This window comes from Grus americana, chromosome 28, assembly GCF_028858705.1.
Source record: "Grus americana isolate bGruAme1 chromosome 28, bGruAme1.mat, whole genome shotgun sequence".
NCBI classification, from domain to species: Eukaryota; Metazoa; Chordata; class Aves; order Gruiformes; family Gruidae; genus Grus; species Grus americana.
In genome coordinates, this window is record NC_072879.1 from 1,157,700 (window position 1) to 1,395,546 (window position 237,847).

General features: G+C 55.6%; 8 protein-coding genes across 29 annotated transcripts; 3 read left to right on the plus strand and 5 right to left on the minus strand.

Annotated features, from left to right (window-relative positions):
- Positions 1–47,269: 47,269 nt before the first annotated feature.
- LOC129197317 (uncharacterized) lies at positions 47,270–51,752 on the minus strand. The gene is made up of 4 exons (XM_054805644.1): positions 51,388–51,752; positions 50,817–50,910; positions 48,373–48,485; positions 47,270–47,634 (listed from the first exon to the last, which is right to left on the minus strand). Exons 1-4 carry the CDS (start codon positions 51,529–51,531, stop codon positions 47,371–47,373), a joined length of 615 nt encoding a protein of 204 aa, XP_054661619.1. The 5' UTR covers positions 51,532–51,752; the 3' UTR covers positions 47,270–47,370.
- A 2,913-nt stretch (positions 51,753–54,665) lies between these two features.
- On the plus strand, positions 54,666–78,155 carry ONECUT3 (one cut homeobox 3). The gene is made up of 2 exons (XM_054805539.1): positions 54,666–55,719; positions 76,478–78,155. Exons 1-2 carry the CDS (start codon positions 54,690–54,692, stop codon positions 76,768–76,770), a joined length of 1,323 nt encoding a protein of 440 aa, XP_054661514.1. The 5' UTR covers positions 54,666–54,689; the 3' UTR covers positions 76,771–78,155.
- Positions 78,156–85,425: 7,270 nt separating this feature from the next.
- On the minus strand, positions 85,426–109,797 carry ATP8B3 (ATPase phospholipid transporting 8B3). Of its 2 annotated transcripts, XM_054805866.1 has the most exons (30): positions 109,650–109,797; positions 108,611–108,662; positions 107,927–108,066; positions 102,918–102,992; positions 102,196–102,287; positions 101,507–101,620; positions 100,934–101,032; positions 100,404–100,465; positions 99,728–99,800; positions 99,551–99,621; positions 98,906–98,988; positions 98,141–98,299; positions 97,538–97,626; positions 96,469–96,662; positions 95,581–95,789; positions 94,221–94,255; positions 93,642–93,795; positions 93,037–93,225; positions 92,799–92,911; positions 92,257–92,421; positions 91,857–91,968; positions 91,452–91,527; positions 90,868–91,009; positions 90,182–90,449; positions 89,449–89,672; positions 88,754–88,837; positions 88,210–88,449; positions 87,867–88,005; positions 87,464–87,594; positions 85,426–86,815 (listed from the first exon to the last, which is right to left on the minus strand). In XM_054805866.1, the coding sequence occupies exons 4-30, from the start codon at positions 102,970–102,972 to the stop codon at positions 86,579–86,581; spliced, it is 3,609 nt and encodes a 1,202-aa protein (XP_054661841.1). In that variant the 5' UTR covers positions 102,973–102,992; positions 107,927–108,066; positions 108,611–108,662; positions 109,650–109,797; the 3' UTR covers positions 85,426–86,578. The 2 variants fall into 2 exon arrangements, with proteins under 2 accessions (XP_054661841.1, XP_054661840.1); XM_054805865.1 differs by lacking the exon at positions 108,611–108,662 and having other exon boundaries at positions 107,927–108,572.
- Positions 109,798–111,842: 2,045 nt separating this feature from the next.
- Positions 111,843–152,962, minus strand: REXO1 (RNA exonuclease 1 homolog). 8 transcript variants are annotated; one of them, XM_054805291.1, is made up of 16 exons: positions 152,637–152,962; positions 137,651–139,434; positions 134,247–134,348; positions 131,654–131,855; positions 130,812–130,975; positions 128,821–128,958; positions 127,818–127,941; positions 126,615–126,728; positions 125,318–125,455; positions 123,273–123,386; positions 122,546–122,619; positions 118,976–119,086; positions 118,479–118,594; positions 118,178–118,316; positions 115,481–115,601; positions 111,843–114,750 (listed from the first exon to the last, which is right to left on the minus strand). In XM_054805291.1, the coding sequence occupies exons 1-16, from the start codon at positions 152,830–152,832 to the stop codon at positions 114,662–114,664; spliced, it is 3,726 nt and encodes a 1,241-aa protein (XP_054661266.1). In that variant the 5' UTR covers positions 152,833–152,962; the 3' UTR covers positions 111,843–114,661. The 8 variants fall into 8 exon arrangements, with proteins under 8 accessions (XP_054661266.1, XP_054661267.1, XP_054661270.1 ...); XM_054805292.1 differs by having other exon boundaries at positions 111,843–115,346; XM_054805295.1 differs by lacking the exon at positions 115,481–115,601.
- A 6,528-nt stretch (positions 152,963–159,490) lies between these two features.
- ABHD17A (abhydrolase domain containing 17A, depalmitoylase) lies at positions 159,491–166,771 on the minus strand. Its single transcript, XM_054805765.1, has 5 exons — positions 166,637–166,771; positions 164,314–164,829; positions 162,188–162,382; positions 161,373–161,552; positions 159,491–160,454 (listed from the first exon to the last, which is right to left on the minus strand). Exons 2-5 carry the CDS (start codon positions 164,625–164,627, stop codon positions 160,229–160,231), a joined length of 915 nt encoding a protein of 304 aa, XP_054661740.1. The 5' UTR covers positions 164,628–164,829; positions 166,637–166,771; the 3' UTR covers positions 159,491–160,228.
- Positions 166,772–169,144: 2,373 nt separating this feature from the next.
- On the minus strand, positions 169,145–178,179 carry LOC129197353 (AN1-type zinc finger protein 5-like). 2 transcript variants are annotated; one of them, XM_054805707.1, is made up of 7 exons: positions 178,024–178,179; positions 177,220–177,521; positions 175,931–176,104; positions 174,383–174,476; positions 173,524–173,642; positions 171,766–171,876; positions 169,145–169,939 (listed from the first exon to the last, which is right to left on the minus strand). In XM_054805707.1, exons 3-7 carry the CDS (start codon positions 176,079–176,081, stop codon positions 169,791–169,793), a joined length of 624 nt encoding a protein of 207 aa, XP_054661682.1. In that variant the 5' UTR covers positions 176,082–176,104; positions 177,220–177,521; positions 178,024–178,179; the 3' UTR covers positions 169,145–169,790. The 2 variants fall into 2 exon arrangements, with proteins under 2 accessions (XP_054661682.1, XP_054661683.1); XM_054805708.1 differs by having other exon boundaries at positions 177,220–177,609; positions 178,024–178,161.
- Positions 178,180–193,378: 15,199 nt separating this feature from the next.
- Positions 193,379–209,316, plus strand: LOC129197371 (nuclear receptor ROR-beta-like). The gene is made up of 10 exons (XM_054805752.1): positions 193,379–193,524; positions 200,966–201,051; positions 201,142–201,283; positions 201,640–202,053; positions 202,434–202,555; positions 202,917–203,049; positions 204,007–204,114; positions 204,496–204,606; positions 204,984–205,096; positions 205,617–209,316. The coding sequence occupies exons 1-10, from the start codon at positions 193,518–193,520 to the stop codon at positions 205,776–205,778; spliced, it is 1,398 nt and encodes a 465-aa protein (XP_054661727.1). The 5' UTR covers positions 193,379–193,517; the 3' UTR covers positions 205,779–209,316.
- Positions 209,317–212,349: 3,033 nt separating this feature from the next.
- SCAMP4 (secretory carrier membrane protein 4) lies at positions 212,350–235,116 on the plus strand. Of its 13 annotated transcripts, XM_054805524.1 has the most exons (10): positions 212,811–213,187; positions 214,739–214,872; positions 215,647–215,870; positions 217,741–217,811; positions 218,249–218,307; positions 221,122–221,250; positions 226,728–226,884; positions 230,017–230,118; positions 231,083–231,200; positions 231,916–235,116. In XM_054805524.1, exons 5-10 carry the CDS (start codon positions 218,301–218,303, stop codon positions 232,090–232,092), a joined length of 690 nt encoding a protein of 229 aa, XP_054661499.1. In that variant the 5' UTR covers positions 212,811–213,187; positions 214,739–214,872; positions 215,647–215,870; positions 217,741–217,811; positions 218,249–218,300; the 3' UTR covers positions 232,093–235,116. The 13 variants fall into 13 exon arrangements, with proteins under 13 accessions (XP_054661501.1, XP_054661498.1, XP_054661500.1 ...); XM_054805526.1 differs by lacking the exons at positions 212,811–213,187; positions 214,739–214,872 and adding an exon at positions 212,350–212,403 and having other exon boundaries at positions 215,647–215,857; positions 218,252–218,307; XM_054805527.1 differs by lacking the exon at positions 214,739–214,872 and having other exon boundaries at positions 215,647–215,857; positions 218,252–218,307.
- Positions 235,117–237,847: the final 2,731 nt, after the last annotated feature.

Here is a 237,847-nt window from a genome sequence, read left to right on the forward strand (position 1 = left end):
GCAGCGCACGGAGCCGTGCCAGGGCTGCCATCGAGCTGGCCTTGGTGGCATGGACAGGGAGAGTGCAGGGTGGGAAGCGGGGTGCAGGGGTGCCCCCTTAGTGTTCGTACAGATTTTTCAGCCCGGGAGCGGTTGGCGAGGAGGAGGCTGGGAGAGGAGACGGGGTGATGCCTACAGACTGCGCTGAGCATCCAAACTTCCCGGGGAGCAGGGTGCTCTGTCCTGGGGGGTCCTTTCTCACTTGCCCACCCTGGGGAGAGGGGTACAAACCTTCACCCCCCAGTGGGGCCATTCTCCTGCTGCTCAGTGGTTTGGGGACAAAGGCAGCGAGGGGACAAGAGCAAAGAGGGGGGGTTAAATCCTTCTCTGGCTTTAAATCTTCCATTTTGGCTGCGGGGCAGAGGGGTCCTCAGGGGTCACCCACGGCCGCATGTGTTCAATGCCCTGGGGGGGGGCAGAGACCTTCACCCGCCAGCCCTCAGGGAGCCCCGTCCTCCCGTCGCCGCACTCAGCTCTCCTCTCCCGATCCCCTCGTTAGCTGCCACACGGAAAGTGTTTTGCAACCTTTGCAGAGGGGTCTCTCCCACCCCCCTATCCGCCCCCCCTTGGCCGCTTTTCCCGTCACGCTCATTAGAGCCCTGAGTATCAATCCGGCGGAGATGAAAGCCGGCTGGGGATACATTACCACACCTTGGAGCGGGATGAAAGCGCCTCTTTAGTCCTGACAAACCTCTCGAAGCCGAAACGCTACGGACGGCGGCCCCGCACGTGCTGCCTTTCATCTCCATTTTCGCCTTTTGGGTTGTTTGGCTCTTTGCCCCCGCAGCGGGGCACGGCCATCCCGGTGACGCCACGTGTGTGACCAGCACGGCGGCCTCGGGTCCCCAGGGGTGGGTGGCGCAGGGTGCTGGACACCCTGGAAAGATATTGGGAGGTTTTATGAGTTTTGCTTTGCTGATCTGTCCCTTCTGATACCTGAGGACGTAGAGGATGACCCAAAACGTCACCGGCCAGAAGGAGCCTCCATGGACACCCCTGGGTGCAGCATTGGTCCCGTCCCGGCTCCAGGGATGGGTCCCACTGAGGGAGGGTGGCAGGATCAGGCCCTCGCTGTGTTGTGCTGTGCAATGGATTTTAAATTTAGAAATTGTTCAGATTTGTACTTTGAAAAAAAAAAAATCCATGGGGCATTAAATATTTACAGAAAATCAGCAGCTGTGTAAATAATAGAAAAATCCAATATTCTGCGAGTGGACTGGTTTTCAATAAATTTGAAAATTTTATGATATTGTTATTATTATTTATTGCCTATTTTATTTGTCAGTGTCTCTTTTCACAGGCTGCGTGGATCTGGGTGTACGACCACCTCGTGCCAACCGAGCATCCAAACTTCCCCTGCCCGCAGCCCTCGGCTCTGCCCCGGTGACGCCGCTGCCCGCCGAGACCCAGCCCGCTCGCCGCACCGATGGGCCGCGCCGGGTGTCGGGGCGAGGTTTCCTCCGCCGTAGCCGGCCAGCGGTGCCCAGTACCGCGCGGCCCCGCGGCAGCAGGATGCGGTGGCACTGGGAGGTCCCGAGGACGCAACGGGAGCCCCGCGGGGGTGGAGGGCTGCGGAGGGTGATGGCGACGTAGCACCTACTCTAATGGGATCCTCTCCACAAGTAATTAAGCCTCAGCTAATGCTAACCGTAATGTGATGTATGTATGCCTTTAACTAATCATTTATTAGCCTCGTTGATGGTTTGTCAATATTAATTCATTTATTTAAACAACTCCGAGCTGTAATGAAGATGTTTGCTTTAAGGGGGGAAAAAAAGAGATGGAGCTGCCAGGAGATTTTTTTGTTGACTCGATGGATGTCGCCCTGCCCCGGGTGATGGGGCTGTGCTGGGACGAGGAGCTGCTGCCACCGCTCCTCCCCGCGCCGGTGACCTCTCCCGCAGCCCCGGGGTGCGTGGGGAGCTGCCGCGGTGAATGCGGGTGTAACCGGGCACCACGGGTACCAGAGGGAGCTCGGGGCTTCCTGCACCACCCCGGGGAGCAGGATGGGGCCCCGCTCCCTTCCCCTGGGCTGACGGGAACCCCCCCAGGGCAGACGCTGGGCTCTGACACGGCGCGCTGTGCTGGCTCGCGGTGGAGCAGATCCAGCGCCAAGCGGCTCCAGCTCTGCCACCCGAGCAACTTTGTTTGGAAGAATTTCCTTTGGTTTGACCTTAAGATGTTCGAGTCGTGCCTCAAAGCCTGAAATCAAACCCAAACGTGCCGCCCGACCCAGAACAATTGGTTTTTCCTTGACTTTCGATTCGCTAATGATTTTGAACTGGTTTTCATTTCAAATCAAATTACTTCTATTTAATTTTTTTTGAGGCGGAGAGTGGAAAATTGCCAATAAATTGAAAAAAAAAAAAATGTATTTTCGGTCCCGTTTGATAAGCCCAGGTTGGATCAGATTTGGTCCTTCTTCTGTGCCCTTTGGGTGCTAAAGCAGGTGGGGTGCACCGGAGGGGAATGGCCTCTCCTGGGGAGCGTCCCCGGGGCGGCCGGGTCCTGTCCCGGGGCCGCACTGAGCAGATCCTGACACGGGGCCTTTGGCCGGACGTTAGGTTAGCTGCTTCCAGCTCTCCTTGGCAGCTTCTTACTATCGGCTAGATCACAGCATTAAAGTTAACTTTCTCTTAAACAGGCTTAATTAGCATCCTTCAGACAAACACAAATTAATCCTGGGCTGCTCTGGAGGATGCGGAGTTTCCTCTTGATCGATTGCCAGCCCTGGCTCCAGAGAAGCTCCTCAGAAAAACCAGGTCTCGCTTTTGGTCATCCATAACCAAAAGCCATCCATGCACCCAGGAGCTGGCGAGCTGGTGGCATCCTCGTGTCCTTGGTGGTCAGCCCTGCTCCAGGCTGTGGACACAGAGATGTGGCTCTGGAGGTCACCATGGCCATGGCCGTTCACCGCCATGCAGGACAATGTATGACCGTGCTCAACCACTCACCACCAGCCATGACCACACGCAACCACACACGATCACGTGTGACCATGTACGACCAGATATTACCGTGCACAACCGCGGATGACCACACATGACCACTCACCACCATGCGTGACCGTGCACGTCTTTCCCTTGTTTCCTTCTCCAGGGGGAGAAAGGATGAAGATTTGGTAGGAGGTCAAACGAACCCGAGGGGTGAAAGTCACTGTCTTTTGCGGAGCTGCTGAAGGGCCTCCAGCAGAGGAGGAACCCGCATGGATCCCCCAGGAAATGGAATAGAAAAAACCAGGTTAATTCATCTTGAATCGGTGGTGGTGGTTGCCCATTTTGATAAAAGCAGCACCCAGAGCTGCCTGAGCCGCAGTGCTCCTTTGCCTCCAGTGCAGAAACCTGCGGGAAACGGGGGGGAAGATGCTCACTTTGCAGCCAGGGAAGCTTTGATGGCCTTTCTGGGGTGCAGCACCCATCCCTGCCTCCAAGTCCTTTAGCAAGGGGCTGAGCCCCTTGAAAGTCACCCAGACTGGAGCAGGATTTCCCTTTGGGATTCACCCAGTGCTGCGGACAGAGCAGCTCCGAGGCCGTATCCCGCTCAGCATCACCCAAGGAAGCAGCGGGGGGGCGGGGGGGGGGGGGAGGCGATGCGGGGGCTACAGGGCCCGTGGCCATGGGAGGATGCGGTGCCCGGGTCCCCATAGGGTGTCAGGCAGGCGGGCAGCGAGGGACCCCATCCCAGCCACGGACAGGGGCATGGACCAGAGAGCAGGCAAGAGGAAGCGCGGGGCGGCCGGAGACGGGGGGGGCGGGGAGCTGCCCAGCCTGACACCGGGTCACAGAGCCGGGAGCGTTGCAAGGTGCCGAAGGGATCAATAGCAATTCTAATATCATACGAGTCAATTTTGACCTGTCATGGGCAGCTCGGCAGGCTGACTCCAGAGCTGCAGGACCTGATAAATGGGCTCTCAAAACCATATTTATAGCAAGAAAAAGCTCATAAAATTGAAACAAGGGCAGAGCACGGGGAGGAGGCTGCAGCCCGGCCGTGATGCTGACCGCGGGAAGGGGAAAGGCGGGATGCAGACCGCGAAGGGAGGTGGGAAGCTGCCCGCCCTGGGGGGCTGATCAGGGGTTGGGATTCGATGCCAGAGGGGTTTCGGGGTGGACGCCCAGCCCGCAGGACAGAGGCACCCCAAGGGGTGTCCCAGCTGGGGGCCGGGGGTGGGCACTGGGGGCACGTGGCTGTGCATGTGGGGGTTTTGGGGCGCTAACCCCAGAAAACCTCTGCCCCCAGCCCTTCGCAAGCCCCCATCGGCCAGCGCACCCCAGGGGCACGGCTGCTGCGGCGGGCAGAAAGCTCTGGGTCCAGCCCAAGCCCCCCCCAGCGGGTTCCTGACCTATTTCTGGGGGACACACATGGGGAAGGCACCTTTCCCCCCCTTATTGCCCCCAGGGCAGGCGAGACCTGCAGCTGCTCATCCCTGCTTGCCCCCGGGGTGGTGGGCGAGGGGGTGGCTCCCCCGTCCCTCCCTGGCCCCCAGGAGCAAACCCTGCCCGGCATTTCCAGGAGCTGCGGTTTTCCTCCAGGCCCTGATGCGGAAAGGCGTTTATGAGAAGAATTGGGGGGGGGGGGCAAAGAGAGGGGAGATGGGCTTGTGACAAAGTGACTCCCTGGGCAAAGTGACCGCGGCTCCTCCATGCCCCAAAAACGTGTGTCCCCCCTCCCCTGTCGCAGCCAGGAGGACAGCCCGGGGCGGCCCCTCTTGCAGGGACATGGCCAAGAGAGGCGTGAAGGGCCACGGCCCCGTGCGGTCCCTCTGCACTGATTCACTTCTTCATCCCTCTCCCCCTCCCTCATCCTCCTCCCCACTGTTCCAACCCCCCCCAGTGCCGGGCCACGTTTCCCTTCTCCACCACTTTTGGCACCTTCCCTGCTGTAAATCCTCCCCCCAAATCACTCCCAATTAGCCAGGGAAATCGATCGCTCCCAAATAACCGTCCCAGGAGGGCTGAGCCCTGCTCAGCACCCCCAGGGGCGCGCAGGGGGGAGCAGGGGGAGGTGAACACCCCTCCATCCTCCCTGCGGCACTCGAAGACAACCAGGCACAGGGCACCCCGACGATTTATTGCTGCCCCTCGTGCGGCACTAACGGGGCTGCTGGCCACGCGCAGTGGCTTCGTTGGGTCTGGAGCCCGCCGTGCCCATGTATCACAGGTGTGACGAGTTGGCTGGTCTCAGCTTCAGTCCTCTGGGCAGGGGGAAGTCTGTGGGGGAGGGTTTGAGAGGAGGAGGAGACGGTGCTGGGGGAGGGTGTGAACAGGAACAGGGCTTGAATTTGGGCCCGAGGTCCCCCCGCAGCTGGGGCTGATGCCTCTCAGCTGTGCTCTTTGCACCAAGTCCCCCGTGTGCCTTGTGGGGGACGTTTTTGGGATGCTCCAGGCTGACACCGGGGTGGGTCTGCTGGCAAGGGGGGGGTGTGTGTCTTTTTTTTCTTCCTGCTCCTGCTCCTCCCTCCTCTCCCTCCTCATCCTCCTCCCAGCAGCCTCACGCTCCCCTCCGGATCCCTCCTGCGGGGCTCGGCAGCAGCCTGGGGTGGCTTTATCCCCTGTCGCCGGCTCCGGCTGTGCGACAGAGCGGTGACTCCCTGTGCTGCCGTTGTGTGAACTGAGTCTGCTGGGTCTCAGCTCCAGCTGCTGTGTTCGGGGAGAACGTGGGGTGAGGAGTGGGTGCACCCCCCCCCCAGGCTGGTGCCATGGCTTTGTGATTTTTGGGAGCTGCTCTCCTGCTCCGTGCCTCAGTTTCCCTTACGGCCCAGGAGGAAAATGCACTTTCCTTCCCTATAGCCTGGCGAGGTGGGACTTTACTCTGCAGGGGGGACAAATCTCAGGAGTATTCCCAGAGGATTCCCGGTCCCGTGGCTGTGAGCCAAAGCACGGTTCGCGGGATGGCTGCGGTGAGGTCCGGGCAGGTTTCACACGTGCCAGGAGCTGACACCAAGCAGGTTGAGTCCAGAATGAAAAAAAAAAAAAAACAAAACAGAAAAGTCAGAGGGATTTATGGGTGAGACGGTGATCACCTCACTGCTGCTGCCTCGCTAGCCTGCTCCTGCCTGGGAGGAGGTCCGAGAGCTCACGTGGGCAGCAGCGATTGTGGGGAAGGAATCAACTCTTTGCTCAGGTTTTGCTTCAGGTTTTCATCCAAACCGGAAAATTTTCTGCTTCAAATAGGAGAGGAGAAGGGAAAGATCAGTACGTCTGAAGAGACAATTTCAGTCCTGTCTTCCTCCCTCCCTTCCTAGCAAATCCACTGGTTTCTTTAAGAATTAGGCTCCCAAAGACCTTTGTGCATCTGTTTTTTAAAGTCAAAAATGCAACATTCCCTCCCCCAAAAGCTTTGAATATGTTTGGGGTTTTTTTAATAATTCTTTATGGAAAAAAATTGGCTTTGACACCTTATTACTCATCACATGAGTGAGTTTATCAAGCAGGTCAGTTGGCAGGGATCTCAGGAGGGGTCTTTGCAACACCCTTGCCCCAGTGCTAGCACTGACCAGGAGACCAAGCACAGCCCAGATCTGCACGAACGCATTTCCATCTGCAAACTGCACCAGAGAGGAGCTCACTCCATCACCTGCCGCCCTCAGAGAGGAATGGATGAAGGAGAGCTTTGGAGGTGGCTTGAGTGTTGCTCTGATTGACCAGGGAAGGCTACAAAGAAGAAACAACAGGGCAAGGAGAGACGCTTTTCCCGAGCTCCCTGCTCATAACTGCCAGGGAAAGGGGTGTCCAAAAGGCAGACGTGAGCTGGGCAGTCTTTTGGCATGAAGCAACGTGGGGAGCGAGTTGTAGGACTGGATGGGAGCGTTTGGTCTTGCTCAGAGTGTTTATGGCATTGCAAAAGCCCTCTCCAGCCCTGCCTGGGTGAAACCTGGATGCACAAGAGAAAGCGTCCCGTGGAGCTCAACCACCACACTCTCTTTTGCAGAAGGAGCCCTGGAGCTCTGGTTTTCCCCTCTGGTGAGGATTTCAGGAAAGCATCTGAGCAAAGGCTGGGCCATCAGGACCTGTTTTCCCCCCCTCTTCTCTTGGCAGATCCCTTGAGCACCTGAGAGAGGTTGCCTGGCTGGGTGGGATATGTGGGATGGTCACCCCTCTGCCATTGGGCACCAAGAGCCTCACACAGAAACCTAAGTCCCCCAAGAGCTGCCAACATGCAGGTACCAGCACCCTGCCTTGTCCTGCCATCCTCCCCTCCATACTGCTCCTGCAGACACAACCCAAAGGCTCTAAACAACCCTAGCCCCAGTTCCATCTTCATCATGGCCATGTGCTTTCCTGATGTAAGGGAGATTATTGCTAGATGGGACAGAAAGAAGGCAGGAAATACCAGTTTGGAGCTGGTATCTGGAGAGCCACCACAATGGTGGGAGATGAGCTAATGACCAGCATCTCCTGCTCCTGAATGGAGTAGAATAGCTTTTGGGTGTCCCTTATTGTTGTGCTCATCAGGACTTTTGAGCATTCGCGTGGTGGTGGTAGGCAGCTCCCTGTCATTGGTGACACTGTGTCCACCATCAGCTGCACCACCTCTTCCTTAAAGGGTCTTCACCAGCATCAGCCTGGTACCAACACCCTAAGGACTCAGCACGACAGCAGCAGCTCCTGTCCCCAAGGATGGACACAAAAAACCCAAGGCAGACAAAGACCAGGAAGAAACAGTTTCCTGCAGCGGTGAGAAGCTGAGTCCAAGCTCCTGAGATGTGGTGCTCCCACTGCTAGGCTGTGGCACTTTCTCTTATGGATGGAGACAGACATGTCCCAGAGGTTCTGCTCCATCCCTTCTGCTCCTTGGCCATCTGGGAGAGCATCTCCTTCAGTGAAGACAGGCGCTCAAGCCTGGCCTGTTGGAGACAACCCAACTGCTGGCATCCCAGGCCTACGTCCTCCATGTAGGCCCGTTCTCCAGGTCTCCATTGTCTCCATAGTTCATTACCCTTGGGCCCCACTATGCCAATGTGCCTCTGGAGAAACGGAAGCGGTTGCGTGGAGAACCCATGCGTGGCAAACAACGATGAGCATTGGGAGAGGACACATCCGCATCTAGCCTCTCTGCCAGCCCTTATCTGGGGGAGGCGCATCCGGAGGAAACAAGGAAGAGCTAAAGGGGACATCTGGCTGCTCGAACCCTTGGCCCCCATCTCCACGTACCAGGTGAAGATCCTGGCGTCCTCTTGACTGAAGCTAGGCAGAACGGCTGTGTCTCCGGCCTTCCTATCTCCTTGCAAAGCATGGCAGTTCCTGAATTGCCCAGCCACGGCGGGCCCTAATGGCCCAGAGCTGATGTTTTATTGTCGGGTTTAAAAGTGTAATTAGTTCAAGTGTAAACAAAAAAACCTTGCTTAATTAAGAATTTTTAAACAGGGCAGAGAGAGATTCCGGAAACATTAATGAACCCCAGGCAAGCACCATAAAATTGATCGAAGGAAGAGAGACGGGGGGAGGGCTGGGATGGGGATGCGTGATGAGAGGGTATTACCACAGAAATCGCCTTCAGTTTACTTTGGCCGCTTAACGCCGGAGTGCATTTGGAAGCCTGTGTTTATGGCGATGGGTCTCCATAGAAATACCTAATGATTTTTTATGCATTAATGGGAACGATGGACAGCGGTAATATATTGTTTAAGGAGACGGAGAGGATCCTTTTAAGGCTGACGTTATAGATCAAGAGTGACGGGATGGGCCCTAGGTTGAGGTTCCCCACGCCATGGCCTGTTGGGCCCCATGCCTTAACAAGGATCAAATGCCAGCCTGTACCTTTAAGAGTCCGTAAAAAGAACAAATAAAATCAAAGTGCTGTTTTCCCACCACCCCATCCCTCCCTTCAATGCTCTTTTTTGCTGGTGCCAAGAGAAGCTAAATATATCTGCCTTTCCCGTCTGCAGGCGATCGGCTGTGTAGATGGGAAGAGGGTCTGAGTGTTTCCCATCCAGAGAGCTCCCAGGACTGAACGGCAGATGCGTGTCTCCAGATTGGTACGTTCTCTGTAGGTTGAACCCACTGGAGCAGGGCAAGGTGCCTGGAAGGTCTTTCTTCTTCCCGTTGACTGGGAAGCAGCCAAAGGCTCCATTGGGCTCCACTCAAGGCCAGCTGGCCTCTCCCTGGCTGGCTGGGTTGTTTGGCACGAGGTGTTGGCAAAGGTCGGCAGAAGGAAGAGCCTTGAAGGCTTTCTGTGTGTGGATGTCCTCTTGAAGGTGATGGGCGGGAGAGCTGGAAGGGTCCAGAGTAAAATGAAAGAGAAAGAAAAGTCAGCTTGTGCCTTGGGAAAGGTCATTCCTCTTATTCTACAAACAGGGCCGAAGAGCCCTCTGCTCAAGAAAGGAGTCTTGCTGCCTCTGTCTGTAGGGCCAAGAGCCCAGTTCAGCTCGGAGTGAAGAGCAGCCCGTGCTGTTGGCAGCTGAAGGACTTTGAAGGTCAAGGCATGTTTTGGCTTTCCCCTTCCTGGCCCAGCAAAAGGCCCCAAGCACATCTTGAGCAGTCAAGTCCTGGAGAAGTTCAGCAATTTTCTGTCTGTCTGGTCAAAGTTCCCTTTGCCAGACCTCCATGCCACAGGCAGTGTCTCCTGGAGTTCTGCAGGAATATCCACCTTGTTCTCCTCCAGACCTCTGTCACAATCAAGTTTGGTGCCACCACTGGCCACCAAAATCCTCAGAGAGAAATTGGCTCCTGCCTGGGAGCCCACCTTCAGCCTTGCATGGTTTCTCCTGTTCTCCACTTAATAGAGACAGAGAAGAAACCAGCCAATGTCCTGTCCTACTAGGCCTGCTGATATCTTCTCCCTTCTGGCGTACAGGAACTCACTGCCTTCTACTCTTCCTCAAAGGCCACGTCGTCCAAACAGCTTATTCTTGTTCCTTCCCTCCATGACTCTCCAATGTCTACATTTTCCTTGTGAACCTGGTACCTAGCCCAGGTGAGCTGCTCCAGGGGGAACCTCGCTAAAGCTGAGTCAAACGAGAGGGCAACTGCCAGGTCTGGCACCTCGCCTGGCCCCTGTGCACTCCTGAACCTGCTCGGGGCTTTTCCCCAAAAAATCAGGGCATTGTGAGCTCCGTTGAGCACTCAGCACCGGCTCCTCACCTCGAGGGATGGGAATGACCAGGGCCACCAGGTGACACGTTGGTCCTTAGTGAGACCCCACTCTGTCAGCTCCACAGCAGGGCTTCGCTGGGCAGAGAGAGGTCAATGTGGGAGAAAACAAGTCCTCCTAAGATGAGCCTTGCTCAGACTTACGCGTTCTCCTAACAGCATTATCTAGAGGTAGGAAAACCGAGGTCTGGGGCATTTAGACCATATCAACTGCTTCGGTATTCGTGCACTACCAGCCATGTGGGACAGGCAGCGCTGCTCCTGCCAGCAGAAGGAGGTGGAGTTACACCACGGGGTGGTGGAAGAGAAGATCTGACCGAGGCCAGCAGACCATTTCCTGCATGCCGTTTGGGGCTTGCTGGGTTATTTTTGACAGCAGAGCAAGTTCATTAGTTTTCATGCTCCTGGCCGCAGTGGGCGAGGACGGACAACGTAGCACTGCTGCTCCAGGGTGTTTTGCTGTCGCTGTGACGCCGAGGGTGCACGCACACCTGCAGCAGCGACGGAGCCCACACCTTGCATTCAAAAGAGGATTTAGACATTCGCGTAGGCGCCAGGAGGTCCCTGCCACGCCGTCGCCTCTCCCGTCCCATTGGACCTTGCCGCGCGCGAGGCGTCTGGGGCCACGTGCCGGCACAGCACCCACCCGCAGAGCTCCCACGGGGCGAGCTGGGCTCCGCAGCGCTTTGTCCTCCCGCCTCCCCTTCCGTCCTCTCCTCTCTGCCTCTTCCTTCATTATTTCTCCGCTCCTCCCACCCTCTCCCTGCCTCTCCTCCCTTCCCCTGGCTTTTGTTCCTTCTCTCCTCTTCCCCTCCCTCCTCCCAGAAGCCTTCCCCCATCTCCAATCCCTGCTCCGGCTGCCCAGCCTGTGTCAATTAAGTATCGATCCCCTGTTCTCTATCAGTGGTCAGCTGAGCTAACCAGTCCTGCTAGGTGCTTTTCACAGTGATGAATAATAACAATAATAATAAAGGGGTAGGGGGGGAGGCAGCTGCACTTCGTGCCTACAGCCCTTCACCTCTCCCTACCCCGCGCACGCCCGCCCTCGCCCCCTCCACAGCTACAGGCAAAATCGATAGCGCGCAGAGTCAGGAATGGAATATTTTTATCCTCTAATTGGGAAATGTGCTTTGACAAAGCCCAAGGAGCAGGGAGGGGGCCGGGAGATACTGTACCGAGAGCCAGGGAAGGCAGCGGAGCCCGGCCAAAGTGGAGACGCCGGGGATTCGCTGCCGCAGCTGGCGACAGCCGGGAGGAGGTGATGGCGGTGGGGACTTTGTCTGGGTCCAGGGCACGGCTCTGGAGGACTGGGGCAGCGTTGGTCCCGCGAAGGAGCCAGTCTTGACCCGGAGTATGTCGGTGCAAGGACAAAAAGAGGACAAAAAAAGGCCCTTTCCACCCCTCCGCTGCCTGCAGGTCCTTTGCTATTGCAGTTGAAGGGAAGAAAGTGTGCGTGCTGCTCCCTGCTGTCACCCAGGGGCCCCACGTCCTGTGGCATGATGTGCCATGTGCCTGGTGCTGCTGAGCAACATGGGACAGTTGTGCACGGGACACCCTAGCGAGGTGTCCCAGGAAGCCACCAACCCACCACTGGTTATCCTCGGGGAAGTCCTTATCCTGCAATGCCCAAGGCAGTTGGCACCGATGTGCCTGCAGAGATGCCCATGTGGGTGGCAATCCTGCCACAACCCTCGTGCTGCAGCTCCAAGTTCATCACAGCTAGAAATATCTTCCTGTCTCCAACCGCGGGCCAGGTGAGTTGCACTGTCTGTAAAATATCCCCTTTCTCCCGTCAAACCGGCTACCGGTGGGTCCTCAGGCACCACCACGTCTCCAGGCACCGTTGGGTCTTCAAGCCACATCCTGATCCAAGACACTGGAACTAGATGATCTTTGAGGTCCCTTCCAAGCCAAACCATTCTATGATTCTATGATAAGGGATTTCGGGGAAGAGCTACAGCCCCATATAGAGGAGGGCAGCCAGGATTTATGGTTGAGCCCTGAGGAGATGGCTGGAGACCCTGGGAGCCCCAGAATGGCTAGTGAGACCGGACAACTCCATGGAGGGACACCAGGACACAACTGTCTTGGGGGGACTGTCCTTCCCCACCAATCCCATGCTGCTGCTTGGCTCCAGCCCAGTCCTGGTCCTGCTTCTGACCTGTGAGGTTTGCCTTCCCCACCAGTCCTGTCCCACCACCCACCTCATCTCTGACCAGTCCAGACCCAGCCTGACTCACCTCAGCAGGTACATGAGACCATCACCGCAGGGATGCTGTGGCTCTGCAGGGAGAAGGAGGAAGAGGATGGACATTTTCAGGGCTCTGCTGAACCTATTTTGGGACAAGTAAAAGACAATTCTTCCCTAGGACCTGTGAGGCACCAGCATCTCTCTAGGGCTGTAGAAAATACGAATTCAGTTTCTAGTGCTTCTCCTTCTTTCCGAGACTCCTGTAGCCTGTCCCAGCCAGCCTAGGGGGTCTGCAGCCGTCGGGGCTATGGGGCACCGGTCGAAACCCGCTGCTGTGCAGAGATCTCAGAATCCCCCTGGGCTAAGAGCAGGGGCTCCCAGAGCCACAACCAGCTGGAACAGTGGGGCTGCACCAGGCAAATTCTGGAGATCAAGGAAATCTGAGTCCTGGCTCTGCAACACAGCCCTGATCACTTCCTCGGCTACAGAGTTTGGGGTGAATTAGTCTGTTGCCTCTGAATTAGGTTGTTGCCTCTGAATTAGTCTCCAGTCCTCAAATTGGGAGCATGCGGTGTTCTGCTTGGCTCTTAATTAAAGCCTCGGTCTTAGGCAATATGAGGGCCCAGGGTGACAGGCTGGGGAGCAGCCCAGCTGGGTAAGTGTGCCAGGCGCTCAGGACCTCGTGCTTTAAATAGCCCGTGAGGCAGGAGCCTGGCTGCTCGGTTTGAGGAAAGCTGATGTGAAAATCAAAGAAAAGATGAGCAGAAATGGCTTGGGAACCCATGCGGCGACAACTCCTTCATCAGACAAATATCAGGAACGGTGTTGACTTCAGCTAAATGAAGTGTACAAGGGAAAGCTCCGGAAGGAAATGTCATTTAAAAGCTGAAATTAAATACTTTGACCTGCCAACGCAGGATGCTTCAAATGATACTCAGTTTCCATGTTTAAGGTGCCTATAAGGTTTCTAAGTTAAGAAGTTACCAGATTTTAGTCTAATTCTATCTTCCCCAGTTTTATTTCATAGGAGATGTTGACAAGTGCTAGTTTAGGGAAAAAAATGGAAAGGCTGAAGATTATATTTCTCATTTCTCTGGGCCAGACCTGTGGGGGTTCATTGCTCCCACTCAGCCCTGTTGAGCTGAGCTGGTGACCCTGGTCCTCAGCAGAGTGTTGAACCTGGCTTGTCTGCTTCAAAGGATCCTAATGGAAGCAGAATGTGACCCAAAATGGGATGGGTGTTAAAACCTATTGAAATTCTGTCTTCAGCAGTAAATGGCAGGTTGGAAAAAGCCAACAGATTCCTCAAGTGCAGGTGCTACTTTGCAGGGGCATTTCAGATCACTTCAAAAGAAAGGTGTTTGAGTAAAAGTCCGAGATGACCCTAGTGAGGCACCCGCAGCATGAAACCCACAAACAGCACCAAAACCATCTCATTTTCCAGTTCTGGGAAGGAACTTGCGAGTGAGGTCTGGGCTTCTCCAGGGTCTGAAGGAGATGGTGCTGGGATGGCCAAGGACCGAAAGGGGTGATGACCACCTGTGTGCGAGGCAGGGTGGCTGGGCAGACCAAATCTCACCCATCTCATTTACTTTAGTCTCAACCAACAATGTCCTTGAGGAGTCTGAAGTGATCTGGAAAAGCCTGGGGTGTTTTAACACCGTGCAGCGGCTGTCTTTTTGATCTGGTTTTAGGTTTGCTTTCAAACCCTTTAAACATCTCATCTGCTTGCATCCAGCCCATGCCTTCACCATAAGAGCACTCTTTGTCTGCCTTTGGCTGGTTTATTTTTAGGCACGCTAGGATCTCTGTCTTGTTGTGACCATGCACACGAGGCCTTTGCAGGGATGGAGGGGGAGATCCAGCACCGAAACCACGAGTCTGCTCCTTTCCAGCCAGCTCCAAAAGCTTGCAACCCCTGGATTTGACCTGCTTCTGGCTGCCCCTTGCGCTGCCGGCAGTGCCCGGGGCTCACTGTGCTGCCTGCGGGTGAGATGCCAGTTTGCCCACCCAAGGAGAGACGGGCACGGTGCATGCGTTGGGCTGGGGCTGAGCCAATCTTCTCAGAAATAAAGGCAAATCGGCAGCTCTGCCTGCCACAGCAGGGCAGGGAGTGATTGCAGTTGCCATAGCAGTGGGCACAGTCCTCTCCCTCCAGCCCTCCCTGGCAGCCTGGTTTATTTTGGGCTATTATTTTTTCCAGGTTGTTTTGAATGAAACTAAGAATGAGTTGGAGGGAGAAACAAAGCGAAGCTGGATTCCCCTGCTTCTCAAGGGGCACACAGGGAGGCGTACGGCAAAGGCTACTGGACAAACTGGTACGGTTGTGGGGGCTGCTCCATCCTTCAGGGCATGGAGGTGATGCAGCATCTCCATGACTTGGTCAGGAGTGGAGATGAAATGGGATGCCTTCATTCATGGCACAGCTAGGGGTACAAATGCCAGTCCCCTCCTCTTTATATAGACCCTGTGAGAGCAATCGTATCCTCCTTTGCGGAAAAGATGCCTGGATTAGGAACGTATTTGCCTTCGCCTACAAAGCACAGACTGACCGTCAGCCTGGCTGCTCCATCCTGCTGTTACAAACCTCCAAGTAGCAAGGAAAGGACAAAGGCTTGTGCCAGGGAAGATGGGGTGGGTCACATCAAAAGGGCGGCTCTGAATCCCCTGCCCAAGGAGAGCCTGTCTCTGAGCGCCCTTGCTGGGGTTGGTGCCCCACGCTGTTCCCCGGCTGACCCAATCCCCGAGATCTGGGCTGCATTGCCTCCACATGCTCCTGGAGATCACCAGGATCAAAGGCCCTGCAGACATCCCAGGAGAAAATCCTGCTCTGCAGTTTCCCAGGCCAGAATTGCTCACGTGGGATTGCAGCCCAGAGGATGGACGACCGGACAGACAGACCTCAGGACAGACAGCAACAAGGGCTTGAAGACAACATATACATGGGCAGAAGCCTTGTGCCTGGGTGAAGGACCTTCCTCAACATTCCTGATTATCTTATGGGATCTGTTGCTGCTCACTTCCATGTTTTCCAAAATTAGCCCCCTTCTTATGCAGTGTCTTGGGCCTGAAGTAGGTTTGCTGCTTCTGGAGAACCTGGGACCAGGAAGGTGGCCAGGTGGTGCCCGGATATCATTGCTTCAGCCTGAGACCAACCCTCACGGCGGACTTCCACGTGTGGTTCACAAGGATCAATGCTGGGACCCATTCTGATCCACACGGTCTTAAATAATCTCGTAAAAGGGCAGAAAATACAGCAATAAGGCTTGTTGGGGAGGTAGAAATTTTCAGGGTAGTTGACACAAAGAATGAGTGGGAAAGTTTACAGAAGGATCTAAGGACACGAGGAGACTGGGCAGTAAAAGGGCAGATAAAATACAACGCTGATAAATGCAAAGTCATGCACATGAGGAAAACAACCTTAACTACCTATATACCACGATGGGCTCCAAATTAGCTATTACTGCTCAGAGAAGAGCTCTTGGACTTAATGTGGGTAGTTCTCTGGAAATGTCAGCTCAATGTTCGGCTGCAGTCAAAAAGGCAAATCAGATGTTAGCAATGATTAAGAGAGGAACAGAGGAGAAATCAGAACACATCGTTACAGTCCCGTGTCAATCCATATTCGATACTCCCATCCCCTCCTCTCTGGGAGCTGAGCAAGGAGAGACACTAAGGGTGGGATTGGCTGGTACCCACAGACAGGAACGTTAAGGGGCATACGAGGAGCCCTAAAGATTGTGGTGAGCAGCCTGGAGAAGAAGGAAAACAGTTATTTTCTTGTTTTCCTAGCAGAAGAATGAGGCAAACCCCCAAATCTCTCTGATAAGCAGGATCAGAGCAAGCCAGAGGGAATCCTCATCCCCCTGTGTTTCCTTGTATTTAGGAACTCCCTGTCTCTGGGCTGCTGAGACCCAAAACATAAATGTGTTTGGAGGGGTTGGTATATGAAGATGATGCGAGGGCTGGAGCACCTCTGCTATGGAGACAGGCTGAGTTGGGGTTGTTCAGCCTGGAGAAGAGAAGGCTCCAGGGAGACCTTAGAGCCCCTTCCAGTCCCTGAAGGGCCTACAGGAAAGCTGGAGAGGGGCTGTTTATCAGGGAGCGTAGTGACAGGACAAGGGGAACGGGTTTAAACTAAAAGAGGGGAGATTTAGATCAGATGTTAGGAAGAAATTCCTCCCTGTGAGGGTGCTGAGGCCCTGGCACAGGGTGCCCAGAGAAGCTGTGGCTGCCCCTGGCTCCCTGGCAGTGTTCAAGGCCAGGTTGGATGGGGCTTTGGGCAACCTGGGCCAGTGGAGGGTGTCCCTGCCCGTGGCAGGGGTGGGACTGGATGGGCTGTGAGGTCCCTTCGCACCCAAACCGTTCTATCATTCTATGATTCAGTGAATAACCCCTCGAGGGCGGTTACATGGGATGGCCAGCGCAGCCTCAGCTGTTAGTCATTAAGCTGAAGATAAGGAGAAGTGATTCAGCATGAGAAGTGTCACCTTTTTTCTCACCAGCTTTCCCCTAGCATCTGTCCCTGGGGATAGGGATGTGCAGAGGGTCCCAAAGGTCTCCTGGAGTTCAGCGGAGGGAAGAGCGAATCTATGGGCCAGGAGGAGGGTGGCAGAAGGAAAAACCTCTCCCCGCGAGAGATTCGTGGAAGCCCGTTGCTGCTCCAGGCTGATCTTGGTGCTGGGCTGGGAGTGAGGGCTGGGTTTGGTCTGTGCTGCCCCAAAAGATCTCTGAACCCAGGAGATCTGGTCCTCCTTTCCCAGTGTAGTTGTCCCCTTCCTGATGCTGAGCAGACAGTGGGCTTGAAAACTAGGAAATCAGCTGTGAAAATCCCACCTTTCTCTCCCACGCCTCCCTCCTCACCATGCAGGAACAAGAAGGTCCCCCTTGCAGCCAAAACTGGAACGCTTTAATGCTCAAGGAGCATTTGAGCAGGGTCCTGAGGGGCATGCCTCCTGTCCCAACCATTTGGAGCATCATTTAGCTTCTCTCCTCACCTCAGTTTTCCCATTTGCGTGGCAAGGAAGACCACAGGACGCAGGGTGATAGCCAGAGGAGAGACACTGCGGGCTCTTCAGGAGAAGTGAGCTTTGGGGATGGGGTGTTTGTGCTCCTGCCGTTAGCACTTCGGTTAATGCCTCCACACTACCTTGTCTTTCAGTGGCAAACAATAAAGCTCAAGGTGAGCATCACCTCTGCCCTATCTCTTAGATTCGCCTCTCTCCTGTCCATCCATCACACGCTTGCTCTCCTGCAGCCGATTGCAGCCGACCTGCATCAGCTATTGATTTATTGACAGAGGCCGGGTCTGGAAGATTCAGGGAAGCAGCTCCCTACAGAAACGCTTTTCAGAAGTAGAGATTTGATTTTTTATTTATTCTTCTCTTCAATGTATGGATTTAACAAGCTCTAGGCAACAAAGAACTTACTCCTCCAGCACGCAGGCTCTCACACTCCCTCCATCTCCTCCCCTTGCCTGGCGGTAAAGTCATCTTTAAGGGATTACCCTTTAAGGGCAAAATGCAGCCCTGTGGATAGAGGCAGCCCATGGCGTCCCCGGGGCTTGGATGCTACATGACCTCTGTGCTGACCTCTTTCGAAAGAGTAAATGTCTCCCTTGGTCTCCGTGTTTGTTATGCAATGATACCATGCACGCAGCAGTGTCAACATGAGACCAAAATTCCGCCCCCCCCCCTTTTTTTTTTCCATATTGAGATGATGAACTTCCAGCCCAAAAAGGCGCAAGGGACCAGAGGCACCCATGGGGGTGTCCACCAGCGAGGCAGGGCACAGCTGGCAGCATCTGCACCTTTCCTTTTTCCATGACTGTAGGGGGGGGTGTTGCTTCTTGGTTTGGTTTTCTTTACCCCCTCTTTCCCAGAAGCTTGCTGCCCAGGAGTTTGGAGAGACCAACACCAGGAAAAAAAAGACCCTTTTGCCCTCTGTGCTTGCTTTTCCCAGCTCCAAAACACCAGCCTGTCACCCAGGCTTTGAGCCTGAGCAATTCTCCTGCTGCATCAGCCGGGACATCGCTACGGGCTTTGCTTCTCCTGAGATGTCCCCAGCGTCCTGCAGCTCCGGGATGGGGTGAGGGGTGGGCAGGAGGCTGGGATGAGGAGGAGGCGATGCTGCCCTGCTAGCACGGTGCTTGTGGCCGAGGGATCGGCAGCATTTACAGGGCTGGGGAGATGCTGCTCCAGCAAACACTGAAGGGCCACTGTCTGGGGACCCAGCAGGACCAGACGCCTGTTTTGGGGTCTGGGACCCAGCCTTGCTGACCCCTTGTCCTTCCCAAATGAGTATTTTTTGACTGGTATCTCTGGTTTTGCTCCAAATACACCAGTTGGGCTTTAGTTTGCCAAAGCCACCCCCCTCCACGTGCTTTTCGGGCTGGTGAAAACCTCACGCTCAGAGCGTGGCTCTTGGTGCTCCCGGGTGGCCCCGGTCCCCCCGTCCCCACCATCAATTCACGGCCCGAAAGAGGTGACTCCAGCCCCTCTCCAGCTCCCCCTGCCCTCACTCCAGGAGCGATTTATTGGGCCGATCCTTTACAGACCTCTTGGTTTGAATAGTTAATGATGGGTGATTTCATTTGCGGCTGCATTAACCATCTGATTACTCTCCTGTGGAAGACTAATTTGCAGACGATGGAGACAGATGCTTCCCAAACTATCAGCCAAAAGGCCTAATTCCTGCGCAGCCAACTTTTTTAATTTACTTCCTGCCTGATTAAAAAAAAATGCTTTAAACAATAGCAGGGGCCAAGCTGGTGCTAAGGCAAACCCTGCCAGAGACGCTTCGAAGCCAGCTCGGCCTGCAAGCTGCCAGCACACGGGGCAGCCGCTTTGGGTAGCAGCACCCAAGGATGGGATTTGCCCTGATGGAGGACAACTGCTCGACTTCAGGGATGGGTTGGTGATGCTCAGGAGCTGCTCTCAAAGCTCTCGTCCAGTTGTGGTCCCGTGTGTTTCCAGCCTGCCCCTCTTCAGACCAGCTCCTCCCTGCCCTCCTCCCACCGCCCTGTGCCCGTCCCTTGCAGCAGAAGGGACGTGACTGCTCCAAGCATGGCTCGGCCACGGTTGCCACCACGAGCCCTTTGACTCTTCACGAGGAAACCTGTCTTGCAGCGATCGCTCATCCCCAAATTCGGAGGAGGTCGGGAGCCAGCCGCCAGCGCCCAGCACGCTGTGCGGTTCCGCCTCGCCAAGGTCAGCTGCTTTCTGCAAGGACGTTTGCAGAGCCTCTCGCTCGCTGTCTTCCCCAGCTCCACGCAAGCTGCATTGCTCGTAAGGGCTTAATGATTACCCTTAGATAACTTTATTGGCTGAGAAGTATTGGCTGGCTTTGCTGCAAAGACAGCCTCCTGCCTCTCTGCGCGGCCAGCCGCAGGTGAAGCCCGGCATGAACGGCGGGCGAGAAAACCCCAGGAGCCCTTGGCCGGGGCGAGCCCCAGAGGGGTGGTCTGGGGGGCTCTGGTGGGGTGTGTGGCCCTGGGTGTCTTTGCTTGCATGGAGACAGAGCAGGGGATGTCCATCCTTGGCTGGGCAACCTCTGGCTCCGTTAAGGTTTCTGACCACTTTTCTCAAGTGCTTTTCATTTCCACAGCACTTTAAAGACGTGATCTAATTAATTCCTCCGAGCCCCCGGGGAAGGAGGCAGGTAGGGAGGTGGAGCCAGGGATCCTGCATGGGCACACTGGTGGTTGGGAGCCGCAATTTCAGCCGTGGCCTGGCGGAAGGAGGAAAAACGGGATTGGGATTTTCTTCCGCTGCTGGCCGTACCCTGGTGACACCCCGAGTCACATTGTGTGAGGGGCCTCATCCGGCCTGCGGGAAGAGCTGACGGGAGCGGGGGGTTGACCCCCATCGCTGTGGCCGTGAGGGCAGCTGGACCCCCATCGCCCCTCGGTGGAGGGTCTGGCAGGACGGCTGCCTTGCCTTGGGGTGCTGAGCAGGGTCCCCAGCATCACCGAGGAGGACAGGGTGGCAGGAGAGCAGCCCATCACCATGGAAACGGTACATCCTGTGGCGATGCGCATCCTGGCAGGGTTTTTTTTTTTTATTTTTTTTTCCCCTCCCTTCTTCTCCTTCTGCGAGACCTCGGCATTGATCCGGGAACGTGCTCTTCGCATGTATGATCCATGCAAACACCGTGTTCCTATTGATCAGGCTCCTTTGCTGCTTGGGGTCCGCGCTGGCAGCAGAAACAAAGGCCGGAGGAAGGAGGGGAGAAAATTACCCGGCACCGCACCGAGCAAATAGCGTCTACGGGGTCTCTCCGGAGCCGCCTCCTCATCCCTTCCCACTCCTGCCATCTGCCCTCGGTTTTCCCCTCGTTCATCCCTTCTCCATCTTCCCTTCTGCCGTCCGTCTCTTGCTCCTGCCCACCAAAAACGGCCAAAATCTCCCCGCTTTGCTCCCATGGTGACTTCTTGGGGGCCATTTCCAAGAACCGAGGAACTAACGTGTCCCTGCATGGCGGGGGACTGGTTTTGCTGCTGTGCCCCTCCCAGCCCTGTCCAGCATGGCGGGGGACACGTTATGTGGGGGGGTCCCAAACCCACCTCCTTTGCCAGCCGAGCTCTGCGTGAGCCTTAATAATTACAGTGACGAGTCAATAACAATTAGGCCTAACAGCCACTCAGCAGAATTGACGCAAATTATTTTAATTTTATGTTTCTATCGATGAACTTTTCCAAGTTGGCACCTTCTCCCCCATTCCCGTGCCCCCCGGCCCCCCACTCCCCAGGGATGCCCCAGCTCAGGCGATCGCTGCTGGGGGAACAAGGTGGGGCTCCGCCAGCCTCTTCTCACCTCCTTGCTCCAAAAAAATGTATCCAAAGCCAGAGCTGCCTGTGGGAGAGGGTGTTTGTGCGTGGGCAGGCTTCTCCACTCGGGAGGAAAAATTCTGCTTTTCCCGAGAAGGTGATTCCCAGCCAAAGTTGCCCACCAGGCACAGCCGGAGGGAAGAGGCTGGTCTCAGGCTCGGTTTGCTGGGAAATGAGCACCAGGCTTTGTTTCACCGAGCTGAGTGCGATCTCCTACGATGTGATTTTTGTGATATTTTACACACGTATCTTCTCGTTCATGATGGGGGATCGTCACGTCAGGTTTTGCTGGTATTGGGTTGTGTTTATTTTTCACGCTATTCTATACAATTGACACACTTCATATGTTCATATTACATAGAAATTGTAATTAATCTAGTCAAAATCATGCCTCCAAAGCAATCATTTTCATGATTCCACAACCAAAGCTGCCTTAAATGGTCTCGGGCAGGAACCACAGCCACGGTCCTGCTACCCAGAGGCTGCAGCTCATTCTGCAGGTTCGGGCTCTGCGTCTGGGGGTTTGCAATACCTCCAGCCCTTCCAGCAGCCTACGAAACTCCCCGGCATCGGACGTATACCCCCAGAGGCAGCCATTCATTGAAAGCAGAAAAAAACCCATAGATAAATATTTTATTTTATGCTGGTTGACAATCAGTGAATGATTCCTCGGATTTTTCTCTTTCCTATTTACACATCTGAGCAGCTAATGGCATGACCTGCTCCACATCCCCTGGGATGCCGGGAGCTGCGGAGCTCCGTGGACCAAGGGGTGACCCTCAAGCTGTGGTCATCGAGTCTCCCACCCACCCCACAAGGGACCCCCGGGGAGGCTTCTCACGGCTCCTTCCCTCGTTCTGCCTCTTCGGGTGTTTTTTTCTGCCCCTGTCAGAGCTGGGAGCTGGGCACTGCAAAGCTGTAAATCGCCGGCGTCCCCATCACTGCTGTCCTGCATCTTTTCTCTGCTCCTGTCATTAGGGCGATGCAGCCTATTCAGTGGGTGACAGGTGCTCAATTGCTCTTAAGTGGCTCCCAGATAATTGGGGAGGTCTTTAGCTACTTGTAACTTCCAATAATAAACAATAGAGGGGGGAAAAAATATCCACACGGAGCACTTAACCAACAGCCTCGCTGTTAAAACTGCGTTAGGGATCTTCTCCTTCCCACGGGCCGGCCCCAGGCCACCGCTTGCATGACACCATGCCCCCCTCGACAAGCGAGAGCCACCGCCTTGCCGTCACTTTGAGGTGGTGGGTGATGAAGGATGAGACCCTGGGTTCGACCCCACTGCTGCTGGGTGTCGGGAGCTGGGGGGGGCTGCGCAGGGGCTTGGGGGATGGAGGTTTGTGAAGCCCTCCTGGATTTTTTGGGGTGGAGGGGATGCACGTCCAAATCTGAGATCCAAAAGTCAAGTCTTATATCTCAGGAAATGTTGCTGAAGGAAAAGCTGATCTGAAATCCCCCGTCTTCGGTGCAGCTTGCAGGTGGCTGAGCCCACATTCAGATCTTTTCTTTAAATTTAAAACCAGAGTGTTGCTTCTGCCAGCTCTGAGCCGTCTGCAGTCGCTCACCTTGCAAGGTTCCTCTGCTCCAAGCAAGGCTCTTCCCGTCCCAAAAGGGGCTGAGAAAGGACCTTATCCCAAAGCTCCTCCATGCCTCTGCAAGGAGACCTGTCCATGAAGCTTTCACAGCGTTAGCCCAGAAAGTTGCTGGTGGGGCCTCATCCTTGGTGGGGGGAAAAATAGAAAGAAAGGATGAATCCCTTCAAAATTGCTCAGCCCAGTGTGCAGCTGTGTTAAAACTGCAATTCCCCCAAAACAAGCTCTCAGAATCACATCTCCAGCTCATCAGCTGGTGTAAATTGGCCCAAGGAGTCAATGGAGAGCTGCTGATTTCAGCCAGGATTTGGCCTCCATGCTTACACAGCCCAGGCAAAGGGGAGGTGTGGACCCGCACGATGTGAACCCCGCCAGGCGAAACCATCCCCTGCCCTTTGGAAAACCTCCCTTCAAGAGCAGCAAGCTCAGAGAGCTGCAGGGTTGGGATTCATCAGACACAGCAGGTGCCGGAGCTGGAAAACACCCTCTGCTCTCCCACGCCTCCCCCTGCCCCCTCAGCGAGCCAGGATTGTCTCTGTGTTTGTGCCACGGCTTCATTTTCTAATTAAGATCCGACTCCTGGGAATCACACAAAGAAATAGCTTCATTCACTCCAGCTTGGGCTGGGAAGGGAAGGTCTGCCCTCGTCATCTCCTCCTCTGGTGACCTGGGAGTGGACCAGGGCTGGGGATGCCGGGGATGGGATGGGATGAGATGGGATGGGATGGGATGCGATGGGATGCGATGCAATGGGATGGGATGGGGTGGGATGTGATGGGATGGGATGGGATGGGATGCGATGGGATGCAGGGCTCAACGCAGCATTAAATACCTGCACGGAGGCAGGAATGAGATTTTCCCTTGCCCCACTCCAGGCTGAAGGAAATGCAAGCTGAGACTTTGGGGCCGGAGGCAGAGCCGGGGAAAGGGTCCAGGTCTTCTCCTAGGAGTTTTCTTGGACTCCTGAGCACCGGAGTAGCTGCGCCATGTACTTTCCTGGGAGCATCACTGCTTTAAATTCCTCTAGAAGAGCTTTCTCACAAAGTTAAGCCCCTGCTTCAGGCCGGCAACCCCAGCTTCCTAACTAAGCCCGCGAGGATGTGAGGAGACATCTCTGAGCACGTTGGGCTCTGCCGCGTCACCTCTGAGCACACGTGTCCGTAAATGTCCCTGTGCATGGGGTGCTCCCCGCAGCTGTTCAGGTGTTGGGGGGGGGGGGGGGTCCGAAGTCATCGCTCCCACTGTGGAGCATCCTCCCCTTCTGCTTCTGTGCCACCCCCAGGCAAGGCCAGGCTTTGGCCAACAGCAAGTGAAATCCTTGCAGCTGCGCCTGGGGTGAGGATCTCTGTGCTCTGAGGCCCGGGGAGAGGGTGGCAAATATCCCAGTTTTTGCAAATGCTTCTGTCCATGCAGCGAATGGTCCCCCAATAATGGGGACCCTCTACCATAAATCGCCATTGATTCACCAAGAGAAGAAAAAGGCAACAAATATTATTCTCGATGAATAATTCAAGCAGCTCTAAGCCATGCATTGTGCGTTCATTATCCTCCACGAGGACCTAGGGGATACAGCTTGAAAGGCCCTATAAAAGGAAACAGGGGAAGATTTATTTTTAAGGTTGGGCAAATCCCGATAACCCACTGCGGGAGGGGTCGCGCCTCGCACCGGTGCGGGATTTGCTCGGAGGCCGTCGTGCTTCTTAGCCCACACTCCCGTCCTCCTGCCTCGCTGATGCTTTGTTAAAAAAAGAAAGCACTTACGGTGCTGTTGGGGGATCAGTCCATTCGCCTTTCTTCCCCGCCGAAGCTTTCAGGGATGAAAGCACTCTAAAGTGCTGGCTTCGGTGTTTGGAGCTGAGTAGTGAATAATCCCCCGCCTTCATCCCCCTGCCTTGTGTGAGAGGCGGCGGCAGGGTCACCGCGCTCGCGCCAGCCTTCACGGCACAAGCCGGGAGTGAATCTTCACTCCTCAGAACACCGGAGCCGGTGCGGGGTGCAGGTCGGTGTCTTATGGAGGCATTGAGCCCACGGGGGTGGTGTGAATTACCGGCTGCCACCAGGAACTGGGTACCAAGATGGGGAACACGGATACGTGAGCATCCTTCTGCCTGCCCCATCCTGGGGCAGCGATTTCCATCACGTCCTGCTGCCGAGGACACACGTCCATCACACGTGCTGCTGTTGGACACGGTTTCATGGTGCCACCTTCTCCGCACAACTCCTTTAATCATCCTTAATCCCCCTCCCCAGGGAAGCCAGAACACCTGGAATTTTGTTTTTTTGAGGGGGGTTCCTGAAGCCAATCGGAGAGGGAGGCACCGTTCCTGGAAAAGTTGCCTTTTCCCTTGCGGGAAAGGTACAGAGGTTTGCTTTTTTATTTTGAGAAAAGTAGATAAAAAGGCAGGATTGTACAATTTTGATGCAACTCTTATGCCGCTTAGATTTGGAGTCAGGTTTCAGCTCTGCCACAGAGTCAGTAACTGGCCACCGGCTCTGCAGCTTGACGGCAGTGGCCATCTGTCCGTGCTGCTGAGCTCCTCGGAGCAAGTGCTGACCCTCCCTGGGGATAACCCCCCTCTCGGGATGCTCCTGTAACAGAAATAACAACTTCTGGTGACCCCACTTACCTGTTCAAAGAAGCAGTACTGTTTCACCGGAGCTGGTCTCGCTGTGCCCAGACGGACCAACCGCCTGGGCTGAGACGCTTTTGCTTCCCTCCCGCTCGCCTCTCTGTTTTCTCTGCCAATAAAACCTGCTTCTGAGATTGAGCCCTTGATCAATGATGGCAGGATCCATCTCCCATCACCTGAGCGGGATGAGAGAGAGGTGGCCAGGGCGGCTGGTTGGGGAGACGCAGCCTCCTCGAGAGGACAATTCATCCTGGCTATCGGACACCAGCCGTCAGAAGGGACAAATGGCTCTCTGGAGGTGGCGATCCTTCTCTGCCGGCCATCAACGTGATCCAGGCGACCAGTCTGGATTTAACACCGTACTTTTGGGCAGCCACAGCCCAAGACTCGGCTGGGGAAAGCCGCTGCTGACCTGACCTAGTGGAGGTCCCCTCCGTCACCGCTCCCATGATTCGAGGGGACAAGTGCCACCCAAGGGGTCAACTCATTGGGTTTTCAGTCCTGACAGTGCTGAGCCAGGAGTAGGACTCTGCCACCCTCCTCCATGTCTAACTGACACCTTTTACATGTTTCAGTAAGGCAGCAGATACCTTCGGTTCCTCACGTGCAGTTTGACCCATCGTCTGTCGAAGCCAAGGGGAGATTTCCCATTGCTCCCCAGGCTCAGGAGTGTGAAGGCCACGAGGACCCTCACAAGGGACCACTGCATGTCCATCTCTCTCTCAAGCCATAATTTCTGTCCAAGCCAGGTCATGCTCAGCAGGAAGATGCCCAGCGGCCACTTAGAGTCCAAATGATGGAGAACCCATCTCAAACACTAGATAACTGGTGATGATTAATTACCTGTGCTATTAAGAACGTCTGCTCTGTTCCCAGCTTGGATCCCAGCAGCACAAGTGTCTCATCAGGGCTCTATCACAGAAACTCCATGTTGGTATTTGCAGAACAAACCCGTCTTTTGAAATAGCCTCGGACCCGTGGCGTGGACACCAGCCTTTGCCGAGCGATGGTCCAGTGGTGTCAAACCCCAATCCCAGACAGGGGTGGGATGCAGCATCGGAGGGGTCACGGATCAGCTGGGAGACGCACGACAGGAGAGTGGCCCCGTGCCGTACGCATGCACAAGGGGAACTTTGCCGTGGCACGGGGCTGGAGGCTCAGCATGGGGGACAGGGACACCCATCCCTCCCCTAATCGGGCTGCTGGTGCCAAAGCTGTCACCCACCCAGGCTGCTGCCCCCTTCCAAATCCGGGCACTGCACTGCGTGGGATGCTCCTCAGGCCTGGCCTCCATCACTGCTCCCCCCCCAAACAGCACGGCACAGATGGACCCATCAAGTGAAAGGTGGAAAAAGGTAATTAATCTACAGAGAAAAAAGTGTTAATACCTCTAAGACACCGGGGACACTGGCTGTCAGCTTCCACCAATTAGTCACCTAAAACCCTGCCTGTATGATCTCTGTGGTACAGCTGAGTTGATTACTCTAATTAATTTTGCATTGATCTGCATGGATCTGCAGCACCAGGGCCTATCACGGGCGAAGGAAGAGATGGATGCGTGAGCCCTGCCGAAGTGCGGAGGAGGGAGCACATCCCGGACATGCCGCTCCCATTTCCGCAGCCTGGCTTTGACGGCTCATCCCGGTCCCCCTGTCCCGGGGCTCCCGTGGCTGGAGGTGACAGAGCTGTCCTCAAAGCAGGGCTGGGGGTGGGAAGGAGCAGAGACTCATTTTGGGAGCACCCTGCCAGGGGTGGGACATCCCAGTGGGTCTTGTCCCATCTTCTTCCACCCCCCGTGGCTGTCCCTACGCACGTTCCCACACCCTTTGCTATTTTCCCCATCTCCTAAGCGGTACCTCGGGATTTTTTTGGAGCAAGGGTACCCTTTGCCATTTCACATATCCGGCAAACGCCGTGGGGCACAGATGCCCACCCATAACAGCCCCGGTGCTGGGGGCTGCTGCTTTCCCCCTGCCTTGTCAAGGTGAATCCCCCACCTCCCACCAACGGAGTCCAGCTGGTTCCCGTTTTGCCTCCTGCCCAAATGCCGAGATTTATCCCACCTCAGGCAGGCTCAGCCTCCCCTTTTTGGGGACCTTTCTCCCTGTGTTTATTTTGGGGGATGTTTTGTGCTGGTGGAAAGCTGAACATTTGGCATTTTCCAGTATTTTTTTTTTCCTCACACACATTTTTCCCTCCCACCCTGCCTAAAATTTGACCCAAATTCACAAACCTACTCCGCACACCCCACAAGCCCCAAACTCCTCCACGCTTCTCTGTGCGGATGGCACTGGCGAGCCCTGCACAAGGCAGGATCGGGCACTGCACAGCCACGCTGCCCTGCTCAGCAGAGGTTCTCCTCTTCAGGAATTATTTTCTCCCCTCACCAACCCTCTCTTAAAGCCTTGCAGCAGGAGGGATTGCTGACTGCGGTGCTGGAGGTGTCACAGCTTATTTTCCCATCCTCCGGAGCTCCGTGCATCCCTGCTCCTGCTGGCCCCGGGTACCAACGCTCACGCCCTGCCCCGACAGCACGGCTGATGGGCTGCGTGAACCCGGCATGGTTTGCTGGAGCAGCACGTCCTGGAAGCCAGGACAAGCAAGTCCACGGCTGTCTTGTCCCTGACGGCTTGCTGTGTCCCAGGGACCTCCTGCTGCCTTTGAAGTGGTTTTTTGCCAGGGAGGCAGCAGCGGGTTTGCAGGAACGCTGCTGCTCTTGGCAGCTCTTTGATCCGCTCTTAACGCTTCAGGCGTCCCAAAGGCTGCGGCCATCTCCCCACCGCATGCGGTTTGGCACAGAGGTGCACAATTCCCTGCTCTGTGTCGTCCCGGAGCCACGAACCAACATGAGACCCCTCCTGGAGCCAACCACCCTGGGGCCGAGGTCTTGTAGGACCCCCCCCCAGCAAGCGCTGAACCTGCTGCTCCCACTGCTCATCCCCAACCGTCTCCTGGGCAGTTCGTTAAAGGCTCGGTGCTAATGAAAGCTCCTCACTCAGTGCTGTAACCAGTGCCTCTTTCAACTCAGGATTTATTCATCTTGAAGAAGGAAAACTGACCTGCGGAGAGATTTAATCCATCCAAGGTTAGGATGAGGCGAGAGAGCCGAGCATCCTCCTCGCAGAGCCCTAGCATGCGAAGGGTTAGCCGCTGCCTTCATAAACGTAATTTCCTGGAATTAATATTAAAAATGTTTCTAATGGCTCCCACTTGTTTACTAAATAGCCAGCACGGAGATAAGTTATCAACTGCGGCTATAATTCGCTATTAATCAAATATTCAAATCAGTACCGCAGTTGGCCACAATGGGACACACACATAATTCTCTAGCTCTGGTAATAATTAATCTTTTTCCCCCCTTTTCTTCCCTTCACTTTGGACTCTCGCAAATATCTTTTGGTGTTAAGAGGTCCCCAGAGAGACCTGCCTCTAAATGAGGTGTAAAAATCTAAGCCGCACAAAAAATAGCATGCGGCTGGGATCGATATTCTCTTCACAGCTACATCGATTAACAACAATATTCTTCATTTATTAATTATGAAGGGGAATTTTCCATCCTTGCATCTCTTTCTGTGCTTGTTGCTTGGGTGGGTTGGCAGGGCCCAGGCATGCCCTCCCGTCCCTCCCCGCGCATCCTCTGGGAACCAGCCAGGCGAAAGGGGAGATGGCAGCTCCGAGGGCGGGTGAGGATGGACGGGGCTTGATGGGTGCGTGGGAGAGGGAGGAGAGCTCGTTCGCCTGGGAGGTCCGACGGGCTGGAGGCAGCCCTGCTCGGTGGGCTGAGACCTTGCCTCATGATTTGACACGCAGGAGAGGAGCTGATGCAGAAGGACGGGGCTGGGGCGGGGGATGAGGGAAGGGCAGGCTCCGGAGCAGCTCGCGTGCTCGGGGAGGGGGATACGGCCCTGCCAAAAGCCCCGGTGCTGTCTGAGGTCCGTGCATCCCCGGTGTGGCAGGACGGGTGTGCCACAGCTCCCTGGGTGCTCTGCTCCTGCAAAGCTTCCAGTTCCTGCGAGGGCTTTCGCTGTGCTGCGGCAAAAACGCGCAGAACCCCCCCGCGGGGCTGGGCCGTTGCCACGTGTCTGACTTGGGCGCTGCGAGCTCCCCGGCCAGGTGGGAAGATTCTGAGTGGGCAGATGATGCTCCGAGTGAGAGGATTCCCCCAGCCCATCCGCTGGACAACACCCCGCGCAGCACCCTGGAAAACCCACCCGGCAGCAGAGGACTTTGCCGGGGACACAACGCTCTGCAGAGCCAGCCCGGCACAACGGTGACGCCGCGGTCCCAGTTTGGGGTCGGGGAGATGGGAAATGGCAGAAGCGGAGGGCAGGAGAGGGCAGGAGAGATGAGAGGAGGTGGGCAGCAGGGTCAGAAGCCTCAGGGGCTGAGCTTCTTTCATCCTGCATCGTTTTTTCTCGGGGCGCTCTCAGGTGCCGCGTCGTGCTCCGGGGTTCAGAGATGCTTCTTCAGCAAAGCCCCTCTGCAAACAGCGACGGAGCTCGCGTCACCATCTCAGTTTAACGGCTGCATCAGGCCTGGAGTCAGCACTTCCAAGTAAAAAGTTTGCCCCATCCCCTTCCTTCTAAATATAAAAAGGACTGACATAACGGGTGCAAACAGGAATGGCACTTGCGGAGCACCGAGCGCGATCGCTTGGGTCCTGCCCGGAGTGAAGAGAGCAGCCAGGGACCGCTCCTTGCTGCTGGCAGGGGTGCTCGGTCCGGAGCCCAGGCACACCTTGTACTTCAAAGCGTGTAATCGTTATTTAAAGTGAAAATTACCACCGAGCTCTATTAGACTTTAAAATAAAAATTAGAGATTTTTAAAATAGATTTTCCCTAACGAGGAGCGTGACGGATGGGTGTATTGGAGACCGCGCGAGCGGAGTGCTGCTAAGTGAAATGAAATGGCATTAGGTAGCATCCCTCGCCCTCCCCACTGCTCTCCTCCCTTGAAAAATCCATACCGGCACTGTCCTCCCGGAGTGGCATTGGGACGGGGGCCAGGACACATCCTTCCCTCCAGGTTAAAGTGAGCAAAGACATTTCCTTCCTCCCCAGCTACAGACATTTCCAGTCTCCTAAATCACAGGCAGCATCAGAGAGGCAAACGGGCCATCCCCTCCCGTCTCCGTGCATTCGCACCTCCCGGAGCAGCACGTTTCCCAGGCACGGGGAAGCAGCCCTGGCCGGTCTCCCGTCCCCTCCACCATTCATTCCCAAACGTCCTCAATTTTGGAGCAGAATTCTGTTCAGATGGCAAATCTCTATTAAAAATTCAGCAGGGTTAAAATACAGTTGGTTTATTTTTTCTAGGCGACCAAAATCTGAAAAGTTGAGCTGTGTGAGAATGATAAAGGTCAAACCTGGGGGTGAGGAACAACATTCAGGTTTCATTTGGTTTCTGCTGGTTTTCTTGCTTAAAGCACGTTTTGCAAATCAACGTGTGGGGCTTTCATATCTGTTCCAACACCGAAGCATTTTCGTGGGGAACGTGGAAATGAGGTCTCTGCAATTCCAACAAAACACAATTGACGTTTTTCCCAGCTTCATTAAATGTGCTATTTTTACCTTGCAAGGTGTAATATCTATCCATGCCTCGGTAGCGAAGGGGTTGGGACATGTTTGAAGCAGCAGCTCTTAACATGAAGTTCTGTTTAATTTCTGTGTTATCTCTCCAAGCACCTTATCAGCCGCTCTGGGCTATCTGCCTTCCTGATCCCTCCCCTCATGGGCTGTCAGGGAGCTGGAGGACGCTAAATGCAAAGACCCTTTTCCACCAAAACCTCAGCGCGAGTGATATCGAGCCAGCCCTCAGCCAGCCCGGCCGAGCCAGGAGCACATCCCATGGGTTCCTCCAGGAGCTGCAGCCCAGGAACACAGAGCCAGAGCTCCCTTCCAGCTGGATCTCCTGCAATGCCACCAAGCGTAGGGTAGGTCCTTGCTCATCCTGTCCTTTCCATCCAAGCACTGCCGGGCAGGACGGGCTGCTGGAGGGTTCCCTGCTCCTACCATTGCCTTTCGTTCAGCCCCATGAGCTACAAACGGTTGTCCTCAGCCCTCCTCTTCCCACCATCACGATGACTCCAGCTCACCCATCCCCATCCCTGGGAATCTCACAGCTCACATGTGCCTCTCTAAGTCTCTGAACCCCACGAGTTGTCCCAGAGCAAGGTGGTCCCCAAGACTGCGGTATGAACCCACTGTGAAGAAATGTCCCTGGGAGCTGCCAACTCTCCCTCCAGCTGAAAGCACCACCAGTGACTTGAGCCCGCAAGGTCTCTGCTCCCTGCTGGGAGCAGGCTGGATGCCCCTGCCAGCCCGGAGAGGGTGGCCAGGATGTGTGCTGGGAGGGGGCAGCACAGCTGGGGCTGGGGGTGATGGCGCTGGGGGAGAGGATGCAGCTCGGGGCTCCGGCGTGAGGTTAGCACTGAATCCGCAAAAATCACCGTACCTTGAAAAGTGCTCAATACGCCTATTGATCAGTCCTTTCGCCTTGATCAGTTTGCTGGTGTGTGCTGCCGCAGTGCTGCTTTCGGGAAGGGAGGGAGAGGCAGAGGAGGGGCAGGGAGGCGAGAGCACGCCTGCGCCGGAGATGCTCCAACTTCCCAAGGCCAACTTTGTGTTCTCTGCTGGCCTCAGGGCCTCTCAGCCCTTCTGCGGGAGGCAGGCTGAGCTCTGCCTTCGCATGTTGGCTCAGGGGGTGTTTTTGAGTCAGGAGGGTGGAAGAGCAGTCCAACAAGCCTCCTCTCTCCTGCCCATCAGCCTTCTTGCCAAAGCCTCCTTAGATGCCCAAAACTGGGCGTTTGTCCAAGGCCAAGAGCAGAAGCCAAGAGCCAAAGGAGGGAGAGGTAGGTGTGGTGTCTGTCCTCCCTTGGAGCCCGCTGGGGGCACCCAAGGGACTGTGGGGATCTGTGGGGCACCCATTGCTGCTCCCTGGAGGGCTTGTGTCTCTCTATAGGACAGTTGCTGTGTAGGAGCAGGTATGGGGTTGGGGTGTCCTATCCTGGGCAAGGACCTGTGCGTGGCAGGACCAAAGGGCAGTCAGACACCCAGAGGCACCCAGAAAGGTGCGGTGGGACAGAGCGGAGCAGGGAAGGTGGGTTGGCATCAGAGAGACCCTTTGGGCTCAGCCGCAGGGGTGTGTGAACACACACCCACGGGGCCAGGACAGATTTGGATGTCCAAATTGCCTGGGCTGGGGCACCTGCATCAAACGCCGTCCCCATCATCTGAACACCCTCAGCAGCCTTAGGGGCATGTGCCAGGAGCGTGTTCGCAGGAGCAGTCCTGTTTCTGCTGAGAGGACTGGTAAGACAGGCTGGGCTTGAGAGTGGAGGGAAGCAGGGAGGTAAAAACCCACCCCCAAAGGTCACGGAGTTAATTTCCAGGAGGGGATGGCGGTGGGGGCTCTTTGGAAGAGGCTGGCGTTGGCTTCGGGCTTCTCCCATTGAAGTCGGCCCTAAAAGGCTTCTTGAGATGAGACCTGCAAGGGGCCAGTGGAGCTGGGCTCTGAGCCCATTGCTGCAGGGAAAGCCTGAGGTGTTCTTGGGCACTTCCCAGTGCCCAGGTCCTCCATCCCTCCTGCTCCCAGGTCTCCATCCCTCCTGCTCCCTGTTCCTCCATCCCTCCTGCTCCCAGGTCTCCATCCCTCCTGCTCCCTGTTCCTCCATCCCTCCTGCTCCCAGGTCTCCATCCCTCCTGCTCCCAGGTCTCCATCCCTCCTGCTGCCAGGTCCTCCATCCCTCCTGCTCCCTGTTCCTCCATCCCTCCTGCTCCCAGGTCTCCATCCCTCCTGCTCCCTGTTCCTCCATCCCTCCTGCTCCCAGGTCTCCATCCCTCCTGCTCCCAGGTCCTCCATCCCTCCTGCTCCCAGGTCTCCATCCCTCCTGCTCCCAGGTCCTCCATCCCTCCTGTTCCCAGGTCTCCATCTTTTCCTGCCCCAGCCATGGCTTACCTGAGCTGCCTGCAGCCACTGGGGAGACATTTTTGGGTTGCTGGAATAGTGCTGGGGGAAGTGACCAGCCAGAGCTGGCGTGTCAATGCCTGCCACCCGCACAGTCCAGGGAAACCTGGGAAGGGAGGAGGAGGAAGGGTGAGGACACTGCCCTGCCTCTACCAGGGCCACCTGCCCGAGCAGGTCTTGAGCACCGAGCATCCTTCTCCCATCTCTTAGGATTCTTGTCCAAGAGAAAACCCTCTTCGCCACAGCCGTACCGAAGCGCCTGTCCTCTCCACGCACCCCCCCAGCGGTGACCCCGTCCCCAGGTCTGTATTCCCCTCTTCTGCCTGCGTTGCCTCACTGCTGCCCATCCCCTGGGCTGCCTGCAGGAGCTGGCCCCAGCATTTCAGATTGCCCTAACGTCAATTTGCTCTGAACCGACTGAAGGACACCCCCCCCACACCGCTCGCAGCAGCCCAGGGGCCTCGGCCGTGGATGCGGGGGCAGTACTTTGCTTTAAACATAAAAGGACGATCGCATCTTCTTTCATCTGAGCAACAGGGCCGTGGTCTAGGGAGGCTTCAGACCGCGATTGGGAGGGAGGGGTGTGGAAGATAAATCAGGATCGCTTATGGCCCAGCTGGACGGGGCCACGCGGATGCCGGGGCTGCCTGCTGCTGTGATGGATGCTTGAGGAACGCCCAAGCAAGATGCAGGCGTCCTCAGCCGGATCCAGTTCCTCCATATTCATCTTCCAGTCGTTCTAGGTGCGTACGTGTTGTCTGTAACCTCACATCTGGGGGTGGGTGGGTGTGCGGCGCTTACACACACACGCACACACAATTATGCAGATCCCCGTTAAGGTGGAGCTTAATTTTGCCCTTCCGGCAGCAGTTGAAGCCCTTTGTTCGGAAGACTGAGTCATGCAGGTACAGCAAGGAGAGAATGGAGAGAGACCTCGAGGTGGAAGAGCCTCTGGAGAGCCGGGTGCAGTCACCAGCACCCGCAGCACCCTCCCGTTGGGACTGGGACCTGCAGGGCTGTGGGCGCGTGGGTGCATCTGCATCCCTCCAGCACCCCGGGGAGCCCGTCCACTGCTCCCTGCAGCTGGGAGGGAGCCCGAGGATGCGGCTGTCCCCAGGCAGACCCCGGGGGCCAGGCTGCTCTGATTTCTGGCAGCTGCCCGCTGGCTCCCTCCCCTTTTGGTTAAATAAAGCTTTGGGCTGTGATGAAGCCCATTAAAGTCAGAGGCGAAGGTGTGGGATTGAAATGTAGGACAGCAGCCGCTGCAGAATGTGGTTGCATGGGATCGATGGGAAATCAATACCCGGCTCTGCTTCATGGGTTCCTGCCAGGCCCTGCTGCCGCTGCCCTCCCTGGGTGCTCCCCAACTCCCGCATCCCGCGGGATGGTCCCTGGCGAGACCCCCCTGGCTGGGCACCCCCCCGTGCAGCCCCTCAGAAGGGAGAAATGAAGAGAAATGTTGGTGAGAAGCTCCGCCAAGCTGCTGGCACAAGGCTGAGGGCAAAGGTCTGCAGGGCAGTGGGGGGCTCTGTGCTTTCTGGGGGGCTCGGATGGGGCTGAGCCGTGCCCTGGATCCCCAGTGGCACCGGGGAGACCCGACTCCTGGCCAAGCTGAGCCCCAGCCAATTCGGGAGGGTGCCGAGGAGGCAGCCCCCACCTGCAAAGGGCATCAGGGTTTGGAGCCAGTGCCCGCTCCGGCGTGGGGTCCCTGCTCCGCGGGTGGGTGGGGAGCAAAGAGCGTCCACGGGGTGGGATGCGGCCGCAGGCAGGGATCACCGAGCAGCGTAGCTGCGAGATGCAGGAGTAACGCACCAGCAGCGGGGCCATCTGCTTCCCCACCGCTCCCTTCTGCACCTCAGGATGAAACTACAGGTGGTCCCCGGGGCTCATCCTCTCCTCCGCTCCTGAGCACGGCAGCTGGTCCACACGGCACGGGCTGCGAAGGAAACGCCACATCCCTCCGACGCACCGTGCCCACGGCCGGCGTCGATCCGGCTGCGGCGGAAGGGAGCACCCTCCGAGCCACTGCCATCGCCCTCGGCCGGAGCGGCCCGGCGGGGAGACGGAGACACAAAGGGATCTATCAGAGATGATAGTTTAATTGGAGGGAGGTGAGCACAGCACTATTTAACCACCGCTGCGCATTGATGGATTGATCCAAGCCTAGTTACACTGTGTTTGTGACATTCAGAGGGCTCTCGGCCAGCATCTGCCGGCTCCGGTGATTTCGGCTGGACGGAGACCTGCACAGCTGGGGGCCGCTCCCGAGAGCGATGAGTTGGGGAAGGGGGTGCTGACCCCCCCAGCGTTGCCTGCAGCACCCAGTGGTGACACCCACCCGATGGGTGTCATTCTGATGCCCTCTGTCACTGCGAGGGTGCCCGCCCAGAGCACTGCTGTCACCCACCCTGCTCACAAACACCCCGCAACTGCCTGCTCCTGGCAGAGCCGGCCCTTGCCCCGAGGTCCCACCGTGCTGTCCCCCTCCCCAAATGGCTCCTTGGGTCTCCTGGGGGGTCACTGTGCTGCAGAAGAGGGGACAGCCCTGGGGAGGGCAGGGAACAGGAAGGAATCTGCAAAAGCGCCATTAAACAGTCAGTTTTATCATCCCAGCTCACGTGAACACGGCAAAACCGTGACATGATCAATCAGGGCTGAACATTAATTATGATTACACCCTGGGATCTTGATTGCGATTGATTAATTGATTCCTGGGCCCCTTGCAGCAGCAGCCCCTCCGTAGGAATTGCACGGTGGTGAGACGGCTAGGCTGGCTGTGAGATTTGGGGACAGGGGCTCGGGGGATGCTCGAGAGGAGAGAGGGGACACATGAGAAGAGGAGAGGGAAAAGCCAACGTCCCCTCTCCCGCCGTGCCCGAGCACTAACACCGCAGCGCCGGCTGCATAACGTCACCTCCTCTGTGCAGGCACCCACGGCAGAGAGAGGACACAGCCGCCGGGGACCCCGGGCACCGCGCGGCGGCTGGGGACACTGATGAGACCCTGAGAGCGGATCCCGGGGTGGGATCCCGCTGAGCCGCTGGCTGACGAAGCCTCTTTGTCGCAGGGTCTGCGCACCCCCCCGTGCCTCCCCGCTGCTGATTTCCATTGACCTGGTATTGCAATCAATGCTGGCCGTCCCAAGCCCCGCTCCGGCGGGGAGGAGGGACGGGGCTGCAGCACCTAGTAGGTATTTTTCCATCTTTAGGCTCCTGAAGGAGATGCCTCCGGGCTGCGCACGCTTGGTACATCCAACAGCGCTTCCCGGCCCGGCTCGGTTAGCCAGGGCAGGAGAACAAAGCCGCTGCCGGTGCCCTGACGGGGTCCACGCCGGGGATGCGGGACCCATCGAGGGGACGTGCCTACAGGGCTGCCGTCCAGCATCCTCCTCCTCACCTCAGCTTTACGGCCATCCTTCCAGCTTGGCATCCCGTTAAACCACCCAAACGGTGGTTCGTCAGCCCCAAGCTGCTCTGCACAGGCACTTAGCAGGGCTCTGATCTGCTCCCAAAGCGGTACCAGCCCTGGGTAAAGCACGGACATGGGCAGAAAGAGCAAAGCCACAAGTAAATGTTTGCTGAGCTCCCACGTGTGCTCCTCTGCCTGGTCTCCAGGCTGTCCCTGACCCTCGGTCACCAGGTGCCAGCTCACCCATCCCTTCCAACAAACCACTGCCAAATGATGCCCAGGGAGCTGCCAGCCATGGGGCTACGGTGCCGAGCTGAGCCGAACCGATCGCTTCTGGGGGCAGCCAAGCTGCACGAGCAGTGGGAAAATAAATGATTTCAAATAAACTGGTATTAATAGGATATTGATAAACAGACCAGGGCAGCACTGAAGGGAAACAAGCGGGGAAAAAGCTTCCTAGTGAATCTCCAGGGGAAATTTTTCCAAAGGTTAAAAAAAAAAGGAAGGGGAAAAAAAAAAAAAAAAAAGCTGGACAATTAATTTATTTTGACGGTAATTTTTCTGGCTGCCATTTAAGGTGGACACTCGGGAAGTGCTGGGGTTATCGACGTATAGACCGAGGAGATGGCAGGACCCCCATCCCCCTGTCCCTCTGCAGCAGGCTGTAAGTGGAGGGCCTCTGATTTATTCAGTATCCATGAATACTGAGTGAAATCAGAATAATGGGGCACTTAGCTGTGTTACTGAGAAATCACTATTGTGATGCAATTTACTTCAATTAATTAAGCCTTTTTTGTTACCATTATTCCTTGTTTTACATTTTGTTTTAAATTTCAAACGATTGGGCGCATTGTGGTGGGAAGCTGATAGCTCTGGTTAGGGCTGTGCAGCAAGAGGCCATAAATACCTGCCGCGCTGTTCGCCCGCCGCCCCAGCCCCGCACAGCCCACGATCCCGCTGCCCTTCCCAAAATTCAGCAAATACAACTTAGCTGCGCCTGGTTTGATGCTCCAATGGATTTAACCTGATGGTGATACAGCCCCAGGAGGGCTTGCTCTGGGCTGTGGAGTCTCTGAGGCTTCTCTAAACTTGGCTTGTACAGGAAAAACCTGAGCTTTGGGTGGCCCGAGTGGAAAGGAGGGGTTTTATCTCCCGGGATAAACAGGGAGATCCTGGCTCGGCTCTGACAGCATGAAGAGAAGGATGTGTCCCTCCTCTGTGGCTGCAGAAGTAGCTTTTTCCAGGGAGGAAAGGTGAGTTTCACCATCCTTGGCGGTTTTTCCCATGCTGCTCATCCCCAGGAGACCTTGGCCAAAGCCGGAGCTTGGGGAGGAGAAGCCCACAGCAGAGCAGCCACCAGCGGTGACCAGTTCAGGCTGGCCCTGGAGGGTCGTCATCTCCCCGTGCTGCTGCTGAAGGTCGAGAACCTGCAGCAGAGAAGCGAGGTGAGAGCTGGAACCACCCTGGTCTCCACCTTCACCGCCATCCACGCACAAAGCCCATCTTTGCTTATGCCCGGAGAGGAGACCCGCGTCCCGTGGGACACCGGGGGCTGCACGCTCCTACCGATGGGCACGGAAGCGAAACTTCGGCTGATTTTGGTGCGCAGACGAACTGCTGTGTTTCTGTTTTCCTCTCCTGGCATGTCTGGGGCTGGGTCAGAGGCCTGAGGGCATGGCTCTGGTGGGCAGGACACGAGCGCTGAGCAGCTGGAGGCTTCCCTGCCTCTTCCCTGCATCGTTCCCTGCCCCTCTCTCTGCATCCCCAGCTGCCAGCATCACGCAGAGCCAAGGGATGCAGGAAGCAGTTTGCAAATAAAAGACATTGTTTTCTACTGCAGGGCGGTTGGGAGTTTTCCTTCCAGCCCTCTGGGTGATACTGTTTAACCTCCCATGATTTTTATCCCCCATGTCATCATACCCACTGCCGTGGCGTAACTCCGGCGCCGAACACGTGAAGGGTCTCTGCATCGGGCTGGTGCTATCTCTTTAACAGAGGGGAGGGAAAATATTGGTGCCTTGGACCCCCCTGGGAATAAATTCATACTGCCGTATTGATTCGATTTTTTTTCTCCTTTTGCCTGGTTCCTACAGCCTCCTGGGTAACGAAGATTAAGCTTCAAGCCCTTCTGATATTACTTTGAAATGCATAAACCTTCAGAAAAAGAGACTGCATCTTCTCTCTTCCTGGAAAATGGCAAATATCTTTGGGGATGGGCCAGTGCTTGTCTATTTTCTCCTCGTCCCGCCTCCAGAGCAATCAAGACACACACGTGCACACTCACAAACACGCGCACGTGCACCTGTACACGTGTGCATCTGCACGGAGGTGCCTGTACCCCTTCTGCTCCCTCTCAGCACGGATCGCGTTAAAGATTCAAGGACTCACTTGATTTAACTGGTGTTAAACTGCGGCAGGGAGCTCGGGTGAGTGCGGGAGCCAGCCACCTTAATACCAGATCAATTAATTATCAGCCCTGTTATGACGAAGGCTGCTGAAATGTGGGTTGAGAGATCTCAGAGTGCAAGCAAAGAGCTCTCATTTCCCCGGTCCTATAATCACTAGAGGCAGACCTGGCCTGTGATCTCGGTTACACGGGCATAAATCTGGAGCAGCTCCAGGTATTTAATTGGTGTCGCTTGGGAATTGCCAGCGATGCTGGAGAGCAGCATCCAGCCCTTTGGATGGGAGCCTCGTCCTTCCTGCTGGCGATTTAACCGCACCGACCGCAGCAATTTTTCAGTTGGGTGATGGGGGTGGCTGGAGACCACCGTGCACGGAGCTGGAGGTAGAAATTTAGGAAATTTAGGAAAGAACAAGTAAAGCTGAGATGCAGGGAGCAATAGCCGGAGAGTCCAGAGCCCCCGGGGCTCCTCACTGCAGGGAGGTGAAGGCTGGGGAAGGAGAAGAGGGGATGGAGATGCTGCAGGAGGAGGTGTGGGGATGGAGCGAAGCAGCCGCATGCAGAGGGGTGGAGGGGGGACAGGGACAGTGCGGTGGGTTTTGACGTGGCCATGGGGTGTTTGTTTTCCAGGCTCTTGGCTGGTCAGTGCAGCCCCGGAGCAGCTGGGAAGCCCCAGACAACAGAGGGTTTTGCACGAGCCTGGCCCCGGCTGTGTGCCTGCGACCCACCAAGTTAAGTCTTCATCAGTCGAGCTTATCTGGGCTCTTCCTTGGTCTCAGCCACACACTTCCCACAAAAGCAGGTCCCTCAAGCTTGGTTGTGTCCCCCCAAACTCTGCCCTGTGTCCCTTTGACCTCAGAGTCCAGGGTCAGCCCAGACTCCTCCTCGCCTGGTTCTGCGCTCAGCCTTGGCATCTCTGGGAGGCAGCCGAGGCCCCTCTCATAGCCAAGGCCAAGCCTGCTCCCTTCCTCTTCCCCAGCATCCCGCAGCTCCGGACATGTCCTTCGGGCTCTGCAGCAGTCAGGCTCAGCTTTTCCGCCTGCCCCGGTGTCTACAAAGGGGGAATTTCGCTGCTCCCAGACCCTTCCTGAAGGCTGGCCTGGGCTTTGTTTCCCTGCAAAAAGTTTCCATTTCCCTTTCCAAAGCCCTGGAGATCTGGAGGAGATTCATCACCTGAGCCCAAATGTGCCCACCTGCATGGCTGCTTCAAATGGGCAGCTTTGGACACCTGCACTCCCTCATGAGCCCGTCCCCGGCAAAACTCCCTTTGAGGGACCTTGCCATTGGTCCCCAGACCAAAACTCCCTTTGAGGGACCTTGCCATTGGTTCTCGGACCAAAACTCCCTTTGAGGGACCTTGCCATTGGTTCTCGGACCAAAACTCCCTTTGAGGGACCTTGCCATTGGTTCTCGGACATGCCCAGGGAAGCTCAGGGAAGCTGGGAGCCACGTTCACCACGTGTGTCCATGGGTCACCACTCTGCAAAGCCAACCTGGATTTTTGAGGCAGGGATTTTTCCTCTCCAAACCCTCACAGGCTGTGAAGTGATATTCCGACTCTTTATTTTTCTATCAATAAACTTTATTGTCCTTTTCTTGCAAACCCTTCAGCAATTAAAAAAAAAAAAAAGAAGAAGAAGAAGAAGAAGAGGAAGAAGAAGACAAAGGGAGTTGATGTTTGACTGCTGGGCTATCACTTAAGTCCTTGTTCCTGTTTACTCAGGACTTATTAGAGCTCATTCAATGCCTATAGCATGGCTGGATCAATACCTGCTGGGAGCAAGAGAGATTCCGCTTGGCCACTGTAGCCCATGTTGCAGAATTGATCTGCTTGGCTGCTGCAATCTGAAAATCCATCTTTTTGCGCTCTCTGCCTCTCTCTCTGCAGCGGGTTGCTAAGCAACGGGGGCTCCTTTGGGCGGCCATTGGTCAGCGCCGCGGCCGGGCGCCGTGGTCCTCCCTGGTCACTTGGCCACTTTGGGCTGCAATTCCTCCTCCAAGGATGGCTCCGGGCCGTGGGGAGGTGGGGAAAGGGCAGGGAGGAGGGGAAGGGGCTGGGGGGGGGGTGGGGGGTGGCGAGAGGAGGGACGGGGAGAAAAGGGAAATCGATATCACCTCACATTTAACCTTTCTTTAAAAAAAAAAAAAAAAAATCTTTGAGAAAACTATATTGACCCATTCCTTATCACTTTGTGCCACTGCAGCCTGCTCGAACGGGGGCTTCGCTGCCTGCGTACGCACTTCATGGACACGTCTCCCTCGCCTCTTCTGAGGGCAGATCATGCTGCCTTCTTTCCTTCTCCCTCTCCCTCTCACCTTGGCCGGACACAAAGTTATGCCAGTTTAGCTAAAGGTGTGTTTTTAAACTGATTTCATTAAACTGGGGCAAAACCTTTGTGCGGATGTACTGAAATCAATGTAAACCCCATTTGCATCGATTTCGCTTCGCTTTGGTAAAGGAATCGAATTATACAAACCAATACCAACCTGCTTTAAAATGATTTAAGAGTGTCTACACAAGACCAATTTTGGCTTGCAATTTTGTGTGTAGACAAGGTCCATCCCTCCTCTCCGAAGAGCCATTCATTAGGCAAATCTCACTGCCACAAAAGCCTCCCAGCTCTCGCTCCCATGGCCTCCCCAATGGCATCATCTTTGCGATCTCCAGCAGCTCCTCCTAAAAGTGGTGCCCAGGCTTCGCTTCTCTTCCGTCAGATGAAGATCAGGTGTGAGGTGGCTGTTTCCAGGTGCTGTAGAGTATTTACTGCACAGATATCGATCCTGCTCTCGATCCATCCCGTCACAGATACGCGCATCTCGTGTGTGTGTGTGTGTTCTAATGGTGCCTTTTGCTATGGTCCCTGGATGATGTTGTATCTAGATCCCAAAGTACTTGTGCAAGAACTTTACAATCCTTATTTTGTTATTATCGTCACGTGACCAAAGGACAGAGGGGTTAATACTAGACCACAGGTGCTCACAAGTGGACGCTTTCCTTTGTGACACACCTGCGTGAAGTGGCCTCGTTTCCACAAGTGCTGATCAGATCCATCAAAAGCCAGGAAAAACCACATTTCTCCAGGGTCATCAAAGCCAACCACATTTATTGGTCACCACAAGAGGAAATTCACATGCAAAGATGCTTCCCAGACAGAAAACGTGAGACCAGTGCTTGCTCAGCAAAGATGGTCCTCTGATCCCAACCCTCAGCCCTTGCCGCAGCCTGTTTGACCACTTAATCTGAGGGTCCCCCACACTGGTGTGTCCACGTTATCACTGAGTTCTTTGGGTCACCTCTTTGCTTAATTTTTGGGTTCAACACACAACTCTGGGGCTCTCTGCCCTAACGGTTCAGGGTCAACCTGCAGTGGAGAAGCTCACTCACCCATTCCTGATGGAAAGGTGAGTCAACGAGTACCTGCGTTGTGTCTGGATAGACCACGGCTCACCGATGGAGACAAGAAACCAGGCTAGATGGGTCTGTGATCCAGATACTGTGTGCAGGTTGATAGACCCTCATCTGACCTTGCATCCTTCAGCCAAAGGAAGAAGCATCAGAGGACATGTATATTTTTACTATCCTATTTGAAAGATACATTACTAACTGTAAAGATATATCATTATCTTATTGTAAATTAAAAATCCCGGTAGTTTCATCTCAGATGGAAGAGCTGAATGTAACTCAGCCCAGGGCAGGGTTATGGTCTCTTGCTCAGACTCTACACACAGGCATCCAGGTAGGGCCGAATTTCAGCTGTGAGCCCCATCCTGGCACAGGGTGACGAAAGGAGCCAAATCCTTTGCCGTAAAGAGTCGTCCTGACGCTGCCACTGCAATTTTCTCCTCTTCGGCAGTTGCCTCCTTGAATTTTCTTGTCCTACACTAATTTTTCCCCTGGAGGAAGGCAGGACACAAACCTCGGAGCAGAGGGGTGGCAGCTTGAGAGCCCTGTCAGTGCAGGGCTCCATTCCCGGGAGCATCTAAAGCCCTTCTCCATCGAGCAGAGACTGGGCACTCCAAAAGTTATGAAAAATCGGAAAAATGCCACTTCATCGAAACAAATGTTTTTTCCCAAAGGAGCCAGCTGTTTCATTAAATCTCCCTTCTCAAACTTTTCATTGGCCACATGAAAAGAGTGGGAGTCATCCAATTGTCCCATTTCGACATTTTCCGGCAGAATAATTTGCCTCTTCCAGCCCCATGTGATTTTATTTTTGTTTTAAAATCATGATTAATTTACACTAAAAGGAAATTTGAAAAACCGCCCAAACTTAAATTTAGCTACAACCTTAAAGCTTGTCAGAACCACCTGCTTTGATTGACATTGTCTGTAATTGTTTTGATTTTTTTTTCAATATCTTGCTTTTTTTTCCTAATTGAAGAAATTAAAATTCATATAAATTCTCACCAAAGGAGGAACCTATCTGCTGTCAGGTCCCAAAACTCTCCTCCAAATTCCCAGGGGGGTTTCAGCGGGTACTTACGGGCGCTGATGAATAGCACCGCTTCCTTGAATCCGGGCAGCGCTTTCCTCTTCCCACCGGGATTTTTCAGATATTTTGTTTTATACACATGTTAATGGCTGCTGAATGATCACTTTACTAAGCAGCACATCAACCCCTCGCAAATCGTCCGCCCCAGGTTCTGCAAGGACTCCCCACGCCAAGAGGATGGCTCGGGAAGACCATTAACTGATTTTTGCTTTCACTTAGAGCTTGCAACATTGACGTGCCTGCTCAATATTTGACAAGCTCTCCACTGGCCCCGAGAGCTGAGCAGCATCTCGGGCAAATATTCCTGGTCTTCACCACCACAGAAACCTTTGGGTTTGATCCTGAGCCACAGCATCCTGGCGGGGCAGATACCGCCCCACTCTCCCGACCGGCTCTCCCCAGCTCTCCGGGTCCGGCAGCCTCCGATCGGCTCTGCCTTCAGGAGCCACGGGATGCGAAGCGATGGGGAGCGGGTTTGATCCCCAGCGTGAGCCCTTCGTGGTGACCCCGCAGCGGGCAGGACTGTGGCCCCAGACTCCCTCAGCCTTCCAGGCACCACGCGGGCAGCGAGGGCGTTTCCTAACCGGCTGAAGCGAAGCACATGCTGAAGTGCTGGTGAACAGGGAGGGATTCTTCCGGCGTCTCTGCCAGCTGCTCAGGGAGCCCTGAGGAAGGTCCTGCATGAAGGGGCCCCGCCGCTGCCTCCAGCCAGGCCAGGTTGCACGGGGGTAAGGGGGGGTCTCCCTGGGCTCGGGCACATGCTGCTGGCTTTGAGCTCGAGGCGTGGATTTAGCAGGAAGAGAAGGAGGTGGCATCTTGGGAAGGACTTACCCCAGCCCCCTCCAGCAAGACCACTCTGGGGGTGCATCATTTAACTAGCTGCTCGGCTTTAAGGTGGAGATTAAACGCAAACATCAGCTTCAGCATCCCGTGCACCCGGGTGCTTGGCCCCGGCAGGCATCTGGCCGGGTCTCAACGGAGCACAGCGGTCAAGTCCCCAAATCCTTTTGGCAATTACCCCATCTCTCCCCGCGACCTCCTTCGGACCGCCCCGAGGTTGCGCAGGGACACCCTCCTGGGGAACTCAGGCCGTGCGCTTTGATTTGCCCGAACGCAGCGTGCCGGGTGTTGCACTGGCTGAAGATGCGCGGCTGAACCGGAGCCAGGAGCCAGCCAGCAGCTGGCGGGGAGGGTTCCCCTTCTCTGCAGAGATTGTGTGGCTGGGAGATGAACCCTGAGAGGCCATTAAAAAGCTCAAGTCTGGAATTGCTGAGGATTAACTGGCTTTTTTTTATTCTCTGCTTGTTTTCCGTTGAATATCTTCTGCAGACAAGGAGAGGGAGGAAGAGGAGGGGAAGCAAGCAGGAGGAGGGAGGGAGGGAGGGAAGGTGGGAAGGGGGAAAGAATCCATTGACAAAGTGAGGTTATTAATTTTTCAGAAAAGAAAATGCATTCTACATTTTGAGGAGAAATATTGATACGTGCTTTAATGCTCCTTTATTTCGCTCTCCTTTCTTGCTGTATTTTTTGTTCTGCAGGTCCCGCATTTTCATAAGCCCCTGTCCCCTTGCATGCCCCCAAACACCTTAAAATCTCTTTTCAAATTTGCTTTGAAGCTGCATTTATCTGGGGGGCAGGAAACAGAAGCTCCCCCTTCCCAACACACTTAAATTTGTTGCATGATTAACATGAGACAAGCGTTGAGAGCGGAGCCCGCAGCAAGGTATCTGCCCTGCCCCAACGGCCGCAGAGCCAGCCCGGCCAGGCAACAAACACTAGAAGGGAATGATAACATTGGGGGTGCTCCCCAGGTCACGGCCAAGCCACCCGCGTAGGGAGCGGGGGGACACTGGGTGCCAGCCAGCACCCGCTTGGGCAGCATCTCCTCGGCGGCTGCAGCCGCTGCCTGCAGGTCCGCGCTGCCGGGCTTTGCTGGGGCTCTGCGGGGCTGCTGGCACCAGCCTCCCTCGCTTTCCCTGCTCAGGTCCCTCTGGACACAGTAGCTGTTGCTCTGGGTCTGCGATGCTTTTCCTGCCTCTTTTTGCTTTTCACTTCCTTCTGCATCTTTTTTTTTTAGCCCTCTCCATCTGCTCCTCTTCTCTTTCCCTCTGCATCATTTAATTCACAACCCCTGCGGGGTTTTCACCCACCACCATCGGCTCCGCTGGCCCAAAGCCTCCCCGAAATGCCGCGTCAAGGACTCCAGCGCCCGGGGAGAAAGAAGAGCTACGAAATAACCTCCATGGCTGGGTGACACTGGGTCTGTTTGTGCACCGGCTGGATAAATCAGCCAGAAGACTCGGTGTCCGGAGCACAACGTGTGTGCATTTAGCCCTTTATATGCTATATAAATGAAGGACAGGAAACAAAAACTTCATCCATTAACATAGTGACAGGTATTTCCCTGTTCTTAGGCCAGGCCTAGTCGAGCAAAACACTTAAGTACATGATTAATTTGAAGTCTAACACACTTAAGCACATGCTTAAGTGTTCCGCAGCTCCGGACCTAACAACAGAGGTTTCTACGGAGCAATCCATGCTCACGACATGTTACAGTGGTGCTTAGATGTATGGATTAAGGGTGCCATAAACAGTTGAGATATTCTGTTTAAACAATCATTTGTTGACAAGACTATTCTAAGCCCATCGAATCCCTAAGTGATAGATGTATGTTGTCTTTCTGAGTCTCATGCTGTATCAGCCATTGATTTTTTTTCAGCCTGGATGCTAAGGTAACCTTTACCTGAGAGCTTAAGCAGAAAGCGATGGGTGTATGCTCACCGCACCAGCCGCTGTTTGCATTGCTGGAGCCAGGACAAAGCAAAGGCTCGGCTTTGCATCCATCCACATAGCACAAGGCTGCCCTGGACCGCTCCACGGGCTGGGGATGAAGGAGCACGTCTGGCCGGTATCACTCGGAGCTGCAGCACGCAGGCTGCAGGGGGACGGCTGGGGACATCGGCCGAGGGATGCTTCCCCCTTCCCCAGAGGCACGAGCCTTTGCCAGGGTCTTACTCCGCCCCGAATCATGTCTCGGGGTGGTTTCTCATCCCCGGTCCTCCACCAGCCACCCCTGGGAGCAGCAGCATTGTCCTGCCATCCACCTCCCCATTCAGCACCCACTTCGGGAGACGTTTGTCTCCAGAGATCCACGGGTGTCCCGGTGGCTCCATCCCTGTGTGGGCACCATGCCGGGACACCCTTTGAGATCTGTTTTAATCACATTTATACAGTGTAACCAGGGGAAGGAATCTATTGACAGTCTGTCTTCACATTTCTGTCAATTCTTCCGGAGACATCATTAAATCCAAGAGTGGATCTTAATTTAACGTGTTAGCTAACGGGTTATTTAATTAGTTTTCAATACCCCCCAAAAAAAGTGGGGGGTGGGGGAATGGGCTAAGTATTAAGGGGAAAAAAAACCCCAGCAACCAAACCCACAACGGAGAACAAGATGATGTACACATGCAGATTTCCCGGATCTGCAGAGAAATCGTCTCCTCAGCCCCTTCGCCCCTTCTCTCTCACAAGAAAGAGCCCTGTTGCGTTTCCCCTTCTCCCCACTGTGTTCAATAATAAATGAAAATGGTAAAAAGCAATTCATACACAGGCTAAGCGTCTGGATTTATTATCAAGACAATTACACCGAGGAGAATTCCCGGAAAATTACTCTTCGAAGTCTTTCTCTGCCACCCCCTCCTAGTTTGGATAAATACAGCAGCAATTACTGCTGCGGGAGAGAGGAGGGTACGGGGAAAGGGGTGCCACTGCCTCGCGCCCCAGCCAGGCTGGCTGTCAGGGTGGCACCTGCCATCAGGGTGGCATCTGCCATGGGGGTCACATCTGCCGTGGGGGTGGCTTTGTGCCCAGGGCAGCAGTGGAGTTTGATGGGGGTCGGGAGGGTCGGGGGCAGCGATGCACGCGTTTCCCTTGGATGGGTCTGTGCGATGGGTATCGGCTGTGGCCGGCCAGCGCTCTGTGGGTGTGCCTGTGGGTGGGTGGGTGGATATGAGCCGCTTTGGATTATTTTAGTGACAAGCACAGCATGATCCAAGCAAGCCGGGGTGGGTGAGGGGCAGGCCCGGGTGCCCCATCCTGCAGGGACCCGCTGCCCATCCCCGCTGAGCCCAGGGCGGCTGCTTGGTCTGGCTGGAGGTCGGCAGGTCCCTGCCTCATCCCTGCTTCGTCCCCCGTTCCTGCCTCGCTTCCTGTTTTACCTCGTCCCTGTCCCTGCCTTGTCCCCTTCCCTGCCTCATTTCCCATTTTTCCTCACCCTCATCCTTGCCTCGTCCTTGTCCCTGCCTGTCCCTCTCCCTGCCCGTTTCCATCCCTGCCTGTCCCCGATGCCGCTTCGTCCCCATCCCTGCCTCGTCCCTGTGTCTGCCTCATGTCCCCATCCCTGCCAACTCCCATCCCTGCCTATTTCCATCCCTGTCTATTTCCATCCCTGCCTGCCCCTGTCCCTGCCTGCCCCTGTCCCTGCCTGTCCCCACCGCTGCCTCCCCCGGCTCGTGCCGCAGGACGCGCTGCCTCGGGGCGCGCCGGGTCCCCGCAGCCCCCGGCGAGCGGAGTTACCTGTTGCGGGGGCTGAGCCGCAGGAACCGGGGGTGGTGGTGGAGGGGGGTCCGGGCCCGGCAGCACCCCCCACACCCCCCGTACCCCTTCCCCGGCCCGCTCCGCGGTGGGGCCGAGCCGGAGCAGGATCGCGCAGGGGGCCCGGACGTACCTTCCCGCTGCCCTCGGGCTTGAGGAGCAAAGTCTCCAAAATCGGGATCTTTTCGAAGAGGCAGAGACGCTTCCCGAGCCGGGAGAAGGAGCCCTGCGGCGACAGGAAAATACCTGCGGGAAATACAGACAAATGGAGAATATATATACACGCATATCTATCTCACAAATATGTAGAATAAATATGGTGTATTTCTATACCTATATCCTTATATACATTATGTATAAAATAACTCTGTGGAATTCGCGTGTTTCAGTGCACGGTGGGATGCAGAAACGCGCTGCAGCGCGGTGGAAAGCGCCCGGTTCCTCTCGTTTCCTCGATGTTTCACAACGCGCCGGCCCCGGCTCCTCGCCCCCGGCCCCGCGGCCAGGCTGCGCTCACGACCCCCCCGGACTCTCCCCCCGTGAGGCCTCGAGGAGCCTTTGGGGTGCTCAGACACGCGGGCTTCAGCGTCCCCGAAATGCACAAGGAGCGACAAGTGGAAGAGGGCAGAGACGGGGGGGGGGGGGGTGGCGGCGGGGGGCATTTTGGAGGTCTGGGGGACAACCCCCTCGACCCGCAGAGCACCGACAGACTCGTTGCATGTCTCACGTTGTGGTTTATAAATCCACCCGCCCCACAGCCCGGCTCGGGGACGGCCGGGCCCGACCGGGGAAAGGCGGAGAGGGGACGGGAGGGAGGGGAAAAAAAAAATGGAAAAAACAAAAAAACAAAAATCCCACCTCGGAGCTGGGCGAAATCTCAGCCATTTGCAACCGTTTTCCCCCGAAAGCCCCGGCGGGGCCGAGCCCACCCCGCGCCGCTGCCAGGGTGTAAAGTTCAGGGCTGCTCTGCCGGGAACTTTGAAAACAAATTGCGGATGAAAGAGGCTCCCGGAGGCCCCCGTTGATTTTCCCGCAGCTCGGGGCAGCGGGGGGGCTCGGCCCGGCCCCCGGTCGCGGGTGGGTGCGGAGCCCCGGGGGCGCACGGCCCCGGCCCGGACTGCGCCGGAGCTCGGCGGGGCCGCTTCGTTCGGGTGAATCGTGTGGGGGTTACATCGAAAAGAGCAACCGCCCGTCCTCAAACTGCCCCCCCGGCCCAAAATTGGATGGACACCCTCCCCCGGCCCCGCTCCCCGCCGCCGCCGCGGCCCCGCCGCTCCCGGCCGCCGAGTTTCGGGGCGGCCCAAAGTTTCGGGGTAAACGAGAGAAGTCTCTGGAAAGGCTTTGGAGGGGGCGGTTCTCCCCCCACCCCATCCCCGCCGCCCCACCGTTTGGTTTCCCCCAGTTGCTGCCGCTTTTCCCCGCTCCCAGCTCGGCCCCGACCCACCGAGCCCGGGGGAAGGCGGGCGGGCGGCGGGGGTGGGGGGGGTCCCGACGGGCCCCCCGGTCTGTCCCTCTCCCCAAACGCCTCCGGGGCCGATTCTGCTGAGAGAGGGAAATTTTTCACCGGGGAGGAGAAATTTAAAAAAAAATATATAAAAAAATATATAAACCCGGAAAAGGAAAATTAAAAGAAGCCGGGAGCGGCGGGGAAAGGGCCTGATCTTGCAGCTAAAATTGTCTTAAAATAATAAAAGCCGCCGAGGGTGCAGAGCGGGGGCAGGGGAGGCGGTGGGGGCTCGGGATTTTTAGCAGAGAGAAAGGTTGGGGGGGAAAGGGACGGAGTTTCTGCCCGGCTGGATTCCTGCCACAAACCCCGGCGCAACGCGCTGGGCGCCGCGGGGAAATCGGGGAAGGGCAAATCACCCCCGAAAACGCAGGACACGGCGGGGAGGGGAGGGCGGGAGGTGCGGGGCCGCCCCCGCCCGCGGCCGCCCTGGGATGCGCGGAGGCAGCGCGGAGCCGCGCGGAGCCCCGGGGCGGGGGCGCGCAACGGGAACGGCGGGGATCGGGACTTGGGTGCTGGCGCTGCGCCCCCCGAAGCGGGTTTCCCCATATCCCGCTTTAATAACCCCAAATCCGGGAGAAACTTTTCCGGCGTCGCTGTTTTTTCCTGCCTTGTTTTGTTTTGGAAGCGAAAGCGTTTGAATCCCCTTCAAAAACCGGTATCAAAGTCTCTTTTTTTAAAAGCTATTGATTGCAAAAGTCTTATTTAAACCAACACATTTTAGTTTCTCACATTTTAAAACATCATCTGGGGCCCATTGTATGGAAAATCGATTAGCAGAAATTGCCACGCTCTTTGCCTCCCTCTTGATTGTTGTAAAATCGAGACATCCATAGGCAAAGGCTGGGCTGGGGAAGATTTGGAACCGAAATGAAAGGGTTTGCGAGGAATCTATAGGCACTAAATAATTCACCTGCCAGGCGATGGTGCTGTTATTTTGAAGCCTTAAAGAACTTTAAGGAACTTGGGCTCCTATAGGAACAGTGCTATGGCGGGATGCGCGGGAGCCACGTTGCCGGCTCCTTCTCCTTCCCTGCCCGGCAAAACAAAATGGTTTATCCCCTGCCTTGTACCTGGTCGCCGGCTGCAATAAATACTGCCCGCAGGTGCGCGCCCCGCTCCTCTGGGTATATTCCTGGCCGTGTCGTTTGGGCTTTCGAGCTGTTCCTAAGTGGAGGGGAAAAAAAAAATAAAAATAAAAATGAAATAGATTTGAGCGCAAACCAACCCCGGTGCAGCGCAGCGGCACGGCCCCGGAAGGCAGGGGTACAGGCAGGGAGCGGGCAGCAGTGCGAGTCCTGCCTCCGGCACTCCTTCCCCCGGGCTCCGGGGCTGCCCCGCCGCTGCCGCTGCCTCCCGCCCGGGCCGGCCGGGAGCGGGGCCGCCCCTTCGGTGCGGGCAGCCCCGAGAGCCCCGCTCCGCCCGGGTGGCAGCGAGGCGCAGCCGGGGGGGTGCTGAGCGGGGTTCTGAGCTGGCAGGGGTTTTTTTTTGGGGGGGGGGGTACTGGGTCCGCCCGGCTGCGCCTCTCTCCCCGCTCGTCCCGTCTAAGCGAAGCCGTCGGTCCCTCCGGGGGGGCTGCGGGGCGGGGGGGGGGGCGGGCCGGGTGGAGGCTGCCCTGGGCCCGCGCTCCCCCTCCGCACTTACCGCTCTCCGCCCCCGGGGTGCCGGCACTGCCCGGCTCCTCTCGGAGCGCTGCCCGGGCGGCTGCGGAGGAGCAGAGGGATGGGAATTAAATAGGGAGAGGGAGCTCAGGAAGAAAGAGGAGGCGAGGGAAGGGATCAATAGCATCCAGCTGGCGAATGGAGACCGGGCCTCTCCCCCGCGCTGCGCCCCGGCCCATCGCCAGAGCCTCTGGGCGCTCCGAGCAGCTTCCCCCGGGCCGGGGCCGCCGCGGAGGCAGCAAACCCCGCCGGGCTCACACAGCTCCGCAGCGGCTTGGGCCCGGGTCCGGCTCCCGAGGCCCGGCCCGGGGAGCTCCTGCCGCCTCCCCGCTCCCCCGGCCCCGCGTGTCTCGGTGCCTCTCGCCTAATGATATTGCATCGATCGGGGAAGAACCGGGGGGGGGGGGGTGGGGGGGTGGGAGGGGGGCGCGGGGCTACCGCATTACTCAATTATGTCGCACTAATTACTAAAAAGTCTCTCTCTTTTTTGTTGTTTGCTCGGTGCCAAGCTCGGCGGAGGGCAGAGTCCAGCGCCTGCCCCGGGGGGCCCCCGGTGCTGCGGCCCCGGCGATGCTTGGGGGGGGGTGGGGGGTGGGGGGCAGTGAGCCCGGCCCGGGGACGCTGTGCGGGACGGCGGGCGCGCTGGGCAGCTGCAGGGATAGATCTATCGATGGGCGGTCGATGGGCCGGTCGATGCGCTATCGCCATTATTACACTCAATGAAACCCTTCCAGACGCGGCTGCTTCATCCCTGGTTTGTTCCCCACCTCCTCCTCCTCGCTGCGCATCTCGACACCCCCCCCCCCCCCCCAGCATCCTCTGGCGCTGCCCGAGCACCCCCTGCCCATTCCTGCCCGGCTCCGGGCACCCCCTGCCCATTCCTGCCCGGCTCCAGGCACCCCCTGCCCATTCCTGCCCGGCTCCGGGCACCCCCTGCCCATCCTCGCCCGGCTCCGGTTCCCTGCTGCCCAGCTCCGTGTCCCGTTACCTGCCTGGAAGCCCCCCACTGCCCACCTGGATATAAGGGACTTCGCATCCCCGCTGAAGCCCCCGGGACGCGTCTCCCTCCCGGTGTCGGGGTCCTGCTCACGGCCCGCGGACCCTCCCGGCAGTGAAGCACCGGGGGTGAGAGCTGGGAGCGGGGCACGGACCGAGGGGGGCCGGATTCCTCCCACATCCCGGCTCGGGCGGGCCCGTCCTGGCTCCAGGGGGTTGGACCGCAGTGTAAGGGGGTTACAGGGGCAGAAAAGGCGCTGAGGGAGGACCTCTGCTCCCCCCCAGCTCATCCTCTGTTCCACGCGTGACCACACTGCTCCCGTGTCCCGGGAATTTGCAGGGCTTTATGTTATTGAGTGACTTCCCGAGGGCGGAACGGAATGGGATGGGAGGGGATGGGGTGGGGTGGGATGGGACGGGATGGATACGGTGGGATGGGATGGGATGGATGGGATGGAAGGGGATGGATGGGAGGGGAGGGGATGGGATGGGATGGATGGGGTGTGAGGGGATGGGATGGAAGGGGATGGGATGGGGATGGATGGGATGGGATGGATGGGGTGGGATGGGATGGGTTAAAATGCACTGAGGAATGTTAATTTTTGCTGAATTATTCAGTGCGAAGCCGGGTGGCCCGTGACACCCTGAACACCGGCCCGCGGCTCCCACCCCCGGGAGAGCAGGGACCTGCTGTCTTGCTGCTGCAGCTGCCCCACACCGGAGCTCCCAGGCCCGACCGGACAAGCCCTGAAGCCCGGCAGTGACCGGGCACCGAGCAGCCCACGCGGGGTTGGCGGGGCCCACTCGGGGAAAACTACGGGGTTTATTTTTACTTTTTCGGTCTGTTCAATAAAGCTTCGGAAACCGGCAGGTCCCGGCCCGGAGGAGCGGCCACGGCCGGGAAATGCCGCAGCCGCTTCATCCGGCGCTCGCCGGGAGCCGCCGGCGCTGCCCGCCGCCCCTCGGGGTGGGGAGCCCGGCTCGGTGCTGCGGGGCCGGGGGCGGCTGGAAACGTGCCTGGGAAGGACACCGAGTCCCAGCCCGCCCGGTGGCCTAAACCCGGCTTATGTCGTCTCTTCATCCCGTTTTCCTCCCCTCCATCTCCCTTTCCCTTTCCCTTTTCCTTTCCGTTTTCCCTTTCCCTTTCTTTCCCTTTCCCTTTCCCTTTCCCCTTCCCTTTCTTTCCTTTTTCCCTTCTCCACCACCGCTTCCCAGGGCCCTGCAGCACAGAGCCGTGTGCCCCCCCCCCGCGTGTACCTGTCACCCCTCCCTGTGCCGAGGAACCCCCCCACACCTCCCGGTAGCCTCCGCTGCCCGGGAATGGGAGGCAGTACCCACCGGGGGGCGGGGGAAAGGTGAGGGCGCTGGGGACACGCGTGGGGAAACACGGGCGTGTGGGGACAGGCGTGTTTGGGGTAGAGGACGGCAGCCAGGCCCTCGGAAGGGACAGAGGGAGGGAAGCTGGGGGGGGGGTGTGTGGGGGCAACAGGCGCATCCAGGGGTGGGGGCAGCCAGATGTGTGCACGGGGGGGGTTGGGGTCAGCCAGATGTGCGGGGGCGCAGGTGGGCACAGTCGTGCAGCGCCGCCAGATGCGCTGGGTGCCGGCTGCGGGGGGTCACGTCGGTGCTGGGGGGGGTGTCACTCCGTTCCGAGGGGGGAGGCACCCGGTACGGGGGAGGGTCACCCCGGTGCGGGGGTCACCCCGGTGCGGGGGGGGGGGTCACCTCGGCGGGGGAGGGGGGGTGTCACCCCGGCGGGGGTTGGGCGGTGCGGCCCCGCCATGTGCCAGGCGCCTCCGGCTGCGCTCCGCGCTCCCCCCGCCCGTTGCCCCCCCCCCCCCCGCACCGGGAAGGGGGGGGAGGGGGGCGGTGCGGCTCGGTTCGGCGGGGGGGGCGGGGCGGGGCGGCGCTGACGTCACGCCGCGGCCCAGAGCGAGGCTGTCGGGAGCCGGCGGCCGAGGCGCGCCGCAGCCGCCCCGAGCGCACGCACCGCACCGCACCGCTCCGCGCCCCGCTCCCCGCTCGGCCGCAGCCCCCGCACCGCAGCGCACCGAGGCGGGCTGGGGCGGGCGGGCGCGGCGCATCATGCTGGCCTGACCGCGGGGCGCGGGAGATCGATCCCCCGAGCGCGGAGTCTGAATTAATCCAGGCAGCCGGCGCGGGGGGGGGGGGGACCGGCGGTGGAGGAGGAGGAGGAGGAGGAGGAGGAGGCGGCGGCGGCGGCGGGGGGGGTGGGGGAGGAAGGCAGCGAGAGAGCGGGCGAGGCAGCGGCAGAGCCCGGCGGCCACCATGGAGCTGGCGATGGAGAACCTGGGCAGCCTGCACGGCGTCCCGCACTCGCAGCCCGCCGAGCTGCTGAGCCCCGCGCACGGGCGGCAGGGTTCGCACCGCAACCTGGTGCCGCACGGCCGGCCCGCCATGGTCTCGGGCATGGCCTCCATCCTGGAGGGGGGCGACTACCGCGCCGAGCACAGCCTGGCCGCCCCGCTGCACCCCGCCATGAGCATGTCCTGCGAGTCACCCTCCGGCATGAGCCTGAGCAGCACCTACACCACGCTGACCCCCCTGCAGCACCTGCCGCCCATCTCCACCGTCTCGGAGAAGTTCCACCACCCGCACCACCACCACCACCACCACCACCCGCACCAACGCCTGGCCGGCAACGTGAGCGGCAGCTTCACCCTCATGCGCGACGAGCGGAGCCTGGCCTCCATGGGCAACCTCTACAGCCACTACCCCAAGGACATGCCGGCCATGGGGCAGCCCCTCTCGCCGCTGCCCAACGGGCTGGGCAGCCTGCACAACGCCCAGCAGCCGCTGGCCCCCTACGGCCCCGGGAGCCACTTGCCCAACGAGAAGATGCTCTCGCCCAACGGCTTCGACTCGCACGCCGCGATGCTGTCCCGGGGCGAGGAGCACCTGGCGCGGGGGCTGGCGGCGCCCAGCTCGGCCATGATGCCGCCGCTCAACGGGATGCACCCGCACGGCCACCCGCACGCCCAGCCCGGCGGCTCCCTCCTGGGCGAGCGGGAGCGCCAGGCCTCGGCCACCGGCTCCCAGCCCGGAGGCTCCGGGCAGGTGGAGGAGATCAACACCAAGGAGGTGGCTCAGCGGATCACGGCCGAGCTGAAGCGCTACAGCATCCCGCAGGCGATCTTCGCGCAGAGGATCTTGTGCCGCTCCCAGGGGACCCTCTCGGACCTGCTGCGGAACCCCAAGCCCTGGAGTAAGCTCAAGTCGGGCCGGGAGACTTTCCGGAGGATGTGGAAATGGTTGCAGGAGCCGGAATTTCAGAGGATGTCGGCGCTCAGGCTGGCAGGTAGGGCACGACGCGGTCCGCTGCCACGGCCGCCCGCCCCACACCTCCGGGCGGGTGGGTGAGGGGGTGCTACGAACACGCGTGGGGACCCCTCGCTCGCGGGGAGCCATCGCGGGCTGGGGCTGGGCCGGGTGTTACCGAGCCGATTTGAAGCCTTCAGAAGAAAGGAAAGGAAATTATATTTAAGGCGAATCCCCCCCCCCGGGCCTGCCCCTGCCAGCGGCAAATGAGGGATCCCGGGTGGCGGGAGCCGGGGGCTGCCCCCCGCTCCCCGCCGCTCCCCGCCGCCCGTTCGGCTGCCTCTAGCTCCGGCGGTGATTTCCCGCTCGGTCCCGCCCGCCGAACCGTTCCCTTGTCCCCCCGGGCGAACCCCGAAGAGCCGCTGGCAGCCCCGGCCCACGCTGCCTGCCACCCGTGGGTGCTGGCTGAGCCGCGGCCCCGGGGCCGCTCGTGGAGCCCCTTCGCTCTCGGTTTGGCACCGCCGCTCGGTACCGGAGCAGCGCTCTGGGGAAGCTCCGGTCCGCCCTCCCGCTGCCCCACCGCTCCCCGCCCGGAGCCCGGCTGTGGGGCCGGGGAGAGGCGAGCAGCGCCGGGGCTGCGTTCCGCTCCCTCCGGGGCACCGGCTGCCCTCGGGGAGAAGGAGCGACACCCCCCCCCCCCCCGTGTCCCCGGGTGCGGGGCCGGCTGCTGTCCCGCAGCACCGAGCAGGGCCGAGGGTTTGCCGGAGAAACGCGGTTTGTCTGCGCGGCCGCGCTGTGGCTGCGGGGGTCGCGGCTCCGCGCTCCTCCGCGCTCTTCCGCGCTGCGCGGAGCCGCCTCGGGGGGAAAGTGCCGAGGGCTGGCAGAGGGCTCAGCGCCGAGCGGGGACGTCCCCGGCCCGACCCGCCACCCCACGGCACCCGGAGCCGCTCCGGCCCTTCCTTCCTCCGCTCCGGCCCCGGCAGAGCCACGCCGGGGCTCCGCGGGGCCAAGCGGGGGTGGCCGTGGGGTAAAAACCACGCGTGTATTTTTTTATTTATTTTATTTTTAAAGAAATCCGAGCTCCCCATGGAGCCGGGCAGAGTCCGGCCCGCCGGGTGCTCGGCACGGCGAGGCGCCCGCCGTTATTTATGGAGGAGAGCAGCGTTCATATGTATTTAGTGTAATTCAGTTGCTCTTTAATTAGGGCAGGGTAGTGGCATCTTTTAGTTCCAGTCGATGCCCTATTGAAAAGCAGTTAATAGAATGCAAATTGTTCCTGGCTTTACAAGGTTCTGGTAAATAAAGATTTAAACACTGCCGCGATCGGCCGTTTAATGCCCCCGTTGTTCGGGCTAATTGAGCAGCGGGTGGCTGGTTTCTGACTCGCCAAAATTTGAAATAATAACCATGATGGTGATGATAAAACTGCCGCCCCGGCTGGGGGGGGCTCAGGGAGGTCTCTGCCCGCCGGCCCGGCTCGGGTTCTGTGCCCGCTGCCGTCGCTCCCTCCTCCCGCGGCGTCGGGGGAGGTTTATTCTCCCCGAAATGGTTTTTATTCCCCAGGGCCGAGTTTCCCTCGGCCCCAGGGGCTCCTCAGAGGCGTTATTTACGGAAATTAACCCCCCCCGATTTCCTGGGGACAGAGTTTAATTCTTTACTTTCTGCGAAGACAGGAAAAAAATCCCCAACAAACCAACCAACCCGCCATGACTTCGCCCGCGTTGAATCCCATCTCCCCACGCGGGACCGGGCCGTGACCACCCCACGCCGCCCCGAGCGGCCCATGCCGTGGTATCGGCCGGTCTCCAGTCCCGGGGCCGGGGAAGCCGCCCCGACCTCCCCGCGGCCTCCCCCGGCCCCGCCGCTTTGTTCCCGGCCCCGCTGCCGCCCCGCTTTCGTTTTGCTCCCCGCCGTTTCGTCCGCCCGGGCCCGGGCGTGGGGCAGGTTTAAACCCCTCGGGCTCAGCCCCGGCCCGGCTTCCCCCGAAAAGTGGCGTTGTATGGGAGGGGGTCACGCTCTGGGGGGGGGGGTGTCGGGGGGGGTCCGTGCCCGACCTCCGCGATCGATGCAGGCGAGTTCCACTCAAGCCGAGCCACCCCGGGGACGCCGGTCGAGCCTGCTGGTCCCTTCGAGCCGCCCCGGCCTGGGCGCCTGGAGGGACTCGGGGGGCTGCGACCCCCCCGGGCAAGCAGGGAAAGGACCCTGTCCCCCCCTGGGCGGTGATCGGCTTTTTTCCCTCCCAGTGCAAGCGAAAAAACGAGTGTTAAACGGGGGGCACGGCCGGGGCGAGGGCTGGTGCTGGTCCCGGTCCCGGTCCCGCCGGGCTGCAGGAGCCCATCCGACGGATTAGTCCGAGTCAGTAAATCTCGGATCAATAAACACGCCGGGCCCCTATAAAAGGCAATTGCCGCTTTTCTCCTCTTTCCACACCAGTTCCCCCTCCCGCCGCCCCATGAACCATTAATTATTCAGCCGGGACCCGGGCAGCGCCGCAGCCGGGGGGGCTGCACCTCTCTCCCGCCCCGGGCTCCCTCCGGCTCCGCTCCCCCCGCGGGGCTCCGCAAAATAGGGGATGTCCCACGGGGAAACATCTGGGCAGCAGCTGGTGGTGCCCGGCCCGGCCCCTCGGGCCATCCATCTCTGCGACCCGCTGTCACGGCCGCAGCGCCGCCACCCCCCCCCCCAGATGCAGCTCTACAAACTTCGCGATCCCCCCACGAGGTCTGCGAGGGCCCGTGGGTGGCGGGGAGCTCCCACAGTGGGACCTCTGGGGGTCCCTGCACGGCGGAGCGGGGCTCCGAGCCCCCCACTCGCGACCCTTCCACCCGCCATCCCGGTCCCTCGGTGTCCTGGCGGCGAAAAAGGCACTGGCTTCGTTCCCGTGGGATCATGTCGGAAGCGGGTGCACTCCTGCGATCCCATCCCCGCGTGTCCGCGGAGGGCGGTGGGTGCCTTCCAAACATGCGGGTCTCTGGGTGCCTTCCCACCATGCGTGTCTGTGGGTGCACTCCCATCCTGTCGGAGACCCCGCCGGTGGAAACCCCCTCCCCGCCACAGATTTATTCCGACACTCAGGACTAGGAAATTCGCTCGTGATTATTACTCGGGACGGCTACAACATCGTCGTGTCCCTTTCGCGACACGGCAGCTCTCCGCCTTCATTCATCCTTAACTCGAATGAGCACTCGGCTGATCCATCCTCCCGTGTTTTTCCCCGAGATGCGTGTCTGTGCGCGAAATTCACCCGCTTGCGTGAAGCGTTTGGGCCGCGAGTGGGGTGTAAGTCCGGCCCATAGGAGCTGGCTCCGCTGGGACCCGGCCGCTGCCCGCACCCCGGGGAGGCAGCACGGTCCCGAGTGGGCTCTGCGGCACCTGGGATCGGCTGTTTCTCCCCCAAGGGGTTTCCCGTGGCGCAGAGCCGGGGGACCGCGGCCGCGCTGCCCGTGGGAGCCGGAGACCGGGAGGGACTCGTGGGCTGCGGCCGAGGCGCCTGAGCAGCGCGTTCGTTTCCTTCTTCTTTCACATCTTCTTTTCCCTTTCTCTCTCCCATCTTTCTTTTTCTTTTTCGTTTAGCCTTTTCTCCCCTCGTTTTTCGTTCTCTTTTTTCGTTTTTTTGTTTTCATTTTCTTTTCGTGTTCTATTTTATTTTCGTCCTTTCCTTTCCTTTCCTTTCCTTTCCTTTCCTTTCCTTTCCTTTCCTTTCCTTTCCTTTCCTTTCCTTTCCTTTCCTTTCCTTTCCTTTCCTTTCCTTTCCTTTCCTTTCCTTTCCTTTCCTTTCCTTTCCTTTCCTTTCCTCTCTTTTCCTTTTCCTTTTTTTTCTTTTTCCTTTCCCTCTTCTCTTCTCTTCTCTTCTCTTCTCTTCTCTTCTCTTCTCTTCTCTTCTCTTCTCTTCTCTTCTCTCTTTTCTCTCTTCTCTTCTCTCTTTTCTCTTTTCTCTTCTCTTTTCTCTTTTCCTCTCTTTTCCTTTCTTTTCCTTTCTTTTCTTTTTTCTTTTCCTTTCTTTTCTTTTTTCTTTTCCTTTCTTTTCCTTTCTTTTCCTTTCCTTTCTTTTTTTCTCTCCTCCCGCGGCTTTCTCCGCCGCACCACGACGCTTCGTTATTCCAAAAAAACTCGAAACCACCCGAAACTGCGAGCACGATCGCGGGACTCGGCCAAGGCAAATGCCCGAGAGCTTTGGCAACGCCAATAATTAACGCCGCTAATTAATACTGCGAACTGAGACACCGAATCGCCAGAATCAGGAACAAGATTGCGATGCGTAAAAACTCGGGAATTTTTGATTATTTTTTTTTTTCACGAGTTTTGTTTCAATTTCAGCTTCTCTCAAACGACTTTGGCCCAACGACGGCTCCTCTCAGCCAGCGGCCACCGGGCACCGGGGCGGCTCCGGCCGCGGCTCCGGGCGACCCCGACCCCCGGCCGCGGCTCCGGCCCGGGAGAGCGGCGGAAAATCGCGGACGGTTTCGCTGCTTTCGATCCGTGCGTGTCCGAGGGGCGACGGGGAAACCGCGCTTCGGCCTCGGGGGAGGTTTGTAGGTTGGAGAGAGAATTATTTCACCGTCGTAAAATGGGGGAAAACGAGAATTCGGGGGTGCAGGCGCCCAGCGCCTCCCCCTTCGGCACAGGAGAGATGCCCTCTCGAGAAAATACAGAAAAAGAAAGCGAGAAAGGAGAGAAACCGTTTTCCCCGCTGGAAAAAAAAAAAAAAAAAGAAATAAAAACCCAAAACAAACCCAACAATGATGGGGAGGTTTCCTAAATTTTTTCTTAATTTTTTTTTTTTTTTCACCACGTTAGTAACAGGCAACTTTCTCCGCCAGCGCGGAGCCGCCCGCCGGGACTGTCCGTCGGAACCAGCCACCGCCGGCGCCACCGGCTACGCGGGGGCGGCCACTGCGCGCCCCGCTCCGCACCGCGCCCCGCACCGCGCCCCGCACCGCGCCCCGCACCGCTCCGCACCGCGCCCCGCACCGCACCGCCCTTATCAGCGCGACGGGGCCGCCTCGCTCCGCCCGCGGCTATTTTTCTGTTTGCTCCTAATCTGCGCGTCAGAAGGGGCCAATAAACCTCCATCGGTTAAATATTAAATCGGGTTTTTCCCCCCGCCCCCAGGAGGAAATAACCTCCCCTCTCTGCGGGGCGGCAGCTCTGGGTACAACCCACCCGTGGCCGTGGGGTCCTGCTCCCCAAATCCTCCCCGGGGCTCTGCTCATCGTCTGCCCCGGAGGGACCCCCAACCCCAAAGCAGAGCCAGCGCTGGGGGCCAAACTCGGGGTATTCCTTGCCACCTCCTCATTTTTGGCTGCACATTTTGGGTGGGTTTTTGTTGTTTTTTTTTTTTTTCTTTTTCTGGGCATACAACGTGAGGGTGATATTTTTTTTCTCTGTCCTGTCAATCGCCACTGAAACCATAAGGGAGAGATAACAGAGAAGAGAAAACTCTCGGAGTGACCTTTGAATCAATTTGAAAAACCTCATTTAACTGATAAGTCTTGAAAGGCCCAGAACTAATTTGAAAATACATCTATTAAAATCTCATTGCCGCTGCCTGGGAGCTGCTGGGAAGGGTGTGCGAGGCGACTTCCTGGGGTCGGGGGAGCTGGGAGAGCAGGTTTAAGCCCTGGTCAACAAAAGAGGTTGCAGAGCTGCCTGCAAAATGATGGGGCTTAAACCAGAAGAGAAAATAAGAATATTAAAAGAAAATCGGTCTTTCTTCCCCAGCTGGTGGGGAAAGGGGAGATTTACAGCATTTTCCTGCCATAACCAGGCGCGGAGTCTGGGATCGCAGACAGAATATTGGATTTTTTTTTTTTTTTTCCTTCAGAAAACAAATCCAATATTTTCTCATTCTGCTCAGATGCGGTTGCAGGGCTGGGGAGCGTACGCCTCTGGGAGAGGGCAGCTGTCCCCCCGAGAAGCGGCTGCAGGGAAGGCTCTGCCTGCGCTCCCATCGCAGAGATTTCTGCCCGGCTTCCCTGGTGCCGCGGACCGAATGCCAAAACCGGCGACAAACGCGGGGTCTGCCAACGCGGAGGAAGGGGAGGGATGGTGAAGGCAGGAGAAGACCAGAGGCAGGGCCTGGGCGCCTGTTTTCTGGAAAATCACGGACGGTTTTGCTGTACATCCCAGTCTGCCCTGGGCACGGCACCTCTCCTCCCTGGTGCGCCTCCAGCATCGCCTGCACGTAGAGGAACTAGAAATTCCCTATGGAAACCTCCCAGGCACACGGGGCTCCCCGTGCGAAGCCTTCGCAGGGCGCGTGGCAGGGTGGTGATGGCCGACGTGCAACACCAACAAAAAAATAAGAGGAAAAATTAAAAAAACCCCCCACGCCAGAGCCTAGCTTGAAAGGACTGGGACTTTGCAGCTCAGGGGGGATTTGAAGACCCAACCTGTCTCCTGCTCCAGACCTTGGGGTGCAGTTTGGGACACCGCTGCCTTAGGATGGGCTGTTTCCCGTGGGAATCGCTGCCTCCCTGGCCGCGGCAGAAGCTGGACCTGTCACCGCCCAGCCCCAGTACCTTGTTGGCTGGTGGGGGGAAAGAGTTTTTCCCCTTGCTGCCTGATTCCTTGAGGTTTCTCAGAAAGGTTCAGGCAGAGGGAACCTGGCACCCCAAGTACTGATGGAAACATTGGGCAGCTTTGATCTGCCCTAACCCCGCATCCATGCACCCACACGGCTCTACCCCAGCTCCCTTTTTGGAGCTGAGCTGCCACGAGGAGCACAAACCCTACAGCTCAGCATCGAGCCCAGGCTGTCTCTGTGATTTGATCAGCGCGGGATGTGTCCCATCAACCCGGGACGTGCTCTTAGCCATCACCCTCCACCCGTGCGGCACCAACAGCAGCGCAGAGGGGCTGCGGTCAGCCCCTGGCTTTGAAAATTGCTCAAAAAGGGAAGTTGGAGCCAAAATTTTTCTCCTCCGGCCCACCCGCCTGCAGGCAAAAGCGACGCTGGGGGGGGTGCAACGGGAGCGATGCAGGTCTGCGCCCGAGCGGCGAGGGGCTGGCGAGCAGCCGGCAGCAGGTTTGGGCAGCTGAGCGCATGTGTTACTGGCTCTGCGCGGGACCGCGGCCAGCGAGTGGCTGATTTTGCTGATTAAACAGAAATTCAAAAATCTCGTTAAGACCTCAAATGATATAGAGCATCTCCAGCAAGATTTAAACCAAGACAGGGTTGGACAGGCAAAACGGGTGATGGATTTTTAAAATATTTGGGGTTGTTAAAAAATAGCAAAGCAAAAAGGCACCCTGGCTTCTCTGGTGCTGGAAGGAAGGGCCAGGATACTTAAAAAATAAAGACCCAATATTAAAATTGAGACACATTTGCATGGACATGGTTAGGATTTCAAGAATGACCTTAACTCTATAGCTTATAAATATATATATATTCTGTTAGAGATATGCACCATCGCTCTAAGTACTGGCGGTTTCTGCAGTGCAAGGCAGGGAGGTTCAGAAATTATTTAACAGGGATTCAGTGGAGTTCAAGGTGTTTCACAGGTGGTGAAGTTAAGGCACGGAGAAGGCAACGCTTTGCTGGAGCAGAAGTGGGGTGCCGCACGGCGAGAGGACGCGCACCCACTTACACCCACGACGGGTGGGATGCGGGCAGAGGTGGTGGGCTGAGACGGGCAGGACTGCGGTGAGGATGCTCGTATTCCCCGGCCCCATCCCGCTGTGGGTACCGACTTTTCGCCCCCTTGTTAGGGATCAGCAATGGTCCTTTCCTTTGCCTTCTGTCCTGCACCGCAGGCCCTTGCCGCTCCAAACAAACCGTGCCCTGGTTTCCTCCGTGCAGGAGGATTCGGTGTTGCCATGAGCTGAGTTTGGGGAACTGGGGGGCGAACGTGCTGCCTGGCCTCTAACCTGGGGAATGGCAGATGCCACCACCGCTGCCCTGCGTTGGATAATGTCCCCGTCGGGAGACCTGGACCCGCCGTCCTGCCTCGATTCTGTATCTGTGATTATCCCTCGATTCTGTATCTGTGATTATCCCTCTTCTTTTTCTGTTCCCAAATCCAAGGTATAGAAATCACCAAGCAGGAGTGAGCCCTTGAGGGTCCGGGAAACCTTGTCACCCCTGGCAGGATGGGGGTGTCTCGGCTCTGCCCGGCTTGGGAGAAGGAGCCAGAAAATCCCCGTGCATGAGGGGAAAGCAGGGGCTGGTTATGGGAAGGCACTCACTGGGACTGGCTGTCATCTCCTTGCTTGCAGAGCAGCAAGGAAAACCCTGACATCTTGACAAAAAAAATATGAAGGAAAAGGAAATTGCAGCTTTTTTTTGTTGATGATGGCACGGGCAGTGGTAACCAACCCAGCTCTGCTGAGCCCCGCTCTCAGCAGGAGGCAGCAAGGGGAGCAGGGGGCTGCTGCTCTCCCACCCAGGTCAGAGGAGAAGCGAGGTCTCCTGCTGTTGGCATGAGTCTGAGGAGCTCCAGATACTGGGGGCCGGGGGGCTTGAGGTGTGCTGGGAGGGATCGGTGCCGTCACACGGCTCTGCAGGGCACAGCCGGGAACCCGATGCATCAGGTTTGGCTGTCAGAGACCCTAAAAAACCCAAAGTGGACCAAAATCAAGGAAACACCTCGCAGTCTTCAAAGGGCTGTGAAGGTGATGGTCACCCCGAGGACCCCCTGCAGCGGTGCCTGGCACGGGGAGGGGACAGCCCGGGGAAGCCGAGAGCCATGGCAAAACTGGCTCTGGCCACCAGAAAATGTCCCAAAGCCTCATGTCCCCTCCCCACGCCAAGTCCCACCGTGCGGCTGAAGGGACACGAGCTGTGACTTGTCCGTCGGTTGACAGGTTGAGTATCCACAAATCCCTCCGTGCCTCAGTTTCCCCACATGTAAGAGCGGGGATGACTGCTTTTCCAGAGTGTATGAAGACACCAGCGCTGGGTTATTAAAGCCAAGGAATTCAGCGATGCCACGTAAAAGGCCAAACCTTTAGGCTGGAAGAGGAGCTCCAGAGAGCAGATGCCCCTTTGTGGGAGTCACGCTACCCTCGGCCGATAAAGAGCAGGTAATGAGCAAACTCTCTCCATTAGGGATAAAATTGCAAATGTATTGGGAGCTGCTGACGGGTGATGGTATCAGGGGCTGACAGAGATATCAACGGCTCCGCTCTGCCGCCGGAAAGGCTGCTCCCGCTGCAGAGCATCGCAGACCCCAGCGCTCATTGCCGGTGGCAGGGCTGGGGAGCGCAGCAACGCGTGGCAGTGACACCGATGCCTGCAAGCAGCATCCCATCCCTTGCAATTTCTCCAGAGATCTGGCCCTACTCTTTATTTTTTGCCATCTCCCCAGGGTCTCTTGTTTGCCCTGGACCTGGCATCCCCCCAGATAAATTCCAGCTCAGGATGGGGGGATGGATCTCTGTTGGGTTTTGCTCGGCGGTTGCTCGGTGGATGGACCAGCATCCGGCCTGGTTTGGCTCAAGTGCGATGCTCGAAAAAATGGTGGGGTCGATGCTGTGGTGGTTTGTGCTTCCAAAACCCCGCCGGGATGGGGGGACACTTCCCCATCCGCCTCCCAACTCGCAGGGGTGAGGAGGAGGAGGGAAATGAATCTGTGGATCAACGCCCACCTTTAGTTCTCTTTTTGGGACCGAACTTCAGGATTTTTATGACATTTCTCATGCGGAAGGCAGTGAACCCCTATCCTGATATTCCCAGGGGAGCTCTTGTATGGGGGGCTCCTGCCAGACCCCCCCAAATCCACTCGCCCGCCTGCCTGCACACACAGGCAGCCAGAATCAGGACCGTGCTTGATTTAGGGCGTTTAATTTGCTTTCTGTCGGGTGTTTGTGGTGAGGCGGGTGTTTGCACACGCGTCTGTGTTGCAGCTGGTTGTAGTTCGGGTGGGTCAGAAATGGGGTGAAAGGAGGCGAGTGTGGGAATCGTTGGATGCTTTACATGCCAAGAGAAAAAAAAGAAACTGAAAAATAAGTCCTCCAAATCAGGGCATTTATTCAAAATAATGCTGATTTCAAAACCAGCTTTCTTTTCCCAGAGAAAATTTGAAAGCATCTCCGCAGAACTGAAGCAGCCTTTTCCGCCCTAAATTGATGATTCCCAGCCATTCCTCTGCCTTCAACACCTCCAAGAAAAACCCAAATTATTTATTTGCCTTGATTTTTGGCACGGTTGCGAGGCGATTGCCCCACCGGCGCGTGCCCAGGGATGGAGGAGGATCGGCCCCGCTCTCTGCACAAGATGCTGCTTAACCGATACGGGCAGAGCTGGGATCTTCAGCCCCAGGGGTGCCATTACAGCACCGTCACCTCCCCTGGAAAAGGGACCTCAGGGGGACATTTGGTGAATCGGGGGGCTCAGATGTCCCCCTTGGGCTCCTGCTCGGGAGCTTTTCTAGCGGTGTTCACAGAGGGTTTATACTTCCTCTGGATGATGATTTCATTCACCCGTTGCTCTGATGCTCCTCAAGGTGCCAGAGCCCAGCCTGGGTACCCGGGGGGTGCTGGCGGCGGAAGGGGGAGGCCCCCCAGGCAGCGTCACTGTCACCCGGCAGGGACCCCCCCCTTGGCTGTCTCCTGTTCTGCGAAAATGGGAGAAAAGAGGCAGGAAGGGAAAGGGGGAACGGGAACGCAGGGAAAACAAAGGGGCTGCTGGGCGTTGGGCTTGGATACAGCTGTGACACTCAGCTGGGATCCCCTCGCTCCTCTCCTTTCCGTCCCTTTTCTCTTTCTTCTCCTCATTTTCTCTTTCTTTCTTTTTTCTTTTTCTTCTTATTTTTCTCTTTTTCTCCTCCTTTTCCTTGTTATCTTCCTCTTCCTTTTATCTTTTCCCTTTCCTTTCTTTTTCCCTTTTTTCTTCTCCCCCCTTTCTCTCCTTTCTTTTTCTTTTTTCTTTTTCTGTTTTCTTTTTGTTTCTTTTTTTTCTTTTCTTTTTTTTTTTTTTTTTCCCCCCAACAGCCCCTTTCCCAGCCAGCAATGAAATCGGGCCGAGAGAAACCATTCCCTTTAACCAACCCCCCAAACACTCCCCCGCCAGCCATGCCGTTACCTTTCGCTCTCCCACCTTTGGAGAGAAGTCCTGGGGACGGGCAGCTCCCACCCAGGGAATAACCCAGCTCCATCAGGATTAATCCCCCCTTCCCGCAGCCCCTTCCCCTTCGCCTCCCTCCCCGCAAACCTGCCTGCGAGCTCCTCGCCGGTCACGTAGCCATCAAACTGATGTGCCAGCAATATCCAACACGCAGTTAAAGCCACTCGTGGGAGTTTCAATAAAATCGACCGGGCAGGATCAATGGGCTGCGCCGGCCCCAGCCCCAGCCCCACGCATGGGTGGGGGGGGGGGGCAGGAAAACTGCCCGGGGCTGTGAAATGGGGGCGCTGGGAATGGGGGAGCTGATTACAAATCCATCCCGCGCTTGCCGTGATTAATTGCTGGTTCACCAGAACGAACAGCTCTGCGTGGGGGTCATTTTTAAAGGTAACGTCGGGGGGGGAAGTTTCTCTGCCGTGTGCGGATGGGAAGAGGCAAAACCCCCTTTTCCGGGGGGAGTTTCCCTCCCGGCAGGACGGGACCGAGCGGGGCCCAGGGCCCGGGGGGGCGGCAGCAGCGGGCACAGCCCGGGCTGCTCATTGCCCCCCCCCCCCAGCAGTGATTTGGGAGTGGGGAAGGCCTCCCCCCCCCCCCGCTCGGGACCATCCCTGGCTGCTTCGCGGCCGCGGGGCAACGCGGAACCCCAGCCGGCGGAGCATCTCCCGGCCGCTGGAAGCGGCTCATCCCGCAGGTCCTCGCCCCGCAGCCCCTTCTCCCCCCGCCAGCAGCGAGGGTGTCCAGCCGGCCACGCGTGTCCCCTCCCGGTGCGTGGGGGTCTCGGTCCCTGTCCCGCTCCAATTAAAACATCATCCATCGTTACGGCGGGAGCGGGTAATCCCTGGCAGATCAGCGCAATTACTGCGGGAAATACCTTGGGAGCGGAACTGGCAACGCCGGGGCGGTGCATTAAGAGCCACTGGCTCAGCGCTGCCCGCAGCCGTGCCAGCCCCACGCGTGGGGGGGGGGCGGGATGAGCCGCCCGGGGGGGGGTGAGCGGTTGTGTGGCCGGGGTGGGGGGCGGTGGGGCGGCCGTGGGGCGGCCGTGGGGCAGTGCAGGGGCGGCCGTGGGGCAGGCGGAGGTCCGCGGTCCCGCAGCCGGGCCGGCAGGTGCCATTCCCGCGGCTGCCTGGGCGTCCCCGTCCGTCCGTTCCCGCCACCCCCCCCCCCTCCGGGATGCGAGTGGACCGCTCCAGCCCGGCGCGCCCCCTGTGTTCGGGGCGGCTGGAACGGCCCATGGCTCTGGGCGGGGGGGTGCGTGGGAATAGCCCATGTCCCCGTGGCGGGGGGCGCCATTGGGCAGCGGCGGGGGGGCGGGGCGAGCTGTAGCCATGCCACCGCCCCCCGGAGGGGGGGGGAAATGCGCCCGTCCATCCGCGGGGGGGCGCCAGCGCGGCGGGGACGGCCCATCGTGGCTGCGGGGGCAGGGGGGGCGCGGAACGAACCATTCCCCGCCGTGCGGGGGGGGCACCGAGCGGGGACCAGCGCTCCAAAATGGCGGCGGGGCCGAGTGGGTGGCGGTGGGTGGCGGTGGCCTTGGGGCCGGGAGTCCCCTCTGCTCCGCCTCGGCCCCGACACCCTCACGGCCCAGCCCAGAGGCAGGTGCGGCCAAGGGCCCTTTGCCCAGGCCAGGGGTGAGGGCGGCCTGGCGTCACCCGGGGCCTGGGCCAGCCTGGCGGGGGGAACTCGCCGCAGGGGAGCAGGCAGGGTCCCCCCGCGGGGTCCAAGCGGCTGCCGCACCTCACCCCCATCCCTGAGCACCCCCTGGCTCCCCCTGAGCGGCAGAATGGGGGTCCACCGTTGTCCCCAGACCTCTCGGCGCACGGTGACCAGCCTGGGCACGTGCCACCCACGCTGGCTGCTGCCTCACGACGGGCGGCTTCGTGCCGGGCGCGAATAGCCGGGAATCGGGTCGTGCTCAGAGCCGGGCTGCAGCCGCCGTCGAGGTCGGGCTGGAAATGGCCTTCAGAGCGCCGGGGCCTTTCGGAGCGGGGCCTGGTGGTGGGGAAGGGCTGGAATCTGGAAGCTCCCTCCTGTGATGCGCTGCTGGAGCTAAGGGATGACCTGAGAGCAGCCGGTGTCCCCGCTCAGGCCCTCCCGCCTGCTTTCAGAGCGTTCCGCACCCTGGCGAAGCAAACCTCGAGCACCCCAATCTGGAGGATTACAGATTTTTCCTGTTTTTCACAGTACCGCAGAACAAGAAAGCCAGCAGCCATCTGAGAATTGACTCGGCCAAACCCTAAGGGAGCTTCCCATCTCACACCCGATAAATCCACCTGAGACCAGATTTAATCAGAAAATGCAGAAAACTCCTGGTTTTTTCCCCCCACCGCTTTTGCCCTCTCTCCAGCAAATGTTCTTTGGCCGATAACGGCTCTGGGCCCTCTCTGGACACCGTCTCCACTGAGAGCGGCTCGGGAGCAGCATGTGACGTTTCAATGACGAAATACACTTCATTGATTGTTGAATTCGTTTATTGCCCCGGATCAGGGAGCTGCTGAAGGCAGCGGGAGTTGGGCAGGAGGAGCCCGACAGGAACGAGCTGATGAGAGTCACTTAGCAGTAGCCCGTGCTGATGCCAAAGGGAGATCCTTGCTGCTCCTTTCCTGCGCGAAGGAGCAAGGATGGAGGTGGACCGCGCAGGACTCTCAGCCGCGTGGGTCACAGGGATGTCACTTGTGCCAGACTCCTGGGGGGAGGCTCCTTCTCCGGCGTTACCTGGTTCTCCCTGTCATTGTGGCACGAATCGAACCCCAAACTCTTTTCCCCCCCTCCCCAGATTCTGCAGCTGGGGCTCTCGTGCCAAAGCTGAGCACGAGCAAGTGTCGCTGACTCCAAGAAAAACTTATTTCAGGGGTTGGAGGGTTTCCAGCTGTGTCCCCCCCCCATCCCCATGTCCTCCCTCTCTCCCAGAAGGCGACGACCTTCCTCTGCCGCTGCCATCCCTTGCGGCGCTGCCGGCTTCTGCCTGCTGTGCTGCCTGACTCCAGCACTTCATTAGCACCAATTTGCTCTCGTCACACTAAGTGACGATGACTGGGGGAAAGAGTAAGGAGAACAGAGCAGCAGGGAGGACTCCCAGGGCACCTCTGCCTCACACCGGGCAGCTGGGCCAGTCCTGGGCCGTGCTGGCAGCATGAGCACTGAGCAGCTCGTGACAGCAGTGGTCTGCACAGGGACGATAAGAAGCAGCTGACCCTGGTCTGAAAAAAAGGCCTAGAAAGGGAGGAAACGGGACAAATGGGGGAAGCAACTTTGCCGGCAGATGCGATGGCAGAGCTGGGGGTTGAGCCCAGTTTGTTCGGGTGCTGGGGAGACCGGAGCAGAGCACCAGGTCTTCCTTTATGAAAGTCTCCAGAAAAGCAAGTGAAAAATTAAACCTCTGCAGAAAGGAAATGCTTTTAACAACAAACGCACATTTTTGAGAAGTCTGCAACTGTTAATTTCTGTGTCCATGAGAGGAGTCCGATGCAGCTGGCTCAGCCCAGGGCTGTCTCTGGCGAGGCCGATAGCAGCTTACCTGGAAAGGACAAGAATAAAAATAGGGCGAACGTGGATGGGGCGAAGCACATCTGCAGCCACCACAGCTTCTTTGTGTCCCTTCACCTGCCCTTGGACCAGCCAAACTCATCTGCTTCAGCACTGGAAAAACTGAAAATGCCATGCCATGAAAAACCCAAAGCTTGCTAAGTGCAGGAGAGGCAAAACAAGATGTCCCGGGGGGCTGGTGTCACCACTCCGCTGGTCTCCAGCCTCCGCCGGTCCCAGCTGAACCCCCTTCTCGGGAGGGACCTGAGAGGAGGACCGAGGACTTGTGCTTTCATTTCCAGTCTCTTCCCTCCGCCTGCCAACCTGTGCTGCTCTGAAAGCCCCTGGGCTGTTGGGGAATGGGCTGGGGATGGCGGTGCAGGCAGCTGGTGATGCCTCGCAGCCCCGTACGGGTCAGTCGGAGCCGCTCGCTGGAACGAGCCGCCGAAACCCTTCACAAGGGGAGGAAGATGCACCCAGCAACGCAGAGGCGAGCGCTTTGTCTCATCTCATCTACTCATTTGCAGCATTCAGAGGAAGATTTAATTTGCTGGGCTCGGGGAAACAGCTCATCCCGCAGCACGCGGGCTGCATACCAATGACCAGGGGCTCTCCCCGGGCCTCGGGACTCATCCTCCGGCGGCTCCCAGGGACACCAGCGGGGAAGCCTGTCCCCACCGAGGCAGGGCCACATGGCACAGGGACACATACAGGGCCGGGAGCTCTGGCTGGACCGTGTCACTCCGACCCGGCAGGACCGTGAGGCTGCAGCTCAGCAGACATGTCACAGCTCCTAACCGCATCCCTCGGGCTCTGGACGCCCTCTGACGCACGGTTTTCCGAACCTGAGGGTTTCTAGAGCGGGGCAGTTTTTACTACGGCGTGGTTCGAAGCTGTTGGATGCTGCAGGACCACAGTGATCAAAATCCCCGCAGGTTTTGGAGCCCAGAAGGTTGTGTTTTGTTGGTTTTTTTTTTTTTCTGTTGTGTGCTGCTGAAGTCTGGGGGATCGCAGGGTTGCAGCATGGCAGGGTGGCATTTGCAGGGATGGGCAGTGCGGGGCAGGCTCTGCCACAGTGGTTGTGTGGTTGACACCGCATCCCCTTTGCTTGTGTGTTTGTTAGTTTTTGTGATCATATGAGGTTTCAGGGAAAAAAAAAAAGGCAAAAGGAAAGTTGGGGTTTGGTTTTTGAGCACTCTCTCTTCCTGTGTTGTACTCTGCTGACTCTGCCGTCCGCACAGAGTCTTCCCAGCTCGAGAAGACCTGAATTTCCGCTGGAGAAGCCTATTTGTGACAAATCTCTTTGGGCTCTTTTCCTACAATGCAAAGATAAGTCAAACAAACCTTTCACAGTTACTAAGTTGCCCCAGCTCTGAGCATCCTGGCCGGCCCAACTGTGGACCAAAGGATTTCTGTTTTGCACATGAAGATCCCTTGTCCAGACTCTGCTCCAGCTTTGGGGGAGCAGATGCCATGAGGTTAATTCAACTCAGGATCAGACACCGCTCTGCTGTGGGTGGCGCTGGGCTCATCCCAGTTTGCTCAGAGCTGCAGCTCCCAAAACCTTCCAGAATATCAGGGCAGGGGTCTGAACCAGTAACGCCCATTGCCCAACCCTACACCCAGCCCCCCTCCTTCTCTGTGAAGGAGCTTGAGATCCCTCTGCCCTTTCATGGGGAGGGGGAAACTGAGGCAGCCCAGCGGCTAGACCCATCTCAAAAGGTATGGAGAGAAGCCAGCTTTGCTCAGGGCCATTTCCCACCAGTGCCCACCAGTGAAAGAGCCCGTCCCACCTCTGCGCTGAAGAAACCTGTCCCGACCTGGCCGACCACATCCAGGTCCCCCCTCTCCATCCCTTCCTCCACCTCCCTTCGAGCCCCTCAAAGCTCCTCTGTCCCCTTGTACCGCTGCGAGCCGATTTGACAGGGAGAAAAAGAGAAAAGCTGGTGGGTTTTTTTCCCCCCTAACCTCGCTTACAGCCAGCATGCTGGCTCTGAAAGCCCCTGGCTGTCTTTTGTGATTTCAACAAATCGCCAGCACTTAAGCAAAGTGGGCAGAAAATTACAGGTTGTATTGCAAGTGAATGGAGAGGGAGAGCACGCTGGGGCTGAGAAAACAGAGGTTTGCGGGTATAATAGAGAAACCAGTGTCTGGCAGGCTGCGGAAGCCTGCAAAGCCATCAGGTATTAGTTAAATGCTTCTCGGAGTTCACGCTGCGAGGCATAATCGCAGCTTCTGAACAGCAGCCATTTGATTGTCTCTATTATGTCCCTTTAGAAATGATTTGGGAGATATTTTGCTTTGAGCTGTCAAGGTTAAGTCAAGGAAAACATGCTCCCTCTGACATAAGTCTCCAGGGAGGCAGAAACCCTCAGCAGAAATCCTCCAGGGGAAGCGGGCGGGATGCCTCTGCTCTCAGAGGTCTTTCCTCCTCCTTCTCCCCCCAAGGTTCCTCCTTGCCTTTGCTCCCCGTGTTTTTGCCCGCAGCCAGGTCAGCTACCTTAGGGAAGAAACCCCGCTAGGGTCGTGTGCCCGGTGTCCAGGAGGAAGGCACTCCGTACAGTCGCCCCGTCCGGCTGCGCCTGGCATTGTCACCCCTGCGCTTGTTGGCTGGTTGCAGCCTGGCCCGGCTCAGCTGTGGAGGTCTCAGAGGTGCCCACTTTGTGCAATGAGCTGGGGAGAGATGGAGAGAGGAGAGGGAGACCTCCATTGTGGGCGAGCTCAGCCCCGTCCGGGCCGTCGGAGCATTCCCCCTGGCCACGGGGAACGCCGGTCCTGGCACGGCCAGGGTCTCCTGTGCCCCAGGAGGAGCGGGGAGCAGGACAAGCCAGGGAATAAACCCCGTGCTTTGGGCACTTGCTGGGGAGATAACGTGGAAGCGGGGGTGGAAGTGCCCTGAAGTGTGTCCCTATTCCCACGGACCGTGGCCAGACCCAGAGACCCCGGAGGGACGTGACTGAAGAACAGCATTAAGCCGAGGATGAGGCGTTTGGAGCTTGGGACTTGGGAAAAAAGGGATTTTGAAGCACAGAGTAAAACCCTCACCCGGTGCTGACCTGGGTAGGAGTCGGAGCCGTGCCCCTGGCCGTCCCCTGTCCCTGGCTCCCACCACCTGCGGGGACACGGGGATGGCCACTGCCAGCCTGCCTGGGAAAGCAGCGCCCGGGGGATGTGGAATAGGAAAAAGATCCTCCGTTGGGGGGGGTTGATGGCCGCCATAAATAGATCTGACCAGCGTCATTATCGATTTCTGTTGTGCGGAGCTGTAATTAGATTGAACTGGGGAAGAGGGGTGTTGGGCTGCGTCAGCAGAAAAAGAAATTAATAAATAAACAAATGAGCACAGGAAATGTGGGATGCGTCCGCCACCGGCGTCGCAGGCCAAAAATAACAGGGGTATCAAGGGGTGCAGAGCAGGGGGTCACCTCTGTCTAAGCAATCCTCGGCACTGGTTTAAATGCTGGATCGCAGTTTTGCCAGCAAGACTCTGATGGTTAGCGTTTGCCTTGGAGCTTTGAGTTATTAATGGATGAGTGGTTTGTAATAATTACTCCTAAAAATTGAACGGGGGGGGGGGGTGGGAGCGTGAGGTTGAAAAGCCGAAACGCTGGGTCTCAGGTTGACTGTCCAGCACCGCTGGTGGGAATGGGTGCCAGCAGGCAGGAGAGCGAGAGGACAGCCTGGATCCCGGTGGCTTTGCTAAGGTTACAGCTGGGTCAGCACATCACCCCGCATGTCCCAACGGATGTATTTACACGTACCTACACATGTTTGTATGTACCTGGTGTATACGTAGTAGAGAGCTATAGTATAAGTGCCATCCACACAGAGCAAAAGCCGTGTTCACAGGGAGCGTGTGAGGTGCTCACCACCGACACGAGGTCCCTCCCGCGCCGCTGGCACGGGGCTGGAGCCGAGCATGCCGGGGGGACGCCGGGAGGGCGCACGGCGGGCGGGCGAGGGGTCTGGCAGGGCGACGACGTGCTGCTCCGAATGTGCACGCATGGTGTGGGGGGGGACTTTTTCTGTTTGTTGTTTGGTTTGGGGGGAGTTTGGGGGGGGTCTTTTTTTCTTTTTTTAATTCATGTCTGGAAAAACGTCAAATTTTCTATAAAGGCTTTTTTTGTTTGTTCTTTTTGCAAGCATCTGATGGTCATAGGGTAGGTTTCCACTAAACCATTCTCTGCTGGCTGTTTGAGTAACATACCCCCGGGACAGGGTCCCCCGGCACCACCAGAGCTCAGACTGTCCCTTGTCCCTAAGGACAGTGGTTTGCAGCCAAACCTGCCCTGGGGGGGGGGAGAAGGGGAGGGTCAGGCTCTCCACTAACCGTCTTTACCAGGGACGGTTGATTTTGACTGAGTGTGGTTGGTTGTGCCAAGCTTGGTGCCTCCTGTCCCCTGCCCCGGCGGGAGCAGAACCAACAGCTCCCACCACCCGCGTGGGGACGGGGCAAGGACCCAACCCAGCAACCGGGGAAACAAGGCTAAATTTGTTGGATAAATTATCTGCTTCACTGAGCTCTAGATTTCCCCAGCTTGGGGTGGAAGGGGTGGACATCATCCTTCTCTCTTAGTTCAAGGTGATGTAAAGAGGACTCGTAGTGTCGGGCAGCTGAAGAAAAACCAGAGGAAGACCTTGTTTGTTTTCTAGTGAGGAAGAAGTGACTTCGAACACCCTCCTGTTACTCCTAGGTTACATGGCTGCCTGCCCTTTTACTCAGCCTGGCCATGGAGGTGTGTTCGTGTCGCAGGCAGGTAGTTAGCCTGAGGGCATACCTGTCCCGTGGAGCCGAGATGCTGTCCCATTGCTGTGGCGGTGGCTTTCAGCCTTGGCCTCTGGCCCCTCCAATGTCTGTGCACCCGGTCGAAGAGGCTCCTGGAAATGCCTGAGAGAAGCAAGTTGAAATCTGTCATCCAGCAACATGCCAACAGCGAGTGTCTTGAAGGACCTCTGCCCTCCCTGCAAAATCCTTTGGAAGATCGAACCAAGAAACCCCAAAGGCTGAAAACTGCTGCCGTTGGGGGCCAGAGTGGGGCTTTCCTCAGCAAGTCTTTAGCCCACAGTTTCCTGACTCTTTTCTGAGTTTTTCAGGCAGAAACGGTGTGTCCCCAGCCTTGGAGGGCCAGATCCGTGCCCTGCCTTGTCCATGGGCATCTTGCGCTCCTGTAATGCCCACACATGTCTGGCCAAGTCCTGACCCAGCGAAGTCCCTGAGCACCCCGATCTAACCTCGACAGCTTCGAGGTCATCTCTGCTTTGAGTAGGAACTGGACCAGCAACCTCCACCAACCTCAGTTATTCTGTAATTTTCTAGAAACATATCATAGCAAAGGGCTCCTTTTCTCACCCGTTCCACCAACAGCATGCTTAATATTCCTGCAATTAAAATTCATGTATTTACCAAAAGGTGTGTACTCACCTCCGTCCCTCCCTTCACGCCGCGTGGGGGTGTCAGGGGGGCTTTCCTGGCTCCCAGCAGCCCGTCCCTGTGTGACAGCACCTCTGTCCTGACCTACCGCTCAAGCCAAATCTGTAGGGGAAGCTTTTAATTTGGTGCTGGCTCAACCTGACAAGATCCAGTAGCAAAGGCACGTAGGAGAGAAAACCCCTTCCCAGAGCAGGTGGAACCACGAACGGTCCTTCCAGGCTGTCTGCCGTGGGACGTGGTGGCTGCAGACCAGCCTTTTCACAATGTCCCTGTCCCTGGCTCTTCCCCGTGTTTCAGAAGCGGCAGCTGGACGTGATGGCCAAGAGACACCAGTTCCCTAAGTTCTCCAGCGAGATCCACAGAGGTGATGAGGAGGCGAGGGAGACCACGCCAGAGTGCAGCAAGGGAGGGAGGCTGATGGATGACCCCCAAAATTTAGAGATGAAGCAGGTCCCAATAGCCAGGCTGTGGGAGCAGGGTCAGCCCAGGAGTTTCCTTGGTCTCTAGTCCCAGGGTCAGCTGGAGATGATGAGGCTTGAGCTTTACCCAGGCTTTTCTCATGCTGATGTTGTAAGAGGCTGTCGTCCCATCTCAGCAGATGCTCAGGAGGCACAGGGAGGAAGAGGAGGGAGGTAGAACCTAGGGAGTGGCGGGCAACAAGCCAGCAGGTTTACTGGAGGGAAGGGCCTGGTTTTTGGGAGGCAGCCAGGCAACCTGCAAGCGGGCCAGGGTGGTGAGCACCAATTAATGGCCCTGTTCTCTCTTTTGAACGTCTAGCTTGCAAACGCAAAGAGCAAGAGCAGCAGAAAGACAGGAGCCTGCAGCCCAAGAAGCAACGGCTGGTCTTCACGGACCTTCAGCGCCGCACCTTGATCGCCATCTTCAAGGAGAACAAGCGCCCATCCAAGGAGATGCAGATGACCATCTCGCAGCAGCTGGGCTTGGAGCTCAACACCGTCAGCAATTTCTTCATGAATGCCCGCCGGCGGTGTATGAACCGCTGGCAGGAGGAGCCAGGCACCAACCCCGGAGTCCCTTCTTCTTCTACAAGCACTTTCTCCAAAGCATGATGTCCCCAGCCCTCCCTGCCCCTTCCCGGACATCCTCCTCATGACAAAGCCAACCCCAGACTCACACTCGTGTCCCAAGCCCACCGGGGTGGGTGCTTTTGGATGCTGCGGGTCCATCAGCCTACCAAACCCTCAGCTGGGCATCGCCCCTGGATGTGGGCCTCGTGCCACATCTTGCTGCCACGTCCACCCAGCTCGTGGAGCAGGGAAAGGGTTTGCAACCAGGTCAGCTCTGTCCCCAGGAGGGCTCGGAGGAAAGCCCTGTGGAGCGAGGCATGATGTGGGATGGAGGGAGAGGGTGAGGTGCTGTTTGGAAGCATCCCTGGTCCTCAGGGACCACAGAACCTTGTCTTCACGTGCCCACCAGGGTCTTTGGGGAGAGGGGCACCCCTGACCCCCCCACCAGCCTCAATCTCTGCCACAGCCACCTTTATGGCTCCCACGGTGGAGGAGTGAAGGTGGGGGAGATACAAGAGGTGGAGCCGTGGGGCTGGGCTCTGGCACAACCCCACCGAACCAGGCCCAAACCCCCCGTGGTTCAAAGGGGGATGAGCAGGGAAAGTGCTCCCCGTGTGCCTGGAGGGTGACCCCGGGCTCCTGCCAGGTCTCTGGCTGCTGAAGTTTTTTCCCGCCCCGAGGTGCAGTGGGGTTCCCCAAGGCAGCCAGACCCCCTCTGCCATTGAAACATGGGTGTTCCTCTCCCTTGAAGGTTTTGAAAACCTGGTCAAGGGCATTCCTACAGCCCCAGTCTCCTCCACAGGCATCTTCCTCCGACTCCCCCGCCCTGGACACCCCCAAGAGCACCCACACCCCTCAGCCCCCCCATGCACACACGCACCCCGACCCACGAGAGCACCCGTCCCCGGATCCCTCCCAGAGAAATTCCACGGCAAAGGAGATGCCTCGCCGTGGCCGCCCGCCTCCGCGCGCCCGAGCATCCCCCAGCCCCACAGCCGGAGGGGGACCGCGGCTGCACCGCGTCGCCTGGCGCCCAAGCAGGTCAAAGAAGCACATTTTAGCTACAGAAATCGGGTATTTAAAAATAATAATTGTTTGAAAGGAGACGGGAGGAGAGACTTGGAGTGAAGGATCTGATCTTTCCTGGTGACTGGCTCCACCATTCAGCGCTGGATTTCTGGTTCACTTTTTGGTTGAGGAATGGACTCAGACAAAGCAGATTGTTGGCTTTGTGTCTCGCCCCATCCGCCCCTCGACACACACTATTGCCCCCTCCCGTTCCCCCTCTTCATCTCTGTTACCAAAGAAATTGCAAAACCAAAAACCCAACAACAACAACAACAACAACAACAAAATCCCTCCCGGGAACCAACGTTGGTACACGGTGGGAAAAGAAAAAATCCGAGGGATCTGGTGGCAAAATCCAGCCCTGGGTGTGAGAAGGGGGAAAACTCCCCGACGAGGTCGAAAGGGAAAAAAAACCAACCCAAAAAAACCGGAATAACAACAGAAACCACAACCAAACAAGCTCAACGCAAAGACCGGCAACTTACCAAAAAGACGCCAGATATTTTTTTTTTGTGCCAATTAACAACCTGCCTTAAAATGCGAATTTCTGGAGCAATGGTACTAGCTTCAAAACGATTGTTTCCTCCGAGCTCTCGATGGTGACTTGTGCCATATAAAAAAGCAATCACGAGGCCAAACCCTTACAATCAGCCCTTGTCCCAGCCGCCCCGTGGGCTCCTTGCCAGCCCGGGGTGCCCTCGGGAGGAGCAGGAGGTGCCGCCGGGGACAGCGAAGGGCTGGGAGAGGCTTGGGGATGGAGGGGAGGCAAGGTCCCCTCCTTCCCCCCACCACTTGAGGAAAAAAAAAATTAAAAAAAATTCCTCCAAAACCAACCGTCAACCAAAAAAAAAAAAAAAAACCAAAAAAATAAGGGACACTATTGAATTTATGCGGGTAAAATAGTACCATCTGTGTTCTAGCGCTATGGTTTCTTCGATTCACTTTACTTTGAGAGCGATCTGTTGTGTAACAGGAAGGCACCTTGTTGAAAAGAAGGAAAAAAGGAGAAAAAATGTGTATGTGTTCACCAAAAAAAAAAACCAAACAAAAAAAAGCACCCCCCCCCCAAAAAAAAAAAAAAGAGGAAAGAAAGGACAAAAGAATGAAAGAGAGAAAGAAAAAAACCCCTGCACACGAAGCCCTGACCGGCCGCGGTCACCGGCGGGGTTAGAGGACGTCTTCAACCAAAGAGCTCCTGGGGTAGGTGGGCGGTGGAGGGGTTGGGGGTGTCAGACTGGACACAGTCACACCAAACTAAACCAATTTATTGCTGGAGAGAGAGGGCGGGAGGGAAGGAGCGGGAAGGGGCAGGTGCCGCAGCGTATTTTTGCCAACCACAACCCAAAAACTAACGGCAAAGCGATTCTCATCCCCCCGCCCCCCAGGACCCCGCTCCCCGCCACTGATTTTTTTTTTTCCCCCTAACGTTGTTTCTTCTTGTCTTGTCGTGATGTGGTGACGATGGTGGTGGATTCCTGAACCCCATCGAGTAGTATTCAAGGGCTGAAAAGCCAGGAAGGGGGCCTTGGTTTGGGAAGTGAAAAACACACAGAAAAAAATGGGAAAAAAAAGGAAAAGAAAGAAAGAAAAAAAAAATAAAAGAAAAAAAAAGAGTAAATGCCACAGGCCCTCAAGGATGCAAAGACATTTCTAGTGAGAACCCGAGAATAAAGGCTACCTCACTTGAGTTTTCAATTTTTGTGATTTGAAAATCACGTCTGATACCAAAGATTTTGTTGCCTTGTCTGGTCTGTGCTGGAAACGCCACTTTCCCTGCTCCCCGCGGACGGGCCAGCCGAGAGCCCCCCGCTGCCCCCAGACCCCCTCCACAGCCCTGTCGAGTCCCCAGAGAGCGAGGGAGAAGGCGAGCGAGCGACCCCGGGATGGCAGCGTGGTAGATGAGTGCCTTTTTCTTGTACCAAAGGTGTGTGGCCATTTCTTTGCTCCTCTGCTTTGATCCTGAAGACTCACTATTACCTCAGCTCTCCAAAGGGACGGATTCTGGTAACTCTTGTAGTCTTTGGGTGTTGGGATGAAGGAAAGAAACCCAACCCTTGTCCTAACCGAAGAGAAAGCATCCCCCTTGCCGCCCGTTGCGGGAAAGGTGCTGGTTCCTCGGCATGTCCCCCCTTTCGGCTGTCCCCGTGTCCCCCAACCCGGTGTTGTCCCCAGGGTCACTCCATCCAGCCCCACTTGCCCCAGGAGCACTGACCTGGTGTCTGGGTCCCTTCTCTATGGGCGTCGCTCCCGGGAAAGGCTTCGCTCCATGTCCTTCGCCAGCCTGGCTTGGCTCTGGGACCCCGCAGAAGCCCAGGAGATGAAGCCGTGGGTTCCATCATGGGGTGTATCTTCCTCGCTCAGCTCAGACTTGCGCTGCGGTTTCCCTTTTTGGTAGCGCAGGCAGGGTTCATGGCATTTCTGGCTGGAAAGAGGAAGGCAGGAACGGCAGAAAGCCTCACCCTGGGCTTTCTCCAAACCCCTCCTTTAGGGAATGGTTTGGAGCGGTGAAACCTTTCAGCAGGAACTGTTCCCAGGTCCCCAAAGGGGCATTTTTGGCTCGTTGGGGGAGATGGGCTCAGCTGGGTCCGCCCCACTCCACCGCTCAGCTTAGCAAAAGGCAACGAACGGGAGGACCCGCTGGAGAAGATGCAATCTCCAGAGCGTCAATTTAGGGAAATCTTGGGTTGAATTGTACCTACTTGGTTCAGGCTCCGGCCAAGGCGACTCCTTTTGAGTTGGACCAAACTTGCCCAGGGCCAACCCCCTCCCTGGTGACAGCAAGCCTGGCCGGGACCCCCGCAGGGTCCTGCATCTCGCTGGGCAACCTGACAGAGCAGGTCAGAGCATCCCCAGCCCCATCGTCCCCCTGCCCCCCCGCCACTCTATTGCCTTGGCCAGATCTCGCCCGACCCCGTGGCCGCACCACCCCGCTTCTACCTGATACCCACATGGCTGGTGATACCAAAGACGTTCTCTATGCAGGAGAAAGCCTTCTTTTCCACCCAGCACAGACCTTACAAGCCTTTGACAATGTTCTCTGAAATACCTCAAAATATTTAATGTATAGTTTATGTGATAAAAAAAAAAAATTACTTAGCTAGTTTTTGGAATTTGTGACTTGAAGCTTTATACTGTTAAATTATAATTTTGCAGAAGACGGCATGTTCTTATTTCGTTGACGCGTTCAATGGGAGACATATTGAATGTTAAGGAAATGAAAGCTGGATAGTTTCACGATTGAAAAAAAAAAGAGAGAGAAAGAGAGAGAGAAAGAGAGAGAGAAAGATTAAAAAAAGGACCCTTGGAGTTTACAGATTTCATATTTAAACAAGTCCTTTTAAAAAAAAAAAAGAAAAAAAAGAAAAACTAATAATGATGATGATACCTTTGCGTTCAGATGTGTTACTTTTCTCTGAGTCATGTCGTACAAGAGTATTTATTATATGTGTTCTGTGTTCAAATGTAATTTAAAGAAGACAAAAAAAAGACAAAAAAAAAAAGACAAGATGAGAATTTGATTTATGCATGAAAAAAATATACTCTTTCTTGAAGTAATGTAATAATTATTCGGGGAGGGGTGGTCGGGTGGGAGCGGGAGGGGACAAACTGTGCTTTTTTTGTCCACGAGTTTTCGGTTGATGAGGACTTCTCTGCATGGATCATGGTTTTTTTTTCCAACTCACGCAACCACGGGAGAGTCGTCGTTTATCCCCTCGGTTTCTTCCTTCGCCTCTTTTCTTCGTTCCTCACCCTGAAAAATCACGTGGCAGCGACGCGGGGAGGCCGGGGGCTGCTCGGAGGGCCCCTGATGAGGACGGGGCGCATGGCGTGGCCCCGTGCCTGGCAAACAGGGTAAGGGTATCTGGGGCACGGGACCCCAGCGTGCGTGCCCACCCATCCCACCCACCGCTGTGGGGTCCAGCTCCTCGCCACGATTTGGGTTTGGGGTTTTTTGGGTTTTTGTTTTGGTTTGGTTTTTGGTTTGGTTTTTTTTGGTTTTTTTTTTTTGCTTTATCCAGCTCTGTGGGTCAAATCCCAAGTGCGGATGAGAGGAGAGACAATCAGCCACCGCCACCTGAGCCAGCAAAGCCGCGGGGCTCCTCGTGTGCTCTGAGACAAGGGAAACGGCCCCCCGGCACCCCAAATCTCCCCCCGGGGCTGAGACCTTTCCGGGTGATGCTCCCAAGCCCCCGTCCCTCGAGGTGGCCTCGCAGATCTGCCTCTGCCCTTGCCCTGCATGGAAAGGTGCTGAAGATGGTGCTGCATCAACGCCCACCCGGACCCAGGGATGGACTGGAGTGACCCATTTCTGAGGTTTTTCTCCCCAAGCACGTAGTTTGGGTGAGTGGCACCACCCAGCGCACCGTGTCTGCCCCTGCCAGGCTTTCCTGTGCCACCCAGCCTGGCTCTCACCCTGCATGGAGGCACCTGCGCTGGTCGAAGGGGGAAGAAGAAGAAGAAGAGTCCAGGCAGTGGAAGAGGTCCTGGAGGCAGGTCTCAGGGGACTTCAGGAGGTCTCCCTGCCTGCCCTAGACAGCCAGGGAGTTTTCTGCAGAGGTCCAGAGACCCCCCCTGAACAGGGCTGCATCCCCTGCTCCTTCCTCCCCCTGCTCCTCCTCCTCTCCTTGCTTACAGACGGGAGGAGAGTAGCAGTAAGGAGGCTCTGGAGGTCAGGAAGGTGATGGGGGCCTGGAGGCAGCCGTGGTACCTGCTTCTTTCTGCTTCCCCACCATTACCAGAGCATTTACCTTAAAATGCTGATTCCTCGGCCCTCCCCAGCCTCTTCACCACTCCATCCTTCGCCTCCATCACTAAAGGTGGCCCCAAAGCTCAGCCCACTGTGACGAAAGAGATCCCAGCTTCTTCAGGCCCTCCCAAAGCGGCTCCCAAAAGCAAAGCAGGGTGTTGGGGTTTTTTTTTAATCTGCATCTCTTGTCCAATGCGGCGTCCCTGCAGCCTTTGTCGTCTTCATGGCCAGCACTGAGATGCTCGGTACCAGGTGGTGGTGGGAGACATGGGACCCACTGACCAAGGACCTGGGTTTTAGGAAGAGATGATGTTTATTCCAGCAGCACCATTCATCTACTAACCACCCCTCCTGTGCTCCAGGGAGCTCTGCATCTCCCTTGTGTCCCATTTCCTCCTGCGAGACCTTTTCCAGCAAGAGAAGCTTTGGTGCTTGGAGGTTTCCAGCCACAAGAAGGTCTCACCAGGCTTGGATGCAACCCACAAGTCCTTGGACCTTAGAGACCAGCTGGTTTCCATCACGGAGCATGAACCGAGTGGCTTGGGAAACCCTGGTGAAGCCATGAGCCGAGCGGTCTCCTCTGTCCTTCAGCCCACCAGGACTCGCTGGATCAACCGCAGGCAGGCTGAGCCCTGCCCCACGCCGGATCTGGCCGTGCCTGCTGCCCACATCTACCAAAATGCCTTGAGGAGCAACTTGCCACGATACCAAAGATTTTTTTTCCCTGCAGGTAATGACAATCCGAGCTCTGTCCTAACGACAATTCTCTTGACCAGGGTTGCCCCCGAAGGGTGTTTTTGTGCTGTGGGGAGCAGGAGCAAAGCCGGGGCCCCAGGGGAACCTCTGAGGGCGATGGAGAGCAGACGGTCGGAGGGTGAGGAGGGGACCTGGGCGTTCCCACTGAGACCTGCTGGTTCAGCCTGGCCATCCCGTCCTACTTCAGCTGTGGACGTTTTCAGGGATTTGGGTCACTTTATTACCCGTGACGCACCCCCCGCCAGGCACTCCGGTTCTGCCTTGGGTGGAGGTTTTCCACCGAGGGCTTTTGCGCTTTGAAAACCCACCGCTGGCAGCGGGGCAGCACTGTCCCCGTCCTGCCAGGCGAGCAGGAGGAGCGTGGGCTTCCAGGGACACCCGGCTGGGTTTTGGCTGTTGTCACGTCGCAATGGCACAGCCAGAGCCGGGCTTTTCCTGCTCTAACCACGGCTTTGCTGACGGGACATCGGCACAGAGCGCGCCAGGAGCCAGGGTTTCTCCATGCTGAGAAATGGCTTTGCAAAACAACAACAACAACAACAAAAAAACCCAAAAAATCACCACTCGTCCCTTTTCCTGAGCATTCGAAGTCCAGGTGGGGAAGACGATCGGCTCCTCCGTACCTCTCTCCCCACCCTGCTCTGGGCACCACGAAGATGCCGCTGGGCTGGGTGGCTGCTGGCACCGCGCTGGCCGGCCGCCCTCATCACTGCCGCGCGTCCCCAGCGTTAAATCGGCTTTTTCCCTTGTCTCAGAGGACACTGCAGCTGAGGCGGCACCGGCAGCCGGTGCTGGACCTACAGACGCTGCCGCACAGAATCCAGTTCCTCTTGCGTCTTTCTTTGTTAGGGGTTTTTAAAGAGAGGAAATTAAAAATGCAAAGAACAAAATTCAGGGGTTTTTTTGTTTGGTTTGGTTTGGTTTTTTTTTTTTCTTTTCCTTTATTTTTCCCCTTAAATTTCTAAAGGAAAAAAAGAAGTCAGAATTAATCCCGGCCAGGAAGAACCCGCAGCCTCGGGTTTGCCAGTTCAGCCACCTCCAGAAAACATCGCTCATTTTTCTGTATAGCAATAGGCGACGCTCGCCCTCGTCCCACGCGGTCCGAGGGCTGCATCTCTCAGTTTTTAAATGACTTTTTCCTTCTAATTAAATTGAATTATTATTTTTTTGCTGCTGCTTCATTGTTACTCTCATGGGATAGGTTTTACTCTACAGCGAAATGCAATTGTTACTCCTCTGTGTCTTGCAACTATATTTGTTTAAGCTATTTACAAACGTTAAAAAACAAAAAAAAAAAAAAAAAAAAAGAGTCTTATGTGTCAGGCACTTTATCCAAACTGTGCTGTGTGCTCTGGAGTTTGTTCCTTGTTCTTTGCAATGACTCGTGCAAGGGAAATTACCAGGAAACTTAACTCCAGCCTGTCAACAGGTTTTGAAAGAGGAAAAAAAAAAAAAATTAATCTCTATTTGTTCATCCTCTACTGGTCATGACTGTGTTGTATTTCTGCAGCTTTCTGTTTCTTCAATAAATTATTTTCTAGTCATTCACCCTGGCGTGCGCGTGTCCCGTGGTGATGCTGGTGGGTCAGTTCCCCCCCGCCGCGGCTCCGCTGCCCCCGGAGCTGCTGGGGCAGGGGGGGTGCGTGGGAGGAGCAGCCCCGTTTCATGAGAGCATCGCGGGGGGGGATGTGGGGATCATGGGATCTGGGAAAGGTTTCTCCCCCTGCCAGTTTTCCAGCTGGTAGTTGCAGGGGTGAGAGCTCTCCCGGAGGAAGCCTCATATGCTTTTATTTCTTGGCACCGTCCAGCACTCTTCTGGCCAGAGCCCAGAGAACGCGCTTTAATGCGCACGCACTCGGTGCAGATGAGGCCAAAGCACTTGTTAAACAAACCCATCAAGTCGTGTGCGCTGCAGGCAGGTCCAAGCCCCCATGGCTGATTTAATTACTTATTTTTTTACCTGAATATCTCATCCTACCGTGTATTTTGCCACGGCACAAGTGCTGGCAGCTGGGTGGCACACATGGAGGGACCACAGGACCTTTCCGTGCAGCTTTCTCCCCTGGTGGCATAGCAGAGATTTTACAGGAGAGGAGAGAACAGCTAAAGTCCTTTTAATTAAAAAATAAAAATAATAAAAAGTGTGATGCGATCACCGGTCGGTTGATCACGCACAACTTCTCCCGCAGCCGCTGTCCCCAAAAGCGTGGCTCCGCAGGACGTGTGCTCCCGTGCCCGCGGGGCAGAGCTGACGAACATCACCCTGAACGCTTCGCCCTCTCCCCAAAGGTACTTTTCAGGGCTTTGCAGCAAACAGCCCGTGGCCCAAACATCCCCCAGAGATGGGGACATCGGTCCTGGGGCGTGGGACGTGGCTGCTGTGGACACGGGCCATGGCACATAGACACCACCGCCATACGCACCTCGCGCAGGGACGGCAAAGACAAGGAGGTGGAGACGGCGGGGAGAGGCTGCAAGAAGCCGGGCTGGTTTGGCCGCAGCAGCAGAACCTGCAGGTAATCAGTCACACGCAGGTCCTCCTCCAGAAAACGGGGGGCATTTGAAAATTACCCTGCTCGGGTCTGATCTGCTGGGTCGCTGCACGTGGAAGCCACGGGTGCCGGCTCCAGCCCTGCGCGGGGAGGGCGGCCGGCTCTGCGCTGCGCTGCGCTCCTTGCAGCCATGGGAAAACAAGACGAGGGTCTTCGTGCAGCCGCTGAAGCTCGGCCCCCCCGCCCCGTGCACAAGAGAGCGAGCAGGGGTGAGGGGCTGCACCCACCACCCAGCCCCACCGCTGGGCTTGCATCAGGGCATTTTATTAATTCAGCGGTGGAATAACGAGCCTGGGGCAGCAGAGTTGCTGCTTGTGGGTCTGGCCTGGAGCAGGATGCGGCTCAGGCAGGAGGAAGCCCCGGCTCTGAGGGGGCTCGGCGGGGGGGGGGCTGGGGTGCCAGCCAGGGAGGCGCGGGGCGAGGGGCCGAGCGTGGCGCCAGAAGTTGGTGGTTTTCAGAGCTCTACGGGCTCCTGCAAAGCCCGTGCACGCGCTGCGTGGGGGAGATGGAGCTGCTGGTGGAACACTTCCCATGGCTCAGCGCCTGGAGCAGCAGCCCCCCCAGGCTGGACCAAGCCCCTCTGCAGCCATGGGGAGCTGCCCACACTTCAAAACCATCCAAATAAGATTAAAAAAATGCCCATAAAAGGAGGGAGCCAGCCAGTTCTGCGCCTTGACGGCACCTCCCCTGTCCCAGCACGGCGGGAGGTTGATGCCAGCCAGGGCAGCTACTCCGAGGGGCTGGGGAGGGAGGACAAACCCGGCGTCGTCTCTGGGGGCAGGAGGCCTGGGGCGGTGCTGCGGGTGGCCCCGGCGCGCAGGCTGTCCCCGCGGGTGATGAGGCCGGCGTAGCCCTCCTGGTGCGAGAAGGCGTAGCTGGAGCGGCGGTGGAAGGAGCCGCGAGGGACATGGGCACGCAGCTCCACCGAGGGCTCCGGCTCCCGCCTGGCCTTCAGGCGGATCTTCTGCAAGGAGATGGGGATATCAGGGCTGTGGCCACCTCCCAGGCAAGCCCTCACCCCAAGGAAGGACACGCTGGGTGAGCAGGGACACCCTTCACTGAGACACAGTTTGGGTCCCAGCTCCACCATGACCTGAGTTGATGGGGTGGGATGCATAACGTGGGGACCCTCATGGGGGTCTTCAAACCTTCCAGAGCTCTGGAGCACAATCCCAACCCCTGCTCTCCTTTGGGACCCACAACCCAGATGGAGGTGAGCTCTGCCAAGGCTGGGGGGTGGTACCAAGACCTGCACCAGGCCCCAGTGCCTCCTAAGTGGCAGCTCCAGGGAGTCCTGGAGGGCAGTTCCTTACTGTAGCGAAAAGCAGACCCTCTCCAAGAGCTGGAGCAGGTCTCTTGCCTCAGGACTTCCTGTTGGGCCATGAATCAATGTGGGGAGAGGGCCCTGGAGCCAGACTTGGGGTCATGACAGACCACCACCAACTGAGTGGTGCCACCAAGGAAAGGTGACATCCCACCGCTACAGCCCAGGCAGTGGCTTCCCTGGGGAATCTTCACCCTTCCCATCACCAGCAGCACCCTGGCCAGCCCCGGACACCGATGCTGGCAGGAGGCAGACCCCTCCCCGTGCCAGCCCCCACGCAGCCCTCACCTGCTGGATGGTGGTTTTGCCCGTGATGGTGCGGTACAAGCGGATGGTGAGCGAGGGGACGGTGTTCACCACCAGGGACAGCAGGACCACTAGTAGGACATAGGGATCAGTCAGGGCATTCCGGCTGGCCTCTGTCAACACAAGAAGTCGGTGGGTGATGTAGGGAAGGTGGAGAGGACAGAGGGAACAACTGTTGGGGGACGAGGCCCCACCCACAAAGGTGTTGAGGGGTCTAAAGAGGAGATGGCATCTAAATTGGAGTCAAAAATAAAGACAGCAAGATTGAGAAATGGCAACAAAGAGATGCTCTACGAGGTGGGAAACAGCTGGTAGCACCAAGCCCAGGCTGGGCTCCCCTGGCTCCAGGAAGGGAAGGACCATGGGGATCCCCAGGGCATCTCACCTGGAAAGCAGAAGACAGTAGGGGCTATCCTGAAGGCATCGATGCTTTGGGTCAGGAAGGAGAGGAAGCAGAAGAACAGCAGGCTGGCTGTGACCATCAGGAGGGACACCGCCGTCCAGAACTTGGTGTCCAGGATGATCTGCAGGGACAAGGACAGAACACACAGCAGCTCATGGAGGGTGTGGGGACTCTCTTCCATTTGGCCACTCATCCCAAATTCCTCCCCTGCCCCAAGGAAGATCATCCCCCAGCCATGAAGCTGCTGGGGATGGTGTCAGAGAGCCCAGGGCTCCCTGAACATCTGCCCTGGGGCCAGGATGGGGAAGGGCAGATCAGCTCTCACCTCCATGAGGACTGACAGCAATGCTGACGTGGCCACCGTGACGGCGAAGGACTCGTAGTCGCCGACAACCTTGCTGCCAACGTGGTCTTCGAAGGCCCAGAGCGCAATGTAGAAGCTGGCGAGCGAGGTGCTGACCCCGTGCAGGAGGGTGACGCTGAAAACGCGGTAGTTGAAGAGCTCATCTTGCTGCCCAATCACGTAGAGCTCAGGGAACTCCAGGCTCTTCTTAGCACTCACGTCCTGCCAGGAGGACACCAAACATCACCCTCCCTACCCACTCTAGGGAGCAGGATTGGGCCGCCCCACTCAACACACCCTTTGGGAGAGCTGCAGCGAGACCCTCCACCTGCTTGCTCTGGGGTGACGGAGAACAGAGGCACCCCAGGACCGGTGGTGACCTCCAGATGCCCACTGAGCTGCTTGCTACCATGTCCCAGCACAAAGAGCCATGTAGGTGGGGTGCAATGACCACCAGGCTGATTCACACCCACCGAGGATGCAGCCTCCAGGCACAGGGGCTGGATGCAGCCTGGTGAACCCGTACCTGCTCCAGAAGGCCCATGGACAGCACGGGGCAGGCGGTGTAGAAAATGTTGTAGAGCGCAAGGAACCAGCCTTCATACAGAGGCTAGAAGGGAGAAGAAAGTGCCTGTGAGCTGCAGTGGAAAGACTCAGGAAGGATGCCCAGGCACCAGGGATGAGTCCGAGAGACTCATGTCCAAACACTGGGGAAGTCCCCATGGACTTGCCCCAGGCTCTGCATCAGCCCCGTGTTGTCTGCAGCGACTGGTGGGCTTGTGGGGCCGTGCTGCAGATGGAGATGGGGGGCTGGAACCACGCAGTGGTGGCCAAGTCACATGGATGGTCCTTGGCATAAAAGCTCCCATTTTGGGGTGCGGGGGGGAACCAGCTTAATGCACATGGGATCTTTCCCTGCATCTGCCCAAGACTGAGCTGCAGCTCACAAGGACATCCCAAATCTCCCCAGGGTGCTTTTCCCAATCCAGCCAGGTAAAAAGTAGATAAACAGCTGCATCTCAGCCAGGCAGCCCTAAAAAAATTGGACAGTCCAATACCAGGGCAAGGGAGAAAGAAGACCATGGCGGTGATGTGGACATGTGCCCATCAGGCAGTACCAGGCACAAAACCCGCACAGGGTCCTCAGCAGGGGGGTTGCAACACCGGTGTGCAGACCTCCACGGGATGGTTGTGACCCCTGCTAATGGCAGCACCCCTCACCTGAGCTGTGAATCCGCTATGGAAAGCAAACCAGACCTGGGCCATAAGGCCAGCAAAGGTCTTGTAGAAGAAGTAACGGAGGAACTTGCAGATGCGCAGGTACGCCCAGCGGCCGTGGACGAGCAGGAGGCGCTGGAGATAGGAGAACTGTGCCAGGGCGTAGTCGCTGCACTGCACGGCTTGCATGCCCTCCAGCCCGCTGATGCCCACTCCGATGTCAGCGGCTGCAGAGGACAGGAGGGTGTGAAACACAGGTGGGGAGGTTTTCGGGGAGCTGGGTGCTTGATTTCCCTGTGGATTGCCCCCAGGCTGATGGGAGAGGGTGAATCCAGGAGCGAAGGGCAAAGGGAAGAAGCTCCCTCCATCACGTGCCATGGCTGCGGGAGTGACATGCCAGGCATGGTTGGGTATGCGAAGAGCGCAGCCCCGTGTTGGGGCTGGTGGAGAGGGGCAGGGAGGTCTCTGCCAGCTGCCCAGGTTGGGGCTTGAAGTTTCATCAAGTTACATCCCCGCTGCTAAAGCAAGTGGTCCATCCTGCTCCTGTGCCAGGCTGGTCCTGGTCCTGGTCCCCTCCCAGCACAGCAACGTGGGGAACTGGGTTGGGAGTTCCCCTCCCAGCTCCTCACCTCGAAGGGGAGGGTGAGGTGGTGGAGATGGCAGATGGGGCACCACCACTCCCCACCAGTGGGATGCGCCAGCCAAAACCCACGCTCCCTGCTGCCCCGAGCCTCACTTTTGATCATGTTGACATCATTGGCCCCATCCCCGATGGCCAGCGTGATGGCTTTCTTGTGCTTCTTCACCAGCTGCACGATGAGGGCTTTCTGCTTGGGGGTCACCCTACAGCAGATCACCGCCTGGCAGCTGGTGGCCAAGTCCACGAAGGCCTTCTCCACCAGACTGCCCTGCTCCTGCGAGTCCGTAGCCCTGCAGCAAGCCAACCACCGCCACAGCCGCCCCTTCTTCTCCTTCAGCACCTCTCCCGTGTGGAGGATTTTGTCCTTAGGGGAGAGCAAATGCGGCTGGGACCTCACCCATAGCCTTCATAGCATGAGGCTCCCAGCTCCTCAACAATGCTCTTGTAGGTGCTATAAAAAAGTGACCCATTTTCTCCAAGTTCAGCGTGCAGCAGGCACTGTGACCATGAGACCAGATTGTCCCAGTATGACCAGAAGAGCATGTGATTACCCACCAGCCTGCATCATCCCAGAAGACCAGGTGTGGTCAAAGCCCCCCAACACCAAATGATCCATGCAAGGGCGTCCCCCTTTCCACTCTTCATTCTCCAGCCCAAAAATGGGCTTTTCCGACCCCTTGGGCAGGAGGGGCACCACCTCCTCCACATGCTGGTGTCACCCAGGAATTTGATAGCACCAGGGTAGGCAGGGAGCAGAGAAGAGCATCCACCTGCCACCTTACCAGGAAGTCCCCGCTGATGATGAGAGCTCTCTTCTTGTGGCACGAAGGCTCTGGGTGCTCCTGGGAGAGGCGGCCGCTGCACAGGGCTTCACCGCGGCTGCTGAGGTTGTTGCTGCTCACCCAGTAAGCCTCGAGGATCTCGCTGTGCGAGGAAGAGGTGTCTGGAGCCAGCGTGCTGCCTGGCTTCGACTGAGACCTACAGTTGGCCATTGCCATCTCAAAGGCGTCTCCAGGGAGGTGGGGCTGGTACCCAGTGGTGGGAATAGAAGGCACAGAGAGGAGGTCCCAAGGGCTCACTGATATCAGAAATCAGCCTCTGTCCCTGTGGTTCAGAGGCTGGAGAGACAGCTTAAGCACTTTCTGGTCAAAGCCCACCAAGGAGGAGAATGCTGTAGGGGCAGGAACAGATGGGGAGGCCTGGAAAAGCATCAGCAGATGAGGGCCATGGACATCCAGGCTGGGACAGGGAAGGAGAAGCATGTCTGGCAGAGTTGAGCTCTACCCACTCTGCACAGGTTTCTATGCCCTCGGGTGTCTTCAGCAGGGACAACAAAGTCCTGAACCAGGAGGTCACGATTCCTCACCTTATCTCCTTCTCCTCCAGGATCTCCATGTCGTCCGTGAGCAGCTTGCATGCGTAGCCGATGTTCATTGCGGTCTCTGCAACATGCAGGTGCCAACAGTCAACACCACCACATGGTGCTGTCCCCCACGCCGCCGGGACAGCCCTCAGCCCTTGGGTCCGACAGCCCTCGGTGGGCAGCAGCTGCTGGGGGCTCTGCTCCAGCTCTGTGCCATCACACAGATGGCTTCCCCTGCCTCAGTTTCCCCATGGGTGACATGATCTGTGGGACATGCTATTATTTTGTATTAATGGGAACAGCAGAACATGGTTGTTGCCCCCTCCCAAGGTCTCATATCTCCTCTTTGGTCCTGGTTAGGGGAGAAGCTGCAATGCGTTGGTGGGGTCTGGGGTTGCTTCCACTGACCTTGTTTGTCTCCCGTCAGCACCCACACTTTAATGTTGCCCAGTTTCAGCAGCTGGATGGTCTCAGGGACTCCATCTTGCAACTTGTCCTCAATGGCCGTGACCCCAAGCAGCTGGAAGGAGGGTGAGTGGGTGTCATGACATGAGGCAGGGCAAGATAAGGAGATGGGAATTGCCCCTGGATCCAACCAGGGGTCCTTGCCCAGGGGTGGACACAACCCAGTGTCTACTGGCATGTCACAAAGTCACCACTGAGGAGGAAACTCCACCTGCCCTCCCACCCAGGGGATGGGTGTTGGGTTGGATGCTTCACCCTCTCATCACGGAGAGCCAAACCCCACACTCCTGCCTTCTGTGGGACCAGCACAGCCGGTTCCTCCTAAAACCTGGCCCCATCCCACCTGCAGGTTCTGCTCCATCTCCTCGTACAGCTTGTCCAGCTCCCGTGCGCGGTCCTGCAGCAGGATGCTGGCCTCGCAGTGCCTCCTGCTCCACGTGCCGTATTCGACCTCGCTCACCTCCTTGCTGGCCAGGCACAAAGTCCTCAGTGTCTCCTCTGCAAAGCGCTGCAGAGATGAGACATCAGGTCTCCCTTCTCTCAACCAGGATGAGTCATGGTGGACCAGGGCATCATGCCAGCCAGCCAGAGACCCTCCAGGATCTGAGGGTCTCCCGCTGGGCTCTGACTCCCTCCCCCATACTACAGCATCCCCATGAGCGTCCTTGCAATACAACTGGTCCATGAAGAACACCGAAGGTGGATTTGATGCCCTCTTAGTCCCTGTCCCATATGCAGGTAAAGCTCCTAGAGCAGAAGGAAGAAAGAAGGACCAAAATCCTGAAGCCAGAGGGAGAAAGAGCAGCAGGGGACTCCAGGACACCCAGCACAAAGCCAGCAGCAGGGAGACCAGCCCTTTCCACGCCAGGCTGGTGTGGGACTCACATCCAGCGCCATCTCGGTGAAGGTCTCATTGGGCCCTCGCCCCTGCAGTCTCTCCAGGATGACTGTGTCAGCCCCCTTGGTGTAGAGCCGGATTGTGCCCTGGGGGTCTCGCACTGGGAGGGAGGGGAAGGACAGCTTAGGTACCCAGAGAGAAGGCTCCCACTCATCGGTGTCCCCATGCGATGGCCAGGCTGCAGAAGGCACCGCGAGGTATGCTGGTGCTTTTCTGCCTGCTCACCCAGGACAGACATCCTCTTGCGATCGCTGTTGAAGTCCAGCATGGCCAGCACTTTGTACGTCCTCTTCATCCCCAGCTCACTGATGGTGATGGTGTCTTGCGTTCGGGCCAGGAAGACGTACCCCAAGTTCCTGGCTGCCAACACCAGCGCTTCCTCATCGGGTGAAGCTGCTTGATAAACCAGCTGGTCTGCAGAAGAGGAGTAGAGGTTAGACAAGGAGATTCCCAGCCAAGCAACTCTTGGACATCTGAAACACACTGTTTTTGCCCAGCACCAACATTATCTATGGAGATTCTAAAGTCCAAGCCACCAGGCTAGGGAAAATCAATCCTACCTGTGTCGTCTCTTTTGCTCATTGCCCCAGGCAGGACAAGTGCCCAGACAGGGATGGATTATCCCCGCTGTGCTTCCGTTCCATCTCATTAGCTTTAAACCAAACCCAAATGTACAAGTCCGTGATGCCCAACACATCCCTGGGCTCTCACACCACCTGCACCCCCACAGCAGAGCTTTGCTGGGCGATGGAAAAGCCATCGCAGCCTCAATGCCTTGGAGAGCAGCTCGACCCTGCTCCAAGTTACGTCAACCACCGCGGCCAACCCACCGCCCTTCTCCTCCACCATGACGGTGTGGCAGAGGGCCAGCAGCCTCAGGAACTCCCTCAGCACGGGGTCGTTGTCACGCCAGGCAGCTTCCAGCAGCGTCTTGTCGCAAAAGTCCAACTTCTCCCCGTGGTGGCTCCGGGTCAACCCCGACCCCTGCAAGAGGCACGGGCAGGCTGCAGCACCCGGGCACGGGGCTCTGCACCGCGGATGCTGCTGGGTTGCAGTACCCTGTGCTGGCACGGTCCTATCCGGATCAGAGCCCGTAAGCTGAGCTCCGCATTTCTCACCTAGGGGGTGAGTATAAAAAGGTTGGGAATGAAAGAAAAATAAAACTCAGAACCGCATTATTTGATAAAGCCGGTTCCCCCGTCCTTAACTGGCAGCTGAGAACCAGCAAACTCGCCAGCCCGAGGAAACACGCGCTGCTCTGTTACGGCGCGCGGCCCCGCTGCGAGCGAGCTGCGCCCCCGGACAAAAGAGTGGCCCTGCCGCCGGCGCGATCGGTAACTGCTGGGGCTTCGGCCCCGATGAGGAGCAGCGTCTGGCCCCACGCGGCATGGGAGAGGGGAGTTACGCACCGATGGCTGCTTGTTCTCGTGGCCCGTGCTCGTACCTGCTGAAATAAAAATAATTCAGTTAACGGAGAGCTGGCAGGGAGCATCACTGGTGGGGGCTTCGGGGAGTCTCTCCAGAAGGGACTGCTGCTTTTGCTGGCCAGAAGACTGGCAAGAAGGGACAGGTTTGCAGCGCCTGCTCGGTGTCGGTCACGAGCCAGGCCCCGTTAGGATTATCCAGGTTTGATTTGCTTGGCCCTTGGGCTGTTCAGACTTTCGACATGTTTTTAATGTTAAAAATTCAGGCCGAGCTTTCACCCACGTTTCCTGGGACACTCTCAGAGGCTGGTGGGATTACGGCGATGCTGCTGTCACAGAGGTGCAACACGATACTTCAGGTAGGGGAAAATCGGGTTTATTCCTCTTTAAAAACTTTGCTAGATTTTTTTTTCCCCTCCTCTTTGCTTTTATCACTGTCCATTTGTCTCAAGTGCCTGATACTTATCTCAAGAAAAAGGAGCTCCATCCTAAAGCTCTGGCCTGCCCTGCTCGCTAAATTTCACTAATTAAGCACTGAGATAGTTCCCAGAACCGAGAGCTGGAGTAAGTGTAGCAGTAAGAAGAGGAAGGATGTAGCAATTCTCAGGTTTCTAAGGGGAAAACCAAGCAGAATCATTAAAAAAAAAAAAAAAAAAAGAGCACAGAGCAATTACGTGCATTCACTGTAAAGAAACAACATAAGGGGAACGATAATTTCTTTGCCTCCTCCACAGGTCACCTGAAAGTCTCAAAGATCCCAGATTTGGAAACCAAGCTGGAGATTCACCAGATAAACGATGCAAAGAAGAAAAGCAAAACCTCCTTTTTCTCTCCAAGACCTTCATAGAAAATAAAAATCCATGGACTTCACTGGCCCATCACCCCGTGGCTCCTCTGCCTGCCCTGTCCTGCCCACCTGGGCCAGCATCAGCTGGTTATTCCAAGCGGGACCCACCTCGCTCCGCCTACGTGTCTGCGACGTAGCTGTGCTGAGCTCCTAACCCCAGGCACGGGGCAGACCCAGCTGATCTCAGCTGGGTTTGGGGCACGACACATCTCCTGAAAGGTAGGCACCCGTTTTAGGAGGGCAGAACTGTGCCCTGACTCCAAGCGCTGGGAGCACGAGACCAATGTGACCGCAGGCGTGGTGGCCCCTGCAAAGCACCCGTAACATGGGAGATGAGACCAAGCTGAATTCCTACAGCTTCTGCCTACACGCTGGACCACCACGATCAATCCATACGCCCCAAGCTTCCCAGCAAGACGGGAGGAGTGGAAAGAACCAAAATGGCCTAAATTCCAGGTCTACCTCACTCTCTACAAACTTGCATCCACCAAAAGTTACCATAGATGGTCCCATTGATGCAGCATTTCTTGAAGCTCATAACATTTTGTGTCAAGGTGCCAGTCTTGTCTGAGAAGATATATTCGATCTGGCCAAGCTGATCATTGAGGCTGGTGCTTCTGGCTTTTGCTGGAATGTCCTTGACAGCGTAATACATTTCCAGATCCCAGCTGATAAAAAAGTTGTTCACCAGATAGATGAATTCAAACCTAGGGAGTCGGGTAGAAGAAAACTTACACTGGGAACAGATACCGCGTTACTCACGTCCCAGGGGGTCTTGGGGATCTGACACAGGAAGAAAGGGCGGAGGGGAACTCCCCACCTGGATCCTATGGCTCTGAGCTTGGGGGGAAGCGAGAAGGTTTGCATTGTCCATGGACAGTTTTTCAGAAGGCTCATCACACCAGACTGAGAGCCTACTGGGTCCCAGGCAACTGGGCTCCCCTCTGGAAATCTGGCCCTCGATGACAAAATTCATAGATCTGGAGATTCAGTGAAGGGCCTAAAAATTTGGGAACTGCTTCTTCCAGCACAAATTGTGGGCTGTGCCCATTTCTTCCCCACCCTTCTGCTGCTCGGTGGGGAAATACCACCTTCACCAGTCTCATCCTCAGCCTGGCCACAATTTCTAACCTCCGTACGGGTCTCTGCATCTCTTTTCTAGCTTTCCTCTGAGAAGATCTCAAAGCACATCATCAACGTTTGTAAGGTACGCATTCCATCCATCCTTACCCTCTTACAGCTAAGGAAACACAGGAGCATGACTTGCTCAGGGCTACAACTGGATCTTTTGTGCAACCCCATTTTGTGGCTGCAAACCAAGGTGCCAGATGATGGCCAAGGGCAAGGTACTGATCCCTGATCACTTGCAAGCTCTGTTGTTCTTACGTTATATACATGGACATGGGTATGATGATGCTCAGGAGGATCGTGAAGCCCCCGAAGTTGAAAAAGGCCTGCTGGGCAGGAGTCGTGTGCTTGTAGAGAGCAGAGAGGTAGCTGTGCTTCTCCTGGAACGTCCTGGCCCAGAACCCAGAGGCAATGGCGAGGCACAGCGACGTGACCAACAGCACCAGGAAGATCTGAGATGGGAAGCCAGGATGAGAACATCCCATCACACAGAGCCCACCAGACCCTTTTCTAGGACCAACCATTACCCTTTCCATATTGTTTGTCTCATTTAGCTGTAAACCAGCAGAAAGGTGTCCTTGTGCCTGAAGCTGGTTCCCAGAACTCATCCTGGGCCGAGAGGAAGGATCACAGCACGTATTTCAGCTTGGCACGTCCGCAACACACACAGAGCAAACCCCAACCTTCCCACCCTCCTAACTGCCTCAGACACTATCTCCCTGGACGGGGGTTGTCCTGCAGCCCTCCTGCTGAAGTTACCAGCAAACAGAGGAACGCCAGTGACCAGTCTGAGAAGTGATGACACTCAACTACCAGGAACCAGAATAAGAGCCATCCAATTCATTGCTATGACCATGCTGCTTTGTTTTCCTCAGATGAAAGGCTCCTCCTTCCCTGTCCTCCGTCTTACTCTGTGCTGAGCCACAGCCTGTAGGTCCCTCAGCAGAAACCACCTCCTTGGACCGGTGTGGTTATGGATGAGTGAGGCAGGCCAGGAGGGGTTGGAGACCCCGAATACTCCATCTCCCTTGTTTGAAACAGGCTAGTCCAAGATGCTGCTCTAGAGCTGAGGACTCGGAGCTGCCAGAGTCCAGAGTTTAAGCAACACAACCACCACACAGACTGCTCCAGACCCACCAAGTGCCACTTCCTGGGAACGTCACTTGGTATTTGCCCATTACATGTTAAACCCAAGATATTTTGTGCAAAATATTGCAAGCTTAAGAAAATCAGCATCACCCAAGCCAGCAGCCTCTCATGAGAAGACTTGTGAGCAACCCCAGGAGGCCAATAGACCAAGGGCAGGAGGCGTTTGCACCACACTCACTATGATCACCAGCCGGTCCATCATGCGGTCCAGCTTGGTTTTCTTCTGCTTGATCTTTCCACAGTTCCTCATAATTTTGGAATCAAATCCTGGATGAGAAACATTTTAGAAGTAAACACACAAGTCCACAGCCCCCAGAAGGTTGACCTGCAGCTAAGTGATGCTGGTTTCCTCCACGACAACATCTCCTCACCTCTGAAGACTTCAGAGGACTGCATCTCTTGATCGGTGGTTTATCAAGGCATGGCTGCACACTTGGAGAAGTGCTGCTTACACCAGATCTTACCCCTCCCCTCTACCCACAGCTACTCGTGGCCAAGCTCTCAGCTGCACTTGACCACAAAGTGGAGTGATGCAGGACATGATGCAGGTGAAATATAACCTGGGATGAGCAGAGGTTTGGTACCACCACATCATCTCCCAGCAAGCCCAACACCAGGAAAGCTTAGGACAAACTTCTGGGGGCTTGCGTACAGTGGCAGGTCCTCCCGCTTTGTATCAGCTGAGAATGGGACCTGCTGATGCCAGAAGTGCTTGGACAGCTTAAAATCCCTAAGGACCTGGGTGTTTTCTGCCCTTCCTGATCTGGGCCCGGGCACTCACCTGCGTAGATAACCAAGCCATAGCAAACGTCGGTGTTGCGAAGCTTACAGCCTCGCAGCAAGATCCTTTCGCTGTCAAGCGCGTAGGTCTCGCCCCTCCACTCCAGCGTGCCGGTGAAGCTGTGCATGCGGCTGTTGGGCTCCTCACAGATCACTCTCCCTTGAGCAGAGGGCACGATTCAGGTGATGGCTTTGGGTGAAACGAGAAGACCTCCCTCTCCCCTCACCCACCACGTCTGCCCCGTCTAAAGAGGGGTGCTGGGGGCTTCTCGGGGAGATTCAGGTTTTGTCAGGGCATCTCCAGACGCAGTTGGGATATGGATGGTTCCAATTAAGGCTAAGCTGGAGGACCACCCTGCAGACCTGGGAGGGTGCTCAGTCCAGGAACCGCACTGGGCTATAAAAGTGGAGAAACACAACCGCCTTCATCCCCAGAACCTCCGAGAGGGGACTTTGCATACTATAGAGGACCAAAGGGAAAAAAATCCAGGGTCTGAGCTCAGGTTTGGGAGCCAAGCACTTGATTCCCGTGGGAACATCAATATCCAGCACAGGGAGGAGGTACACAACCCCGATGGACCCATCACAGAGCCACTCTGCAGGGGAAGGGCCTCCATGCAAGGTCTTTGGCTCCTTGCAGGCAGGAGCAAGTGCAACCTCCTCTTGGACTGATGGCACTCGGTGCCTCGGGGACAGCGACTTCCCGAGGCTGAACCCATCCCATCCTGGTGGGATGACCACCTCCTCCCCCGTCCAGGAGACTCACCATCAAAGGCAGCCATGCTCTCCTCGCTCACCAGCTCCTGGTGGGTGACCAGAAGGGCTTGTCTGAACTTCAGGTTTGTTTCCCTGTGAGCAAGAGCCAGGGAGGGAAAAATAAAACAACCCTGTGGGGTGACAGAGCTGTTAATTCTGCTGTCGGACCCATGGGACAGAGACGGCCATTAATTATCAGGTGATTACATGAGTGATGGCAATGAAAAGAGAGATAGGGACCTATCGCGCCAGACATCGAGCACTCATGCGGAGAGAGAGCCCTAGCCTGGAGACCCTGCCATTAAATCATCCTGCAGACGGAGGTGGGAGGGACGGGCAGCTGCTGTCCTCTGCCTGGCTGGGAGGGAGCCCAGAGATGGAGAGAGATACCGAGGTCACCTGTGGAAACCCACAAAGTGCTTTTGGGCTCCACTTTCAAAATTTGGGGCTCAAATCCCATTTCTGGGGTGTCTGTAGGTTTAGCTTTCTCAGGATCCCCCACATCCCATGGTTTCTGCTGGACTTGCAGCCCTCCCAGCATGCCTGACCCCCCCAGTGCTGGGGTGTCCCCAAGACTAGAGGCTTCAGCCGTTGGCCGGGATGTCTGTGCCCCTCTCCCCCCACGGCGACAGCGGTCCCCTGCCCCTCTCCTCACCCATCGATGTCAGCAGTCTCCACGTAGCACAGGCTGCTGGGCTCTGAGCTGCACAGCAAGAGCATGTCGGCCTTGAAGAGCAAAAAAGGGGGAGAGAGCACCAGGCTGAGCCCCTCCTCGCCAAAACTACCCCCCCTCACTGCCCCAGTGCACAGCCAGCTCCAGGGCACCACTCACCGGGACGAAGCTCTCCTTACGCAGGCGGACGATGTCTCCAACACAGATGTCACGCCATTTCTGCCAGCGGAAGCTGCAGGAGAATTGGGGGGGGAGGATTTTTATCCTTGCGGAGCAGTGGGAATGGGGGCTGTGGCTGTTTCCGTCCTCCGGACCAGCCCGTGTCTGTCCCAGCTTCTTGCATGAATTGGGTCTCCAGATTGTTGGAGATCTCTGCCACCATGGTACCATCTGCATGACTGAAGGATGACTGAGCACCAAGGATGGCACAGGACCCATTTGTCACGTCCATATCCCCTGTACCTATGGGTGGCAGGGACTTTCGGCCCCCTGGCCACGGGTGGGAAATGTTGGTCCTTCCCTGGACCAGTGTTCAGCAGGAATGGGATTCCGTGGGTTAGATATGAAGAATTGAAGGAACTTCTGTGACCAGGAAACCCTCCTCCCAGCATATCACAGCAAATTAGGGCTTTTTTAGACTGAGATACGACCATTCCTACAGGGGAACAGCTGGACCTGCAGCAGGTTTTGGGAGGTGATGGGATTTTGCAGAGTCAGGGACATTCCCACCAAAACCCTTCTCAGCTGCTATGATCAAGGATGCTCAGCACTTCAGGTGATCCATCATTCCACACAGACCTGGAAAACACAGGTACAGCTTCCCAAAGCCCCTCACCTCTTCCCAGAGAGGATTTCACAGGGTCTGCTGTTGATGTTTCTGTCACTTTGGTGACGGCCCTGCATGGAGGAGAGGAAAAAAAGAGGCCAAAAGAAAGGGATGGGCCATGCCAGACTTCCTTGTCCCATGAAAAAACCCTCTTAATGCCACAATCTGCCGCCTCGGCCCCAGGGCAAGATGTGCTTCCTGAAGCAATCGGAAGATGTATTCTGATGAATAAAGAGGCAAAATTCTCCCAAGGAATTTCTGGGGACCAACCTGGGAATATAACCATTGGCTAAGATATTAAAGATGACAGAGATGGAGGTCTAGACCCCAGGGAAACCAACTGGCCAGTCACATCCTTCCCAAGGGAAAATACAAAGTGTTTTGGACATGGTAGGGTTGATGGTACCTCAGGAACGATGAATGACAGCAACTCCCAAGCTTTTCAGTTCACCCCAGAGCAAAGGGTGACCTTTCTGCTGACTGTCCCCCACAGGACCTACACCCAACACTCACAACCTTTTGCTCCAACCCCTACTCACAATGTCATCAATCAGGTCTCGTAGACCCCGGATGGTGAGAAGGCAGCTCAGGGGGAACAGCAGGGTGTACCAGGGCAGCGTGGAGATCTCAGGGAAGGTCTAGAGAAGGAGAATTTTACACCACTGACACAACTTTCATCCTACCTCGGGACACTTCAGGTGACTGAGTAACTCCCCCTCACCCCAGCCAGTGCCTGAGGATGGCAGGAACCCATCTAAGATGAATCAAATCAACATCTCTGTCTACACAGAACTATTTTGTCGAATTTCCACCTCTTTTTAAACTGGATGCGTGAAATGCATGGGGGGGTGTGTGTCACTAAATTTGGATTTGGTTTCTGTTTAGATGTGGTCTACATGAGCTTAGCTTACATCCAAATCCAATCAGTTTAAAGTAATCAAACTTAACGTAGGTTAAACTCCTCCTCAGAGTTCATGAAGACGATGAGCACCACTGAAGAGCAGCATCCTTGACACCATTTTAGACCAGAGTCCCCTACTCTAACCACCAGACAACCCTCCTTTGCTAGACAGTCTCACACACACTTGCTCTTACCGTGGTGTCCATCTCACCTGTAAGAGGATAACAAAGACAAAGTAGACGTTGGCCATTCGGTGGAACTGCTCATAGAGGTTCAGCGGCAGGAAGGTAAAGATGTTGTACTTGGCTGTCTTAATGGCATTGCCCTGCAGAAGACAGACAGGTCAAAGCCCCAGTAGGAGCTCAGCCGCATGAAATCAAGGATGCGTTTTGAAAATGCCAAAAATATTCTGGTATTTTTAGGATTTCTCAACTTGTTATGGCATAAGAGATGCCTTTAAAAATGTACAAAAGTCATAAGGAAAAAGAAGATTTATTGGAGCAAAGGGCCATATGACTTAAAATTGAAACAAAATATTTTGCTTCTGATCATCTAAAGCACACCCAACTGACCCCCACAAGATGATCATCATTCATCTGGAAAAAAAAAATCGGATTTTGTTCAATCAAAATTTTTTTCCAAAATCTTCCTTTTGATTTGACCATCAGACTAAAAAGTATCCTTCATACAGTTCTGCTCCCTGTCTGACAGCTTCAGAGGGCATCTGGGGCACGGGGCAGGGAGCAGCCCTTCCTCTTCATTGAGGATTACATATGTCTCTCCATCCTACTGCAGATCCATCTGCAGCATCTCTGTCACGTCACCCCCCCCAACCACCACCAGCTCAGGAATCAGGGACTGAGTAAAGCAACGGTCTGGGACTGGCCCAGGCTGACTCACCGCGTACTTCTTCTTGGTCAGACAGAAGGCAACTTTCTTCTTGAACTGCATGTGGTAGTTCCGGTCATTGGCCTTCACCTCCCAGGTGAAAGCTGGAAAAGCAAGTGGACATCCACCAGCTCTCACCAGAGCCAGGCCCTGGCCATCTGCCTCTGGCCTCCAAGGACACAAGGACCAGCGATGGTGCCACTGGGCTCATGGTGACCCACTGCTGGCAAGATGGGCTTTCCATCGTGCACCTACACCTTGAGAGCAGCTGGAGGTACAACAGGGACAGAGCTGGATCTTTGGGGTCAGCTGGGCCACAGAGCGGACAGAGAGGGCAGGAGGCCAGAAGCTTCCAGAGATGTAGGACTGCTGCACACACTTCCCCTCTGAGCCTCAACCATCTGGGCTCAGGTTTTGGTTTAACAGTGTAATCAGGCCAGGTGAAGGATGACTCCTCCAAGCAGAGTCTTTGCTATTCTGAAGGCTGGTCATTCCTCTCCTGATTTCATTTTTGTTATCCCAGTACAGATGCCACCAAGCAAGGGACATCCCAGCCATGTTCCCCAACTCCTGCACCCCAGCTGACTGTCAAGCCTTCCAGACCAATTCACCTCCAATCTGCTTCTTCCCCATCTCACGATCGTGCCCCACATTCAACTCTCTCATAAACGATCTAAAAAAAAAAAAAGGAAAAAAAAAAAGAAAACCCCAAACCACACTCATTGCACACTGACCTGGCAGCTGCTTCTTTCCATGCAGGCAGCCTGAGGCGGGGTCTTGCGCAGCCATGGTGGCACCACTACCAGGATCTAGGAACAAGGACAACCAAAGATATTTGCAACACTGAGCAATGACAACGCGATCCCACCTGGATGTTCCAACATCCCAAAGCTGGGCCCTCCACCTCTCCAGGGCAGGACATCACGCAGAAGGGACACTCTTCTGGGCACCGTGGGGATGAGTGTCTTCCCTGGAGCTGCAAATTAACTTACACCTTTTTACTACCCTGGAGATGTAAAACTCCACACTGACACCCAGTCCTTTGTAGCCATCTGAGTGTTGCAGATCAGTAACATCAGGCTGAATATTTGTCATCAGAAAATGTCTTTCTCCCTTTGACGCCCGCTGTTCTTTGCCCTGCCTTTTGCAGGACTGGTCACAGCTCAAGTCTGAATTGAAATCCACTTCACCCTGGCATTTTTTTTCCAACAGTCACAGATTTGCCCTTCACGGGCACCTTACGCTTACTCAAACCTTGCGTGGGATTGACTTCTGCCTTCTCAGTATCCTCGGGGATGCTCAGCGGCTTTGCTGCAGGTCATCTTTCAGACCCACCGTCGCCCGGTCCCGGCTGCCCGTGGTAACTCAAAGACATTTTCCTCTCTGAGGAAGTTATGGGAAATCATTTGAAGTCACCAGCGAGGAAGAGAAACTCTCCCCATCCTGCCATCACACCCGAGCATCCGTCATGCCTAGAGAGCAGCCACTTTCATCAAGGACAAGATTTTCCTTATGCTCAGTAGCTCAGTGACCTTCCCTGCAGGGATGTTAGGGAAGATTAATTAATGTTTGTGAAGCGCTTTGTGATCCTTACATGAAAGGAGCCAGTGAGGTATAAAGCATTAATTACCTTATTATTAAATAATCCCACACAGAAGTCTGTCCCTGCCATTATTTTTTATCTCGCTCCTTTGATCACTTCTCTTTTTCCATTCTTTCACTGAAGTGTCTACTTCTCTCCCTGTCGGTCCTCGTGGTACGAGGCAAATTTGACATTGGTTTGCCCTGACACACGACGCTGCCCTGAGCTGCTGGGGGTTGCCACCAGCCGGGCCAGATGTCACCTCGTCCCCGTTCAAAGAGACCCTGAACAGCAACACGGGCGACACCTCGGCCCCTGCGTCCAAGAGCCTGCCCAAAAACAAAGCTCCGATCCACAACGTCATCCTTCTTTGCCACTAAGGACTCGACATTTGTCACCGTACTTGGATCCTAAACGACACCATGAACTCGTTTGGGGCCCATCTGTATTCTGACAGCATGGCTGAGGAGGAGGGAAGGGTTGCAGGGAGTCTGTCTCCATCGCAGAGGTGCTCCAGCCCTCGGATCATCTCCGTGGCCTCCTCCGGACTCGCTCCAACGGGACATTAATATTAAAGCTGAGGCTGACAGCGATGCGTGCCAAGATGTTTGCTTGAGCTCGCTGCTTCCAAACCAGCAAACAGTGAAATCACTTTAATCAAATGGTCTAAACCTGCCCTGCCCCAAGTCTCCCTGAGATACGCTGGAAGACCTTAGTTTTGTCTGTGGTCATCCTTTCGGAAGGTCCTTCTTGCACTCAGCATCTGCCTCGAAGCTGAACATCCCCCCGCGCTTGGCAGCTCTGAGCCCCGCTGTAGCCAGCAGCGATGGCCATCGCCCCTCTGCGTGCCGCTCGTCCGCTCCCAAGCACCGCCGGTCCCGGGCGATGCCAGACAAAAGTACGGCTAATTAAGCACCTGCACTTGGCAGATGCGGGACCCTCCGTGGAGCTGAGTGCTGTGCGAAGGCAGCCGGGAAAACAGCCCCGTGCCAGAGCCCAGGACCAGGGCGAAAGGGGAAAAAAGAAAAAAAAGAAAAAAGAAAAAAGAAAAAAAAAAAAAGTGACTCAGAGCACTGGAAAAATACTTCTGAGGAGGTATCCAAGAAACCTCAGTTCCAAGAAACCTCTCCGCACACCTCAGTCATCGCCTTAACAATTAGAAATAAAAATGGCACTTTGGGCAGGCGGGAACAGGCTGGCAGCGGGTGCCAGGGTGCCCTGCCAGCCCCAGCCGCGCGGGAGGGCGGGCGGCCAAACCCCGCACCGGCCCCAGCCCTGGGCTAGAAAGGGCCAGTGATGGCCAAAGGCACGAGACATCGTCTGACCACTGCTCCATGCCTCGTCTAGACCAGCAGTGATTTATTAACCCACAGGATGCTCCCCCAGCTCAATGCCTGGGATCAACCAGCCAGTCCACCCAGCCCGGCGGGGAACGTCCTGTCCCGCTGGTCCCTGAGGTCTCCGGCTGTAGAGCAGCAACGCGGCGCTGCCGGCTGCCAACAAGACCCAAAGCGGGGCTTTCTCACCCCCCCAAAAAAATCATAGTTTTAGGCTAGCGGAGGTTTGCATGGCCGAACACAAATAAACCAGGTTTAAGCAGGAACGGGCACCGTGCCACAAGGGTTTGGCCTGAGTTAGGGAAACACGCGGGGATTTATGTCGTCGGCTGATCCGACCCGCTGCTACGGGGTTTCTGTGACAGTTTTGTTTCTGAAATCTCAGGATAAATGTTGAGCTGTTGCTCAGTACAGGAATTAGTGTGACACGCGTGGGGCTCCCCGGGAGCACCCAGCAGACCCAGCACAGCCAGTGCCCGTGGCGGGGGGGGGGGGGGGCTCTGGTCACCCTTCTGCCCCTCCTGCTCCTCCCTAGGCAAAAAAAAAAAGGGGGGGGGGGTAGGGGGGAATGGGACCAGCCTCACCCCCCCGTCCTCTGCCCAGAGCTGGTGGGTGCTGCTGTAACCAGCTTCGTTAGTGCTGCTGTTGTTTACCTAATTGCAATGTCCCCGTGGGACCCCAGCCCGTGCCGTGCCACCCCAGGGACCCCTCGCTTCCAACCCCTCGTTGCTACGGCTCCAGCATTGCCCCAGGTTCGGCCGCATCGCCACAGCCGTCGGGTGACACGGGCCGAGGCCGGGCGATGAGCGGTGCGTGGGCGCGTGGGGCAGCACCCAGCTCGCGCCTCCTCGTGCCCTCGTCACGCCGGAAACACCCCCGCACTCCGGCCAGGTGGATCACGGCTCATGAAAGCCTCTCGGGGCTTTTTCCCCAGCTCGGAGGACGTGCCTGGGCCATGAGTTTCCCCCCTGCTCGCCCTGTTTTTCCACCTGTCTTGACGTGACTCCAGGTGAAAAGGCGGCTGCCCCGTCCCCAGCCCCGAAACGCTCCTCCGTGCACAGCGGCTGACTGCAGCGTGGTTACGGGGGGCTGCCCCGGGCTCCCCCCTTCTCCCCAGGGTCCGCAGGGAGAGATGCAGCTCCCGGGAGAGTGCTGAAGCCCCCCCCCTCAGGTCCCAGGCAGCACCCATGGGTGCTGCGAAGTGAGCAGGAGGAGGAGGAGGATGGCAGCTCCTGGTTGCTGCTGCCCTGAGGCGGGGGGATGCCGTGCCATGCTCCCCCCCCCCGCCCGGGTTCCCGTACCTGCACCGATCCTGCCCGCAGCCCCGGGCGCCCGTCAAGCTCCTGCCACCGCGGCGGCGAGCGGGACTGCTGCCACGCGTCCGGCCCCACGCAGGGACCGTGGGGACAGCCCCACGCCACACCTCCAGCCCCAGCCTCCCGCAGGGACCTGCCTGCCCTGCCCGCCTGCCATCCTGGCTGCCCGCCCCTCGCTGCCCGCTGCTCCCCGTCTGGGCACCCCCCGCGCACCCCCTGCCCGCTGGCAGCCGGGCACAGCTCAAACCCTGCCCTGCTGTGTCGGCTCGGCTCAAAACCACCCGGAGCTGCTGCTGCAGGAGCCGTTCCCGTGGGATCTGCCAGGGGACAGGCACACGGTGTCACGGCCACGGTGTCCCCGCCACCATCCCAGCGGAGAGGCGGGTGGTCCTGAGCCGGATGCGAGGGCAAAGGATGGGCACGAGCGTCTGCAGGGCGGTGATGAGGCAGCGGGCAAGGCAGACTTGGGCAGCGGGGTGTCGGTCTGCGCTGAGGCTGAACTGGTGTCACTGGGGAGTGCTCGGTCCCCCCCAGAGCCCCCGGGGTCCGGCAGCAGCTCCGCAGGGCTCGGGCCGTGCCTTGAAGACCGAGGAAGGTGCGAGCAGGGGCCAGCTGAGGAAGAGGAGGCCGAAGGCACAAACAAACAGCCACCACCTCCGAGCAGCCCCGAGGTGACAGTGCCAGGACTGCAAACCCAGCTGGGGACAGAGGCCGCCTCGTTAGTGGGGGACAGAGGCCGCCTCGTTAGTGACGGCAGCTAATGAGACAAGAGCCACCCCCGTGTCTCCCAGCTCTCCCGTCCCACCCCACACTCATCCCGCACACCCGCGGAGAGGCCCCACCGTAGTGGTCCTGCGTTAGCCATCATTAGATTAATTGCTTGCTGCAATTAACCACAGAAACCCAGAGGCAATTAACCAAGCGCTGGCCCGACAGTCCATAAAGCATTTACTGCGCAGTCATGAATAACTTGTTTGAGGTCCATAAACAACGCAGCTGCATCGTGTCCCCACGTCCCCACGGGGCGCTGGGTGACACTGCGGCAGTGGGGGTGCGGTTGGGTGCATCTCCATGCCGGGGCTGCTCCTCGCCTCCTGAAAAGGGGGGGGGAAAACCTCACCCAAGGGGCTGGTGCTGTCACGGAAGCCAAATTAACGAGTTATTGTTAATTCTCACACAGAGTTGGAGAATGGCGGCATGGGACATTTTGAAATAAAACGTGGTGGCTGCCAAAAGGAGTTCAGCTCCAAGGGAGAGGTCGGTGCAGCGGGCAGGACGGGACGTTTTGGTTGGATGGTCTGAGCAAACACCAGCGGTGAGAGCGGGCGGACGCTGAAGCGGGGCCGGGGCGTCTCCATCCTCGACCGCGGCGGGGTCCGGCCGGCCCTGCCGGGATCGATTTTTTGCGTTTTTGCAGCCCCAGACCGCGACGGTTAACGCTAACCCAGCCCCTCTCTTCCAACGCAAGTGGAGTTTCTGCCTTCCCGCCCCCCGAGCCCATCACTTGCCTTTCGCGCCTGCTCTTCCCCGGCAGCTCCCGTGGGGCTGACCCCCGGCCCTGGAGCAGCATCCACGAGGACATTCGGTGTTTCGACCTTCACCCGCCGCCTCCTCCCTCTGCACCAGCAGCACGTGCAGCGCCGGAGCCCTGCGAAGACCCTCAGGCAACGGCGGCACCGGCACCACCGGGAAGGGCCAGGAGCCACTTGGGCATGGCGGGGACAGGCCCCGGCCCCAAACCTCTGCGTACCCCGGCTTTCACAGCCGCTCGCTGCTTCCTGCAGCAGCGGGTCGGATCCGGAGGAAGGAAAGGGATTTCCACATCCTGTCCCCGCAGAGACACGTGGCGGGTGGCTTTGGGCACCCGGGAACTCATGACACTGGTGGAGAACGGCCGGGGTCGCCCTGGCAACCATGGCCGGCGAAGATGACATTTTTACCAATCAATCAGCCCCTGCAATTAGTTGATTCCCCCCACCAGTGCAATTAAGCGAGCGCTGGGAGGCCGAGCGCAGCCCGAGGCCGGGATGGAGGATGCTCCTCTGGGCACCGTGATGACCGTCCCAGCGTGTCCCCCCTCTCTGGGCGCAGAAGACCCCGGTGGGGGCTGCCCCGTGGCGGTGGCGGCTGGATCCTGTGCGCAGCCTCCTGCGCCTGCAGGGAAGAGTTAAACCCTTGAGCCTGGATTTTACCTTTGGTGCGGACTGAGCAGGTCCAGGTGCCCCGTTCCAACCAGCCGAGCAGCTACAAAGCCCCATTTGTTCGGAGAAAATAATAATAATAATTTAGAATCATTTCCCTGCGGGACAGAGGTTGTTTCTCAGCCTGGGAACAGCCCCACGTGTAGCCCCCAGCCTCGAGCCAGCACCTCCCTGGGGTTCCCGTTCGTGCCCCAGACTTTGATCCTCCAGATGCCACCGCGGGGGCCGTCACGGCAGGATGGACGGGCTGCGCTGCCCGCGGGCTCGGCTGCTGCCTCCCGCAAGCCCCCCTGGACCAGAACAGCCCCACGCGGAGACGGTGGAAGGAGCGAGCGATGCCCTCAGCACCCAGCACCTGCCTCCGACACCCAAAAACTGCCCCCCCCCACCCCCAAACCTGCACAACCAGTCGGCAGCCACCCTCCTTCCTGCCCGGCACCCGCACCCTCCTCTTCCTCCTCCTCTGCTCCTGGCCACCCTGGGTGACCCAGCCCTTCCGCGTGGCCAGTGCCCCTCTCTCACTGGTGGCCGGGGGGTGCAGGAGAACCCCGGTGTCACCCACCTCACCCTACTGCGGGTTTAGGGCTGGGAACAGGGACCGCCGTGCCTGGGGACCCTCCTGCACTGCGGGGCACTTTGGGGGGCTGTGGCCATGGGAGGGGACACAGGCGTCCCCCGCTGCCGCCCCGGGGGAAACTGAGGCACGGGGCAGAGCGGCCGAGGTGGCCAGGCTCAGCGCCGTGGCTGAGGACCGACCCTGGGGCCAAGCCAAGCGAAAGGCTGGAGCGGGGAGGAGTGCGGAGGGTGCGGATGCACAGGGGCTGCCGCCAGGTCCCTGTCCCCATCAGCTGTGGTAGAAAGGGCCTCGCCGCACCAACGTCACCACGTAAGGAGCTTTCCTGCCTGCGGAACCCCCGACGTGCGATCGACACTTGCCCCCCTGCCTCGACCCTGGCCCTCGCCCTCCCGGAGGGTCCCAACAAACCGCGGTAAAAAGCTTTTTAAAGAGAGAATCGATGACCACGGTCACCTCTGACCCGCGCCGGGTGGCTCGGTGGCAGGGGGTGACACGCAGACGCCCCGTGGATGCCCCTCGCTGAGGAATGATGCTTCAGGATGAGACAGGGTCCAGAGCAAAGCCTTGTAGGAGCTGTAAAGGCAGGGTTGCATGTGATGAGCTGCCCGGTCTCAGCTGCGGAAGAGGGACACACAATGACCTCCACACGCCCAACCAGGCCCCAGGCTGCCCAAAACCTCTCCCCCCTCGCAAGGGGGCAGGTTCAGGGCCGAGACTGCTTTGATTTGGGTTTGGAAATTCCCTCCCTGGTTGGGAAATGGAAGCTGCAGGCAAGGGGAAGCAGTAGTGCAAAGCTGAGCTGCAACGGGCGCAGCAGAGGCGGGAGCAGGGTAGGGACCCCCCCCCCCCTTCTCGCTGCCCCTGCATGGGGCCAAAGCGAGCTCCGACAGCACCGCCAGAGACCCAGGGGGTCGCTGGATCTGTGGCAGCTCCGAGGACACGGCCAGCCCAGTGGCACCAATTCACTGGTAAGGAGAGAATTAGACTGGGACGGAGGCCAGAGACTGCTTCCACGGATCAGTACGGGCACAGCGTGCAGGGACAGGGGCCGAACCCCCAGCAAGGGGGGGGCAAAGTGGGGGGATTTGTGATGCACCAGCACCTCCGAACTAGCCCCTCTCCTCCCGCTGGAGTGGAAATGGAGCCTTTTTATCCAGCAAGCTGCTTCACTTCACCTCCCCAAATTTCAGCTCGCCCTAAAGGGGCTGCCTGGACCCAGCCAGCCCCCCCAAGGGGGTTTCAGGAGGCAAGGGACCAGGGTGACAGGGTTCTCCCTGCTCGTTTGCTTCCCCAGATTCAGCTGCAGCATCCAAAAGCGGAGGTGGTGGCAGGGGCCAGGCAGTGCCAAGCCCTGGGGCCACGCTTCGAGTCAGAGGCGAAGCACCCCGAAGGTTTCAGAGAGCAAGAAAACCTCACTGCAGTTTCTGTGGTGATGCCCCAGCTCCGGCACTGCCCCGGGGTACAAGGTGTTCCAGGACCAGGTACTGAACGTGCAACCTGCAGCACCGGTGTCCGTCTGTCCATCCACGCGTCCCTCTGCACACCCAAGGCTGGGTGACCGGTGCTCACCAGGGCTCTCGCCACCCTAAAAATGCCACCTGCTTCAACCCTTGACGCAGAAGAGGGTCGCTTCCACCCTCCGCGTTCCAAAAAAGCAGCAAAGCAAAACGCATCAGGTACTACAGGGGCTCCCCGACAGCCGGTGTCACCTCGGGGTGTCAGTCCCCTTCTGGCACCCCCCCACCGCACAGGTGACCTGCAAGAGGGGGACATGGCCGGAGGAGAGGGGCCAACCATCCCGCAGGGCAGGGGATGGCACCCGGGAGGTTAATGCCGCAGCTCGGCACACCCAGCACCTCAAACGCCCATAAAGGTGGCTGAGAACACAGGTCAGCCGTGACTTTTATAGCATCCTAAGTAACCGCTGCCATCACCAAGCCATCACCAGCACGTTAAATAAAACACATTGCCAGTGAGGTCATCTAATAGCCTATTATTTTTTTATTTGAACTTTTTACCTTCACCTCTTCCTCCGTGCTGAATCAGCTCCTTCACTTGGCACTTTAATTCCTGCCCCATTTGTAAGATTGATACGGGCTCTTCTGGGGAGCCTGGTCAGGCGGTGGGAGGATGCTGAGACGGGCACCAGCACTCCCGGGCTCTCACCCCAGCGCCGGGACAGAGGCGAGAGGAGCCGGGACCTGCCCCGATGCTGCCCAGCGGCTCAGGGCACGGCACGGGGGTGAGAAGGGTCGGCACGGAGCGAGGATACGGCCCACGCCACCCCAGACACCGCGGGCATCGCCTCATCTCGCAGGCTGAGGGTTGAGCTGGACTCGGGCAGGCGCTGAGCGGCACCAGCGTCACCCTCTTTCCTCCAGCTCCTCGGCTCGCCCGGCAGGCCGATGTGCCGCCGAGAGGCACGGAGCACCGAGAGCTGCGAAGCCGGTGACAAGCGCTGGGGCAGGGCCGGGCTCTGCTGCAGAGCCGCTTTGTGAGGACACGGAGGAAGTGAGAGCGGCTGCAAGTGGAAGGGATGCTCCAGGGAAGGCTGCCCAGGCCCTCCCCACCTCCGGGATGGCTCCAGCACCCATCCTCCTCGATCCGTCCGCAGGCAGAGCAGACCCAGACTCAGAAGCGTGCATCTAGTCAACACCCTTTTATTAAAAACAATTACAAAAAGTTACAGGTTACAATAGTTACGTACAACCCAAAAACCTCTTACCAACCACAAACCTCTGGTTTTACAGTGTTAACAGCACCCGGGGGTGGAGGCGACGGCAGCCCGTGGGTCCAACGCTTACTCTGACCCACACTGACAGCACGGGTGGAAGTGGCCGCTTTCCCACCGACATCCCGCAAGACAGGCAACTTCCCCCCCTGCTCCCCAAAAGCCTCATTTTAGGGGGTCTCAGCTGAACTGTGGGGAAGGGAAGGGGAAATGACCGAGGTCCCCTGGCCTGGCAGGACTCATGCTGGGGGGGGAACGCACCCCACGGTGATGCTCTGCCTTCCCCAAGCCCAGGCGGTGGGGTCAAGCCAAGCAACCAGCTCCCCAAGCAGGACACCAACACACCGGATCCGTGCTAGAAACGTGCCGGCTTTTCCAGGGAAGGCAGCTGCTGCGGGAGAGGGCTGGCGAGCCGGGACTGCCTGTCGAGTAACGGGGGAACCTCAAGGCAAAAGCCAGCTTTGAAATCTAATCGGCACAGTAGATCGGCGGGCTGCTCCAGGTATGCAGCCAGGGGTGAAGATAAACAGGGGGATAAACAAGGGGAAGAGGCAGAAGTGGGAATAAACTTTCCCTCCCTGGTTAGGAAGCACTGAACTTTGTCTCCGTCTCTCCCACGGCCTGGGCAGGAACAGCATCGTTCCCTACGGGCCACGGGAGAGGGGGATGAGACGAGGCGTCCCGAGGTCGCTTCACATGGAAGCCCCGTGGCAGGGAAGGAGGCGGCTGCAATGCTTGGCAAAGGCGGGCTGCAAGGAGAGCTGGATGTGCCCTACGGAGCGTTGGGGGAGCGGCACAGAGCTGCACGGCCCGAAATTTGGGGTAACAAACAGGCTGGGAGCCCATGGCACTGCCTGCCGGAGGAAACACAGAAGGGCTCAGCAATAACAGGAGCCTTCACGGTCCCCACTTCTCCTGGTGGCTTCAGCAGAGCCTGGCAGAGGTCAGGTGCTGGAAGCCTCCGAGCACGGGACGGGGAGAGCCCCCCAGGGCTCACGCACCTTCCCACACCCTCCGGCCCCAGGCAGAGGGGCTGAGCAGGACAGCGCTGCCTGTGACGCACAGCCCAGCCCCGCGCTCCTCCCCACCGCCACGCTGGGCACGGAGGTGGGACAGGTCAGCAGGACGTGCCAGGGGACACGCAGCACGTCCCCAAACTCCGAGCCCAGCGCTGCCAGCGGGGGTACAAAGGAACGAGCCGGGCCCGGCTCTGACAGGAACCAAACCCCAGCAGCTCCCCTGCCCCACTGCCACCGGAGCAACAAAGCCAGCCCGTGCCAGGGACACGGGGCCAGCACCACGCCAGCCACCACTGGGAAGCAATGCCGGTCCCACCTGGGGGGTGAGGCGGTCGCTGCTCTAATAATGGGGCTGAGCTGCTGCCTGGACCTCAGCTAACAGACCTCATGTGGCAGGGACCGTTTCAATCAGCTCTGTTGGTCCCTGCCCGGAGAGAGACCGCTAGAGCCGCCCAGTCTGCCTGTGCTCCTGCCCCAGTCGCCGCTAGCGCGACAGAGACGCACCCTCAACAGTTGCTTTTGTGCAGGGAGGCAGACAGAAAATAACTGGGTCTTTCGCTCTTCTTAAAACACCCAACACGTAAACTAGTTAAAAGAATAACTTTTACCTATTGCTTTTGCTCTTGCCTGCAGCAAGTCCCTGCTGTCAGGGACAGACTGGCGGGGAGTCCTGCAGACAGCTAGGGGCCACTCTCAGGTGTAATCTTAGCTGCACCTAGGTCCCCGAAAAACCTTCATCCCTAGATAGAAGCTCGCTGGAGACACGCTGGACGGTCAGGGGAAGGACAGCTTAACCCGCAAAGACACCATGCCTGCTCTTACCACTGTCATCCCCAACACAGCTCCTCCCCTGGAAGGCTGCAAGTTGCTGCTGCGCACTGGGAGCCCAGTTTGTCCCAGCCCTGCTACTACACGCAGGGCTCCCTGAGCTCTGGGCAAGGTCTGACACTTGTGGTGTCCCCCTTTTGCAACGATTGCAGAACCACGAAGAGATCACCTGGGTCACAGCAGGCGCTAATTCCCCTGACCCCATCTCATTTGTCTCCAACCTGCTGCTCCCACCGCACGCTCTCAGCCAGCCTCCCTCTCTTGCAGCTCTGGCTCTCTCCTCCACAGCGGGACTGCACTGGGATCTCCTCCCAGATGGCTTGATCCTCGGCTCTCACCATCCCTTGCTCGCCATTCACACACCAGCTATGCAATCCACTCACTTTACAGCTTCCTGCCCAACTTTCTTCCATTTCCCCCCTTCTCCAAACACTGCGGGAATCTATCAGCTTTGAAGTACTGAGGCAATTTAAGTTATACTGGGGGGAGGGCGGGGGGAAGATCTACCTTTAACTGAACCAGAAAGATCCTTCTGCACATATCCAACCTACCTCTAAAAGCTTCTCCTACGAACCAAGAAGTTCTCTCTGGCTGTGCTACTCAAAACCACCTTGCCATGCCTACAAGGCAATTGTTGTACCACAGAGTATCCCTCAGGTGGAGTAAAGAGGATCTGAGAGCCACTATCTGGACACAGGGACCCACAAGCAGTGAGCTGGTGCCGTTCAGCTGCACCAGCAGCCGTCCTTAAGTCCCATAGATACCTGCGAGTGCACGGGGAGTCTGGGGTAGCATGCTGCTGCGTACAGGTGGACAGTGTTACTCTGAGCATTTATTGCACTGCTTCAAAGAGGTGGAGGAGGAACAGGAGAGAGAGAAAGCGCAAGTCATCGTTTCACTTTAGCATCTTCTTTGATCTTCCAGACCATCAGCTCCATGCAAGCTCTGGCATCCTCGCTGGAGTCGTGTCCTTCCACTGGGGACAGAAAGACAAGGATGGCAGTTACCTCCTCGGCCCAGGCAGCCCTCGCTGCACAGCAACTGCTCACAGCACAGAGCAAGGCTTCCCGAGACGAGGTCCTGCCTGACACACTGCTCACTGCCCTCTGCCTCAGCAACCACTGCTGTATCTGTCATCACTGTGAGCCACCGTGATGGATCTAAAGTAGAATTTCCACTACACAGTTTTTGCTGGACTTCAGCCCGACACCATTCCCTCGTTTAAATTAAGGGCTGAAGTCCTGCTAGTCTGCAGGCCCTCAGGCTGTGGAGTAGCTGGTCAGAGAGGCCTCAATTTCCCCAGCAGTACGTTTACAACGTGCTCAAGGAAGACGGAAAGGAACATGCCGTGCTTCAAACAGAAAGGTCAATCTTGGTTTGCCAGAGAGAGAAGGGAGGGCAGGACATGGCCGTGGCAGAGCTACCTCTGGCCTTCTCACACCACTTCTCGGGTCCCCACTTAGCACAGGGAGGGAAGAAGCAAGTACTGCTGGCCCTCAGAACAGGGTTCAAACTGAAACTGCCTGTCGCAGAGACTTCATATGCTGGCCCGTTCACAGCTACTGCCAGACACTATGCAGGAAAAAAAAAAGATTAGGAGCAAGAGGACGGGGCTTGGGGAGAGCAGCAGAAGGCAGGTCCAAGGAGCCCACATCCAGGTGGGTTGGGACACGAGACCCTCACTCTCAGCTCCTCCTTGGTCTCACCATTGTCCTGGATGATGCGCTTGAGGTAGTCTGCCATCAGCGTCCGGAGAGCCCGTTTGTAAGGCAAACCCAGCCGGTGGGGAAAGACGATCGCGGTATCCACCACTGTGCCATGGATAAGCTGGAGGGAGGGAGCAGGAAAGAAACACGCTTATTTTCCCCCTCCCACAGGGACGGACACGCCTTAGGATTAACCATGCTAAAGCAATCTTCCGGTCAGCCTCTCAGGCTCTATGTCACGCTGTCGCCAAGCTCCAACCCAGCCAGTCTTGCAAGAGGCTCTGGCTGAATCAAAGATGACTCTCCCTTGAAAGGTGCATGCACACTGGCTTCCCAGCGCTCTGCCAGCCAACACGCCTGCCCTGAAAGCCCTGCCTAGCTGCACATTCAAAGCAGCAGAAATTCAGGGCTGATTCAGTTCGTATCACTCAAATGACAGGACAGGTCAACCCTTAATACCCTGGCCTGGAGAAGCTGGCACTCCTCTGACAGTGTCTTTCACAAGGAAAAGCTAAGCTGAGGAACCAGTTGACCCCACAAAGCCTGTAACAGCCTTTCAGCTGCTTCTTATGGTGTGGACAGAAGTGGGAAGGATGTGCAAGCCAAAACTGTACTTAACCCATTGTACATCACACTGCTTCTAGAGAAAAGGCCTCACCTTCAAGGTGCAAACCAACCTGAGAACCTCCGGTCTGTCAGCAATGAGTCAACAGGAAGTTTTTAATCAGCACTGACTTAAAAAAGATGAAATAGGACAAAGAGATCTTGTACTTCTGGGCATAAGGAACTACACGGTGGATGGGAGGGAGGCCCTGGCTGTTCCCGTGTCCAGGTCAAAATGCCTGAGCACACAGGGGAGGCAAGAGGTTTGCTGTCCTCTAGGCATGAAGTGTCATCATGCTGGAGGAACTGAGGATGCTGAAGGGGTCAACATGCTCCCTCCCCTGCACCCAGGGGCCCTGTGGAGGACCAAAAGGCCACATCTGACAGGGTCCATAAACACAGGGCGGGTAAGCTGGCTTTTTTAAAATAGTAATTTCTTATTCTCAGGCTAAGACACAATTAATCTTCTGCTGCCAAGAATACATGTTCAGTGAGAGCTAAAGGAACGTGGATGAAGACAGTCCCACATCACATATACAGCAGTAAAATGCAAGGTCTAAGAGATAAACCTGTATGCCTGACCAAAAGACAGCTCTGCAAGTCTTGACGCAGGATGACTCGGACAGGACCCCGATAATCCAGTCTCCTCATCTGCCTCGACTCTTCCTAGGCACCAGCTAATGTTGCGCGACAATCCGTAACTTCGTCATTAATAGTTTCATAGGCCAGCTCTGTAAATGCCCGAGAACAGCTGCAGTTTAACAGAAACAACCTGCTACGCTCTTTGGAGTATAAAACTGCCAACATTATGGATAATCTTTCCTAGACTGCAGTCAAGTTTGGCACCCACCCAGGCACAATGATAATTACTTATGTAGATCAGGAAGACTGAGGAAACAGGATAATATAGCTTTAAATAAAAATTGAAATGCTATCACCATTTGGAGCTTGCCATGGCTATTAGCGAGATGTCGACTTTACTGTCACAGCCTTCAGACATTATGACTTGACATGCCACTGCCTGTCACGCTCTGCTATATTGCTCTTGGGTTCGTTCTCTTGGCAGTGTCTGCGATGCTAAGAGAAAATCATGCCTCTAAGAGGCCAACACAGTCATCTTGTGCTGATAAAACTGTAAATAATTTTTTTATGATGATGATGAACTCTCTGAGAGGCTGGGATAAAGGGTGCCATGGAGAGGTAAAGCGCTTTGAGGGCATTAAAACCTCCTGCTTCCAAACCACTGCCGTGAGTTGGCAGCCACAGCTTCTTCATCAAAGCAGCAGCATGATAAAGAATGGCTGGAGGAAGTTCTGGCTTGTGAGCATACGCTAAAGACTCAGCTCAAGTTCTCTGGGATCTATGTTCAGAGTGCAAGGGGAGAGGACAGCCCTCCCTCGCAGGACAGCAGAGGTGGTTGAGAGATACACAGGCTAGACTGACAAGGGCCAGGCAGGAGACAAGACAGATGAAAGGTCAAAATGGCTTGATCAAAGCAACACCACAAATCACAGCAAACGAGGCAGAGAACCTCATTCAGAGAAAAAACCAGACATGTTAACATTAGAAGAGAAACCATGAGATAATTATCTCCAGCGGCAGAGACAATAAAGAGGCTTGTCCTATTTCTAAAATAGGTACTGTGGATATCCAGAGGGCACAGGGGACTCCAGAACCTGCCCTGATCATGCCCTGACCCTGGCTGAGTGCATCTTCAAAGTCAAAGCCATCCTTGAAAGTCAAAGGATGCTGACACCAATGGAGGATTCTTGACTATATGGCAGGGGTGCAAGGGAAATGATTCGAGATCAGTCCTTCCGAGCAGCCCTGCTCTACTCACCCTCCCCAGTCACCACTAGAGGTCTGTCACTCTGGGCAGTACCAGTCACCAAAAGCTGGGGTGACACCATGAGTGACACACAATGACCCAATCCCCTGCACAGACAGCTTCCCTTGGCTCAGAGACAAGACAGATCTACTGTGTCCTCCTGGTTCCTGGAAAGAAACGCTTCCTAAATTTAAAGGAGACGTATAACACACACCAGAGTGGGGAAAAAAACAGAGAGCGATGTAAACGCAAGACATGCAAGTTACCTTTAGTGCAAATAAGTCGCTTTCCAAGCTATGCCCTATCAATATGGTATCTGCACTGAACATGTTGAGTAGGACGGCTTGGACATCCCGCAAGGTGATACTAGTGTTCTCCAGATCCTCTTCTGTCACACCTGAGAATCTGCAGAGGAAGAGCAGAAAGGAGGGCTTCCTTCACTAAAGGAATACCTCAAGGCCCAAAGCGTCTCAGCCGTTAGGAAGTGGTGGTCAGCGGAGTCTCAACAAGTGCTCCCAGCGATTCCCCCTACGTTCCTGATTCTGACCCAAGGGAGACCATCCTTACCTGGTGTTATAGTCCACCACCTTGGTGTCCGGTTTGACGAAGGTGTCATATACCACTTTCAGGTCAGAGTTGATCACAGTTACTCTTGTCAGCTCCAGTCCTTGCTTGGTGTAGCACTGGAAGCAACAGAGCAGACATGAAGACAAGTGCATGCCAACCACAGCTCGGTATCAACAGAGCCATTCACCGAAGTGCTGCAGCTCCCAAAATGCAGCATTTCTAGTGTAGCAAGGCCAGCCAGCAAACACTGCTCAGTATCGGCCAGCTAGCTACAGCTTTTCAAGGGTGCACGCAGTCCCCAGAAACACACATTGCTAAAACTAACTAATAAAAGCTAATTTAAACGTACAGGACCGATATGATTTACAGTCCACAGCAGAAAGAAAAGATGATGGTAAGGAAACAGAGCTTTCCTTCAGCCCTTCAGTATCACAGCCTCGACCATCCCCAAAAAGCTTTATTTCGTTTGTACGTTGCCCCTATCATTAGGGACCCACCATTTCACAGTCTAACGCGTAGATTCCAGGGTAGCCATCAGTTGTAGGCAACTTCTCAAAAGTCTTCACAAAGCCATCAAGGCTCTCCTTTCGTCCATCGTGGACATGTTGCTTAAAGAAAGAAAGAAAGGAAAAAAAAAAAAAAAAAGAATTGTTGACGGTAGGAACAAGAATCCAAAAAGTCCATTTCAACAGAACCTCCCACTTAAACAAAAAGGTTTGGTTTTTTTTTTTAATAATTTCTAAAGGTTAATGAGGAATAAGTTTTGCCTACCGGTAGGTCTGAGAAGTTCACCACCATAGCAAACAGCCCCTTGATTCCAAAGCCAGATCAGGGCTACTGGCATCATATTGACAGCTACGTAGGAGCAAGACATCACTCATCTAGGGACAAGAAGCTTTTGACTTTTAATTCCGAGTAGAATTACTCAGAAACGGTCACGCTGAGGTCGTACACTGATCTAGCTCCAGCTGCTTGTTCCTGGTTTAGCTTGCGGCCAAGACATGCCCAGGTGCAGGATTCTAATCCCAGACATCCCTGTTTGAGCATTAGCGTCAGGTGTATCATAGCCCATAGACGGCATGAGAAACTGGTGTAATGAAGTACCAGAAAACGTCAACGCGTGCTAACAAATAAAAGCCACTGTATCCCAAAACCAGACAGTTCACAAACAGGAGCTACTGCCTACCAGCACTTGAGGCAATAAATAGAGAGCATTTCCAACCACTCTTCATTATCCACAGCTAAAGCTCTAAGGTCAACAAGATCCAGCACAAAGAGCTCCCCGAGCTAGCAGGAAAACTCAGGGAGAGATTTCACGAGTGGCTTAAGCCAATGCAAGACTAAGCTGCTGTTGTAACAGGCACTTCCACTCTCCTCTCCTCCACAGATCCCACCCTACTTGGTCAGCCTGAAAGCCTTCTTTGCAGGGGGAGTTTTAAACTGATGCAGTTACCTGCACCACCATGCCAGTGGGGAAGCAGGACACATAATCGAAGGCAAGGCAGAGGTTGCAACTGCCCTTTTGCCCACTAACATGGTTTTAGGTCAAATTAAACTGCTGCACCACACCCTGAGGTGAAGTTCTCTCTCCCTTATTCCCCAGTGGGGTTTTTTGTTTTGTCTATCCCTAAATCTCATTGTATTTGCACACAATCACAGCAGCCTGTGCACAGCCTCCTTCACTGTGGTTCTCACAGATCTCACCCTACAAGGGAAAAAAACCCTGTACTTGTTTGCTCAGGATAGAAAGGCTGGAGAGGAACCGAGGCACTTGTAAAGCTGAAACCTGTAGGCAGAAGGATAACCAAAGCAAGGATTTGCATATTTTCCTGAACGGGTTATTACTGCAGGTGCAGCCAAAGTACAGACAACTGCATCATTTGAAGTTAATGAGACAGCTGATCCAAGACTGAGTCCAATCTCCCCCTGCATCCAAAGCCAGCACTGCTCAAAGGCCTCATTTTTCATCGCTTCCCAGGAGCAAGAGGCCACACTTGTCCATTCTGCATCTATGCCCATGAATCTGTTTTGCTAAAGAAATGGGTAGAGCAGATTACCAGGCCAACAGATAGTAAATGTTACTCTCCCTTGCAGCTTAATCCCTTCCCTCCCTCTGTAATACAATGTAACTGGGCAGTGAAGGAAAGAAAGAAAAAAATAAATCAGTGTTTTTCTACAATAGTTGAGGTTCTGCAACTGTTCTGAGAGGCAGGCAGAAAAGTTGCTTCTGTTTTTCAGACCAGAGAAAGAAGCAGACTCAGTTATCACAAAGAACAGCAGCTCCAGACCCCTTTGCTCCTGGGGAGCCATAGGTAGGAGCACAGCTCCATCCTGCCATCTCCTGCCACACTGGCTAACTGCAGCGTAATCCAGACAGGCACATCTCAAATGTATTTGGAAGGAAAAGACAGACATGCTTTTCTAACCAGCTACAGATGTAGTTTCTTAGAACAGTTTCTTATTACAAATATTGGCTGTTTTCAATGCTCTCCTTCAAAGCTGAAAGATACTGTGCTCCCCAGTAGCCCAAACATCCCAATATCTCATTGCAAACTCTCATCCTGAGCAGGCTGCGGACTCCAACCTTAAAGCTATCAAAGGATGCTGCAAAACTCGCTCATTTGGATGAAAAAAACCCCAAGAAAGCCAGAGCACAGTGATCTGTAGCAGCACAACAACTAGGAGGCAGATGTGAAAGGATGCCTGAGCCCTGGAGCACTGGCGGCATGCTTCATTGAGTATGAGGCTATTAGAGAGATTGTATGTTTCTTAAAAGGCCATGAGGTTTTATGGTCTACAACAGCCACGTAAAAACATGCGGAGAAGTTGTGTTTTTATAGCCCCATCAATTCCTCCCGACTTCCCTGCTGGATGTTTTTTTGGAACACTAATTAAAAAGAGATCCTAATTTCACATGAAAAAGAAATAGGAAAAGTAGCAGCCTGCCTGATCCCATCCATGCTTCAGACTGTGCAGGGCAAGCTTTTAGGGTGCCCATACAGACAATTCTTCCTATTTTAACAAGCCTTGAATTTTGCCCCAGAATTCCCTTCCTAGCTCTAGCTTTTGGCCAGAACAAGGACACACACCTTTCTAGAGCCTACAGTCAGCCTTGCTGGCCCTGTATCGCCTGAGGTCTTTCAAACAGTGGGAGAAGAAGATGCCTCGTAACAGATGTGCTCTGGGAGTCCCTTCCACTGGACGTGAGCCTTTCACATCCCCTCTCACTTGGTTCTGCATCATGCTCCTCTCCCCTGCACGGCAGCTGTCAAATATAAAAATGCCACTGAAAAAAGTGACGAGGAGAATCCCCAGAGACCTGAGGGAGCAGCAAAAGACGGATTGCTCCCTTCAGTCAGTGGTTTGAGAGGACCAGTAATGCCAGGCTGGGAAGCCAACTCTCCTGTGGCCTAAAGGAAAAAAAAAAAAAAAAAAGCAGCTGTGCGAAGGTATCCCAGGTCTATCAAAGGGCCCAAACTCCATTCCTGAGTAGGTTTTTCATTCTGATTTCTAGTGCTGGGATCCTTTTCACCCCTCCCTCCTGAAGAGAAGTAATATTTATGAGTTACAACAGGCTCCTTGGGAAGGTTCCTCCCCTTAATACAATAAAGGGCGCGCAGCACACGGAAAACTAAGAAAAGATTTGGCCTACGGCAGAAAGTTACCTTAGCACAGGCATGGGAAAGGAAAAAATGGGGAAAAGGTTTTGGCACACTGTTGTCAAGGCCCCAAGACTGCTCCTTAAAAGGAAATTCCTTATTTCTCACTTCCTCAATGTTTCCCTACAGAAGTCTGCATCTGAGCTTTTGCTGGGAAGCTTACTCCACTGGCATTTGCTTAGAATAAATGAAACCGCCTCACTCCAGACAGCCGAGTTTCCTTGTTCCTGCCAAACCCTGCATTTTACTACCTTTGCGTAGCAAAAGATATTTAAGAAGTACTTGTTTTCCCCCCTTAAGGGAAGCCACCATTCTTCTAAAGGCTTAAGCAATGATTACCCAGCCATCACCACTGTAAGCAGAGGACAAATGTCATTGAGAATAAAAAGGTGTTGCTCAGTAACTTACTTTAGCAACCTGGCAGCCTGGTGAACCCACAGCTCCTGAGCAGCAGCTGTAATGAGTTTCCCATCCACCTGGCACTGAAAGAGCAAGAGATAAGAGTCAAAAAGAGAAGAATCCTGTTAGCAAGAGACCTAAACTTTAGCTCTCACATGCAGAGATACCCTGGATGAGGGCAGCAACAATAATGTGTCAAACAAAGGGGAAAATAAGCATGGATTCGCACAGAGCAATCTAAAGAGTTTAAGTCTCTCGTACTCAGCCAGACAAACTCCAGAAGCCACCTGGATGCTCTGATGGAAAACCACAGCAGAGCTCAAACTAGGTTAGAGTCTTGCTGCAAATGAATTCAACCAAGACCAGTAAACTCTCCTGAGCAGTGACAGACATCTAGTTCTCCCAAGTCAGCCTCCTAAAAAGACTGATTTTTTCAAAAGGCGCAGGAAGGTTCGTTTTTACTTTTACTTTTTTTAAACAAAGGTGAACCAGCTCTGCACCAGCCCCAGCGTCACGTTTTGAGGACCATACTACTACTTCCCAGCAGCTCTTTGCAAGGCTATTTCCGCAGCAGCAGGGCCACCCAGTGACAAAACTAGGAACTGCCACAATCTGTGAGCACGACAAGCCCCAAGAGCCACAAAATGTTCCACAGCAACTCAAATCCGAGGTAGACTCTGTGTTCCGAGCTAGAGCAGAGCTAGCATGTGACAAAGCCCTCTTTGAAGAGATATACCTCTCTGCTTGCGTAGCCTTCCCCAGTGATGTACACACTCCTCTTTGCGAATGCAGTTTCCTGAGGCTGAGACCATGTACTCAGTGCCACAGCGACAACAAATCCTGCAGGAGGCTTTAAGAGAAGAGAGAAAGAAGCAAGAGTCAGGTCATTAGAAATCCTCTACCTGTTAACCTTGGCGAAAGCACGAGTAAATCAGAATCGCCCAAGCCTCAAACACCAGTGAAACAACTTTTCTTGTTAAAAAGGATTCGAAATGTTGTTTCAAACTCCTATAAAGACACAGCAACCCCTCTGAAAACGCAGTGCAGTAGTTTTTGCCCCCCCAACACTTCTCAGAGGCAAACATGCAACTCCCTAGTGCTTTTGGTGTGCAGCATCAGCTCCAATACAGTTCACATCAACAATTGCTGCGTTGTTTCTTCATCCACAGCAAATTACGTTGTACTCTAACACAGTTATTTTAAGAAACAGGATAAATAAGTCATTCTTTGGACATCAGAGCTAATGAAGCCTGGTTTCCAGGGGATCTGCGCCTTGTCACTTCCAAATGACATCCGAGCTCTTCCTGAGCACAGCTTTTCTGTACGGATTCTCCAGCACCTAAAACCAGGAATGCTTACAGCACAGCCTGGCCCACGGAGGGGGCAGCCACGGACTTCCCTCTCCTGTCATCTGTGCTTGTAGTGCTCACAATTCAGAGAAGGGAGATGCGAAAAGCCACAGTAAAGGAGTCGACTGTCACACTTCTGATATCCATGCAATTCCCTGAGTTCTAGTGTAAGCATTTAAGCTACTAGCACATTCCCAGCTCTGCATAACACCAGTCTAGACCATTTTTGTCCACTGACCACGGTCCCAGCATTAACAGACTAGCAATAGCTTTAGTTAAATAAGAACAAATTCAAAGATCCTGCAACATCTGCAGGAAACTACAGAAACAGAACCAAGAACATGATCTCAGAATTGTATAAAGGAGCTGGCTGGTTAACTGGAGAAAATGGCTCTAACAAATACAGTACTTGATAGTGTTAATGCAAGAGAGCTTTCGTACAGGTTGCTTCAGCAACCACAGGACAAATGTAGACACAAGGTGTTAACATGGATGAGCACTTAACACACTTTAGCAAGGTCTCTCCAAAGAGATGCTCAGAGGAGTGTGGCAAGGCACCTCAAAACACCTCCTAAGTATGTGTTTTATCCCTGCTGCACCCCAGCCTGGTCTAATCAGTGTTTGAGAAGCATAAATCCTGCTACAGGAGTTCAGAGGATTCGGAGAGAGGACCTCACCCTGTCCTGAGGAAACCTGGGGGATCATTTTGTCCAGTTGCAAAAAGTGCTTTTGGGAACTACTTGGCCAGGACTGTCAAGAGATCAAGCAGAAAACTGTGCAATCCCAACCAGCAAGGCATGACTCGCCACAAAACCGGCCTGGCCCAGTGTCAGTCCATATCACACCGTAACAGCAGTTCATATGCACAGAGACCCAAAAAAAATCCTTCCCCTGGAAGAGGGGAGCGTCATCAGACGCTAAACAGGAGCCTCTCTCCAACCAATTCCTTTGCAACAGCAGCAGGCAGCCTCCAGGTTAGCACCATGAAATTGGAGTCAAAACCTGCACTGAGCAAGCAAGCGTAGAACACATGCCCTTGCAGGGGGTGGCCAAAGGCAGCTTGTCCAGGGAGGAAATCCGACCAATTCATATTCGTTAGCAGCAATTAGAAACCTCGCTCATCCTCACAGCCCCACGTGCCACAACCTATAAACCTTGTGTCAAAAATAACATTCTTGTGACATGCAAGCTGAACAAACTCGCCCTTTAGAAACGCAGCAGACTTCTGCAGCCACACTCCTCTCCTCTGCGACCGGCTGGCCTGCAGAGACAAAGGTCACAGCCAAGGAGACCCATCACACCAGGAGCAAACTGCTCCACACTGACACCAAGAACATCTTCACGCAAAAAGACCAGTTGCAAGCAGGACAGGTGTCTCCGGCTGTAATGTATCTAGCAAACCTTGCAGAATGAAAGAGCCAGCAGAGCTTACAGTCAGTTGTTTTCTTCTCCTCTGCAGTGAAGAGGACAGCGCGGCCGGGCTTCTCTGGGTGAGGCATTGGGTAACCGTTTTCCTTTAGCTGCTCCTCAGTCATGAGATACTCCTTTAGTCGCCGGTACAAGGCGGCTCCTGCACACAAAGACAACGCTGAAGTCAGATCACTTAAGTTTGGGCTGCTTCTCTTAACTGTTTTTCACTTTATCAAGCCTCCTGGCAGGGACTTCCATTATTTCGAACTTGCTTCCACTGCCTTCAGGATTGACAGGGAAATAGATGCCAGAACAGTGTTTTTTAAAATCTGGTCACTGGCGCACAAGCTGATTTTTAACCTCTTTAACAACCAGCATTAAGTCTGGGAAACAGGTGAAACAGAATTCCTCCACAGGGCCCATCTTCAGGCCTTCTGTTACCAATGTGAGACTTCTCCCATTTTCATGTTTTAAATGCTTTAAGTGGTAATTTGTAACACAGCCCAAAGAATACCCCTCAAAGGCCACCCACAAGGCTAGCTAAAAAATTCATTATCAGAAGCTATCTTCCTGCTCTTGATTTCAGGCTGCTCGTTTCATTTCACAGAATAATTATAAACTTCTTGGACTCTGCTCAATATCTCTCCTTTCGCTGCTACGTTAAACCCTTCCAATATTGCTGTGTACCCTTTGATGTTGCTTAGCTGAGCTATACCACCCCTTTTAAGCTTTCTCCATGTCAATTCCTTCTGCTCTGTGGCCTCCTTGTCTCTTCTCTGATCTCCTCAACAATTTGCCTACATCTCTTGGCAACCAAAATATCCATAACCGATTTGAGCCAACACGAATAATGCTTGTGGCACAATCCTTTGGCTACGATATGACCTTACTATGACATTCCTAAACGTGAAAACGAGCCCTGCAGAGCAGATGGAGATATTTGTAAGTCTGCCTTTTAATCTGACAGGCACATTGTAAAGTACTGCTTCAGGGCAAAAAAGTTAAATCCAGACAGAAATAAAAGCCCAAAAGTCAGTAATACCCAAAACGCAAGAGGCAGCTCTGAACAGTTACTGATGCTACATCAAAGCCACACAGACACATCAGTGAAATCGCAGCCCAAAGCGGAGAAGTAAGGAAGGTGCTGATCGGAGGGACGTACCAATCACCGAGCGAGTCTGCAGCCAGGTAATAACTCATAGCGCTGGCCCGCAGATGAGTCACAGCACTTCACGCATCAGCAAGATCCTGCTCTCCCCAGTCACAGCTATACCCCCAGCTAATTTACAGGTCACAGCCTCGCAGGAGCAGGGTCTTACCTGTTAAATCCTCTGCTCTCAAGCTCCCTGACCGGTTCAGAGTAAAGCTCGTCTTTGCAGCAAGCTTCCCTCCCAGCACAGCTTCATGGGACACCACTTTCTTGTTACTTGTCTCTGCAGCAAGAAGATAGAAAAAGCAAAACAGGACAGACATCAAGTACCCAGCTGAGTAAAAGTGACTTCAGTCCTAGAGACTGGGCCAAAACACATCGGCAAAAGGAGGACTGCATTTGTCCTCTTGAATTCTTGCTCTGCTCCAGAAATTGGCACGTGTAAGGTGGTGGCCTAGCACTTTCATTGCAGCACTATGGGGAGCTTTCTGTTTGCACTGTCAGCCCACGGGAACTTTTTTTAAGAGCAGCAAGGCCATTTTTACATTTCCCCTGGAAACTCTGGTAGCTCTACCTGCCTACTCTGCACAGCAAGCCCTCCTTCTGACCAGAAGCAAGACAGGACCAAGCACAGAAGCAACTCGACCCAGTCATGTGCTGCATGGTGGGATCACCCACCCACAGCGAGCAGCTTGGTTGTTAGGTCCCTGCAGACTGGACTCCCACGCTGAATCTTTCAGCTTCCTTTAGAAAGGAGCTTCAGAGCTCTAGAATATGCTCAGCACATCAGATAATGGCAGATAGGTGCTTTTTACTAATCATTAACTGGCAGCCCTCTCCGAAAGGCCAACCTCCCAAGTTCAGCCGCTCTGACTAATGGCCATGAAGGTAATGAAGACAGAGGGGAGAAAAGGGAAGAGACCAGGAAAAAAAAATTCACAAGAACAGCACAAATTGATTGTTTAATGTACCCTCTCGAGAGCCAATAATGAAATGTCTTAACCCTCTTCGTTTCTCTCTTGAAGCTTAATGTGTGTAACAGATTTCTGCGGTGATGGACGAGTCTATCACTTTGAAGGCATCATGTGAAAGTTACTCCATTAGCGGGGCTTTTCATTTTAAAGAACTTGTGCTAAAAAAAAAAAATCCATGTGGCATTATCTCCATTTAGGTTCAGACAGCCAACAAAGCATTGCAGGACTTGCCTCTTGAAGGCCCATTAAAGCTTGCCAGACTATAAAAAGCTAACTGGAGTTGTTTGCCTTTCAGCATAATGCTTCTGAGAAATGGGTCTGTCTTTTCAACAAGTTCCTCTCCGTGGCTTCTAATCCAAGCAGGGCTCCGATTATTAAACCACAAACGTGGTACGTACTGTTCATACTGGACGGGGAATTGGGCACTAGACTTCGGAGCTTCTTTAAGGTGTTCACTGCCACATTCAGGTAGATGTTGCGACTGGTGCTACGTTCATAAGCCACCTTCTCTTCTGCCAGAGCCTGCAAATAATGCAATTCATTACTACATACTCTCTTTTCCACTACTGCTTTTGGAGAAAAGACACGGTTGGCTCTTAAAATACAGAATCCAAGTATGATAGCAAAAAGAATTGCCTGTCAAGGAATTGAGCAATAAAGTGGAACATGGCACAAATACATTCCGGTTCTGGGGCCTGCTTGGAAGAGTAAGAGAAAAAAAAATAAATTGTATTTTTAAAAAAAGTGCTGGGAGAAGCATTTTCATGTGAAACCTTCCCTGACAGATTAACAAAGCAGCTCTGGAACTGCCTGGGAAAGGCTGTTTTCCCCACTTTGGTGGCAGTGCAAGATCTTAACTGGAAAGAAAAGGAAGTCTGGCAAACAGTCACTCCTTGGATGCAACAGGAACATTCCCCCTAGGGCACTGTGAAGGTAAAATCCCACAACAGAAATCCTTGTGGCGTCTGTTTTGGTTACAAAACGCACCACGCAATGTCCCATGCTCACCCAACTAACATTAATGGCCAAAGCTTTCCAAGAAAATGCATTACTTTCTCAACTCTGCTTTTGGAAATCCTACTATACTATTCCCTACTGCTAGAAGGCTCCTTAAAACCCTCACGGTTTGTAAACAGCAACTTTTATCAATTATACCTACTCTCACTTACCTCTGCCGAACACTTAGATTCCAGGAGGTGTTTGCTGCTGTACACAGCAGAAGGCCCCCCACTGGAATTACACTTTCTGTTGTCCAGTCTGGAATTATTTAATGCCAGTCCCCTCTACAGAATTGCATGTGGACATGAGAGGGTTTTTTATGAGTTTGCTACAATTTTAGGTCTCAGTCATGTTATTCTCTGCTGCAGACTTTATTCATAAGAAGTAAGCATTAGTACAGACCTTGTCAAATGCTTCCTGGGAGGAGGAGCAGAATTTCAGGCACTCATCAATGAAGAGATTGAGATATCTTTGACGAATGTTTGTTGGGACTTTAGCACCAAATTCTGTGGGAATAACAGGCCTCTGTAAGCTGGTGCTCTAGAGATGAGACAGAGAGAGAGAAAGAGGCTATTCAGGGTTTAACTATGTTGCTTTGAGACTCTCACATTTCCTGCTATGTTATTAATAGCGGCATGACTTCCTTTCTAAAAATCTGCCCAAAGCTAAATATAACACACATCATTTTTGGTACTAAAACCGCCACTTGAAGCTTTTATGCCACCTTCAGTATTTAAACTACTTCAAAAGACAACCGTGTTTCATTACGCAACTCATCCAGCAGCCAAGGACTCCCAGTGGCATTAGTCACAATGCTACATTTACACATACAAGCATTCCAGACCACGAAAATGATGACATTTACATTAAGAGATTCAAGATTAGGATGGTACCAAGCATCACGCTTTGAATTGGAGACATGAACACATGACACCAGCTGTGCACATGACAGTCATGGTTTTCTTTTCAGTACTCTGGCTATGAAGAGAGAATGGGAGGCCCACTCCTGCCAGGCTGGCAGCCAGCTAAATCCCACTTTCCGGGGGATTCCTGTCACTTTACTGCATTGGGGTTTTTCTTTCTTTTGTATCATGATGCTCCTGAACGGATTTTCCCCCTTAAACGGAACGACATATTCTTCATGCGTAAAACCTGCACGTTGGACTGAGTTACAACCTACCACTGCAGTTTTCCATTTAACACCAGTTTATCCACCAAATCACATAATTTGCCTCTTTTTTTGAGAAGAAACTGTATGTTCACCCCTAAAGCACCCAATTTTTTTGTCAGTCTTTCTCCGTTCCACCCAAGAGATATCCATAAACCAAACCACCTGCTGCAATCTGTAATAAAAACAGCTCTACGGAAGATAGGAGCATGTTCAAAAGCGAGCAACTAGTCCTATCTCAATGGGAAGAGTGCTCGTTTTACTTGTGAGACTTCCACTTTGATGCCTTGTTCAAGGGGATTTGCTCCTTTTCATTACGTATGTATTTCTTCTCATCCTCTACTATGATACCCTTAAGCACCTCTATAACACTGGTAAATATTTTATCCTTTCGGCTGTTTCTTTTATTTTTAATCAGCTTCAAGTTATAGATTACTATGGTGGCTTTTTGGGTGGGGAAGGAAGAAAATGACTTTTCACTCCTACAGAAATAATGAGTGCGTTATGACATATCTTAACACAAGGTATCATCAATAAAGATATCTTTAATCAGCTCCTGGCACTAACCACATAACCGCTCCAGCAAACAGCTTCCTATGCCATCCACACGCTGCTACACGAGCGACTCTACTCTGAATTGTCTGAACAAGTAACAGGTTCCCCACCGCTCGTGGGGAAAGAAGGGACTTCTTCACTGAGGAACTCATAGCAGAAGTACCCAAAGGCTGGGCAGGTATGCCAGAAAAGACAAAAAAAAAAAGTTTTTTTCCCAAATATTAACAGCAACATGAAGTTTAAATGGTAACATTTGAACTATATAGGTCACTGTGGGACTTTAAATAACCACCTTCCTCAGTACAGCCCACAAAGCCCAGGAAGGCCGTGAATCCAGTGATACCTTTTGAACAGGAGAGGCTCCAAGTCCCTGACACAAACAGCTGCACACCTACCCAGACAGCTCAAGAGAAGACTCAAACTGAAGACGAGTGATCAATATTCAAAGAGATCAGAGCAGCACTTAAGTATTTCTATCTTTTTAAGCTCCTACCCCTCAAGTGTTTAATTTTTTATACAATGCTATCGAGGAAAACCACAGGAAGAAACAAACCCATTTAATCAACCTAATCAAAACATCACTCTTCAGAGAGTGCTAAGTTTGGAGCAGCAAAGTTAAACATACCACCCTCAATGGGGAATGACCAGAAAGACTTCAAATTTCTCTTACCTGTAAGGAGGGAACATGTGCTATCCTTTTCGGCACGACGGTGCTGGTGGTCTTTGAAGCCATCCCAGCTAAGGTGCAAGCCTTCAGAGAAAGGGTGGGTGCTTCAGAGTCATTGGAAGGTGTGACGCTCCTGCCAGCAACACTCGTCTTGCTACTCAGAAGGCCTGCAAGAAACAGAAAACATATTTAGGCAGAAATCCTGCCACTGGGCTTCGAGTTGCCAGAATGAACTTACTGTAAAAGGCCCATGCTGCAAGCTGTGATTTTTTCGAACGGAAGCCTCCAAAGGGATACAAATTGGGTAATTTTACCACCTTCCAGGCAAGGATGAAGGAACCTTCTGCCAGGAAACATGCCTCATTTCTGTTTGCTTTGGGGTAACTGAGTCAGCAGAGTTTAAAGAGGTAACCCTGTCAGGTACAATGCACTAAGTGCCCATCACGTCAGCTCTGAGTCCTTCCAACTACAAAGGGATACCAACCAGCATTAATTGGTACTTCCCCCCGTTCGTGCCACCTCTGAAGGCTTGAATGGAAGAACGAAAGAGGAGCAAACACGCTCCAAGGAAGAAACAGAAAAAGAACAAGCTGAAGTGAGGGAGGCTGGGTGAGACAGGTGGGGAAACGGGGCTGTACGTCTAATCTGTTGCTTTTCCGAACAGGATGGAATTTCTCAGGGGAAAGACATTCCACTTCTCACTATCAGCAAAGATTCAAGTCATGGCCAATGCTACATACCCCCTGATAGTTTCACATCTGCTCAGGAGAAATTTAAACAGAAGGCAGTGTCTTTTAACAGGGGGGAGGACAGGATAGCAATCCCAAATAACGCTGCTGGCTTACTTTGTTTGGCTGCTGCAGAAAGGGCTGCATTTGGCACGTGAGCAATCCTCTTCTTTTCTCCTGGCAAAGAAAGAGAGGCCTTTTGAACGGCCACAGCCAGCTGTGCCGCCTGCTGCTGAGCCAGCTGGATCCTCTGGTAACAGACCTCCTGAGCAGTGGGGGGACGGTACGGCCGGATTACGGGCTTGCTCGGGACCTCTGCCTGCACGGACAAAAAGGTTTTAGAGCCATCCTGCTTAATCCCCACCCTCTGGCTTCCATTCATCCAGGAAAGGTCTCTTTTCCTCAGTCCCCCTCTGTTAGCGAATACAGGTTTTTGAGAGAAGAAGATCCCAACCACCTTCCAGAACAAAATATTTAGTGTCACCCATGAAAAAATATGACATTAATGATTCACCCTCTGTAAGGCCTCCCAGCACTCTAGCACGTTCCTAAATTGGTAGGTGGTACGTGAACTGCTTGTTTAATGGCATGATGCTCCCCATCCCTGCGCCTAACCCACTTCTGGACTCTGTCAATACTCTCGGCTCTAGTCTTGCACCAGAAAATGAATCTAGCCCCGTACTGCCTACTGCATGCTGCTTTAGTTTATGCTGCAATGAAAAAGTGACCAACTCTTCTCCAGTCCCCCTTGCTACACGATGCGGAGTTTCACAGCTCTTTGCCTCCCTGTCTCTCCCATGCTGAAGAACCAGTGCCATCTACCCTTGCATTACAGCAGCTCCTCACCTCTCAGCAGCCTTGTTTCAGGTCTCTAATTCCTGTAACTACTTAAAAGTCTCACATATATGTATTTATGGGATTAGAGCATTACATAAACTGAGCTCTGAATTTTAAACAGGCTCTGCCCCTGCCTACTTCTGAAGGCATTTCACTGCTTCAGCCGTTACTGGCACAAACAAGTTATACATGCATTTTCTTTGATGTTCAAATTTAGGTTGCAGGAAAGGTGCCAGAAATTATGTCAGCAAAGAGAGAAGTTTTCTAGCAGCAGAAGTACAAACTTCTCCACACTACTTAATAACCTTTGAAATCTGAGAAACAGGCCTTCCCTCCTGAAATTTCTTCAGAGAAGAGTGCCCTCACACAGCCCACGTGTAACGTGGCGTTTCTGAGACCGCAAATTGGGGGCAAGCTGGCACCTCCTGCATTCCTGGTCTCTGATGCCGACACCAGCTTCTGGATACCAAACTGAGTGCAGTCAGCTATTAAATGATAATTACAGACTTCCGAGCAGAACAGGTCACTCATTTGCTGCCTCACCTTCAATTCCTTTGGCCCACCATTTCCCCCAACAACTATACTAGAACTCAGCTCCCTCCTGTTCTGCTTGCTCAGTCCTTGAGCTATAAATCACAAGCAAGACTGAGCAAATATTCTACTTGGAGGCTCGTGCTTTGCCTCGTCCCTCCACACTGCGCATAAAAGCAGCAGTTCAGGTCTTACGGCACCTCCTGAACAGACTTGGTGGCAGCAGCAGCGCTGAGCTGAGATACTCCGGGGAACGCGCGTCCCGGTGCGTGCGCACGGCAGCTGCTGCTGAGCACACCAGATCGGCTCTGTTTGCCCATGCAATGGCTGTGCTGGGGCTCACATCTTTGGAAAGCATTTTGGGATCAGCTGTCGCATTAAGAAAATGTATTTAAAGATTTGTACATGTCTAAAAGGCACCTATTTACAATAAATATTTGAGGTAATGAATTTCCAACCCATTTGCTTCAGTCTCTTATCTCTTCACTTTGGAAGAAAGGGCCCTTATCAAAACACATGAACTGGCTGAAGATATGTAGTTAAATAAAACGCATTGTATTGACCTCAGGGCTTCAAATTATTAAAAGCAAAGAAACCTTTTCTAGGCAGAGAGGAAAGGAAGAACAATTAATTTGGACTACCCAGCTCAAATCAGTGTGTAAGTCTCCACTCTTATACTGCTGGAACATAAAACTGACTAATCTGTGCTCAGCACCTGGAGGGAAACACATTAAACCCTCAGAGAAAACATGAATTAAAATCCCAGTGAGAAAGAAATAAAAAAAATCAGAACGTCTTGTCTTTTTTTTTTTTCCTTCTCCTCTGTATTTAAAGTATTTTCACAATTGTGAAAGAAGAGTATCAAACAAGATACTGTTGATATCTTGGCTGATTCAGAACAGACGTAAGGTAATAGTTTTAAACATCTGACAAAATTCCTACAGCTATCTTTTAGGTCCACAAGACAAAGCAAAGTACTGTCAGACACAGACTGACTTTGTGTCAGCTAACTTTTATCTAAGTAATTGAATGACTATAGAAAAATGAACATCTCCATCTATCCCAATGAGTTACAAGGTGCAGAATCGGTTTACTCTTTCACAGCTCACCCCTGGTTTTATGGAAGTTTATTAGAGTTTTGCTGCCATTTGTAACAGATGCCTCACCACGTTTTTCAGAAATCAGAAAGGGGAGGAAAGAAATCTGACATAGATGGATTCCAGCACAAACAACTCGTACACTACTGCCTGAGCCTGGGACTGCACCATTTTCCAGGTCATAACAGGACGGAAAATCCTCACTTTAAAGAATCTAAACTTTTGCTTCTAAAAGCTGCACTTACATTTCCTTGTTTGACAAGATGAGAGATCCTTCTTTTTTGGCCAGGAAACAAGGTAGTTAAATTATCTTCTGTCTTTTCTTCATTTCCTTCCTCCTTGGATAGCTGGAAAACAAAAGAACAAGCTTCCAAAATTGAATAGACTTGAAGATCCCTCTCAATGAAAAGCTCTGAAAAGTCTCCTTTTGGGTTAACAGAAAGCCCCTGCAGATGGCAAGGGAGAACAACACGCGGCCAGGTGCTGGACTACTAAAACAAACCTTGTTTTGAACCCAAGAGCCACCAATGAAGCCAACAAACAGCAGCGTTACAGTTCCTGGCCAAGCAGCCACTCCATGAGCTATGTGCTCAGCAGCATCGGCATGATTCAGGACAGCCCCTACCCACCACGAGAGACTTGAACACCCTTCTCCTGCCACCCGCTTACACACCTCATCTTTCACAGCTTTCTTAAAATCCAGGGGGTTTGAGGTTTTTTTGGTAACAACTTGGGAGCTGACTCATTTCTGCCCCTGTCCTGAAAACCTGCTCAACATCCAACCACCGTGCCCCGATTCCACATGTAGGGAAACATTTCTCTGCAGTTTTATCCACAGCCATATCTGTGGTGACAAATCCCCAGGTGACACGTTTGTACGGCCAGAAACCCAGGAGGAAGTAACAGCACCTCTCCAGCTAAAGCTACTTCTGAGCTAACATCTCAGACTTGCTCCTGGGGGGCAGGAAAACCACTTTAAAATCTTCTTTGAATTTGACTTGGCTGTTCATTTATACAAAACACATTTCACAGGTTCATTTTTCAAAACTCTAGCTGCTCTCCAGTCAATCCTGCTTTCAGTTTTCCAACACGGCCCCTGGCAAAGCTCTGAGCTGAGACGAGCCTGACAATCTCTTAGAAATTCAGCGACAGAACTGAAGGCTGGATTTGGGGATGAGCTCAGACTCCGCTTGGGCTGAGCTGGTGTTCATCACCACATGGGCATTCTGGATGAGCACTTCACACTGAATCACTTTGCTCTCTAGGAACTCGACAAGTCTGTTAATTCAGTTACATCCCTAATAAATGCTCTCACAAAGCGATCCTTCCCAGTGGAAAAGTACCGCACTGCCCACACGTACCTTCCCTCTGGACTAGCACATTACTGAGACCAAACGACACAGGCTCCATCTACAAAACTATTCCAGAAACAAAAAAATTCCCCGTGAGCAATCCCACCCACCAGGAACGCAGCAGGGAAGTGGGTACGTACTTACAAACACCAATCCCTCAAAGAAGGACCCCTCCGCTGCAATGCTTGGTCCTTGCTTTCCAAAACAGCGTAAATTAAATTTCAGTGCAGGGATATAAGGTAAAGCACATGCAAAGGAAACACACGTGGCTGCTGACATCTGACATTGCCACTCCATGCCAGAATTAACTGTTTGCAGTCAGTGGCAGCCCCTGGTTCAGCACTTTCTGAATTCAGCCCATTTTGAATCATCCCGTATTTGGAAAGCCCTAAATGGATTAGTATTTCCCACTATAGATTGCGTGCCCTTATACTATCATCACTTAAACCAGGCAATTTGAAGAAACAAAGCCAAAAATAGAGCGCTCGTTCCTAGCTGGGAATTACACTGAACACTGAAGAACGAGCAGCTGAATTTTAAACAAGCAAAATCAAGTAATGCTTAATAGTTCAGAAGGAAATCATTACGCTCAACTGCTTTATATAGTTTCTTCTACCAAGGCATTTCATATGAGTGTAAAAAAGGTCTTTACTTGTCAGCAACACAGACTTCTCTCCGGACAGATCGGGGACATTATCGCAACAGAGAGTTCAGCAAAAAGCTTCAATAGTCCAGCCATTCTTTTCAAAAGATCAGCTCTCCTCCCCACGCTGCAGATCCCGGCTCACTTTGTCCTCCACATACAGACGGTCATGAATGGAAGAATTTTGTTCACGGCCACTTCACCCACCCAACTAACAAAAGCCTGAAAACCAGCACTAATTTCTGATGCCGTTTTTAGAGTAAAAGTCATCAATCAATCATACCAGGAGAAACTGCCTTTCCTGCTGCACTCACCCGGCCCTTCCTTCAGATCAATAATCCCAAAAGGAGTCTGCTGCGTTTGAAGGGGTCTAAACTGGAACCTACTGGAAGTCCTGATAGAGTCCTGGTACCTCCATTATCTTTCGGATGCAGGACAGCTGCAGCTGAAGCCACTCAGTAATTCCTCAGATGGACACACTCGTCCTTTGGTACCCCCTGTCCCCCAGCACAGAGAGGGCACCTGATTTTTGTCACCTTGCCCCATTAAGCCTCCCAGGTAACACAGCTCTGCTCTCAGATGTGCCAGATGGATAATGCTAGATAGGAGTTTGGGCTGTTTTCTCAACATTGCCAAATTTGTCACCTTTTTCTTTTATTTAAAGCTCTTTCCAATCCAATTCCCTGAATACCTGCTCTGTACGCAAACAAAATCCTCCCAAGCTGAAAACCTGGGCGTGCTGGGCTGGACAGCAGGTCAGACAGTCCTGCCATGCAACAGGCAGCCGCTCCCGGGATCAAGGGTTTGCTCTTGCTGCCCAGTCGAACTCGGATGTCAGAAGATGAAGGATGAGTTTTGTCTGCTCCGACTTTCCTGCCCCAGAGGCTGTCAGAGGATCGCTGCCAGGACCTGCTTTCTAGCCTTCTACATTTGCTCCATTCTGGTTTAATCTTCGAAAACAAGGGTCTTGCATCCTCTGGGGACCGCCTCACAGTCACTGGCAGAAGCCTTTTTATGTCAATGCTGTCTTTTTACCCCCTTATTCTGAAACCCCTTGTACCTTTTGAAGACATTTTCCCCTCCATTTCTTATTTGCACCACTACAAGTTATCCAGAGATCCTCATAAAATATCTGCAGTATGCATTTAAAATGGTAAACAGTAATTTGGGGAGTCTGAAGCATCCAGTGCCAACTACATCGACTTACTTGCACCAACACATTGTACTGGTTCTACCCGCCACTATGTTCCTTAAACTATACTGCAAGAAGGCGGCATTGCTCAGATTAGCAAACTTGGATTAGCTCTGAAACACCCACAAGATGCTCTCTGAAGCCTTTTCTCCAGCCATCCAGGTCACCATGGTTCTTAGGCCAGATGGAGACAGAAGTAACTGATAACTCGGAAAGCTAAAGGCCTTCCACACAAAAGGTAACTGAATCCTTACATTTCACAGCAGCTTTCAATTCAGCAGGTAAAAATCAGGTGCAAACTCTTCAAAGCGCTTGGTCAGGACAAGGATGAGATTCTTCCAACGTACAGAGTCTCCCTCCGTAGCCCTCTTCAGCTACTTGAAATAAGCAACACCACTAAACTAAACCAGAATCCTTTCACATTTAGACGTGAGAGAACCAACCAACCCAAACCAGCATTACCTGTTTCCCCAGCCTTCCCTTGTCTTCAGTTTTCACATCTGTGGATTCATTAAAAATCCTGAGACACTCTTCCATTGGATCTGACTCAAAGTCCAAGTCTTTCTCAAGGATGGAATAATCAATATCATCAGATGTTGAGGAAGATGACGATGACTTTGACAATTTGGAGCGCTTCACTTTCTTTGTCCCTTCATTTTCACTCTCAGAGTCTGAACCACGGTCATCACCATCAGAGTCTGAGCTCACGTCAAGTAATGTGGATGGCAAAGGCCGGCCTTTGTCATCATCATCCCCACTCTCGTCGCCAAACAGGTCAACGTGACTCAAACTCCGCTGCTTCCGACCCTTCTTTGGATCTCCTTTTTCTGTAGAACTGACCTTTTCTTTCTTTCGCTCCAGTGCTGGAGTCTTGGTCCCTTTCTCTTTGTTTTTACGACCAGAGGCTTCTTTACCAGTTTTCATGTCAGCTGCTTTCAGTTTGGAGTCTTTCTTGCTGCTCCCCAGCTTCTCAGTACTAGAGCCTTTGATGACACCCTCACTCTTGCTTTTCCCTGAACAACTGCTGCCAGACTTAGATTTTTCTTTCTTAAGCCCATCTACTTTTTCTGACTTTTGTTTTTCAGGTTTCTTTAAATTTCCATCGGTTTTTACTTTGACACTTTTATCTTTACAGGTTTTCTCTTCATTCTTGGTTTTTAACTTTTCGTCTTTCTTGAGCACTTTGTCTTTTTCTGTATCTTTACTTTTCTCCTTCTTACCGACCTCACTGAGGCCAGCTGTTTTACTAACATCTGATTTCTTCCTTTTTGTTTTGTCTTTTGAGTCTTTGTTTTTATTTTCAATTTCCTGGTCGTTCTTACCGGAACACAATTTTGCTGCTTTTGCATTCTTGTCTGATAAGTTTTTGGCAAGATTTTTCTGTGAACTTGGAAAGTCCTCCATGCCACGTTGCGCTGCCACTTCTTTGTCGTCCTGGGAAGCGAAGTGATCTGGTTTGGTGTTCTGCTCTTTTTTGGATAACCCCTCATTTGATTCACTTTCAGAACCAGCTTTTGATTGTGAACTAACAGAAGTTGGCTTATATTCCACATCAGCCTCATCTTCAGAGGAAGAGAACCTGGCATACACTTCATAGTCATCGGGTACTTCACAGAGTTTCTTTCGCGATGGAGAATAAGATTCCTCATAACTAGACACTCTACCCCTTTTAGACCCCTTTGACTCTTTTGTTGCGGCTTTGCTCAAAAGCCTGGCTGAGTAATTTGAAAGCGGGTCATATTCCAAGTCTGTAGAAGGCTTAGAGTCATCAATCACATATTTATTGTTAGTGACAGTGCTACTGTATTTTTTATTCTGTACTACAGCCTTGGGAACATATTCCAGTGAGCTACCTTTAGATCGCGAAGCATCCAGAGTGTATTTACTTGACCGGCTAGCAGCAGCAAGAGGAGTAGGGTTGTAGTCCGAGTTATTATTAAAGTTGTAGCTACCTGGATTATATTCTAAGGAGGTAAATGAGTCATTTTGTGTCCCAGCAGGTGACACGGGTGTACTTGAAATGAGTGAGGAGGCCTCTGAAGCACTGAACTCCTTTGTCGTTTCTAGTAGCTCCTCATACTTTTTCTGCTCTCTCTCAACTTCGTTTTTGACTGCCTCGATAGCCTTGTTGACCAGCTCCAGCTCCAAAATACCGGGTGTCACATCGGTAACATCAGCCAGAGCACCATCCTCCGTCTCCAGTGAGGGCCTTGGAAGCTCTGGATTGTAGGGATCATAGCCCCGATCTGTAAAAGAGAAGGAAAAAATAACTTAGTGCTAGCAATGTAGTTAAAATTTTCTTTGGAGAAAAATTTTGAAAAGGTCTTTTAAGGTATGCTCTCATCAAAACCCAATACTGAAAGACACTACCAAAAGCCATGCTCTTGTCACCACAGAACAGACGTGGCATACCAAAAGCTACCAGTGACATTCTCTGGCCAGTGGCAGGAGCGTGGCTCGACTAGATTTTACAAACTACTCACAGGCCTTAAGGACTAAAGATCTATTAACAAAATGCTTTTATTACTCATGGAAAAGCTCCATAAATTCAGTATTCTTCAGGGCACTAAAGAGTAATCACTGTATTAGGACCAAGAGAAGCTGCGTATGCACAGAATTATCTGCTTAATTCAATGAAGTGCACAAAGGAGGAAAGAGGATTCCCGTACGAAACCTGTGGATCAGGTTCTCGTTTATGGATGCCAGTGCCCAAAGCCTACTGAAAGCCTCCAATATTCCTCAAAGCTCAGTATTTTTTACGGCAGCTGCAGGAAAACCAATCTTATTTGGACTGACAAACTGCGTGCTGCTAATCAGAAAGAAACTACAGGTCCAAAAGTAACAGAACCCAAGTGCAAAGAACAACCACCAAGACAGGAACATTAAGCACCCAGAACTCCAATCTCACATGTCTCTCTTCAGACAAGTCCCTTCGGTGGCCTCTCTTACACAAGCATTTCTAGGACTATGAACAGAAGATATGCTTTGATCACGCTGCACGGCTCTTCCCACCACAGCTCTACAGGACAGCTTTTGGTGAGCAACGGTCCACCCTACGGAACTACATGGAAATACCAAAGCAACGTGTCCAAGGGAAAACTTACAACCGGAGAGTCCATTAAAGCTCCTCTTGTAACGTTCATCTTAAAAAGGACACGGGAACAGTTGTCACAAGCATGAACGCTCTCTACTTTCTGCCATGGTATCCCAAACTCTTCCACCCACCTTTCCAACTCATGGTGAAAAGGAAGGGAAAAGGACGTCATTCACGCACGTGTGTGGTGACAGGCACCCTGCCTGCCAAAGAATGGGCAGGAAAATAACTTCACCTTGAAAAATTAGAATAGTAATGGAGGAACGCAGCAATAAAAACATCTGCATTTAGCAAGCTAACAGAAGCTACAGGTAAGTTAATGGCTGCTTTTTGGCTTTGAACAGTTTTCAATCCTTTTTTTATCATAGTTTCTCTTGATGCTGCTATTCCAGAGGAACATTTTGTTCTTTGCTAGAAGGACAGTAGTAAAACTGGCTTTCCAACATGAATAAGTAGAAGAACAAAACAGTAAGCAGAGATAAAAGATAGAAAACACACCCCGAAACTCCCAGGTCTAAAAGGGATGACAGAATTTCTTGTAACAGCCAGAAACGAACAGTGATTACAGGAGTCGTTTCTACCATTCTCACAAGCCTGAGTCTTTCCTTGGATTTTTTTTGGAGAAGATTCCTGAATGCACAGCTCCCTTTGGTAATGAGAAAAGAACCTGTCTAGCAGTTGACAGAACTAGCCTCCAAGCAAGCAGAATAATAGAGAGAGACTGGGTTAAAAAAGACACTGGTTTCATAAAAACACTTTTTATCCTCTTGGGTTTGCAGGTTTTTTCCAAACCAATTAGCTCCTGATTGAGCAGGGACTCCGGGCACTCGCAGCACGATGTCACCATCTTCCTAAGGACAGCCAGAGCTGTGCTCAGGACCAGAAATGTGGGGAGAAAAGGTGATATATTTCTGTAACTAGCTCCCCCTCCACCTATTGCAAAGCGCTTTACAACCAAGACACGAAGAGCATTTCCGAAACTGGTGTCTGCTTTTCCTCAGTACGATGCCCAGCACAGCTCACAGGCTGGGGGACAGCGGGAGGGAGGAGGTGGCAAACCAGAGGATCTCGGCACACAGTGTCCACCGGACAGACTGACATCCAGAGCCTCGTTAGAAAAAGAAACCACGAAGAAATGCAGGTACAAGATAAAAACAGGAACAAACCTAGATGCAAACAGCATCATCATCAGGGCTAGTATATATACACAGATTAATAAAATAATTAGGTATAAATATTAGCCTAACAACTGATAAAGAACAGAGAGCTCTCCATACCCACCACCTCATTTCTCACCACTTTGCGAAACATCAAGTCCGTAGTGGTAGAGAAGACCAGTGCAGTGAAGTCTGGAGGAGTCAGCTATTACCCTCTAACTCAAGATGGAGATAGAAAATTTAGCACAAGCATTGTTAGGGGAACAGCTGAAAGTCTGGTAGTTCGGGCAGAGATAAGTATTAGGTGGCCTATAAACTAACAGAGGTGAGAACACAGAGTCTGGACCCAAAGACTTGCCAAAATAAAATTTAAAAAACTACACTACCGCACAAAAAAAACCCTCACCACCCAAACTACACAAAAAGACATCTTGTCCATGCAGAAAAGCAAACTATTTTAAATATATCAGGATACAGAGAAAGTAGAAGACCTGGCGTCTGATTCTCTGCTGCTTATCTACAGTATAAAACTAATTTGCACATTTTCTTTCAATGGAATGACCAGAAGTGAAAATACATTATGATCTCTGAGAATGCCAGCAGGCTTTGAGATAGCGTCATGAAAGAGCTCTTTTGTAAGTGTGTAGGAGGCCTGATGGATTACCCAAGCAATGCTGATCAAAGGCTACCTTTTCCATGAAAGACACTTGTGTAAATGGGCTCCACGATACTAATCAAGACTGTCACCTTTGGCCATGATGCATTTGCAGATAATGTAGTGGAAACATAAGCAGAAGGGGATTTTATTTATATATATGTGTGTATATATATACACCCACCCACCCCTATATACAGAAAGCCATATATACATGTTTCCAAAGTCAGAGAAATTAAATATGCTATCTGAACTCAGGCCACCTTTTCAGATGCCTAATTATACTCCTAGGAACCTAGGAGATGAAAAGGTCTCTGGGATGACTGAGCCCAGTCCCACGCAGGCAGGCACCCAGCTACACCCACACATCCCTTCTTACAACCTGGACACAAGATTCAAAGGAGTCATCTTCAGCTTTTGCATTTATTTCTCCACATTTCAAACACTAAAATGAATACCCACGGTGTAAAGAAAGGTTACTGCAGGATGAACTACACTAGTTTTGCTATTCTGATATACAAGACGTCCGCAGTATTTCTGCTGAAGCAAAATGAGTGAGAGGCAACGCGTAGTGAAATAACTCTTTTTGGATGGATGTACAATTGAGAGTCTACACTGTCCTTTGAGAATCACGAGATAATGAGACTTGAGATGACAACTCCTTATAGGATTGTGAACTGAACTGCTATCAGGACACTCTTTAAAATACAAACTATTTTAATAAATTAATACACCTCAAACATATGAAATAGTCCTTCTGAGACACAAAAAGGTGAAGTTAACATCAACACTATACAAAACAAGGTATTAATAATTTACATAGGACCTCAGGGAACAATTTATTTAACCTAGAACTACTTCAGAATATACCAAAATGAACTGCACTTAAATCAGCCAGGTTTGCACCGAGTATACAGAAGCATAAAACAAGATTCCTCCAAAAAAACAAGGTTGATTGGCTTTTTTCCTGGTTACAGTCATGTTGATTCTGGGAAACAAGGCCTCGGTTCTGAGGTGGAGCTGTTTTATTACAGAGTTTCTGTAAGCTAACGACTCCTTGCCGTGCACTGGTCCTTCTAGTTTGTGCAACAGGCAAAGGCAGTAAACAAAGGCTGACATTAAGTGAATAATGGGAGTACAAGGTCACCTGTTTGATGTCAAAACTTATTTTACAGTGAATCATTCTGCAGAAAAAGATGTCTTTTTTTCCAACACCCTACCACAACACACACTTCAGATGCTTTAAATACAGAAAAGCCCAAACGTATGATGGGTACTGCTCGTTGTCAACCTGCAGGTTCTGGAAGAGAAGTCAAGGTCTTGCACATATGTGGGACACGGATGACAACTACCTTCCTTCCAGATATAACACAGAGTTGCTAAGCAGCAGCTGCTGCTGCTAAACAAAAGCAAGGCAAAAATTAGAAACTTTCAAATTTACGGCAATGGAGATCTCAAAACGGAAGGGTTTGCTGGGCAAGCTGCAGAGGGACCAGCACAGGCCAGAAGACAGCGAACATTTTCAAGAGCTGCCGCTGCTGAAGTCACCCATTTTCCTGGGTCACCTGGAGCTGGCAACAAAAGGTGCATTCATCGGGAGATGGGGAAGGTGAAAGCTGTTGGGAGATCTCTTTGGAGAGAAAAAAAAAAAAAAAAGAACGAAAGGCATTTTTATTTTAACGTCATCAGAACAGCTTTGTTAGCTTAACAGCTTGCCCATGTTTACAGTGCCAGTACTCAGCAAATGGAGAACCTTTGCGATTATAGAAAAATTATCACCACTGGAAAATTATTGTAAGCTTTTCATTTAATGCTTCACAAAAGAGACAGTGGTTTCTCAAGAACAAAATGTTTCAAAACGCTTTACCAGCAGGCTGAGTTTTACTACTCTTTAGTAATTAAACAGCGCAATAGAAATGGCAGTTTTTGGCGCAGACCTCATTTGCAAGAACCCAAAGCAAATTTCCAACAATTAATTTAACAATAATATCCAACCACTTGGAAATAATTAACACTGAGATTTAAAATAGTACATTTCAAATAATTATCCAGAGTAAATGGGTTAGGAGGGCAGCTAAGAGGAGCTAAGAGAAATATTTCTTCAACTTTAATTGTAACCCTAGTCCTAATGATTTTTTTTCTGCTTCTTTCTCTTTTTAAATAGTAAATTTAATTGTTAAAAATAATTATTAAAAGCATAGATAATCTTGTGCTGGTCTAAGAACATCAGGGAAGCAAGCGTTGAGAGGTAATACCTCTCCCTATGCACCCCATTCCTTGCATTTGTTACTCCGAGCTTCGATGCCACAGCCTCAAAGTACATCATGAACCAACACGGTCATTTCTTTAGTGGAAAAAAGGAAGCAAATACGAGAAAAGTCTCATATTAGCAAGGCTGAAAAAAGTCTGAACAGTCATCCATCGCACTGTGGTATTTTTAAACCTGCTCTGACAAAGCCTGCTTAAGGTCGGGGTATAGTTTCACCAGATGCCGTCAGCCACCGTAAGAGCTCGGTGCCACCAAAGGACCATCTTGATGGGATGAACTGGTTGACCAGGGGGTTCGCCAGAGGGTGTCACAACCAGCACAGGCAGGGGTGGATCACACTAAGGGACAAGAGCACACAGACATCGTCCTTGTACAAGCCATAAGCCGTTTTCTCAGCTCAGCTGCCCAACACTGTTGACACGCTGCGGCTGGAGAGGAGATACGGACCTGCCGGAGTGGGTTCAATCCAGCAAGGGAGCAGCTCCAACGTGGACTGTGTCACCCCCAAGCAGGCAGCATTATCAGGGAATGACTTGCTTCGGTAGGAAACTCACTTTGACCAGAGGATGTTAGTGCACACCCCTCAAAGCAGCTCAGAAAGCAACATCCAGGGAAACAGTACACACCTAATTTTATTCAAGAAAACGCAACTTGTGCAGTTTTGCCTCTGGCACAGCAGAAGAGGCATCTAAAAGGTCCTCGAGCCTAGTAAATATGGTAGCTACACCCTCTTGATAGCCTCACAGACAGTCCTGGAGGACAGCTGGGACCGCCACTGCTTCACACAGCAACACTAGTTAAATCTGAAGATGCAAGAGCCAGAACAAGATGGTCTGGCCCATGCAAAAACCATTATTTACATTCCTCTATCGCCACAGTGATTCACAGTCCCATCCGCTCTGGTGCTAAAACAACAGTGGTAGGCAAAGAGCATCAGAGGCACGTCAAGATCTGTGATAAGTGTAATGTTTTCCTAGGGGGAAAGAACACCATCGGTACATTTTTCCCATAACCTGGGAAGGAACGTGAGAAACATAACTGGTGTGTTTGCCAGAGGAAGGGGCAGAAAGCAAAGGCTGGCACCCCAAAATATCATGATTGCTCCCCAGGCTGCTACCCCGACCCTACAGCCTGTCATCACACAGGCTAGAAGGCGTCTCACCGTTTTAAAATCGATGACACATTAATGTGGATATTCAATGTTTGGATTCTTTGGAGATCTTTCCATTCCCTCTCTCATTTCATTTTAGCTTTAAAGTTATTCCTCAATATACAAGAAAAGTTGAAATTCTGTTTGGGGGAAAAAAAAAAAACAACGGAGATTTATTTTTTCTGTTTCTGAGAAAAAGACAGACCAGAAAACATTTCCACATCTCCTGTATAAGAGCTAAGTAAAGCTAAGGATCTACTCCAAAACTTAATTAGTAGACCAAGTCTTCTTTTCAAAGAAGCAGAAGAAAAAAAAAAAATACTCCAAGTATTCTGGTGTCTTCTTTTCTCTCTATTCAACTCTGCCCTGAAAACTTACTTTGACCAGCACGGTCACGAGCAGTTACACTACTCCTCACCCACCAGTCATTACATTTTCCAGCCTTTCTCTGGCTTGCTCAAGATAAGTTATCTTCTCAACACCTGCCTTATTTCTTTAACTATTTCGGGTGAAGAATTCCCATTTAAGAAAAAAAAAAAAAACCCAACCTATAGTATTTCAATACAGGCACAACTGGACACTTTGAAAAACAAAGTTAAAAAGTAAAGAAAAGCACCTTTCAAGCTACATTACATTTTATAACTTCAGCTGTGACTTATGAAGGACTAAACCCAAAACTTAAACTGGTTTTAAAACCTGTCCGGCTTTAGTTAACTCAAAAGCTGGAATTAATACTTTGCAGTTTCTTTACGACTCAGACACCTGCAGCTCCGCAGACTCTTAACCAGTGAACCCAACACACTCCCCCGGTTCTCAGCACGGATCCTCTAATAAAAAGGCTCGATCTCACAGAGAAATTAAAATCCTTGTGCAACTAAACCCATCAAAGCAGAGCTGAGTTTCTGCATAGTCCATATATTTCAGAGACTGATGCAACCCTGAGGACCAAAGTCCCACGTTAAATGAATGGCGAGCATGTGAAAGCCTCTCTGGAGAAGACACTTCTCTCACAGCTGCTCCTTCACGTACTGCAACCCCCACAAAAACACAAGTTCACTCCACAGTAAGTCAAAAACTTCAAAGAATTACCTGAGCTCCCCGCGGTTAATAAATATTGCAGATATTTGTTCATGCTGTACTGTTGAGGCTTTTAATATCTGCTTGGTACTGCTAAGACACTCCGGCAAAGGCTTATGGCACGATACCGCTGACCATGTGCTGACACAGCACTTTCTGGGCTGCAGAGATAATTAGGGCAGGACTTACCTACCCAAAGTCCCGCCTTCACCCTCATTTACTCCCAAGTCGGACTGAGTTTTACTCAAGTGTCTGCAGGGACTTTTTGACTGTTTTCTTCTTTTCTAGCACTACAACAATCATCTTGGGGGAATTTCTGGCATCATACTTTCCCCACTTCCCAGCTGTACATGTTGCTTTTTACTGAATTTGAGCAACGCGAGCTGGCAAGCACAGCGGTTTCCCCAGGGTCGTGCTAAGCGATCCCCTTGTCCTGCTGGGCCCCCCCAGCAGCACACTCCCCCGCCGGAGCCCCAACACCCACCCCACCTCCCCAGCCCACGCTCAGTCCCAGCGGGGATGGAAGCTGCAGGCAGGACCCTGCCTGTCGGTGTGTGCCTGCCTGCAGCCCGGTGCTGCTGCCTCCCCGGTATGACGTGAGCCAACACGCCGCCCCGGCGCCTCTGACCCACCTCGCCCAGCACAGAGCAGCCCGGGGAAAGTGGTTTGGAAAGCCTGGACTAGTGAATTGTGCTTTCTGCTTCTCCAGCACTAATGCAGCACCGCGGCATTCGACTAGAGGAAAAAAATCAGAGGAAGTCCTTAAATGTCAGGTAAGATATTCTACACTGGCAAGAGAAATGCATTAAGAGCAGACAAAGGGCTCCTGTAGCAAGCAGAGAGGAGCCTCGGGAGCTCGCAAACACCAGCACAAGGCTACTGCCTCCAGGACCCACGCAGGTCGCTGCACCTTCAGCCTTCAAAATCCTTCCGGGGTGACAGAGAAGATTTGCTCCCCTCTCCTGCTTTCCACACACGTCTGTAACCAGAGCGAGGAAGAGCCACGTGCAAGCCCAGGGTTGAGTCCCCCCGCAGCCACGCTACCATTTGCGGAAAGAGCAAAAATCGGAAGCGCCCTGCCAGCCCACACTGAAATCCCAACACATAAAGCAGCTGCACCTGCCCACCCACAGGAAACCTGCCATAACTGACAATTTAGTTAAATGACAAGAAATCCCTAACGGCTGGAAAGCCATGACATTGATTTACATGAAAAGACATGTTCCCAACCTCACTGTCAAGTGAGTTGTCTATTCTTCATTTCAAAACTCAGTTAAAAAAAAAACATTCACCAGTGACATTTTGGTAATTACTGTCCTAAACACAAATGTGGTGGAAAAAAAGTCGTCTTAGCAATGCCCTCTACGTGCAGTTCATGGACTAGAGCACCCAACACTGAACCACCCGATTTCCTCTCTCAGTGAAGAAATACTGACAGCAGTGCATAAGTTTCTATTTCTACTCAATTTCCCTGTAGCAAATGCAGTAATAAAAGCTCTTTCCTACAACAGCTGAATCTTGCACAACATCAACTGCGGGAAGGAAAACACATCTGTTAAAGATGTTTTTTCATCCCTTCTACACATGGCACGAACTTGCACTGCAACGTAAGTACTACAAAGGCAATCCCAGACAGCGCAGAGAAGCTGCTCCCACCAAACACGGCTAAGTTTCATGCACAGCCCCTCAGCAACGTGTTGTACGAGCAACCTGACCCGGGAAGAAGACAACGGCCTCGATCCTATGGTGACGTGTGGGCTGAGGATGATTAAAACTGGGTTTTAACATTTAAAGAGCAACTTTAGATTTCACCAAGTATCATTTTGCACAGTGTTTTACATACAAGTCACAGCCATCCTACGTGGTTGGTTTTTAGCTGAAGACTTTGAAGAAGGGAGAGATGAAGTGGCCTCCCGCATCAGTGACAGGATCAACAGAGTCAAAGCTGGGGAGATAAGCCCAAGGGTTTCCCCGCACCTGACCTGGCCAAACAGCATTGCAGTGGCTTACTTGTGGGTTGGGTAGCGTAAATCACACAGAGGTGAAAAACTCCGTCACTGGACGGTACCGCACGAACCCATCCAGTCACCTTTCAAAGATGCGATCTAGATCTAATCTTAAAAGCCTTGCCTGTCCAAATAGAAAATCCACACAGCAAGAAAACCACCCCACAAGCTTTGGACGACACCAGAAAACTGCCGAGCAACTGTCAGTGCGCACCGCTCTAGAATAAAGTTATTTCACGGCAGGGTGCTGAAAGCCTGGCTCTTCCCATCTCAGGCTAACACCTGGATCAGAGCAGACAAAGAGGAACTCAGACCTCCAGACCTGGACGCAGCTTTCTGCTCTGCGTTCAAAAAACATCCACCTCTTAAGCACCTCCTGACAGCTACTACCAAAACCAGCAAACCAAAGCGCTGGTTTCCTTAAGATATTTATGAAGAGATGTATTATGCTTCTTTTATGTCTGTGAGCATACTCAGGACCTAGACTTTAAAGAGAGACCTATTTTTCTCCTCTAAAGCTCTTGAAGAGACGCTTTTAGGACTGAAGGCAGTTCTTCCCTCCTCCTTACACAGCACGCTTTCAAAGCACTTCACACACATTCAATAATCTTTTCATCCTGCTCTGAAGCAGGTGGGTTTTAGTCATTTTGTAGATGGAAAAAACACTTCAGCCAAGTCAGGATCAGAATTTGCAATCTCCAGATTCCCAGTCCTGCACAGGCTCACATTTCTCAGCCCACCGACAGCACCGTGGAAATGCCACATTGGTGCATGCTACTGCCCCAGCACCTCCTCAGCTTTCAGCCAGCACCGAATTTCCACAAGCCCCCAGGTAGCCACACTCTTACCATGCAGGCAAATACTTACAGTAAAGACACTGGAACAGATTTCCCACATGAAGTATCAAACATTTCAGAACTCGGTTCAAACGTGCCCTATGGACCGGACACATCACGCCGGTTCCCTCCTCACCCAACAACTTTGTATTTACTGAGCTGCTTTCAGAGGGGCAGAGAAGGGAACGCCTGACACATGGAAACAGCAGCAGACAGAGGAAAACTCCAGCCTCCTGCTGCTGCTGATCCCCTAACAGGCATGGAGGCCTCTCCACCACTGTCTCCCCATGGTTGGGACCACAAGAGAACTCTATGAAAAATAAAGATCATCTACTACGAGCATCTGAACACTAGCTTCTCGGGAAGTCTGGAACAGTGAGGGGGCGCAAAGAAAAGGGGAACAGCGCTACGTCCCACTAATTCCTCTTTTCACCTCCTCGCTGCTCCGTCTGGCACGTGTCCGCAGCCTCCTCCCACCACGACCTGGCAAGGCCAGCTCCACTGCTCAGTTTTCAAAAGCTATTTTCAAGACTACAGAAGATCTACTAAGAGTTTTGGGGTTACTGCCAGTCCTATGGTGATCCAAAAACATCAAAGTCAACATCAGCCTTGAATCAGTATGTTTAGCAGGCTGATTCTTTAGATGTTGTCCTTTTTTCTGGGCACTATCCCAGAAAACTTAGATCTACATCGTAGCTCTTGGTGTAGGTACCCACCTGCTTTCACAAAAAAAAAATCATGCTTTTAAAGCTTATTTATCAAGTGACATGATTAAATAGGTCAAATATGCCCAAGTGCGCTGTTATAAGGCTACTTTAAAACAAGACAGGCAGTTTCACTGACAGGGAACAACTTATGTTGGATCGAGAACACGCTTCCAAGAAGATGGTTGCCTGGTTGCTAGCTAAACTACTACACCCTCTAGTGTAAATCTTAAATACATCCTTCCAGGCTAGATGAGCTTCAGACAGACAGAGGAAAAGACAGGAGCACTTCAACCTGAACCCTTCAGATGAAGCTAAGCCATAGAACTACTTAAAAAACAACTGCAAAAGCATCTTCTGATCCTATAGAAATCAGGCACCTTACACAACTCCACCGAAATCCTCCTAAAAGAGGAACCAGTGTTTTGCAGCAGGTTCATCACTCATTTTCCATTTTGCAACTGAAAAAAAATGGCTGAAGTCCAACACTAAGCTGAGGTGGAAGTTACAGATCCTTGGTTATGACAGCTGTGCCATGCATTAGATGCCAAGAGTTTGGGAAAGAGGGCAGGAGCACATGCTGAGCCGGCTGGGGGGTGTGGGAGGCAGCGGGCTGGAAGTTAAGCCTCGGGGATCCTGCTTCTTTCGCAAGTGGCAGACACTTCACCTCGGAAAACTAGACCCCATGCTTATAGCTTTTGCTTTACAAAAGCCAGAGTTTCTCTAAGAGCCATAACACAGTAAGTAAACTGCTCTCACTCCCCAAAACACAAGCTTTCTCTCCTGGGTCACTAACACGTCCAAGCCAGGCCTAAAAAGATTAGCACTGGGATCATTTCTTTTTTGTCATTCACACTCAGCTCTTAAATTAACGCTTTTCAGACAGTATTAGAAGCTGCACACACTTTCCAGGTGCACCAGGAGGTTTTACTAAAGGCCAACCTTCACTTCCCCATTTCGAAAATCAAAACCAGCACCAGCATTTATTTAGCACAGCAGCATCTGTTTCAGGTGGCAGAACAAAATGAGCAAATCTAGTTCCAAAACCAACGCTCTACAGATATTTAAAGACAAATAGGAATAGTACACCGAAAGATAATTATAATATCAAGCATCTAGAGATCATCCTAAAGGGTTCGAAGGGTTTTTCCAATTCAAAAGAACACTGAAAGAGGCAAAAATTTTTGTCCTCCTAATATGGTATCTGTCTGCCTGGGACAGCCCTGAGTATGTTTTGGGTTTTGTTTTTTTTAACTAAACCACAGTTGTGGTAAGTTGACCTGGTAACCAGGAGACGCAAAAAATTAATCATCTTCCAAACTTGCGAATAACCCAAAGTTAAGCAAGCACAGAAAAAATATGGCAAGTTATGCTTAATTTTGACAACTTCTGCTTCAGGTTGCTAGAGACCATACATTACTAGCAAGCGTGTAGCTTGCACACTAGCAACTGAAATAACAAAAAAGCTTTAACAAAGAGAAAGCAAGCATTCTACTAGGGAGAAAAACGAAGGCTTTTCCTCTCCAAAGCAGATCAGGAAATAATGCGTGTACGTAAAATGACATGAGTTGCTGGAAGAATGCAGAACAATAGCTCACTATCTTTTTTGTAGCCAAGCTTCATTTGAGAAACCTGGCAGCACTCCACGCCTTACTCAAGTCCCTCACTAGGAGGGGGCCCAGCTCATCACTGCACCCCCATAACACCCCACCAGCAGGACCTGCCTGGCGGCACTGGACCAGGGAACACATCACCTCCAGCTCCCAAACCCCACACACCTTCTGAAGGGCTGTGACGGCACAGCAACCCTTAGCAGAGGTTTGAAAGCCTGCCCTGACACCCCACTGCCATGTGAGCTGGGGTGCCTGGAGGGACAAAGAAAGGGATGAGAACAGAGCTGCCCTTCTGCAGCCTCCATCCCGGTGATGAGACAGGCTGTCCTCAGGCAATGGGACATTTTGGAAAGCTGCTCTCCACCACCTCTGCGCCAGACGGCAACTGTGAGATCAGACCGACGACGACGAGGAGACACCCATCTCTCTCAGCCGGTGGGACGGAAAAGGCCTTCAGACCCTCCTTCAGAGGCAACAAGAGGCCCAGAGCCCGGGCAGGGCCTGAGCACAGATACAAGAGCTCGGGGGCGAGGGGGATTCACCTGCCCCGCCTGCACGATGCTGACAGACCCCCGTGGGGACATCCCACTCGAGAAGGACTTGGGGGGGGGAAATACCAGAGCCCCGGGCGCGGGTGGGATTTAGAGGAGAGTTAGATTCAGGCCCTGAAGGGTGGGCAGGCGTGAGGAGGAGAAGGACGAGGGGCACGGGCCCGTCCGTGCCCGGGGGAGGACATGCTGCTGCTGGGGGGCAGCGCCGGGGGCGGAGGCGGCGCAGGGCCGGGGGCGAAGGCGGCGCAGGGCCGGGACCAGCCACACCCCGGCAGGGGAGAGACGGGGGAAGGGGAAGGAGGTACCGCGACCCGCCGGGCCGGGCCGGGGCCGTACCTGCGCCGTGGCCGAGCGCGACCCCCGCGCCGAGGCCGCCGGAGGCTCCGCACCGCGCCGCCGCCGCCGCCGCCACCGGGGGGTGCCGGAAGTGGCAGTAGGGCCGGCGGCAGGGCGGCCCCCCGCCCGGCCCCGGTCCCCCGGCGCTGAGGAAGGGGCAGTCGATGCCGCGGAAGTAGCCGGTGGATCTCAGCATCCCGCCGGCTGCGGGGCGGGGAGCGGGGCCGGGGCGCGGGGCGGGGGGGAGGAGAAGCGGGCGGCGGCGACACGCTCCCGCCTCACACCGCCGGCGCCGGCCCCGCCGCCATCTTGGAACCGCCAGACCCGGCGGCGAGGCCCCCGCGACGCCGCTGCCCGCACAGGGCTGCCCGCGGCGCGCCTGAGCGGAGCGCGGGGCGGAGCCAGGGCCGGGGGCGGGGCTAAGGGAGAGTGCGGAGGGGAGACAGCGGGAGCGTGAGGGAAATGGCGGCCGGAGGCAGCCCCGGCCGCCGGCTCTGCTCCCCTGCTCCTTTTGGGGTGCCAGGGTCTGACTGGCTTCTGCCCGGCGGCTGCAGGCCTGGGGGCACCGGCGTGCCCGTGGGAGGAGCCCGGCGCGGGTCTCTCCCTCAGGAAGGGGCCGCCGCGGCCGCAGGGTGTCGGACCCCGGGCCTGGAGGTCAGACCCCCGTCACTCTGCTGGAGCCACAACTGGCGTGTGACCAGTTTGTAGGAGATGCTGACGAGAATATCTCCAATTTCCGCTGGCTTTGGGCACACCGCTGGGCCCGCTCCCCCCAAAATGGCCGCAGAGCGAGCGGGAGGTGCTGGGGAAGGAGGGTGCAGGCCCTGGCCCTACGGCCGCCACATCCTGCTGCCTCACAGCACCACGGGCTGCTCTGCTGCACCCCGACACCACCACATCCCTCCTGCTGCGGCCAGAGGGACGGCCCCGGCTCCTTGCACTGCGGCCCACCGTCCCCAGCATGGCCCGCTGGCCCCCAGCACGGCCTCGGCCTTCTGGAAAGCAGCAGAACACCAGCCAGGTTTTGGTAGAGGGACCAGAGGCAGAAATAACTCGCCTGAGGCCATGCAGTCGAGCAAACTCATCCTGCGCTGCTCCCCGCCATGAAGAGCCGGCCCTCCCTCCATTGCCCAGGCAATTGTCACACTTGTATTTACTGTTGGGGAAACTGAGGCATGTGGTAACAGCCATTTGTCTGCGCTGAGTCGGCACCGGAGCGGGGACTGGGAGCCGACCCTGGGGGGTTCGAGCACAGAGGGGCACCCGCAGCTCCTGGGAATCGCCCAGCGCTGACCCTGCCTTGAGTTGTCAGAGGAGGGACTCTCCACCTTCAGCAGATGAGGCTGTTTTGGGACAGCAGCGAGTGACCAAGCCCTTCGAGGAGAAACCCCATTAGGTGGAGCCAGAAGCCCCAGCCCAGAGAGAAGGGCTGATCCAGGAACGCCTCATTGCTTGTGAAAGGAGCGATGGGGCAGTGCAGGGAGCCAGCTAGATGGTGTGGAGAAAGGTGCACAAGGAGGAGTCGTCCTTGGCCCCAAGGAAGGCCAAGGGAGAGATTACAAAAGTCATGTTTCATAGTAGTCTTAAAAAAAAAACCCCACACTTTATTTTCAAATACGGCACCACAACAAGGCGATGATCCTGCCTCCTCCCTACCCATCGCTCCCCCACGGCGTCCCAGCAGAGCAGGTCCAGGAGCTGAGGATGAGGAGGGGAACCCACCACCGCGCCTGGCCAGCGCGCAGGGGATGGCGAGCAGCAGACCGATGCCCCAGCACTGCCGAGGTTTTGGGGTTAGCACCTGCCGGCCCTGGGAAACCGGCAATAAAAAGCTTTTTAAAAGCAGGAAACACCCGGAGAGCAGCAGCCTTTCCTCTGGCAGAAACGTGCCACCGACGGTGCTTTACAAGGTACCCAGGGAGGGCTCACACCGAGCATCCCCACTCACGCTCCTGCCAGTCAGCTCCCTGCCTCCCACGAGTGCTAGCAAGGCAAGCTATTCTTCCCCCCCCCCCAAAAAAAAAGCATTTTTATTTTTATGATGTAGATAAATCTATTTTATATAACTTCAGCTGTAATAGAGAGGACTCTGTAGAAATACCACATGCATAGACACACACTGAATAACATTTCCCTTCCATATAATTCTTGCCCCATTCTTACTTAACTCACAAGCTGGCAAAATAAAATAATATAAAATAAACCATTCATTTCTGTCCAGACTTGGAGGACCCCACATGGAAAAACTCCCTGAAATCGATTCAGGCTGATCTTGGCTACGCTTCCGCTTCCCACATGGGAAGGCTTTAGGATGCCCTTGGGAGCGAGGGCTGTGCCGGCGCATGTCCCTCCACGTTTTTGCCTCTCTCCTGCGGGAACTGGATCTGGGGGAGTTTCTGGGAGGAAATGAGCAGTTTTCTGGGGGAAAAGAGTCAGAAAAAAAAAGGAAACCAGCCAGAAATGCTCATCTGGCCGGAGCCTCCCACCTTGCAGACCTCTGCTCCATGCTTCTTATTTTGCATCACTGTAAAAAAGCACCTCCTGGGGCAAATTTCCTCTCCTCATGGTGAGGTTTTACAGATTTTCTCTGCATCCATGTAGGAACTTTCCCGTTGTCCCGGCACAAGGCACCAGCCGGGCGGTTTGTGAGGTTGGAGAAAGAAACCGGGTGTTGGGAGAACAGGGGCTTCCCCTGAGCTGCTAAAACATCTTCATGCGGGGTCGGCTCTTCGCAGGGAAGGGTTGGTGTGCAGGGCGATACCCATCCCAGAACTCCTGGTACCCCATCCTGGTACCCCCACACATCCCGCTTGACCCCCCATCTCCCCCCCATGGCCAGGGGTGCTCCGTGACACCCCATAATCCCATCCACATCCTGGGGCAATGGCCCGGCCGCTGCATCCCATGCTGCCCAGCCCCAACCCGCCAGGTATCAGCCAGCCCGGGGAGGATGCTCCAGCTCCCCAAGGGTGCTCCCAGGCCCCCCGGGTGCTCCTGGCACCCTGAGGGGATGCTCCAGCTCCCCAAAGGTGCTCCCAGCTTCCCCAGGCGTGCGGTGCCGCATGTGCTGTCCAGGCGTCATGGCCGCAGGGCTGTGGCAGCCCGTGGGCCTCCCTTCACCGTCCCAGCCTCCAGGCATCGTCCAGGCATAGGATGACAAAGGGAAGCTCACAGGGGGCAGGGGGCCGCGGCCCCGCACTCCTCCCACCGAGCGCTCCTGCAGACGGAGGAGAGACGTGAGCCGGGAGGGGAGGGAAGGGGGCAGGAACCCCGGGGGAGCTGGGGGGGTCCCCAGCCTGCGCCACATCTGCAGGAAGGTGAAAACCAGCCCATGGATCTCCCCGGGGCGACCTGCCAGCCCCGGCGCTGCTTATCCCCGCTGGGGACAGTTTGGGACATGGCGGGTGTGCAGGGTGTGAGCGGGGCCGCGCACTCGGGGAGCGCTGGCTTTTGCAGGGGGATTGTGGGTGAATGTGGGGGTTTGCACGTGCAAATTGGAGGGGGTGGGGAGTGCAACACCACAAGGGCAGCGTGGGGGTGCACATCCATGTGTGTGTGCGCGCGTGCATGCGTGTGGGTGTGAATGCGCGTGCAAGCCTGCGCAGGAGTGTGCGTGTGCACATCGCTGTGTGCTTGGCTGTCTGTGTGCAAGTGTGAATGCGTGTGCGTGTGTCTGCAGGCACACACCTCTGCGTGCACACGTGTGTGTACGTACATGTGTGTGGGTGTGTGCACATGTGTATGTGTGGCACAGAGCTGGGTGGGTCCACCCCACGGTTGCCCACCCACAGAAGCCAGGCCCCGGCACCCTTCCCAGGACCCAGCCCGGCGCAGGGGGACCCCGGGAACCACTGGGCACCCGCCACCCCCCTGTCGTCGTCCCCCGCCGGCAGCGCAGGGTGGCGGGTGCCCCCCTGCATCCCACGCTCCCTCCTCCCCGTGACGCGATGCCACGCTTGCCATCCCTCACCAGAGAGGGTCTGGGCGCAGCCGCGGGCACGCTGGGATGCTCACAGCGCCTGTGCTGCCGGAGGAGCGGGGGCAGACGGGCTCTGCTCCCCCAGCCCTGCCGCCGGCCTTGTCCTCAGCTGTCCCCCGCCGGCCCCACGTCGCTGCCCCACTCACCTGGCGGGGCAGAGCCGGGGCTGCTGCCAGCGCATCCTGTCCTCTCCTTGTCCTTTCCTGTCCCCTTCCCTCCATCTTAGCCAGCGCCGTGCAGAGCCCCTCACCCTGGCATCCCTCCTCCGGTGCCCTCCCCTCTCCCCAGCCTGACCACGGGTGGGATCCTTCCCCTGTGCCCTTTTATACCGTCTTTGTTCATATGACAAGCACGTGAAAAACCAGAGCAGAGCTCAGAAAAAAGCTCCTTAAGACGCTTTAATTCAGTTTCCTGGATCCCATGACTGAGCTCGGCCTGTGAACAGGGTCTCATGACTGTGGCGCGCAGGCCCCGGCCATCAAAAGCCTCATTTATGCCCCAAAAGAGACTTAAACCCCTCTTGGCCAGTCACCTGGTGAGCCCCATGTCCCCCACACCTGGCCTCGGCCGCAGCCCCATCTGCACCGGCATCGCGCCTCTGCCGAGGGCTCATCCCAGTGGGAATCCCGTCCTTTCCCCCGCGGGATCCCCGAGACGATCCGTACGTCGTCCCCTTTCATGGCCGTTACACGCGGGCACACGGGGGCACACGCGGGCACCCCCCAGCCCAGCCACGTGCCTGCGACTCTGCAGTGGTGGGAACAGGAGCCGCCTGGGCCCCAGCTCTTCTGCCTGGGGACTTCAAAACAACCTGGGGGAATGCCTGCCCTGTCCCCTCTCTGCTGTGGCTGCGGGAGGGACTTTGGGGACACTCGGAGGCCGGACCTTGCCTTTCCCCTCCTCCACACCCTCCTGAGACCGCGGCTTCAGCCGAGTCCCCCTCCGGGCACCAAACCCTGGCCAGGTCCAGCCCCAACGTGGCCTCTTCCCTTCCCCGTCCCCTCCTGGTGCTCCCAAACCGTGGCACCAGCGGTGGGGACAGCAGTGCCATCCCGGTGGCTCACAGCCCAGCGTGGCCCCACCAGTGGGGGATGCTGTGCCCAGGACCCCCGGGACAGGTCTGGCTCATGCCTTTTGGGGACCCTGCAGCTCACGTGTGGGTTAGCGCTTCTCCCTCCAGTGTCACTCCAGCTGCTCGTGCCCGGGTGAGATGGAGCCTGAGCGCTCTCAGGCTGGGAGCAGCAAAACATCCAGACCCAAAAAGCCCCCCGATCCCCAGTGACGAAGGGTCACCCCCACAGGTCCCCATCACGGGGCAGCAGCTGGTGATATCTGCCTCGCCAGGATCCCATATATCTGAGCTGGGTCTAAATTTTAAAGATCAGGCTGAACTTTTATCTCCTTTTGCCTTTTTTTTTTTTTTTTAAATAGAGACACAGTAAATACTAAGTCACCCCAATATCCCCCCCAAACCCAACTACTGGCCCTGAGATGTCTTGCTGGCGATGCAGAGCCGCTCTAAAGCATCCGCAGCTCAACAGGAAACAAGCAGCAGTAAGAGGATAAAAATACCCTTGGTGCAAACAAAACGTCTCTATGTCGGGATTAGGGCGCCGGGGGCTGCTCCAGCCCCACTAATCGGGGCTGGGCCAGAGGGGGGCCGGGCTGGGCGACCGCGGTGGCTTTGGCTTCCAGCACACGTGTGAGCTAAAGACTCTAAAACCACCCGGCAGCTGCGTGCAGCGAGCTAGGGAAAGGAGGGGAGGGCTGGGGGAATGCTCAGGGAGAACCCAGACATCCCGGCTCCTGGACCCCAAACTCCCCCAGAAAAGAGGGGGAGACCGCTCAGAGCCCAAACACCCAAATCCTCTTCTAGCTCCTGCAGAGCCAAGGGAGAGAGGGTCCCCTCTTCTCCGCTGGAGGACCCTGTCTTGGTCCCGGGAGAGGCGAGGGATGTGCGAACAGGGGGTCCCGCGCCCCCACCTCGGCCCTCCCCAGCTCCCGGCCCCAAACAATAGGTGCATTTGAGTGTTCTGAGCGCGGGGCCGCAGCAAGGCCCCACCACGAGACCCCTGAGCCCCTCCAAGAGCCGCCTAAGGAGATTATCGCTCCTCACATGAGCCCGCCGGGCCCCACGGCCTCCCACTGGGGAGGAGGGGACACAAGGGTGACAGGGACGCGGAGCGGGGAACCAGTGCCTGGGAGCCCCACGAGGGTCCCCGTGGGCAGGGGAAGGGGCAGAACGGGGCTTTGCTGATTGGGTCAGGGCAGGAAAACACACGGACACTTTGAACAGCTCTTCCCGGGGTGGAGCAGGTGCTGACCCAAAAAGAACAAACCTGACCGGTTTGCCTTTCTGGGGGCGCAAAACACCCCGTCTGCCGGCAGGAGGGCACGGCGGGGTGCCCCACACGCCAGCCTCCGTGGCCTGCATGCGCCAGGCATCGCAGAGCTCTCCCTGCAGCCAGGAGCGCAGCTGGGACCACAGCAGGTCAAAAATAGGATTTGCTCCCCCCAGGGCCACGCTGCGGCCCTCGCGATGACACTGGGAGGCCCTGGGGACGTCCCCCTTCCCTGCAGTGCACCTGAGCCCCCCCCCCCCGTGGAGGCTGATCCCATGGGATCTCCTAAGGAAATGGGACAGGCGCTGGTAGGGGAACGGGCCCCTGTTGTCCCTACGGCCCGATTCGAAGAGACAGACCTTCGCAGCCCAGTCCCGGGGGGCCAACGGTCCCTGGAGGAAGGTGACAAGCGCAATTCAGCCGAGGCATTGGCCAGCGGGGAACGCCGAGGGGCCGGACCCCCTGGGGGCTGGGGCTGGTCCCCCTGGCTGGGTCGCAGGGAGGCAGCCCCGGGAAAAGGGCGCACACGCGGAAAACGTTAAACCTCTGCTCTTTATTGGGTGCCTGGTTTCCTCGCCCCGCTTCCCGAGCGCACCGCGAGCGAGCGGTACGGAGGAGGTGTTCCAGGGGTGACCTGAACACAGGGGTGCTCTGAGAAGGCAGAGCAGGGCCAGACCGGAGGAGGTGTGGAGCAGGGGGGCACCTCCTCCAACCGTCCCCACACTTCCCTTGGGGACACAGCTCTGCAAACACCAGGCACCCCGCCACCACCGGCGCTGATCCCGGGAAAGCTCCGTCAAGAGCAGGAGCTGCCACCTCCTCTGTTCGGCCTCACAGCGACGCCGGGGAGGCAGCCGGGCCCCCAGCCCCTCTCCAGCTCGCCTTATTGCTATAGTCAGAGCAGCAGAGCGGCCAGGAGGAATTCATGTTTGCTGCTAGGAGAGGGGACGAGGACATGTCTGAAGCCGAGGATTCGCCATCAAGAGGGTGGGCTCTCGTCTTTCTGGGGAAGGGGGAAGGAGGGAGCTGCCGTCTCTTGCCAGCCCAGCCGGCGGTGCCGGCAGTGCCGGGGCTGGCACTGGGAGGGAGGAGAGCTGTGCTCGTGTCCAAGAGGAAATGCACCGCCCACTCCAGGGCCTCCTGCTCTCTCCTGAGGCTGGAGCTGAGGCTGTACAAACTCATTGCACCTCCAGCAGCAGGGACTGGGGAGGGGCACTGGGAGAAGTGGACAAACAGGCAGAAACCCCCTGCCCATCCCCCCCGCCCTGCGGCTAGTTGCGTTGGCTGGCCAGCTCCTGGGAGATGAATTTCCGAAGGCGCTCGAGGTACTGGCTGTAGAGTTCAATGTCGTTGTGCCCGGCCCCGTCCACCCACAGCGGCTCCACAGCCTTGGGGCAGCGTTCAAAGAGCGCCAGACCGTGGGAGAAGTCGATGACTTCATCCTCCGTGCCATGGATGATGAGGACGGGAGAGGTGATTTTGGAGATCTTCTCGATGCTGCCAAGAAGATGGGTAGGGAAGAGATGAGAGAGGGGGGTAAGTAGGGGGATCAAGGCACCCCCCATTCCTCCTGCCCCCAAAACACATCCCCTCGGGGAGAGGGACTACGAAACGCTCTTTGATCGCAGCAGAGCACGAGGACACGAAGCTTCTGCCAAGGATGAGCTCCGGGACAAGATCTCCCTGGCGTGACAGACAAGGACCAGACAGCGGTGACCACAGCCCCGTGGGACCTGGGCAGGGCTGATGGGAAGTGCTGCAGGACAGCGTGAGCCCAGGCCCTCCCCGCGTCGGGATCAGCCGTGCCGGGCGTTGAGCAGTGGAAGCATGGCTGTTCTCAGCCCGGCCCCAAAGGCCGCCCAAGGCCATCGGGATGCAGAGCGTGGGCTGGTGGCTCCCAGCCACGGCTTCCGGCTCGTGGACCGTCCCTTGGGTCCGACTGCAAGGGAGAGGCGAAGCAAGAGCTCATCCCACCTCAGCGCTGCCTTTCTGTGCCACCATCCCTGCCCTCTGCAGAGGGGGGAAAACAGCCCAGGAAATTATCCTTGAGGGAGAGACGGGTCCTGGGGACCCCTGGGGCTTGTGATACCTGACCGGGGGCCAGTGGGACAGCCCCAAAGCTGACAGGCAAAGATGCTGGGACAGGATGGCCAGGAGGTGATGCCACCAGAGGACACGGTGTGCAGACATGGCATGGCCCTCAGGAGGGAGCACGGTGACCCCAGGGAGGTTACGGTCCCCCAGAGGGGACCCATGCAAGGCAAGAGGATGCCGATGGACATGTTTAACTCTATCACAGGTCCATAGTTTTCACCATAACCCCTCTTTGTGGCCAGGGCTGGTGTTCAGGACAGAGCTGGGCTGGGCACTGCCCCTCCACAGCTGACCCCTGTCCCTTCTCCTCAAGCCACTCACTTGGGGAAGGCATCGAACCAGTAGGTCTTCTTGGTCTCGGGGAAGGCGACTCTCATGCCAGAGGTGAGCGGGGAGTGGAGCACGATGGCAGCGCACTCGTAGCGGGAGGCCAGATCAACTGTGGGCACCGTGCCGATGCTTTGTCCGTATAAAATAATGTTCTCCGGGCTGATCCCATACCTGGGAGATGAGAGGGCAGGTCAGCGCCCAAGCACCAGAGTCACATCGCCAGGAGATACAGCCCAGGGGGTCCCCCTGCTCTGGCCGCAACCCCCTGCAAGGTTTCCTGGGGTGGGGTGGGAATGGGACTCTGTCCCCCCATCTTCCCCCAGCTCCTCGTGCTGTGCCCAAAGCAGTTGCCCTGCACCCCCAGCAGGACCAGGCAGCAGCCGGGGCTGAGCTGCCAGATGAGTTGGGGGGGTGTCAAGGCTCACCCTTGCCAGGAGCAGGGTTACAGGGGGGTTCACGGACCCCGGATCACAGCCACAGGCAGGGCAGAGGAGGCAGAGCCCGTCACGGGGCTGCACCTCGAGCCCGGCTGGGGAACCGGGGCTGAGCACAGGCAGGGGAGAGCTTGGGAACAGCAAGATGGGGAGCACCGCTTGTGCCAGCACCCCCAAGCAAGGTCATACCCCCGCAGCATCCCTGCCCCTCTGGGTCCCCCGGCCTGCTCCCCCAGCAGCTGCTTTCCAGCCACACCTTCCTGTTACAAGCGGCTCAGGTTCCCTCTCCGGGAGATTTCCTGTTTTCCAGACTGCCCGCCTGCAGGGTTTTCCTGGATGTCCTCCCTTCCCCCTGCCTGGCGCCCCACTCACCGCGTCCGCAGCGCCTGCCACGCGGCATCGATGTCGGAGTAGAGGTTCCTCTCCGAGGGCTTGCCCGTGCTCACGCCGTAGCCTGAGTAGTCGTAGGAGAAGATGTTGCAGTTGATGCGGGTGCCCAGCCCGATGTAGAAGCTGCTCATCTGCCCCAGGTCCACGGCGTTGCCGTGCGAAAAGAGCACCGTGTACCTGCAGCACCGGGGAGAGACGGACATGGCAGGTTAATCGGGGACTCTGCCGGCAGTGCCATCACGCTGCCCAGCGGCTCGGGGACGGATGCGCCTGGGCAGCACCGGCCAGGATGTCTGCTTCGGAGGCCGAAAACCAAACTCCAGGATGCAAAGGGCCCACACAACTCTGGCCACCAAGGAAAGTCCTCGCGACACCCCCGGTCCAACCCCAGAGATGCCCAGACCCTCCTCGCCGCCCGGGGCCAGGGGCTCGCTCCCAGCAGAAACAGGCAGCCCGAAGGCAGAGCGATTCTGTTCAATTTTTTGAGTCTATTTTTGGTAAAAAGCTCAGAATTTGGAGCTGTTTGCCCAATGGGGATTTCAAGTAAGAATTCTGACAGCGGATTTTTTTCTCTCCTGAGTCTGGCAAGACACCAGACGCGGGGAGAGAAGTGAATTGTGGGAATGACAAGGCACAAGAAATTTCCACCATAAGGGGAAAAACAATGTTAATCATAAAAATTAACACTAATAGCGCATTGATGGAAGCTTGGCTCTCTTCTGCCAGAGGGGGGGAGCAAGACCTGCTGCTTGCCGAGCCCCCACAGTTGGTCCGAGAAGTCTGTGGCCAGTCTGAGCCTCCATGTCCCAGCCTGGACGCCCCAGAAAGCCCTGGCAGGAAGGCGGTGGCAGGACGAGCTGCAGGGAGGACAGACCTGGTGCCCCAGGGGGTTTGGGAGGGCCGAATCCCCCCCAGCCCTGCAGCCTGGGCAAAACGGTCACTCCTGCAGGCCGGCTGGGATCAGGGCCAGCGCCAAGCCTCACCGCGGCAGGGCACGGACACGAGGATGTGCAGACAGCGCAATCCTGCCGATGGTTTCCTCTCTTCGGGGACCTACGATGCACGCAGGGACAGAGCGGACGTCCCTACCAGGCAGCGTGCAGAGGCCTCCTGTAACGCAGCTTTCCAAACCCGCGAGAGCCATCCCCCCAAGCCCACCCGCTGGCTTCGAAGCCTTCGGCAAGCCGAGGGCAGATCCGGGCTGCGTTCCCCCATGCAGAGGTCTCTGTGGATGCCGTCCCTTGCAGGGCGTGTTGCTCCCGGGAGGATACCGGTGTGTGGGGTCAGCTGGGGTGCTGCAGGCTTTGGGACCTGGCCTCTCTCCGCACCCCAACCCCCAGGCTGTGCCACTGGCTCGGGGAGCAGCTGCCGAGTCCCCTCCCGTCCCCGCACCATCCCCTCGTGCCTAACCACCGGCAGCCGGGAGGGGGTCTCGGTCCCGCACCCTGGGCTGCCCCTCTCCAGCTTCCCAGTTTACAGACCCACGGGGGCGACCAGCAGCAGGTTGTGCCTCAGCCCCTCCTGCCTTTCACTCCTATCGCTCTTCTCCTTGAGGAATCAAATGCGCCCGTGAATTAGACTAAACACGCAGACCTGGTTTGCCGCAGGCCTCTCCTGGCTGGCACAGGCTCCTGACCATCCACGTGGTCACCGCAGGGCTGGGGACAGAGGGCGAGCGGCCGGCGCAGGCACCCCCAGTGCTCACCGAGAGCCTTGCACAGACGCTCAGTTCACAACTGGAGCGTTACATCACCGGCATGACATCAGGGGGGATCTGCGGGCAGCCTAGGGGAATCCCTTATGTCCCTATAGCCTCCAGCTTTGCCTCCGCTCCATGTTTAACCCCATTTCCAGCTGCAGCCACAAGCCAGACCGGTCCCGGCAGCCGCGCTCACCCGTCCCGCGGGACGTCTCAAACCCCCATGGCAGGGCCACCTCCTTCAGCAAGGTGCTGGGTCAGGCCGGGGCAAGGAGGTGGCACCCAGCTGAAGGAGAGGAGGGGACAGGACGGCACCATGCCTGCCAGCACGTCACCAGCCCAACATTGAGCAGGACGGTGTCAAACTGCCGGCAGCAGCATCGGGCCAGCACGTCCACGGGTGACTCACCTGGCACCTGGCACGCAGCGGACATACATGCAGCCGACGCGGTTCCCTCGGCTGCTTTTGGTGACAAACACCTCGATGTTGTCCAGCTCCCGCTGGGAGTACTGGAAATCCGCCCGGTCCTTCAAGTGCAGCTTCCACCGCCCCGCAGCGCCGCCGCGCAGGGAGCCGGTGCTGGTGCTGCCCACGGGCTCCAGCTCGGGGACCACGGCGTAGGTGGGCTCCGGGGGCAGGAAGGCCAGTTTGGCGGCGATGCGGCTGGGGCAGGGAGGGCAGCAGAAGAGGCAGCAGAGTTGGCTGATCGACAGCCCGTTCATGACGATGGCGAGGCGAAAGGCAGCCGTGCCCGGAGCGAGGGAGGATCCGAATCAGACAGATGCTGGGAACGACGACGGCCCGGAGAGGCCCCGTCCTCAGCCAGCTCTCGGCACGGCTGCCGCCGGCAGTCCGCTGCGGGCCGGGACGCTGGTCGGGGCTGGGGCGGCTGCCATCCGTCCGTCTGCGGGCAGCAGCGGTGGCCTGCGGGCAGGTCAGGCAGCAGTGAGGGCTCTGCAACGGGCACCCCCACAGACGCGCGCGACCCACGGCCGGGGACAAACACGCACCTCCCCGGCACACCCGCACGCCGGCAAACACACTCACCGCAACCTCCTCCAACACGCGCACAGAACACACGCCCGCCGCTTACAGCCCCCGCACTCGCACTGAACCCACGCACCCCCCCAAACCGAGCCTCCTTCAACACTTCCCAGCCCACACACCCCCACACCACGCACCGCAGCCCCCGCGTGCAGGCCCACGCTGAGGAGGCGAGGACGGCGGGCGCATACACACGTACACACACACGCTCTACGACAGCCGTGCGGCTGGTGGTACAAAGGACACAGCCCCTCCAGGAACCCCCTCAGATGCCGGCACAGGCCTGGCCACACAAGTGTGTGGCGGGAACACCGAGCTCCTGAAGAAAAAGGGGAGGGGGGAGAAAGGGGAGAAAAAAAAAAAAAAGCAACTATTTTCTGCAAGTTTGGGCACAGGCTTGAGCTGAGGAATGTCAAACCAGCCCACACCCCGAGGAATTCACTCCATCTGCTTCAGAAGGGCTGGGAAAGGGGAGGAAAGGGTGGAGGGGGGCGGCTTCCCGGCCAGCTGGGAGGGGAAGGCACGCGGTGCCGAAATATGCTGAAATATTCAGAGCGAAGGGATGTCCCGTGTCCTGGCCCGGCTGCAGGCCCTGCACTTCGGGGGCCGGGGCTGAATTCGGGTCGCCCTCGGGCCAGTGGCCACCCGCAGCGGTGCCAGGGCCGGCATGGCACCCGGCACATGGCAGCCCAGGCCCTCCTTGGGTTTGGCACCCTGCGTGCCGGCAGGACCACACGCACCCACAGCAGACGAGGGTGTCCGGCGGCCGCACACCTGCACGGGCACGTCAGGGCGTGGGTCCACGCAGGCAGAGGCAGGCAGCTGCCGGCGGCGCAGGTGCCATGTGTCACGCTCGCGCCAGGGCCAAACCCCGGCCCCGGCTGGGGACAGGCAGGCCTGCGGGCAGGACCCCGTGGGCAGGCAGCCCTGCCGGCCCGGCTGCCCTCGCTCCGCAGCCAGCACAGGGGCCGGATCCACACGCGCGCCCACCCTGACCCCACACCCACTCACCCCACGCCTGGTGCGGGGGCCGGATCCACACACACTGACCCCCCCCCCCCAACAGACACAAACACTCCCCCCGCAGCCAGAGTGGGGGACCCACGCTGCACCCGCTCATTGACCTGAGTGGGACCCCCCACACTGACCGGTGGGTACCCCCCCACCCCCACTGACCGGCATGGGCCTCCCCAACCACTGGCAGGTGTGGGACCCCCCACTCCACACACACTGATGGGTGTGTGGGGGGTCCCACACATGCTGACCAGTGTGGGCCCCTCCACCGACTGCTGTGGGCCCCCCCCACACTGACCCGCGTGGGACCCCCTCCACTGACCGGTGGGTGCCCCCCCCCCCCCCACTGACCGGCGTGGGCCTCCCACCCCACTGACACAAGCGGGGCTCCCCACTCCACACACACTGACCTGTGTGGGCCTCCCCCCCCCCCCAAACACACACCGACCAGTGGGACCCCCCCTCCCCTCCGCCACTGACCGGTGCGGGCCCCCCCCACTGACCCGCGTGTGCCGCCCCACTGACGGCTGCGGGCCCCCCCCCCGCCACTGACCGCTGTGGGACCCCCCCTTCCGCCACAGGACTCGTGTCCCGTCCCCGTCCGTTTCCCCCCCCCCCCCCCCAGGCGCCTCCCCCCCACTCCCCGGCCGAGACAGAGCCGTTCCCCCCGTACCCGGACATGCTCCGCCGCGGCCCGGCCGGGCCCCCCCCGCGCTCGGGGCTGCCAAGGGACGGGCGGCCGCGACGGGCCTCCGAGGCGGGGGCGGCGCTGCACGGCGACGGGCTGGCCCCGCCCACTCGTCTCCAGGAAGTGACGCTATCGGCCCGCCCTCGTTACCAAGGCAACGGCGCGGCCTTCTCTAGAGCTGCCTCCTGTCATGGCGGACGCGCCCGTACCGAGGGACGGGGGCAGGAGTTCCTCCGCACGGAGGTCACGCGTGGCCAGGATATTTCCCCACTCCCCAGATGACAAAGCCAGCCTAGGTCCCCCAAAATGAACACCGGGAAGGATGGCTTGGACCCCGGAGGTCCCACGCGGGTCCTAGGCCAAGGCCCAAACCCCCTCTGCGGGTCCCAAGCTCCAGCCCTGCAAACGCGGGTGGAGAAAGCAGCTCCCCCCCCCAAGGGAAATCTAGACTCCCAGGGCCTAGGGGCGCTGGATACGGCCCCAGGACGCAGTTTGTGTACCGGGGTGGTAGGAAGAGAAACCTGGAGTGGGGCGCTCCTAACCCCTGCCAGCACCGGGCACCGTTAGTTATTGTCCGTGGGGAAACCAAGGCACAGAGCCCCACAGCCACCCCAGAAGAGCCCAGAGCTGAGCCAGCACCGGCATGTGACACATCCGTGCCCATAATGAACCATCCACAGCATCCGAGCAAACGAAACTATTAATATTTACACTTTACGAAGAGGAAGGACACGCAAGGGAAAAGGTAGGTGATGGAGAAGCAGGCGGCTGCCCTTCTGCTGTGTGGGCTTTCCTGTCGCATCCATGGGAGCTGCTTCGCCTCCCCAGGGGCTCGCGACTTTCACGCGAATGCAAAGGCGAGGGGTGGTTGCAATTCCTCACGGCTTCCCCCGAGAGTGATGGCACATTCTCAGCCAAAACCTCAATGGTGAAACCCAGCCTCGCCCCGCACCGTCAGCACCGTGCTTATGGCCCAGGTGCATCCTGGCACTAAAACGTGCCACCACTCACGTGCTCCAGACATGACGCTGGTACTGCCCAGAAGCAAAAAATCTGAGGAAAAGGCTGTCGAGAGCCAGCCTCACCTCCACTCCACGCTGGTGGGGGATTTACATCATTTTTGGAGGTCTGAATCCTCCTGGCAACGCCGTATGACAGCAGCTGCCGCAGGGCACGCGCTGCTCTGGCTGATACCAGGAAAAAATGAAGCCTTCGGAACAATCCCCTTGCAATCACCAGGGCAGAATTGCCACAACTGGGAGGAAACCAGCACTTGGAAGGAGCCGCTGCGATTTCTCCCGGCTGTCGGTTCAGCCCCTGTGGCTCCGCTCTCCAACACCCCTGTACGAGCTGATGCTGAGGGAAACACTTCCAAAGCGTGGGACGGCCAGAACTGGGGCAGAGGCTGCTGCTTTTCCCCCGGGACCCGTCCGGGCTTCTCTGTTTGTGAGACCGCCAAGAGCCCTGTGGCTGCAGCCCTGCTCCTGGCATTCCCAGGGAGGAAGAGCCGCTCTGGGGTGGGCGCAAACCCTGCGTGGTGCGGAGACAGCTTTCAACACGCCCCAGAAGCCTCCGCCTGCCTTGTGCTGTGTACCTGAGCCCCACATTTTCCTTTCTAACAGCTCCAAAGGCTCCACGTGTTGGGGGTTTTTTTTTTTGAGTGCTATCGAGCCCGGCATCTGGTTTTCCCTGCGCCCCAGAGCCCTCCACATCTGTGTGTGCCCCAGAGCTCTGTGGGTGCCTTGGAGGGTTCTCAAGTCCTCTGAGTGCTTTCAGTGCACCCCAAAGCTCTCCTTTTGCCTTTTCTTGCACCCCAGAGCCCTCCCGGAGTCTTCCAGCACCCCCAAGACCTCTACAAGTCTTTCAGTGGGCCTAGAGCCCCCCAAGTGCCTCTCCTTGCTCCTCAGGACCCTATGGGCTTTTCTGAAAGCCCTCACATGCGTTTTTAGGCACCCCAGGACCCTCACAACTTTCCACATGCCCCGCAGCCCTCCACATGCCCTTCCTTGTGCCCCAGATCCCTCTGTCCAGCTTTTGGAGCTTCTCCTGGGGATCTGGCCCTGCCTCTCATCCCACAGGGACAAGCAGTGAGGTGGGAGAGCAGGGTGACCGGGTGGGCTTCCCAAGCCAAGGCACGCGTAGGGGAGAAAGGCTCTCATCGACAATCAGCAAGGCCCACGGGGCAGGAAGGGTCCCTGCACAACCTGAGCTTCGCGCACAACCCTGACGAGAAAGAATCGTTTAAGGCAGAAGGCGGGGAGCGGAGAGGCGTGGGTGTCGCTGTGTTACAACAAACCTCGCTAGTGAAGCGGCCAGCGGTTACTCGGGGTGGTGAAGCATGGGAGGCCAGTGCAAGGGCATCCCTCAGCCCAGCCACGGCCCTGGATGGAGCAAGCCCGGCAGGCTGGCTCCCCCCCTGCAGCAAGAGGCACGAGGCAGCGAGCCGTACTTTCCTAAAGGTCCTGACCTGCAGCCGGAGCACGTCTACATCACTTCAAGCCACAAAATAACTTTACTGTGCGAGTACTCTGCTGGTTAACTATCCCCATGCTTCAACAACAGCGTCTCAAAGGGAGGGGAGGGGTATTTGGGGCGTTAAAACTACAGAATCCTCTTCTGCAACCGAGACCAAACACCTCTTGGGGAGCAGAGGGCAGCCTTGCGGCCAGGATTCCCCAGGTCCTGCTTTTACAGTGGGGCAGAGGGAACAAAGTCCAGCGGCAGCTCAGGGGCTCCAGCCGTGAGTGCCGGGAGGTTTGCAGGACTCGGAGCTGCCGGCTGAAGGGAAAGGTTGCCCGGCAGAACCCAGCTGACCGCGTCGTGCAAACCGCCCCGGCAGAAGACAAGTCCAAAGGTCTTAGCACTGCAGCGGTGGGGCAGGAAAGTCCCTTGTCCTTTGGGAAGCCGGTCAAGAATGTATCAGCTGAGCTGTGGCTGTCGGAGGGGCAGGAAGGGAGAGAAGGAACGGCAACTGTCTGCCAAAGAAGTGTGAGGAGTCTGCATGTCCGGGTGCTGGTTCGTGTGTGCTGCTGGAGTCCCCATTGCACCACCAATGGGGCTGGGAGGAAGAGGAGGAAGGCTGGGAGGAAGGGGAGGAGCACCAGGTGACCTGGCTGCAGTTCGAGCTGCTCAGCCCCTTTCACAACTTCTGGATCTTCTCAGCAATAACGATGGGGTTCTCCTTACGGATCTTCTCAGCAGCTTCTGCCTTGTAGTCGTAGGGGCAGGCATGCATGTCGGAGTACCGGTGAACGGCACAGAACAGGTTCCCGCAGCGGCAGTCAAAGCCTGAAAGGAGGAAGAGCAGAAAAAGAAAGATCCGTTAGTCCCTGTCCAGCCGGACAGGAAGGCAGCAGGGCCCCCGCACTTTCCTGCCAGGCCAGGAAACTCCGCCAATGCAGAAAGGGGGGCAGACGAGGGAGAGGGGCCACTGTCCCTGAGAGGCGAAAGGGTCTCTCGGTGTGGGGGAAGACCATGGGTGGCTCTTTGGTTTCCTCCGGCTTAGCCGCTCCCATGAGCACACACGTGCTCTGGGCAGCCCCAGCTGTCACAGCAGTGGGAAACGCTCCCGGAGCAGCTGCTCTCCGCACTCCCTGGGGACAAGGGACATGCCGGGGACTGCAGAGTGCCAGATTGCTACTCCAGACCAGGCTCCCCAGGCAGCCTGAGCTGGAGCCGAGCCCTCCGAGCCAGCCTGGCTCCCCAGGCGTCACACAGCAGCATCTGGACTGACCAGCAGTAAGCCAACAAGCCCCAAAACCTTCACCTCGTCAGGATCACTTTTGAGCTATTTAGGCTTCAAAATTCATAATATAGTCACTTCACTTGGAGACAATGCTGTTCAGAAGAGTTATTGTTATCACAGCACACTGGGAAACTGAGACATGGAGCAGGAAGGGGAGGTTGCTGCAAGACAGCAGATCAGCTCTTTCTTTTCACGTCTTTCCAACTACAGGCTGTAAAGACCTTAAACACCTTGCTACGAGGTACCAGTTTACTCCTATTTGAGAAAACTCATTTTATCCTAAATGCCCTGAATTCACAGAACTTCTCTGCAAGTTGATTCCTAAAGGAGAGGAAACTTCTCACAGTTTGAAGCTCTTAAGAAAACACTCATGCAGGAAAACAATCCTCCCTGCAGATCTGAAGGCTGGGCACAGAGTACCCTGCCCAGTCCCAGGTTTATAAACCCACATTTAGTCTACAACAGCACCCTCAAATCTCCAGGCGAGCTCGGGTTCCACAGTGCCAGGTGCTGGGCAAACCTCCCTGGCCAGATTCTGCCAAAGCAGCTCACATCGATGAAAACAGAAGTGCGTGTGCAGTCCCCGGCTGCTGAACGCACCGAGGAGCCTAAAGAGGCGAGTGCTTCACTAGAACAGCGAGACCTGCATGGCTCTAGAGTTAACTTTTTCCAGGGAAACAACTAAATGCCAGAGTCAATTCAGGGGAATGATGTTTTTATTAACAAACCACAGCCGAGTTAATTGCTTCACGAACTGCCTTTCCAGGGGCAGCTTTGCCATTGATACCAGTCACCTGGCACAATCTAAGCACCTCTCTCTTCAGCTTTACAGGCTGAACACCGAGCGCCATCCTGCTCTCAGGAAGCTAACAGCAGAAGTCAAGCAACATTAACAAATGGGCTGAGTCCTGGAGTGTGATTTTCAATTTGGGTCTAACTCGGTTCATGTCACTATTACAAAAGCTTTACCGCTGACTTGAACAGGAGCAGAATTAGATCCCAAGTGAGCACTGCCTTTGCTTCTACAAACAGCTTTTGCCAAGCAGCAGAAATAACTCGAGAGGCACGGCTCCATCCAGTTCTGCAATCCTGCGTCCAAGGTCTGGCGGGGACCCCAACAGTGAGCGGCAGATTCCCCAGGGTACTGCCTCAGACAGCACTGCTCGCAGGTCGGAGTTCCCCTCCCTTCTCCCCTGCAGCACCACATCTTGCAGATGTAAAGTACCTTTTGGAGGGGTACTTCCCACCACTGACCCACAGCGACCCTCTGAACCCAGGCAGCATCACAGCGCAAGGAGATCTGTTCGCACGGCTACGAAACCAGACTACTTAGGCCACAGGCAAGTTTTCCCCACAGCCAGGCTCTTACCAGTTAGCCCTATCTTCTTCCGGCAAGTGAAGCAACGATTCTTCTTCTGTTTCGGTTTTTCTGAAGCTGTCTTGCCCTCAGCTGTGTTCTGGGATATTTCAAGCAGGGTACCTGAAACAGAGGCAAGAGTTTTGCTATCCTTCTTGATAAACCAAGCAACACATTTGTTTTATTAAGGAGCTCCTTGAGGCCCTACCACCGATTCTGGGTCTGTGCCAGACACCTCTGTGTGCATGTTGCCCTGGCTGACATACCCCAAACTGTGAGATTTGCCTTGTTCCACAGAGATCTCCACCTCACGCAGTCTCACGTTTTCTCTCTGTTTCAAATTCCTGAAGTCCAAGGCTCAGGAACACCAAGGAGATATTACGGTTTAGCCAAGGCATACGTAAGTTAACGTGACGCCATTTAGCTCCTGCTGAGAAAAGGTAATTCTAAGTAAAATTACCTGGTGTTTGCCATAGGTTAAGCATGAGTCTGGATAGTCACTGCAGCTTAGCTGATATACAGTAACTCAGCTGCACAGCTGAGCCTAGAGTTAATCTTTGTGGGGGGAGGGAGTTAACCCCTTGTAAGTACTACTAATTATTTTTGCTGACTCTTATGTAACTGTTCCTCGTATGTAGGTCTCAGAATGCTTTACACAGATACTCATCACTGTCTCTAATCTACCAAAAGGAAAACTGAGCTCTGAAAGCCAGATTGTTAAAGGTCACTGATGCTTAGCAGGATTTCCTACAGTACCTAAGCAGGTTAGAGAAGTCAACAGGAGGGAGGAGCTCCAACTGCTAGTAGATACACACCTGCAGTGCATGCTGCTCTGAAAATCAGGCTAGAGAGACAAACAGTCAGAGGCAGATATAGCTTTGTGGGTCTGACCCTAAACAAATTTCTAAAAATCCCACAAGCAGAAGAAAGCAGCAGGCTCTTCCAGGCCTCTCTTTCACCAAATAGTCTCTCACCTGCCTGTTGTAAATTGTCTCCTGGGCTTGCAGGCCAGGGATTACCAAATCCAAAAAGCACACTCATGGGTTTTTTTGCAACCAACAACTTTTGGGGTTTTTTTAGCTTTGAGTGCAAGCAAAGTGTCAGTTGAGCTAAAGGAGGGTATCTCCAATGCAGTGTCACTCAGTTACAGCTCCACTGCAACACAACGGCTCACCCTGTAACTCTGTACTGGAGGACGTACCCTGCTGGGACACCACACCCGTGCTATCACTTCAAGGTACCCACTTTGCACACAAAGGGACAGCGTTAAGGCTCCCCTTTGAGGGACACGCATCCTGTGTCATCCCATCACACAGGCCAGCAGCTGCCCCTCGGGCACTGCCACAAACACGTCTCTTCTCTCCCAAGACCACACTGGATCAGTCTCCTTTCCTCCCTCGAGAGATGGCAGGAACTGCAGCCAACGACAGCCGTGCAGCAGGCTGTGGGACGCTCCGGGCTTTCTGCCATTCACTAGGATAGGCGTCATGGAAGATTATCCTCCTGCCAGCCAGTCGAGGGCTGGCAGCTACTCAGCCCTCAGCCCACAAAGCAATCTCCATCGGCCTGCCCTCAGGCACAGCATTTTCTCTCCTCCCTGTTTCAGAAACAAACTGTTTTCCCCTTAGCTCTCTTGCTGGGTGTACCTTTCCTGCCGGGAGGCAACAACCGTCCCCTGGAGTTACTGGCCAGTACTGTATTTGCTGCTCAAACCGACTTGCGAGACCGGTGTCATTCAGACTCGTGCAAAGGCCAAACCAATCGGTCTACCTGATGAGGAAGATGCTGATGAGGCTTCTTCTGTCTTGATGAATTCTTCTGTCTCGCTGCTGTTTTCTTCTCTGGATATGCTCATGGCTGTCATCTGATGGGTCACAGGAGTCTGAGCACTGGCAGCATTTGCAACAAACAAACAAACAAACCAACCATAGAGCAAACAAAAGTATTTTCTTTTGATGAACAGTTATGTGGGAGAGATTTTCAGCCCATAAAGTGAATTTCATTGTACTCACAGGTAGCTCAGGAGTACAGCAGGCCAATTCCCCTTGAGATTTGGGATCAAAGTTCTTTATAGACACAAATGACATGAATCTGTGACGATCTGTTTCCTTTCCCACCCAATTATATCTCAAAGCCGAGGCAACAGCCCATCCAAACAAGTCCAGGGACACAGTTACGAGTCAGGACTGTGATGCGGTGGTAGAGCTCAATGCAGTAGTATCTTCCTTCCTTTCAAACGTGACCCTAATCCTGCTGCTGCAGCTTCCAGACTGGATCATCAGCACGTGCTTTCACTTTGGACTGAGTTGAAATCCAAGAGTTTAACACAACTACTGACAGACAAGGTGCACTGGCTCTACGAGAACCAGGATGCCACTTAGTTTACTACAGGTTTTAATTTTCTGCCAACCCTCTGGTACCTGGCTCTACTCTGATGACATCAGTCATCCTTATCATGGACATCTCAATCTTCCAGACAAACTGTGGTGACAATGAACAGTGTTTGATCCAGTCCATTCTACAGATCCCCTTGTCCATATGAAGGATGAGAGCGTACCTCTTGTGTCCCAGGGTTGGTTTTCAGCATGGCTGTAGATCCCCCCCATTCCCCCGTAGACTATGGCCCTACCTGACTTTCGCATCCTCAGGCGTGGAGTCTCCCTCTGCACGCTGCCCTGCAATTGAATCTGAAGCCATGGGGCTGCTGTTGGGACCACTGGGTGCTACAAAACAAGATCACAGTCTTGGTAAATTCTTAAAAACGTCAGCAAGTTCCTCGGGTGTTTGACAGCCAAGGAGAAAGCAGGATGAACACTTTCAGCAGGCTTTAACCTCCTGCTCCCTACCAGGAGCTGGGAGAACACACCCCAGTTGGGATCACGCCTAGATCCCTGATTCTTGTACTCTCCCCTCCAAATCTGTGCACAGGTCTCTGTGGGGACAACACCTCAGGGCTGGATGGACCTCACCATGACCCAGGGCAGCTATTCTTACAGGAGATCAGGAACGACTCCTTGTATCATATACATCCCTCTGAAATTATCTGCTCGTCTTCCTGAGAACTGCAGGCCTTGTTTATGGAGACCTGTTCGGCTCCTCAGGATCTGCAAGCTCCCTTTGGAGGGATGAGGGTTTGTTTGCAGAAGTTACGTGCTGAATGCCCTCCATTACTGTGTGGTTTTGTAACATCTGGTAAAATCTGACTTCAGTCACCCGTGACACCTCCATCATTCTTTGTTTCCCCTTCTTTTCCTCAGCACTGCAAACTCTGCATCAGCATAAATATTCTCCTATCAGTACAAAGGAGAATGCTGCGGTCACCAACATACCTTGAACCCAACGTTACTTTGCAACTTCTCCGAGGTATAAGAACAAGATCCTCATCCGCTGAAAAGAACTAGCTTTGATAGAAACATGTTGCTTTATGTCAGCCAAGGATCTAAGTCAGGGTCTTTAGAAAAACCCTTTCTTGGGAAGAGCTGTGTTCCCAATGTATATTTTGGGTGGGTAATTCAAGGAAAGCCATTATTACACTCAGGAACAAAACTGCGAAAGATCTCTAGAAGGCATTTCTCACCAGCATCGCGAAGCCTGTACGTGGGGCATCTGCACAAACTCTCAGCAAAAGAAAATCCTGCTGATGATGGACAGAGCATTCTTTCTGTGCACCTAGCTGCCTCCCAGCTCGCTGATACATTTAGCTGTGTTTAGCCGCAAGACACAAACCTTTTATTTCATTGCTTTTCATTGTCAACCCTGTTAAGCTAAGAAAATTATGCAAACCAAAAAGGTCAAATTGTTCCCAAATTAAATTTCATTTGAGGGGTCTGTCATGGTTCCCAGCAGTCAGCACATAACTCAGGAAACAGCGAGAAATTTGGGCCACTGTTAGCGCAAGTGAAGTCTTACAGTTTAGTGGAAAGTGCTGACTGGGATGGGGCTTCACAAACAGCCAGGACTGGGAAAGAACCAACTGACTCCTTACAGGGAACAGAAGTGCTCGAAGGTTCGGGTCTTTGATTTAGAGGCTTGAGTCTACACGAAAAGGGAAAGACATCAGTTTTCTAGGAGGGAGTAAATCTGCTGGCAGCCAGTACCAGGCTCTATTCCAGTTCCCTAACGTAGTTTGCATCGAGGCACTCACATAAAATAGATTTCTCAGACAAAAATCCTCTACCTGGGGGGCTTATCCGGTCACTGCTCTGCTGTCTCTGTAGAAACTCCTTATAGCAAACGGAACACATCCCGTTGGTCCGGGGGCTGCCATAAAACCCACAGCCTGTGGTACACAGCAGAGGCACCTGGGTTTGGTTTGTCTCCTGAGCCATCCTCTCTCCTCCAAGGCGCCAAGCTGCAAACAGGAATAAAAACGAGACAGCTGTTAGGGCCAGAGTGCTCGCTCACTGTACGCTGCAGCTGATCAGGAAGGAGCACAAAGGATCCCAAGAGAGTCCGGTCCCTGCACGTGCACAACAATGCAATCCAAGTCCCTTGAGCAAGCGATACTCGGGGCTTGTAAGCAGCCGCAGGATCTGGGTCCTGGGGCTTTGAGCCATCCAGAGCTCAGCTGCCAGGAGGCTGCCCAGAGCCAGGCTAAAAAGCCAACAGGAACCAGCTGCTGGTACTCCCTCGCACGAGGCTCCCTAAACTCCTGGTGAAAGACACGCACGTAAGACCTGAACGATCCGCCCTCCAACGCTAACAAGAAGTGCCATCGCGGCGCGACTAATGACTCCTGCAAACACTGAAACAAAGAACGCCACTCAAACGGACGGCATCCTGCCTAATTAGTTACATTTTACACTTAGTGGCGTTTGTTTTCATTTTAAGCCTGTTTTACTTTTTTAGCTCTGAGGAAGATGACGTAAGTGATGCAAAAAGAACCCATTGACTCTCAGTTTTGACATACGCTGGCAGATAAGGGGAACATTAGCACAGTTAGGCTGGAAATAAGAATAAGGTTTCTTTCCAGCAGTAAGATGCTATTCTGGAACACCTTCCTGGGGGAAACAGCAGACACAGTGAAACCTATTTTTAAAATTAATCCTGATAATTTCTCTCTGGATCACATGCAGTTGCCTCCAGACCCAGGAACTGGCCCCTTCCAGCCACGCATGGTGTAGCATTTACACAGCCAAACTGCGCTGCACTCCTTTAAACCAGAACTGCAAGCAGAAACTCCCAGCACCAGCAAACACCAATTCAGGTGTGTGCGAACAACGCGGCTGCGACCGGTCCAGCTTTGGCAGAGAACAAGGGGACAGGATGTTTGCGGGACCACAGCAGTGCAGGTGGCTCCAGCTGAGGCGCAAAGACTCCCGTTGTTACCAGGAGTTCCCAGCAGCGATCCCCTTCTCCCAGCACAGGAGATCCACCACTTCACAGCTAACTCTGCTGCTTTCTTTAATGCTCCTACAAAACTTGCTCCGCTAAGGGAATAAAACAACAGGAACATGAAATAATTACCCTCCCAGGAGCACTCCCGTGGGATGGAAGTGGATCAGCTCTGGTTTATTCTTCCTTGTCCTCAGCTGAGTGATACAAATCTCTGCTCCGCACTTGGGGCTCCCCTTGCAGAGCTCAGACCAGCGTTCCCATTACCAGACCAGGAGTCCTTCCCAGCCCAAGCTGACCTCTCCTTCGGCACCAGCAGCCACGGGAGCCTCCTCCGCACCGGGAATGGACCTGGCAGGCTGAATCCCCACGGAGGTAACCGGATGGTAACCAATGCCACACACGGATGGAATTGCTTCTGATTTTGAGCGTGCCTGGAGAGAGGAGACGACTGCTGCCACTTTGGACGAGTTCAGCTCTCCCTCACGAAGCAGCAGCCTTAGCCAGCAGCCCCGGGGCGACCTGCGCTGGGAGCTGAGCGGCACACGGCTTTACCGCAAAACCACCTGAAATGATGATCCGCGGGGGAAACCGAACCGCTCCCTCTCCCGCTGCTCTGCCCCACGCCCCCAGCCCGGGCAGGCCGGGGCCAGCCGGGTAACCCGCCGCTCGGCCAGGGAGCCACACGCCACCCGCCCACCCTGTCACCCTCCGGCCGAGCTGCCCTAGCCGCTGCCCGGTCGAAGGCCGGCGTTGCCCCGGTGGGGAAGTCTCCCCGTGTCCGCCCACACTCTCCTCCCCCCCCACCTCCGCGGCCCGGCTCCGCGCTCCGCTCCTCGCCCGCGGTGGAAATCGAGGCCGAGGCTTTGCGGCCTGCACGGCGGCGGTTAGGGGCGGGCCGGGCCGGGCCGCTGGGCCGCGCCGGGCCCCACTCACCGAAGGCGGAGGCGGGCGGCCGCCGGGCCGGGCCGAGCCGGCCGCCGGGAGGCTCAGGCGGGCTGCGGACAGGGCGGGCTGCCGGGAAACATGGCGGGCGCTGCCGGCGGGACCGCGGCCTCCGAGCGCCCTCCCCCGGGGAGGGCCCGGCCCGGGCGGGACGGCGGGGACGGGACGGGGCCACCGCCTGCAGGCGGGGCCGGAGAGGCCTGGCTATAGGGGCTGGGGTACAGGTGTGCCCCCGCTATAGGGCAGGGGGCTGAGCCCCCCTGTGAGTATAAGGGATGGGACGCAAGCCAGACTCTGCTATAGAGAGGGGATCTGGGAGCCCCCACTGTAGGGGCTGGGACATAGATATCCTTTAACTATAGGGGAGGGAGCTGGGACCTTCCTCCCCTGCTATAGGAGCTGAGACACTGGCTGGAGCCCGGCTATAGGGCAGAGGACTGGGGATGTCCCCATCTGTAGCCACTGGAGGAGAGGGTGGGCAACACTCTTCCCCCCCCAGCTCTCGGGGCCAGGGCTGTGCTCCATCTATAGGGGGTGGGCTGGGAGGCAGGGGTGCCCCCCATGCATTTCTGCTGTGATACAGCATTAAGTGACCCGAGCGCACACTCATTCTCAGCTTCACCCCAGACCATTTCCCCGCAGCCCCGAGACCCATGGGGCATCACTGCTGACCCCAGGGGTCAACCTTGCCATCCCAAAGAGAAAGGGAGGGTGGGATGCTCTGGGGCTCTCTGGCTGGAAGGGCTTCCTGGCTGCAAACCATTCCTGCTGCTCTTCTCCAAGCCCTGGGTGATGGTTTGGGCTTGTTTTTAATCAAAGCTGTGCGCAGATGTTGTCACGACCCAACCTGCGATGGGGCTGATTCGCCTCTGAGCCCGTGCGCCCATGCCCAGGGCTGGCGATCGTAGGATGCCCGCAGCAGATCACCGCAAGGGAAAGCGCCCGTGTCCCGGCCGTGCTGGGGCTTGGGAAGCACCCAGGAGCAAAACTGCTGGGAAGCCACTGCGGAGCTCTGCTTGGTTGTGTCCTCAACCTCTCCCTGGCCTGGGGGGCTACTAAACACTTTGTGAGTTTGCCCTAAGCCCCGGGCAGGGTGTTGGAGCGGGGTTTCTGCGTGGCTTGCGTTTGCGGCAGAGGCGCAGGCAGGGCTCTGCTCTCGGAGCGCTTTTCGGGGCTGTCTCTAGCTGCGCAAAGGCATCTCCTGGTGCAGTTTCATTTATTTGCGCTGGCTGGCGTGGGACGTAGGCTCAGCTGAGGGGCTGGGCAGGTTGCTGCCCGAGCACCCCCGGCTCCCCCAGCACCCCCGGCCCAGCCGGCCGCACCGCTCCCACCGGCGAGAACCGCCCGGGCGGTGGCCACGGCTGCGTGACCACCAGGTGGCACCAGGCTCCCACGGAAAGGTGGCACACGTGTACCCACGCACCCATGCAGACCCTCGCCCGTGCACCCCCCCGCGCCGTGTACCCTTCACCCTCCCGGGCATCCCTCGCTCGCTGCCGGCCCCACGCCCCAGCCAGCCCTGCAGAGCAGAGTGGGTCCCTCACTGGAGCCCCACTCGGCTAACGAGGGTCACTCGGCTAACGAGGGTCACTTGGCTAACGAGGGTCACTCGGCTAATGCGGACCAGGGGCCCCGGGGCCACCAGCACCAGCCTGGGGTGCCCCTGGTCCCCCCGGGGCTCTCCGTGCGTCCTCCAGTGCTGCCGTCCCGCTCCCCAGGCCCTTTGGTTTACGGGGGGCAGGGGGGTCTCAGGGTGGCTTTTTGGGGGGCAGAGCCCCCAGCAGCCCCGGCCGGGCAGGTGAAGCACGGGGGCTGCTCTGTGAGGGTGGATGCAAGGAGACCAGGAGCTACCTGACTTCGCAGGCCCCGAAATCCCACCTGCGGCTGGGGCGGCACGATGGGAGCAGGGGGCACCTTGCCGGGGGGACGAGGGCGCGGGGTGAGGGTGGTGGTGGGGTGCGGAGAGCAGGGCAGGCCGAGCAGCGGGGCTATTAATACACATTTTCCCGTGATGCTCTGGCACAATTTTCAGAGCTAAAGCCGGAGGGAGCTCCTGGCCGACGCAGCCTGTGTTTGTCCCTTCCCCGCTCTCGCTCTCCCTTCATTCCCAGAACCGCTGCGGTCGCCCACCGCTGTCACTCCCCCGACGCGCTGCTGGAGCATCGTCTGCATCTGCCCTTGAGCTGCGGCAGCGGAGAGGGGGGCTGCCCCCATCTCTGCCTGCTGCCTGGCTGCATCAGCCCCCTCCTCAGCAACTCTCCGCTTGGGTTATCTAATGACTGTGACAGAGCGTTTAAATGTCACTCCACTAAAGGGAGCGGGGCTGGGGGAGACGGAGTGGGAGAAACAGGAGCAAACCAGTATCGATTTCTAGCCAATTATCACTGTTATCAAAGCAGTGCAATTAAAGGATGAGGACACATTTCCAATACCCTGCCTGCCCCTCCGAGGCCAGACACTGGTTCATCAGCTCGGCCGAACACACGCATCCGCACGCACGCAAGTACTTAACGTCTGCACATGCATGCCCACGTACGCTTGTAGCACATGCATGTGCATGCAAGCACACACGCGCAGCCGCGCAGGCGTCCTCGGATTGGCAGCGTCTGCTGAGCTTGTTTTCCCCGCGGAGTTAATCTCCCCAGCCCGCTTTGCTGCCTCGTTTTTCTGTGCAGCCAAGATGTGCTTCCATCTGGCTCTCGCTGAGCCCAGGGAGGGCGGAGGGCTCTGGGGACGGTTGGCAAAGCGCTGCCCGGTGCTCTCGCCCAAAGAGGAGCCGGAGCCGCAGGAACTTGGCCCGTTTCTCATCCTTAGGGTCCTCTGTAGAATGTTTTCTCTCCACACGCCCATCCCTCTTTCTCCCTCCTCCTCCCTGCTGCCCCAACACGCAGGGGCCAGGTCCAGCTGGGTGCTTGCCCTGGGGGTATTTGGATCTTACGCTCTTGCAGGGTCACAGAGCTCTGAATTACACTATGTACATCCCGTTGCTGGTGGGGCGGCGTTTGGGAGCACCCAAGGTGCCAGCAGGGACCAGACCCCCAGCTCAAAATGCGTGCCGTGGCCTGGTGCAGTAACAGGGGTTATGCGCGGGCAGTACCCGCAGCGTGGGCCTTGAGGCGAGGCAGGAGCTTTGCGTGTGGTTTCCAGCATCAGGAGTGTCACCCCCCCCCCCAACAGGGGCAACTCCAAAGCCGGGATCAATCCCTGGCTGAGCAGACCCAAATCACCCCGTCCCAGCCTGGTCCCCAGGGCTGTGCTGCCTCAGTCGGGTGGCTCAGCTCGAGAGCGGCATCTCCAGCAGCCACCCCAGGAGATGCTCCCAGAGCGGTGGGGAGGGAAGGAGAGCGTCTGGGCTTGGGTCGTATCGCCCGGGAAGGAGTTTAAACACAAAACCACGGAGGCTGACAATGGCAGGAGCCCTGTGCTCCCACCGGCCACCCTTCTCCCGCAGCTCGGGAGCCCCGTGCCGGCTCTCACCGCTGAGCATCACTCCTTTCCCAGGGGAGCAGCAGGACCTGAGCCCCGACACCCCGCCATCACCACCTCCCTCTCCCCAGCGCCCGGTCCCTGCTCTGGTCCAGCTAACACATTAACCTAGTGCTGCGCCAGCCCCCGGCCGCAGCGCCCCGCGCTCCCTGCCTGCATGACACACATCTGGGGAAGAAGTGGGGGGGGGGGGGCATAACATCCTTTTAATAGCCTCAGTGGGTTAGAAACTCCCTTGCAATTACCACCTTCTCCTTGTCTGGTGCACACAAAGGACTCTCCGGGGCGCTGGGCATGTTCCTGACTAACCCAACGTGGTCGCGGGAGCTGGGAGGAAAGAGCAGACGCAGGAGCCCTTTCAGATGCTGCTATTTGGTTGCAAACTGCTTAATTTCCTGAACAAAATGATATTTTTGTTATTGTTGTTGTTTTGATGGAAGGACAGCACTTTTTTGGCATGGTACAATCCCAGGACTATTCATCCGTCGCCACAGCAACAAGCTCCGTCAATGGCCATCCGAGATTGCGGATGATTAGAGACAACATGTAAAAGGTGGAAGATGCTGGGCACCTCGCAAACCTCATCTTCCCAAATGACTTGAATTATCCTCATTATTTCTCCCCGGCCAATTCTCTCTCCGGTCCGCGGGAGACGTCGCTGTTATATAAACACGGGAAGAGCAGAGTTATGAGAGTGGTCGGAGGAGAAGGGAACAGTCTCTTCTGGTGGGGACTGACCTGGAAACTCATGACATGGAGGATGAAACCCTCCAAGATGCTCAGGGAGCTGCAAATGTCTTCCCGTGCCTGGGGCAGGCATCGTTCAGGGCTGCGGAGGAGTGAGACCACGCTGCCGTCGGGGCAGCGGGAAGCACGGCCGAGCTTTTGGGTGGCCAAGACCTCTGCTTGTCCCTGGTCCTGCAGGACCTCGTACCCTCCTGCGGCTCTGCCTGGAGCTGTGCCGCTCCTTCCCGAGGACGCGGGCGGCAGTTTCGAGTTGGTTTGCTCCTGGAGCGGTTCACAGACCCAGCCCATCACACTACCTATTTTGGGGATAAACCAGAGGGAAACAGGTTGCTGGAGCCTGGTGAAGGCGTGATACGTCCCAGCAGAGGGGCTTCCCACAGCAACGGTGTCTGCAGGGCTGCACCAAAGCGTGGCAGCCGTGAAACTTTAATGCCCGCCTGCAATATTCATGGTGCTTTCGACGGCAAGGCAGGACTCGCACTGAACGGCCTGAATATTTCATGGGTGGCTCCGCACTGGGATTTCAGGAGGGGTTTCCTCTGCTGCCACTGCATCCCCACCCCACCACAAGGGCTGAGCCGTCAGTGTGGAAAAAGGGTGATGACACCCCAATTTGCAGCCAGAGTCTCCCAGAAAAATAATGCCGGGGTGTTTCTGCCCCTGCCGGGACGGGAGTGGACGTGTCCCTCTGGGCACCTCTCTGCTCCAGGGGGGAACGGGATGCCCTGGGTGCAGGGCTGGGGGTCTCTGGTGCGACCTCCCAAACTGTCTTTGGTGGATGCCCCCCACCCCGGGTCCCAAAGCACCGTGTGGGTGGCCTGGAGTGCCCTCCCCTGGGCTGGGCTGTCCTGGGGCCACCACGAGGGACGGGGACAGCAGCCATGCCCGGTGCTGGAAGTCCCTCTCCCAGGGACACGTGGTGGCACAGGAGGCGACGGCTGCGGGGGGGGCTGGGATCCAGGAGAGCTCCCCGCTGGTGCATCCCCACCGTGAGCCGGGGTGCTCACAGCCGGCGTTACGCGGGATCCTGATCTGATCTGGGTCAGCCTGGGCGGGCACGAGGTCCCCAGATCCCGCAACCGACCCACAACATGGCAGCGATGGGGGGGGCGACGGCAAGAACACGCTGCTCTAGCGCAGCCCCCTCTCCTCCAGCCCCCTTGGCCGGAGACCTTCCCAAGCAGCTCCCTGGCCACTTTCCCGCTGCTTCGGGGGGGTGCTGGGGGGCCGGCTGCCTCTGAAGCCCCCTCGGTCGGAGCCTCAGAGGGCAGCAGAGCCCCCAGGGACAGGGATGCTGCAGCCTGACGGGGCTCAAGCAGCCGCGTGGCGGAGGCGATGCCCCAGAGCCCCTGTCTCTGCCCAGGCACGTCCCCGCCTCGCTCCGTGCCTCAGTTTCCCCACTGCACTCTGGGGAGGAGCTGAGCAGGGAGTCACGGCCGCCCTCCGGGGCCACAGCAAGAGAACGGCGTACGGGTGGGATCCTGACCTCCAGCGAGGGACAGGCCCCGGCCCCGAGCACGCTGCCGGGAGGGGAGGCCAAGGGACACATTCGCCCATCGTTGTTTTCTCTGTCAAACAGGGGCAGGAGGAGACTGGGTGTGGGTGTCCCCCCCCCGGCTCAGCACCCAGGGGCCAGCACCGGGCAGGATCAGCTTTGCCTCCCATCTCTGGAAGGGTGCTGAGGTCTGTCCTTGGAGCAGGGGACCAAAGACCGCTGTCACCTCCCCTGAATGGCCCCAGGGAAGCAGGGACACGAGCGACAGCTCTGCCCCGGCACGGGAAGGTGGCTGCACGTGGGGCAGGGCTGGTCGCAGCGAGCAGACCCTGCACTGCGTTTTCACCCCACGCTCCTCCGCTGCCGCAGCCGGCTGCCACCACAGAGCCACCGCCGCCGTCCGTCCCCCAGCATCACACTGGATGTGAGATTCTGACACCTCCGGGCTGGGTCATTCGTGCCCTTGGGGGGGCCACGTGCCGGCTGCCAGCCGGGGCTCATCCCCCTGCCATCCGTCCCTGCCACGTCCCAGGTCCCCCCACTCGGGGAGCACCCCCCGGCCAGGATGCTCACCCCAAACTGCCCCCGGCTCCCCAGAGTCCCCTTTGGGTCCCGTCTGCTCGCCAGCAGCCCCAGCACCCTGTGGGGAGGATGGCCAAAACCGAGACAGGCCCTTTGCAGGGAGCCGCGGCTCTGATCAGGCTAAATTGGAGCCGCTAATTAACAGCGGGAGAGGAGATCAATAAGGCAAGCGGCTGGTGCTGCAGCCGGGGCTGGGGCCGGCCGGGCTGGGGCTCCTCTTGCCACCCGGGGGGGCCCGCAGAGCCCCGCTCCAGCACCTTCCAGCACCGCAGTGCCAGGTCTCTGCTCTTGTGCCGCATCCTCAGAGGAGGAGGAGGAGGGGAGATGCACATGCAAGGGCAGAGCCAGGTCCCACAGGGAGCCCATCACCAGGCTGGGGGTGATGACAGGGCCGAGGGGAACCCCCTCATCCCACAGACCCCAGGCCGTGCAGGTGACAGAGCCAGTGCTCCAGGTTGGGGAGCTCCGGGGTGGGAGAAGGAGTTAATTCCTACACCGAAAAGCTCTTTGCCGGCATCTCGTCTCTAATGGAAGAGTCATGTCGGATTAGCGGGCGGCCGCGCGAGGCGCCGAGCGAGTGCCCTGCCTGCCGGCACCCAGCCCCGGGGAGAGCCGGGGAAGCCATGCGGAATGGCAGATCTGGGCCACTGTGCCAGCGCCGGCGGGGGACGCGCCGCAGCGGGGACCGCGGCCGAAGACAGGCGTGAGGAGTCTGCGGCAGTGAGCTTTCGTGCCAGTTTTTGTCCCCATCACGGCGGCTTGGCATCCAGCCGTGATGCACCCATGGTGCCCAGGGATGCTTCTCCTCTATTCCCAACCAGCCCAGAGAAAATGGGGTTCGGAAGCAAGGACGCCCCAAACCCTCGCAGCACGGTGGCTCCGGCGAGCAGCGGAGCGTTTGCGGCTGCACTCCCTGCGCCTCCGCCGCTGCAATCCAATAGCCGAGGGCGAGCGATGCCCGGGCGGTGGAAAGTGGGTCAGGCACATTGGACACCATGTGCTTCGCCTCTCCTTTCACACTCCTTATCGCAGCCCTGATGGTAAATAAACCAGCCCGTCTCCCCAGCAACCCAGGGCCGTGCCGGGAGCGGAGTCCAAGGTGAGCCGCAGCGCCGGCGATGGGAGCCAGTCTGGCCAGCCGGGGCCCAGAGGATGAGAAATAACCCCCAGCCCATCGACTCGGCATGGGGAGTGGGTGCCAGCACGGCGGGTGGGGTGCGAAACGTGGGGAAGGTCCATTTCTTGGTGTGGTGCTGCCTCTGCAAAGGGCTCTGAGTTCCCCAAAACCTGTTCCGGCAGAGCCCGAGATGGGAAAACTCAAGAAAACGGGAATATTTGCCACCAAAAAGCACAGCGAGGTGTTCGGGGCACCTTTAGGTCGAGCGAGTCTCGGAGCCAGGCTCCCTCCGGTCCCCGGCAGCAGGAGCAATGGCTGAAAGCATCAGAGCATCCCTGACCCACTGACCCATAAAAACGAGGCATCCCGGAGGGGCCGCACCCTGTATCATCTGGCCAAGCATCCCCCTCCGCAGGTAACCCCAGTGGGCAGGGCTGGGACACCCTGACCCCCCCCTCAGCCGCTTAAATCAAGCAGAGCCCTTTGTTTTCTGCTTTCATATTATTTAATTCTCCTCTCCTCACTTGCACCGCAGGGGCAGCGGCTAAGCCCGGGGCTTTGCTAAGCCGGGATCATATTAAAAGAACCGAGAGGAAGAGAGTTTCTGGTGCTAAGCTGCTTGCGGTAACAGAGATGGATTTGAGGAAACTGCTCCCGTAGCGATATTATTGCCCAAAAGCACCCGGCCCGGGGGAAGGCGGACAGGGATGCGGGGAAAGGCCCCGGGCTGCTCCTGGGTGGGATGAGCCACCACTGGCACTGCAGGACTGGGGGGGTTTTGCCTGAGGCCGCCCAGAGAAGCCCCTCGGGGCTGCAGCCAGGGCCGGGACTCGTAGCCGAGGCTGGGACTGGCCCGTTTGGTGCCGGGCGGGCGGCGCGGGCAGCGGTGGGTGGCTCACCTGGCCTTTGGCTGTATTAAAAGCTAAGTCCTCCGGCACGGCTTTTTCCAGAGCGGGAGCCAAAAAGGTGCTTACGGGGCCGAGGCAGGAGCCTGCCAAGCCCTAATTAGAGACGCTCAGCGGTACAGAGTGCTAATACGCAACCTCTTGCCTCTGGAGGCCAGGATTTAAACCGCGGCGAAATCGTCTCGGCGACGTGAGCGCTGGGGTTGGGTTGTTCGGGTGCGAGAGGAAAAGCCCCCCCCTTCCCTCCCCAAACCGTGGCGGGCCGGGAGCTGCCGAGACTCCCTGGCCCGTCGCCGCGGGCGTCCCCAAAAAGGCTCCCTGGTGTGACGCAGGGTGCCCTGAGCCCGGGCAGGGGGAGAAGCCGGAGCAGATCCCCGGGTGCTTTCCTCTCCCTGCTCTCACCCTCTCTCCGCATTAACATGTTAACTTTGGCCAAGAGCTTTTCCCACTGACCTACTGATCTTTCCTATTTCGGTCCCTGGAATTAAGGGATTGCTGGGATTAACTTGCGCTAAAGCCTCCAGATCAGCTCTGGAGCGGGACGCCCAGGTACGGGTGCGGTGGGCAGCCGGGGGCACCGGCCGGCAGGAGGAGGAAGCCGAGCGGCGGCCAACGGCTCGAGCACGGGTGGGAGGGCGCAGCACCCCACGCTCGAGCAACTCGGTTGCTCGTGGCTCCTGCTTCTCCCCTCCTGGCGGTCTTGGACCTGCTGCGGTCAGGGCTGAGCACCCACCCAGGCGATGGGGAGGGTGAGGATGCCTGGGAGCCCCCAGGGATGGATGGGTGCTTTGAGGACCACCCTGCACCCAGCCTGTCAAGCGCCGTCCTGGCAGCAGGGACGTCATCGCGGGTCTGGAGCCGGCCGGGGCTGCGCAAGGCTGCGAACGTGGCTGCCAACGTGGGTGCAGCGGCTCCCGAGCCCCTTCCCCGGGAAGCAGCCGGTCCCTGCGGCAGAGCCCCAGGTGGGCAGCCGGGACGGGGCCCTTGCCCAGCACTGTCCTCCTGCCACCAGCCCCTGTCCCGCGGTCCTGCAGCCGTCCCCGGCCGAGTCCTAGCAGAGGGATGCTCCCGGCCCCTGCAGACCTGCCGGGCAGCGCCTTGCAGCCCAGGTCCTCTGCCTGTCCCCCAGCGTGACTCCCTGGCGTCACTGCGCTCTCAGAGCCCTCGCTGTCAGCACCAAAGAGGGGTCCAGCCGCCATCTTGGCTGAGCCAGGGGCTATTTTTTTTGCAATATGTCCCCAGCATTCTAGTTTAGGGACAAAAAATATCCCCCAAAATCCCAAAATATTCCCCGTTTGTAACCCCCCCCAAAAGACAGACTGCTTTTCTGCCTGGAGGGACACCCTGAGGGAGTCCCCATCCCATGTCCCTGCACAGCCCTGGGGACCGTGTCCCCCCCGTGTGCCCCCATCCACCCTGGGTCCCCATCGCTCACCGCCAGGAGCAGTGGCATCACATGAAACTCGGCAATTTTGAGGCTGGGAAGTTCAAAAAGATGAAGGCGAAGGCGGGGGGGGCAGGAACAACTCAGCTTTGAAGGTGCCTGGAGATTAACTCAAGGCCACGGCGGAGGCTCGGAGACTTTTACAGCAAAACCTCATTAAGGCGGGAGCGGGGGGGTCGAGGGGAGCAGGGAAATCTTCTAAGCAGGAGGAAAAATGTTTGATTCAGCAGAAACAAGTGGGAAAAAAGCCCCCTCGCGTCCCCCCACTCCGCTTTTATCTGTCTCGGGAGGATCAGGGCAGAATATGAAATCTGCCCCTTTCCTCTTTCCTGTTTATCTCCTAATTATTACGCTGGAGATTCGGCAGGGCCGTGCGGTGCCTGGGCCGGTGCTGAGCGGAGGCAGCGCTGCCCAAGCCGGGGACGAGTGCCGGGGGGAGCCCCTCTGCGTCCCCGTGCCAGCGGGCTGAGCCCCCCGGGGCAGCAGGGAGGGAGGGGGCAGCGCGGGGGGCGGGCAGGACCCTCCTTCGGGTGCCGTTATTCAGGCATCATTTGTGCAATGAGGTGTGCCCGGGCTCTGCAGCCCGGCCCCGGGCAGACGCCGCCTTTGCCCCTTCACCCGGCACGCTGGAGCCTGGTGGGGCGAGTGGGGGGACGGGCTGAGCGGGGGGCTCAGGGGCCGGGGGCAGAGGCCGAGCTCCCCCGGAGTGAACCCCCCGGAGCGGATGCTGCAGCCGCCCGCAGTCGCCCGGCACCTCGGCCCACTGACCTACTTTGAGCGTCGCTGCGCCGCGGGCGTGCGGGGACGGGGATGGGGACAGGGATGGGGATGGGGACGCCACGCTCCAGCCAAACAGCGAGGCGACGCTGCGTCCCACCCCACGGGCACCCACAGCTGCTGCCCGGGGCACGGCAGGATCCAGGCCGGCCATGCCCCCCCGCCCCCCCAGCCCCTAACGAAGGCTCAGCAGCCACTAATTGCTTGGGGCCCCCCTCGGGGTGCAGGGTGAGACCGAATGCCCCTTCCCTGGCCCGTCGGCAGCTCTGCCGGCCGTGGCTCCAATTAGCCTCGTTATCCTGCATCGCCACTGATTAAGGGCCGGGTAATTGCTGCGGCGTTGGATGTCCCTCACAGCCGCACGGCAGCAGCTATTGCATAAGCAGCGGGCATTACGTGAGCGGGTCAGGCCAGCCGGGGGGCTCCGGTTACACCCGGCCCCGCTGCCCCCCCGGCACCCACGAAGCTCCCGGGCCCTGGGGGGGACAGCGACAGCCCCACACGGGCTGCGGGACTCGAGGGCGCACCCCACAGCTGCCTCAGTTTCCCCTTTCTCCACACTCTGCTTTGCACCCACCACCCCTCCTGGTGTGCCTGAGCAGCACCCACCCTGTGCCACAGCCCCACGCCACGGCCCCACGCCACGGCCCCACACCACGGCCCCACGCCACAGCCCCACACCACAGCCCCATGCCACAGCCCCACGCCACGGCCCCACGCCACGGCCCCACACCACGGCCCCACACCACGGCCCCACGCCACAGCCCCACACCACAGCCCCACGCCACGGCCCCACACCACGGCCCCACGCCACAGCCTCGTGCCAGCCTTTGCATAACGAGCACCGTGGGGCAGTGACTCACATCGCTTTGGCGGGGCCACGTGCCCAGCACCGTGCCAGATGTGGCCGGCCGCGGGGGCTGGCGTGGGTGGCAAAGCCACATCTCGTCCCCATGGTCCGAGGGCACCGGCCAGGGCTGGCGCAGCAGGGGGGACCCTCGTCTGGCACCGCCGGAGCATTTTGGCAACAAGGTTGGGAGGAAGGGTGACACCGATGCCATGGAAGGGACAAAGCAGCGGGCGTCTGTCCCCGAGCGTGGGTTCTCTGTGGCGTAATTAATGCTCGGTGGCACCAAGTGCCCACGGCTCCCGCTGCCCACGCCCACCCCCCAGCCTGGCACCGGGGGGCAGGACCCCCACCTGGGCCCTGGGACAGGGCCTGCCACGGGACACGTCCCCGCACTGGCACCCGAGGACAACGTTTGGGGCACCGACGCCGCAGGCACCGGCAGTGGGTTCACCCCGTGACCCGCTCCCCACTGGGCAGGTCAGCCTTTCCCGACGGGAAACTGAGTCACGAGGAGGCAAAGCAACCTGGCGGTGCCCACGGCGGGGAGCCCACGGCAGAGCCACCACGGGGCCCAGCTCTGCCAGCCGGCCGTGCCGGGGCGGGCGCAAGTGCGGGGCAGCCCAGCAGAACCCCAACGGGGGGGCCCGGCACTCCCCAAGGCCGGGTGAAGGGCTGCGGGTGCAGGCCGGGGTGATGCTGGCCGGGCGGGCGGAGAGGTTCCCCTCTCGCTGGGTGGGGCGCAAGCGAGAGCAAACAGTGATTAAGGCGTGGTGGTGTCATCCCAAATTCCTGCTCGCCTCCAGGCCAGCCAGGGGCCGATTGGGCCGATCCTGGCGGCAGAGCCGTGCCAGCCATCGCCACTTCGACACAGCCACGGGCTGGCAGCGCCCCGGCGTCCGTCCCGGCCCTGACCACGACGAGTCGGAGGCGAGGCCGGGCTGGGGAGAAGGGGAAGGAGAAGGGCTGGACGGCGGCGGGGCGGCAGAGCTATTTGTTCTTACCCATTCCCAGTGGCCGCCTCCTCCCCGCACCGCTGGTGCCCGGGGCTGCTGGTGTCACCTGCGACGGGCTGGACACGTCCCCCGGCATCGCCCAGGCGGGTGCAGCTCCCCAGCGCCGAGCCTGATCCTGGCAGCACCCAGGCACCAGACGGCAGCCCCGGCCCCTCCGGCCCCGCTGCTTCCCCGTCACTGGGAACGGCGCCGGCCGATGCCGGGGTTGGTCAGCATCTCTGCGCCGGCTGGCTGCGAGCGGAGCGGCACCATCCTCCGCATCGCAGCGCGTGGAGGGGGAGAGAGTTTTTAGAGGAGGTTCAGTGACCTCCGGTGCTGCCACATCCAAAACATCCCTGGGCAAGGGGAGGGGAGGCCACTACCTCTCTCAGGAGCAAATATTGTGCCAGGGGCTCGACTGTCATCACCAGTGAACAGGCTCCACCTCGATTCTGGCTCTACTGGGACCAGGACCCCAGTTCAAACCTAGCCAAGTCTGCAGGGCGAGGCCCCGGTCAAGGCAAAAGGGGCTCCTCCTCCCCTCCACCTCCATCCCTGCAGCCCCGGAGTCCCAGACCTGCCATGGGCCGTCCCCGCTCGGGTGGCCCCCCGGCACCTCCTTTTTCCCCGGGGACTTCCCCCCCCCGAGCCGTGCCAATGCCTCTCGGTGGCGGAGGTCAGCCGCCGTGCACAAAGGGTTAAGGAGAGGGTGTCGGGGAGCGGGTGCGTGGGTCCAGCGTTGCTCACGGCAGGTGTGGTGCCGCTTATGTAACTTCATACTTTTGGGCTGCGCCGCAGCACTCGGGGAGTATTTTCGCTCTCGCTCTGGCACGATTTGGCCACAACTGTCCCAACAGCGAGCCGACGACTGCCTTTCGGGAGGGGCGAGTTCGCCGGGGCCGGACCCTGTGCGCCCCGAAGAGTCACCACGTTGCTCCCAGTCTCAGTTTCCCCATCTGTGAAATGGGGCTAATGAGGCTGACCTCCTTCAGGCAGTGCCCGTGACCTCCGAGGACAGGCAGCGGCTTTGTGCCCCGCACGCTGCCAGTCCAGGGGCTGCCCCCAGCTGGGGCCGGTCCGAATGCGTGCTGGGGTGGGATGTCAGGGGCTGTGACTGAAAGAAGTCCCGCTGGAAGTGGAGCCTGTAAAGACCGAGGCGAGATGTCGCCCCGCGTCCTGTCTGCGCGCCCATCCATGTGGAGCGCGGCGGGGAGGAGGGAGGAAAGCCAGGAGGAAGGAGTGAATCCGACCGGCGAGAGCAGCGAACCCGTTCCCAACCGCCATCAGCGAAATCATGTCAGACAGCAGCACTGGAGCACGGCAGGCGGCTCAGCCCCCTCCGCCCCCTGCACCCGTCCACCCCCTGCACCCCTCCGCCCCCCGCCCGGCCGCCCGCGTCCCCCTCCCTGGAGGCAGCCTCTCCAGAGCGGCCAGGGAGGAGCGGAGCGAGGCAGTAACTCGGCACACGGGTGGGAGCACACGAAGTGCCGCCGTGGCTCGGCCCCACCATCCGTCCCCCGCTGCCACCCACCTGCACCGCTGCGGGGGGCCGGTGCCGGGAGCAGGGCGGGGAAAGCCCCTCTGCCGCTGGCCCGGCAGCGACCCTGCGCCCCCAGCTCAGCCTCGGGCTTTGGGACGGACTTGGGCGGAAATCACCCTCTTCGGCCACGCTTAAATGGTTTAATTTACGGGGTTTGGGGCCGTGGTGTCCCCAAAGAGCCCAACTGCGAGGGCAGGGGAGAGTCTGGGGAGGAGGCAGCGATGCCACGTGTGTGACGGTGGCGGTGGCTGTGCCCGTGGTGGATGCCACCTCCATGCCCGTGGCTGACGTGGTGTCCGTGCCCATGCCATACTCGTGGCCATGACCGATGGCTTGCTTGTGCCCACGGCAGACGCCACATCCATGCCCGTGGTGGATGCCATGGCCGTGCAGGATGCCATGCCTGTGTCCCTGGTGGATGCTGCCCCTGGCCCGGCCGTGACATGGACCAACCGCCCCGTGATGTGGCACCACGGGGCCTCTGGTGACCTGGCGCAAGAGTCGCACCGCAAACCCCAGCTGTGGGGCTTTGCCCCGTGCCGACACCTCTGGCCCTGCACCACGAGGTCTTGTTGCGTGGTCCGGAGCCAGCATTTCTCCGCATTTATTACAGCAACGTGTTGGAGCGCCCCGTTATCCAGGATATGACCCCAGGCCCCAAAGCCCTCTGTGTGCATCGCAGCATGAAGGATGAGGTAGAACTGGCTCCCTGCCCCCTCCAAAGCTTCTCACTGCTTCCACCGTGCCCCTTCCGAACCACAGGTCTCCCAGCCAGGACGTCGTGTCATCTGCACCGAGGTACGGGGACACGATGCCTCTGCTTGGGGGTCCCCGTGCTTCTTCCCCCGTGCCCCCAGCGCTGGGTGTCTGCACCTTTTCCAGGGCCCCCCACCCTGTCCTGCCGGGGGGGGGGTGTGTGCCAGGGTCCCTGTGCCAAGCGGGGCACCCTTGGGGGGGGGGGGGGGGGCACACGACACAGCGGAGCCGCCCGGGGAATGGGGTGAAGCAAGGAGGTGCGGTGATTCAGCGGGACACGGAGCCGGCCCCGTGCCTGGGCGAGCCGGGACAGGACGGGCACCGGCACGGCCCTCCCATGGGCGGGCAGCACCCGGGGGGGGGGGGGTGCAGCGCCGAGCACCCCGCTGCCAGGGCCGGCCGCGCCCCGCCCCGGGGGTCGAGCGGCCCCCAGCACCCAGGAGGCGCCGGGCACCCCCCAGCCCAGCGCCCGCGTGCAGCGCCGAGCACCGGCACGGCGGGGATGGGGATGGAGGAGATGGAGAGGGAGGAGGAGGAGGAGGAGGAAGGGCAGGAGGTGGGGCTGGAAGTGAAACCGATTTGGGGGGGCGGGGCGGGGCGGGCTCGTCATGTGAACGGCCGCATGCTCGGGCAGAAGTGGGTCAGCGGCGCCGCGGAGGGGCAGGTGCCAGAGCCGCCCGGTGCCGCCCGGTGCCTCCCGGTGCCGCCGCTCCCCGCCCCGCCGCGCTCCGCCGCAGGGACCCCCGCGCCGCCCCATGCACCCCCCGGCGCGGTCCTGACCGCCCCCGGCCACGATGCGAGGTGAGTTCGGGCAGGGGGGGTCTGGGGGCAGCGGGGGGACCGCCCGGCTGCGGGGGGCGGGGGGGCAGCGGCAAAAGTTGTACCCGGGGGGGGGGACACGACACGACCCGGCATCGGCCCCGCCGGAGCGGGACACGGGGGGACCCGCACCACCCCGCCGGGGTCGGTCCGTCTCCTCCGGCTCCCCCCTTCGTTAGGAATAAAATTCTTGTTTATTTTGCTTCGCTTTCCGACGCCGGCTTAGACCCGCTCTTAAGCTTTTCCTCGCACTAAACCCCTTAATCTCCTCTTCAATATGTTGCTCCCGCCAGGGCTGGATTGATGGGGGGGGGGTTTCCCCCTTTTCCCCCTCCCCGCGGCGGTTCGGGAGCGGGCCGGGGCCGGGGCAGCCGGGGGGGGAGGCTCCGGCGGGGACGAGCAAGGGACCGGCCGGGATTTCGGGTGCCCCTTATCCTGGGAAGGCTTCGAGTCGTGCCTGAACGTACCCGTTATTAAAGGCGGATTCCTACTTTTCACCCCTCCGCTTTGCAAAGCAGGCGACTGGGAGGAGGAGGATGGAGGGAGGAAGGCTCCGGTGGGACCCGCTGATGGTGACGCAGCGGTGGCCGGACCCAGCTCTCCCCGTGTCTGTTCCCGACCGAGCTGCGGGGAGCACGGCTGGGACCTGACGCTGTGGGGTGGGATTTCTGTCCCCCTTTAAAGCGGTTTTCCGTCATCGCCGGCCGTGCCCGAGCCCTTCGCCCCTGCCAGGACTTGCTTGCGCACGTCTTTAGGTGTGTTTTTTGGGGTGCGTGGATTTAGGTGTATTTTTGGGTGCAATATTTAAGCCTTTTTTTGGGTGTACGTATGGGGACGTACATCTTCCAGCTCCTCAAATCGGTTTTTCTCCCTCCCCGGCTCTGCCACCCGCCGCTCTGTTGTGTAATGGTGGGGCCGGGACCGGGTGAGGGCAAGGCGAGCCCCCCGTGTCCCCTTCCCGCCCCGCGACATCCCGGGATTTCACCTTTATTAGTACGGAGGGAAGCATTAACACCTGCCTAATTAATAACACCGCCTGGATCTTACGTGGCGCTTGCACAGCCGGCGCTGGGCTTAATTAGCAGCTGGGTGAACTTTTCCTTTTTTTTAAAAAATTTTTTTCCTCCCCCCCCTCCCCACTGCTGTGCGTTGGCCCCAATTAAGGGCCACCCCCCCCCCCCATCGTTTTCCCCTGTCGGGCATTTTTCCCGCAGTCCTGCCCAGCGCAGGGTCCCCATCTCTCGCCAAAGCCCAAGTGTCGCATGACGACGCCAAATCCATTCGATCTCTGGTTTTTTTCCCCAAACCCGCCTCTGCTCTGCCCCGTTCCCCGAGGGCCACAGCAGCTCCTCGCAGGATCCTGTCCTTCCCCGTGCCGTGGCTGCGCCGGGGCCGGGCGAGAGGCTTGGCCTTGTATAATCCTATAGGGTTTCCAGCCCTCCTGCCCGCTTGTTTTGCAAGCGGCGTGGCGAGGAGCGTGCGATGGCTCGGCAGCCTTTCCGACTTGTCCTAGTGACCTAGATCTGTCATTGGAAAAATCAGAGAGGGTGGAGGAGGAGCTTCCCTGCCCGTTTAGGCAGCGTGCACACACTGGTGCGGGCGAGGATGCCCAGCACCCATTAGCCCTGCCGCACGACGACTGCGCCCCAACCCGGGTACCGCGGGATGGGGGTGGATGTCCGTGCCCTTTGCCTCCTGAAAATACAGTTGGAGGAGAAAGGTGGCCACAGGCAACGTGGGGTCCCGAGGGATCCAGCCAGGATTTGGGGTCCTCGACCCCAATAACCCCTGGGAGCGGCAGCACCCAGAGGGGGAAGGCGCAGTGGTGGGACAGCGTTGGCCGCTGTCCCCGCCGGTGGCAGTGGGTTAACCCTCTAGGCTGGCCAGGGCTGTGCTGGCATGGTCCCCTGCCAGTCCTGCCCATCCCTCCTCCCCGTCGCGTTTAACTTTGAACTCGGCAGCGGCTATTTAAAGGGCTGCTAATGTCTAAGTCGTGCCCGGTTTATTGGATGTGGTGAGCGGAGCCGCTCTCACTGCCTTTATTTAGCCCCATGGAACTAATTCTCCCCCGATTTAGCTGCAGGGCCAGGGACGGTCTCCTGCCCCAGCCCAGTTTCTCCCCACCCCGGGCCGGTGGCAGGTCCCTCTCCCCACTGCCGCACCTTTGCCACCCTCGTGCACCAGCCAAAGTGCAAAGGGCTGTGTCCCGCGCCGGCGGGGCTGGCCTTGGACTGGTGCCGCGTGGCACAGGGAGCTGGTGAACCAGAGCGGCAGGAGCTGGGTGGCTCTGGGGGAGTCTCATCGCCCGCCCTTCCGCCCAGCGCTGTTTGTGGGTGAACGCTCCTGCTCCTTACGATTTCCAAGCCGGGGACACGCGCTGCACCATGGGACAAGGAAAAACCTGGGGATCGGGGCGGCTGCGAAGCCACCGGCCGTTTAGCCATGAGCAAAGGTGCCCAGGTGTCACCCTGGGGTGGGGGCAGAGCGGCTGAGCCCCGTTCTGGCCCAAAGTTTCCAGGAAATCTCTGCCAATCAATTGAGAAACCAGTTCCCACCTCCGGCATCGCCGCCCGGCTTGGGGCCTGAGTTGCGTAATTTAAATTTTCCTTATTGCCCACATGGCCCCGGCGCAGCCGGTGCCCCTGTGGCGGGGAGCCGGTGTTTTGAACGTCACACCGGGGCCACACTGGCTGCGTGCTGCAAACCGCCCCGGCCGTGCGGGGCTCCGGCCCGTTTGGGGTTACCCACGGGGTGCACGGATGAGGATGGGATTTGCCGGCTGTGTGGGGGACCCGGGGGGGCTGTACCCCAGAAACCCATTTAAAAGCAAACCCAACAGCAGATGTGAAGAGGGGATCGTTCCTTTTATTTACTTCTTTATTCCTTCTCTGCCAGCCCTACCCCATGGCCGCCTTCCCAAAACCCAGCGGCAGCTCGTTGCTGCGGGGAAGCACAGTGGCTCCTGGAGGGAGCAGCGCCGGGTCCTGGGGTCGGAGCTTGCGGCAGGGAACGAGGGAGCAGACCTGGCTTTTGGGGCAGGGATGGGGAGGTGGGATGGCGTCGTGGGTCCCTGCGTACCCCTGCGGGTCCCTGCGTGCCCCTGTGCAGCCTGGACCTGTCCTCCTCCCCCTGCGCTGGGTGCACCCGGGGATGCTGAGCCGGAGGGAGAGGAGGGTGCTGGCAGAGCGTCAGAGCATCCCCGGGCTGGGGAGGTGAGGGGGGGGCTGCGGGGCTGCTGCTAATTACCGGAGGTGCCCGTCCTGCGGCATCGATTGCGGCAGCGGGATGGGGCACGGACCTGCTTTCCCAGCAGGGCTCCTGGGTAATGAGCCAGGGCACCGGGGAAGCCGCTTGCCCCGGCTCTCGCTCCGGCAGCCGAGGGGGTGTTTGGGGCAGGGATGGCCACGGGGGCACGGAGCCACCTCCGAAACACCCGGAGCTGGGCTGCTTCCCCCCCTCCCCCAGCAAGCGGCACCCCGGCTCCAGGGGGGGTTTGCTCCCGCGGCCCGATGGGGCTCACCCGGGGGGGGTGGCCGTATCCTGACCCCAGCCCCATGGGTTGAAGGGTGTGCGGGGGGGGGTGTCTGCACCAAGGGATTTGCTGGGACCTGTCAGTGCCTCCCCAACCTCCCCCCGCCCCAGGAGTCCCTCGGCCAGGGGCATCCAGCCCCATCGAGCTGCCGGGGGGGGCAGCAGCTCCAAAAAGCCTCTGGCAGGAGCGGGATCGCGGCACGTCCCAGGGCTCAGCGGGGCACTGAGGGTTTTGGGGTGATCCCTCCCTCCCCAGCAGTCAGAAAATCTGGCCGAGGGGAGGGGTTGGGGGGGAGGAGGAGGATGGCACCACCCGTGACCCCTGCACCGCGGCTGGATCCTGCGGGGTCTGCCTTGTTTTGGGGTGCAGGAGGGATGCCCACCCGCGGGGCGGAGGCATCGGAGGGAGGTGCCGGTGCGGGAGGAAGGCCGAGCCTTGCTCCAGGGAGGGTGGCTCTGGCTCTGCCGAAACCACCGGAGCCACCTGCCCGGTTTGGGGCGAGCAGTGCTGGGCTGGAGGGGACGCACACAGCTGGGTCCAGGCGCTGACAGGGGACCCGGGCCCTGGGGACCACGCAGGATGGAGCCACGTTCCCCACAGAGAGCTGCGGCTCGGGCCGGCAAACGAGTGTCCCCGGGACGGGCTCGAGGTATCGCCCCAAAACGCCCCAAAAGTCCCCTCCCCAGCGGCAGGAGGTCGGGGTACGGCCGCAGCTCCGTCCCGGTGCGGCCGCAGCCGTGGGAAGGGTTAACGGCAGCAGCGTTACACAAGCGCGTGGGGCCACGGGCAGAAAGTGTGTCAGTGGGACAGGATGGCTCCAGCCGTGGGGCCACGCGCAGCCACCGCACCAGGGGCCAATCGCCACCGGCACGGCCGAGCCCTGTGGCCGGACGGTGCCGCGGTGCCGCTTACATAAGGGCCGGCCGGTGGTGGCAGCAGGCCGGGAGTTGGGCAAGAAATATTTACAGTGGGAGGAGAGCAAATACCGCAGCCGGGACAATTTAATTGCCAGCAGGATATTATTATTTATTTTTTTTAACCCTTTTTTTTTTTTTTTAATTTTCTTCCCTGCCCCCTTATTTTAGCCTCGCTGGCCCCAGGGGGGAGTTTCGCTGCCTCCCCCCCCACCCCCAAGCTCCGGGTGAGGGGAAAGGGTTCACCCCCACCTAAATAAAACCCGTTTTTGCACAGCGTGGCCGATGCTTGCGGGGTTGTGGTGGGAGGAGGAGCCCAGCGCTCCAGTGCGGAAACTGAGGCACAGCAGGGGGGCCGTGCCCAGGCTGTGGGGGCTGCCGCGATGTTCGGTGGGATTTGGGGGATGTGGGGTGCCGCTGCGGCCACCGCACCAGCACCCACGTCCCTCCGCGTCCCACTGGGTTTGCCCCAGGGGATGTGCGGCCGCCCCGGGGGTCCCAAGGGAGACGTGGCCGCTGCACGAGGGGACGCCGAGGGAGCCGGCACGGTGATTCAGCCAGGGTTTACAAACAGAGCAGCAATTAAACGCTGTTCTGGGCTGTAATTGCCATCGCGCCGTATCTCCACGTCAGTTATTTGGGGCGAATGTCTTAGGAGCGGGTCAGGTGCCGGCTGCGGGCACAGCCGTGTAATTAGCAGGATGCTAATTAGAGCCCGAAGGGGCTGCAGGCACACGGCGAACGGTCAGGGCTTCTCCTTTGCGGCATCGGGGGGGTGACGGTTGGGCGCGGAGGAGCCAGGAGAGCATCGTCCCCGCGTACCCTTAGCTCTGCCCGCGCCGGCTGCGGGGGTCTCTTGGTGGGCTCCCCTCCCCCTGGGCCCGGTGGCGCGGGGGCAGGATTTGGCCATCGGCATGGCGCGAAGCCACCGCCACCGCTGGGAGCCGGCAAACGGCCTTTGGGGCCCGGCGGGGCGAGCAGAGCGGCACCCTCGGGCTCTGCGCGGTGGGTGCCGGCAGGTGCGAGGCCTGCGCTCGGCCTGGCTGTTTGGCTGGGCGCGCGGTGCCGGTAATTGCGGGGGCCCAGGAGTATCGGCCGCGGGCGTGAGGGCGCGGCGCGCCGGCGATGCATCACCCCGGCGCTCCCGGCGGCTGCAATTACGTTGCATAACGAACCGACGCCGCTTCCTGCCGGGGGTGGCACCACCTCCCTGTGCCCCCCCACCCCCCCGTGCCCCTCGTGGTGCCACTGTCTCCATCCCATCCCCGCGGTCCTCCCTGAGCGACGGGGACGGGGCTTGGGGCAGAGCGTCGGGGCGGGGAGGGGTCCCCACCGTTCGCAGGTCGCACCCCTCTCCGGGGGCACGGGCAGAGGTGGCGGCGGGAGCTGGGGAATTGGGGGGGGTCTTGGTTGTCGGAGCCCGTGGGTGAGGCGGGAGGGCTGGCACGTGGCCCGGCCGGTGCCTCCGTCCCCGGCCAAAGGGGTGCGATGCCAGTGCAGAGCTGGGGGGGCTGGGACGGGAGGATGCCCTGCCCGCTCCCTGCCCGCTCCCTGCCCGCCTGGGGCAGGTGGCTCTGCTGCCCCAGGCCCAAAAGTCCAGCAGAGGCTTTGGGGAGGGGCGGGATGCAGCCCCCTTGGGTCGGGGGGGACACGATGGCACAGCCCTGGGAGAGGCCAAGCTCAGCAGCCCTGGGAAGGGGGGAGGCGAACCTCAAAATCACCCGGTGCTCTTGGGGCAGGAGCTGAACCGCGAGTCAGCGGATGGAGGAGGGGTCTCTCCCTCTGTGCGCGCCCGGACTTGGGGCAAGTCCTGCTCCCCAATGGTTGGGAGCAAATCTGCCCCGGGGGGGACACACCGAGAGTGTCCCCGGGGGTCCGATGGCAGCCCGGCTGCCCCACTGCACGGCGAGGCTCGCACTGACCCAGACCAGCCTCCCCCAAAGCAGCGAGGGACCCCGGGGCACCGCTGGGTGCTGGGGTGCAGGCAGCGCTCTCCGAGCACGGGGCTGTCACCCACAGAGGTGGCCGTGGCCCCCGCCGGCAGCAGCAACCCACAAGACATCTCCCTCGACCAGAACCGGCCGCTCTCAGGGGAGAAGAAAGGCAGAAGGGAATTACCGGAGCCGGGGATTTGCACGGGCCCAGGAGATTTGAAATAACCATAAGCTGGCCGTGGGGTTATTTTGGCGCAGCAGCGGCTGCCTGGCACCCACGAGAGCGACGCTGGGCTGAGCTCGGCCGGGGGGCACGGGGGCCGGAGCGGGGATTAGAGGGTGCAGAGATGCTTGGAGGCACGTACGAGTCCCGGGGGTGCCCCGCGTCCCCCCCTCCCCAGTGCGTGCTGGGCGGGCAGAGCCAGCCCAGATCTGGGGCAGATGGAAAATGAGGAGGACGAAGCCTATTAGCAGCTCAGTGCCAGCGAAGCAGAAGCAGGGAGGGAAGCGGATTTGCGGGGGGTAGGGGGCCGGGACCTTGGGCCGGCGATGGCTATATCGGTCCTGGGTTTTCTAAGGAGCTGCCGGGGGGGGGGGTCGGGGGCCCCCCAGACCCTCTGTTTGGGCCAGAGCATCTGTGGCTGCAGGGGCGGGGATGGTCCCTGTGCCAAGGATGTCCCTGTCTGTGGTCCCCCCCAGCATGCACGCACCAGCTGGAAAATAAGGGGAATGATTCCCAAAATGGGGTCCCAGGCAGGCTGGTGCACGAACGTGCTGTACTCTCATACCTCAACGGGCTTTTCCACCTGTCTGTTGGAGCTGGAGAGGATGGGGGTACCCTGCACCCTGCGTGAGCCTTTTCGGGGTCCTCTCTGAGGCACAAGCATCCTAGTGGGGTGTGCGGGAAGGGCTGAGCTGCCAGCGGGTCCGGATCTCGTGCCTCAGTTTCCCCAGCTGCCGAGGGAGGGCCATCTCCCTCGTTCAGTTCAGCGGCAGCTGTCATTAACCACCGTGGTTTTTCCCCCTTTTCCCCTCTGCCGCAGCCCAAATCGAAGTGATCCCATGCAAAATCTGCGGAGACAAGTCCTCCGGGATCCACTATGGCGTTATCACCTGCGAAGGCTGCAAGGTGAGCCCGGGGACGGGTGGGCAGTGGGTGGGCGGCCGCGGGGGCTCCATCCCGCTGGGCACTTTCCCAACACCTCCCTGTCCCACGCAGGGTTTTTTTCGGAGGAGCCAGCAGAACAACGCCAGCTACTCCTGCTCCCGGCAGAGGAACTGCCTGATCGACCGCACCAACCGCAACCGCTGCCAGCACTGCCGCCTGCAGAAATGCCTGGCGCTGGGCATGTCCCGCGATGGTGAGTCGTGTCCGGGGTCCCCAGGGGCCCGTCCGATCCTCCTCAGAGCGAGTTGGGCTGTTGGAGCCAGAGCAACTTCCCCCAAGAGGCCAGCCCCGGGGAAAGGAGGGGTTTGGGGAGCAAGAAATGCTTTTGCATTTTCCACGGGAAAATTTAAATCGATTCCGTTCGAGCCGGGGTTGGTCTGGGGTGGGGGGAGCATCCAACGGGGTCCTGCCCCGCTCAGAGCTCATACGCCCCCAAACCACGTGCTCCCCCAGGAGCCAGGACCCTTCCCGGGGCAGGCGGGCGGTCGTGGCTGCGGCTCTGCGGGGGCAAAGCTGCCCTGACACGGCCGCCCTCTCCTCCCCGAGCAGCGGTGAAGTTCGGCCGCATGTCGAAGAAGCAGCGGGACAGCCTCTACGCCGAGGTGCAGAAGCACCAGCAGAGCCAGGAGCAGAGCGGCGGCACCAAGGACGAGCCCGAGCCCCTGAGCCGCATCTACACCACCAGCGTCAGCAGCGGGCTCTCGGACCTGGACGACATCTCCACGCTGTCGGACGGGCTCCTCTTCGACTTCCCCCTCACCCCCGATGGCAGCAGCACCTACTACAACCTCGACCTGCTCGCCTCGGCGCAGCCCTCGCCTGACCAGTCCAGCCTGGACGTGGCCGACGCCACGCTCATCAAGCAGGAGTCCATCTACGAGCTGATGCTGGAGCCAGCCCTGTTCGCGCACGGCGCGCTGGAGGGCGGCCAGCTGGCTGCCGACATCTCCGTCCTCGAGATCGGTGAGCGCTGGCGCGGTACCGGTGCGATGCCGGGCACACGCAGCCCCGGGGATGGAACTCGGTGCAGCCCCGGGTGCCCGCGCAGCGCCGGGCACGCTCACAGCGAGGGACCGACCCGGCCTCGGCTCTCGGAGCAGCCCCAAGCCCAGATCCTCCTCCGGGCTGAGCACCGATGGAGCTCGGTGCACCTGCCCCCCTCTGCTGCGGGGACAGCACCCGAGGCCCCATCTGTCCTCAGATCCCTGTGACACCGCGTGTGAGCCCCTCTGCGCCTCCCCTGCGGCCCCCCGGGACACCCGGGACGGGATGGCATCGGGGTGCTGGGACGGGGGGGCCGTCGGGGTCCCCAGGACTGACCAACCGCTGCCCTCGCCTTGCAGACCGGGTGGCCCAGAACGTGGTGAAGTCACACCTGGAGACGTGCCAGTACACGACGGAGGAGCTCAAGCGCCTGGTGTGGAGCCTCTACTCCCCCGAGGAGGTCCGCGCCCTGCAGAGCAAGGTGAGCGTCGCTGCCACGGCCCCCCCCGGCTCCCCGCCACGGCCAGAGCCACCGCAGCTCTCGGCAAGGGCCGCCGCCGTCCCCTGGCACTGCGCCGAGGGAGGCAAGGAGGATGAGGGGGGTCTTCTGGTGCTTCGGGAGCTGCAAAAGCCCAGTTGGGGGGTTGCGGGGGTTTGGGTGGCAGGTCACGTCCCAGGTGTCCTAGCGCCACCACCCCCCACGGGTGGCACAGCGCCTGGGTCCCTTCCCTGCCCCGTGCAGTTGGGATGGGGGGACGGCGGAGCCGGGGTGATGCGGTGGCAGCGAACCCGGGTGACGGGGCGCCAGCGAGCCCTAAGGGACGTCCCCGCTGTGCTGGCAGAGCTGCGAGGCCATGTGGCAGCAGTGCTCGCTGCAGATCTCCAACGCCATCCAGTACGTGGTGGAGTTCGCCAAGCGCATCGACGGCTTCATGGAGCTCTGCCAGAACGACCAAATCATCCTCCTGAAAGCCGGTAAGAGCGGGGGACCCCGCCTGCCGTCCCCCTCGCGTCCCCAGTGCCTCTCCCGAGCAGGAGCCGCGGTGCCGAAGGCATATCCCATCTTTTCTCTCGGCTAGTGCTTTCCTTTCCGGATCTCCCCTCCCTCACTGCCCCGGTTGCCCCCGGGCTCAGCATCGGTGCTCGGGGAGCAGGTACCAGGCTGGAAGGAGTTTAAGGTCGTGTTCGAAGGCGATGGTATAGAGAGGGACGCGGGGAGTGGCTGCCCCAGGCAGAGGCTTTTCTCCGTGGTCGCCTTCAACCAAGCGTCAGCCAGAACCCGGGATGGAAATGAGCACAGTGGGCTTCCCCCAGGAAAAGGGGTGCCAAACCCAGAGGGGAGCAGGGGAGGGAGAAGAGGCCGATCCTTTCCTCAGTCCCTCAGCTAGGGAGCGGAATGTGCAAAAGCCCCAAAACGCCAAAAATGCTGGAAAAGCTGCCCAGTTTCTAAACTTCTGGGGCTGGGGAGCTGAGCGCCTCGCCCCACACAGAGGATGCGTGCCAGCGTCCCGGCAGGGTGCTGTACCTCGAAGCCAGAGCTGGCCGTGCCCGCACGCTGGAGTTTTAACTCGTTCTTTCATTTCTTCCTTCCATTTTCTTTTTATTTATTTTGTTTTCATCCTCTCCTCTCTCGGTGCTCCACCATGACCTCGATCGATCTCTGTGTCCGGCTGTGAATGCCCGGATAATATTTGCCTTTGGTGAAATATTGTGGTTGCAATTGGAAACCTAAAAAACCCCAACAAAACCAACCCCAAAACCCAAACTGGATTTATTGGAATAACCATTCTGCTCTTGGGAATGAACAATCTGGACTTTAAACTTGCACTGGGGGCTTTCCTCTTTCTTACATTTGGTCCTGGGATGATGGAAAACCCCCTGCCCTGCCCTGCCCTGCCCTGCCCTTGTCTGCGCTCTCTCTGCCTACGTCAGGTTGCCTCGAGGTGCTCCTAATCCGCATGATCCGCGCGTTCAACCCCTTGAACAACACCGTCCTCTTCGAGGGGAAGTTCGGCGGCGTGCAGATGTTCAAGTCGCTCGGTAAGAGCCGCTTCCCTGCGCCTCTCTGGGGGCTCTGCTCTCTTTTTGACACCTGGACGGGGCTGGGGTTTGCAGCCAGGTGAAATGCAGCATCCCTGCGGCTGGGCTTCATCCCCGGGGGATGGGAGGGGGTAGGACCCCCCCTGCCTTTGCTCCCACTCCCGTTGGGATCGGGTCGATGTGCACCACGGTCGGGACCTGCTTTCCGTCCCAGCCCGAAGCCCAGCGATGCCGGGCATCCTCTGCCAGGGACCCCCTTCACCCATCTCATCTCTGAAAGCGTTCCAAGCCCCGGGTGCCGCTGGGGGTGGGAGCGTGGGGGTGCCGCCGGGCAGCGCGGAGCTGTGACATCCCCCTTTTCCCCGCTGTCCGCCTCGTCAGGCTGCGATGACCTCATCGGCGCCGTCTTCGAGCTGGGCAGGACCCTGTGCCGCCTGCAGCTGTCGGACGAGGAGCTTGCTCTCTTCACCGCCGCCGTCCTGCTCTCCCCGGGTATGGGGGGGCTGTGGGGGGCACACCGCAGCCAGGACCGGCTGGGGAGGGGGGAGACTCGTGCCAAACCTGGGGAGAGCTGACCCCCAATTCTCAGTGCTGCTTCCTTGGTGGATGATTTAATTACTCCCAGGAAAGGAGGTTGGGGGAAAAAAAAATGCATCTGAAAATACACAAAATGCATCTGCCAAAACTCCTCGGTGGGAGGAGGAGCCATGTCCCCCGCAGCGGGGTGGGGAGGGGTGGAGAGGGGCCGTCCAGCCGTGCCACCGTCCCCAAAAACATCCCAGAGAGCAGGGAGGGTTAAAAGAGCAAGAGGCCACCGCGCAGTGCCGGGGAGACCGGGCACTGACCCAGCCGCCGGCTGTCTCCTGTAGATCGCCCTTGGCTGACGGAGTCCAAGAAGGTGCAGAAGCTCCAGGACAAGATCTATGTGGCCCTGCAGCACGAGATCCAGAAGAAACACTCCGCCGAGGACAAACTCTCGAAGGTAGCGGTGCTGCCTGTGTGCGGCACGGGGAGCCCGGCCAGGCCACGGCACGTGCGCCACGGGGAGATGTCTGAACCGGTGGACGTGGCTGTGCCGGAGCTCGTTAGCCATGCGCGGGTGGTTTTGGGGGGGCGACCCTTGGGACCCGCTGAAGGAGAATTTCTCTTTCCAAGGGCTGTGCGTCTCTGTCGCGGTGCAGGCGGAGGCAGCTGCGCCGGAGGCAGCCCCGTGCTGCTGAGCTTGGCAGCGCATCGGGCAGCGTTTGGGGCAAAAGGAGCCGTTTCAGGAACGCTTTGGGCAGGATGGAGCTGGGACGGGGACAGGGGACGCTGGGGGACTCCTCGCACCCTCCCAGGCGCTGGCTGTCCAAAGGTGGAGGTGTCCGCTGGTGCCCCCAGCACCGGGCAGAGCCAGTGGTCCCCAAACCCACCCACTTGTCCCCAGGGGAGGGAGAACGGCGGCATCGAGGGATGCTGGCCAGGAACCCAGCGGTCACCGGCTCCGGCTTCTCTCCCCGCAGATGGTTTCCAAGCTGCCCTTGATGAAAACCATTTGCAACCTGCACTTGGACAAGCTGGAGTTTTTCCGTCTCCTGCACCCAGAGACCGCCATGAACTTCCCACCGCTCTACAAGGAGGTCTTCAACTCAGAGCTTCAGTACAGCGACCCACGGGAGAGCTAAGGCTGGGAGCCGCCGGCCTCCTTCGAGTTCCCCAAAATTTGAAGATGAACTAAACTTCAGAGGTTTGGGGCAGTTTATTTAAATCAAATAATCAAACTCAAGAGAACCTGGGGGGCTGGGGTAGCTCCCCGGCCCCGTTTCCTCGCTGTGGATTGCAATAGCTCTTGAATGTAAAGCACCTTGAAGGAAAAATCAAATGGACTTTGCCATACCAGTGAAATGAATGTGAAATCTCCGCTCGGGAGAGGAGATGCTCCTGGCAGTGGTAAGGGACCGACTCCTCCCCGCCGTGCACGGATCCAGGGGAGCGCACACCACGCACATGCCGCCGCACTCACGGCACGGCCCTTCCCACCATCCTGGCTGCACTCTCCATCTCTGATTTTTAATTTTTTTTAATTTTTTTTTTTTTTTTTTATACCCAAACACAAGGCATGGGATAAAGAAGGGGCAATGCAGACTCGGCCAGACAGGGGTGAGTCAGGCCAGTGGGGGCAGCTTTGGGCTCCCGGCCGGAGCCGAGGAGCGGGCGAAGGCAGAGCCTTTGCTTTATTCCTCCCATGGGGCAGACCTCAGGAGCTCGGCCAAGAAAGACCCGGCTGTAGCCAGGGGTGGATTCAGCGCAGGATTTCCCCATGGAGGAGGCTGGTTCGAAGGAAAGGATGCCCAACGTGGCGGGGGGAAAAGCTTTTCAGGGTCTCCGTGCCCTCTGTCACAGCATTTTCCCAAATGCCTGGCCAGCTCCCTGTCCGGCTGGCCAACCGCCCAGCTTTTCGGAGCCGATTCAGCAGGTCCGCCTGCCTCGTGCCACCTTTCTGCATCCCGAGCGCTTTTGGAAGAGGGGCTTTGCCCTTGCGACTGTGGCCAAATCCCGGCTCCCGGCTGCTCCACCCCAGAGGCAGCCGCTGGGGCTCGGTGCCTCTCCCTGCGTGTCACCGCAAGCAGTCGCTCTTTGGGTGCTGGCTGTCACACGTAGTTTTCTTATAGAGATCGTTAAAACTCTGTCCCATGGCTCGGCACCCAGAGAAGGTTTTGTGGCCTTTTCTCCGCCCAGCCCGTAGCTGGTCCTGCTGCCAGGTCCCCAATTCCCGTACCAGGACCACTGGCCGTGGCTGCTGTCGCAGGTTGAGTTGGACCCAGGCTTTTCCCCCAAGGAGCTCTTTAGAACTGTTATTTTGGGGTTTGTTCTCTATTTAGCAGGACCTGGGAGCTTTTTAGGGAGAGAAACTGCCCAGAGGGGTCAAGGGGAAGCGAAAGGTTCTTATTCCTTCCCCAGGAAGTCGCGGCGTGGTCAGGACCTGCTGCTCCGAGCTTGGGAGGCTCAAAAGGTGAAGAAGGGATGGATTTGCAGAGCGATGCGATAGCCCGCAGCTGGTGGGGCCACTCAAGGGACTCTCTGGCCAGGCTCTGCAGGTGGTTTTTCTGTCCCTATTCCTGCTCCTCCTGCAGCAAATGCCAAAAGCTACAAGGGAAAAACCTGCTCCGAGGCAGCCCCAGTTTCTGCTGACAAAGGGCTAAAATCCCAAGCCCCTTCCCGCTTCGTGTTGATTTCTCGTGTGTCCAACCCCACCCTCCGGCAGCTCGAATCATCCCCAAGCGTGAGCCGAAGACCTTCAATTCCATAATCGCACCCCTTTAAATGAGCAGCTTGCTTAGCGATAGTAGGGGATATTCATGCTTTCAGTTAAAAGACCTCCTAGGGAAGACTGTGGACCAACCTCGACCAGGGAAGACTCACCAGGAAGCCGATGGGATTTCCACTTCAGTAAGGCATAGAAAAATTTGGGACCGTGCTATTCCCCAGCACCTGCCGTCCACCACGTACAGCCGTGCGCTTTCTGGTTTTGCTAACCGCTGTCTGATCCGCTTCTCGGAGCGTATCGGAGTTCGTCAGCCTTGTTTCTCTCCCCGATGGCGTTAGAGCCCAGGTCTCCGGTGAAGGCTGCTGACCCTCCCAGCGGCCCCACGCGATGTTGAGTGCCAATACGTCGTTCTCCAGCGCAGTGTTCGCCGGGGCGGGGATGCACCGTGCTTGTTTCCTGCCCTCTCAGATCCTAAAGCTTGTGAGAAGTGAGAAGTCAGTACTGCCTTTTTCTAGAGGGTTGTGCCTTTTTTTTTTTTTTTTTTTTTTTTTTTGAAGAATCATTTCCAACAGCACCATCCACTTCCCGGCTCCTCTCTGCAGGGAAAAGCACTCGAGAAAACAAATGTGCTTTGCGGAGGGGGCTCTCGCCCTCCGTTTCTGCAGGACAGCAGCACTCCCTTTCTCGGAGGAAAGAGCCGTGGGTGTTTTGAAATGTTTGGGGGGAAAAAAAAAAAGCACACACCCTTCTTTATGTCCTCGGTATTCGTCAGCACCACTGGTCAACGTCACCGTTTTCATTTCATCCGGCAAAGAAACCAAGAAAGCACCTTAAATTGGGAAAAGACTGAGCCCTTGCCCCCGGTTGCGTTTTTCCGGCTTACGACACAGCATCCATCTCATGGGAGAGTTTTTGGATTCTGAGCAATAAAAGCCCCCGTGGGAATCTAGGGAAGACTGGAAGTATTAAACACGTGTAACTCAACCTGCCAAACTGCGGGAACCTGCACTTTTAAGTTCTCCTTAAAGGAACTGACTTGTTGATTAAATGATTTCTTGGGAGGGGATGAATGATTAAACGTTGATTAAATGATTTCTTGCTTGGGACGGGCGGCGCGCATCGAAAGGGATAGCAAGGGCGCGCCGAACTCCCCGCGGCACCTCTGCCGGCTGCAGCCTCCGCGCTGGGCTCGCCCGAATACGCGGGGCAGCGGCGGCAGTGCCGAGGTCCCTCGCGCTCCCTCCGTGCCACCAAGAGAGAGCAGCTCGGCAGAGCCAGGCATCAAGCTTGTAGGGAAAGGACAAGTGGAAAAAGCCCAGGCAGAAATGCCTGAAAAAGGGAGATTTCCGCTCTCCCCTACGCCAGAGCCGAGCGTGGCCAGTGGAGATGATGCTCGGGAGCCCTGAGACCCCCCGACTCGCTTCGATGCTCGGTCCTTGGCGTCTCGGAGACGTTTCCGTCCCACCGGCCACGGGACATTTTGCCACTTTATTTTCACACAGACCTCGGCAGCGGTTCCCGTGAGCGGGGCGACCTCAGCCGCGAGGGATTGCTCTTTTCCAGATGAAGATTAATTTTGTGTTTGTTTGCTCTGGCAGTTTAGCTGAGTGTGCATTTCCACCTCCAGAACCCTCACACTGTGTATAAAAATGGATAAAATATATATATAATATATATTCTTGTGAATGTTGGTGCAAAAGAGAAAAAATATATAAAGTTTCAGTTGGTTTGATGTTATTTTTTATCTATATGAATGAAAGGAAGAAATGGAAAACATTTTTTTTCCATTTACCACCCTCCACACACACCTACCTGTAGATACCGACAGGTTTTACGGAAATGTTTTACTTTTTAGATTTAGGAACATGCTTCTGTTCTCATTGAATGTTCTGTCTTGTAAGATTGTAATTTCTATTTTTTTAAAGAAAAAAAAATAACTAAATAAAGTTTCCTCTTTCAGACCAGTCAGCTAGGAAGGGAGGGCAGGGGAGGGAGAAATGTTTATTTAAGGACAAAAGCATTGTCTGAATTTTTCATGACATTAAATAAAAAGTAATATAATGTATGGACAAAAACCTTTTTACTGAGGTGTATTCTATAGGTATATAGATGTATATTGCACAAAATTTACAGGAAGAAAAATAAAGTCTGTTTTCCAAGGTTAAAAAAAAAATAATAACGTTGGAAATAATAGTGACTGATTCCAAATTTTAGCAAAGTGTGAGACTGGAAGCAAAGCCCTCAGCGTCAGGGAAAAGCCTTTCCTTTTCTTGAGCGGGCTCAGGCCCCAGCTGTACCAGAAGCCCCGGTCCAGCAGAGGATTTGGACGCAGGGCTGGACTGTAGATGTCGTACGGTATTACGGGGTCACTTCAAGCTAGGCACACACCGGGAAGGATCCCGAGATCTGGGAAGGGGCTTCGTCTGGAAAACCCGTTCAACCACCGCCCAGCTGAGGACAGGGACGGCGCCCGGCAGCACCGGGGACACGTTTCGGGGCAGGGGGTACGTGGATTCGTTTTCAAACAGTACCCAGTCCTAGGAGGGAAGGAAGATCCATGCCCTGGACACAAGGATGCCAGCACTCCTCTCCCTCAGGATGCAGACGGCTCAAAGGTATCACTGGGTATCGAGCGTGCAAATCTCATCCTCGTTTCCCCCGTCTGCTTCCCGTGAAAATCTCACCCGGGTGCATGCTCCCCGCTCCCCGTGCAAACCCCGAGTTGTGTCCTCCAGCAGCTGAAGTGTCCGGGAGCTGTGGAACGGAGAAAAAAATAACGTAAAGGGATCCTTGTACCAGCGGGTCAGTAAATCCCAGGGTCTGGCCTCCCCAGCTCCCCACCCGCTACCGCTCTGCCCATCCCAGGAAGTGCCACACGTCCTCCTTCACGGGTCCCACCCGCAGAGTTTATCTACCGCAGGATAAAACCTGGCTGCTACCGAGAGCTGGGAACAGCCAGAAACAGGGCACGGCTCGTGGAGACGTGGGGAAGGGTCATCGTCCCCATCGCCCTGTTTGGAGAGGGAGGGAGCGGAGCTGGGACTGCAGCAGCCATGCAGGTGTAGCAGCCCACGGCCCTGCCAGATCGCAGCATGCTGGCACTTTAGTTTTCATTCCCACAGAAATCCTGTTTCTTCACTTTTGGAAAAAAAAAATTAAAAAAATTACAGCATGGGAAATCTGTTAAAAAATTCCTTGCAAAAAGCCACTCTTTAAACAAAACACGTTTATGACAAACGGCCTTTCAGTTCCAGGGGAGATGCTGGAATTGCCAAGAGGAGCTTTAACGCCTGCCGTCCGTGGGAGCCAGCGCAGGACGGGCTCAGGGGGCCCCCGGGAGCCCCAACACCCTCAGCAAGAGGCTGCAGGATGGGACAGCATCCCACACGGGGCACGGCGAGGACGGGAGCTGCTGGTGCAAGGGTCACCTGGATGCCCGGTGTCCCCATCCCTGGGCTCTGCCACGCCACTGCCCACCCCACCTCCCCCAGTAAGCACTCCCTCTCTCTTACTGGTGGCCCAACGTCTCCAGTAGCGCTGGATTTACTGGGGTGGAGTGACCTCTACTGGTTTATAGCTAAAATATTCCCTGTGTGTCTGTGATGCCTCTGGATCAACTCAGGCCTGATCTTTCCCTCCCAAAAAAACATTTGCCCAGGTGGCAAACACTGCAGCCAGCGGCACTGCCTGCGCCCGCGCTGGGAGCAAACCCTGGGAGCTGCCTGCCTAGAGCAGGGGCCGAATGAACCCCAAGAGCTGCATTTTAGGGAAACTTTGCAGCTCAGGGGTGTGAAGGCGAAGTGTTCGAGCCTGAAGCACGCAGCCCAGAGCTGGGAGTGCTGTGTTTACAGAAAGCACAGCCTCAAGGCCTTTAAATTTTTCTTTTTTTTTTAAAGTAGAGTAAGGTTTATACATGGCCAAATCAACAGCATTTACATAGAGCTGGTACTTTGGAGATGGATTGGTACCTGCCTTGAGGAGCGTGATGCAGCGTCAATAAGGAGTTAAGGAGCTGCAGAGCCTAAGAAAAGTGCATAAATGCAGCAAGCGCGTGAGCCCGGCTGCCGGTGGCTGGGCAGGGGCCGTGCAGAACGCCGCTGTGGGGCTGCATCAGCGCAGAGGCTCCAGGGGGACCTGTCTGTCCCCCCTCGCCGCCCCAATCGTGCTGAGCTGCAGGAGGGGTCACACACACGCACCGGGCACCGGCTCCGCTGTCGCTGCTGCCGATTTACCCGACTTCTCCAGACCCGCCACCAGCATTTAACGGCAGGAGCTACGACAACAGTCTCCTCCGTGACCACCCAGCCCCGGGTCCCCGGCTTTCCCCCCCCCAGCTGCCGTAACCAACCCTGGCGCTGAACCTCGGCCAGAGCCGGCAGCCGGTGCCGCGCTGCTGTTTGGGGACGGGGCCTGCGGGTGCCTCCGAACCGGCCCCAGCCCCGGCCCGTCCTCGGTAGGGTGCGGGGCCCGGCGCGGCCCCCTGTCCCAAACCAGAAAAACTCCCGTTTTCCTGAAAAGAAAACGATACGGACACCGAGAGGGCAGGCGGCACCCCCCGCACAGCTTGGTCAGGGCCCCGGGCCCGCACCGGGCCGAGCCTTCCCGGCCGCAGCTCCCCGCCTGTGGCGGCCTCTCCTGGGGCCCGGCGCCGCCGCTGAGGCTCCCGCACCTCTCAGGGGCCGCCCACGTCCCCCCGGCCCGGCCCGGCCCACGCACCCGCCTGGTGACCGGGCTGTGCCAAGCTCACCCCGGGGGCGGCAAGGCCTCCCCGGCGGGGGCGGGGACCAGGCCGCAGCCCCGCCCGTCCCCCGACAATTCTGTCCCCCTCAGCCGCCGTAGCGGAGTCAGCCGCGCCTGAGCCCACGCCCCGCAGCCGGCTGAGCCCTCACGTGACGAGCGGTGGGGGCGTGCCGCGGGGCACGCTGGGAAGTGTAGTCCACGTCGGCGGGAGCGCCGCGGCGGCGGCTATTGGCGGGACTTCCTTTCCCAGCGCGCCCCGCGGCGGGCTCGGGGGAGCGGGGCTCCGGCCGCTGCGCCTTGAGGTGGGCACGGTGAGCGGCGGGCCGGGGCCGCGGCTGTGGGGAATCGGGGCTGGGCCGGGAGGCAGCGGGTCTGGGCTGTGGGCCAGCGGGGACAGCCTCGGGGGAGGAGTGGGGGGAGCTGGGGGTCGGAGGGGGCGCGGGCGGCCTCGGGGACTCGCGGTGCGGCGGGCCCGGCCCAGGGGGGTCGGACAGAGCTACCTCAGCGCTGGGGGTGTAAGGGGGCCTGCGCGGGGGGACACGGCAGAGAGGGGGTGACGGGGGGGGCGGCCCTGGGGGCAGCTGCCGTGGGGGTAGCGGGGACAGCTGCCGTGGGGGTGACGGGGACAGCGGCCGTCGGGGAGCCTGTGCTTGGGGAGGTATTGGGGACACGTCTGGGGGGATGGAGCGTGTGAGGGCGGAATCGGGGACAGCCCTGGCGGGGCGAGGGATTGGGGTCAGCTCCGCGGGAGCAGCTGTCGGTGCAGCCCCGGCGGAGGGCGGTGAGGGGGTGCCGTGCCCCCCATGGAGCACGATGGCGGGTGTATTGGGACCGCTCCCGTCCCGGCTGCGCTCTCCATCCTCTCCCCGAGGGGCGTGTGGGGATTTGCCTCTCACGGCTGCTTTCTGCCTTGTCCCTGTGGGACCAGCTGGCCGGGATACATCTGCCAGGGCAGGGCAGGCCAGGGGGATGAGGCCGCAGTGTTCGGGGCAGGGCAAGCACAGCCCCGCTGCACGGCTCCTGCTGGGGAAGTTCCTGTACGGGATCCTCCAGGGACTGTGAGGAGCGAGGGTGAAGCTTTTTGACGTGAGTGGTTTGGGTGCCAGCTCTTTCATGTATTGCCCTTGATAGAACGTGGACGTTGTAATTTTATTTCCCCCTCTCTGGTCTCAGCTTTTTGTGAGCATTAACTAGCTCAAGAGACTCTTCTCTGACCCAGTAGCTTAGAAATTAAGCAAGTAATTAATGGATTAATTTATCTGCTATTTAGTGTTATTCTGGGCCAACTAATGTTGTTGCTACTCTCTGCGGCCCAGGTCTTCTCAGTGAGGCCAGTCCAAGTAGGTGACAAGCGGTGGAATAGGCTTGTGCCCTGAACACGCGTGCTTCTGTGCTTTGTCTCTTCCTCTTGAGCCTTCTGCGGTTCTGCCCCTGTGTGGCCGAGCTTTACTGCAGAAAGATGTCGTACCAAAGTTAATATTTGTCTGCTGTGGGTTCCACAGTACCTGAATTCAAGCTTCTGCCCATCTGCTGTGGCAGTAGATGTGGCTGTGTAAACAGGCTTGAGAAAGCGCTGAGGGGAATTGCTTCCAATTGTGCTTTCTCACCAGCTCCAGGAGATGGGAGACAAGGGGGAGGGAGGCAACAAAATACCCTCTGCAGCCAGGAGTCCCCAAGAAGTTCCTGTACCTTGTAGCTATCAGTCAGACTGGTGGGAGGAGGCTAACCCTTGCTAACTTTCTTGTTCCCTGTGTGTTTTTGCAGCAGCAGTGCTGCCATAAACAGTTTCCCCATTCTCACTGGTCATGCTGGGTTTTCGGAATGACTTTTTTGGCTGCTTTTGTCGCCCCATCTAATCTGAAGCGTGGCACTGCAAGCATTGCGCTGGCGTTGCTGAAGGGACAGTGTCCCGCTCTGCAAGGGCTAGCAGCGCATGGTGGGGAGAGGAAACGCTATCGAATACAAACCGTATCAGCTATACAAAGCCTAGGTTCATAAAGCTGAGCCAAGCATTTTGGTGCCTTGCAGAGTGACCTCTGCTGCCTTGAGCTCTCCGGGAAGTTCCTGATAAGAGTTGGGTATCTGAACAAGACTCAAAACCAGCCTCTTCTCGTAAAACCAGAGTCACCACTTCTTTTTTAAATGCAACTGAGAGGTGTATGAGCAAGGTATTCGCTTGTCTCAGGAGCACTGGAGGTTGTGCTGGTTTCTTGCCGAGCCCGGTGGTTTCAAATCCGTCTCCCAGATCCCTGCAGAATGCCCTTGCTTTTAGGCCATTTGCTCCTCTGAAATGTCTGGTGTCTGCTGGCTTGCAGCATAAAGTGACTTCTGAAAACCTGGTCTGTGGTGTTAGCCCTCACTTGAACCACTTTCAGATGATGCGTGTTGTGCCCAGGTCTTCTCATTCCACTTGTACTCTAATCATTAAATCATTGTTTTATGAGGGAGCATTGGCAAGTTCCTCTGCTGTTGCCATTATTTACGGATCCTGCCCCTCGATTTGCTTTTGGCAAAGTACTGTAGATCAAACCCTTGAGTACAGGTCGGCATAGAAGCTTTTAGCCTTGCTACAGCCATCGTATCAGAGTGAAAATATGTGTAAAAGCAGTAGAGAAAATATCCTAAATCTTCCTTCAGAAGCTGGTGAATTTTACTGGAGAAAACTTAGGATGTCAGGCTTTTCTGGGTTTGGCTGGGACATCTGCAGATGGCACAAGAGGAGCCGGTGTCCTGTGAATCTGGTCTTAGGGGACTTTGCCCCAGGTTACCAGGTGGGTTTATGGCAAAGCAGGAATGAGTTCAGCACTCCTCTTTTGGCCTGTCCTTTATTTATTTCCCCTATCACCCTTCTCTCTTTTTGGAGAAAGAAGTAGTGAGAAATAACTGAAACTTTTAAAACCCTTTAATATAGGCAGAATAAACAAGGGGACTAAATAGTAACATACGAGCAGTCGTATAATGTACCTCAAGCAGACTGCCAAACCTTCACAAGATTTTCCTAACCTGAGATGGTGAAATATGTTTTACGCTAAAGCCACATTCCAAGTAATCATTTTCTTGTCCACTTAGAAAAACAGTGCTGCTTGCATACGTGTCTTGGTTTGAAAGGAAAATGTCGCCTCTTAAAATGACACAGGGCATTTTTGTCTTTGAAACACTGGTGAAGAAAAGCTCTGACTGTCCCCAGTGGGCTCCTGTGAGTCATGCGCGTTCGACTGTAAACTTTGGAGTTATTCATTGACTGCGGATCAGCACAGTGGAAAAAGGAAGTTCACTTCACGCTGTGGTTTCCTTAGTGTGTGTGGTTTTTTCCTCCCTCCGCAAATAATGGATTATATACGAAAAAATTGCTGCGGTAGAGTTCAGGATGTTGATTTTGATCTATTCCTAATTAAACTGAAAACGTGTTAGTGAATAGAGAGCTTATTTATATGTGATGTTATCTTGCACAAATTCCTGTGTGGTTGGATGGTATTGGTATTGCATGATACCTGTTTAGGTACCTGTTTATCTGTATTTGCTGTGAATTTATTTCCTTATGCCAGGATCTCACAACTGGAGCCGAACTTGAGGATGTTTAGGCAGCACAGGAAAATTTTCCCCCTAAAGGAGTTTTAGCCCACTGGCCATCCAAGCTGAGCAATGTCTTCACTTTATTCACAAGACCACAAGATTTTTCCCTGACTGTACGTCTGAGGCCTGTTATCCCGAGACCCTGCAATTAAGAGCTCGCAGAAATCCTGCCCAAATTAAGTGGTGAGCTGGGGAGGTATGAAAACAGTGACTCCTGTGCAAGTATATCTCAGAGCACTGAACAAAAAATGTCATTGGGTTAGATCCTGGAGTCTGATTTCATGCCCATGGAAGGTTTGAGCTTGCAGCCATAGGTGTCTGTGGGGGAAAGGTTCCTTTCCCCGGGAGCAGAGCTGGAGTCTTGGTGCAACTGAACCAGTGGAAGGTCAACGCATTTCAGAAACGCCTTTTATTCAGTGTAAAACTTGGTCGTACGCGCTTGTCTTTGCAGAAAGAAATATTCTTAATGCTGCTTTGCTGTGGCAAAACACATCTTTCTGTGGGGAAATGACAGTTGTTGTCCCAGGAACTTCTGTGGGATTGCTCATAAAAGCAAAGGTTGCTGAAGAGAGGAATATTCACTACTTTCTGTCATAGCTTCTTTATGTGATAACGTACTCTGTCTTCAAAGCATTAAACCATGGCTGAGATTTATTAGGAAATGAGCAGGTAAATGAGAACAACTGTGTAGGATGAGAAGGGAGGGGATCACCAGAATGCCGCTTTCTCTGTCTTTTTATTTATTTATTTGAGTTAAAGCCACTCAACAGCACCACAGTTGCCCCCTTGAGAAGGGAGGGCACAGGAGAACTGCTGTTTGGCCACGATGCCGCCATCAAGCCAGGAACGTGTCCCTCGGTCTTTCCTTCTGGTCCCTTTTCCAGTGGACAGACTGACGCCTCCCATCACTCTGCAGCTGGCACTGAAGTACATGAACTAAATAATCCTCTTCTTCAGAAGGACCTTACTTATTTGCTCATCTTTTGGTGAAAGATTCTTTTCTCTTAGCGCATTAGAGTTACTGGTGTTCATGTGTCATTTGTTCTTCCCCCAAAATTTACGGATCTCAGCTGCGAGCAGCTGCCAGTGGGTAGGGTGAAGTTTTAATTGTATTCTTAACTGTCTTCATATTTTATTTTCTATTCACATATTAAAAAAACCCACAAAACCAAAACAAAACAGGCAAACCAAAATGCTTCCATTTCTAAATCATAAGTTATAAAAAGCCTGTTGGACACTACGAGCCTTTAGACTGGCACAGGCAAAATAATACGTTCTCCTCAATGTAAACATAGTTAAGCTTGTATATAACCGTATCTCTCCATACAGGAAAAATAAGCTGCCTGTACAGGTCCCACTTCTTATCAGAGTGCTGTTGTCTCCACCGAGGATTGTGCTAGAGTAGCTCAATTAAAAAGAAAAATAAATACAACCCCAACAATATAATTGCGCCAGTGTAAACTATGCAACCTCCAGACTGTACGCAGGGCACGCAGGAGGACAGCGCAGAGGTGCAGAAGAGGGAAATGAGCTGCCGTAAATCCCGAGGGCTTTGGCTATTCTGACCTCGGCGCTGTGGTTGCTGTCGATGCTGGCAGCAGCATGTGGTGGTTGTTGCGTTTTTGTAGGGGCAGTTTTTAGTCTATGCTGCCTTCGTGCTTGATAACTCTCGTCGGACCCTGCAGTGCTGGTTTAGAGGGTCATTTTGTGGTATTCTGTGTTTCCATTCTGGGATTTGCAGGTAGGGGCACATGGTGTTTTTATCCTTAGCAAAAAAGGGGTTAGAATCAAAGCTCAGCACGGGCCTCTCTGTGGCTTTCATCTGCGTGATCGCTTCTGCCAAAATCAGCAACAGGGCTAATGCTGAGTAAACTTTACAGGACTTGATTCTTCCAGAATTGTGGTCATGTTCAATGGCAATAACAGGAAGAATGAATCTGCATTTTAAGAAGGGTTGTGCACAATTATTAAAATAATGAGGGATGTTGGGGTTTGTGTACCAGCTGATTTACTTTTTTTTGAACAGCAGTTTACTTCCTAGCTAACAGTGATTATGTTTGTTCCAGCAGTTGGGAAGGTCCACAGAGAGCCAGGAACCAACAAATCATCTCAGCACCTAAATGAAGCATTAAATCTGGTGAGCTCGTACAAATTTCTCTTCCGATGTATGCGCTTTGCTGGGTCCCACCCAGACCTGTCTGTCTCGGCTTGTTGTCTGGCTGCGGCTGGAAGGTACACACGTTCTGGCAGTGCCTGCCTGCGCATCCTCGGCCTTTGCCAGTACCATTAAGAGCATGTTTGTTTGCTGCTGGATAATGCAAGCCTTAAAAGTGGTTGACAGTGAGGTTGTGCTGAATGAAATGCTACGAGGTGGAGCTTTATATGTACACGGAGAAATCGCGATCCTTTCTCTAAGGTTCCAGCGTGACTACTTTGGGCAATCGGAGACAAGTGGTTTGTAACGGGAACCCCGGGCTCGCAGTCTGTCAGACGCTGTGCAGAGGTGCTCCTGATTCCAGGAGATTCTTTGGGTGCTGGTTAGTGACATGTGCTGATCTGATTTTCTTTCTCCAGTAGATCTGTTGTTATCTGTCTGAAACTTCGCCAGGGAACGCTCCTAATCGAAATGGCAGGTAAGAGCACCTCAAAATATGGCAGTGTAGGGAGAAGAACGGTTTCAGAGAATGTTTTTCATTATGCTGTGATGGCTGTAATGCAACAGGTGTGTGACGTGTCCATTCCTGAGATCTTAGTGATCCCTAAAGCTCTTCGGCTACTTCTCTTTTCTTGCCTTGGTCACGTTCACTTTTGCACTGTATCCACTGTAGATTTGTCAGCTGAGGTTACTGTTCTAGTGATACAGGCTCAGGTGTGACTTGTTTGAAGTTTTATGAGGATACAATTTATTCACAAAAAAGTACAAGAGAAGAACTCCTTCCTTTCAGAGGCTAAACAGCTTTCCACAGCATTCCTAGCTGTACTATTGATGTTAATACGCCTTAATTTTACTTGTAGTGAAATTAGTAACGAAATTCCTCCCAGCTTTTTTAAGATAAGAGAAAATCAGGGACTTGCATGCAGCTGCTGTTCATTGGTAATATGGTTTGGTTTCTGAAAGCAGGGGTGGTGCTTGCTGGTCTAATGTGTTGGTCCTAGCTTTGATGGGAATGCTGTGCACTCCGAGGTACGCAGTCAGACGTGAAAGAGGATATTTTCATTTAATTTCTTTTGTCTGTTCTTGGAAGTAACCCAGAACAATTGAAAACTACAGGGTCTCTGGGTGGGAAAAAGTGGTCATCTGGCTCCTTGCAGCTGGGCAGCAACAGAGAAGGGGTGTAATCCCAATCCCTGTGTACCTAGCAAACAGTTGTGGAAGTACTTGGAGCATTTTGTGAGCTTGAAAAGTGACAAACTGTGGTGACTGATGCCCAGCAGGCGAGCTGGTCTTGGCCCCACCATTTGGGGACTTCTGCACTAGAGGCTGGCAGCAGCTCTATTGCCCCTGACAGGTCTGTACTGTAGGAGAGAGAGAAAATGGAAGAGAGCAGAATCGAAGTAACTAACTGCAGCTTCAGCTGTTGAAGAGGGACAGAACAAAATTTTCCTCATCCCTCAAAAAAAAAAACCCAAACAAAAAAACCCCAACCTACAATCGGTTAATCTTGGTCTTATTGACTTCCCTAGAGAGCTGTCTCTTTAGCTTTAAAAGCTATGCCTCCTTTCTTTCCTTTGTTATGTCCTTTTGTAGGCTGCTGAGGCAGACTGTCCAGGAGAAAACCCATTAGGTGTTTATAGCAAAAAAAATTAGTGCTAAGAAGTCCAAATTCCTGTGAACTTTGAAAGCAGCCGTTGGACGTCAGCACTACGTGTGACGGGGTCAGCAGTAGGTGTTATCCAGTAACTAACACCAGGTTTAGAGGGCATCTGAATTAATGTAAAATGCACTTAGAGGAGATGGGTGGGGAGGGGCAGAAGACTTAATGCTTGTTTTGATAAGGAAAAGTCTACTGAAAAGTCAAGTTGGGCTGGTGACTTCAGACATCATTCCATATTTAATACTGATGTACTCGCAGTGGGTGTTATCCTCACCATATTTTCTGTGTGAAAATAGACCTTTCCTTTGCATGGAGTAAAGCCTTTTCTTACCTAAAGCGTGTCTTACAGCTTTAGACTCTTCCCTGCCAACCTTCAGATGAAGCTAGGAAGCTGCTCCTGCAAAATGTCTTCTCACAGAGATAATGGCAAGAGAAGGGGAACTCTTGTGCTGACAGTTCTTGTTCAGACATTTCCTCTCATCTCCCGTGCCATTTGGAGGTTTTCCCAGGACATTCTTCATCTCTTCCTCTGGTTGTTTTTAATTCTGTTTACTGGGGCTGAAGTAGACTAGAGACAATTAGTCACAATGCCCTGGAATCAAACTTTAATCAGCACTGGAAGACAAGAGCAAACATTCCCAAACTTGTAGAAACGCACATCCAGGCGCACATATATACACAGACAAATCTGCATCTGTCTAGAAGCTGACAGCAGCTTAAACGCAGAGGATTTAGGCATTTAATTACTTGATTTTAAAACATAATTTCTTCCCAAGGTAAGCTGTTCTTCACCATACTGCTTTTGTCAGCATTTGATTTATTCTGTCTGAATGCAAAGCTTTTTTTTTGCCTTTTTTTTTTTTTTCCTGGGGCTTAACCTCACAGGAAAAACTTGACATTTAAAGAAAAAAGGGCGTAGTCATGAGTCCTGTCGCAACAAAATCATCCCTGACGTCTGACTTGCCTTCCCTGAACTGGATGACATCCGAGTACTAAATTCCAGTTTGAGAGATGCTTTCCAAAGGCACCCTTTTGTACTGTCGCAGGAATGTATTTACTACAGGTCCTAAGGCCTGATCCATGCGCCTACTCAGAGCTTGTGTCTGAACGTAAACCTGCTTGTCTGGACAATCGCCAGGCTCTCCTCTTGCTTTGGTTTTCTGAGAGGTTCTAACTAAAAACTTCTGTGCAGCCTTTTCCCCCAGACATTGCTGGTCTCTCCTCCCTTCCCGGAGAACCTCATCCTGGAGCTTATTTTAAGGTTTTTTTTTTTTCTTTGTCTTGCAGCACCTTTTACACCACTTTACGCTGATGTGTAAAGGTATCAAATCCATATGTTGCTTATTAGCTCAGCTTTATTCCTTGCTCTAAGCCTTCCATGTGCTAGTTTAAATGTCATGTCCACTGCTGAAGGAGGAGAACAAAATGTTAGGTGTCCAGGGTGAGGATGAACGTGCTGCAGTGAGTAACATAAATGGCCAGAGTTGGTGATGGTTTTCTCTTTTGATTGTTGCGAGTCCCCTCGCCGTAGGAGTCCACAGTGTGTATTGGGAGGGCGTGGAGGGTATTGCACTTGCTCAGCCATATGAGAATGTTTCTGCATTCAGCTAATATCTGTGTTCTGTGTTGTAGAAAAGGTGAATAACTTCCCGCCGCTCCCCAAGTTTATCCCTCTGAAACCATGTTTCTACCAGAATTTTGCTGATGAAATTCCCATTGATTATCAGTCTCTGGTGAAGAGAATCTACCACGTATGGATCTGTAAGTCGAATAAAAAACCTGTGCTTGGAAAACATGTATGTGTAGTAAAAAACCATAGATCTCAATGACTTGTGCTTTAAAGTTTTGACTGCAATTAGTTCATGAGAAACAATGATTCCTCTTAGAATACTGTAATATAACTTTATGCCTAAATTTTAAGCTGCCGTGCGTTGTATCTTTGCCGCAGAGCTGCTGTTGAAGAGAGTAGAGAGCATCAGTGCTAGAAAAGTCTATTAGTAAATTTGAGGAGGGAAAAAAGCAGACCACGTTTGATAACTTTATTAATGTCAAATGATGTTTTACTCCCAAATATAGCCCTCTTAAAGTAATTCCCAATTCGCCTAAAATAAGATGAATAGGAGAATTTTAGGCAAGAAAATAAATGTGGCTCATTTACTTGCTACCTGTCTCCCCACCTTGCTATAGGAAGACTAAAATTCCCCCTTGTTTGTACCATCCACAGATTTCCCTTCCCAGTCGAGGCAGTGTCTTCTAGCCGTACGCTGTGGCTTCCTTAGCTCTCCATAACCCACAAAATATTCCCTGTCCCTCTGGAGAAGGGCGCTGATCCTCTTGGTCACAGCTGGTGATTTGCTGATACTCTGTACGAACAGACCTCCTGGCTTGCGTTGGCTGGCTTAGCCGTTCAAAGGCCAGTAATGAAAATTGACCATTCTTCTCCAAGGAATGAAATCGGATGAAAAATGGTGTGGCAGGCCTAGAGAACCACAGGGAATGCTTTGGAAGATTAAAAATCTTTTTGCCTTGCTTATCTTTTTTTCCCCAAATGCTTGTGTGGTGGGTTGAGCCTGACTGGGGCCAGGTGCCCACCAGAGCCGCTCTCTCACTCCCCTCATTCACTAAACAGGGGAGAAAAGGCATAACGAAATGCTTGCAGGTCGAGATAAGGACAGGGAGAGATCACTCACTAATTGTTGTCATGAGCAAAACAGACCAAACTTAGAGAGGGAATTCATCTAATTTATTACTAGGCAAAAACAGAGTAGAGGAATGAGAAAATAAAATCAACTCTTAAAACACTTCCCCCCACCCCTCCCATCTTCCCGGGCTCAACTTCACTCCTGGCTTCAACCTTCCCCCCCTCAGCGGCACAGGGGGACGGGGAATGGGGGTTACGGTCAGTTCATCTCACGGTGTTTCTGCCGCTTCTTCGTCCTCAGGGGGAGGACTCCTCTCATCGTTCCCCTGCTCCAGCATGGAGTCCCTCTCACGGGGTGCAGACCTTCAGGAGCAAACTGCTCCAGCGTGGGGTCCCCCACGGGGTCACAAGTCCTGCCAGCAAACCTGCCCTGGCGTGGGCTCCCCTCTTCACGGGTCCACCGGTCCGGCCAGGAACTTGCTCCAGCGTGGGCTTCCCACGGGCCGCAGCCTCCTTCAGGTGCCTCCACCTGCTCCGGCGTGGGGTCCTCCACGGGCTGCAGGTGGAATCGCTACACCCCCTCATCCTTCCTCCATGGGCTGCAGGGGGACAGCCTGCTTCACCATGGCCTTCACCACGGGCTGCAGGGGGATCTCTGCTCCGGCGCCTGGAGCTCCTCCTCCCCCTCCTTCTGCACTGACCTTGGTGTCTGCAGAGTTTCTTACATCTTCTCACTCCTCTCTCCGGCTGCAAAAGCTCTCTCTCTCTAAGTGTTTTTCTACTTCTTAAATATGTTATCACAGAGGTGCTGATTGGCTTGGCCTTGGCCAGCGGTGGGCCCGTCTTGGAGCCGGCTGGCATTGGCTCTATCAGACACAGGGGGAGCTTCTAGCAGCTTCTCACAGAAGCCACCCCTGTAGCCCCCCCCGCTACCAAAACCCTGCCACGCAAACCCAACACATTCCACCCCTCGCCTCTGTGAATCACATATTTAAGAATTATTAAAACATACATTCAACAGAAAAACTACACACACACAAATCACATCTACAAGGAAAAAGAAAAAAGAATTCCCCCCACCAGAATCAAAGCAACACTATCACAACACTAAACAAGAGTAGACAATACACACAGAATCCACCTCTCGTCCCTTCACCGCTATTTCACTCTCAATCTGCGTTCAGTCAATGTTTTGCTCGTTACCTCTTCCAATTACTGTCCTTATCTCGATTTTCTCAAGTCCCTGTTCGGGCGCCAAAAAGACTGTGGTGGGTTGAGCCTGACTGGGGCCAGGTGCCCACCAGAGCCGCTCTCTCACTCCCCTCATTCACTAAACAGGGGAGAAAAGGCATAACGAAATGCTTGCAGGTCGAGATAAGGACAGGGAGAGATCACTCACTAATTGTTGTCATGAGCAAAACAGACCAAACTTAGAGAGGGAATTCATCTAATTTATTACTAGGCAAAAACAGAGTAGAGGAATGAGAAAATAAAATCAACTCTTAAAACACTTCCCCCCACCCCTCCCATCTTCCCGGGCTCAACTTCACTCCTGGCTTCAACCTTCCCCCCCTCAGCGGCACAGGGGGACGGGGAATGGGGGTTACGGTCAGTTCATCTCACGGTGTTTCTGCCGCTTCTTCATCCTCAGGGGGAGGACTCCTCTCATCGTTCCCCTGCTCCAGCATGGAGTCCCTCTCACGGGGTGCAGACCTTCAGGAGCAAACTGCTCCAGCGTGGGGTCCCCCACGGGGTCACAAGTCCTGCCAGCAAACCTGCCCTGGCGTGGGCTCCCCTCTTCACGGGTCCACCGGTCCGGCCAGGAACTTGCTCCAGCGTGGGCTTCCCACGGGCCGCAGCCTCCTTCAGGTGCCTCCACCTGCTCCGGCGTGGGGTCCTCCACGGGCTGCAGGTGGAATCGCTACACCCCCTCATCCTTCCTCCATGGGCTGCAGGGGGACAGCCTGCTTCACCATGGCCTTCACCACGGGCTGCAGGGGGATCTCTGCTCCGGCGCCTGGAGCTCCTCCTCCCCCTCCTTCTGCACTGACCTTGGTGTCTGCAGAGTTTCTTACATCTTCTCACTCCTCTCTCCGGCTGCAAAAGCTCTCTCTCTCTAAGTGTTTTTCTACTTCTTAAATATGTTATCACAGAGGTGCTGATTGGCTTGGCCTTGGCCAGCGGTGGGCCCGTCTTGGAGCCGGCTGGCATTGGCTCTATCAGACACAGGGGGAGCTTCTAGCAGCTTCTCACAGAAGCCACCCCTGTAGCCCCCCCGCTACCAAAACCCTGCCACGCAAACCCAACACAGCTTGTCATCCTATTTACCCTTCTCACTGAAGGAAAGCTTGTTTTCTGCCAGATATGCATTTGGTGGCATGGCTTTTACTCCAGATGCATAGGATGTGTGTATGAGAGAGATTTGTGTGCATAAATAATAGCATAATCTATCACTCCATTGTTCTTTCGTTATTTAGAGATGCTGAAATGAGCTCTGTAATTTTCTTGCCTGAAGAAACTGCTTGTCCCTTCAGACTAACTGGTTAAATGTTGCATGCTGTAAAGCTGCCTTTGTCTGCGACTCTTCCTAAACAAAGCGTCTCTCATTCAAGTCAATGGCAGGCTGGAAAGGTGCCAGCCATTTGGGCAACTCATCTAGCATAGCTGAGGAGACCTGGCATTTTCTCCAGGAGTTTTAAATTTCCATCTGCAGCACGCTTTCTTTTAGGGTGTCCCCAATTTTTTGGGATGGGATGGAGACAGGGATACATCTGGAGGGAAGGCAGTAAACAAGAAAAAGCTGATGTTAAAAATAGAAATACAAAAGTCGTCGCTAGAAGGTTGAACGCTCATTACTTTAATTGGATGTGAATATTTTATTAAGGTGGCTGGTGATTTGGGGAAACCTGTACCAGAGCTCCCACTACTGGAGAACAAACTCCTACCTGAGGTGCAGGGAGAACCAGAAGTTCCTTAAAACTTTATAGGTGCTCTTGGCTTGGTGGTGGGGTTTTTTTAAGCAACTTTCAGAAAATAAATGACTTCCAAAAATAAAAATTTGGAGAAGTACAGCTAATTACTGTATAAATGAAATTTAAATAATTAAAATTCTTTCTTCGCACCAATATTAAGATACATCCAAACCATTGCATATAAAGCCTTGCTGTTAACCAGTCAGAAGAAATTTTCTTTGTAGTAAAACAATGTTTTATTTTAACCCTCATGTACATAAGAAGAAGCAGCTGGGTCCAGACGCTTTCCACGCTAGATTCTCCCGAACGTGTTGTCAATATTATTCTAGAACCACACAAATTTGTAGTTGTTTAGCAGGCCCTGGGCTGCATGAAGGCAGATGAGTCTGTGCCAAGAGGAGGAAAGAGAAGAGTTGTTGGGAGGAGAGGCCAGACCAGCCTTGGAGGACAAGCCAGTGATGTGCAGGCGTGCTGCAGAGCCGCTGCATGTAGTGAAGCAAGGAATGTGCAGAGCATGTTCGCTTACCGTGGATAGAGATTTAATTTTGCCTGTATAAATGAGACCAGGGTCTAAAGCGTTACTGTGAGCTCATCACCAGGTGGTACCCAAGGGTCTTTTGTGTTTGGGCCCTCTACCTTCTCATTTCTCTTTATCTGTGCTAATTGATGCAGGTTGCTGCAAAATTTTTTTTTAAGTTACTACCTGTCTTCCAAAATATGAGCTTGTAATTGGGCTAAGCGTCTTCAATGCCAGCAGAGTCTGGGGGGATGCAGGGACAGCTGCAGGGAGTTCCTGGAGTACTGAGGGGAGCACGGGGAGGAAAGTGGGGAGCCCCTGGCATGGGGGCTGAGCTCAGCCTGAGAATGCTAGGAAATGTGCAGCCCTGCTTTGTGGTGATGTTGACCTTCAGGGAAAGAGGGGAGCAGCGTCACTTCATGCACATCTACTTAGTGCAGCACTGGTGCGCTCTGGGGACCGTTGTCAACTGTTCCTTTTTATCAGAGTGGCAGGAACAGGGATGTGAAAGGGCCTTTAAGCCACCCCTGTGGCCCTGTGTTCTCAGCCCGATTGGAGTTTGCTTATCCCCTTGCTCAAGGCAGCACTTACAAGCCCTGAAGCGAACTTCCAGGCTTCCTCAGAGGCCCTGGGAAGCAGAGACCAAGCCCACGAGGCACTGTGCTGGCTCTGTAACAGCTCCTGAGGCAGCCTCAGAAAACACAGAGACCAAAGTCATATTGAGGCTGGGTGCAGGGCAGTGTTTTACACTGCTCTCCTCTCAAAGGGGTTTTGCTACAAATGGGAGTTGAACCTTGCTCATAATTCATAATAATACTGGCCTGAGTCTTGTATTGGTTACACCGGTCGCTACCCAGCTCTCCATCCTTTGGCAGATCCCAGAAGAGGTTCCTCACCCTCTGCTGCAGCACTGCCTCTGGAGATGGATGTGTCTGTGCTGCTGGCTCCTGGGGTCACACAGGAACCTGCGACTCGCTTGGACCAGCTGCGTTATTGGGCTTTATTAACTGAGTTTCCCACTGCGGCATGAACCCTTCCTGTTGCTTCTTTTTTGCGTGAAGACGTGGAACTGCACAGCCTCATGTTCTTTCCTCTGCCCTCTTTACAGTTTACTGCATCACACTGGTAGTGAATATAATTGCGTGCCTAGCATGGTGGATCGGAGGAGGCTATGGGGTCAATTTTGGTTTGGCCATTCTCTGGCTTATCCTCTTCAGTCCCTGCGGCTACGTCTGCTGGTTCCGACCTGCGTACAAAGCCTTTCGGTAAGTAGAAACCCATGAGGCAGTTTTGTTTCTGTTTCCTTTGGGAGAGAGATGTGTTGTTACTGGGGAGTGTCCCTGTGGAGATCTGTCTGTCTGGGATAAAGATTAAGGACTTGATGGCTGAATGTCTTGTTTACTTTTGAAACGAAGAAGAATGTGGCTGGTTTTAAATACTACATGTAGGACTGAGGGTCACCTGCCTAGGATTGGATGGCAGCAGCAGTGAGTAGTTTGCCACTTCCATGAGGATGAAATCCATATTTTACTTAAATATCTCAAGCTTAGCAGCACCCTCATATCAGTATAGCGTTAAGATAGATACTAATTTGGTAAAGCTTCATTGAGGCTTATTTTGATGGAAGACTATTAAGTTATTAGTTTTTGAGAACTCTTCTGGTTTTTGCCTCTAGATACTTGAGAGCTTGGCTGCTTTGCTTTCTAGATAAAAGCAGTTCCCCAGAGCAAGTCCTTCTGAAACTCCACAAATATTTAAAGCCATCCTACATTTTCACTTTAATTAATAATCATTTGCATTTGCTCATGGTTGCTGTGGATCACGAGGCATTATTCAGACATTAATGCATAATGCTTGTCGGAGCTGTGAAGGTCCTGAGCATTTTCCAGCCTGATGCAGGGAGAGAAGACACAGACGAGGGGAAGGACCCGTGCAATGTCACACTGCGGGTCACCAGCAGACCCCACAGACCACTCAGGGATTTGGACTCTATTCTGGTTCCCCGTTACAAGAATACTCTGGATTTTGATTATTCACCAGATTCTGTGATGAGTTGGTTTAGATAACAGCAAAAGCAGCTGATAGAAATGGGAGTTGGCAGGTTGGGTCCTATCTATTTAGCACATTCTAAATTAGTTGCTTAAATGCTCTTCTGAATTTATGCTCTGTATACTAACAGCACTGGGCAGTTAACGCACTGGAGGTACTTAAAATATCATGGAGTACAGGGGAGAATTATTTCTGATGGAAACGGAAGGCCACTGGCTTGGATTCATAGGAAAGTTTTAAAAGACATGAAAATACCGGCTCTGAACTCTTGCCCTCTGGGGCTGGGGTTTTGTCCCCATCCCTAGTTCAGAAGCTCGAGGGCTCTGAGTGCCGGGTAGAGCCCTGTTCAAAGAGCAGTTTCCATTCTGAAGTCTGGGAAAAATTACTCCTCCTCCTCTGGGCTTCACAAGGAACGTTTCTAATTATTTCTTTAATGTTGTTTGTATGTGTTTATGCAACTGAATACTGAAAGGTCCCTGAGGTTACTCTGTGTAAAGACTTCTACAGTTAAAAAAAGAATAAGCCCTAGGGACAGACTGGCAAGCCCAGAAATCGTTGACTTTGACATCAGTTGTAGAAGAGTCTTGAAAAATACAGCAGTGGGGCAGCGCTGTTTCTTGTGGGATCGCAGCTAGTCGTGATTTAAGAAAGCGAGGTCAGACCCACTTGCTATGCTTGTTCTGGGAAGAGGCAACCCTTCAGTATTGGCATCATGTACTGCGAGAATGCTTTCGTAAAACCTTCGTCATACATCTGCATCCAAAATTAAATTAGCTGCAGAGCTTTGGCGCTAGGGCAAAGCTGTTGCAAATCTGCACCAGAAAGCTGGATCAGAAATCACCTTTTCTGTGTATCCTCACTAATTCCCACAGATCCTTTCAAATGAAGACTCCTCCAGCCCTTTCAGGTCGTAGTTGCAAGAGTCTGAAGGCTCAGCCTCGAGCCTAATCCTTGTTAATTGGATTATGATAGGCACTACTGTGATCAGTCCATGTTTAAAGTATTTATTTCACATTGCTGTCCTCTGAGGTGATATTTGAATGGGGGGAGATCTGGAGGATACTCAGGGATGGCAAATTTCTTTCACAGCATCTCTGTGGCCATCTTGTCAAAGACGGAAGATAACCGCACCAATGCAGGCGGCTCAGAGCAGCAGGGGTCTGGCTGGGGGCTTTTCCACTTGTCTCAGACTTGTCCTCTGCGCTGACCTCTCTAGAGCCTGGAGTCCTGCTCCCTCATCTCCTCTTTAGGCATTAGGGGCTAGAATTATAATAGTAATGAATGTTAAAGTAATAATAATTTAAATAATAAACACTGAAATACGTTCAGGGTTTGAGCAGGAGCTGGGAATGACTGGAGCTCTTTTGTAAACTCCCCCTTGCACCAAGCTGCCTTATAAACAGCTGACGTGTTTTTTGTTAAACTGTTCGGTAAATCATGGGCCCTTTGAGTTCCTGAGAGAATGGGAATCATTTGTATCATTAAAAATGATAGTTTGGAGAGTTTTAGGGCTTATAGTGAAAGGCTGGCTCATTGATGTAGCTGGTTTAATGGGATGAAGGTGTTCTGCTGCGGTTCTGCGGCAGAGCCAAAACTCGGGCAAGGCAGTGCTGTGCCCCACTGCAGCCGTGAGGGAGAGACTGTGAACGTACCCGGACAGCCTTCTTTTGTTTGGGATCATATTCATGCAGTCTATTATACCTACGTAAATTAAAGGACCTCACGTATTCAGGACCCTCCCAACCACATCCCAGAGATGTGGAGCCCACGAAGATGTGAATGCGTGCTTCTGCATTTCCCCGGACAGGGTACCACCTGCTTTTCTTGTGGCTGCTTTTCCTCCTATCATGTCCCAGTGCTGGATTATTAACTGTGGGCATGTAAGTGTGATGACGAGCAGCCACTGAGACATTCCCAGCCGGGATTCGTGTGCTCAATGATCACTTTTAGCGTATGCCTGCCAGCGTTCAGGCCCCCTTGTGCCTACTTGCCAATGGCTGAGCTGCGCAGGTCTCAGGCTGTGCTGCCTTCAGATGTTTGGTCAGAGAAATGATTCAGGCACTCTCTGTTCTGCAGGAGACTGCCTCTCCTCATGTGTCATCATATATGCAATTACTTTGGTAGAGCAATTGTCGGAGCCAGGCTTATTGGAAGAGATTAGGCGCTGATGATTCATGGGTCTGCGTGCTTTCACTGCCAGGGAAAGAGGAGTAGCCTTCAAAGTACATAGCTGTAGAGGGATCTCTTCTGAGATACCGCATTCCAGGGTTCATACGTGATGGGGTCAGACGTCAGTGTGAAGCAATGTGAGGTGCCAGTCTCCCCCTAACTTCTCTCTTCCTTCACAGGTCGGACAGCTCGTTTAATTTTATGGCCTTTTTCTTCATCTTTGGTGCACAGTTTATTCTCGCGATCCTGCAGGCGATTGGTTTCTCTGGATGGGGAGCTTGGTAAGCAGGATGCTCCTACAGTCTTACAGCTGAGCGCTCGGCTCCCAGGCCTGAGAGTTTCAGGCTACGGGCTCTTTCCATGAACTTTTGAGAAACTGGTGGGAGTCTGCCCAGGGTGGAGCGGAAGAAGCTTTCTGTTTTCCTCTGTGGTGTAATTATTTCTGCTCTTGGAGTACACAATTCTGTTTTCATTGCTGTATTGGCAGAAATCGGCTATCTTCACCTGCTTGTTCTTTTTAGCACCTTCCTACAATGTCCATTTCTTTTTGCCATTTAACCAGCCAATTTCAAGATTCATCTGGTCCTCTCTTACCACTGCCCTCAAATTATTCGCAGCACATGGTGAGCTGTGCATGATGACTCACTGTTGGCCTATAGAGCAAGTATTGTGAGAGTTGTCCTAAAATAAATGAGACATTTTAGTGTCTGTCCCTGGTTATGTTATAATTGTTTGGCATTTTAACTTTCTATCTCCAGAGACTTGAGAGCAATTCCTGCTTAAATTACAAATAATAGAAAGTCCTAGCACGCCATATACATTTTGTTTTCTTAGCTGCTGATGCTCTCCAGTTGCCCTACCTGGTTGTTGCCATCAAAGGAATAGAGATGCAGCGTAAATCGAAGGACTCTCGTGTTCCCTGTTCCCAGGTCTGGTCTCTAGATGTACAACCAAAAGCACCTTGGGAATAAATCTTTTCTTCCCAAAGTCTGTGCAGCTGGCTGTCCCCTAACGATCTGAGACTGAATTAGTGAGGGATGCTGGCAAGCGAGATTTGAGATCTTGGGGAAATACCTGCCTGAGCTGCGTTTAATTCTCTCCATTTTCTCCATTGTTCTTTTTATTTTCAAGAGCTTTAAAGCTGCTTTGTAATTTCTGGGTATGAGTAAACAGTTCTTCTGATAATAAGGACACTTAAAAAAGACAGCTATAATGATATTGTTTCTTTCTTTCTGTTTCTTCCAGCGGATGGTTGGCAGCCATTACTTTCTTTAGCACCAATGTTGCAGCTGCCGTGTTCATGCTGTTTCCTGCCATTATGTTTACAATGTCAGCGGTCGCAATGCTCATCTGCATTTTAAGGGTAGGTGCTTCAGACATCTCTGTGACTTGGAGTATCCGCACTTTGTATCGCAATAATGTGAACAGGCAGCTCAGCAGCCTCTGTAAGCCATCACCACTTTTAAAGGTTTTATAGCGTAGTCAGTTGGTGTCTCTCTGAGTATCCAGAGGACAAATCCAGATAACACAAGACAGCTGGGGCTGGGTGTTGTCACCATTTCACGTGGCGATGTTCCTTTATGTCACTCAAAGCAAGCTTCATTGCTCGTTGGGATGGTCATTGATGGTAAAGGTGAAGCATCTCGAGATGGCCTGCAGCGGGGACTGGGTGGTAGGATGGGAAGCGGTCCTTGGTTCTCTGCAGGAAGAATGATTTGGAGGTAGGACTGTCCAGAAAGCTTCGGTAGACTGATGGCAGAAGCCCCGCTGAAGCAGCAGTGTCAGCTTTAGAGAGGTGTCAGCCCGCTGGGCTGGGTTGGCCGCCTTGCTGCGGGATCCCCAGCCTGAATCCCAGGCATGTGGCTGAAACAGGTTCAAGTCTTGGGTTGGTATTATCTATTTGCACCTCTGTTCACTGCATTGTCACATTTTTAGTGCTTTTGTTCCTTGGAAATAGACCTCTTTACAGAGCGAGCAACAAATACACGCTACAGTACCTAAGTGACTGTAGCTCTTCTGAGGAAGAGGTGTGGGTACCTGTTGCAGACTTTCCTCTTCTTCTCTCTTTCATCCATTAGGTACATAAAATCTACCGAGGGGCTGGTGGAAGCTTTCAGAAAGCTCAGGACGAGTGGAACAGCGGCACGTGGAGGAATCCCCCCAGCAGGGAGGCCCAGTACAGCAACTTTTCTGGGAACAGCCTGCCAGAGTATCCCACAGTGCCCAACTATCCCCCTGGAAACCAATGGCCTTAAGCAGCAACAGCTGCAAACTGCCTGGATTCTCTTCTTTTTGGTCTTTTTATTATTGTTATGTGAAAAGATCATTTGCATTCCCCCCCCAAGCACCCCAGTCATCTTGGGGACCTTTTTTTTTCAGTTTTTGTCTCCTCATCACTGCAGAAGATATGTGCTGTCAGCCCTTGCCATCTCTGGGGCTCTGCACGGCCTCATCAGAAAGATTTTGTTTGTTTGTTTGTTTGCATTGAGTTACCAGTATTTGCCTCGTTGCAGACTGAAGAACCAACCATTCACTGCCCTTGCTTGAGGGAATCCCCTCGTGACCAGATGTGAAGAAGGCCGACTTCCCCACGATGGTGAACACTACCACGACTGCTCCTTCTCCTGCCTCCCTGCTTAGTTTTCATCACGTGCACAGCACACCGCCAAGTCATCCGTAATTGTAACAAACGCAATCAGAGCATTAGTAGCAACTGGTGTTTACTCTCCTGGATGAATAATCTGGAATTTTTCACTCTAAGGGAAATGCAACACCTAAATTATTTGGTACTAGTGATATTGAAGGTATTTTTAAAACCTACAACCTCATTTGCTATGCTCTCTGGTGGAGAATCCTTTAGATAATGGTGCTTGCTGTGGGTGAGTGTTGTTCAGATGTGAAGTCCACAAGAGTCCTTGTTTGCCTGGCTAGGGCTATTGTTATGCTAGAAGTCTTGCTTTCCCTGCTGCCAAAAGTTTTTGCCAGATCTGTGTGCTTCAAAGGTACAGAGTCATCTCATTTGGTTAATGATTGCTCGCTAAAAGCCTGATTCAAAGCCCACTGGCTGACATCGGGCTTTGGACTGGGCTACCTGGGTGCTGTTCACCCTGTTACAGGTAGACAGCACGAGATCTCTGTCCATCTAATTCCTTATGTGGCATCCAGGTTGCGTGCTGACCCAAGAAATGCCCCATGGGACATACCTTGCCCTGCTGGGACACCCTCTTTTCTGGGCTCCCAGCCAGTAGCCGGATGCAAGATAACTATTGATCTCAGTGCTGGGGCCCTGGTGTGGTTTGGGAATAATTCTATTATGATGAATGGTTTTAATTCTGCCTTCTACAGATGCAGCTGAAATTCAAACATTATGCAGTGGGGTCTGGTAGACCCAGGAAAGCTTGTTAGTCCTCTTAACCGAGGTTAGCTGTGCAGACCTGGTCTGTGTCTGTGTAGCCAGAAGCACTTTCCCTCCAGGTACAAGCAGGGAGAGAGCTGATTCTTGGAGAACTGCAAGAATCTCTAAAGAGAGGATAAAGCTGTTGGGAGGGATCGTTTTCCCTGGGAGCTTGCATCCGTCTTGTCGTTCATCTCCATTCTGTGCATGCACATCAGGACTCCTGTAGCCTGAGCCATCCGATTCCCCTGTGTCCTACAGCAAAGGCTGCAGTTTTTTCTTCTCCCTCAACAGCCTGCTGTGATTTTTTTTTTTTTTTTTTTAAAACTGGGAGGTCGGTTCCCAATATTTTTATAGGGCGTAAGTGTTCAAAGTCTTTGGCTCTGAAAGTTTTAGCCGACGATCCGGTGAAGGACAGAGTGCTCCATTGCAGAGACTTGGGAGGCGTCAGGCACCCCGTGGGTCAGACCCGGAGCCTGCCTGGCTGGGGCCCCGGATGGGACGCCAGAGGTGCTACGGTGTAAGCGGAGTCACTCCAAATTCACACTGAGTAACTGGAAGACAAAACTGGCTCCTGGAAAGGGACAGGGAGGTTGTCCTAGCTAGGTGGAATTGATTTGCAACTTTTGAAAACTGTCTCTACATGTGCCTTATCTAATAAAATATTAGTTCACGAAGGAGAACTCTTCCTTCTGCATCGCCCCTACAGAACTTCCCATTTGCTCTATTAACTGTTCCTGTGTCATACTGTAAATACTAAGTGAAGTACAGCTTGGAGTCTGCATGACACCTTTGTTACTAGGGCCAAAGCGAAAGCAAACACGAATCAGAGGGCAGAGCTTCCATGAATTTCCGTTTACAAGCAACACTGGCGCCCTGCTGCAGAACCAGCCTTTTGCTGGGTCTGGGATGTTTAGCGTGCTCCGAACACAAGGGGTTGTTGGTTTTTTTTTTTTTGTTCTTGCGAGTGTGCAGTGTGCTTGTAAGTACGAACGCTTGAAGCCTTCTTAACAGAACACGACCTGATTGCGTTGTCAAGCTTTTAGGTGCCTTTGTCTTGTGTCAAGCGTAATTTTAAGTGTTCTTTGTCGCTTGCCATTAGAGTGATAAAAGAACAACCTGTTGATTAACTCCCTGGAAATACGATTGCACTACAGGGGAGTGAGGGGAGGTTAGCGGGCCCGAATGCGAGGTTTGCCGTACTTGGAAGCCAGAACATGGTGCACCCATGTACCACGCTCCCTCCGCCCCTGCCCCTCGCCATCCTCAGCCTCTTGCCAAAATTTTTCAAAAGTGATTGGTGTCTGTCCTTTTTTATTGTGTCAGGTTGGAGATCCCTTGCCAGGGACTCTGTATCCTGCTTCTCTTTTTTTTCTTTCTTTTTCCCCTTGGATAATCTGGGGGCTGTTTTGAAGCATCCACATTCAGTCATGTTGAAAATGCTTGGTGCAAGGAGAGGGGGTACTTAGGAGCCTGCCCACCAAAATGCTTGGAGCCAGACACCAAAATCGCGCCCCGTTAGCGTACACTGCCTGAGATCTCTGCAGAGCATAAACGAGCCTCTGGGTGGGATCTGCCATCTCGCATTCCCCCTCCATCCTCTTTGATGCCAGTAACCGTAATTCCAGAAAGTTGACTCAACGCGCTGCCTGAACTACCGCGGCTTGTTTTTTTGGACTTCTATGTTTTTAAATGTTTACATTAGATTTCTAAGACTTCTTAACACCATTAACCTGGACCTGGCTCCCGGTTTTGTTCGGCATCACGTGGCGTGTATGTGTGCGATGTTTCATGTCACTCGTGGAGCTCTGGTTTTTTGTTTGTGTTTTTTCTCCTGATCACAAGACAATAAATGCTCATCCTGTGCTTGATGAGAAGAACTGGCCGCATTAGAGAAGTGTGTCTGTTCCTAGGTAACCGGAGTTATCTGGCAGAGGGAAATGGCGAAATCTCTATTTTCCTCCAAAGTCTCCCACCACATGTTGTTTTTTCCTTAAAAGAACAGCACGTTTACGGATGAAGCTCACCCTCCGTGCTGGGGACTGGCATGAGAGTGGCACACTGTGGTTCGTACTCTCACAGATGCCTGATAAGCATTTACCAAAGGTGCTGCCGTTATTTTCTAACGAAGGGAACAGAAGGCAGCGGTGTGGGTGGCGGTGAGAAAGTTGCATCTCCTGAGCACTGGGGTCGAGGTCTTTTTCCTGGCCTGTCTTTAGCAGCGCAGAGACTCGTACTGGCCCCTTCCAGCGCCGGCTTCTGCCTTCTCCGGTTTATTGCCCAGGAGGCGATCATTATCCCTGGAGTAAACGGGTGGTTTGACAGCGGTGAGTTGAATCGCTCTATTTAGCACGTAGCTGAATTTATTGCCCCAAATTACCATATTGTGGCTTCATACCCCAGTTCCACTCTGTAGCAGATATTGAATCCTAAAAGAGCCGTTTGCATCACAGCTGCTCGATACGACATCTGCTAATCTCAATGTCTTCCTTATCTCCAAAAGCCTTGTGCCAGGTACCCGCTGTTGAGCCATCAGCATCTCGCTTTCACCGGCAGTGGGTTCCTACAGCCGTGCGCTGCTGTGCCAGGGATGTGTTGAGGATGAAATGACTTTTGCTCAAATTCTTGCTCCAGGGCCCCAATATCTGAGCACAAGTCACAGCTTTAAGCTCCTGCTCCAGCTGCGACTTGGGCAGGCCCTTGGCACTTGGGAGCGACAAGTTGTTCACCACCGCTGTGCTCCCCGCGCAAGAGCCAGGGCTCGGTGGGAGGATGAGGCAAGATTCGTCAGGAAGATGCCCAAAGGTGGGGGGTGGTCATGCAGCTGAGCTCAGTCCCCCACCCTGAGGAGCTCCCCAAAAGTCTCAGGGTCCCCAGCATTGGGGTGGGGCTCTCCACCTAGGGGTGCATCGGACAGGACACTGTGAGGCGCCCTGCTTTTTCTTTCATCTGGTTCTTGATGTGTTTCTGTCGCTCTTCAGTTTCCCAGGCCCTGAACGCAAATGTTTCACAGCAGGAAGGTTTTGTCCGCCCGCCCCCGGAGCAGCTCGTTTTCCCGTGCGTGATCGAGAGTTGTTCGTTTTGTGTTGTCTGCTTGCGAATTAGCCCTAATTAACTCATGCCTGCAGGAGGAGGGCAGGGTTCGTAGCTGGGATGCTTTCCCAACAGAAATTCCCCAGCTTTTCTCGCTAACTTGCTGATGCTGGGCCGATTCCATAGCATGAGCTGTACAGGTCTCTGCAGACCACGCCTGGTGCACCACGTGTTCACTGCTGGAGATTCGACTTGAAATAAAATCAAAACTATTTGCTTTCCCTTGTCCCGCTCCAGAAGATGGGTTAAATTCTCAAGCCAAGCGTCTGAACAACTCAAGTGTTCTCCAAGTGCTTGAAATCGCCTCTTTCTGCAGCGTGGGATGGTGCAAAAAGAAAAAGGAGGGATGGCTCTGCCGTCGGGTACTTCAGGGGCAATTTTAGTCTCTCCGGACATGGGTCACAGCTCCTCACCACCCTCCTGAGCTGGGAGCAGGAGGAGGAGAGCTGTGTCGCAGCACGGGGATGGGATTGAAACATCCGGGTTTTATGTTTGGAGTAGCTCGTTTTATTTTCCTAATTCTCTAAAATCGTAGCGTTTAAATCATAGCATTTTCTTCTAGAAGCAAAAGCCTATGGGGGGAAAAGTACTTTAGACAAATGCTGGGCTGGGGGGGGAGTGTTTCCCTGGAACTAGGAGAGAATCAATTCAAGTGGCTGGAAATGCTGGAATGGGTATTTTAGGGTGGTGCTGGTGGCCGAAGACCTGAGTCTTCCCCAAAACCACACAAACTCATTTGCCCATTGCCTAAAAATATTTTTGGGGTGAATCTGTCCCATGCCATGAAGAAAATGAGAGCAGCAGGACTGTACAGGGGTGCCTCCTCCCTCCAACATTACCCTGAAAGGCTCAAACAGGGATGGCTCTTGTGCCACCAAGAGAAAGAAATTATTGTCCTGGCTGTTCCCTCCTTTGCTGAGTGAGCACAGGGAGAGAACTTTTATGGCTGAATGATTGATCAGAGTAACTCCAAACCTGGAATGATGGAACGGTTTGGGTTGGAAGGGACCTCAAAGCCCATCCAGTCCCACCCACCCCCTGCCATGGGCAGGGACACCCTCCACTAGCCCAGGTCGCCCAAAGCAAGAGGTTTTTCGAGGTGGCACCAGGGGCTGCGTGCCCACCCGGCTCCTGTCTGCTGGGTCGCACCAGCCTGGAGCTCCATCCTCCCCATTGACCTCCCCTGTGAGGCAGGGGGGATGGCAGTGGCTTTGCTCAGGGCTGGCGTCCCCAAAAAGGCTTCAATGTCTGTAAAATCCTGGTCCGCAGCTTCCCTCTGCTCCCACGGGCTGGGGTGGGATGGAAGAGGCTGCAGGTACCCACTGGTACCACGGCCGCACCCCTCTGCGGACCCCCCAGACCCAGGTCCCCTCCCCAGAGATTGCCCTGCCAGGCCCCAGTGTTGGTTGGGCCCTATAGCTGGGCTGTATGTTGTATGGGGGGCTGTACCCCATTACCGGGGCTGTACTCTAGGGCGAGGCTCAGCCGCACATTAGGACCAGTCCCCTCTAACGGGGTCGATA

Bases quoted from the DNA above. Each gene is read 5' to 3' on its own strand.
- LOC129197317 (XM_054805644.1), bottom strand. From the start codon at position 51,531: ATGCTATTGATCCCTTCCCTCGCCTCCTCTTTCTTCCTGAGCTCCCTC. The intron at 50,911-51,387 runs GTAAGTGCGGAG...CCCTCCACTTAG, and splicing joins CACCCCGGGGGCGGAGAGCG to GAACAGCTCGAAAGCCCAAA. The intron at 47,635-48,372 runs GTACGTCCGGGC...ACCCACCCACAG, and splicing joins AGCCCGAGGGCAGCGGGAAG to GCACACCCACAGAGCGCTGG.
- ONECUT3 (XM_054805539.1), top strand. From the start codon at position 54,690: ATGGAGCTGGCGATGGAGAACCTGGGCAGCCTGCACGGCGTCCCGCAC. The intron at 55,720-76,477 runs GTAGGGCACGAC...TTGAACGTCTAG, and splicing joins GTCGGCGCTCAGGCTGGCAG to CTTGCAAACGCAAAGAGCAA.
- ATP8B3 (XM_054805865.1), bottom strand. From the start codon at position 102,972: ATGGCTGCGCAAGACCCCGCCTCAGGCTGCCTGCATGGAAAGAAGCAG. The intron at 96,663-97,537 runs GTGAGTGTGGTG...TTCCCATCTCAG, and splicing joins TGGACCGGCTGGTGATCATA to ATCTTCCTGGTGCTGTTGGT. The intron at 91,969-92,256 runs GTGGGATGGGGC...CCCTCCTTCCAG, and splicing joins AGATGGAGCAGAACCTGCAG to CTGCTTGGGGTCACGGCCAT.
- REXO1 (XM_054805290.1), bottom strand. From the start codon at position 152,832: ATGCTGAGATCCACCGGCTACTTCCGCGGCATCGACTGCCCCTTCCTC. The intron at 127,942-128,820 runs GTCTGTACTAAT...CATTATTTGCAG, and splicing joins CCCAGGAAGCATTTGACAAG to GCTCTGGCAGAAGAGAAGGT. The intron at 123,387-125,317 runs GTAAGCTCTGCT...CTTCTCTTAAAG, and splicing joins GGAGAAGAAAACAACTGACT to CCTCCTGCAGGATTTGTTGT.
- ABHD17A (XM_054805765.1), bottom strand. From the start codon at position 164,627: ATGAACGGGCTGTCGATCAGCCAACTCTGCTGCCTCTTCTGCTGCCCT. The intron at 161,553-162,187 runs GTGAGTGGGGCG...CTCATCTCCCAG, and splicing joins TGGCAGGCGCTGCGGACGCG to GTATGGGATCAGCCCGGAGA. The intron at 160,455-161,372 runs GTGAGTGGCTTG...TCTTCTTGGCAG, and splicing joins TGGTTCGATGCCTTCCCCAA to CATCGAGAAGATCTCCAAAA.
- LOC129197353 (XM_054805707.1), bottom strand. From the start codon at position 176,081: ATGGCTCAGGAGACAAACCAAACCCAGGTGCCTCTGCTGTGTACCACA. The intron at 173,643-174,382 runs GTAGGGCCATAG...AAATGCTGCCAG, and splicing joins CCTGAGGATGCGAAAGTCAG to TGCTCAGACTCCTGTGACCC. The intron at 169,940-171,765 runs GTAAGAGCCTGG...TCCTCCTTTCAG, and splicing joins GAAGAAGATAGGGCTAACTG to GCTTTGACTGCCGCTGCGGG.
- LOC129197371 (XM_054805752.1), top strand. The intron at 202,556-202,916 runs GTGAGCGTCGCT...CTGTGCTGGCAG, and splicing joins TCCGCGCCCTGCAGAGCAAG to AGCTGCGAGGCCATGTGGCA. The intron at 205,097-205,616 runs GTAGCGGTGCTG...CTCTCCCCGCAG, and splicing joins CCGAGGACAAACTCTCGAAG to ATGGTTTCCAAGCTGCCCTT.
- SCAMP4 (XM_054805526.1), top strand. The intron at 226,885-230,016 runs GTAAGTAGAAAC...CTTCCTTCACAG, and splicing joins CCTGCGTACAAAGCCTTTCG to GTCGGACAGCTCGTTTAATT. The intron at 230,119-231,082 runs GTAAGCAGGATG...TGTTTCTTCCAG, and splicing joins TTCTCTGGATGGGGAGCTTG to CGGATGGTTGGCAGCCATTA.